General features: G+C 35.0%; 6 protein-coding genes across 17 annotated transcripts; 4 read left to right on the forward strand and 2 right to left on the reverse strand.

Annotated features, from left to right (window-relative positions):
• The first annotated feature begins 23,253 nt into the window (after window positions 1–23,253).
• Window positions 23,254–28,217, forward strand: ASDURF (ASNSD1 upstream reading frame). Its single transcript, XM_032479914.1, is given in 5 exon segments — window positions 23,254–23,289; window positions 23,291–23,344; window positions 25,117–25,170; window positions 26,317–26,392; window positions 27,015–28,217. Coding segments are annotated over 5 exon segments (291 nt in total). The 3' UTR covers window positions 27,086–28,217.
• Window positions 27,074–31,798, forward strand: ASNSD1 (asparagine synthetase domain containing 1). The gene is given in 4 exon segments (XM_032479907.1): window positions 27,074–27,856; window positions 27,858–28,571; window positions 28,864–29,045; window positions 31,471–31,798. Coding segments are annotated over 4 exon segments (1,923 nt in total). The 5' UTR covers window positions 27,074–27,106; the 3' UTR covers window positions 31,748–31,798.
• Window positions 31,799–32,073: 275 nt separating this feature from the next.
• Window positions 32,074–92,049, forward strand: ANKAR (ankyrin and armadillo repeat containing). The gene is made up of 24 exons (XM_032479915.1): window positions 32,074–35,387; window positions 37,100–37,735; window positions 44,169–44,606; window positions 46,119–46,282; window positions 46,952–47,055; window positions 48,840–49,020; window positions 50,077–50,296; window positions 51,730–51,765; window positions 55,705–55,906; window positions 58,468–58,676; window positions 59,990–60,094; window positions 61,450–61,691; window positions 66,358–66,526; window positions 72,970–73,211; window positions 73,382–73,535; window positions 73,621–73,782; window positions 78,373–78,479; window positions 80,083–80,205; window positions 82,909–83,067; window positions 83,777–83,894; window positions 85,953–86,062; window positions 87,586–87,782; window positions 90,099–90,145; window positions 91,560–92,049. Exons 2-24 carry the CDS (start codon window positions 37,135–37,137, stop codon window positions 91,805–91,807), a joined length of 4,338 nt encoding a protein of 1,445 aa, XP_032335806.1. The 5' UTR covers window positions 32,074–35,387; window positions 37,100–37,134; the 3' UTR covers window positions 91,808–92,049.
• Window positions 92,050–92,222: 173 nt separating this feature from the next.
• OSGEPL1 (O-sialoglycoprotein endopeptidase like 1) lies at window positions 92,223–104,484 on the reverse strand. Of its 7 annotated transcripts, XR_004319997.1 has the most exons (9): window positions 104,364–104,484; window positions 102,932–103,172; window positions 98,706–99,114; window positions 97,739–97,943; window positions 97,514–97,662; window positions 96,648–96,778; window positions 96,450–96,521; window positions 95,435–95,528; window positions 92,223–94,977 (listed from the first exon to the last, which is right to left on the reverse strand). XR_004319997.1 is itself a non-coding variant. In XM_032479911.1 (8 exons), exons 1-8 carry the CDS (start codon window positions 104,476–104,478, stop codon window positions 95,513–95,515), a joined length of 1,338 nt encoding a protein of 445 aa, XP_032335802.1. In that variant the 5' UTR covers window positions 104,479–104,484; the 3' UTR covers window positions 92,223–95,512. The 7 variants fall into 7 exon arrangements, 6 of the variants coding, with proteins under 6 accessions (XP_032335802.1, XP_032335800.1, XP_032335803.1 ...); XM_032479911.1 differs by having other exon boundaries at window positions 92,223–95,528; XM_006189226.3 differs by lacking the exon at window positions 95,435–95,528 and having other exon boundaries at window positions 94,846–94,977; window positions 98,706–99,093.
• A 115-nt stretch (window positions 104,485–104,599) lies between these two features.
• On the forward strand, window positions 104,600–212,936 carry PMS1 (PMS1 homolog 1, mismatch repair system component). 6 transcript variants are annotated; one of them, XM_032479903.1, is made up of 14 exons: window positions 123,571–123,716; window positions 124,424–124,546; window positions 129,539–129,690; window positions 132,498–132,680; window positions 143,810–143,927; window positions 156,821–156,984; window positions 182,157–182,273; window positions 185,952–186,074; window positions 186,619–186,762; window positions 186,925–187,817; window positions 199,933–200,415; window positions 203,577–203,707; window positions 207,567–207,727; window positions 212,571–212,935. In XM_032479903.1, exons 3-14 carry the CDS (start codon window positions 129,559–129,561, stop codon window positions 212,733–212,735), a joined length of 2,814 nt encoding a protein of 937 aa, XP_032335794.1. In that variant the 5' UTR covers window positions 123,571–123,716; window positions 124,424–124,546; window positions 129,539–129,558; the 3' UTR covers window positions 212,736–212,935. The 6 variants fall into 6 exon arrangements, with proteins under 6 accessions (XP_032335797.1, XP_032335794.1, XP_014418519.1 ...); XM_014563033.2 differs by having other exon boundaries at window positions 143,825–143,927; XM_032479904.1 differs by lacking the exon at window positions 123,571–123,716 and adding an exon at window positions 123,797–124,016.
• On the reverse strand, window positions 110,359–123,542 carry ORMDL1 (ORMDL sphingolipid biosynthesis regulator 1). Its single transcript, XM_032479913.1, has 4 exons — window positions 123,400–123,542; window positions 121,789–121,969; window positions 116,628–116,779; window positions 110,359–113,070 (listed from the first exon to the last, which is right to left on the reverse strand). Exons 2-4 carry the CDS (start codon window positions 121,960–121,962, stop codon window positions 112,935–112,937), a joined length of 462 nt encoding a protein of 153 aa, XP_032335804.1. The 5' UTR covers window positions 121,963–121,969; window positions 123,400–123,542; the 3' UTR covers window positions 110,359–112,934.
• Window positions 212,937–288,358: the final 75,422 nt, after the last annotated feature.

The raw sequence follows: 288,358 nt of genomic DNA on the forward strand, positions 1-288,358 counted from the left end.
AAATCATGTTGGAGACTTGCTAACAGATAATCAAAGCAAGCTAGATTTGGAGATCCTGAAAATAGTCAAGCCTTAAAGCATTGTTAATGCCAAACATAAGGGCTGAAAAAACAAAGACTTTATTTCCCCAATTAGTATAACTGGCCTGGTCATTCCAGAATACTGCCTAGCTTGGGGCGTAGAAGCTCCCATTACTTTCAATTCCATATGACATTGAAATTGACACCTAGATTAGAAGCTGGCAGCAGTGGGCAGTTCTTAACTCTTTGTACAGCAGCAGCATTTGGGCGAGAGTCCTGGGGAGAAGAGAGACTAACATCGTGCTCCCCCCAGACCCACTGTGACCACTGTGGCCACCACTCAGAAATCTTTCATTGGAATAACAGCTACAACAAGTCATTCTCACAGGTCTTTGGTCTGGCTTGTCCATATGCAGAAAAGGGGAAGAGACAAGAGGCTTAACTCACCAATTCATGTAAGCTCAGACTTCTTCATGGCAGTTCACTTTTGTCTGCCTTGTGTCCCCAGAACAGACCTGGCTCACAGGCACTTGATTTGTTGAATTAATGAATGGGTTCAGAAGTTTACACTCTCTTTACAATAATAAGAATAATAACAACAATAATATCTATCATTTATTGGATTGACGACACAGCATGGTGGTTGAAAACCAGCTCTCTGGAGTCTGACTGCCTCAATATACACACCAGCTGTTTGTCCTTGGAAGAGTTACTTAATTTCTCAGACTCCCGTTTCTTCACCTGTAAAGTGGGCCTAATAAGAGTAACTACCTTACACGGGACTTTTGAAAGGATTAAAGTGGAAAATTATGTTAACACACTTAATACAGCCTTACACATTTTAAGTACTCTCAAAATTAGAGCTACTTTTGAGTGCCTCTTCTGTGTCAGGCATTATACCAGGGTTTCTCAATCTTAGTGTGACTAACATTTGAGCTACATAATTCTTTGTTGTGGGGGCTTGTCCTATGCACTGCAGGATGGTTAGCCCACCCCTGGTCTCTACCCATCAGATGCCAATAGCATCTCTCCAATCATGACACCCACAACCAGAGAGCAAAATCACCCTGGCTGAGAGCCATTGCACTAAACTGAGCTCTTTACAAATCTTTTACCCATTCCTCAAAATACTCTGACAAGGTAGTATGCCAATGGTACATTCTCTATTTCAAAAGTAAGGAAATGGCAGCTCAAGGATGTTACCAGCTTGCCCAGGGTGCCTCAACCTGCCCAGGTTCAGCTGACTCCACAGTCTCGATCACGCGTTTTGCCTCCCACATGCCCTCCTGGAGGTGATGCTTGTCTTCATGCCTCTCCCTTGGCTTCTCACCCACGCAGGCACCACCTGTAAGTAGAGGTCCCAGGAGGGCCTTTGGAGGGTTACAGTGAAGCCAAACCTCACTTCTACAGAGTCACAGATGATCTCAGGAATCCTCATCTCATGCCCAGAACCCTTAAACCATGGTACTTCTATGCAGAGTAACAGAGTTTTGGTAGATCCCACCTGGGGTGGGTAGATAAGCAAAAATGGCATTATTCTAAAAACACATTCAAGAACATGAACTAAAACTGCAAAAGGCCCCATCTTTACCTCCTCCCTCTCCCTCAGTTTCTCTGCCAAGTTCCTCTTCAAGTAATATGCTCGCTTTTCCACTCAGCTTCACCTTTTGGTTTCTGTGAACTCTACCTTATTCCTGGCCCTCACCAGACCCCATGCCCCAAATGCTTCACTAGCCCTCCCTGCACCGCTCCAGTTCATTCAGCATCCAGCTGCCGGATCAATCTCCTGCGTGATTAACTCACCAAGGTACAGCTCCACTATAAAAGCACTAAGAAATCCTTATTTTCTGAAGCATCAAGTTTCACTAACTGACATTCAAGTCCCTTGAAATGCTCTCTCTCTCTCCCCACCTCTTGTCATGCTGTCTCTCCCTCTTCTGCCAAAGTCCTCGCTATCCCACCAACTGGCTGAGGGGAGACCCTGTTTGCTTCTCTGTGCCCCGCATCCTGTGGTTTCCGTGTTGGGCAATATTCTCCCTTCTCTATGCCTCTCTGTCGAAACTCTGGCCACTCTTCTAGGCCCAGCTCAGGCCACAGCTCCCCACCCCCTATCCATGAAGCATTCTCTGACTATTGCATCCTCGTCAAGACCTTTCTACTTCAAGGTGTTCACAGCCTCTGATAGTCTACCCCATACCACCTACCATCTTAATTTAACTTTCTGGTATCTGTTAGAGTTTCATGTTTGCCCAAATGGATTTATAGTTCTGTTGCATGTTGAGACCGTATCTCACATTCACAGGTTGTGCTCAGAAAAGATTCTCAATGAGTCCTTACAAACTGACTCCGAGGAAGTCGTCTGCTACTATAGGGACAGAGGCAGTGCTTCACAGAAGTGTGTGCCCCTGACCTTATCTAGACACCCGGGCCCCAACTCTGCACGAGGTCACCTCATATGGTTCACAGCCGCTTGAACACACCATTGCCAGCACATCTGCTTTCTGCCAACACATTTCCAACCTAAGCCCTCTGTTGGCCCTTGCTTTCAAGACGCCTGGTCTCCTTTTCTTATCAGCACACCTTGACTTACTTCTGCATCACTGCCTTTGACACCGACTTTCTTCCTTGGAAGTAAACCAAAATCCCCATGCTGAAATGAGCTCTTTATGGCCTCTTTACTGGTGTCTCTGAAAATGGAAATTCTAAGCCAGTGATTCTCAAACACAACTGAGGAAAGATCATTTGCGTACTTATTAAATATTCTGATTCCTGGACTCTGCTCCAGACCTGCTGCATCAGAACATCCAGGATATGGGCCTAGGAACTGGAATACTTAACAAGCATCCCAGGTGATTCTTCTGATCAGATGAGTGGAAGACACACGGATTGAAACTAATATTTTACCAGCTGATCTGATAAGATATTTAGGCTTAGTTGCCAATCAGAAATTAGGCTTCCTGGAGAAGGAAATTGTTGATTTCAGGAGTTTAGCAACGTTCTTCCTTATCAATTTCCATTAGTCCAGCTATCAATATAAGGAAGTATGTTCTACTAAATGGACCACTAATATGGAAACTGTGTGACCTTGAACAAATCACTGAAGAATTCTGAGCTCCAACTTCTCACCTATAGAAAAAGAAAGTTGAGCCAGATGGGCAGCTCTCTTTCACAGATGCACATCTGAATCACTTCAGGAGGTTTTGGAATATACCATCCCCAGGATTCTAATTTAATTGATCCAAATGATTATGTTGTATAATTAAGGTTAAAGTGAAATGAACTGAAGTGCGTGATTTTTAAGATACCTTCCAGCTCCAAGGTAACCCTTTGATTTAATAACTACCACTTTTTAGTTCTTGTATTAACTCTAATCATATAAACTCTGTAAAAACACATAAACTTTTTTAATTCCACTTTTTTTCCAATAACATCTTTGTTAACTATTCGATGTTCATGTAGGAAAAGAGGCTGAATAATTTTCCAATATTCTTATGAATTACTACTCCCATGCAAAAATAATCAGGAGTGTAACAAAGTCTTTCAAAATCTGTATGCCCAGACATGAACAGCAAAAACCTAGCTGCTAATTAAATCAAAACAGGGATAAAACCATCCATTCCTTCAGTAGTCTAAGTAATTTTTACTGTTGAGTGCCTGCTATCAGCTCCTGTGCTAGTTACTGGGAATACAGCAGTATATGAGAAACACAGTCCAAGCCCACATGGAAAGATAAACATCGTGCAAATATTACAAATGTGGTTAGGATCACAATGGAATACAGAGAGCTGCAAGAACACATAAAGAGGACTTAACCTATTCTGTGCAGGAAAGGTTTCTAGGAGGAAGCGGGTGTTAAGGTGAAAGCTGGTAAGTGAATTGGAATTAAGGGTGCATATTGGGTGAACACCATGTTGGAAGGAACTGAGGTAGAAAAGAGTTTGCAGTGTACTCGGAACAGAAAGAAGACGAAAGAGGTTTAAACTAGTAAGTGAAGGGAAAGTGGCATAAGCAGAGGGCCATATAAGAGAGTTCAGAATGTATTCTAAAATACCCAAGTAAGAGAGTTTAGAATTTATCCTAAATAGAATAGTTTAGAATTAATAAAATTTATTCTAAAATACCCAAGTATGAAAGCTTAGAATTTATTCAAAGAGCACTGAGTATTTTAAGCAGGAGGCAAAAGGGATCTGATTTACATACTTTAAAGTCCCTGCAGTGCTTGGAGTGCAGAGATGCCTGCGTGGGTACAGGGAAAACAGGCCTTTGCAGGAGTCAGGGGAAATAAGATGGACTCAAGTGCTGTGAGCACAGATGGAGAAAGGGGAATGGATCCAAGACATCCACCTGAGGAGACTCAGAAGGGCTCTGTGGTTGGTGAGCTGTGGTAGGTGGGGGAACTGAATGAGTCAAGGTTTCAGGCTTGAGTAACCGGGTGGATGACCAGAACGTTCACTGAGATAAGGAACCTTACAGGAGGAGCAGGTCCAGTAAGAACCATGGGTTCAGTCTGGGACACACTGTTACAAACACCCGCAGGTCAACCAAGTGATGGGTCTTGATTAAAATGGGTCCAGAACTAAAAAGAAAACCTGGATTAAAGTTACAGACTGAATGCTGTCAGCTCATCGATGATACTTGAGGTCACCAGAGATGGGTGAAATCACCTACTATGTGCTAGGGGTGATGCTAGGTGCTAGTGCAATAGCTTCCCCTGCTCTCAAGTAACTCACAGTCCAACAAATGCAACCATGAACAAGGCCTGCATTTTAGTTCAATTGCCATGAAAACAACACTGGAAATCCCTATTTTTGGTCATAGTAGGTACTCCCCCTCCTCGCTTCTACCCTCTGGAGGTTTATCTCCCAATTTAACCCCAAACCAGAAATTCATCTAAAACTAGACTAGCCTATACTTTGTCCTCATAAAGTGGACTTCAACAGACAGTACCTCTTAAACCATTAGGAGATTTCACGTAAATCTAAAATTTACAAGCTGAAATATACTTACCTTAACATCACACCCTTTTAAATACCATTGAACATGAAAAGCTATGGAGCGAACTGCAGATTTTGTGCTTGGTCATTCTCAAGGCAATGTGAACTCCACAGTTTACAGGGCTGTGATCACAAAGCCCAAGGTGTGTTAGGCCTGTGCCACATGTAAGTAAGTCCACAGTCTAAGGGGTTCTTGGGACATGGTCTACTTTGAAAACGTACTTTGTAGCCTAAAAGAACACTGCACCCAACAGCTAAGTCTTCTGTTTGAAAGTTCACTTGATACTGGAAATAATTACCCATAAACCTAATGGAGATTGGCATTTCTGAGATTTGACCCTTCTCCAGTTACTCATTCTCCTTCCTCCCTTCCCTTCTCCTTCTTCCTCCACTTCTTCCTTCCCTGTCTTTATTCCTTTCCTCTCCCCTCCCTTCTTTCCTTCTCTCTTTTTTCACTTTCCATCTTTCCACAAGCAGTTTCTGCCTGAGAGCTTTCATGGAATGAGACAAGGTATACGTACATAATCCACACACCACTGTGCAGCAGTGCTTGCTGGCCGCTCCGTGCCAGGCACCCTGACAGAACCACAGCATTAACATCAGAGATGGAAGAGACACTGGAGGCGTTCTTGTCCAATTCACCCATCTACAAGTCAAGAAAGGTAAACTTCCTTGATGTTCCTCTGTGGTGCTAGGGAATCATCTTAAAGTTTATTTGGGCATCATGTTACACTTTACACAATAATGGCAGACACTCTTTTTACTATTTTATGAAGTCAGCAGGCCTGGGAACTACATTAGCCAATACAGGTAGTCACTAGGCACATGTGGCAACTGAGCCCTCGAAGTGTGCCAAGTCTTATTTGAGATGTGCTATAAAATGCACAATGGATTTGGAAGACAGCATGAAAAAAAGAATACAAAAGATCTCATTAATGATGTCTGTACTAATTACATGGTGAAATGACAATGTTTTGGATATATTCAGTTACACAAAATATACGATTAAAATTAATTTTACCTTATTTCTGTTTACTTGTTTTAATGTGGCTACTAGAAAATTTTATATTAAAACATGGCTCACATTTGTGACTCACGTTACAGCTCTACTGAAGAGAGCTAGAGAAGAATAATGCCTATCCCATGGAAGGCTGTTCTGTGGTTGGCTGATATTTCAGGCCTTTTTAAGTTCTGAAGCTCATCTAGCATTGGTAGGTACAAAAATTCATTCATAGACCAAAAAAAGTGGATCATTATGTCCTAGAGGACTGAGAATGTACTGGTCATGGCTGAATAAGGCCAAAGAATTTAATGATTTGTTCAAGGTCACACAGCTTATTAGTACAGAGATGAGACCAGGACCTAGTACTATTTGTGCACTGACTTCTTATCATAGGACAGTTCCATGAATAAAACTGTGAAATAGTTTTCAATGGCTACAAAACTGATTTCAGTTGAATTCAACAAATATTTAAACACCTCATAGGTGCCAGGCATTGTGCTAGGCAGTAGTGATTGGAGGGCTTAAGTCTCATCACTTTAATGTCTGAGGCACTTCCCTTCAGTTCTAAGTGAAAAACAAAATTACATTCATCATGTTTTTCTCATATTCATAACTTAAGTATGATGATATCTGTATGGGTATGTTTTCTTAATTTTCAAATTCTAAACTAAATATTTATTTGATCAATGTAAAAAAGAAGCTATTAAAAATTCCCTGAAGTGCAAAAATATGTTAATAAAAATTATTTTGATTTTAAGGAATATACATTATAGCCATCATCAAAAATTTTTTCCCAAAATAGTCTTCTTTATTTTGGTTATAATTTAGTTAGCTTAAAACAGAAATGTACTATCTCAAATGCACTATTATATTCTTTTCTTAAACAGCCAGACTTTAACATCTATTGATATTACTATATGGCTATGTGGATTATAAATGATCATTTGTTACTAAATAGTAAATTTTAGTTTTTACAACTTTTATAAATATCCTTGGTGAATTCAGAGTAATTGCACTTTATCAAGAATAATTCTTGGCTATGAGTGTATTAAAGGAATCACTTTAATTACTTGCTTTAAACCTCTGGACATTGTTGCTTAATTCCTCCTTTCTGTTAAGATCTTGGCTTTATCTATTCATCATTTAGGTGATCAACAAGGAAACCTATCCTTGTAATCTTGGAATAAATTCCACTTTGCTATGATCTTCTTCCAGTTTGGTGATGGATTCAATATGTTAATATTTTAGTTAAATATTTGCATCCATACTCATAAATTTGGGGGGTAATCAGGTTTTGGTATTTAACCATGCTAGCTTCATAAATCAGGAGTTTCCCCATAATTTTTTATGAATCAGACTAGTTAAAATAAAGGAATTGTCCATTATTTGTAGATTTAAAAGAAGTCAGTAGTAAAAATCACTCAGGCCTAGTGTCTTTCTTTTCCATTTCTTCTATATTTATAACACTTTTTCCTGTTTTCTTCCTTTTCTTGGGTCACTTTTGCTTATTTGTATTTACCAGAAATAGCTTTCTCTAGATTTTCAAATTTATTGCCACTGAATTACAGATTATATTCTCTTAAAAATTTTTTTAATTTCTTTAATATCTCTGTTCATATCCCCTTTCTAATTCCTCAGTTTATTTCTTTTAATGTTTTTCCTTTTCTTTAATCAGGCTTATTAATCTTTTCTGAGAACAGCTTTTTATTTTATTTATTTTTTAGTTAATTTTTAAAAATCTGTTTCAAATTTCAAATTTTGTCTTTATTAAATCTCATTCCTACTTGCTTTTGGTTTGTTTTGCTGCTCTCTTTTTTTACTCTCAAGTCTAATTAATCTGAATTTCTAAATCATATCATTTCAGTGTTCCTATTTTGATAGACAAATAATACCAAGTTGGAAGCGAGAAAAAAGGATGAATAGTTTTCCCCTTTCTACTTTCCCACATCATTTGACTTCTTGCCAAAATATAATCTTACTTTTGTAGTTTAACAGAAAAACAAAACAATGAGGAATATTTGTTATTTATGATTTATTATCTGAGGTCCCACAGAAACTGTGTTGAGTAGAAAAGGGAAATTCTTCACATGCCACAAACACTCAATAAGGACTTGACCACTAGAAAATTTGTCTCCACTCAAACATCTCTTTCCTGCCTTGCCTCCATGAACACTAGGATTTATCCTCAATCACGAAGGGTTAGTTTTTGGCTACTGATGATGTTGGAAACATCTAGTGTAAATATACAAAATGAAAATTAATTGCAAAGTGATTTTACTAATGTTGCAAAGCTGCAAAATGATGTTCCACGGATCACTGGAAAAGCTTTTGATTAAAGAGAAAATCGACAAGGCTCATTTATATCACTAATAGGTGATTCAAGAGACAATGCTTTGAATATCAAAATATTTAGAGTCAACTTTGGGAAAACTGATGAAGCATGACATTCTCAAATATGTTTGCAAAATTGGCTGTCTTGGACCATTTCAGGTCAATCAAATGTGAATTGAAAGATGTCAATCAGGCTCTCATACATGTTTTTTTTTTTTCTTGTGCCTACCAAAAAACCCCACAATTCATTCTTTGTGCATTCAAAAATTATGGGACAGTTGTCATATAACCTAAATTTTGCTAAATATAAGATAACAAAATTTATTTTCCTAAGTGTTAGTTTCATTTTCCAAAATAATATGATTCAAGGCTGTTTCCTTAAACATTTACTACAAAATTTCTGGGTTTGTTTCACATATTTCACTTTTAAGTAAACTTTTCTAGTACCAATTACCCATTTGAACATTTAGCAAGCGTCTCAGAAAATTTAGCAACCTTCTCAGAACGATGTGCACAGATATGTTTTCTTCTTCATGTGGTGGTGTAAGAAGTAAAAAGGGAATAAAGAGAGAAGCCATCCAGAAATAATTTAACTGCTCCCTAGTTCATCCCAACCAGGTCTTTCTCATATAGTTTTATTACTTGTTTTTAGTTGAATTCTAAAGACAATAGGCGATAAACCCTGGAATAAGCAAATCAGGAGTGCAGGCCCTGGAGCCAGGCTGCCTCTGTTCATATCGTACCCTTGTTACTTACTGACTGCACAGCATTGCGTGAGTTAACCAACCCCTCTGTGTCTTCACCTGTAAAATGGGGTCATACTAATTGCACTATTGCAACTCTCATAGTGTTGTTATGTGTATTGAGAGAGTTAAAATGTGTAAAATTCTTAAATCAGTGCCTGGTCTATAATAGTAAGTTCCCAATAAATTTAGCTGTTGTTATTCATATATTCATACACTCATGGTCAAATGCCAAGCACAAAAGCATATACCTTTTGTATGGAAGTATGATTGACATAGAGCATTATATTAGTTTCAGGTGTACAACATAATGCTTCTATATTTGTGAACTGATCACCACACTAAGTCCAGCCAACATCCGTCATCTTACATTGTTTCAGTTTTTTTTCTTATGATGAGGACTTTTAAGATCTACATTCTTAGCAACTTCAAATATGCAATACAGTATTATTAACTCTAGTGACCAAAACATCCTCATGACTTATTTATTTTATAACTGGAAGTACCTTTTGACCTCCTTCACTCATTTCATCCACCCACCCCACCCCACCTCTGGCAATCACAATCTGTTCTCTGTCTCTGTGAGCTTAGTTGTTTAATTTTTTCTTTTTAGATTCCATATGTAAGTGAGATCATATGGTATTTGCCTTCCTCTGTCTGACTTATTTCATTTAGCATAATTCCCTCAAGGTCCATTCATGTTGTTGCAAATGGCAAGATTTCATTCTTTTCATGACTGAATAATATTCCATTGTATAAGTATACCATTACTCCTTAATCCAAAAGCATATACCTTTAATTGTGCAGCTGGATTACTACATCCCTAATTGCTTTTAAGTTGTTTCATTGGCGTAGATAAATGAGAGTTCATTATAATAGATGCTTAAGTACTTCATCATATTTTGGTTAGTAAGCAGAATAACCACTATAAATTTCATTTCTAAATTTCATTTAGTAATACTAGATTATAACAAGACAACTGATCTTGAAAATAAAGATTATAGATAAAGACTTTTTGTGTTTTAACAACATCGTCCCTATTACAGTCCTCACACAACTCTAGGTAGTACTATTTTAACCTCCATTTTACAGTTGAGAGGACTGAAGCTCCAAATGGTTTGGTGATTTGCCCAAACTCACTCAGCTTGTACATGGTGCATGATAAAACTCCAGAGCCCATGCTCTTAACCACTATGATCTACTATCTCCCATTATCAGCTATATGTATATATATAGGAACATATGAGACATGTTAACTGTGATACGCATGTAAGACATTTATGTCAAGATGCAAAATGAGCATTTGGATATAAATGCCTAAGTCTTAGAAGAGAGGTGTGGTCAGGATCAAGTTGAGCTGTTGGCATTTAGATGGATTAAAAGTCCCAAGAGTGGATGAGGGTGCCCAAGACTAAGGTATAGGCTGAAAAAAGATGAAGGCCTACAACTAAGCCCTAATTCAAGTGATGTCTCCATTTAATAATTCTGAAAACATTAACAATTATTCAGGTTTTTACCTTTGATAAATTTTGGTCTGGCTACCCAGACTGTTCACTCTGGTTTAGACCTGACTTGGGATGAAGGAGTAGGGGAGGGGCTACAGTGCATAGTCCTTACTGAGGTTAAGTCAGGCTATTACAACAGGAATAAACCAGACTCCACTACTCCAAGGCAGACACCTAACTGAGAGCACAGAGGCAGTGGATGCCATAACCACCAGGTGGATGCCCCGCAAATGTGACAGACCACCTCAGCTGGCCCAGTGCTTACCTAACCTGCAGAGCCCAGAAACCACAGACAATAGCAACACTTGGCTTTATTAGCATGGACAGAGATACAGGGCAGTGTCTGTGCCTTAAAAGATCTATTATTCCATTTATCTTCCCTCTAAACTTCACCCCCTCGCCAGAGCCTGGACAATGTTGTACTGTTCCCTGCTTGACAGTTCAACTTTTTCACTCAGAGCTCAGGCTTCAGTCTCTTCCTACTTTTTTTCTCTTTAATGCCTAGCATCCCTTCTGAAGGGGATAGAATATTATTTGTTTCAAGACTAAAATAGATGCTATTATTCCCATTTTATATACAAGGAAACTGATTCTAGAGAAATTAATAAATTGTCCAAGATTCCAAAGCCAGGAAATAACTGAGCTGAAATTTGAGGCCAAGTCTAAAACGTTTCATAGGGTATGTTACTTCATCATGCACATATGTGGGTGTCCAGTAGTCAATAATCCCATAAATGGTAAAGCAGTATTGTTTATACAAACAAACCTGCCTAAAATGATTAAGGAAATTGTGCTATGTCATTCTGGTACCAGGCATATAAGCAAGAAAAATAATCATATGAACCATATATGTATACAGATATTGTTGGTACCTGAAAAGTCTATATTTAAATAGTTTCATTTTTTAAAAGGCTGAATATAAAATAATGTGTGCAACTACAACCAGTTAATTTATGTATAAATTGTGTATGCATATACATTTATGTATGTATAATACGTTCATTCAAATGTTAATTAAATGGTCTAAGTGTTAAGTAATTAATAAATTACTTCCTAAAATTTTGCACAAAAAATGAACAGAAGCATAATTCTAACAATATATTGACAATAATTGAGGAACTATTCAGTGATGGATTCTTCAGGATATTTTTCATGCCTACAAAAACACTATTAAGTAGGAGCTATAATGCCCATCTTCCACAGGAGAAAACCTAGGTTTAAAGAGGTTAAGAACTTGCCTAAATTCATACAGCAAGAAAGTCAAGAGGGATGTTAGATGAAATGCTAGGTCTTCTTGGTACCACAGCCCATTCATTTTCCTCGCCATATTGCCACACACGCTGCCATGTTTAAAGTTCCTGCTTCCCCATCTGCTCATGTAAGTTATATTAACATGCTCTTCTACCAATGTGTACACTCCCCCTGCTCCAAAACTATTATGTTTGCATTATGACTTCAGTCTTGTTGATAGGAATGCTGAACTGTATGTCCCGATATGGACATTTACAAATAAAAATAAATAATTCCTCCTGAGGAAAATCAAAGACTGATCTTCTTATTCCCTTACAGCATGGCCTTGTATGAATCACTGAATTTTTTTGAGAAACAAATTCCTTGTGTATAAAACAAGCAAAATAATACCCACCTGACAGGACTGCTGGAGATTAAATGAAATGGCATATGTTAGAATGCTTATAAAGTGGAAACTGTCCTATGAATATGCTCTTATTAAGGTTAGTATTTCCATTTCCAGGGTTATTATATACTGTTTCTTCCAGGATCGCTGAAGTTTTCTTATTCCCACAATTTAGCTCTTCAAAATAGGTATGCTGGCTGTTAAAAACATGACCATTATTTTAAAATACCTTATATAAATTTACAGTTAAGTACATTATATTTAAAACAAAGGTAATAAAAACTAAAAACTCATCATACCCTAATTTTTAAAATATATTTCACTATTACCTATGCTCTTCAGCTTTTTGCATCGATAGCGTGCAACTGTACATTTCTTTACAACTCTGCATTCAGTGATGTCATGCGGGTCATAAGGAACAAAGTATTAATAATATTTTTTAATTTAGTATTTTAAATGTTGAGTTTAGGAATTTAGAGAATTGTCAATAGAGATAAGGAATTTACTACTTTCTAGCAGAATGAGAAAGTGATTAAATAGAGAAGGAAGTCAGAAGGTGGTAGGTGATTCCCTAACCTAAGAGAATAGACTCAGAATTGGGTCTTTGGGGAATAAAATGGTACAAGAATGGTAATAAGAAATGGGAAACAAAGTGTGACTATATTGATGCTGTCAGAAACTAGAATGTGGTTGTTAAATTCAAAGAAGGCTAACCTGGATGTGAAGGTACTTATAGGTCATAGGATCTTTAGTTGCCTATGATAACTACAGCGGCAAGATGGCAAGGCCTGGGATTTCCAAACTGTGCCCTGAGGTGCCCTGTGGCGTCAGAATGAATTCAAAGGGACAGCATGGGATATTTTTAATTTTTGAGGGAAACACAGTGATATGTGACATCTGTGGAACATGGCTTGAACTAGTTGCTCAAGGTATTCTCAATTTCAACATTAGATTATACTATATTTATTCTGATGATGTCATAGTTTTTGCACAGCTAGTTTCTCATGGTTGCAGAGACAAAGAAAAAAATGCTTAATGAAAATTACTGAGAGATAGGAATGAGGATGGTGATTTCTCATCTGATCCCAAGGTGTGAGAAGCTATGTAGGGCCCAACAGGCACACATACCCCATTAGAAATTGTGGTTACTTAACAATAAAATTTAATGCTGTTTTCCATTTCAATTTATATGTATTATTTTTTTCAAGTGGCTACTAAGTTGTTAAAACTCAAATACTTATTAAGTTATTTGGATCTAACTACTTACTGAAAAAGAACTGTTTGTTCGGGGTTTTTGTTTTTGGCGTCAGGGACCATGAAAAAGTTGCGGAGACATTAAGGGTTCTATGGACTAAAAAAGTGTAGGAACCTCTGGCTTAGGAATCAAACTCATGAAGAAGGAATGGATGGGTTTCTGGGTGCAAAGCAGCACAAAACATAGCCATATTAAATGCAGCAAAAATGTTGTATTAAGCATATAAAAAGGTATTAAATATAGAAGTGAAGTGTAGGAACCAGAATAATAAGAAATGATGTATGCAGAACTCCTTGTAAAAGCAAAGGATGGAAACAGCCCAAACATCCTGAAATAGAAGGATGACCGAACCAACTGAGGGATGGCACCTGATGGTGCTGACTGGGCAGCTGCAGAAAGAAACAAATACGTACTCTTTACACCATTGTGAAATCCTCTCCAGGATATAACACTAGATAAAAAAAAATTAAAGTGAAGGAAAGTATGTCTAGTATATCATCATTCATCTAAAAGAAGAAAGGGGATATGAATATATATATATATATATATATATATATATATATATATATATATATATATATATATATATATATATGTATATACACACACACACACACATAAATGTTGGTTTATATGTAAAATTTAAATAGAATCATTTTTTTAAAATGATCATTAGACTTCAAGCTTTCATCTAGGTTGCAGAAAGCCTGAAAGAAAATACCACTCCCACTTACAGCAACAACAACAAAAAATGAATGATCTGCAAAATCAAAACTTTTCTTGAACACATCAGAGAACTGAGTTCACAGGGCAACCAACTAAGCCAAAATATAAGGAAAGTCAAGAGCCTTCAGTGATCAAGACACAAGCACTCCTTATAGGGGACAGACTCCACTAGATGCCATACAAGCCAAGAGGAAGAATTCAGCTAAAATTTTCAATGAAGTGCTAAAAGCGTGAGAGTATAGAACCTCTGAGAGTCATCAATGCAGGGAAGTTCACAGCCATTGGTGCTTACAGTAAAGTCTGAGCAAACCATTCGTATGGTGCAGTCCAGCTGAGGGATGAACTCCTTGAAAGACACAGATAAAGCTCAGAAAGAAACATATGACTTGACCAGCCCTGTAACTATTACAGAAATCAAAATAACAGTTTTTTTAAGCTATCCAACAACAACAACAAAAACTCCAGGCACCAATTCCTTCACTGGCAAATTTTACATAGTATTAATAGAAGAAATAATATTAACTCTACAAAAACTCTTCCAAATATAGTTAGGAAGGAACACTTCCCAACTGATTTTCTGAGGAGAGCATTACCCTGATGCCAAAATCAGAAGAAGAAAAAAAAAAATACACTGCAACAAAATAAAGCTGCAGTCCAGCAGTTCTCATGAGGCCAGATGTAAAAATTCTCAACAAAATACTAGCAAATTGAATCTGGAAAAAAAAAAGCATTAAAATACATCATAACCAAGTGGAGTTTATCCCAGGAATATAAGACCAGTTTAACATTCAGAAAGCAATCAAGCTAATTCATCATAACAACAGACTAGAGTGTCAGGAAGCTTAGGGAGAGTGAAACCCAGAAGATCAGAGTGTAGTCAATGCAAATGTAGTAAAATGAGTGGAGATTTATGATTGTAGTCACAAATAGTCCAGTGACAAGTTTTATAATCCAGAAGTTCCTGCAAATATTTCAGAGCAGGAACAACTTTTTTGCACTGGATAAACTAAAGGCCCATGGGGTTGCTTCTTAGTTTAACTATGGTTAATCCTTCTCTTAAAGGAAAATTTCTACTTCTGATTTATGTCTCTTTTCAAAGTGATGTGGGAATAGGAGATTATAATATTGTTTCTACACCATCAGTCACCAAGAATAGGCAGATATTATTACAGTACACATTTCCATATGTCATCTGTAATCTTCACGAACTGGGAGAAAGAAAGAGAGGAAAAGAGAGAAAGGCAAAAAAGGAGGAAGGGAGGAAGGGAGGAGTGAAGGGGAAGGAGGCACAGAAGAACTGCCTATTCAAAGACAAATATTTTTCTGCATAGAAAAGCTTGAAGTATTTACAAAAAAGTTACTAGAACTAATAAGTGAGTTTAGTAAGGTTATAAGATATGAGATCAATCTCTAAATCAAACATATTTCTTTATACTACCAATAATCAATTGGAATGCTTGACATATATTATACATTATATTAAATATATTATATTATAGACATGTTATAAAAATTGTTTTTCTGGGAGACATGCAAGCCAGTGTCCTCAGAGATGAACTGGGTCTCCAGTTATAGAAAAGCTTTTAAAACTCTGATTCCTGGGAAGTTTATTAATAACTTCTGTTTGAGTATTTCATATCCAAGGGAATTTCAATGTCAATTTATGTTTCTTCTTTTTATCCTAGATGTGTTGAAGTAATCCTTTAGGGGCATCATAATATTCTTCTAATGTAGGTGCTTATTATTACCCTTATTTTGCAGATAATAACTGAGGCATAGCACTCTTGAAATCTGCTCAAGGTAACACAGTGAATTAGAACTATCTCAGATTTAGAAGTTAGGATTTCACATTTTTTTAGAATAGAATTTACTTTTCCTGGGGTGTAGAATAATATCCTAATTACATGGAGGAGGAAACAATGGAATGTTATGAAATTTTTGTTGCTGCAGATGCATTTTATTTACTTTATCAATAGGGATTATGTAAATTTCATAAGGCCCTTTGATCAAAAATTTAAATTTTAGGATAAAAACAGCTAGGCATAAAGAGTAAAGAAAAAAATCTGAGATACTGTAGAGTTCAGAAGCAGAGCTTCAATAAATCCTGTTGGGAAAGCTGGAGAGCTACATGCAAAAGAACCAAACTGGATTACTTTCTCATACAACATACCGAAAAAAAACCACAAAAAACACAAAACCAATAAAACCTCAAAATGGATTAAAGGCTTAAATGTAACACTTGAAACTATAAAACTCCTAGAAGAAAACATAGACAGTACGGGCTTAGCAATATTTTTTTGGATCTGTCTCCTCAGGCAAGGGAAACAAAAGCAAAAATAAATGAATAGGACCTAATAAAATTGAAAAGCTTTTTCACAGTGAAGGAAACCATCAACAAAACAAAAAAGTAGCCTACTGAATGGGAGAGGATATATCAAAACAGTATGTCTGATAAATGACTAATATCCAAAATATGCAAAGGACACATATAACTCAATATCAAAAAACAAAACAAAACAAGCAAACAACCTGAGTGAAAAACAGGCAGAGGATATGAACAGACATTTTTCCAAAGAAGATATACAGATGGCTCACAGACACATGGACACATGAAAAGATCCTCACTGTCACTAATCATCAAGGAAATGCACATCAAAACCACAATGAGATACCACCTCATATCTGTCAGAATGGTTCTTATCAAAAAGACAACAAATAACAAATGTTGGCAAGAATACAAAGAGAATCTTCATGCACTGTTCATGGGAATTAAATTGGTACAGCCACTATAAAAAACAGCATGGAGGTTGCTCAAAAAATTAGAAACAGAACTACCAGTACAATTCAGCTATTCTACTTCTGGGTATTTTCCCAAAGAAAACAAAAACACTAATTCAAAAAAATGTATGCACTCCTATGTTGACTGCAGCATTATTTACAACAGCCAAGGTATGGAAGCAACCTAAGTGTCCATCAATAGAAGAATGAATAAAGAAGATGTGGTAGATATATATATATAATGGAATACTACTCAGCCATAAAAAAGAATGAAATCTTGCCATTTGCAACATGGATGGACCCAAAGGGTATTATCCTAAGTGAAATAAATCAGACAGAGAAAGACAAATACTGTATAATCTCATTTATATGTGAAATCTAAACCACAAAACAAACATAACAAAACAGCAGCAGACTCATAGATACAAGGGGGTGTGGGGTGGAGATGCAGGAAATAAGTAGAGAGATTAAGAGGTACAAACTTTCAATTATAAAATAAATAGTCATGGGGATGTAATGTACAGCACAGAAATGTAGTCAATAATATTGTAATAACTTTGGTGACAGATGGTAACTCAACTTATCATGGTGATCATTTTGCAATATATGAAAATATCAAATCACTATTTTGTACACCTGAAACTAATATAATACTGTAAGTCAATTATACCTCAATTTAAAAAAAAAAAGAGCAAGAGGAAAAAAAAGAAACAGAGCTTATCACTCTAATAAAAGGCTATAAAATATCACACCAGCTTCAGATAGCTGGTTTCAGGTGTATTTAGTTCCCAGTAAGGACACCTTTTTCCCACCAGTTCCCTTCTGGTTCTTCCCTTAATAGGTAACATTCTTCAAGTATCACAAGGGATATAATGTTTTATTTACTATGCTTAGAAAATTCATAAAATATTTTATATTAAAAATAAAATTTATGAATAAAATAATTCCTTAACAGAATAAATGGAAAAACAGATTCAGAGTCTTGTAGTCTCATGATAGAAATGTTTATGCCTGGATAAAAGTTTATTTAAATCATTGAACTAAACATTTTAATTAAACTATGTACCTTGAAGAAGAAAACCCAATTATAGGTTTATATTCGTGGAGAACTCTCTATCTAGTTATGTTTTGTTTTCATTTCCCTGACTCTAAGTAAAATCACAATTATTTCAAATATTAGTACCAGTGGTATAATCATAATTTCCAGTTTTTTAACAAAATAATCTCCCAAGAGTTCTAGCTGTCCAACATCCCACCTACTCTCTCACTTTCTCTCTCGGTTGTTGATGTATACAAACATTGTTTCTTCTGCAAAAGCCATTCATGCCTCTTCTTTCAAGAGGCCTCAACCACACAAATTCAACCATAGTGGCAGCCACCTACACTGATGACATTCAACCAGCAATAGGTATGGGTTTGATCATTCAGAATTTAATCTCAGCCTTCCCTGCACACTCAATGTCACCATAAAGTCATCGAGAGGTACAGCCACATATCCTTTAGATTTTGTTTTTGTTGATTCACTCATCTGGACACAGTCCCATATGTTATAAAACCATGGAAATGCAAATTTGGTAATAGTAAATGCCTAATCACTATTGGCAACTTTTCAGAAGTTAAATATTTCATAACTGTGACTGAGTCATTTACTGCAATCTGACTCACAGAGATGGTTATGTTTAATTTTGCTTCTCTAATAATGTACACCAAAACTTTTTAAACATGTCCTCAGTCTTTGGGAAAGTAGGTGGACCATGGCACCTGCCTGGCAAACGTTACAGAAGAAGCTAATTCTGATCAACCTTTTACACAGCTGTCAGATACGTAAAGATACACTAGACAGGGCAGCGTAAGAAGCATCTTTCACTGGTGTCATTCACAAGCCACACTGAGCGCTCCATTGTAAGATAGACCCACCAATAATGAAGCCTTCAAATCCAGTTGGTGTAAGAGCAGGGCTGAGACTAGGGTCTGGTATATGGGGTACCTAGGCTGGAAAATTTAGAGAGGCACTCACTTGCAGGGCCCTGAGTCCCCAACCTGCGAAAGAGCCACAAAGTCATGTCTGTAGGATCCAGGAGCACCTGATCTCCACATTCCACAGCTGAAGCAAAGCTTCAGAACCAATCTTCCCTGAGGTAGTAAAGGTTTGCTCATCTCCAGACCAGTGCTTGGAGGGAGACTCAGCTATTTGCCTTGAGGGACCAAGACCAGCATGATGCGCTCATTTCCTTATTAGGATTAAGTCCCTGCACTTCCCGTCAATGACTGTGTGATAAAGACCCAGTAGCCCCCTTTTCAGATCCTAGAGCCCAAAATCTAGTCCAATATCTCAGGTTCCATCAGCTCCTGACAGAATTCCTGATGCAAATCACCTACTGAGATGGCAATATTACCGCTCCCTTGATTTCACCTCCTTGCTACTTGGTCTAGAGCCCGTCCAGTGTTCTTACCCACACATTCCTGGTGCCGTCTGCTGGCTGAGAATGCGCTTTGTCCGGCTAGTCCAGGCTTCTTGGAGTCTGTGGCTCAGTCTGTCTCCCTTCACTTAGCTCCCAGTTAGTTCTACCCTATCAGAGTTAACAGGACCATCCAAATATTGTGACAACCACAAGTGTCCCCACATACCTTAAATCTGTGTTATATTATACTGAGAAAGCAAGGAAAAACAGTGTTTGGGGTATTATTTATTCAAAACCTTGGAAGTCAAGCTAATCATACACATCACTTTTATAAAATAGTCAATATTGAACTATATATTACTAAACCCAGTGAAATATATCAAGAACGTAGCATCAGAGGAAGAGTATACATATCACTCATAAATAGGAAATTAACCTATAAGGAAGGGACACAACAGCAACGGACTTAAGTGAAAGACCCACGAAAGAAGGAAGAACAGCCTAGTTGTACTGTGGGCTCCAGATAGGCAGCCCTAAACCAATCAGGTAAGACAAATGATGCCAAGTAACCCTAAAGTGTGACTTCAAGCAACACAGGAGTTACAGCAGCTGAGGGGGAAGACAGAAGCAACTGGGGATAAATGAAAAAATAAGACAAAATGTGAAAGAACTTTTAAAACATTTCATCACCCTATTAATATGACTATCACCATATTGTTTAGTATTATGTCATCTTGGGTGCCCTCTAACTTACGAGAAACATCAGAACCAGGCAGAGCCATAAGAAACAACCCATCCCCAATCCACCCCCAAAGGGAGATGAACATCTGTAGACAAATCAGCAGTGTTTCTGGCCACTCAGTACAGAAACAATGGTGGGTGAGAGTCAATCCAGAAATTAAACAGAGCTCCCACTCTGCCAGACACTGCCACAGAAGGTGGGGTGCCAAAAAGACTAATAGACTGGTAAGCTCAGTCTCTTTAGCTTTACAGGTAAGCCTCACCATCACCTCCAAACACTAATTAAAATGACATCCCATGTGTCAGGAGGGGTGTGTTCCTAGGTTCCTACCAGATCAACTACAGTGAACTCTAGAGGTTTGGGGGAATGGAGCCAGGAGGTGCGTTAAGAGAATGCCAAATTTTAGTTTTTAATTAATATAATATTTGGAAGTCATGTTTTCAAAAAATAATTATCTAGTGATTCAAAAATAATTATCTGGTGAATAAGACTTCAAATCTGAATGTACTGTCAAAATTTTAACATATTTCATAGTTTCTTTTCAGGGCCAGGTATTACAAACCAAGGCAAATAAAATCCACTTTCATCATCAAACCTTCCCCAACTTGCTATACTGCCTCAAGTTTTGTCTTTCACTGTGCTCTTCCATATTCTGAACAAAGGGACACTTTAGAACTAAACTTTTTCCTTCGCAAAACAAGACTCATTTCATTATCTTGCATTCTCTATTACTCCTACCCTTAATGTGGTCTTAGCCACCCATATTAATTACAACTTTTAACCAATTTAATAACTTCTATTTTATAAAGAAATGTGGAGGTACATAATTGAGAACTGTTATATGTAAGCTTTTTAGCATGTGAACAAAGTTCATAACTGCACACAACACAACTGCCTACAGCCACACACATTCCATTTACACCTTCTCAAAGTGGCAAAAATGAGCATGTACATTAACATGGCCCAAGAGGACAGCCATTCTATGGCATATAAAAGTGAGAAGCAAAAGCATATAAACTTAAAACTATGTTTTTAAATCAATGTTCCAATATTCAACTTTTAAAATAAATAATCTAGCTATCTAATGATTAATCATTCATTAATTCAATTTAATATTATCTTAGGGTTTTAAATTACCTAAAGATGTTGCAATTATGTTTAAACTTACATAGCACAAAACATAATTACTGTTGATATAAAATAAAAAGTATGCCTAAATTACTCATTTTAGTGAACACAAGTTAACATTTTTCATAAACAAAGTCTCTGGCAATAATGCTACCTTACATCATGAGTAAATCAATATAAGAACGAATAATTAGGAAATTCAGATTAGCTAATCTCTTCATGATAAAACAAATCAGAATGTCATTAAAAAATGTACATGTATTTTACTTAACATTGAAAACTCAAAGAAAAGGCATATCATTGCCTTTTTTTCTCAAACCAAAATGATTAATCCAGCTTGATTTCTTCAAAGACTCTTAACTATAATTTGGATTCTTCAAATACTTCTAATCTAGAAGTTTTTGTAAGAAGAACTTTACTTTTTAAGGTTAGCACATTTAATATATTAGAAATTCTGGGCTTTTTTGTAAATTTGGGTATTTATGCAAGTGCATGCGTATGTTCATAGAACAATCAAAACAGAGCTCCTTTGAGACATTACAATGGAATTTATTAAAACCCTCCAGAGTATGAAAACATTTTACATTTACTTAGCAAGATATAAAGGCTGTTACAAATTATGGATGAAGACACACAGAGAGCTTATAACTTCAGTTATACAACCTCAATCCCAGGTTGAATGTAAAATCAGAAACACAAAAACTTACCAGTCCAGACCTCAAAAAGCTGCTCTCCATTCCAGTGAGCACAAAATTCTTAATCAATTTGAGCTCATAAAGGACAAAGGAAAGACCAAAAAACTGGATTGTTTGTCATCTCACTTCTAATAGAGACTAGGTCTCCATTATCCAACAGACTCGATCTCCAGTATCCAACCATCACCGAACGGCTAGACCATAAAACCAAATTCCCAATCATTGCTATCAACTGTGGAATAACTTAGCCATGCATAAAACAGAAACAAAAACTATTTTAATCAGTAAAAAGGAAAAATAGACAGTAACCTTAGTTCTATAACCACTTTGGATTTCAAAAACAGAAAATCATGTCTCTTGTGCAAATATAAAATGAACATATTCAAAGTTTTATTCAACTCATTAACTAATGAGGGAACAAGTAAGATATTAAAACTAATTCAAAGAGTTTATGAGGAACTAGACATATATTAATAAAGAAACGTTAGGATTGCAGAGTTAGATGCAAAACTGATTAATGTCACAACCTAGGTTATCTGGCCCACCAGATAGAAATTATTTGCATCTCTGCCAAAATTCACAAGTTAACCTCTGCCCCTACAGAATTCTAAAACAGTTCAGTCAATAAAAAAATCAAGCCCTGAAAAGCTATGAAAGAACATCTGTTACTCTCTTGTCTACTTTCAAGTTTTGGATAATTTTTCTCAGAGGAGTGTGGTATTGCAAATATTACACGGGACACATTTATACTAAAAAATTATTCATTTATCTGAAATTCATATTTAACTGGGAATCCTGAATTTATTTTTTAACTCTAATAACCAGTTAACAAAAACCTTACCTAGTCTGTACAGTTCCATTGCCAACAATGTATCTTAAATCTGTGCCAAGCTTCATATTCTTGCGTAGATAATAAATATTAAGCGGTAGTTCAACTGTGCTTCTATTCTTTATATTTACCACTGGGAGGCGCATATAACTCACAGACTATGGGATGCCAGCGGGTTGAAGAAACCACAAGAGCGTTTCAACATCGCCTCCGCTAGGGGACGGTTCGGGAACCTCTCAGACTCCACAGCCAGGCTCTGCTCACGTGATTCCCTAAGCATCAGTGCGCACGCACGCAACTGCTCCCTGGCCCGACCTGGACTGCGCAGGCGTTCCAGGGAGCGCGCAGACGCCATTGGCGGGGCTCACGGAAGGGGTGGAGACCCTGGGAGCGCGCCCGCGCTGAGGCTGGGGGCAAGAGCTGTTGGGGCGCTTTTCACGTCCTGGGTTTCTGGTGCTCCGTGGAGATGCCCAGCCGGGGTGCGCGACCCGAGGACGGTGCCTGGGCTGGTCCCTGCCGACATCTCGACCCCGCACAAGGAAGATCTTAGCAGCAAGGTGAGTGTGGGACGAGGTGACAAGGCTCCAGGCTCGGAACAGGGCGCTGCTCGTCCGCGAAGATCCAAGCGGGCGCGCGGTCCGGTCTCCGCTTTGCCCGGCTGCTTTGACAGCTCCAGTTAAAGAGAGACCGTGAAATTTGCCCCGAGATTAGACCCAGGTGGCAGTGGGGCGGAGGTTTGGTTGGGTTTTTGTTTTTGTTTTTTACTTTTAGAAATATCACTTACCCTAGATCTGCTGCAAGTATTCTCCATCTCAGAAAATGTCACCATCATCCATCCAGTTGTCCATGCCAGTAAACTGGGAGCCAACCTTTATGTCCATCACGAAGTCTTACCAGTTTTACTTTTGAACCCTATTTCAAATATGTCCTTTTATCTCCATATACACTCTTAACTTCCACAGCCAGCCACTTTTGTTTATCTACCATCAGGAACGCTTCAAACATTTCCCAACTGGTCTCTCCTCATCCATTGTTACCTTCTTCCTGTCTATTCTTCGCTATAGCCAGCGCAATGATCCTAAAACACGTATCTATCACTTTTCTACTCCCCACCACGTCCACCCCCAAGAGAAGAAAATCAATATAAATCTTAATCGACATAAATAGACAAAACCTTTAAAATATCTTGAAGATGAAGATGGCTATAACCTTTTCAAGTAGTAGGTGCCCTAAGTGCTACTTTGGTTCTGTCCCAAATTAACAGGTGGCATGTTTGGTATGTCTGTGGTCCCTCTGTCACAGTGTCCTTGTCTGAAGAACTAAACTGACCTGTGTGTCTACCATTCATAAAATGAATGGGAAAGCTCTGATGAATAACAAGTCTCAAGAAAGTTGTACAAATTCAGTCTTGGAATTCAACTCAGTCTAGTCAGATACTACACTGTCAGTTGGAGAGATGGAAGGGTACATACCTGTAGGAGGTGAATTTTCAAACCATACAGCCCACTCTAGTTACTACCATAGCAGGTGACTTATGCTGATATATGACAGATCCCTGTGAGAGGTAGAACAAAGATTTTAATCTGCTTTTAGAGCCACTAGTAATACTGTAATCAATCATGTTCACAAGATAACTACCTTTACTGAAAAGAGTTTCAAAGAAACGTAATTTCCACTTAATTGCGACAGCTCCTATTAATAAAAAGTAAGACCTAATTCCACAGTGTCAGCTGTGTGCTAGCCTTTGAGATACAAAGAGGAATAAAGCAAAGATGGAAAGTGATAGGTCACACTGCTCCAGATAGAGCATTTAGTACTACTTGCTTGTTCTGAATGTCTGGCTGCACCATTTAGTTAAATCATGAAAAGTACCTGGTGGGGATGAGAAGTGGGGAGACTAGCCCGCTCCTCATTCCATTTACTATTTTGAAAAAGCTAAAATATAACTTAAATCATTGAAAAATTGGTATTATGTTTGGTGCATATTGTCTTTTTTTTGATATTGTCTATTTTAAGTAAAAGGTAAAAATGTTATTTAGTAACTATGGCTCTTGCATGAATATGTATACTGGTTACCAACACCAACTCCCTGTCTGGGCTCAGTGGGCCAACTGACACTTAACAAGTGCAATCACTGTTTCTTCCTCCAAATTTCCTCCACCTGCACTCACCACAGACTGCTGTTGAAAAGAATCTATGTATTCACAGACTGCCCATTCGGACAGTCAGTACATTATCACCCCTTATCCCAGCTCTTTAATTTTAAAGGTCCCTCATTGAGCATACTTTGATAACCTTTGATTTAAGAAAGTTTTCTTTATTTCAACAGATTAAAGAACAAAAAGTTGTCGTGGATGAACTTTCTAACCTGAAGAAGAACAGGGTGAGTTATTAGAGTTATTCTGAATAGTATGCCAAAGGGTTTGATTATATCTTATTAACTATACAAAAAAGTTACAAGAACTACATATAAGATTTATATTACATTTATGTCAAAATTTACAAGATTACAACACCTTCTTAGTTAAGTTGCAAAAAGCAAAGAGTGTCCAAGATTTTATATATTTATTATATACAAATATCTATATAATAATCATAGTTAATACCTTTTCCCCATCATATGCAATTGACATTACCTTTGTACCAAATGACTACTAATGGTATTTATTTTATACCTGAATTTGGTGTTTTCTTTTGAAGTAAATTAACTTTAAATGTATTGAGAAGGCAGGAAGCTATTCCTTTAAGTGAATGTGTATAATAGTTGAAAAAACAAAAAAGACAAAGTGAATGTGTATAATAGTTGAAAAAACAAAAAAGACAAATGCTTCTCCCCCTCCACATTTTTTTACATCAAGCATCCAAATCATTAACCTGGTCATTTAATGCCATTTCCATTAATGTATTCATAAACAAGTAAGCTACTGCTTCGTGTGTAATTATACTGCCAAAAATGACATTTTAAAGTTAAGGAAGAAATGATTTGAGCCCTTTAAAGCTTTTTAAAGAGTATTTTGATAACTGACAGGTTAGACATTTCTGATACTGTCTTTTGTGGAATATTGAAGATACGACTGATACAGACTTTCTAGAGGGAAAATTGGCAGAAAGCATCAAAGCTTTAAAACTATTACTCTTTGACCCAACAGTTCTATTTATAGGAATTGATACTTAGGAGAGAATCATGAGAGTGCACAAAAATTTAGCTACAAAGCCTTCATCACATTGATTTATAATAGTGAAAAGTTGGCAACACCCTAAGTGTCTAAACTTGAGTACTGACCAAATAAACTGTAATATTATTAAAGGAAAGTGGTATTATAGTATATGCAGAGAAAAAAAGAGTTTTACTTCAGTGTTAGCAGTAGCAGCTTCTAGACAGTAGGATAATGGGTGACTTTTGTTTGTTTATCTGTATTTGCTAAGGTATTATTCTAAATGTATGTTACCGAACTTCAAGAATAGGGTTCAGTTTTGACATCTGCTTTTTAGATCAAATCATGATATTAGCCTAAATTATGTTTTGCAGAAAGTATATAGGCAGCAACAGAACAGCAACATATTCTTTCTTGCAGACCGAACAGAAATGCTTTCTGAAAGCAAAAGTAAGTTTTTTTGGTATATTATATGGTAATGCACAGAAATTCTTTTGTGGTCTTTCTGTAGAAATTCATGGTAGAGTCTAAATTATACTGTCTATATCTGAATGTTCATATATATATATATATCTGAAGATTGGATGGTGTTATACCTATTAATAAAATTAATGCAGTGGTTTGGTTTTCCTCAAGTTAGCCTTCCAAAGATGAGTATATAGGGAAAAAAATTTTTAATGAGATACGTTAGAAAGCAATAATTATTAACATAAGCTTTCGAGTTTTAGACAGATCTAGGTATGAAATACTGTTCTACCACTTTCTACCTTTGTGATGTTGAGTGAATCACATTGAGCCACCAAGTCTTGTGGGGTTTAAATAAAATGGTACATATTTATAAAGTGCGTAGTTCGGTGCCTGAGTTAAACTAAGCATTTAACGAACAGAAGCTGGTTTCTAAAAGATAAACATTCTTCATTAGAAGCCTGTTGTAAATTATTATTTGAACTAACACAGTGCATGTACTCAAATGGTGTGATCTTGGTAAATAGCTTGTTTTGCCCTATGAATTACTAGGTAAAGGTCCAAGAATTTTTATTTCACTCAATATTTCTTCTCCCCTCCCCCACAGGTATACTGGATGAGCTGAGAAAAGAATACCAAGAAATAGAAAACTCAGAAAAAACCAAAGTCAAGAAATAGTCAACTTGATTTCACATCACAATGTGTGGCATTTGTTGTGCTGTAAGCTTTTCTGTTGAGCATTTTGGTGAAGATTTGAAAGAGGATTTACTGTGTAATCTTAAACGTCGAGGCCCCAATAGCAGTAAACAGCTGTTAAAGTCTAATGTTAACTACGAGTGTTTATTTTCTGGTCATGTCCTTCACTTAAGAGGTGTATTGACTGCCCAGCCTGTGGAAGATGAAAGAGGCAATGTATTCCTCTGGAATGGAGAAGTCTTTAGTGGAATAAAAGTTGAAGCTGAAGAAAATGATACTCAAATAATGTTTAATTATCTTTCCTCTTGTGAGAATGAATCTGATATTTTGTCACTCTTGTCAGAAGTCCAAGGTCCTTGGTCTTTTATATATTATCAAGCATCTAGTCATTCTTTATGGTTTGGTAGGGATTTTTTTGGTCGTCGTAGCTTGCTTTGGCATTTTGGTAATTTGGGCAAGAGTTTCTGCCTCTCTTCAGTTGGTTCCCAAACATCTGGAGTGGCCAATCAGTGGCAAGAAGTTCCAGCATCTGGAATTTTCAGAATTGATCTCAAGTCTACTTCCATTTCCAAATCTGTTGTCTTAAAATTGTATCCTTGGAAACATAACTCTAAGGAGAATGTTATCAAAGAATGTGTCAATAGTCTGACTCATATTTCAGCAGACTTGCCAACATTTGTATCGGTGGTAGCAAATGAAGCCAAACTTTATCTTAAAGAACCTGTCATTCCTTTAAATACAATGTTGCCACACTGCCCCACTTGGGGTCCATTGCAGTAGCATTTCTAGCATCCCACCAACAAGAGAGACCCTTCAGGTCTTTCTTACCAATGGATGCATGAAGAAAGTAGTTCAGCAGTTCATTGATGTCCTGACTGTTGCAGTCAGTAGACGTGTCTTGTGTTTACCCAGAGACGAAAACCTGACATCAAGTGAAGTTTTGAAAACTAGTGAGAGGAAAGCAAATGTTGCGATCCTGTTTTCTGGGGGTATAGACTCCATGGTTATTGCAGCCCTCGCTGACCGTCATATTCCTTTCAATGAGCCAATTGATCTTCTTAATGTGGCCTTCATGACTAAAGAAAAGACCACACCAACTAGTTTTAACAAAAAAGGGAGAAGACAGAAAGATCATTGTGAAATACCTTCTGAAGAATGCTCTGAAAATGTCACTGCTGCTTCTGCTGCTAGTCCCGGTGAACAATTCAATGTACCAGATCGAATCACAGGAAGAGCAGGGCTAAAGGAACTACAAGCTGCCAGTCCTTCCCGGATTTGGAATTTTGTCGAAATTAATGTTTCTCTGGAAGAACTTCAAAAATTGAGGAGAACTCGAATATCCCACCTAGTTCATCCCCTGGATACGGTGCTGGATGATAGCATTGGCTGTGCAGTCTGGTTTGCTTCTAGAGGAGCCGGTTGGTTAGTGACCCAGGATGAAGCAAAACCATACCAGAGCGCTGCCAAGGTAGGACACAGCACTGGGCTCACCACTTCTGAGACTGAATTTTGACGCTTAAATCTTTCAGCATTTAAGTCGCAAGACTATAGCATGTTTCAGTTGCACTTAAACTATAGCACAATATATATGACTTTTTAAAAACTGGGCATTTTTTTATTTTATGGCTTTGCCTTGTGGTTTTTCTCTGAAAATGTTATCTTTGGGATTATGATTTTTTTAAGCTTTGCCTTTATCTTAGTTGCTTTCCTGACTGTACAGTAGGTAACACTATTATATGAATTTCTTTAAACCTTTGTAGGTAGTTCTTACTGGAATTGGTGCAGATGAGCAACTCGCAGGTTATTCTCGCCATCGTGCCCGCGTTCAGACACACGGGTTGGAAGGACTGAATAAGGAAATTGCGATGGAACTCGGTCGAATTTCTTCCAGAAATCTTGGTCGTGATGACAGAGTTATTGGCGATCATGGAAAAGAAGCAAGGTAACTGTTATCTATCTGAGGGCGAGTGGGTAATTTTGTAAAAGCTGTAAAAGGAGATTTTAGATTCCTTTTTTTCTGGAGACCGTTCAAATGAATAACAGTAGCAGCAATATCTTGGCTTTATATTTCAGTCAGTCAGTCAGTCAGTGAGAAGCAAAGCTGAAGAAGGGCCAGAACTCATCCTCCAAGAAATAAATGACTTTTCAGTAATTTTCATAGATGATATAATGACGTGATTGCTTTTAAGACTACAATGAGAAAGACTGTAAAACTGAGATAGTGAAATACTGAGAGAAAGTATTTAAAGGGCTTTGTTTGGTTTTAAATGTTTGCTTCCCTCCCAGTAAGGGCGTAGTCCTCCTCCCAAGCTTTCTCCTCCAGTGTGAGAGACCCTGGCCTCGCCTCTAGAGTCATTTCTGCATGTACAGGCGTTCCTGGGCACGATGCTGCAGGCTTCAGTCCCAGACCACTGCAGTAAAGCAACTCACATGAAGTTTTTGGTTTCCCTGTGCATACAAAAGTCATATTACACAAACTGTAGTCTATTAAGTATGCAATAGCATTATGTACCCCCAAAATGTATATATACCTTAATTAAAAAAAAGCAATCACAGAGGTAACATTAAGATCACTGATCACATATCACCATAACAAATATGATAATACTGAAAAAGTTTGAAATATTGCAAGAATTTCCAAAATGTGACACAGAGACACAAAGTGAGCAAATGATATTGGAAAAATGGCACCACTGATAGACTTGCTCAACGCAGCCTGCCATACACACGCACGCACACACACACACAAACGGCAGTATCTGTGAAGCACAATACAACAAGGTATGCCTGTATAGATTCACGTTGATTTAAACGGTAGTTTCAATCCTAGATTCCCCTCTGTAATATGTTTTTTGAACACAATTTTGTCACATGTTGCAGATTACCTAAAACTTTCAGAAATCAGGCACTTTCATGTATATATTCTTTTGTAACCTTAGGGGTTTATGTTTACCTACAACCTATTTCTGATGATAGTAAACAAGTGTTTGAATATAGTTTTTTAAAGCATTAAGGATAAAAGATGTGTCACTTAATTATAAAAAGCAGAAATTTGTTCAAGTCAGTTAATTTATTAAGTGGTAGTTTTACTACAAGGGTGCAAGCATGCAAGAACAAGGAGTCCAGATAAGCTTTGTGGGAGTGGGAACAGCATCATGCACCAGCTCGCAGACTTCACTGTTCCTGTCTCTACTCCAGTCTTTCCTGCCTCCCACTGAACCATGATTGCCTTTACATGGTTGTCATTCCTGTGTTGCCAGTTCTGCCATGTGTAAAACTTTGACTACGAGGTCATTATTCTGTCATAATTTTCAAAATTTCATTATAAGGAAATACACAATGCCACAATACAGAGTGTGTAAAATGTTTTCCTTTTGAAGAGTGTATGTGTATGGGAGAGAAAGAGAAATTCAGTCCACTATTTCAGCTAGATCAGAGAAAAGGGAATTTATTTTATTCAGTAAAAGCAATAACATTTCTAAAGACCTCCATATGATACCCTTGGGTAAAAATGGATCAGAAGAATGTTTAAAACATACAGCTAATACAGAATTGTGATTTAACAAAAACCATTATAGGGGCTAGATCTAAACCAACTTATGGATTTGGGCATACATATTAACAGTAATCTATTGATTAGCTTCTCTTTAAATTTGCTTTTACAGTTAATTCATTTTTATAAAAAAATGCCTTTGCCATTTTTGCTCTCTCTAGTTAAGCTAGAATAAAATGTAGGGAAATAGAAACACTAGTGTAACTGTACTGCATTTTAAGGAATTGTGGGGCAGGGGAAGGGATTAGAGTATTTTAAATGAAAAAAGAACAGAATTTGGTAGGAAATTAGGGGAGCCAAAAAGGCAGAAAGATATCTTTTTTGATCTAATATTTTGTTCTGTTATGCCTATTTGTCACCATTTAATCAATTTAAATGTGACTAAACAATTTTGATGCCATAAAGTTTTACCGTAAGTGAATGTTTCACAAGTTCAGGATAATACAGCTCTTCTATATTGGTTTTGTATCCCTAAATTCAGTATCTTTTGACATGTAAAGAGCACACACAGATTGAATAATTGACTGAAGACCATGCTGTCTTCAGGGCATCCCCAAAGATATCTTGTGAAAAAATTTGAGAATTTATCTTTTAGCATATGTATTAAAACTACTCAGGTGTTGTGAAATACTTTTTAGTGTGATTAAATTTTAGCTGTAAAATTGGGTAAATAGCTAGAATTTTTTAATTTAGAAAAATAGTGCCATCAAGAATTAATTTATACTGTGAATTTTAACATATTAAATAAAATACAAAAGAAATAATCACAACAGATTGATTTTTTTTTTAATAGTGGTTATACTTTTTATTTTAGATTTCCTTTCCTGGATGAAAATGTTGTTTCCTTCCTAAATTCCCTACCAATTTGGGAAAAGGCAGATTTGACTTTACCCCGTGGAATTGGTGAAAAACTAATTTTGCGTCTTGCAGCAGTGGAACTTGGTCTGACAACCTCTGCTGTTCTGCCGAAACGGGCCATGCAATTTGGATCCAGAATTGCAAAAATGGAAAAGAATAATGAAAAGGCATCTGATAAATGTGGAAGGCTCCAAGTCAGTTCCTTAGAAAACCTTTCTATTGAAAAAGATTAAAATGTAATATCTCACAGTGTAACGTTTACTGAATGATGATTTTAAAAAAAAGACTCTCTGTTGTATAATGTGGCTTTAAAGTTGATTATGTGAATTTTTACTTAACTTTGTAGCTTAACACAACCAACTTATTCAAATCGACACTCCAGAGAAAGAGAGACTACTTGAAAGAACAACCTAATAGAACTTTCCTAATAGAAAAGTCTAGTATTTTTTTTCTCACGTAAACCTGTTTATTCTAGGAAGAGCAACTCATTGAGAGATAAAACTGTTTTAAAAATTCACGTATATGTACTGTTCATTGTTTCTAAGAACAGATTAGAGCCTTAGCTTTTTAAACTTACATACTTATCAAAGGAATAAAGCCAACCACAAAATAAGAATCAACAGAATGCAGTAATCCAATCATAAAGGACAGTCAAATGTGCTTACACATATTCAAGACATCAATCATCTGAGTTATAAATAAGTAATTCCTTTGTGTCCTTTTTCTTTTTCTTTTTTTGAGATTCCACATATAAGTGATATCATGGCATTTTTCTTTTCTCTTTCTGGCTTGCTTCACTTACAATGATGATCTCTACAACATGGATATTTTAAACTGTGATATTAACATTGTTTTGAACTCTTACATGGAGTAATGTCCCACCAGCAACACTAGAAGAAAAGCAGCTTTTACTTTTCATGGTATCTACATCCAGAAATAACTCAATTTGTTACTGTTGTTATTTGACAGATGAGAGAACTAAGGTGTAGAGAAGCTAAGTTTGAGGTTCACACTCCTGAGCAATACGTGGCTCATCTCCTGAGGCAGCTCACTGTCCCACTCTGAGAACTTTTAAAAACTATTTTAAACATTCTCCTGTCCCACAGATCTCTAATCTCCCTCTTTTCCCCATTCTCAGCTCATGACCTACGCTTTTCACAGAGAACTCCAAGTCATCAAGCCAAGAACTACAACCCTTTCCAACACCAGAAATTCTAACGCACCTGTTTGTGCCCCCATCCTTCTCTCCCTGCTTCCCATTCAAAAGAAAAATGTGTGGATCCACCTGTTCTCTGTACCCCAGCCCTTCCTGCCTTTCAGAAACCTTATGCCCATCTCTTTAGTATCTCCAGCCTCTTCTCTATAGCATTACTTAAAATGTTCTGTAGTCTATACCAATTTAAAATGAACACCCCAGGTCCTCTATCTTCTGCTTACATTCTTTTGCCTCTCATCCACACTCATCCTCTCCACCTTTTCACCTATTCACTGCACTCCAACCTGACATCCACCCACATTATTCAGTTGTGACCACCATATACCAAGGTCATGTTTGGGATCTGTCCCCAGTCAGGGCTGACACCCTTTCTGGATCTGGACATACTTTGATTCTTTTAATCATAGTGGGAAAGAAATTTCAGAATTCTGGCCGATACATATCAGGAGACTTTCACATGCCCTGAATTTATTCCCTGGTAAATGCAATGTTCAAACCAGATTTAGATATTACATAAATAACTTTCATTCTTCTGTCTGAAGGCAGACAAATGCAACAGTGTACATGGTCCTGAGCACTAAACAGATGTTGCTCATATTGGGAGTAGATAAACTAAGATTTGCCCCATAGCCTAGAGTTGAATTTAATAATAATTTTTGAGTAACAATACAGTTCAATGGTAAAAATATACCAGGCACTATTCTATGAGCTTCACATGCATAATTTAATCAATTGAATCTCTGAAGGGAAACTCCAGCTTACCTTCTCCAGCAAGTGTTCGTGTTTTTTGTTCGTTTTTTTTGGTTTTGGTAGGGTTTTCTTCAGTCCCCAGAGGGCCTGGTTGTTTACAACTTTCTTGCAACTTAATCCCATAAACTCTGGAATGAAGGTCTATGTTAATCCTTAAACAAAGGAACAATCTTTCCCAAGATTTGAGACACAGAACAAACCGTCTGGTACCTGAACAAAAAACCTTTAGATACAGGAATTTACATAAATTGTTACTACTTCATAAGTACAAATGTGCAAATCTCTTAAAGAAGGCAGCGACTTTCTGACATCTCTTGCCCAGGAAGAGCAATCACAAATTTACTATTATTCACTACGACCACAGCAGCTAAAATAATGACATGGTTGGAGTAAGAGAAATTCTGCCCCCAGTCACCAAAAACTCCATGTTGCAAAATTCAGTGGAAAAGCTCTGATCTCCCTTGACCTAGCAGCCGCATCCAATAAAGCTGGCCATTCATTATTCATGAAACACTTACCTTGGCTTCTGTGACCAATTTTGGTTTTCCTCCTGCTCCCCTGACTACTTGCTCTTTGTCTTCTTTGCTGACTCCACCCTCTCCACTTCACACTTTAAATATTAAATTCCTCAGGTTTCCATTCTGGGTTCTCAACTCTCCTCCTCTGGTCTCGCCCTTGATTTCAGCCACTGCCCTGGCTTCAGTTACCTGAAGCCTGCCCAAATGTATAACGTCTAACCACAGCAGCCCGTTCTCAGCTCAGACCTGTGTATCTCAGGCACATCCGACGTTTCTACTTCGTTCTCTCACGGGTACAACTGAACTCTTAGTCTTGCCCCAGTACCCTGTTGTTCCTGACAGAAATTTGGGTGTCACCTAGACAACCACCTTCTTTTTCAACTCTATCACTATTGAGTCTGTTACCACCAGGCCATCTCATTATTTCTCAAACCCATCCACAGCCCTCCATTCCACTGTCACAATGCAAGCCTGCCACTACCATCTACTGCCACCAATCTAGCCTAAACTTTTAGAATGAAGTCCAAAAGCTTTAACTCGGCAACCTGCAGAGTCTGGCCCTTACCTACCTCCTCCGCTAATTTTGTGCCCAAATCCCTCTTATTCTCTATGTAAAGTTTTGTTCCCATGTATGGCACTGTTTAAATACAGCTGTATAATGATCTGTGTAACTGTAAGCTCCTTGGGGTGTTGTGTCTGCCGTTTTCCTTGGTCTCCAACTCCGAGCACAGTGCCTGGCTCACAATAAGCGTTCCGTCAATGGTCGTTGAACGAAAGAATGATGATGGAGGTGGGATTCCAACTCAGGGCCAGCTCAGAGCCTGGCGCCCTCGCCTCTGCCACTCTGTTTTTGGCTTTCGCGGAAACAAACACTGAAAGCAGAAAATGGTGCAGATGCACGGCGCGCAGAGCCCGAGGCAGGACTGAGTTCTAACCGGGAGGGCGGGGTGAGGGGGCACTTCTGCCCGGGAAGAACCTGCGCCGCCGCAAGGGAGCGCGACGCCGTGGAGGCCCGCCTGCGGGAGCACAGGGGCGCCCCCTTGCGGCGACGCCCGGCCGCCTCAGGCCCGGAGGACCAACGGTTTCGGCTCGCGCCCGGGCGGCGGCAGGGTCCGGCCGAGCGCTGGACGGCGGGCGAGGCCCAGGGCTCCCAGGAGGGCGGGGCGGCTGCGCGAGGCGAGGCTTCCCCAGGCCCTCGGCTCAGGAGGGTCGCTCCCAGCCCTCCCCGCAGCGGGTCCCCTCGCCCTCGCCCACGCGGGGCTCGTGACGGCGGACTCGGGCCCAGCGAGAGGCCGTTCGAGGCGACCGCTAACCCCCGCCCGCAGGAACTCTCCGAGACCAGCGTGGACACCCCTTCCTTCTCCTGTACAAGAACACTGACATTTCAAAGTAGGTTTCTTCCCTTTCCTCTCCTGTTCTCCCCTACCCCTCCTTTTCCGCCCCTCCCCTCACCTCTTCCCTCCCTCCCCCCTCCTCTTCTCTCCTTTCCCATTTCCCGTGGCCGTGTGGGCACAGGTCTTGGTCTTGAGGTTGGGCGAACCTGGGTAGGTTCTGATTCTGAAGGTGTGAAACCTCAGTCAGGCACGTTCTGTAACCTTCCTAGTCTCCAACGTGGGGATGCCAACGCCTGTCTCTCTGATCTGGGTTCTTCAAGTGTCCTGCCCAAACTAACAGCTTCGACATCACCTCTAACTTGTCCAAAAACGGAAATTCTCTGGCCTCACTCCAACCAACAGAATCAAAAACTGGGATAGGGTCCAGCAATCTGTCTTAACAAAGGTAATTTCGGTACAGGCTAGATTTGAGAACAATGTACAAAGGGTCCAGTTATATTAAATAAATAATATGTATAAAGAGCTGGGCAAATAGTAGGTGCTCAATAAATAGTGATTATAGTTATTATTATCCCAGGAACAGAGAGGCATTGCACAGAAATTCTATTTCTATTGCACAGAGATAAAGTTAAGCAGGTATTTCTTGTCTTTGCTTTTTTTTCTTTTAAAGCCAAGTCTTTATTTTCTTGCTTAAAAATAAAAACAAAACTGAAAACAAAATAGACCTCGGGAAAAAGTCTCCACAACAAAAAAGAATAGGTATGCAACCGTGGCTTCTTATGTATAAACTGACATTTCTTTTTGACATACTTTTTAGTATCTTTTGACTTCTTTTGAAAAGAATATGATTAATGTCAAAGGTTTTACAATTTTATTATAATTGAAATTTCAAATTGCTTATTCTACAATTAGTTTAAGCCTGAAAAAATATTAGAATTATTGTATGATCCAACAGTTCCACTTATGGGTATTTATTTGAGGAAAATGAAAACACTAACTCTAAAATATATGTACATAGACTGCCATGTTTATTGAAGCACTATTTACAACAGCCAAAATATGGAAACAACCTAAGTGTCTATTGACTGGTGAATGGATTAAGAAAATGTAGTATGTATACATATACAATGGAATATTATTTAGTTATAAAAAAGAATGAAAATTTTGCCATTTGTGACAACATAAATGGACCTTCAGGGCATTTTACTAAGTGAAATAAGTCAAACAGAGAAAGACAAATACTGTATGATTTCACCTATCTATGGAGTCTGAAAAGAAAGAAAAAAAAAGCAAACCCACACACAGATACAGAGAAGATTGGTGATTGCCAGAGGTGGGGTGGGCAAAATGGGTGAAGGGAGTCAAATTCAATTATAAAATAAATAAGTCATAGGGATGTCATGTATAGCATGATGACTGTAGTTAATACCTTATTGCACATTTGAATGTTGCTAAGAGTAAATCTGAAAAGTTCCATCACAAGAAAAAAAATCCTGTAACTGTGTATGGTGATAGATGTTAATTAGACTTATTGTGGTGATAGTTTCAAAATATATACAAATATAAAATTATTTTACCTTGTACACCTGAAACTAAGATAAAGAATGTCAATTATACCTCAATTATAAAAAAAAAAAGTTTAAAAATAATTGAAAATGATTGACCATGAAACAATTAAGCTTGTAACGATGAAATTATTTCTTGAGAAATACAGCTTCATTACATGGCAAATTTTATGGCTTGTCTTTTCCTTTTTATTTATTGCAGAAACTTCAAAAAGGACACACTAGGATTAATTAGAAATGTTAAGATTGTCCAAAAAAGGATTACCTAGATTTGATCAAAGTCAAGACAAAGAAACTTACCTGGAAAATTTAGCAGTACAGAGAAATGCTTCTGCTTTTTTTGAAAAGTATGATCGGAATGAAGTACAGGAGTTGCTAACGACTGCCCTAGTTAGCTGGTTGTCTGCCAAAGAAGATGGCCGCTCTCAACTAGACACCCCATCTGGAATTATGAGTCAAATAAATAATGTAGCTTTCTCCACTGCAATCCTACTCACTCCTATGGACACTACTGCCCTCTTGGACTATAGAGAAGTCCATCAGATCATAAGGGAATTGGCTATTGGAATTTATTGCTTAAATCAAATCCCGTCGATCAGTTTAGAAGCTAACTATGATCAGAGTTCTTCTTGTCAATTACCTCCAGCTTATTGTGACACCAGAATTGGGCAGATTCTGATCAGTGTTGACTACATGTTGAAAGCACTATGGCACGGAATATACATGCCCAAAGAAAAGCGAGCCAGATTCTCTGAATTGTGGCGAACCATCATGGACATCGATCCAGATGGGAATCCTCAAACAAAGAGAGATATTTTTGCAGAGTTTAGTTCAGCAGGTAAGAGAATTTAATATGTTTTATTTTTATTAGAAGTCATTTTTTAAAATTTAGAAGTAATTTATCAGTGACTCAGTTTTATGTATTTAGCCATATTTTTCAAATTCCAAAGAATCTATGGTTTCAGTAAAACTTTAATTTTTTTTCAATGTTACCTCCTGAATTCTGGTTGGGACCTGAGCCACAGAAGTGTTTGTTTGCCATCTATGCTATTTGCTGTATTTGTGGCTAGATTGCTGTGATGTTCAGATGCCTGGGGAATAAGGTTTGCTTGATGACAAGAAGGCAGCCTGACTCACCTGCTGCAGGTTGGGTTTCCAGATATGTTTCAGGCTCTGTAGCTTTTCTTTACCAGCAAGCAGTACCATCTCTTGGAGATGGTGTCTCTGTGTCTCAAAGACTGGTTTAGATAGCTAATAGCTCTCATTTCCAGGCAGGGTAATCAACTTCTGTTGAGAGCAGGCTCCAAGAGTAGTAAGTATAGACAGAAATTCTCCTCCTCTGGGAATGTTGCAATCAGCACAAATGCCACTAGGTAGGTGCAGAGTACCAGAGGATCAAAGGATTGCTGGCTTCTAAAAGATTATAGCTCTAACTGGAACATAATAAATCTCTTCTTGTTATTCAGGGCTTTGGGGTAACTGGGGTGAAGAAATGCAAAATACTGCCAGTAATGTCTAATAAATTCCATTAATTTCTGTATTGTCTTGAGTGGTCTCGTAGTTCCCTCTGAAAGGCTACTGATACTGTCACGTCATGCAGAGGCATTGTTGAAGAGAATATGGCATGGTCAAAGTCTTCAAAACATTTTGTAGCATTTACCCTAGAAGTGAACTCTGGCACTCTAGGACCTCCAAGGCTAGTTCAGGTTGTGTAACTAAATTAAGATGTCATTTTCATAGTTGATGACCCTTCGGAAGTTATCTAGTAATCTGTTCACTAAGTTACTGGACAACAGTAGAGAACTTGGCACAAGCCAGATGACATCTTTGCATAGTTGAATTGGCTGAGATGTGTCTGGAAAACTAAGTTACATGGTTTGCCCTTCTTGATGGAGATGATGCCAGGAGCTTTGTGAAGACCTGAGCTCTGTGGAGGTTAAGGATCAGCAGGATCAGCAGGAATGGATAGTAGTTTTTAATGTTAGAGCTTTGACGATTTTGACAAAAACTGGGTTTGCTTTTCTTCTCTTTTTACAAAGATTACTCTGAGACTCTCCTCAGAGAGGAGGTGGGACTAAGGAATCATCATTCCAGTCTGGCATGTGTCAGGCAAGGCAGAGCCCAGAGCTGACAGACTGGTAAAGAAACAATGAGCCTTTTTAGATTCAGATATCTCTAGATATCTGAAAACTTCCATTAGAAAAGTCAAATTCTGGACCGTGATCAGGGTAGAGGTGTACATTGAGGATTCAGTCATTCATATGTTAAAGTCACAGGAGCCTTTGGATCATCCAGTGAGAGCATCAGTAGTAAGAAGAGACATGGCCGGGCAGGAGGGAGCATATGTCCTGCTTTGTAACTAAGGACAGAGGGCTCCGGCTTAGCTGATGGTAAAGTCAGATGTATCAGGCAACTTCATGCCCCAGCATCTGGTCTATTGAATCCAGCTATCTGTCTTATTGAGGCCACCCTCTATGAGGATTTTCTCACAGTTGTGCTCCTTTGAGGGGAGCAGACACACATAGGAACATTTTAATAAAGTTGCAAGTGGAGGTGCGGAGACCCAGAGACTAAAGTTGCCTGTCTTCCATTGCCTACATATTCAGGGGTGATATTCAAAATAAACCACCGGCACAGCATGAGCACTGACCAGTCAGAACAGACATCAGCAATAATGAGACCTCCTGCTTGTTGTGTGTACCCTTTGCTGGATCGTGGAGCTTCCCAGGCTATCCCAGGGGAGGGAGGCATTCAAAGAGCTCAGGGCAATCCAATTTATCAAGCAATGTGGAAGATTTCAATATTTTAACAATGTGGCCATATTGATACATAGCTAAATGTCAGTCCTTGACAGTTCTACTTAATTCTCCTTTCCTGGATGGGAATTCATGTCTTGACCATTGTGATTCTACCTCTAAAATATCTCAAAATCATCCACTTTGGTTTACCTCTACTACAACACCCTGATACACCCTTTCTCCAGGCTTACATACTGCAACTGCCTTCTGACTGCTCTCTCTGCCTCTAATCCCCTTTTCACTGTATATAAATAAGGCTAGAAATCTTTACAAATCCAATGACTCTACCAACATGTGCCTGGGAAAAGTTGTGTCTGTTACAGTAAACTACTTTGTAGTATTGACTGCTGAGCAAAGAAGAGTGCCAGATGGGGTTTTCTTCTCCCTCCACTTCACTGTGGGGGTCTGCTGAAGAACCAGCAAGTGCTTCAGGCACTGTAACAGTGGTGTGGTGCAAACAATGGTAAGTGGCCAAGCAGAGGCACATGAGTCAGGCTGGAGCAGAGGAGACTCACAGAGGCAGCAACAGAAATGGATCCAGGTTCCTCTCATGTACCACATCTGGAGCATCACTGTGAAATCCTGCAGGGCCATGCATCAGACTCCAGGAAAGGGACCTGGACTCTTAGAAAAGGGGGCTTTCATGCTGCATGCTTAAGGAAACACAAGGTCAGAGACCAGCATACAAGAGCAACGTATATGAGCCTAGGTAACCCCCCCGAAATTAAAGCCTGAAATGGGGGCTTAAGGCAGGGTAGTTTATGAGAAATTACTCCAAGGAATAGGAGTGAAGAACAGAAAAAGTGAATAAGAAAGGAGGAAACATCAATCCAAGCATGTGTCATTGAGCTTTCACCATCTGGATAATTGGGGACAGCTTTGCTGGGACTCTCTGAGGAGTCACCTGGAATATGCTTTAGGATTGTCAGCCCAAGGGATGGAAGAGTGGAGCGTATATTCCCTGGCCTTTCTCTGCACTGGTCAAAGGTTGCCTGGGGGTTAACTCCCTCACAGTTTCAGATTTGTTCATGCATCAGAATGAATGGCTGGATGGGTTCCATCAGGAGTCCAACACACAGTGGTAGAGAAGCCCCAGGGTAGTGCTGTGTCTACGGCAAGGTGCAGTCAGGTTATATCTGTGCAGAGCTGGCCCATGCACCAATGGCTAGAGTGAAATGTATGGTGTAGGAGGAAGTGAGGTAGGAAACAAAAGGTAAAAGGGGTCTGATACCGAGTGTGACTCATGGAAATTTGGCTCCAGCCCTGTGCTCTCAGCTTATTCCTCATAGTTACAGCTGTATGGTGGCAAGCTAGTGGCAAGAATTGCTATATCATCCTTCACATTTGGGGAAACAGCACCTCCTCTTTTGGCTTACTGAGAGATTGGGTTCAAACCTTACAACTGACCACATCACTGCCTTAAACACTGTGCTCCAGTGGATTTCTAAGGAACTCTGCAGGAGGCCAACTCTTTTTCTGGAAAGGCAGACTGCTGGGAATCAGTGAGGCCAGGTTAAACTTCACCTCTCTGATAGCTTTGCACTGTACAAAACCACCAGCAAACACTACCTTTAAAAAAACAGTAGTTGGGAGTTTGGGACTTGCAGATACTAACTACTATATATAAAACAGATAAATAGCAAAGACCTACTGTATAGCACAGGGAACTATATTCAATACCTTGTATTAGCCTATAAGAATTTGAAAAGTGTGTGTGTGTGTATGTATATATGTGTATGTATATATATATACACACACACATGTGTATATATATATATATACATATACACATTTATATAGCCGAATCACTATGCTGTACACCAGAAATTAACACATTGTAAATCACCTATACTTCAACTTAAAAAAAAACAAAACAGCAACAGACAATACAGCCCCCCAAAATCTGACCATATTATCCTGTTTGCTGAGAGGGGATTTTAATTAGGGCAGGTCCCTTGATCTGACCTTATTTAATTCCCAAAGCTGGTCAAGTAAAGTGGTTTTTCTTATGGCTCTGCTCATTCGCTGTCCTTTATCTGGAGTGCCCTTTTCCCTCACCCCACTCTTCCGCAATCTTCCCCATGTTATTGCTATTCATTTTGAGACTTGATTCAGACACGGTCTCCTCTACTCTGTGCACACTGTACCATTTTGTATTGAAATTATTGGCTTCATCTGTTTTCCTTAAGAGATTTCCTGTGTTTGAGAGCTTAAGAGGACAGAAAAGTGTGTCTTTTTGGGCTTTACATTCTTGTCACATCTACAGTACATAGCAAGTTTTTAATACATGTAGAAATTAAATGGTTTATAACAATGTAAGACAAAGGGAATTGAAGGAAACTCTCAGGTTTTTAGTTTGAGGAACTGATAGTGGGTTGTTTTTTTTTTTAACGGTGATAGGGAATGAAAGAAAAGCATATTTGGGGAGAGGAGGGATGGATTTTGTTTGGGAGTGCTGTGACATTCAAGTAAAGATTTCTGTTAGGCACGGAGAAAGAATCTGGAGTGCAGGAGCAAAACCAGGGTAGGAGGTAAGATTAAAAGAAACTAGCGTAGAGGTTTTAACAATAGACTCTTGTGTTCCTCCCCCCATCTTCCAAATTCAGTTATATCCAATTTTAGGTTAAGTCCTGGCTCATTTTTTTTCACTTTACTATGACGTTGTATATATCTTCCCAGCTGATTTGCATAACATGCTACAATCACATTACCTTTAATTAATAACTGTGACATAAACAATTGAGTCATTTTAAAAGGTTAGCTTAGTTTTCTATTGTACTTATCATCTCAGCCTCAAACTTTTGGTCAGAAATACTGAGCTCCTGGCAGCGCAGCGATAGATCCGGTAGCGCAGCAGTTCCGTTTTCTCCTCGGAGACGTCGCTCTGCACACATCCACCCTCCTCCTTCCGTCTGAGCGGATTGATTCGTCTCTAGGCACTTTCCTTTACTACTCTCCAAAGTCCATTCTCCCATCCTCCATCCTTCCTTCCTTCCTTCGCTCCCCCAGGCCTCCTCATTCCAGTCCCGGCCTTTCACTGAGAGGCTCTCCGCATCCTGGTGACCCTTGCTGTTTGTTCTGGTTGGGGCGGCGGGCGGGAGGCGGGAGCCGGCTTGCCGACGGGTGCACCGCACTGTGGAGTGATCGGGGAAGACTTCTCCCCAGATGCTGTAAATATAGGTCCTTTTCCTCCAGTCTCCTGCTGGGAGGGGGCTAGGAGTCTGGGCCAGAGGAGGGGAAGGGACTGTGATCTCCCCAGTTCAGCCTGCAGATTCTTCTTAACCAGGCTTTCGGCGGTTTTCAGCACTTGGCGCTCCTCCTGGCCCTCCACTGTGCCTCGGGGGTAAAGGCGATGCCCTGTGGGGAAGCGATCGGGGGCGGGGGGGGGGGGGTCTCACCACTGCACCTTCGTCAGACTTTGCACCAATCTTTTTTTTTTTTTTTAAATTATGCCATGACCTGTCGTTTAGAGGTTCCATGTGCTTCCAGTTTCTAATCCTTCCTGCCCATGCCCTTCCGGGGTGAGAATTGACTTGCTGCATGTTGGCTCTCAACCACCCACGCCACAAAGCTTTAAAGGTATCAGCAATGCTCTGGCTTGTATTTAGACCTATTTTAACTGTCAGAAATGCTTTAATTTCTTTATAATCTCTTTATTTATCTTATGAACTCCTTTGCGAAAGGGAGACGAATCATAGTGGCCATCTTAAAAATCCAAGAGTATTCTGGCTTTTTTAACATATAGATTTGAGGAAGGAAAAAAGGGAAAAAGAAAGGGGAACACATTGATGTATTATTTACAGCACATTTAAGGCACATATGTTACAAACAAACTCCACATTTTCTACAGTTGTGTTTTATGATTCTAAGCCATTTTCTCAAACCGAGATTAAGGGGTAACATTATAGATGTAACTGTGCTAGAAGACAATGGACAGCATGAAAGTCTCTAATTTCAATATAAACGGAGAAAATATAGGAAATTTGTCATTTATAATATATAGTAAAATCAAGTTTAATATTCTTGTTTCATCATAATTAGTTATAGGCAAGTTGTTTCTTGTGTATGTTTAGCTTCTGTTATCAGCAAAAAGAAGGAATGTGTAATATAGGACCTGAAAAAGCTTTATGTCCAAGAAGGAAGCTGTTTCTCTGCTTAAAGAAAGATCACATTTCTTGTTGTTCTTCTATATTTTATTTGGTTAAAGATGGGACATATGTTACTATATTTCCATGGTGTTGTATTTCTCCAAAGAGAATGAAAGTCTATTCTTTATAATTCCTTTGGTCTGCTTAGTTACCACTTACCTGTCTGCTTTCCTTCTTGGACAGTTGAATTGGCATTTCATTGTCCCTTTACCGTCATTTTGGTTGGATTTCAATGAAACCCTGTGTTTAATCTGCTCGATTTATCCAGAAGTCAAGTATACTATGAAGTTTTCACTGTCTAAAAGTTTTCTTTTTTACCCTAAAGGTTTGATTGATATTACAAAGGATCCAGACTTTAATGGAATCTATGATGAAGATATGAATGAAGATCCAACATATAATCCCAATAGCCCTGAAGAAATAGCTACATTTATGAAATATGCTGAAAATATTATGCTAAAGTTGACATTCAGTACTACACAAGTTCAACAGTATGAAAATGTTTTTATATTTGAAACAGCCTATTGGCTTACTAATGCTATAAAATATAATCAGGATTATCTTGATATTTGTACCTACCAGAGATTACAGCAAAGATTATATCTTCAAAAAAAGATTATTCAAAAACATTTTGAGAAGAAAAAAGAAATCAGAAAAGGGATAGAATACCTAAAGTTAATATGTTTTCTGACTCCATTTCTATTGAGTTTAAAAAAGAAGATGAAAGTTCCATGTTTAAGTAGTCTGCTTCAGCCTTTTTCAGGTAAGAATATCACCAGAAATTAATATGAAATGTAAATATATATTAAATTTATATTTAAATTCAATTTTGTTGCTAATATGCAGATCCAAGCAAGTAACCAAGCTGTAGCCTGTTAGAAATAATAATAATAAAAAAAGTAATGTCTCCAAAGTAATTAAAAATACTTGGCACATTCACATAGTACATGGTATATATTGATACCAATCATAAAGGCTATTGAAAGACTGAAAATGAGTTCTGAGAAAATAGAGAAATAAGCCGTGTTCATGATGGGACAACAGTGGCACTATATGATATCTCATCCAAATTATAAATTAAATGCACTTCTACTCAATATCCCAATTGTGTTTTTCATGAAAGTTTAGAAATTGATTCCAGATTCATTTGGAGCAGTAAAAAATCAGGAATGGTCTTACATTTCTGGAAAAAAGATGAAAACATATTAAAAACCTTAGTAATATACTGGCACTGTAATAAACAAGTAGACCAACGTAAGAGAATGGAGAGCTAAAATAGGACCATGTTTATACGGAATTTGACAGGAATGCCGTGCAAACTATTTCTCCCACCCAGATTAGCACACAATTTGTATATTTTCACTGGTGCTCAAACATGTAGGCTTATTAGAGTGGGCTTTCTAGAGGGGCAAATTTTCAGTAGAACTTTTGCAAATCATTTAATGAAATTTTGTATTATTAGAATTATGATGGTGAAGATTATAATCCATATCTGTGAACTATTAAAAATGGACTCATGACAGTGCTTGTCCAGGGATGGCAGTGGGGGGAATGTTATATGCATGAAACTAATATGCTGTAAGTGGATGTTAGCTGTATCTGTAGTGTTCTATTACTTGAATTACTGGAAGCAAATACGATTAAAAGTTAATAATTTCCAGGTGGCAAGATTAGGACCTTTTGCATTTCTCAAAATACATTATGTACCTTATATTTATGAAACCATAGTCTGCTAACAAATCAAAATATTGAATAAGCCTAGTCCTTGCCAGAATTTTAGAAGATTATTTTTTAAAATAAATGTTATATGTGTGGCTTCATTACTTTCCAGAAAAATCGGTGGTTATTTTTTCGTGTGAGTGATACTCACCTTTTTCTTTATAATGTCTCTTTTTTCCTAAACTACCTCAGATAATTTTTGTTTATTTAACTAAAGATTCTCTAAGGCACGGAGTTTCAAATCTGTTCTGGTAATTCAGGGTAAGGTATTAATCTTAAGCTCACACATATAAATCAGTAAGTAGAATAATGTTTTGACCATTCTTTTGAAATTACTGTACAGTGAAACTACAGAAGAGCCCCAAATATAATATAAATATATTTTAATATTTAAAATATACATTAAGAACATAAATTTATAGGATGTAATTGCCAAGATTTCCATTTCACATGGATTTTTTTTACTATGTGTGAAAGAGAATTTAGACCTCTAAAATATGATCACTTATATGCTGTTGTTCAGTTTTTAAACAAAAGTTTGTTTTCATTTTTGGAGATGACAATGTCAAGACAGAGCGAGAATTGCCTCCATTTATTTATGGACGAGATTTTAAATGCCAGAATTTTCACTACAAAGCGGATCAGTATTTTCATGTTCATGGAGGAATTGAATTTGATATCAGCACCCCTTCAATTGAGAATGCTTTGGAAGATTTTAAGGTTTAAATTATTATTGTTCCTGAAATGGTTTGTCATTTCACAACTCTAAAATTTTATCCTATTCTCCAACCAGAAGGAGTCACTTGGTACAGGCATGAGGCAGCTCTCTAAATGATTATCTTCACAACCCACTAATTTCTTCGTGCATTATGTAACATACATGAATTAAGTGCAGCTATATCTAAGGTCCTGTGTTAAATGTCAGAGGTAAAATGATAAATAAGCTAGGTGCAACTATCATCCTTGCAGTATTTATAGACTTCTAATGGACCATATTTGCTCTGGAATAGTTAACTGAAGCATACAGTAGAAATCCCTGAACATTCACTACATATTCTTCCATTTTTCTCAAAGATTAGTATTGGAACAGAGATTCTCTAGAGTTTGAGAACATTAATTCTTTATCCGGAATTTAGTATAAACATAACACACTTCAATTGTCATTGCTTTTCTACCTTCTCTATATTATATATCTTTTCTTTTTTTTGTATTTTCCCCTCAGTCCCAAATTAGGGATTGGATACATGCAGTTATTATTAGGATCTTGTGGATATTAGGATATTTCATTTAAAATTTGTCCTTTACATGTATAAAATTTCATCTGAAAGAAGTCTTATAGTTGTTTATATTTGTTTAAAGATTTTTTTTGTAACATAACTTATATTTTAGAACAATTTAGAAAAAATACGGGATTGTGCTGCTAATACATTTGCAGAAGAATCAGGATACAGAGAATATTACTCAATACCAGTCATGAAATTCAATGGAAAAAGGTAAGGAACTTTTAGTAATTACTCAGGTATCACAACTTTGAACTTGTTCAAAGCAGAAAACAAGGAAAGTGTCAAAATGCAAGGGCTAACTTAAAAACCTCCAGAGGGAGATCCTATAACAATAATAACCCCCACGAATGACTTTGGGCTTAATAAAGTATTAAATGTTATATTTATTACTTCATATACTTTGATACATTCTGTGTAATAATCCTTAGACATTGTAATTGGTTCTTACAATGAATCCAGTGGTTACCTGGCGATGGTGGTGGGGCTCATATCCTATGGGCCCAGTGAAAAGCAGTAGACTCAGCACACAACCCCTCATTGCCATAAGGAATATGATTTTAAATCCTCTTCCTCTGCTGGGTCTCTTTATGCCGGTCATCTCTTAGAGCACTGTATTTCAGTATTACTAGATCTTTTATGTATGTTCTTGAATTTTCACATCTTGGACACCGAAATTTGTAAATAAGGGAAATAAAGCACAGAGGAAACATTTGGGTTGGAGGAAGAGACTTGAGATTTTGAATCATATAGGAGTTTGTTTTTCTTAAAGTCATGGAAGTAGTTGAGAGTGTAGGGCCACATCAGGAACTCTTGAGAACAGCAGCTTTTGAAGGGGGCGGGGAGCAGCAGAGGAGAGAGTGAAGAGACTGAGAAGGGATGATAGAGGTAGAGGAGAACCAGGAAAGAGCATGGAAACCACATGGGGAGAATTTTTAAAATATGGAAATAGTTTAAAAGCATGAAATTCAACAGAGAAAAAGGCCAAGTCAATGTAAGATTGAAGAGAGCCCTCTAAACTTAGCAGTGACGGGAAGAGAATTTTAGATGTGGGTATAGAAGGCTCTATGTAATAAGTTGAAAGGTAAGGAGCCTCACTTCCCTGGAAATTAGCACAATGGAACAAACTTCTTAGCACCCTTAGGAGAACTGATAGTCCCTGAGCAGCAAAGTGAAGAGCCATGGGAGGAGGCTACCATGGTCAAGAATACTGTATTACAGCATTAAATAGCTGCATTTAGAGCAGAAACCCAGGTAACATTTAGAGGCTTCCCACTAAGCAGAGGTAGGGACAGCAGCTGAGGCACTCACCACTGAAATCCGGGGATGGGGAAAGATACCGCGTGGGCAGAAGTGGATGAAAGCTACCATTTTCTTTTACCTGTGATGATTAGCAAACACAGGGAGCAGAACCATTCAAATTTTGTCCTTTTCCATTCCAAAATGAGAGGGGACTGGGGCTGTTGCCTCCTTATGTCTCAAGGACCTGGTGGGGGGGTTTCTCTAGTCCGCTGCTGCAGTGAGTAAAAGTCAAGGAACCATTATGCAAAGCATCATTCCAAATCAGACTCACGGTAAACTCTTGAGAAAGTAAATGCAGACATAATTAGATTAAAAGAGTTAATATATAACTTTGTAAGAGGAGGGTAGCAGATGGTTAGAAGGTAAACCTAGAACTCCTTCATCCAGAGTTAGTGCTTTCAGTGACTTCTAGGCAGTGCCCTGCTCAGTGGCATGGGAAGGACAGAGTCAATTACAAAGGCCAATATAGAGAAGATACTTGTTATGAAAGACTTGATTAATAACAGTTGATAACTATGTTATTAAAATATTTATAATGAAGTACAATTTAAACTATGTTTTGTATTTAAATTATAATTGTTATAGCAAAAGTTTTGCCAGCATAGGAAAAAGTTAGCAAATCACTTCCAAGTCGGAAAAACTTGTTTTTTTCTTTTCTTTCTTTCTTTCTTTTTTTTTTTTTTTTTTTTTGATAGCTACTATGTGATCAGTTTTGAACTTGAAACTTTCTATCAGCAACTATATAAGACACAGTGGTGGGGAGCCATAAATGAAATAGTGAACACTCTGAGACTGAAAAGACTTCCACTGACAGACGCTCAATTACATGAACAATTTAAGAAAAAATTTGGTTTCAAAAAAGCTATGAAATGCAAGGTATTTTAGTGACTACCATATACTTTGCTGTAAGAAATTATATGTCTCAAACTTTTATCATAGGGATAAATAACAGGTTAAATAGTCTTCAATATGTAATTAAGAATCTACATTTTTGCAGTTAAAAAGCTATACAATTTTGGATTTCAAATTTCTGGCTGGGTTACAAAACAACATGTTTAGGAATGGAATTGTGATTAATCCTAGTAACGGCTAGTATTTATTGAGTGCTTATTTTGTATGCCAGGCACTGCTATATATCCTTTCAACAAATTATTTGAAGGTACTAGTACTATTATTATTCCTAGCTTACAAATGAGAAATTTGAGGTGCAGCAAATTAAGGATCTTTCCCAAATCACACAGCTAGTAAATTGCAAAGTCAGTCCTGGGGACTAAACTTAAGGAGCAAACCTGGCATCCTGAATCAGATCTCTATCTGCTTCAGTATACCTTGAACTGAGAAATTAAGTGGTAAGCTCACCAATTTCAAAGGATATGTTGGCACTTACCATTTATTTGTTGTAATGTCCATAAATTTTAAGCTTTGATAAACTGTGAGCTTAATTTTTAAATACTGAGTAATCAGAATGTCTGAGTGTGACATTTTTATCTCTCTACTTTGAGTTGTAGAGCAAAGAACACAAACTGTATTTCTATAGCTAAGTATTTCAAGACTCTAGACTTCTAAATTAGATTGTTCTTAAATCAGAGAAGGAACTCAGTGATGTTTACTTGCTTTTTAAGTATTCCAGAAAGGTGTTTGTCTACCCTGTTTTAATTGTCTCCAGAGAAGAAAGATCTATAACTTCTCCCTTAAAAAAAGGAAGGAAAAAAATTCCCCAAAATATTTTTTAAAGTTCTTGATGTTTCCTTATAGCTCTAATAAATTCATTGCCCAGTGGGACAGTTTCCACATGGATCTTGTGAAAATTCTACTGTAATTGAGCCCTAATCATTTGATTATATTATTATATTTCATTTTCCCTTTTTTTCCTTAAACTAAACTTTAGGTGTATTTTGAAAAAATTAATTCTGGTCTTCCGAATAATTTTAGAGTATCCCATTTGGTATGAAATCTGCTGTTGAAAGAGGATTATCTGCTGTTTTCCATACATTTAGCCGTAAAACCTCAAGCTCAACAATCAATATTTCGGACGAGGCAGGTTATGCTATTTTCCATCATGCTGCTCTACACAACAGAGTTCCGATTGTATGTCAGCTGTGCAATGCCAACTTCAATGTCAACCAGAGACGCTTTACTATGGTTAGCCAAGGTACCATACAGTTTTTAAATTAAAAAAGTTTTCTTTTACTTACCCCTATTCACTGCATGTTGACTTTAGAGCAAGATTAAAATTTGGTATTGGTGCCTAGAGCAAAGCTGAGGTTTTTGTTTCATTTATCTCCAAGGGGCTCTTTTTAGTTTTCTAAGTGTCACTTATTGCTCCCTTGTATGGTATTATTTATTTGTTTATTGTGTTTCCCCCACCTGAATATAAGTTCCACAAAGGGCAAGGATTGGTTTATTTTGTTTGCCATGGTATCCTAGTGTCCAGAAGAAATCCTGGTATTGGTAGATGCTTGAGAAATAGTTGTTGAATGAATGCATAATGGATGAATTCAGGATAATGTTTGATAATCACTGACATAATTAATATACAATGATGTAATGTAGAAATTCTGAGAACAGGAGATAGAGATCCCAGCAGAACATCCATTTCTTATCCCAGGTTCTTAACCAGACAATAGTTTCTTCATCCTACAGAAACTTAAATTGTATTTAATAACAAAAATACCTCTATAATCATCATTTTTAGGATTAATGACCCCTTCAAGGCTAACCTAGTTTAAACTTTAAAAAGCAAATTTTTCCTGATTAGTAGATATACATACATATTTATCTGTATATTGGAACAAATGCAACCAGTATAAAAGTAATAAAGTTCAAAATGAAAGCAGAAGCCCTCCAGAACTGAGAGGGAAATAAAATGTCAGGAGTGGCTGATGCAACAGTATTGGCAATAAGAATGGAGATTTTATATTTTAACTTGCTATCTTAAGAAGCTGTGGTAAATCTTCACACACCAAAACAAAATGTTCGGCATTAGTCCTATTGACTACTGATAAATTTCATACTGTATCGGTATAATTTAAATGTTTTGATACTAAGATGCTTCTATAACTTAATTAAGCCATTCAATATATAATGAACTTAGTTAAAATAGAGCACAAATTCAAATTTAAATGCAATGGGTGACCTATTATTTAAAAACATTATGTTTTAAGCATTTGTAGGGTTTTGTTTTAGGTTTTTTTTTTTTTTTTTTTTTTTTTTTTGTAAATTAACATCTCTCATTCATCCTGTGACTACTTGGATTTCCATTGTCTGAGAACTGGGTAGAATTTGATGTATAGAAAATGCTTAACTACTCGCAATGTCCGCATGTTACACAAAACTACCCCCTGTGAGTTTCCGCCAGTTGCTTGCAAGGCAACGTTTCCAGGTCTGCTCTGATGCGATGTCAGGCGCATGCATGTGCCCACATGGCTTGGCCAGAAGTTACACTCAGTCCTGTTTGATGTAATCCTGTCAGCTGCATCTAAGCATAGTCATTTTGTTCTCCTTCATATGAGTCAATTTTGACTAGTTTAGGAGACTTCTGCATATTAATAATCAAACTTTTATGTGTATTCCCTTTGAAAACAGAGTCACCAAAAATGGACATGAAAAAAGAAAGAAATGGTAAGACATAAGTAACATATTTGATGCATTTTAAAAAGTCCATTACATATATTAAAACTTTTCTTATAGTATATAATCTCACAAATGCTTTGTCACATGAGAATAACACATGATGTTTTATATACATTTTGAAGTATAATTTTTTTCCACCCATGATTATTTACTCATATTCCTCTTAAGTTTTTTGGGAGGAGGGTTCTTGCTCTTTTTTTTAACTGTGGAATTTGCAAATTACCTCTACTTATCTTTGTAAACTCAGACCCCAAAGTGGGTTTTATGCCTGAAAAAAAAAAAAAAGCAGACAGTACTATTTAAATATGCTGCCATCTAGTGACAGTAACAGTCTGTGAGGTCTGAGGAATGACTCATTCTTGACTGAGGTGAGAGACTTAACCTAAGTACTGTGCATGAAGAAGACAAAAAAACTTTAAATTATACACCTCCTGTATCTATACCTAAAGGCTATACCTTCATACTCCATATGAGATAATTTGAGGAGGGCTTAATTTTAAAGAAACCATTAACAAAGACCTAAATTTTGTAAGGGGAGGGCAATAGTTATTCAAATCAACCACCTTCCATTGGTGGAGAAACAGCTAACCTGAGATGACCTCAGAGAGGATAAGTTTCCTGACCTCATTCTCCTCCTCCTTCAGTCTCCTGCCAGGTCTCCCCATTGGCAGTTACTGACAAGAAGCCAAAGGATGGGTTGCTAAATCTACAGAGGCAGAGAGCAGGGAGGGTGGTAAAGGGAGGTGAGTGGGCCTGAAGGGGAAAAAGGAAGCTTATCTGGCCCACCTACCCTGTAGGAATTTGCAGTTGAGTAATAATAGTACGCTTCCTGCATTATTGCTCTATTTTTTTCTTTTTCTTTCCCAAATCTCACTTATGGCTACCTTGTACAATAGTAATTTGTTTATTGTGACTCCCTCAATTGAACATAAAGTCCGTAAGGGCAGGGATTTGGTTTACTTTGCCGTAGTATCCTAGTGCCAGGAAGTCTGGCATTAGTAGTTGTTCGGGAATAGTTGTTGAATGAATGCATGATGGACAAATACAGGGTAGCACAAATTCAAATTTAAATGCAATGGGTAACCTATTATTACCTATTATCACAGTCACTGGCATAATTAATATATAGTGATATCTTATAGAAATTCAAAGAAAAGAGAGATAAAAATGGCTTTCGGGTTTCAGTTGATCACCTGTTCTTTAGACCAGGATTCCCCTACCCGAGAATAATTTCTCCAGATTATATAAACCCCTCCAGAACTTCCCTGATTTGAGTATGTCTTAGGATAGTGCTTCTTGGCCTCAGTACTACTGACATTATGGGCTTAGTAATTCTTCATTGTGGGCTGTCCTATGCACTGTAAAATGTTTAGTAGTATCCCTGGCTTCTACCCACTAAATGCCAGGAGCAACCCCCACCCCAGTTGTGACAACCAAAAATGTCATTAGACATTGCATGTTGAGGAGAGGCACTTTATCCCGCTATTCTGGGATGAACTTTCAAGTATATAGGAATCACCCAGGGATCTTGTTAAATGCAGGCTCTGATTCAGAGGGCCTGGTTGGGAGCCAAGATCCTGCATTTCTATTAAGCACACTTAAAGTGGTAAGAGGGGTATAAAAATAGTATTCCTGTCCCTGGGTTGTGCTGAAATATTTTTTGGAGGAAGGTGGAAAGAAGAGGGTCAGTAGGGTGGTTAGTGTTGTTTAGGGAAAAACTTCAGTTAATTTTGATGTGGTTCTCCTGCTGAGAGCAGCTAATTACCTTTCATTGATTGAAATGAACCAACATGTTCTATAGTCCTGTGATCAGATCTCTGTCTTTTGGGGAGCCTGTGCTCCTGAATCGTGAACTTCAGCTTGCTTCTCCATCCCTGCCTGCCCCTTAGGTGGATCAGGATGGCTAGAGGGGGCTGTAGTTAGGTATTTCCCTTCCCCCAGCTAGGTTGGGCTCTGATAAAACCTCAGTAGGTTAGGCTCTGGTGAAATAGTTTCTCCTGAGGACTGGCCTTGTTAGGAAAAATAGAATGCTCTGGTGTATTTCAAAATGGTTCCTTTCCCCCTTCCACTGCTGAAGGCACGAGGGATTTTTCTCTGATATTCACTGTGAGGACCTGATTGAGCTTCTGGACATAAAACTCACTAAAGCATGGGGTCCCCCTGGAGTTTTTAACTCTCTGACTTGTCCACACTGAGCCACCAGCAATTTGTCAATTGCAGTTCAGATTTTCCTACCCTGCCACTTGTTCCTGTGGAGGTTTCTGCTCTTGGGTCTGCTCCACCAAGTTGTCATTCTCTGTATCTGTCTGTCTATCTCTCCAATTTTGGGAGCAGCAGTTTTGCACCGTGACCTCACCTCTTTGATGGATCTGAGAAGAGATGTTTTTTCAGGTGGTTCAGCTTTTTACTTGCTAAGTTAGAATGGATTGGGGACTTTTAAGCTTCTTTCATGCCAGACCAGAAACTGGAAGACTAAGCAGTAATTTTTAATAAATAGATTTGGGCCAAATGTTACAGATTATTAAGGGCTATGATATAAAGCTTAGACTACAAAGGCAGGCAGGAGGCCATTGGTAGTTTCTGAGTTGGAAGAGAAACAGTGCTTCACTGAGGAAATATCATTTTGGCTGAGAAATAAATAAGACTTAAGTAGACCCTGGTCAGGGAAGTTTTGTTTGGGAGAAGGAAGCTTTCAGACGCAGGAATAGCCCAGGGTGACCGGATAATTCATCATCCAAATCAGGGAGTTTGAAAATGGAAGGGCACTAATAATAATTGTGCTGGAGCAACAAGCGTAGACCAGTGCTTTCCTGGGCAACCTGGAACATGTGGTCGGTCACCCTACACTTGAGCTACAAGAAGGCCTGAATGAAGGGAACAAAGTGTGTATGCTTTGTTTTTTCTTTTTTTGGAGTGAGAGTGATTCAGGTTAAGTTGGAGCCAGTGCATCCTTCTCCTGTACTCATGATCAGATGGCCTTAGGAAGACACAGAAGAGTTTTAAGCAAGGAGGGGAAAAGATCAGATTTATATTTTGAAAAAATGGATTGGGATGGGCAAGAACAAAGCGGATATCAGTTGAGAGGTGAGTATGGCTTGGAGTAGGGTGGTGATGGCAGTAAAGACTAGGCTCTAGAGACATTTAGACTTGGTGATGGACTGGTTATGGAAATGAAATGAGAGGGGTCTTTCAGGTTTCTGGTTTGCAGAACTGGCTGGATGATGATAACCGCTGATTTAGGGAGCAGTGAAAGAGGATCAGGTCTGGAGGGAAATATAGGAGTTCAGTTTTGAATATTTGAAGTTTGAAGTGGTGTATAGAGATAACGGTAAATGAAGCCATTGAGAAGATAAAAATCTTAAGGCTCACTTAGACATCAGGACAATGAAAAAGTCCCAAAGGAGTCAGCAAATAAGCAGCCAGAGAGGTTGGGGAAAAGTAAGAGAGTCTCATATCACAAAAGCCAAGGGAAGAAACCATTTTAAAGTGGAAGAAGTGTTCAACTTACTGTTGAGAAGTAAGAGGAGAATTGAAAAACACTCACTGGATTTCGTGACACAGAAGCCTTTTATGAGCATATATTTTTTTTCAATTTTAAAGAATCCTATCTCCTCCTACAAAACATTTGAGTAAAATGGAAAATAATTTAAATAAGAAATAGTTTTTAGCAAGACATTATCTTAACTTTTCAAATATTTAATATTTTCAGTGTTATTTATTCTTATTATAAAGTAGTATTCATTTTAATGGTCAAACATCGTGAGTAAAGTAAAGAAATACAGAATTGCCTAAATTAATCCTTTTAGTGCTCTTCTTGGAGCTTTTATATCACACAATGCTAAGCTCGGTGGTGGTTGTATTTCAAAAAGGCATGTTTTTTAGGAATGTTAAAGCTTTGACCATTGAAGTAGTTGCCCATCGTTCTAGGTCCAACACCTCTACACCTGGCAGCACAGGCTTGCTCATTAGAAACAACCATCTGTCTACTGTGTTTCAAAGCTGATAACACGCTTTCAGAAAAAAGAGGCTGGATGCCAATTCACTTTGCCGCTTTCTATGACAATATCTGCATCATAATTGTTCTCTGTAGAAAGGATCCCACTTTACTAGAAGCTGAGGCAACAGCTGAGTAAGTTATTAAGCGTTTATGAAAATACGAATTTCTGCTTTCATGGCCTGCCCCAAACACTGACACTAAGAGGAATGGATGTTATGATTGATCTGAAAGGCTGTGTCAGGCTTACCCTGCTCGTCCTTTCTGGTCACTGTCTTCTCCTGCTACTTAACCTTTAGAATTTATAAAGATGGGAACTTCTGTTAACCTACGCACATTTTCTGGAAGAATAAGGAGTAAACCCTAGGAAGTTTTTCCTAACTTTCTCCCAGTGCTTTGGTTCTACAGATTAGTTTATCAGGTTAACTACTTGGTGTCCTGGAAGAAGCATGAGACAAGGGAGGAGAAAGTTGTTTTCTAAACTGGACCCTATACAACCAGAAAGCCACCTAAGGGCTCCAGACCAAGCTAGTTAGACCTTGGACAACGGGAAACTATCTAATGGTTCCAGAAGAGAAATATATTAAAAAGAAGAAAGTTAAACTTTGCAGAAGGGAAACATCCCAAACAGTGTTCTATTTCACGGTTTAGCTGAGTACCAGCCTTTAGGGTAGAGGTATACTTTCTCCTGAAAGGTATACACACTCTTGGCTCGCAGTCTAAATACCAGGCTATTATTTTGATTTAGGTGTGGTTTCAAATATATCTGGGTCTTCAGGTAGCTTGTCCATTATTGTTCAGTGAAGAAATAAATCTTGCCTTGGTTGGGGCAGAGATGTGTGTGGAGAAAGCTTTTGGGAAACCAGGGTCTCTGGCTAATGGATTCTCTGACTAATAGATTCCGGAAAGAGCTATGGAATGTGGGGATCTGAGTTCAGTTCCTGGTTCTGTCGTATTTTGACAATATGTCTTTGAGCAGAAGGGGGCTAAAAGACTGTGGGGACTGTAAGAAGTTAAACAATGGACTATCAGAGGTAGAAGTAAGAAGTTATCTGTGAATGCAAGGAAGACACAAGGGATTCATAGAGAGGACAGTTACAAAAGTTGAGATCTCTGTGGAGCTAATGAGGAATGTGACCATGCTGGTGTGTTTGAATATGGAGCACAAATGAAGGTAGGACAAGGAACCAAGAGATCAGAACACAGATGGTAGTTAGTATGGGTGTTGGAGTCACTGACAATAGGAGGAGGTCTGTTGCTGAGGCAATCAATACATGAGCAAAGATGTGGAAGAGGACCCAGCTGGCAGGGGGCCATGGCAATATGGAAACAGGGTAATATAATTTGATAGCATATTTTTCAAGTGAGGAAAATCAGAATGATGGTGTTAGCAGTAATCTTTATTCCTACCATTGAGAAGGGAAAAGAAAGGAGCAGAAGAACAGTCTTGTTCAAATAGAAAAGAGAGAAAATGAGATGTTTACTCATAAAGGACAAAAGTTTCCCGAGGGCCCAGAAAAAGAAATTAGAGCAGAGGCTGGGAGCCAGCTGGATATTGATGAGCATACAAGGACAGGCAGCAAGATAAAGGGGTTTCCTGAAGAGAAGAAGGCCCAGGTCTAAAGATAAGGTAATGTCTGAGGCAAGGAGATAACAGTGAAAAAGAAGGGAAGGGGGAACCATGTATCGAGACCACGCTAAGCACCTGTTCATTCCTTATACCAACACTGTCAGCTGATCGTTCTTACCCTCATTGTTTTACAGATGAAGAAAGTAACCCAGTTTACTTAAGGTCACATTGCTAGTCAGTAGATCTGATAGTTAAGATATAGTTGAAGTTACTGTGACAAGGATACTCCCACTTATCTGTAGTTTAAACAAGATAAACATGGTTCTTTCTCATGCAGTCAGGATTGGTGGTCCAGGGCTGGCATAGTGGCTTGACAACGTGAGGAACCCAGACTTCCTCTTGTATGCCTCTTCACATGTGGTTTCCATATCTTGGCACAAAACGGCAACTCCTGCTTTCATTATTATGCCTGCATGCTAGCCATGAGAAGAAAGAGAGAGGAAACACAATGGCACACTCCATTTCTCTTTAGGGACTTGTTCAGGTAACTTCTTCTAACATCCACTGACCAAACTCAGTTGTGTGGCCAAACCTCCCTGTAAGGGAAGCTGGGAAATGTATTTGGCAGGAGAGCCATGTGCCCAACCAGAAGATAGATCTTCACTATCGAAAAAGCAAATAGTGGGTTTTTGAGAAAAACTGTTAGTTTCTGCCACACTGCGACTTGAGAACTGATAAGAAGTCTAAAAAAATGGGTTGGAACACTATCTGAGCCTCAGTTTCATCGTTTGTGAAATGGGCTGATAATACTTACCTTGCTTTTTCCTTCACTCATAAAGCTGTTGTAAGAATTCATTGATAGTGTATTCTAAGAACTTTGTGCATCATCAACTTCTGAACAAAATATAAGGCATGATAATTAAATTGGAGAGAGGATAGGGGCAAATACTAAGGACTGCCAAGGCAAGGGAGGCAAATCTGTTCACATGTGGAATACACGGAACAATAGTACGTAAGGAAAAGAAGGTGATGATATAAATCAGACTTCCCCCAACAGCAGTTTGGATAGTTTTACAGCTGGACCCTGTGTGTGCTTAATTGTTACGATGTGTTCCTTGATTTTTAGGAATCAGTGTACTCCACTGTTACTTGCTGCCACTTCAGGAGCACTGGACACTATTCAGTACCTACTTTCTCTTGGTGCTAACTGGAGAAAAACAGATATTAAAGGAAACAATATAATTCATTTATCGGTGCTAACCTTTCACACAGAGGTTCTCAAGTATATAATAGAGTTAAATATTCCTGAACTCCCAGTTTGGAAAACTTTGGTAGGTGAGTATAGAATACAAAATCTCTTTATTAAATAAATGTTCCAATTATCCAGTTTGACTATTGATACATTCTCTGAAATAAAACAAATAAAACATGTATCATATTTTGAATTAAAACCAGAAATACATATAATACTGAACTATTTTGTGTGTAAAAGTAGTTTTATTTCTAAATTAAAAATAAAAGAATAACTCAGACTATATTTTACACAATTATATTTTATTTTCCAGCTTTCTCCAAAAGCCCAACCATCATCTTCTCTATTGAGAAAGGAAATTCCAAAAAAAAAAAAAGAAAAAAAAAGGAAAGAGGAAATGAAAGATTGAGTGGAGGGAGAGGGAAATAGCTCAGTGGTAGAGCACATGCTTAGCATGCATGAGGTCCTGAGTCCCCAGTACCTCCATTAAAAAAAAAAGTTGAGTGGAAAAGATAAGATTCCTTCAAATTCATTCCCCACCTTGTAATTTTAGAGACAGATTCAGCAACATCTTTCGTCATATTTTTAAAATTTTATTTATTTTTATTTTTAACTTTTTTGAAGGGAGATAATTAGGTTTGTTTATTTAATGGAGGTACTGGGGATTGAACCCAGGTCCTCATGCATGCTAAGCAGGCACTCTACCATTGAGCTATACCCTCCCCTCCTTTCCTCATATTTTGATAAATTCTGTTTGAGCTGGCAGTGCCAGTCAGGAGTGATCTCCACAAAGGCTATCCAGGAAGGAAACCAGGAATCTGACCTAAGAGAAAAGCAAAAAGAATTTCAAAGATAACAGCAAAGGGAAGTCCCAGAATGGAAACTGTATACCCCGACCAAAGGGAAAATGTGGGAGGAATTACCAATAGGTACAAAGAAAACTAAGCAGATGAAATAACATGAGGAAATGATTACCTCAGGGAAAAGCAAAAGCAAGGAGATTCAAGGTAGTGCATTGCAGTGCTTAGCTGTGAATAATATCTGTATAGGTATTATAATGTAAGTATCAAACATTTAACTAGAAACTACAAATATGGGGAAATGGTAGGGCAGTGTTGGAAGAGCTAGTTTCTCATTTACCATAACGTGAAGTCAGTCAATGATGTCTAAAATTGATACAGCAAAAGGTAACTGTGTATAAATATTTAGAAATGTGGAGATATTTAAATCACAGACGGTATAGGGAAAAAGTCCAAAGTGGTAATATCTGAAGAAAGAAACTCAGAAAAGTGGAAAGGGTGGGGCAGAGAACCACTATATTCCATTACCTCTTGGGAAATTACAACCTGAATTTTTCTGTTGAACAACATATATTTTTCTGTTGAATATTTACCAGAAATGCTGCAGTGTGAGAGCTATAAACGAAGGATGATGGCCATCATGTCTTTAGAAGTAATCTGCTTAGCAAATGATGGATACTGGGAATCTATTTTGGATGCAGGTGATATAAAATCTATTAACTAACTTTTAGCTTATGCTTTTTTATGTAGAAATATATTCAGTCACTTTAAAATGTATTTTTAATTGTGAAGAAGACTTTTTAGTTGATTTTAAGTTTCTGTTCTCCTTTTTTCTAAGATCATTTCCTTTACCTGTCAACTTTATATTTTATATTCCAAGTAGAAGGTACACAGGATCCAAAACTATATAAATCTTATTTCTCTAACAGTTTGGAAATTTAAAAATTACATTAAATTACTTCACCATACTACTTCTTAAATTTACCTTCACTGAGAAATGATCCCTATTCTGTATTTGTACAGTTTATTTATTAAAAATAGCAGTCAGGTCTGGGTTTGTAACTAGCTCCGCACTTAGAACTTAGGCTAACTGCTTACCCTCTCCACACCTAATTTCCTTATTAATGAAATTGTTCCTACCTCATAGGATTGTTTTGAGAACAGCACTTCTCATTAAAACTTTCTGAAATGACAGGAATGTCCTATCTACATTGTCCATTATGATAGCCATTATTCTGATGTGAATATTGGGCACAAATGAGATGTTTTCATAAATATTTCTTGAATGAATGAATGAATGAAAAAATTATTATAGGTTGTCCACTAATATGTTCCTAAAAACATAAACAAAAGCTCTTTATCTGAAAAATGAATGGCAGAGAAACAAGTCATATGGAGTTTTCATTTCAGGTAGCTAAGTACATACATACGTCCTTAATTACACCCATTGTATTTCCAGCATGTCACGTGTGCTCTATAATGTACTCTTTTCTTTCACTTTGAACTGAAGTAACAAGCATCTAATTGAAGCCAGATTTTCTATTTTCACCATGCTCAGTGATTCCATCTTTCAACCAGTTGTTATTAATGAGGCTAAGGGTGCTTTTTATTGGATTCAGCAATTTTCATTTTTCAGTTGCTTGTATACAATGTGGCTAAAATATAAAATGCTCAAATAATTGCGCAAGCCACTGCCACACAAAGTTGATACAATAACCAAAACTGAACTCTACTAAATGGTAGCTCAAAGAATTTATTTATCAATAATCTTAAGCCAAAATTCAGTGTTTCAAAGGTGGCTTAGTGTAGCCAATATGAAGTATGTGATTGTGTGCATGTGAAAATCAAATATGTAAACAATGAGAGCTACCTATAATGTAGATGAGACAGAAAAATGCATTTGAGTAGTTTCAGATAACTTTAATAAATATTTTATAGAATTATTTGACAATTGTTTATATGACAAAGCCCATACACATTATTTAAATCTTATCATGATAAATTGACAATATATGATTGCAAGCAGCTCATGTTTTTCTTGATCTCTTCATTGCAGGCACCATTCCTGCTTTAATCAATCTATTAAAAAGCTCCAAAATAAAATTACAGTGCAAAACAGTTGGGTTATTGAGTAATATCTCAACCCACCCAAGTGTAGTGCACGCTCTGGTGGAGGCAGGAGCCATTCCAGCTTTGATCAGCCTGCTGGTTTCTGAGGAACCTGAACTACACTCTCGGTGTGCCGTCATTCTGTACGATATTGCTCAGCTTGAAAACAAGGACGTCATTGCCAAGCATGTAAGTTCTTTTCATAAAACATCATTCTGACTGACAATAATTCTCTCATATAGAAGCTAGAAAGATACATACCCATTTCATTATGCAGTGGCTCTCATAAACTCTCAGGGAAGAACTCCAATCTCAATGAGAATGGCAAAGCGCAAACCTGCCACAATCCCATGAAGGCTAGAAGTAAACAAGAGCAAGACGGTACCAGAGCAAGCAGGGCAAAGGGTTTTGTGTTTCCCGCCCTGAGGTCTCACAGGGTGACACAGTGGGCCTGGGTAGATCATTCCTGCACGCTGGGTTTGTGCCACATCTGAGGAACATTGAGCTTAAGAAACCCATCACTTTGGTAGCAGCCAGTAAGCAGGCCTATTCTTTGTCTGGAGGTAGATGTTACCACGCCTTTCAGGAGTGATAGCTACATAAAAAGCCTGAGAAATGGCCCAGGTGAAAGAACTGTCACAGTCTTGATACCCTCACAACACTGGTAGGCGTGCAAGAGGCCCAGGGCAGAATGTTTCTCAGCAAGAGTACCTGGTAGGACCATCACCTGGGACAACACGGAAGACAGGCCACCTACCTATTTAGCTCTAGGGGATGTGACTGCTTCTTGTTGTTTATAAGATATTATAAGAAACACTACCGTCTTGACTATTTCCATTCTGGCTCGGAAATGCCTAATTGTGTGCCAGAAAGAATTAGAAGAAAATTGTATTTTTTGTGAACACCAATCTTTGCCATGCTGTTATTTTTTCAAATAAAACCCACCTTACTGTGTCTGTTAGTGTTTTGGCTAAGATATTTTTGAGATATTTATAAATAGGGTTATTTTTATAGTTTTCTCCAGGTGATGCTTCTTCATTACGGATTGAGTCATTTAGCATTGTAAAATATACCCTTTTTGTCAGGTGTAATACTTTTGCCCTGAATTCTGTCTTGTTCAAAACTGGGTTTGTGATCTTTGTTTTTTTGTGTGTGCTCTTATATTTACTTTGGCTTTGCCCATCCTTTTTAATTTTTCCAAGTCATTTTATACTGCGTCCAGTGCAGTTCAGGACTGTGTCTGAGGACGGGTGACATAAGACTTAAGAAACAAAGAGACAAAGTAAAGAGCAAAGATGGGACCAGGGGACTCAAGATCTTGTGGATCGATAGTCCTGAAAGCCTGGTCGACATCATATTTATTGGGAGTATACAGCTCAGAAAAAATATGTGATCAAAGAGGAGAGGCTTTAGAAATTCTATGTGATAAGCACCAAGTTCTGCTTGCTGACCAATTGATTAATTTCAGGCCTATCCCTTCCAGGCACAATCACCCTCCTCGGGGTATGCAAAATTTCTAAATCTATCCTGTTATTGCCTCCAGGACATCTCTAGATAGCAAATATTTCCCCTGGGCTTAACCGCATGCTTTCATTCCAGAACAAAGTTCTGTTAGTGGACGATCTGACTTTCCAGGACCGTCCACTGTTTCACCCTAAGGAAATATCTGCCCTCCTTCGTGCCCTTATAGTCAATCTCAGGATTGCTCACCACAAATTTTCTTTAGCATAATACGTGCTATATATAGGTCATCTACTATGTAAAACATTAAAATAAAGCAAGCATGTGCATTTTAAGCAAACAAGTGTGAATATAATATTTTAAGCCCATGGAAATTTAGGTGCGGCTTGTTTTCCAGCTGTTTGTTTTCCAGCGGCTTCTTTTCCAGCATCTTGTTTCCCAGCAATTTTATTTCTTGCTGGTTGGTTTGTTATCAGTATTTGGAAAATATATTAGAAATTTGCCCCTCCCCCAGGCCCACATCCAGAGTTAGTCAGTTAGTTTTATAGTTTCATTTAGAATTTATAATCTCCAGTGATTCTAATCACCCAGAGTTAGGATGAATGTGTCCCTTGTAAGCAGTTTATTTCGATTTGCTTTATTATTCATTTTTCATTGAGTATATATAGCTCATTTACACTTAATGTGACATGTTTCATCTTAGTTCTGTCATATTTTGTTATCATTTTTGATTTTTTAAAAACCTCCTACTGTATGAGCAGTGTTTTCTTCCTCTTTTTTGTTTTATCTTTAAAGTCCAGGACTTAAACCTCAATGTTAGTTACCTATTTTCCCTGGTGCTTGGTGTGACTTTCCAACATGTAAATCCATCTTCTTTTATTTTCAGAATGTTTTCTTGAATTCATATTTTAAAATACTTTTTCTGTAGTATTCTTTCAGTTCATTCATTAACAAGTGCTTTTGGAGGGTTTATTATATGGAAAACCACTTCCAGGTGCTAGGGTTACGGCAGTGAACAAAACAGACAAAAATCCCAGCCTTCCTGGAGTTTTTATTCTAGTCGAGGGTAACAAGACAGTAAGCAAAGAAACAAACCAAATATATAGTATGTTAAACGAGAATAGGGAAGAGGGGGAGCTTGGTGAAAAATACTTCACTAAGAAGTTGGCATCTGAGTACCAACCTAAAATAGACGGGGAAGTGTGCCATGTTTTTCTGTTGGGAAGAGCACAAGAAACAAGTGCAAAGTAAATGAAGTGAGTATGTCTGACGTGTTCAAGGAATAGCAAGTGAAGCAAAAGTAGCTGAGGGAAGAGAAATAGGAGACGCTCTTAGCTGGGCAACGGTGGACTACATATCATGTAGGGCCATGTGGATAATTGTTAGATACCTTGGCTTTTACTCTGTATATGTTAAGCCATTGAGTGATTTTGTTCTGGGAAGTTCTGTGAAGAGATTTATATCACTCTACTCTCTGTGTTTAAATAGGGGGGTAAGAGTGGATGCAGCAAGACAAAGCCATTTCAGTCATCCAGGTGACAGATAACAGTGTCTTGAACCGGTGGTGATAGTGGCAGTGGTGAGAAGTGGTCATATTCTGCATTATTTTTTTGAAAGTTGAGTCACCAGGATCTGTGGGAAGCTGAAATACCTGGAGGGACTCCAAAGGAGACTAAGAAGGAATGGGCAGTGAGGCAGGAGGAAACCTGAGCAATCTGTTGTCCTATCTGCCAAATGAAGCAAGTGTTCCAAAGAGGGAAGATTCCTTCAATAGTGTTGAAGTGCTGCTGTAAGTTGAAAGTCAAAACTGAATAGTGAACTTAGTCATCACCGAGTTGACTAGCCTCTTCTCTTTGGGAGCGCCAGTTACCTGTGCATTATGTCACTTTTTCCCAATAGTTATCATTTTCTCTCTAGTCCATTTCCACTCATTGTTTTGTTTTACTTCATTTCTTCCCCTCAATCAACTCCTCTTTGTCTCTTGCTATGTTGTTTGGCATTATTTATTTTTGTGTGGATTACAGTTCAGCTTTTATCTCTTTCCACATCTTTCCTGAGCTTTTCCAGCTCATATTTCACCTCTCCTTGTCTCAAAAAATCTTCCCTGAGCACTAGTGTCTCTCCTCTGCACCCTTGTTTTATAGAGGTGATTGCCTCATTTATTTTTTTTTCATTGATAATAATATACCATTTGGGGTTAAAATTTTTCATCTACTTTGTGACATATTTTTCTGACAAGCATTCTTTATCTGTCATAAGTTTTCCCTGCTTTTTCTCTTATATTTGGACAGATCCTGTTCTAGTTCCTTTTTGATCATTACTTACTTTGAATTAGATGAGTTCTTTCAGGTCTGGCTATTTTCAGAAAATATATGTGGGAAAGGGTCCAGATCCATGTTCTGGGCTAGCAAGAATAAGACATACGCTACAGAGTTGTACACATGGGTCCTTTCAGCTTTACTTCCCTGTAGTCAACAGAGACTGGAATGTAATACTCGTAATGTAGATTCTATCTTCTCCACAAAGCAAAGTCTATTTCTTCCTTTTTACCTCACCAATAGGCCACTTCTGTCAAACATCTTGTTGGTATGATTCTTTGTTCATCATTGCCTTCCTTAATTTTTGAAACTTTATACCAAATTGGTCCAGGAAAGATCCTGCTGACATCTTGCATACCCATTTCTGTTGTTCCAGACAGGGAATTGTGTGTGTGTGTTTTCCTGTCCCTCAAGGTAGAGCCACTTATTTTGGAAAACTGTGCTTCGTCAGCATTTCCTGTAGCCAGTGGCCATGGGAGATCTTGCCCATCCCTGTTGGCTACTCATAAACATTTATTATGGTTCAACATTACAAATGTCTCCTAGCTTTATTGAAAATGATATTACATTTCTGTTTCTTATCTTAATATTCTCGCATTATTTGTTAGTAGGGAGAAATGTCATCTTTACTCCATTTAAAGTTCGGAAATTATATTCACACTTAAAAATAACATTTTGTGTTGCACAAATATAATTACCAATTACCACTGCAGTGTCTACAATGGCAAATGTTCCAAATGGGCACTGTATTCAGTTGATCTTACTCAGCTGTTTCACTTTTAGATACTTAAATATTACAGTGAACTTACAGCCTCAAATTACTTTGGTACACAGGAAGCTATTTAAAATATCTTTATTGAATACTTACCTTAATATTAAAGCATAGGATTTGCTCCAAGTTGTAATAACTGTCATTGAATGTGCCATATCAGTAGACATACTTGTTTATGGGCAATTGTTCTCTCCTAAACAAGCAGATATTCATAGCAAGAAAGATCATAGATTTGTGTTTCGAAAAAATGATTGCACATATCTTAAATAAGTTCAATTATAATTGAACCTTTTATTTATTTTAGAATGGAATCCCAGCTCTGATAAATCTCTTAAACTTAGACATAGAAAGTGTGCTAGTGAATGTAATGAACTGTATACGGGTATTATGTACAGGAAATGAAAATAATCAAAGAGCAGTGAGAGACCATAAAGGCATCACGTATCTTATCACATTTCTGAGTTCTGATTCAGGTGAGCCTCTATTTCTATATAATTTTAAAGTGACTAGATACATTAAGTGAAGCAAACTTAGGTTTGGACTTGTCCTATATGAACAGATGTCCTGGATTTATCTTAGGATGGATCTAGGCATATGTAATATAACCTAAATTCTTCAAGACTTAAATTTAAACTGCTAGGTTTATAAAAGGAATTGACTCTCAACACCATAATTCTTTAAATTATGACATTTTAAAACATTTTAGACACTTTAAAAATTGGAAATATTGTAATGAAAATAATATAGTTAATATGCTCAGGGACTCAAGTACATGCCTCCTTGTGTGAATAACACATATATTGATCATTGGAAGCTATTTTTCAAGTTACAATATGAACCTCAGATTTGTCGTTGGATATTTGATATCAGAATTCAAGGTCATCAGATCATTAGGCTAATTATTAGACTCTGAAGTACGAAGAACACCAGAAGCTATAAGGTAGTTTCTACAGCCACTTCAAATGATCTCTTAGGTTCTGTAAGAATTTTCTTATTCCAGTGAGCATACGCATAACAGTATGAGCTTCAAATCTATGCTTTTCTTCATATTTGGGGGGCATAAAAATTTTGAGAAAAGCTTGTATATTTTTCTTCCTGCTCAGCTTATCATTTGCCTTTCATTCTAGTTCTCTGAGAATGAGTACAGAATTAAATACACTGGTTAAAATGTAAGACAAGGGTATGGATAAGGGGATTGTTGCAGAGGGCTTTCTTTACTTTAGAACTTCGAACTTAAGCAATTATCACCTTCTAAGGCTCTCTATCACGTAGTGAAATCACTTGAAAATCTTTTCCTTTATACAAATTCCTAAAGTCAGAGAATAGGTATTCCTCATCCTTTTTCATCCTCCCAACCCCAAATGCTTGAACAAAGCACAACTTGTAGGGGCCATTTGGATAAATAAACAATAAATGAATTCATAAGAGAAAGCTATAGGAGTAAATGATCATAATCATTTCTTTTTGGGGCTCTTGCCTCATCTGAAACCTGAATCAAAGTAATTTATCCTGTATTGTAATCTATAACATTTTTTCACCTGAAGGAAGATAAATAATTAAAACAAATTTTAATTGTTTTTTCTCCCAATTTATAATTTATAAATGCTACATTTATAATTTTAGTGCTTTAAGAAGTAATTCTCCTGGATGTTAGTTGTACTCTTAAGTTGCAGGGGATCACAAAAGAATTTTATTAATTCCAATATCATCTTAACTATTCTGAGCCACTCTATGATTTCGTGCATTAAGTGGCCCCAAAGTACACTGACATGCAGTTTCTTGAGACTGTGGATTTGTTAACATCTCCTTAGTCTTAACCCTATCTCCAGGGGTTCCTCAGTCTTTGCTGAGTTTGTTTGGTTTGATGCCTTTGCTTTACCCATGTTTAGCTACTTGCTTCAAACTCCTCCTTAGTGGGTTTGTATTTCACAGTGATATGGGTGAAACAGCTCTGAACCTGTGTTGTAAGTATTGTAGGACTGACCAAAAGGATAAACTGTTAATACTATTGGTTCTCACTTTGAAAGGAAATATACAGAATGTGGAAAGGCAATAAGTAATCCTGTGGGGTTGAACTGGAATTAGAAAATTTGAAATATGTATATTTTTCCTAGTCTTGTCTGATGAGAGTCTAGTAGCAATGATACTGATCATGGAGTAGCTCCTGGAGAGGCAGGAGGCAGCTGGGACTACCCATGAGGACTGAGATGCTGAGGCAGCTATTTTTGTCATCTCTTCCTACTGTGCTGATGCTGGTTCTGGCAGGCACCATTTTCAAGTCCTCCCTCTAGCCTATTAGTGCCAGAGGCTTGCCTCACCCACTAGCACACTTGTGGCACCACTGCACCACTGGCCTCACAACCAGCCACTCCCTCAGAGTTTGCCCTGCCCACCAGTGTGCCCGCAGCAACCACACACGGCAGGACCTCTCAACCAGCCAGGTCGGGGTTCAGTAATGCCCACCAGTGTGCCCACAGTCATTGCCCCACTATAGCAGAAGGGGGCATATAGCCCACACAGGAGACACCCTTGGAGCATCTAGCTTTGGTGGCCAGAGGGGAGCTTGCTGCTGGACCCCACAGGACATCTCTTACATAAGGCCACTTCTCCTAGATCAGGAGACATAATAAACTTACATGATACATAGAAATAAACTTGGAGAATTAGACAAAATGAAGAGACAGATGAATATGTTCAAAATGAAGGAATAAGACAAAACCTCAGAACTAAGTGAAAGAGAGATAAGCAATCTACCTGATAAAGTTCAAGGTAATTATCATAAAGATGCTCCCCAAACTCAGGAGAAGAATAGGTAAACACAGAACTTCAAAATATAAAAAAGAATCAGTTAGAGCTAAAGAATACAATAACAGAAACGGAAAATATACTAGAGGGAATCAGTGGTAGAGTAGATAATATAGAAGAATGGATAAGCGATCTCGAATACAGAGTGAAGTCACACAAGCTGAACAGGAAAAAGAATTTTTAAAAATGAAGATAGTTTAAGGGCCCTCTGGGACAACATCAAGTGTACCAACATTCACATTATATGAGTCCAAGAAGGATAAGAGAGAGACAGAAAGGGCAGAGAACTTATTTGAAGAACTAATAGCTGAAAACGTCCCTAACCTGGGGAAGGAAACAGATATCCAGGTCCAGGAAGCAGAGAGTCCCAAACAAGATGAACCCAAAGAGGTCCACATCAAGATCCATCGTAATTCAAATGTCAAAAATTAAAGATAAAGGGAGATACTTAAAATCAGCAAGAGAAAAGCAACTCATTATATACAAGGGAACTCCCATATCAGCTTATATCTTAGCAGAAACTTTGCAGTTCAGGAGTGGCAAAATATATTCAAAGTGCTGAAAGGAAAAAACCTACAACTAAGAATACTCTACCTGGCAAAATTATCATTCAGAATTGGAGATAGAGTTCTACAGACAGACAAAAGCTAAAAGAGTTCATTACTATTAAATGGACTTTACAGGAAATATTAAAGGGAGTTCTCTAAGCAGAAAAGGAAAGGCTACAACTAGAAATGAAAAAATTATGAAAGAAAAAATGTCACTGATAAAGGCAAATATAATAAAGATAGCAGATCAATCACTTATAAAGCTAGTAGATACCTTAAAAGACAAATGTAATAAAATTATCTCTATTTACAGTAAGTGGTTAAGGGATACATAAAATAAAAAGATATAAAATATGATGTCAGAATGATAATGGGGGGGTTAAAACGTAAGGCTTTTTAAATGTGTTCAAATTTAAGAGATCATGAACTTAGAATAGACATCTATATACCTAGGTATTATATATAAACCTAATGGTAACCACAAGCCAAAAAACCTATAATAGATAACACAAAAAATAAAGAGAAAGGAATCTAAACATAACACTAAAGATAGTCATCAAATCACAAGGGAAGCAAGCAAGAAAAGAAGGGAACAAAGAACTACAAAAACAGCCAGAGAAGAATTAACAAAATGACAGTAAGTACATGCCTATCAATAATTTATTTTTTTTTAATTTTTAGTTGAAGTATAGTCAGTTTACAATGTTGTGTCAATTTCTGGTGTACAGCATAATGTTTTAGTCATACATATACATTCATATATTCCTTTTCATGTTCTTTTTCATTATAGGTTTCTACAAGATAGTGAATATAGTTCCCTGTGCTATACAGTCTAAACTTGTTTATCTGTTTTCTATATAGTAGTTAGAATCTGCAAACCATGAACTTCCAACTTAGCCCTTCCCATCCTCAATAATTACTTTAAACGTAAATGACTAAATGCTTCAACTAAAACACATAAGGTGGCTGAATGGATAAAAAAACAAGACCCATAAATATGTTGTCTACCAAGATACTCATTTTATTTTATTTTTAATTTTTTAAGAGATTCGTTTTAGATATAAAGACACAGACTGAAAGTGAGGAGATGGAAAAAGATATTCCTTGCTAGTGAAAATAAAAAGATAGCTGGCATAGCATTACTTATATCAGACAAAACAGACTTTAAAACAAAGATTGTTACAAGACATAAGGGCATTACATAATGATGAAAAGTTTCAATTCAATGAGAAGATATAACATTTGTAAATACATATGCCACCAAGATAGGAGCAACTAAATACATAAAGCAACATTAACAAACATAAAGGGAGAAATTGACACTAACACAATAGTAGTAGGGGACTTTAACACCCACTTACGTCAATGGTTAGATCATCAAAACAAAATCAATAAGGAGACATTGGCCTTAAGTGACACATTAGACCAGTGACACTTAATAGATATATAAAGAACAGTCTGTCAAAACCCAGCAGAATACATATTCTTTTCAAGTATACATGGAACATTCTCTAGATACATTACACGTGAGGCCACAAAACTAATCTCAACAAATTTAAGAGGATAGAAATTATATCAAGCATTTTGTCTGACCACAATGGTATGAAACTAAAAATCAATTACAGGAACTAAAATGGGAAAAACACAAGCACATGGAGAGTAAACATGTTACTAAAAAAACAATTACTAAAAAAACAATGGGTCAATGAAGAAATCAAAGAGGAAATTAGAAAAATACTTCAAGACAAAACAAAAATAAAACTTTCCAAAATCTATGCAAAGCAGCAAAAGCAATTTTAAGAAAGAAGTTTAGTGATACAGACCTACACCAGGAAATGAGAAAAAAAACCCAAATAATTACAATCTAACCTTACGTGTAAAGGAATTAGAAAAAGAAGAACAAACTAAATTAGTAGAAGGAAGGATATAATAAATATCAAGAGTGGAAATAAATGAAATAGAGACTAAAATAAATACATGAAAAGATCAGTGAAACTAAGAGCTGGTTCTTTGGAAAAATAAACAAAATTGATAAATCTTTAGCTAGACTCGGCAAGAAAAAAAACAGCAAGGGCCGAAATAAATAAAATTAGAAATGAAAAGAATTTAAAACAGACTCTACAGAAATATGAAGGTTCATAAGAGGTTACTACAAACAATTATAAGCCAACAAATTGGACAACCTAGAACAAATGGATAAATTTATGGAATTACACAATCTTCCAAGACTTAATCAGGAAGAAATAGAAACAGGTTGACATTGGCAGTGCAACTGAATCAGTATAATCAAAAAAACCCCAATAAACTAAAGTCCAGGGCTGGACAGCTTCACAGGTGAGTTGTAAACATTTATAGAAGAGTTAACACCTATTCTTTTCAAAGTATTCCAGAAAATTAAAGAGGAAGATACACTTCCAGACTCATTCTATAAGGCCACCATTACCCAGACACCAAAACCAAAGGAACTACAAAAAAAGAAAATTACAGGTCAATATCCCTGACAAACATGGATGCAAAAATCCTCAACAAACTGTGGAATCTAAAAACCCAAATAAATGAAGTAACAAAACAAAAACGGACTTAGATATAGAGAACAAACTGGTAGTTGCCAGAGGCAAGAGGGGTTGAGGATTGTGCAAAATAGGTCAAGAGGATTAAGAGTAAAAACTTCTAGTTATAAAATAAGTAATGAGGGTGTAATATATGGCACAAGGAATATGGTCAGTAATACCAAAATAACTTCATATGGGGACAGGTGATTACTATACATTTTGTGGTGATCACTTCATAATGTATTTAAATATCAAATCAATACATTGTACACCTGAAACTAACATGATAGTGTACATCAACTACACTTCAATTAAAAAAAAAGAAAAAACTCATTTGAAAATCAGTTTACTGGGAATGTATTATATTATTCCAATGATCACTAGGACTCTATACTAAGGGAAAAAAATATATACAGGAAGGAAATGCCTATGAGCTAAGATTTCTCCTAAGCATTGTTTAAAAGAGTGGAAAGTTGGAAATGACACATATTTTTAAAAATGTGAATGTTTAAGAAAATGTGATTTCCTTAATGGAACACCCATTTATGGAATATTTAGGAGACACTGATGTTCATAAAAAATGGGAAAAAATTTGGGGGTTGTTTATTTATTATTATTTTTTAACAGAGGTACTGGGGACTGAACCCAGGACCTCATGCATGCTAAGCATACTAAGCACATACTCTACCTTTTCCCTCAAAAAATGGGGAAAATTTTACTGGTAATTAAAACACAGGATATCGTGCTTATAGTACAACTATATTATATATGTCTGTAACACTAAAGCTATCATATATAATACTTATAAAAATGGTGGATGAGTCTAAGTGAAATGTTTGCTCTTGGGTGGTGAAAATCTGGAGAGTTTTCTTTCTTTTTTCTATTCTATTGTCTACATTTTTTATAAATTCTATATTTGATTTTAAAATATGGGAAACTAGTGATATGCTGCATTTTTATACTCTTTCTTTTTACAAGATTTATTTAACTAGTTCTTGAATTCATTTGAAGATGTGTTGAAGGCTGTATCCTCTGTTACAATTGCTGAAGTTGCACGTGGCAATAAGGAAGTTCAGGATGCAATGGCTATGGAAGGAGCCATTCCTCCTCTGGTGGCTCTTTTTAAAGGAAAACACCTTAGTGTCCAAGTGAAGGGTGCAGTGGCTGTGGAGGCACTGGCAAGTTACAACCCAGCTATACAGAGAGCATTTCTGGAAAAATCATTAAGTAAATACCTTTTAAAACTCCTCAAGGTAGGAATTTTATGATTACCTGTCATTGTTCTTAGACAAATTATGCAGTATTGAATTTAGTTACATGAAAGGAAAACTCAGACCAATTCTGGAATAAACATTTTATTAAACATGATTTCCTACGGTAGTCAACAAATCCTCATTGGTGAATGGAATATTTTTTTAAATAGGCATTTCAAACAGATGTTAAGGAACAAGGAGCTGCAGCACTTTGGGCCTTGGCAGGACAAACACTAAAACAACAAAAGTATATGGCAGAACAGATTGGTTACAACTTTATAATAAATATGCTTTTGTCACCATCAGCTAAAATGCAGTATGTTGGTAAGTTATTTTCTGTGCTTACATCTGCACAATATAGAAGAGGACACTGGCGTATTAAGACATGTTTCTTGCTTTTCTTTGCCAGGAGGTGAAGCAGTCATAGCTCTAAGCAAGGATAGCAGGATGCACCAAAACCAAATATGTGAAGGAAATGGAATTGCACCACTGGTTCGCTTACTAAGGATTAGTAAAATAGCTGAAGGCACACTTTTGAGTGTTATCAAAGCGGTGGGATCCATTTGTATTGGTTTGTAAATTTATTCTCAGTTTTAAAAATATCAGTAAGATACTTCTCTTCCTCCCTATCCCAACTGTTAGAGCCCTTAACCATATCTAATCTATTATTATAATGTTTTTATTTCTCTGAGACCTTAATGAGTAAAAGTGGTGTAATTAAGAATATTGTATCAGTCTTGGTCTTGAACTCTGGTTAGAATGAGAAATGAGGACCATGAGCCTTGGCTATTTTTACTTAACTCTCCTTTTTTAAGTTTAAGAGAAAAATATTTCTTACTTTGAATCTCAAGGACTGTATGTTTTTGAAGGTATAGAAGAGTTTTTAATGCTGGAGTACATTTTCAATCACAGTCTCTTTCCATAATGATACTTTGTTTCTGTTGTGGCCACTCAGTCTAGTTGTTCCTTTCATTGCAAAAGAATTAATATTTTGGGATATCTGAAAAGCGTTGTGGAATTGTCAGTGATTGACCTACCAAAAATACAAAATCAACATCTTTGCTGACCTGCATGAATGTATGGGACTGCTGTAGATTGCTTCTTGCAGACAACAGGGAGAAAAAAACCCTTAATTTCTAGTCCATTGTATTTCCTAAAAAGAAAAAAATCTCACTGGATGAAGAATGTAGGAATTGGTTTCAAAAAAATTATTTTCCTCCTTTCTTAAAAAAGCTACTTTCCTGAAATTCACTAACTGCTTCAAGGCAATCAAGTCAGACAAAATAATATTTGTTTTGTTTTTAGCCAGAATCTATGCTATAAATTATATTTCTAAAATTCTAGTAAATGATAACACAAATACAAAGATAACTGATACACATGTGCAATTTCTTTTCGTAAGTTCACTTCAGAGCTTCCACATTTACCGTGAACAGGGGTTCTCCGGTAGAACTACAGGGAAAAAACTCTTGCTTTCAAACTTACCAGCTTAGACTGTTTACACAGACATACACACCTCTTCCTTTTTCTTCCTCACCATGTTAATGTTTTTTTCTATTCTTGGACATATGGAGCTTATTTAAAATAGCTGTTTTAACATCCCTGTAACTAGTTTCAGTATCTGTCATATCTGGGTCTCTTTTTATTGGTTGATTTTCTTCTTGATTATGAATCATATTTTCCTGCTACTTTGCACACCTAGAACTTTTTAAATGTGGGGTTTTTAAAAGCTGTATTGAAATACAACTTACATATAAGAAAATATTTAAATAAAGTATATAATAGAGTAAAATATTAAATACATTATTTAAAGTGTAGTTTGATGAGTTTTGACATACGTATTCAGCTCTGACACCATTACCACAATCACACAAGTGAATATAATAATCACCCACAAATGTTTCATTGTGCCCCTTTGTAACTCCTGCCTCTTTGCACCCTATCCTTAGATAACTGCTGCTCTGTTTTCTATCACTATAGATTAGTTTGCATTTTCTAGAATTTTATGTAAATAGAATTTTACAGATGTATTTGTTTCTTGCTTATTCCACTCAACATAATTATTTTGATATTCATCCATATTATTGTACCAAATATCAATAAGATACTTCTCTTTCAGTGCTGAGTAGTATCTCATTGTATGGTGTGGTGGTTAATTTTATGCTTTATGATATACATACACACATGTCCTGTTGTTCTCTGGAAAACCTTAATACTTACAGATATAGTCTGATTTGTTTATCCAAGTACCCATTGATGGACATTTAGATTGCTTCCTGTTTCTTGCTATAATAAACAAAACTGTTATGAATATTTGTGTACAAATTTTGGAATAGATACATTTTCATTTCTCTTGGGTAAATATCTAGAAATAGGATTGCTGGGTTATATGATAGGCATATGTTTAACTTTTAGAGAAACTGCCAGACTGTTTTTTAAAGTATTGTTACCACTCTGCATTCTTACCAGCAGTATATGAGTTTCAGTAGCTTCACATCCTCGTCAACACTTAGTATGGTAATTTTACTATTCTAGTGGGCGTGTAGTAAATTTTATTGTGGTTTTAGTTAGCATTTTCCTAATGACGAATTATGTAGAGCATCTTTTCATTTGTTTGTCATTTGTGTGTCTTCTTTGGTGAAGTATCTGTTCAGATACTTTGCCCATTTTTACATTGTATTGTCTTGAGTAGTAAGCATTCTTTATAAATTCTAGATACTTCTTGTTAGATGCATGTTTTGCATAAATTTTCTCCCAGTCCGTTTCTCCCAGTCACCCATTTTTGTAACAGCATCTTTTGAAGAGCCAAACTTTTTAATTTTGATGAAGTCCAATTTATTGATTAAAAATTTTTTTAGTTTGTAGGTTTTGTGGCCTCTTTAAGAATTCTCTGCTAAATCCAAGATCATAAAGGTTTTCTGTTTTCCTCCACATTTTGATGTATGATCCATTCTGAGTTAGTTTTTGCATATGGCTGATATTAATTCTTTTCACATATGGCTGTCCAATTGCTTCAGTATCATTTATTGAAAAGATTATCTTTACCTCCATTGAATTAGCAAGTTACCTTTATCAAAAATAAATTGATTAGATATTTGTGGGTTTACTTCTTGACTTTTTATTTTGTTGTATTTAACTATTTGTCTATTTTATGTTATACTCACTGTCTTAATTACTGTAGATTTACAGTAAATCTTGAAAGCAGGTAGCATAAGTCTTTTCAACCTTGCTATTCTTTTTCAAAGTTGTTTTGGCTATTCCAAGTCCTTTGTGTGCCATATAATTTTTAAAATTAACCTGTCAAAAAAGATCTTCTGTTATTTTGATTGGAATTGCATGGACTCTATAAGTTAATTTGGGGAGAAGGTACATCTGAATGTCAAGTTTTCCAATCCATAAACATGGTTTATTTCTCCATTAATTAGGTCTCCTTTAATGTCTCTCAACAATGTTTTATGGTTTCCAATATACAATTCTTACACATATTGTCAATTTTATCTTAGCTATTTCATATTTTAACATCATGCATAAGAAATTTTGATTGAATGCTAGACATTGTTTTATAATTTTTTTGAACACATCCTTTTTATTTTAGTTTCTATTGACACCTGAGTTTGAAGTACTAATATATGTTAAATAGGCTTGCCTTTTCCTTAGGGATTAGATACTTTTATTGTGTTAGAAGTATCATTTTGATACCTTTGTAGCCTATATGTTGAAATACTTCCATTATTTTTTATGACCTCATTTTAAGAAAGGGTGTATTAGTTTGCTGAGGCTGCTGTAACAAAGTACCACACAGTGCGTGTCTTAAACAACAAGTTTATTGTGGTGTTGTTCTGGAGGCTAGAAATCCAAGATCAAGGCAACAGAAAGGCCATGCTGCCCCAGGGGTTCTATGAAAGGATCTGTTCCAGGCCTCTCTCTTAGCTTCTCGTAATTCCTTGGCTTGTAGTAGCATAATTCCAGTCTTCCTGATTGTGTGTCTCCATGGACACTGTGAGTTTTACATTGGTAGATGCTGGATCTTACTGTTTTCTTTTAGAGAGTTAGGCTCTATTCTTGCATGCAGTTATTTCACCTGGGATCAATTTTATCCTTTTGCAGATAGCTTTTAAGCTTTGTTAAGTAAGACAAGTCGAGTAGCAGCCTTTACTTTGGAACTAACTTAACCCCATTTTGAGATGATTCCTTTCAGAGGACACGATCTCTTTGTACAGCCCCTTGTATAATGAGGTATCTACACTCGGGCCAGTAGGAACTGGAACACAAATCTCTCTTCTGTACTTCAAGTGTACTTTTCTAACCTTTGTTAAAGCACTTATTACGTGGTATTGAAATCATTTATTAAATAGTTGCCTACCCTATAAAATAAAAACTTCTTGTGGGCAAAGATTCTAATTCCTTCTTTTAGCCCTACCTCCGACCTCAGTGCCAGGTGCATTGGGCATTCAGTACCTGCCAGCTGAATGGAGACTACTCATGTAATTAGTGTCTGTATACATCCCCCGGTGGCCAGTCAGGGGAGTAGGGGACAAGAAAACAAAAATGTTCTTTGCTCCTTCTATTTCCCTTGGTCCCTTCAGACTTCCCCAGGTCATAGTAAGTAGGTGGTTTCTCTTCATTGTTCACAGACAGGCCCGATCTTATATTTATATTTAAATATATAAGAGTTTCTTCATTGAGATTAGGCCTAAAATTTAAAGTAGTGTTTAAAAGGAGACAGTAAGATTATCTTTTTTTAGTATGTGTATTTAAGGTATCCAGAAATTTTAACCTGGTGATGTACTCTAGGTATTTTTGTAAAAATAAACTTTGTATGGAAAACAATAGTAACTATAAGCTGAAGCTTCTTGCACATAATAATTCTTCAATAAATGACAGCTATTATATTATTGCCTGATAGGTTAGCACTTCTAATTTGTGTGTGTGTGTGTGACTATTAGAAAACCATTCACACTTCTAACAGTAAAATTTCTATGTTTATTCACTTTGCCTTTAAAAAAATTAAGGTAAAATAGTGTCAATGTAGCATTTCCTTTTGTAATTTACTAACCATATTACACTAGTAGGACACTTTATCAACCAAACATATCAAGCTATGTTTGACTTTACCATTTCCAAGAGGAAAATAATCTCATTGAGATGTGGATTCTTACAGGTGTTGCCCATACAAGCAATCCCATTAGTCAACAATTTGTTGTAGATGAAAATGCCCTTCCAGTACTTATTCAACTACTGAGAAATCACCCTTCTCCTAACATTAAGGTATATATACAGTTTTAAGGTTTTTTTTTCTGATATAGTAAAAATTAATAGAAACAAGACTTTTTAAAGAATAATATTTATCTTTATGCAAGCTCACAAGTATAATAAAAATATTTAACCTTTTCAACAAAATCCTAGAAGTTTTAAACAAAAAAGTTGATACAAAAATAGTAGTAAGGATAGTATTAAATTTTATTAAAATATGATGTCTTCAAATACAGTAAGAAAGTCTTATGTCCTTACTCATCACAAAAGTCTTATTCCTTAGATATTTGATTATTCATAGAATTTCTTCCCTACTTCTTCAGATACTGGTTGCTAAAACTGGGTGGGGATAATGAGAATGTGTGATTTATGTAGCAAAATTTCTCAAATGTAAGTGAATCCTGTCAGTGCCACACCATCAAAACAGCCCTGTCTTTTACCAAGCAGCCTGTGTTGGCTGGTGGCAACAGCTTTCTCAAGGGTGGACACAGCTAAGTGTTACTATGAGCTGCTGAAGAGTTGTTCCTTCTTCCGTTTACTTCTAGTAATAACAAAAAATACATTTTCTCTTCAAAATTTGGTATGGGCTCTGTTGGAAATGAGAAAATAAAAATAACAGGAGAAAAATACGTAAGCAAATTTCTTTTAAGGAACATCTTTGTTATCAGTTATTTGGCTTTTCTTGCTATGAAAGAGATTATTTCATTGTAGGAGTTGATTCAGGGAACAAAAGGAAGAGGCATATGCTAGCAATTTTTTGCCTTGAATTATATGTAAAAACTTCACTGCCTTTCAAAAGTACAAATTTCATAAGTCTAAGGAAAAATGACACACAAAAACATATTTTTATTTTAAAATTTGCATTTTCATGGCAAAACAGTTTGCTTCAATCGCATCCATCTATATTTCTGTATATATGTTCATTGAGTCCTTAAACTTGTTAAAACAGAACATAAATACATTTTAATACTTTTCCTCAAATAAGGTTCTCTGGTAAATAAAATATTTTTGCAATAATAATCATGCTTTTTAAATTTGTAACACTTCTCATAGAAACGCACAGTGTAATACTTAAAAAACTTGTCTGTTGAGCCCAATAGTAAAACAAGTTTCATTAATCTTGTTAAAGGGCTTCAGAATGTGCATTAAATGACTCCAGAACTAGAGGAGGAAAAAGTATTCCCCAATGCTTTGCTTCAATTGAAGGCATTCCATTAAAGCCTTACAACTTAATGGTCAGTAGCTAACAGTTCAAAACAGCCTTTTAATCCATGCCAGAAAACTAAAAAAAAAAAAAAAACCCTTTCTTAAGTGTAGAAGGGATACAACTATGCACTTAAGATAATACTTCTTCACATGTCCTGCAAGCTCCAGTTGCCTCCTCTCATGCCCTCAAATGGAGCTTTGTGGTTGTGCAGCACACAGGATATTTTCCCAGCTGTTACAAATTTTAAGGGACATACCTCCAGAAGTGGTAAATGCTGCTCTCTAAATACTAGTCAGAGAATTGGAATTAATGGATTTTATGGTATCCCATATAAATATTTGTACAATGAAATATGTCACTTGATAAACCATTAGTGAAAAATAAATTAATTTCTGAAAATCACATATTTAGGTTGAAGTGGCATTTTCCTTGGCATGCATTGTCCTAAGGAATGATCTGTTACAGTATGAATTACAAGAAAAGGAAGGATTTAATTATGGTGATGTCCTTTATCTTCTTCACTCACAAGATAAGGTAATAACTGTACAAAATGTTAGAGCTCATTTAGAATAAAAGGGTTTTTAAACTGCATGCTCAAATTTTCATCATCTTTTTCATGGCAATATTTAAATATATTAAGAAATGGTTGTTAGTTTGTAATGATGGAATAATATTGTTTCATATTTCTTATAGTTGCATTTCATCTTTGAAATGTAGCAATTTTAATACTTGGTGAAGATTCAAAAAACAAATCTCTCCTGTCCTGCATACATCAAGCCTTGAACCTAATTTTATGACCTTTCAGCCCTTAGTCATACACTTCTTACCCAGTATTCTAGAGTGGTGCTTCTCAAACTATTTGTATTGAAGGAATAGCTTTTCCCCAGCAATCTGTTATGGGGAGCTAATTTTACAACAACCAAACTTTAAATTTTGAAATATTTAGACTTTCCATAAATTTGCAAAACTAGTACAGAGTGTTCTGGCATATCCTTCATACAGCTTTCCTGGATATCAACCAAGAAATTAACATTGATATAATAGTATTAGCTAATCTGCAGACCGCATTTAAATTTTGACAGTTTTCTCACCAATGCCCTTTTCCGATTCCAGAATCAAATCCAGGATCCCATATTCCGTCTAGTTATCATGTCTCTTTAGTCTCCTTTACTCTGTGACACTCAGTCTTTTGTCTTTCATGATTATGATTTTGGTGAGTCCAGGCCAGTTATTTTGTAGAATGTCCCTTAATTTGAGTTAACTGATGTTTTCTCATGGTTAAATTGAAGTTATGTATTTTGGCAAGAATAGCACAGAAGTGACATGGTCTTCTTCACTCACCTTCCCAGTCCATCATTTCAGGAGGTACATGATGTTGATATGTCTTATAACTGGCAATGTTAACTCTGGGTGCTTGATTTTATAAAGTGATGTCTGCTATATTTCTTCACTGTAAAGTTACTTTCTTCCCTTTGTAATAAACAAGTATCTTGAGGTGAGACACTTTTGAGACTACTGAAATGTTCTGTTTTGCATCAAACTTTTGCTCACCAATTTTAGCATCCACTGATGCAACAATAATTACTGTGGCATTTATGTAATGGCAATTTAAAAAATTCTCTTCTTCCGTTGACCTTTATTAATTAGTATTTAACTGTAAGAAAGAGCTGTTTTAAATGTTTATTCTCAGTTTCTATAATCATGTTGTCAACCATTCTGTGGACTATCACTGGTCCATGGGCCACACTGAATAGGACTAACCCTACAGAAACAGAGAAGACTTGCAAACTATCTATAGTGCAATTAGCAATAAGGGAAGAAAACTGCCAACTATTCCTCTCTCAATTCTGGGAGATTCTGAGGAATAAAGGAGGGTTCTAAGTGGGGGAAATGAAGTCATTGCATTATTATGTTTTGAATATATAATTTTACTTTACCGTGATACAGAAAAAGATGGAGAAGTGCTGCTGTAATATGGGCGATAATAGCATGAGGAATTCACGTTGGACTGACTCTAAGGCACCTTTTTCTTCCCTCTCTGCCCTGCTCCTTCCACACTTTACTCTCATTACCCTATTCCTCAAAAGAACCCATCTCCTCCCTTTCCTTCTACTGCCCCTTCCACTCTCAATCATTCTCTTTTTCTTCCCAGACTGACCACCTGCTCTACTCTCTGGACCCTCTTCCTTTGACTGTACCTAATACCTTACACCTCTTTCTTGTCTGCGACCAGGTGACTGCTTTGTATGTACCTAATTTTTATTATGGAAAATTTCAAGCATAAATAGAGTTAGAAAGTAGCATAATGAACTCAAATTGTCCTATGACCTATCTTTGGCAGTTACCAACTCATGCCAATCTTATTTCATTTATATGCCCTTTCAGTCTCCCTATATTACTTTTGAAGCAAATCTCAGGCATCATATAATTTTATATGTAAATATTTCAGTATTTTTATATGATTTTTAAAATTTAGCATTTTTATATGATGAATAGTGGCAGAAGAAAACTCACTAAGATTAATGATTCTCTCTTTCCCTGTACTATAATGTTCAAATGAAATATTAAAAAGAATATTAGTGATAAGATTCTATCTTTTGGGTTTTTCTAGAAAATCAACTATACTCGTTAATCTTTGGCAAGCAGACTGCCTCTAAGGAAGAACTGGCTTTTGCTCTGTTTGCCCAGTCTCAGAATGTTAAAATGAGATTTTTAAAAGAAATCATTTTTCTTTTATTCTCCCTTAGAATATAGTACAATAGAATTTTACAAATAAACTTAAGAGATGATAGAGATCATCCCACAATGCATAAAATTCAGTATATTTCATGCTATACAAGGGAAGTTTTCATTTATCAACTTTACTTTGAAATGTTGAAATAAGAATAAAAATTTGTTGAAACAAAAAAAGCTGAAGGTTAATGAAATTATGGAGTTTTCTGTTACCATTTAGGTAACATATTTCATTTTATTTGCATAATCAGTAATCTAACATTCCCTTTAAAAATAATTTTTTTCTCTTTTCTTCTCCCTGATACCACAATCCAATTCTCTATTTTATCTGTTCAGTAACATTCTGGGGTAACTCTATTATCTGTTTTCCCCAATAATGTCATATTTTACTCCCAGAGAGAAGACTGCAATATATTTTAATGGGTAAGAATTCAAAATCTGTTTCCTAGAGTACCATGATAAATGAAGTAAGTTAAAGATAATGCTTGTTTCTCCTATTTCTAGGATATTTGTTTAAGAGCGGGCTATGCATTAACTCTTTTTGCCTTCAATAACCGCTTTCAACAATACTTAATATTGGAAAGTGGAATAATGACCATATCGATTTTTGAACCTTTTCTTGCATCAACAATTGAAACTGAGAAGGCAATGGCAGCATTTCAGGTATAAAATTGAAAGTTAAAACTTCCAACCAATAAATATGTCTTTTTAGTGAAAACTGGAAAATTAGAATAAATGTTGGATCTGGAAAAATGTTTGCTCCTTTGTAAAATTCGTAGTATTTTTCACACCAGCCCCTTCCACTTCATAAAACTCCATTATCTGTGAGGATTTCTTCATATATATAGTTTTACAATTTACAAGGCACTTTTGCATTTATACCTCATCTGATGCTTGTAACAACCCTATCAAGTTGATAGACATACAGTATTATTTTCATCACCCCCAGTATACAAAGAAATAGGTACAGAAAATGGTAGGTAGTGTCCATGTAAGTTTTCTAACTGCAGATCTTTAGCTGATCACCTAATTCTTCAGCCATATTGACAGCCATATATATCTGGATTACTCTTAGTCTTATTCTCTCCTCTTTTCCTATCCTATGACCTTTAGAAGTATTTTCTATGAACCCATACTTCAAGGATGCAAAAGCTGCAAACACTATAGAAAGAATAACATGACCTACCATGGTCACTGCAATGATCAGACAGAGATACGTACTCTAGGTCCTCCCCGCACCACTTGCTTCTCAGCTATTGAATCATACCAAATTATCCCTCTTACCTTCCTGAGAAGTAACCTCTCAAAATATAAGCTTAATTACAGAAGCTGAGTAGAAAATATTCAGTGATTCTATGCTTTTTGTTTTCAGATTATTATATTAGCTAAAGTCATTATAGATGTGGACTACATTACTTTGTCTGCAAGAGGCGTTACTATTTTAGTTGATAGTCTATATTCAGTTCATTCCACTACTATTGTCTTGACAGGTAAGAAATAACTAGAAGCTAATTGTATCCACATAAAACTATCTTCAAAAATTGTTTTTTGTAATCTGAGCAATTATAAAATAAGCCTGATACTCTGTCACACAGTTCGAAGAAGGAACTCATGTAAGTCTACATGAAACTCCAGAGTAAGTCTACATAGAACAATGAAAGTCTATTCTGTACCCCAAATAGGCCTTTCTGATTTCCTAATTACTTTCTTGAACCCCTATTTTTTCCAGAATGTAAAATGAGAATTCAACTATGAGCTCCCAACAACAAAAATCTACAAACTGATTTATAATAATAGTGGCAGATTTATACTGATAACGTCTGTCTGGTTTCCTTTGACTAATTGTGCACATTTCAGTTAACATTTAAGAGTTCTCTATGTTGCTGTGCAATATAGCAAAGCAAAATGGCCCAGGAGAGTTCTGGACATATTTAGTGCTAATTGCATAACTGTATCTACTCATACCTAACTCTCCAGATGATCAATATTGTAAGGTATTTGTTTTTTAACTGAAACAGATTACTGAAGGCAGCAAAGGAAACTCCATCTGCTGCTATAGAATTACATTTTTATGGAGTATATTTACTTGGCATGGAAGGTAAATTCAAGCAAACAAAAACTTAGTGAAAATTAGCTAGGAAAAAAACATGTTTAAAAGAAGTTATTAAATATATTTTTATCTAAATAATATGCTTAATTCAATGTCATAGTAATCCTATGACTCTGAAAAACAGTTGTAGTGGGGTTTAAATTTTATTCCACACTCTTGTGTGCAAGAAATTCCATCTTATACTAACTTTCAAATAACTAATTTCCCCAGGCTGGCAGAAATTGAATCTCAAAAAGTACGGGGCTTTCTCTGCACTCCGGAGAGTCATATGCATCTCCAGAGTCCTATGCATGTCTGGGCTATCTCAAGCAAAGCAGGATATTTAGGCCTTAGGTGTAATGTAAAATAAATGATATGCTCAATGTTCAAGTTGATATGGTTTCCAGAAGAGGCTCCAAAAGCACAAAAGTTTTGCAGAGACTAGGATTTCTGTCCCCAAGTGTCCAGTTTTCCTCTGGGTACCACTTAGCTAGCCATTCTTCCCTCAAAGCCCCTGTTCCTATCTCCTTTTTTGTCTTAGATTCTTTGCCCTTTCCTATTTGTTCCCCGTTTCTTACTCCCCACTTTTAAAGGTACCTCTCTCCCTTCCCCCTAGCATAATGCCATCTATAAACTCAGGCTTTTGAAAATATAAGCCTGAAAGAAAAGTTATCTTTAAGCAGTTTTTCTCTAGGCCATACAATCCAGCCCTCCTCACCCTGAGGCAATAGACACAAAGGAATTACAGGCTTATAATGGAGGTGGTGGGCGGGGAATACAAGGAGAACAAAAACTCAGTTAATACCTTAAAGTATCCACTCACAAATGTAAAAATACATTTATATCTTAATTTGTGTTATACTTATTCCAACACAGCAACAATATTGTGAAAGAATATCACATGACAGCTCTAAAAATAAAACACAAATTTGAATGAAACGATTTTAATTTGGTAGTTTACTTAATTACTAGATTGCTTACTACTTCAATCCCAAAACATTTCTTTTTATGGCAAGAACTTCAATGATTTTAAACTTCAATAAGCGATATATTGTTTGATTTAAAAACATCATTCAGCTCTTCTGAACTCAAAGCTATATGAATTGCAAAAATGACATTAAATTTTCTTACATTTCAAATATTATGTTCCTACTCATTAAAAAAAAAAAAAACCCTAAAATGTCAAAATCTATTCTGAAGCCAAAAGGAAGAAAACCTCTGATTTTTCAAAATTCCCCACTCTTAAATAAACCTGTTTAACTTCTATTGTTTGTAACAGAAAACCAAACCATAATTTTGGCTAAACCCACACATGCTTTTTCTCAGCTGTTCTTCATTAACAGAGATGTGACTCAGACATTTTTAATACTTTAATATATGCAAGTGAATAAAAGCACAGTACATCAGCTTATAGCAATTAAATAACACAAGCATTTTTTTTTTCTTGTTCAATTTATAGGGAATTTAATAGCTAGCCTGGCTCATTCTAGAGCTGGTATTCCAGAAGCATTTACCACATTAGGGACAATCCAACGGCTCTGCTATCATTTGTACTCAGGACAAGAAGAGGTAAAAAAAAAAAACCAAAACAGAGTAATTCCAAAATAGAGTATTTGCAAGATATAATTTGCCTCTCTCACTTCTGTGGGCTAATTTCTCCACAGGTTGAGTGTCCTATAATAGTTCGTGTTACTAACTCAAAATGTGATGATTTTTCTAGTACTAATCTGCCATCCACAATTCTGCTTCCCACAAAATGTGCACATTTGTTTTAACCTCAATATTTAAGATTCAATCTACAAATAAGGACACTGACAATACAGAGATTTATAATTAAAATATAAAATATTTTGTATTTTATAATTAAAATCACTAAGTCATTTCTATGATTATTTGTGATGAATGAAAGTGAAATCCCTCCCCCAAAAAGTGAAACCTTTTGGGAAGTTTTCCTTACCCGCCAAACAGGGTTAGAGCGAGGGTGTGTGAAGACCAGGTTGGCATAGTAGTGTTTTGCCCCTGAGTATTCCTTTTGCTTTCCCCCCAGGACCTAAGACAGTGTTTCTCCAACTTTAGGGTACCTGGGAATCACCTGGAGGACCTGTTACATCATAGATTCCTGGGCTCCTTTCCAGAGTTTCTGATCTAACACATCCACTGCAGGCCCTAGAATTTGCATTTCTAACAAGTTCCCAGAAGGTGTGGCTGCTGGTCCAGAACCACTGTTCAAGGCATGGAAGATACACAGGCATATATAGCAGTCAAATGCCAATGTAAAGACCAGTATGTCAACCCTCTGGTACCCTGCATGGGCCTGGTTTATGTTCATTTTATGAATTTCTTATGCCACCTAACAGATTTTCTAAGAACTGCTCAGGAGTATACTTTTATTAATCATATAAACAACTCGATTACTTCATGGTCAAAGGCAGAGGGTGTTTCCTTCAAAGAAAGAATTGCTTTTTCTAGAGTCCTATGGCCTGAGTTGTGCTTGTTTCTTTGTTTTTGCCAGAGGAAAATTGAGTTGCTTTCCTGAGTGGCTTATTTTCAACTTACTTTTATGCTATAGTCTCTTTCCTGGTTTCCTAGTACAATCACCTGAGTAGTTTTGAAAGCTTCCAATGTTTAGGCTGCATCCCAAGATAATTAAATCATTGTTTCTAGGGGGTAGAATCCAGACATAGTTTTTATAGCTATCCAGGTGATTCCAATGCACAATGAAGACTGAGACCCACTGTCTTAGTTCAAACTCAATGGTTTTTTAACCAGGGTTGTTCATTAGAATCATCTGTGGCACTTAAAAACCAACACACATGCCCAGATGTTACCAAGAGAGTCTGATTTAGTTGGTGGACTTAAAAAACAAACAAACAAAACCCTGGAGATTCTAAAATGCAGTCAGAACTTAGAACATCTACTAGGAATGAATGGCAATTGATGGCTCCCTCTAAAAATATGGCCATTACGCTTCCATCTGTAGACTGCCGTCGGTTGACAAATATCTGCTATACGGAGCTATAGAGACTTTCCTATGAACTAATGAGAGCCTTGGGTTAGATAGTTTAAGGAGAAACTGTTTCTTCTTCATTTAGGTTCGGATGGCTTGCTCCAGTGCTCTTGGCTACTTAACTTACAATGCAAACGCTTTCCGCATCCTATTAAAGGAATGCAGGAATAAACCTAATCAGTTCCTTCGTATAACAAATAATATCAGCAGAGATGCAAGTATAAACCCAGCATTTTTAAAGGAATTTCAAATGCAACAAAGAGTGGGACTTCCTTCCTCAAGGTATTGTGCCTATATTTGAAGTTGCAGTAATGAAATTATTGATACAGGAATTTTTAAGGAAGTTTAAGGAATATCAAAGGGAACTATCCTTGATGTGAATATATACACAGTATATACAACAAAGGATAAACCCACTAAATGTCCACTGCCAAAGCCTGTTTTAATTCCAACTTAGCAACAGAATTGTGAGTGCAGACAAGAATACAACCAGGTCTTGGGGATCCTATCTGGCCAGGATTATTCACATTTCAGAAAAGTTTTGGGGAGATTGGTTGCCTCCAAGTCTGATCCAGGAAGCCATTTTTTGGTAGACGGGGGTACATCTGAGAGCTCTGAGACAACCAAGATGCCACTATGACCTTGGCATCAAACGGGACTTTTGGACTTGATCCAAAGCTACAAATTCCAAGGGCAGAAACAAGGCTAAATCAGACCCAGTGGTTGGAGATATGGCTAAGTTTGCCAGGCATTTATTCAGAGGATTTTGCCTCAGTGTTGTAATTATCATGAACTTAAGTTTCTGAAAAAAGAGGAGAATCTCCTTACAATGGATGTATTTTCTCTGTTTTCATAAATGTAGTTGAACTACAAGTCTCTGCAAATAGTGCTGTTTATATATAGGAAAGAGAACTACTCAAGATACACTATTAACTCTACAATAATAAAAGAGAACAGGATCCAATAGTGTATTATGGTTTTATAAATCAAGTTTAAGTACAGAGAAAAATTAGTGTTATCTTCAGAGTCATTTTAATTCTTTGAAAAACTGGAAACTCAAAACTGATTACCTAATTTTATACAGTAAGCCAGGGAAAACGAAATTATAATTGCTGTAATTGACAGTGTTAAAAATAGTATCTACTGATTCAAAAAATTAATTTAGGATAAATAATGGAAGTATCATTTTACAGTCACTTACACAGCTAGCCCATATGGCAACTTTTCGGGAATTAGAAAAAGGTACCCTTTCCTCAGGACACTTTACTGCCATCTGCTTATAGTAACCATACAACTCTACAATGACTGTGAGGTGAATGGCACTCCCTGGAGTTGTGAACACTCACCTTTCAGGATTATAAGCAGTGACAAGTGGTCAGTAAACTTGTAAGAATGGCTACCAAATGAGCTGGAACTGGTAAGCAAATAACGGTTAATCCCATAACTAATAATGCTCTGTACTCTTCTTAGAGCATTTATGTAGACTATTCCCTTTAATTTTCATAACAATCCTGTGAAGAAATTTGGTTTATATGAAACTATAGGAAATGCACTAAGATTATTGTTTGGAACCTTGGGAATGGATAATCACATCCTCCACCAAATATTCCTTGATACCGCTACTGGAAACAGAAAGTTGACTGATTGTGGTTGGGATCATGGCAGTATTTTTTTGGAGTATGTACCATTTCTCTGTTCCCACACCCTCATTCAGCCCCAAGAATGGCAGTTTAGAAGAGTCCTTGGATGTGTAAATTTTGAAGTATGTAGAGAGACATAATTTTACTGTTAATTGACCTTGCATGAAAAGTAATCTGAGCCTAACACTGGTTAGTTTCGTGTTGCCCTACAGCCATATGATGTTCACATGCCTGTGCCTCATTAAAGGTGACAACAGCAAATGTTCCTCATCAAGATAACCAGAAACACATTTGTGATAACCAGCTTTAATATTTAACTTTAGTCAAGACCTACTATCACCAGGAAAATTTTGTAATACTGTATTTATATGTTATATGTACAGGATGATGCTTAAAATAATATTTCTTCTAAAGCCACATACATCATATTAACTTCAGTACAATTTGTTATTCTTTGGCTTGAAACACTTCATTGGTATCTCATTGCTTTGAAAATAAAATTTAAGTTTTATTTTATTCTTAATACATACAATGACTTGATCTTTATTCTCTTATCTCCCACCATGTCTCCAGATACCTTTCATTCCAGTCACACCAAACTACTTGGTGCCCTTTGCGTATGCCATGCTGTTTTATAGTACTGTAATTTTTCATATTCCTATTCCCTGTCTGAAATACCCTCCCCCCACCTCATCCACTTGAAGACCTGTTTTCTTTAAAACCTAACTGACGTGTGTCTTCTTCCATGAATCTTTCCCTGATCACGTCAAGCAGATTTAATCTTCCAGATGTTTTGGGAGATGAGTAAATGAGTGACTGAATATAAAATACCTACATGTTACATGCATAGTTGGTACAGGTAACATGTATAAAATTAAACCATGAGGCCCTGAACATGGAACCTGGGCATACTAAGTATACAGTTCCAGTTTTTGTGATAAAAATGTTTTCCTTTTAGTTTGGAGAAAAATGGAGGACCATCCATAATTCCTGTCTTTAAAAAAGGTAATTGATTTTTATCTCTTAGGTAACTTCTATTTTCATTTCTGGTTTTTTTTGGGGGGGGTTAATTAGGTTAATTAATTAATTATTTAAAATGGAGGTACTGGGGATTGAACCCAGGACATCGTACATGCTAAACACACACTCTACCACTGATTGAGCTATACCCTCCCCCACTTCTATTTCACGTCTAACAATTTAAAATGTAGAGGCTACCAAAAAAAGTTTACCTGTAAGCTTTTGCTTTTCTAATTCTATATACTAAAATATCTTCCTATTTACAAGCTCATGTTAATCATTTCTTTTAAGGCTGTCCTTACTAACGTCACTTAACAGAAATCCCTCTTACTTTGCTTTTCCTCACAAGGCATGCACAGAAATAAGTCATTATTGGAACAACATGTGAGTATGACTTTAATTATAATTATGATCTTGCTGTTGTTCTGTTTCATTTACAACTTGTCCATCTTAAAGTTCTTAGGGCAGAGACCATTCTTTCCATTGATACTATGTACAATCTTATACAGAATTGGTAGATGATGGCTGAATGGCCAAGGCCTGCAAGATCAGAATCCAGATCTTATAATGTTAACTCATCAATTCCTATTAATTACTGATTTTATGTATATGCTTAGTGTTTGTTCATGTATGCTTAGTGTAGGACCAAAATCGATCTTACTTGGTATCTTATCTTACTGTCAAAAGCAAAGGTAGAACCTTCCAAAATCAAGATCAGTTTGCTAGAGTCACAAATGGAAAGAGAGAATAGGAAAAGAAAAGGAGAGGAAAGAACTTCATTTATTCAGTGAATATCTGAGAGATGCTAGGTAGGCATGGGAGGCTGTATTTCTGAATACCAGTGGGTAGAAGAATGGCTGGTTTTTGAATAGCATTTTTAGTTTAATAGTAATTTACATAAAAGAATAAAGCCAGTCCCATTCTTTCTTCACTTTAATATTGGTTTCTGAGCAACTGTGTACCAGTGTGGTACTGTGTACCAGTGATGGTCTGATGAAGTTTTCACAGGTTTGTGGTAACAAAAGAAAAAATATGGACAATCAAGTTTCTGATAAAGTTAATTTCATTCAAGTGAAGTCTTCTATTTTGACATAATGCCTTCTACACTTTCTTTTGATGTTAAAATACCCCTTCCTCTACAAAATGATGTTTAGAGTAGTTGGCATTTGTTCTTTCATTAGTGCCAACTTGGCATAATAAAAAGTTGGCAACCATATATTGGTCCCCACAAATTTTTGCACTCTGACATTTCAAAGTTTGGAAGCTACTGATCTGTACTCTTAGAATATTTCAGTGATGTGAAGAAAATAGAACTATACAGAAATAAATGCAATGAGAATATACCTAGGGCTCTGAGGCTTAAGAAAGAGACACTTAATTGTGGCTCTCTCATTTTTAGGGAAAGAGCACCGAAGAAAATTAAAACCCAGAATTCAACCAAAAGATTCTCTGACTTTCAGACCTCCTGTAACTAGCTACATGGGACTCTTCAAAACAACAGAAAAGACCGCTGTTTCTCATAATGTTTTTTCTTTTTCATCTGCAATTTCATCAGATATCATAAAAGTATCAAGACCAAGAATAGTGCTTTTGAGCCAACTTGGGAAACGCGTACAAAAAGCTAATCCGGAGCTTGCAGAAGGCTAATAAAAGCATTTTAGCACGAAAGGATTCCTGAGCAATTGTTAAAAATTTTTCATTTTTAATTGTAAAATATACGTAACTGGGTAATCTTTTTTAATGTAAGTTCTTGATATAGATACTTAACAGATTTTTCTTGGAATGTCTACTGGAACTTACCATCAGGTCGGAGTTATGGTTTCAAAAAATAACTAGAATTTTCTGTAACAGAATGCTTGCACTTAAAACTATTAAAATACAGCAACTGACGCAAGTGGCATAATTAGTGTATATATCAAGTGTTAGAAACATGTTTAAATTGGTATGCTGGGCTAAAAAGGCCTGATTCAAAGTACACCACATGTTAACACTCACCGTAATACCTTAAGATATTTAATGATAAATACTACAAATGCACGAGGCATCTGAAATCTGAAATGAATACTTTTAAAACATTTTATTAAAAAAAATCTGAAATCACTGTCCATCAAGCACAAAAATATGGCTAAAAAGTGTGGCCACCAGTATTGACCATTCTCCATACTTATAGAGTTATCTTTGGTTTGCAGCTGGAATGGGTGATATTCTTTGTGGCTTAGAATCACTTAATGTCTTTGTCCAAAGAGTACTGTTGCCAGTAGGTGCAAATTTTAATGTATGTCTGCTTCTCATATTTTATAGCAGCAGACAGATGTGACACAAAAGTTAACTGGGTTTCATTGGGTCCTTTAAAGAGCCCCCCCTTTTCTCTGTCCACTTTGCTCAACTGAATCCATAGTCTACCTGGGCTGCACTGAACATATACATTAGTTAGCAGTTATTTTCTCCAACATGCTTTAACCTAATAGTAACCATGGCGATAGCAGCTACACATATTTAGGGCTTTCTGTGCACCACAGTTCAAAGCCTGTGCTCCTAACCACTGTATAAAGAGACCTCTTTAATTTTCAAATTCAATTCTAAATTATCTTAATAGCTCTCACTCACAATTTTCTGGTGGATACACTAAAATAGAGGAATTGTGGGGGAAATTGCATATTTTATACTAGAAAGGGATAAATAATTCAAATGGTAAAAAACTGTCATTTATTCAGCACCTTTAAGAATCCATATCAATGGAAATATTAAGCCTCTGTAGACATTGAAAAAAAAAAAGCCTTCAGACAACAAACTTTGAAATTGGCTTCAGGTGGGCTAAGCAATACTTTGAGTTGAGGCTCAGGGTTTTCTTTTTTGCATTCAATAACATAGATATTTCCTGAGTACCTTGGCCTAGCCAGATCATCCTGCCATACCTAAAACTTAACAGTGTTTCAAGCACAGCCCCCAAGCAAAAATTACTTTTATCACCCTGTATTTTCTTTTTTTTTTTTTTAAAAAATTATGTATAAGATGAAAAAGGTCTCAAGATATAGAGGGTTTCAGCCAATTGCCTGCCTCCTGCCTGCACTGTAACTTCGGTACGTATATGTGACAGTATAAAGCTCAATGTTTCTCCCTTCCTTTCCCTCCCATCTCTTTCTTCTTTCCCTTCCTTCTGACTAAATTCTGAAAGACCTAAGGATATGAAAAGCTTCCAGAATTTGCTCTTTTTTTTTTTTTTAAATCTGTAGTTTCCCTTATTTATATCATGAACTCAAATATGTATTTGTAGCTCCTGGAACAATTTTGATACTTTGAAATGTTAAGAACTCAGATTATAGATATTCCAATTTCATAAAATTTACGATAGTGGAAAAAAATCTTGGTCAATTTTCTTCCACTGTTTATATGCACTCTGATTGCAATAGCCATAGGAAACACATTTCTTCTCTGTGAATTCAGATTCAGATGATACAGAATACAAATACAAATGTAAAGATTGAATTCACAAACTAATAGTTTCTTCTAAATGATATTTACAAACCAATTCTATCACACCTATACCTCAACATCAAAGAACAAGCTTTATAAATACTGGCTGTTTCTACATGTTCCCTCATATCAATTATATTTTTTATTTCCAGGATAAAATGGAGGATTATAAAGCAATATTCTATGATCACAATTCTAGAGAAAAGAATTACTTAAGGAATTTCTCAAAAGGGAGGTCACCTTAAGGCAGAATTAAAATAAGAATTCTTTTTATTCTAGTGTTTAATCCTTATCCACTAGTTTCTCAATAAAGCAAGTCACTGACTAGAAAGTTAACAACTTGATCCAGTATGGATGGTGTAATATAAATCTCTACTAGTAAAATTTCTCAAAGGACATTAAACAGTACCACCATCTTTATATTCAAAGGACAGTACATTCAGTTACTTTAATCTGCGCAGAAAAAAAGTAATACACTGTTATGATATCTGCAGTAAAAGTTCAGATTCAAAGGAAATTATCCAAAACTGATAATTTCACCCTTTTTCACCTCATATATTTTCACCCTTTTCACCTCATATATTTTCACTTATCAAATATAAAATCTAAAACAATGAGTGCGAATGTTAAGTGACCAACTAAAAAGTACAATACATACTTGAGAGATTACTTGCATGCCGTATTTCTTAAAACCTCAGATTTTCAGAAATATATAGAATTCCTATTTGCTCCAAAGAAGATACCTAATAATTTTTTTATAATTACAAACATACATTCTGTTGGAGAAAGTCACCTTTTGCTTTGATTTAGAATTCTCTGAGCTGACATGACTTTGACCTGGCTACCCTTCTAAAGTTGCTCTCTCATTAGAAAATATAACATTTTCTAATGTTTCAGTGGAAGCCAAAAAATAGCTTCTACTATCCTGATACAAGAAAGGGGGAAAAAGATCAATGCTTGTATCACTATACTTCTTCCAAGGTTTTTCTTTCTACAATATCAGTACTCTTTTCCCCACAAGATGTTTTACTTTGGTTTTGATAATCAAAAAAAAACCAAAAAACAAACTATGTCTCCTCATAAGGTCATAGCATATTATTATAGTCTCTCAGAAGAGCAAGTTAAACATCAAACATAAGAAAAAGAATAACAAAAATTAGCCTTGATGAACAGTGTTATATACAAAATGATATACAATTTCTACAATTTGATATATATAAAAAAACTTTATTACTACTTATAGAGATTTTTTGAAAAGCAAAAATCAGATCTTCATTTTTAATCGTGGTACTTTTATGGCAGCCTCTCCAACTTCTTTTGATATATCTACTCCAAGAGGACATCTGTATAATAATGAAACAAATCTTATTATTTCAAATATCCACTTCCTGATCTGTCACTAGTTCTGCAAACTATTTACTTAAAATTCTGACAAATGGTACATGTATCTAATGTATAATTGATTATATGTGGTGATGGTTCTTGAATACATACAAATACAGTAGGACCTCAAACCAGAATAACAGGTGAAGGAAGGCTAGTTCTATTAATAAGAAATCTAAATTTGCAATTTTAAAAAACCACTTTGAGGTATAACTGACGTGTTAAAAGCTATACACATTTAATGTATACAATTCAATGAGTTCGGGGATTGAGACTTTTTGAAAGAAATAGTTCTATTTCTCTCAAATACTGTAAATAAATTAAAACTTGAAACAGAAAAAAAAAGAATAAAAAATGCCTTTTAATGCTCTACAAAGCTAAAAGGGTAAAAACAGTTTACCATATTGCTAATCTTACCTGCAACCCTTCCTACTTCAGAAATCCCCCAGGTTTCAGTTCTTCTCTGAAGTTTCAAAAGCAGGCTTACATCCTTTTCTACCTTCCTTTGTAACTGGTGGCAGGAGAGATCTTAGATCATACCCTTTCTCTGCTCTTCCTCAGTAAATAATTTGGCCTCAGATTTCTGACTTTTTTCAGTGTTGCCCTATACAAGTCTTCAGCTGGTCCCCACCTAGAAAAAACCATCATCTCCAGCCTCAACACTGCCCAAGAAGGCAATGTGGGATCAGATGGCAGACTGTACCTAAGACTAGGCCATCACCTTAAGGGATTCTTTCTGCCACTACTAACTAAACTCACTGATGATCAGCCTTAATAGACTGTGGTACATGTAGCTATAATTATGCATTAAAATGCTGAAAAGTTTTAAAACAGATGAAACAATGCTGAAAATAGAATTATGTTAGATTATGAAACATAATCATGCTTTACTATTTTTACTATTCTAGAATTAACTTAGACCAGAAGTTGATAACAAATTGGAAAACTGTGCTACTCCTTGGAATTTTGATTTGAGAGAGGAAATAAGACTTGCAGAAAACAGCTTTCTTTTGGCCATTTCTCAGTTGCCTGTGGAGAAGGATACTCACAACCCACTCTCACACCTGAATTCTTTTTGCACATTTTCCTTAAGTTTCCAGCATAGCAGGTGGACCTGAGACGTTTTGACCCTACCAAAGTCCAGGCCATGGACATAGTTTCCATTCTCGTCCCAAATGAGGGAATTCATCACCCTTATCCACCTTAGCCATCATCTGTTTCTAACTTATGATTTGTCAAAATTTTTATAATTTGATGCTGTAACAAATATTTCTCATAAGGTATCTACCTCCCAGGTTCATGAAAAAACAATTAATGCAATCCTTCTTCAAGTATCACCAGAATGTCAATGAAAACCTCACATATAAAAGCAAAATCCAGGCTCTGACTTTCAAATGCAAATTGCATAAAGATTATGAATGGTACCACGTACTTTGGTTCATAGCGGATGCCTTCTGTATTGTGTAAAATGCCCAAGCCAGCACGCAATCTTTCAACACCATTCCTAAACAAGAATCATTAAAATAAAATAAGTAGCCCAAGATTTAAAAGAAGAAAATTTAGCATGATGAAATAGTAATTCATATTTACATAATTATGAGTGAAGAAGCACAACTAACCCGTGGCTTACCATGCAATCATAATGCCATTGTCAGTGCACAGTCTAGGAGGAGGGCACAACAAAGTGCACTGAGTTGCATCTGTTACAATTTCTAAAGCTTTTCGGATATATAAGTTACTTGCAACACCTCCAGATACAACCTGAAAAGGTTGAGAAAACCAAAATTAATAAAATATCACATTTTGTGGTGGGTAATGAGCAAGTGATAGATCTGTATAATAAATATCTGAAGAAGAAAAAAAACCCAACAATTTCAATATCAGCATATGATCACTATTTTTTTATACATTTTCTTCTAACCCTTTTCTCATTACAATCTTTAATACAGTATTTTAGACCCTGTAGGCTTTGCTTATAAGCATTTTTTTCATTTTACTACATAATTCTTAAATTATTATCTTTGATATTCATGTACTATTCTATTTTGTGAACCTACCATTTAAATGTTTTCTTATTTTCTAATTTTCAAAATAATGAAGTTTAAGGTATAGTTACACAGGAAATTCATTAAAGCTTTTAAAGCACATTTAAAGGGATTTCATCAAAGGAACATAAATTTGAAGGAAACAGACTATTTTTCTAAAAGTAATGACAGCACTCATATTGCATTTCATTTCATATTATAAATCTTTTTTTATCCTCAATGAAAAGATGCAGTCTTGAACTTTTTTGCCACACAGGCTGTACAGATGTCCTATAAAGGTGCCACACCTGTACAAGAAATGGCTGTTAGATTTTATTCTACATAATTTCATACTGTTGGGCTAGCATATGGCATAACCAACTTTTCATCCTATGCACAGGGTCAATTAAGCCTTGGAAGAAAAGTAACATACTGTAAAGTATTACTACTATTCTAAGATGACAAAACTTACCAGTACTGCATTACTTTGACATAACAAGTCTCTCTGCTTGCAAAACAGAATAGCACGATGTGTTCTTTTTGCAATGTGGCAAGCTATTGTGTGCTGCACTGCAGCAGCAATGTCTGCAGCTGAGGACAGGATCTGCCCCTTCTCAATACCTGTAGAAATGAGCAGGTGTTTTTAGACACAATCCAGTATTACTTATTTGTCCAACTTTACTAATTAGAAATATACCTTCCTCTTTTTCCTTTTGCATTATCGTCTTATCAACAATGTGTTGAAGTCCAGAAAAAGAAAAATCACAATTTTTAGCACGTTGCATAGGAGGTTTGAAATCAAAATGCAATTTATTTCCCTGTTTGGCCAAATGTTCTATAGCCTTCCCACCACTCATGGCGGAGCACTCTGGATGTTTTATTAAAGAAAGCCTTCTTGCTACCTATCAAAAACAAACAAAATTTTTTGTAATGTCATGAAACTGCACAGTTTGAAACCAAGGTGCAAAAAAATTAATTTTACCCCAGATGAATAAGACATCTTATGCTTTTACAAATATAGACTATAGCTGGTGGTCAGTAAAGACTGACAGTCTTGCCCTTTGTGACAACCTGATCTGTAGTGGCCAATCATTGCTTTCCTATCTACTTCTGCTCTTCTACTGGGGACGGAAAATAGATTTGAAGTTCACAGTGACTGCTTAATGACGAACTTCAAAATAAGTTCTTCCAATCATTTCAGCTGTTGGCAGCAGGTTTTTTGTATATGGCATTAGTCTCTGTAGGATTCTAAAAAAAAGGAAAAGGAATCTGCTTGTCAGTGGTGTCAGCAACTGTGACACGTAATAGGACTTTGTGCATCTTTAATGTCCTTATGTTTTCTTTATCCTCCTATTTCACTTTTTAAAAGTACATTACACTTTACAAAGCACTTCCTTTCACATGTTATTTGATTAAAAACATAAATGTATCTGCAAACAATCTGAGCCTTTATATACTGATGTAACCCTATTTTATTCAGAACAGGTAAGAATCTTTTATAAAACTATGTACTACTTTTTCTTTTTTTTCTTACTACACACAGTTTCTTTTCAGTCTAATATATTATTCAGAAATACTGAGATGAATATTAGTAGTGCATCTACTACTATTTAGTTGAAACAGACACCTTAACAAAAAAGAGAAATTAATTCTTAAATAATTACCTTGTCAAGCATGTCACCTGGTGCTATGTCCAAAGACTTCCCAAGAAGCAGAAAATCTGAAACTCCTCTAACTAATGCCAATAAGCAATGACCTCCAGAAATCAAAAGAACTAAAAAAGGAAATTCTACTTTATTTGTTAACCTAATAGTAAGTGCGTGAGCCTCCATATGATGAATGGGAATGAAGGGCTTTCTAAACTGATCTACTAGTTTTAAGCTAAATGATAATCCTACTCCCAAGCTTAATGCAAGTCCTGGTTTTACAGTAGTTGCAATTGCTGAGAGATCACTTGGAGAGATGTTACTGGCAGAGAGAGCTTCTTGCACTATTCGTTGAATATTTTCTCTGTGAAGCTGTTGAGCTACTGGAAGAATAATCCCACCTGTTCTGAAAGATATAAAGAAACAGCTTTTTATAATTTTAAGGTTGTAAAAATAGAGGAAGAAAAATTATATATTATGGCTGAAGGCATGTTTCAAGTTAAACATTACACAGTTAAAAATCGTTAGTAAGTCAAGTATTTTCAAATAATGTGTGCCTTATAATGAAGCACATTATAAGAACTCAATATGCAGTGATTAAGGATGTAACTTAATGTAATTTTCAAAATTGTGCACAACAAACTACTATGGATTGTTTGTTGATAAATGAAACCACCAAAATAATCTTGAGAAACATTCCAAGTAGGAAGTCTTGAATAAGGAAAGGAGAGGATAAAATTGGATTTTAGGAAAATTAATCTATCTGCACACAGGGAGATTTTTTAAGAGGTTATTGCAAAAGTATTTGTTTAAGGTGATTACATCTTAACTGGGTGGTTGTAGGAATGAAAAGGACCGAGAGCCTTAAAAACTATAACTGGATATAAGGAGAAGGGGGGGAACCAAGGCATTAAGGATGAATCAAATATTGAGCTGGAATGAGTGGGAGAAAAGAAACACTAACAGAGAAACATGAAGACAGTTTTGTGAAGAAGATGAGTTTATTTTTAAACACATTGCACTTGAAGTCATGGCAGGACAGTGGACAGCTTGCAATCCTGAAATAGTTTGGGAATCCAATGCCAGAGTTGGTAATTTTGATTTTTGGTCCATGTAGGCCAAGTAGTAGATGACCACTTCAAATGTCAAGAGTAAAGAATTAGAAGGCAAAGTTAGCAAAAAATTTGCCAGCATGTGACTGATAGACAACCAGAGAAGCAGAGCCTAAAAATGAAGGTTCTGTAAGATGCAACTCTAATCTAAACAAACAAACAACAAACAAAAAACCCTTCAAATATTTGATGTTGCAAGATCTGCTAGTTCTATATATACACAGTATTCAATGAATATTTATTTAATAGTTAAACTATGTATTGTGTCAGCCAATGAGGGAGATGTTAAAAGAAATTATCTTAATTCAACCTATCCATATTGTAATACCATTTTCCTTAATTCTTCAAAGTCACTTTTTCTTATATTCAACTCTGTTAATGGCATCAATAACCTCTTTATCATTCATGTTTCAAGGTTCATCCTTATCTCCTTTCCTTCATTTTCCACATTTAATTAAGTTTAGCACCATTCCCACTGCCACCACCACGTTAAAAAAGCTCTCGTTATCTCAATCTATTCAAAGCCTTTTACCTGTACTTCCCCAGATACATTCTCTGATCCTTGGAGTCATTCTATACTGTGTTGCCAGAAAGTAAAGCACCATGCTGAGCCCCAGCTTTTACTTTCTTGGAATATGGGAGACTTTAAATCCGAATCCTCTCCCTCCCACTTATTTCTTCCTTTTCCTACTTCCCTACTTCCTTCCTTTCTGTGCCTCTTCTACGTATTTTATCTTCTTAGGATTATATTAAACACCAGAAACAAAAGAGATGAATAAGACCATGGCTTTATTCTCAAAGAATTAATAATGATTAATAAAATCAACTAATTAATAACCAAATAATAATTTGTAGACAGTATGGAGAGTGGATGATTAAGGAACAAAGCTAATAATGAGGCAGGAAAACCATTTAGCCTCAAGGCTGGAGCCAAGAGTCCCGGCGAGAGACAGTAAGGGCTAGAACTAAGTCAGTGGAAAGGGAGAGGAAAGTTTCAAGAAATACTTGGGAGGTTGATTCACTATAACTGAATGACTGATTTGGATATAGAATGGTGAGGGAGACAGGACTGTCCTTCAAGTCTCCGGGTCGGAATAAAGGACTCCTCTCCCAAGCAATCCTCTATTATTGCACCTTCCGTGCTGTTTTACAGTGACCAGTTTACCTCTCTGTCCTCTTCACTTATTTATAGTAGTAACAGAAGTACTATTGCTATCAATTATAGGTAGCTTTTATTGAGCCCTTGCTATTTGTCAAGAACTAAATGCTTTAAAAGAATTCACATTTAATCTTCACAATGTTTTGAGCTAGTTGCCACTATTATCTCCATTTCACAGATAAGGAAAACTGAGGCACAGAAAATGGTGCAAGGTTTCAAAGTTACTAAGTGACTGAACCAGAATATAAACCTGCACTCCAAATCACTTTATATGACAAGCTCCTCAGAGTCAAGGATCATATATCTTTGTCATATTTGTACCCACAGTGCCTTGGATGCTGCCTGGCAATTGTAGGTACTCAATAACCGCTGAGAGGATCTGTGAAGATGGTACCACACAGCCTATTTGCCTGCACATCTCTCTTGTGACTTATGTGCTAGCTAAACTAAATGTACAGTACTTCCTCACCTCTTTGCCTTTGCTGATGATGCTCTCTCAGGCTACAGTGTTCTTTCCATCTCCATTCATTGAAGGCCTAACTACCTTTCAAGGCCACTGACACCTGCAACATGTCACGTGCTGTGCTGGGCACTAGACATAGTGCAATGATTAATACAGACACAGCCCCTGTCACCATGGAGCTTAGAATCTATTGGGCGAAAGACTGTACGTAAGCAAACAAATATAAAAATTACGAAGAAAATACGTAAGATATGGTGATACAGAATAAACAAGGTGGGGATACCTAATTTAGATAGTGATCAGGGTAGGCCCTTCTGTGCAGTTAACATTTACATGTTCGGATGTGCAGTACACCCCAAAATAGTGAAAGGACTGTGGAACTGAGACATGGTAATAATATTATTGTCTGTGCCACTTATTTGGTACCCACTTTACGCTGCCTTGCACTGTTAACTTTCCTGGTAGGGCTATATATCATGTCTCAAATACTAGTTAAGCTTCTTGAAGGCAAGGACTTACTGTGCCTTTCATATAATATGTAGCCATTAGAAGCCTACTCTTCCTCCTTCACATATACTATTTCTAATTATAATACTCTATATTATTTCTATTATGCACCCCACAGTCCTGAAAAGCAGGTAATATCTTCCTCGTTTTACAGATATGAAAACAGAATCAGAGAGAATAAGGAATTTCCCTAAAGTCAGAGTCAATATCAAGTGCCTAATTCATGATTCAAATACAGGTTTGTGATCGCAGAACACCAACCTTTTTCACTATTAAGTTGTAAATTGATGACCTGAAATGTATTTGATTTGTACAGTATTTTAATATATTTGAATTACCAACTAATTTTTAAAATCTGGGAGATATTATCATAACATTCTGGATTTCCATTTTCTCTTGAAAATTCTGATGATCAAATAACATAAAGCCTTCATTCCTGCATGGCAACAATTGGCTGGAGCTGAGCAGTGACCTCTCAGATATTTCCTACATTATATTCAGCCCATTTATTTATGTAACCTGCCTGGTAGCCCTCTGGAAACATCTGAATTTATAATCACCACCATTCTGTGCTTAATATAACAGTATATAATTACTTATTTAACCAACGTGAATTATGTGTATAAATGTGAATAGGATTTTCTTTTTCAATGATTAACAGGCTAAAGGTCAGGTCATACTTTCCTAGGACTTCAGTTGAGACCATGAAACACACAGGTCAACAAAAGAGAAAAAGGCATTACCAAGGGGAAATCATGAATAAATATTGGTGCTCAGTTTCTTTTAGGCAACAAGATTAGCTAAAGTTGGGACCTTAAAGTTGTGGAGAACCTTAAAAGCCAGGTTGAGGGGTTTATGGTTTTCTACAGTAGTTATTAGAAGCTTTTGCATAAAAGAAGAAATTGGCTCCTAATATTAACTTTTATATATAATAAATACAAAAAAGTTATTTCATTTTATTTTTCCAAAAGAAGTGGAAACTACCAAGATAGCATCTACTTACTTTAAATGAACTTCAGTTTGGGAATGTATTGCTTCTCCCAAAACATTTCCAGTTTCATCCACTACAGCAGCTGCTGTATCATCACAACTGGTTTCAATTCCCAATACTAGTTTATGAAGAAATAATATTCTAGGATGAAAATTAAAATGTCTTAAAACTTCATAAAGTTTCCTTTTTGATGGTTTAGAAAAAACTTCTGCTGTCTTAGTCAGTATTAGCATATTTACTGTATAGATAATTCCTGGAAAAAAATTAAACAAACATTATTTTTTGGAACTGACATTAGCCACTAACCCATTCAGTTAAGCAAAATTCTGAAAGCTTGGTTTATTTTTCAACATATAGTTTTATGAAACTTTAGCAAAGTTTTGTAAAAGTTAGCAAAAAATTTAAAGGCTGTAACAACCTGTTAATATAAAGAACAGTATGAATGAATATAATGCTCTTTAAGGAGGAAAACAGGGAAAGTTAGCTATAAAATGTTTAATATTACTATTACTTGTGTGTTGTTCTTATCCAACTATTGATTATTCTTTATAAAACAGCTAGTATTACAGTATAATAGTTGCATGGATAGTCCTCTGGAAAGTGCTACTTTTTTATAGCTAAAAATTAAGGCAAAACGTGTTTCTAAAAAAAAAAAATCAAACAATAAAGGCAAAACAGAACTGATAAAAATTAATGCATTAAATTTCCTGGAAACATTTTTCAAAATAAAATTTAATCATTTGATTGGAAAACAAGAGTTCACAAAAAACACACAGAACAAGTCGTCTAAGTTTAGAAACAAGTGTTCTCATAAAGCTCATCTTACAAGAACATCTCAACTAAGACGACCACAACCTAATACCTATTTTATCCATTAATCACAATTATTCGATGTAAATCTCCGTTTTGCCACAGGAATCTTTACCATAACAGGGATCTCCCCAAATTCATTTTTCCCCAAAATAATAGCAATCCATCATTAAAGTACCCTGGTGTTTTCACACTGCCAAATATCTTGTTTCATGCCTCCAAATCACCTGTTCCAGAGCTTTCTCGATGTTTAAGTAGGCCCCTTCCCTACCACACTAATAGACAAAACGGAAAAAAAAAAAAAAAGAGCGAATATTGGAACTTCTATTGTTCCATGGGGGCAGAGGGCATCCTGGGATTAGACGCGAGCGATCTATTCAAAGAGGACAGCTGCGGAGAGTGCAGCCCAGAAAGACAAGCCACAAAAAACTAGATTTATAGTCACTAAATCTAGGTAAGGCAGCTTGTGCGAAGCCCTTCTCTTCCGGGCCAAGAAAGATCCCAAGTGAACCCTGGGGACTTGGCCAGCGTTAGTCTCTCTCTCTCCGTCTAGGAAGGCGAAGACTCTGACTGGAACTGCTTTCCCTTGTGCGCGAAAGTATCAGTGGGGAGAGACGGGAGCAATTTCACCCACCTTTCTCCTGAACGACAGTACCTATTATTCGTCTCCCTTCCGAAGCAAAGACAGTCAACTGCCCTTTCCCAGGCGCCAAGAAAGCCTGAACCTGTCGCCCCGGAAGTGATGTCATCAAAACGGAGCCAGCGCCCCGTCGCTTAGGCCAGCATTAGTTTCCGTAGAGGGCGTCACTCTGAGAGTAACTATAAATATAAAGGCTGTCTTTACCCAAGCCGCTCTGCGTGCGCCCATGCAATTCTACCAGATTTGTAGGTAAGAAGTACTTCTACGAGGTCACACGGTTAGTGACTGGTATAGCGGAGACCGAACAGAGATTTGACTGCTTAGTCTTTGATTCTAAACACTACGCTGCATTAAAAGAAAAAAAATTTTTTTTTTGCCTTTGATTGTAATTTGTACACCACTGTGAAAAAAGGGTGGGATAGATTATTCGTCATCCCATTCTAGAGGAACTATCACCAAATATAAAGTTTGTGGCCTGAGATAATCCAATACTTTAAGAGACGTGGAGGGAAACTAGGGACGCCCCCAAAGACTTGTTCAGAGTTCCCAGAGAACGGAAACCCTTCTGGTCCGACAGTCTAAACCCTTACTCCCACTTCTTCACTTGAAATGAAAGCTGTGGGGCTGGCTCGTTTCTTGTGATTAAAAAAAAGTGCTGGGGGGTGGGGACGGGCGGGGGAGGGGACGGTGGTAAATATTTACTTAACCTTAAAATTATAATATCCTATTTTCATAATGCATGCATGGTCTTTGTTTACTATATAGGCAACCTTCTGCACAGCAGTACTCCTATTCTTGTATCTCCTTCAGTCTTTTTTTGTTTTTATTGGCATGTGAACTTGTTACCATTTGAATAGATTTATCCCAGGAAGCTTTCTCTTCTCCCTGCTAGGCTTTAAGGTTTGACTGCGCAAGGACCTTATAAATGCAAGGTTGGACAGGGCTGGCACATATTTTGTACTTTGCATGGTGTGAAGTTCTTGATATGAAGTAGTCACAGTTGTAGTCTAGTGGCAGGTATGTAATTCATATTTACCAGATGTGTAAATTTGTAATTACCATAATGTTAGTAAGAATTTTTAAGGTAGAACTAATGTTTATTAGAAATTTCATTTATGTGTGCCAGTAATAACCACAATTAACAGAAAAGTGGCACTTACTATGTGCCAGGCACTGTTGTAGATTAATTTATTTAATCCTCACAACAGTCCCATGAGGTACTGTCCTCATTTTACAGATGAGACAATTGGATCACAGAGTTTGGGTGATTTACAGGCCGCACAGCTAGTAAGTGCAGAGCTAGGATTAGAAGTCAGACCATCTGCTCTGGAGTCTGTTTTCTTAACTGCCAGAAGGTAAAATAGCTCATATTTTTCCTAGGATGTGCTGTTGACCCAAAAGAGGAAAAAAGAAAAAATTAAGACCTAAAGGTTAAGAAAAATCAATTATCCTATCTGATGGCAAATGATAGGTCAGAAGTTATTTTCACTTATACACTGGAATCTAGTCTGAACATAATAAAATCTTTCATTTCTGGCATTGTTTTTCTTGCAACTTGAATTACATTGTCTCAGTGCTCTCCTGTGCTGTCAAGAGTTATCCCTGTTGTGTTTGGTAGTATCAATGGTAGATTCCTTATCTGGACACTCTTGGGTGATGAGTCTGAGTGCTGTATTATGTGAGGGAGAAGAACTTTAGGACACATTAGGAAGAAATTTTATTATTCCTTTGTGTGCATGTGGGTAGTAGAAAGAAATGGCATTTACATCAGTCCCACATATTTGGCAACTGAGGGGGTAAATCTTCCATGTTCTTGTATTGGAGAAGTTATTGCAGAGAGGCATATGCTTTCTGGGGCTTCTCTGGACTTTCATGCAGATCACATCATATTGTTTGAATGACACATTCATGAGCATTCTCAGGGAAATATGGCCTAACCACTGTAACTTCAACTTTAAGTGAGAGCTCCAAGTGAAATCTAAATATGTTCATTTTGTCTCTGCTAGTGTCTAAATTTCCACTTGTAAACTTAAGAGGAAAATTTTATGTAAAAGAAGCTTTACAATACTCATTCCCTAGTTACGTCTTACTAAGTTGGATTTCATTTTCATGTGTCACATATTTATTGGGTTCTTTCCTTTGTCATAGGCAGTTTATTAATTTTTGGGGATAAAAGATAAGATCCATTCTCTATTTTCATTGTCTAACAGTAGGCAATTACAATACAGCATTATGGAAAATGTACATTGAGAGAGGAAAGTTGCTTGGGGGAGGTCATAGCTTGCCATAGATGTATCCACAGTCTAGCAGGACCTTTGTGTGATTACTGGGTTTCAACATCTGGTTCTTTTCCGGGCTTGAAATTGGTTTATCACATCTGGAAGTGATTGAGTCACAAAATTTGCTAAGAAACTGCTCTGTAAAAACTATAATACCAATGTACTAATTTATGAGAAATGATCTAGGATAGCTGAGCTTGCAGATCCTTGCCTTCTTTGTGTTGATTAAATTACAGTGAAAGCCACATCCAAATTATAACCAGACTGGCACAATGGAATGGAAGCAACAGAAATGTGTTTGGTGCTTTTAATGACTAATATATCAGGCCTGATGCACCCTTTTCCACTTGAGTCACAAAGCTATATTCTTTGTAGGTTGGATCATACTAAAAATACACTGTCATTTGCCTTTATCTTTTAAAGTTTTTTAGCTGACAAATACCGTTTTTGATGTGGAACATTCTTTCATCAATGGTAATACCATAAATCAGGTCTTATCTTTGGAAGGTATTTTGCTTTTTATTTCATATACTGAGCCATTATGCTTATTTTACAAATTTACTTTTTTTTTCTTTTATTGTGGTAAAATATGTTAACAAAATATACCATTTTAACCATTTTTAGGTGTATAGTTCAGTGGCATTAAGTACATTCACACTGTTGTGCAACCATCACTACCATCCATCTCCAAAATTTTTCATCTTCCCCAGCTAAACTCTGTATCCGTTAAACATTAATTCCCCATTTTCCCTTCTCCCAAGCCCATGGCAGCCACCATTCTTTTATGCCTTTGACTACTCTAGGTACCTCGTGTAAGTGGTATCATATAATATTTGTCCTTTTGTGACTGGCTTATTTCACTTAGCATTAATGTCAAGTTTCATTCAATGTTGTAGCATGTGTCAGAATTTCCTTCCTTTTAAAGCTAAATATTCCATTGTGTATGTATACCATGTTTTGTTTATGCATTCATCTGTCAATGGACACTTCAGTTACTCCTACCTTCTGACTATTGTCAATAGTATTGTTATAAACATGGGTTGTACAAGTATCTTTTCAAGTTCCTGCTTTCAGTTCTTTGGGGTATATACGCAGAAGTGGAATTGCTGGATCATGTGGTAATTCAGTTTAATTTTTTTGAGGAATTGCCATACTCAGATGACCTTATTTTTCCAGTATGTGGTCTATGTGTGTTTTCTGACAGGACAGGGAGAGGGTGAATCTCTTGGTTGCTCCCATATACTCCCTATGATGGCTGAGTGCCATGATAGAAGCATGTCGTTTGATAATTCAAAACAGGGACAAATGTTTCAAAGCAAAATCATTGTAACAGGTTTTCATGTAGTAGCTGGTATATTGGTGTTTTCCTGGGCGTTAGCCAATAGATCATCTGGCTCTTTGGTTCTTTTTTAAAAATTATGAAATGAAGAAAATAATGCACGCTTACCTTCTTAATATGGTCAAAATAGGGAGTTTTTGCAAAATCCGCCAAGTTTTACAAAAAAGTGTTGGCAGTAAATTTGTAACTGTAATTGGAAAGTCAGAAAATTTATATACTGTAAAATTCCTCATATTTTATATTTTAAAAAGAGTTCATTCTCTCGTGTTAATGATGTAGTTTTAGTTCTTGAATTTGAGAAGAATGTATTTTTATCAGTGTAATTATGCAGTTAAGAGTGAAAGAACACGGTGATAAAATTGGCTTATTGCTAAACAAAACTATATAGTATTTTAGAGCTACAGGTTACTTTCGTACCGTTTGTTGTTTATTAAGGACTTGAATGAGTCAAGAAAGAGAATAAATTATACTATCATGCTGAACATAAAATCCAAATATATTTTTACTATTTTTAAATTATGAAATATATCAGATATGAAGAAGTAGGAAAAATAATAAAATCAACTTTTGTGAACCCAATACCTAATTTAAGAGTGAAATGTCACCTAATACAGTTGAAACCGTCTGTGTATTATATACCCAAGATATTCAGTATTCTAAATTTGATGTTTATAATTCTCATGCATTCATTTGTAGCTAAACAAAAACTTTTAAACCCCATATAACAAACTACCTGCTGAATAGTTTTTAACTGGAACTGAAATTAGGGAGTAAAATAACCTGAGATATCTCACTACTTTTTGACATCAAGCAAAATGAAGGAAAGTTCATCTTTGCTATTCTTTTATCTTCCTTCCCTGCCCAGTACTACTTCGAAGTTTTTTATTTTACCTGTACCTGTCTTCCAGGTACTAAACCTGTTTACATTTCCAACATCAATATGTAATATCCATGTAACTGTTTTGGGAGTTACACTTTTCTATCTGTCCTGTTAGAAAGATTATTAAACTGCATTAGTCTATACTGGGTTGCTGTGTTTGTCTTCTTCAGGATTATTAGCATGAGGGTATTTTGCAGGCATATTTATTAGTGATATATATTAATATAGGAGAAATATATTGCATAATAATCAAGTCAACTTCAGCTAGATAAGATGAATCAGTAGGCTAAAATCTAAAAACATGGGGTTCTATAAAAATAGAGAAATCTTAGACTTTTGTTTAATAAATCCATTAAATAAATATATGAAGGGAAAGCCAACATTAAATGTTGGGACTTGAGGTTTTAGTGACCATAAAGTGAATCAGTGATATGTGGCTCTGAAAATAGCTAAAATATTATGCTGCATTAAGAATAAAAAGTATCCAGAACAAGGGAAATGATACTGTAGTGACATCACATCCATAACCTCTTGTTAACTTTTAGTGCTATACAATAATAAACTGCACTTAGAGCAGAATTACCAGGATAGTGGGAAAAACTTGAAACCATATCATATGGAAAATGGTGGAGGCTTTGGCAATGTTTATTCAGTGCTGCTGATAATAACTTAAAATTTAAATACTTGAAGTTATATAGAATAAAGATTAGACTTGGCCCAATGTAAAATAAGTTATAAATTGCAATACAAAAATTCAGCCCCAAAATAAAAACAAAAAGCCCCCAAAACAAAAAAATACAAATAAAAAAATAAAAAAACCCAAAAATGCAGCCTTTTAAGTCTTCCTTTATTAGCGCTAACACAAAACTGAATAGAGGTATGGTGGTCAATGAAAATTCAACATAAAGGATGGAACTGAATTACATAGCCTCTGAGGTCTTTTCCAACTCTTAGCATCATATAGTTCCATAATGCTAATTCACACAGATATTAGTTAAGGAGATAGTTATGCCCCTCAGGATCTTTTTAGTTTAATAGACAATAATATAGTGCCATAAACCTAAAAAATACAGTTCTATGCTTTGAAAAAGAAAAGGATGGGGCAGGTCAAAAGTATACAGGGGCCAATCTGGGAAGTTCCATTGGGAGGACAAATTTAGCAACAAAGTAATAACGACAGTAATGGAATATAAACCAAAGAATAAAATATCCATGAGTCCATAATATAAATGATTGAGTAGATAAATGAGAGAAAGGAAAAATCTTCCTTATGGAAGAATTCCAATAAATAAATGTAGAACAAATGAAGGAAATAGAAAACAACCATTGGACCTCCACGATAATAATTCCTGTAGGAAAGATTCACCAATGAATGTTAAAATTAGTGTCATTTCTGAGCTCACGCCTATTTAGAAATTGTGTCCTGACATGAAATTCAGAGTTAATTATAGCATAGCAATTGATTTTGTTCCAAATAACAGTCATTATAAATTTTGTTTTTTTAAATGTTTTTATTTATTTTATATTAAACGGTACAAATTTGTGAAATTGGGAATAGTTTCCATATTGACTGGTCAACCATTCACCTAGGTGTTAAGGCCAAAAAACTATGAGTCATTTTTGTTCCCTTCCCCCAACCCACTTTCAATTGTATCAGTGTCTTGTGAGCTGTACTTGCTAAGTATATCCCGTATCTGACCACTTCTCACCACTTCATCAACTAATTCCCTAATCTGAGCTACCTCTTGCCTGTAGTAGCTTCCCAACTGTTCTTCCTGCCTCCTATTCCCTTATAGTTTATTTTCAACATTAGCTAGTAACCTTCACAAAACAAGAAATAACTCAGATCCCTTTAATCTCCTGTGCAAAAGTCTCCAATGGCTTTGCCAAGCTTAGAATAAAATTTGCTCATTACTCTGGTCTATAAAGTCCTATATGATCTGACCCCTTAACAACTTCTCTGACCTTTGCTACCATTCTCATCCTCATTGCTTATTACAGCTTTCCAGGCTCAGTAGTTTTGCTTTTCTTTAAACACACCAACCTCATCCCTGTCCCAGAGCCTTAATATTTGTCATCACCTGTATTGGAAAGTCTTTTTCCTCAGATCTTTGTACTGCTTGCTCCTTTACATCAGGAAGGTCTGTGTCCAAAAGTCACCTTAGTTAGGATCTTTGGGGAAGACCTTTCTGAGGCAGGCTGCCCTGCTTTCACCTGCTTAATTTTTCCCCCCATGGCATTTATCACTACATGAAATAATACGCACTTATTTACTCATTTATTATCTGTTATTCAACTTGAATGTACACACATAAGGCAAAGGACTTTGTCTTGCTTACAAACTATATCCACAATACCTAAAACAATTCCTACAACAGAGTGGGCCCTCAAATATCTATTAAATAAATATTTTTAAAACATTGAAGGGCAAAAACAGATGAAGGCCTGTATTAGAGGCAGATTTCTATCTCTGAAGTTTGTACCAAAAATGTTAAGCCTTTTGAGACAAACTTTAAAATGAAGAAAAACAAAGGATTTTTTAGCCATCTTAATTTTATAAATTCAGTTGCTTAAAAAAAAAAACTTGAGAAATTTAAGAGTAACTTTAATGACTGAATTTGGACAGCTTCTGCAATAATCTTACACCAAAGAAAAATTTTATTAAAGCATAGATTACTGGTTATTTAAAAATACATGAGAAAAGACAAACATACAAAGGCATTATCATACAACTGATTTCTAAACTCAGTACTTTTGAAATACAAAACAATGATCATTACCTTGAAAAGTCAGCTTGAAACAAACCGATTTTTTAAATTGGTTTTACAATTTTTTTTCACTCAATTTTGCTTACAAATGTTACTGGAGTTTTTCAGTTTCATCCCTTATCAGAACTTTTTTTTTGACATGTTTACTTCTCAAAGTAGTATATAATTACTTCTTGCAATTAACGTCAGCAACTATAGGAGGCTTCTCTAAGTCACAATTCAATATAGGTGCTGCTTTGGAAAGAGTTACTGTTTTGGGTTATCTACATTAAGACTCATATACTGACAGGAAAAATATTAATGGGCAAAATATGGGGACTGAGAGCAGGAGGACCAAGAAAGATGATGTTATCTTTTACTGTAGATCCGCTGAAAAAGACTCATTATTTACTTTGATGTTATTACTAGAGAAGCAGTTTCTGCCAGACCACAGGTTGGCTATGGAGTTGTCCATTTTATATTTCCTTTTCTGAAGAATGGCAGACTTCAACAATTGGATTGCTCAACCAAATAAGTAGAGACCCTTAAATGACCATATATTTTAACTATGAGAAATAAATTATTTTCTTAATTGGTTTAGCAGCTTTGGGCCTTGAAAGGTAGCAAAACCCACTTTGTTCCAAAATTAGAAGGCTTACTGAAAGGCTGCTTCTAAGATGCCTGACTACCTTCTATCATCAGTCATGAAGGTGGACCTTCATGAACACAGTAACTTAATAAATGTAAAAATGAACTCATCAACAATGTTGAGCTCACAAACCAAAAAAGTACACTTATAAGGTAGGAATTGGTTTGTATAAAACAAGAGTGTATATATCCTCTTATATAATACAAAAGAATATGTATGATAATAAAAACAATCTATAATAAACTTTAAAGAGATGATTCCAGTTTACATGTAAGTCTGCTTAAACTGACCGTAACTGAATGATTGGAAATTTTCTTCTCCTAACATAATGCCCATTCACTGTAAGCTAAGCTGGACTTAGTTTCTTATAAATCTCTTATTTCCTTGGATTTTTCTACTACACCTTCACTCTATAGCCATTTAACTTGTAAGCTGGGCCTGCCCAGCCTGCCTATAAAACCTCCCTTTAGAAAGATACCAGATGCATTCAACAGAGGCATCTTCTAGTAAAAATCTGCACTTCAGAACTGCATACGAAGAACCAGCAGTTGGTCCTCCAATGTAAATACCCTTCATTTTACGCTATCACAGAAACAGTGCAGCTTACTAACCACTCCTTCCTTACAGAAAACTCAGTACATGTAAAAATTCTTGTTCAGTTTCAAAACATTTCAATACTTATTAATTCCAAAGATCCGAACACCATGTAGCTGTGGCATTTTGGGAATTAGCACACTCAGGAGAGAAGCTGTGTTTAGGATGAAGTGAGTTGGATCATACTTTGTATAGAAACTTGCCAGAAAATACCTGTAGAAATAAAAGTTCAGAATATATATAACATCTAAAAATGAAATTACTTAGAGCTTTTTAAATATTTAAAGGCAGAAAAAAGGTCATTGAAACATAAATACCTAAAAGCAGAATCATTTTTGAGCATTAAAACAAGAGGAAACATTTTAGTTTGGGGGCCTACATTAATTTTATTTGGGATTTGAAAATCTATTTAATAGAGGCATAACTACATTTTGCATTTCTGCAATCATATTAAAATGCATTTAATGGATTACAGTTGCTATTTAGCATCCTTTAAAGCAGAACGCTTTCAAGCTAGGGTTCATATGCTGAACTGAAATTTCAGGTATAGGTAAACAAATACTTGACTGCTCTTTTGATGTTCTCATTTCCATACTGTAGTTGAACAGGTCTATAACAAGTATAACTGGAAACTTGAAAGACACTCTTGTAAAATTCCAGCTGTTTTACCACGACTGAACATATGTACGTATATTCAAAGACATCCAAAATATGAAAATTTGTTTTAGGAGGCCTAAGCCACCTTTACGACCATAAATCATCGAGTCAGAATGTCTAGTTTGACCCAAGCATATATCAGAATGTGGACACATCATCAGTGTGTAAAATACACTAGTGTAGGATACATTAAAAGAGTATCCTTATACAGATAAGATGTAAAGAATAAAACATCATACCTTACTTCATGATAACTAAGAAGTTAGTTTGCATATGGGTGTTTGTCTAATTAGCACTTTTAGAGTAAACAGTAAAGTATTTTAATAGACTTTCCTCTAAAGTGGTGATATCTTGTGTTAAGATGGTTAGAGAACAGCTATTTTCCAAGTACAACTAAAAATAACACAGAGAGCTGTACACATCATTTTCAGAACCATCTGAATTGAGAAATTCTATAATCTTCCACCTACTTCACAAACTATAGTCAGAAAATTCTTCCTTGAGAATAAACCAGGTTCCTCAATCTTTAAACCCTTTCTTCCTGCTTTTGTATACTTGAAGACTGTTTTCATATTTCCTTCACCGAACAAAATAGTAAACCATTTGCATTTACTAAGCTCGTTTGATTTCCCATCATCATTATGGGTTTAATCTGTAATCTGGTATGTCAGAAATAATCTTGGAATGGCTTCTCCTTACCATATCATAGCATATGTCTCCTTTATGTCTCTTAATGAAAACTAATTGTGTGCGTAGATTACATAAAACTACTTGACTCTTACAAAAACCTATACAACCCTCCAAGGGGATATAAAACCCAAATGGGAATCAGTGTGATAGCATATTTTGTCAAAGGGTATACTGGAAAGAGACCTGAAGCTAGAAATTAAGGTTTTAATCTGGGCTCTTCACTCCAACTAGCTACAAGATCTGGAGCAAGATAACGCATTTTAATGCTTCTTCAACTAAAAATCAGGGATATTACTTATCTTACATACCTGACAAATGATGACCAAATAAGAAAATGTAAATGCACTCTGGGAATATCAATGCTATATGAATGGGTTTATTAATGCTGCTTCTTCGGTTATGTAAGGAATTTAATTACAGAATATTTGAAATCATACCTGTGGATCAAAAATATACTTTTAGAAATATGAGTGTTGTACACAGGTACATCATAGTTGACTTTTTGTGATAGCTTTTATTGAAAATTCAGCACATGTAAGGCTTTTTACATGTACAGTTGACCCTTGAACAATGTGGGTTTGAACTGCAAGGGTCCACTTACAGGTGGATATTTTTCAATAGTAAAGACCACGTACTAAACAATCTGCAATTGGTTGAATCTGAAGATGTGGAACTGGGGATACAGTAGACTGACTATAAGTTATACTTGAATTTTTGACTGCACAAAGGGCCAGTGCCCATACCCCAGTACTTTTCAAGAGTCAACTGTAATATAATGCAACCCTCAACATTTTATAGATGGGGAAACTGAGGCTTTCAAGAAAATGGCCAAAAGTCATATAGCTAGAGAGAAGTGGAGCTAAAATACCAACTAGGGCTATCTGAATAAACATTATTCTTGTTACTGCATTAATCTTTGTTAGGCCATACAAATAATTTTTCTTTTGACATTAATTTTATGTGGGGCTACATGTTGGTTCATCATTTGTACCAAATATGCCACACTCATGAGGGAAGGTGAGGGTAGGGGAGTATGTATGTGTGGGTGGGGAGGGCTGTGTGCGAACTCCGTATTTTCTGCTCAATTCTGCTGTGAACCTGAAACTACTCTAAAAGAATAAAGTCTATTAAAAAAAAATTTTTATGTGGGGCTAAAACAATTTAAAAAATTTTTAAATTTCCTCCAAGTGCTATAAATATAAGGAAAAAGAAACCTACCATTCTATGATTACTTTATTCTTTTCATTTGAAAATGCCTTCCCTTACTTAAACATGTATCTAAAACGCACTCTACCTTAAGTCCCAGTTTAAGGGACTCTAATGAGTCCAAAAAGTCTTTCTAGCTACTGCAGACTGCACTGATTCTATAATGGATATTTTATTATGTATAATCTTTGTGGTACAGAGTGATTAGGATATATGTGAAACATCTATTATATGCAAGCAACTTAGTGTGGAATTCAAAACAATCCATGCACTTGTAAATTCTTTGCAGAAATAAACATTTATAATAATAAAGAAATAATACAAAGAGGCCTAAATAAGGGATATATAACTACTATGGAAGTTCAAAGCAGAGCATTATCACTGAACATTGGGTGCTAAGGAAAAGACCTCACTGAGGAGGTACAATTTAAATCTTCAAAGAATATGACAGATAAATTAAGAAAGGAGAAGGCAGTAAACCTAATTACTCCCCCCAAAAGACAATGTAAAATGAATAAGTATTGGAAAAAAAAAAAAGTATTGCAAAAAAAAAGGAAAAATGAGGAACCATTTTGTGGAGGACCCTGAATATTAGGCAATAGGAGGAAATTAGATACCAGATACAAGGTTAGATGCTTTACAGATAGATATTATCTCTTATTTCTTACAGCATCAGCAATGAGTTAAGCACCATTGGCTAGAATTTTATTTATGAGCAAACCAAACTGGCTGAGTGACATGTACAGGATACAACCCAGGTCTGTCCTAAAACAGAAGCCTAACCTTTCTTTTCTCTAAACCATACTGTCCCTCCCAAGGAGTTTGAACATCCAAATGTGGCAGAAAGTCAATGAAATTCATCTGAAATGCACCCTTGTTTAGGGAAGATTAATTTGGAATATAGAATAAGATAATATACTTAGTTTTCTTGCAAGAAACTTAAGAACATGAACTAGAATGTATCTGACCTGTACATTCTAGAATGGCTAGGCATACCAATGAGCATATAATGTTGTCTCTGAATGTATCAGACTGAAGTGAAAACTGGTTTATTACCAACTTGTTAAAAATTTTGCCTGTATTTTATACTCTTTATGAGGTAGCTATTTATTGATAAAGGTTTTCAATAAAATAGTTTCTAATTCAAATTTAATCCAATAAAAGGATGGCTTCCTCTCATCGAATCCTCCTTATACCTAAAAATATCCACCACTTACAGAATTATTGGAGAAATTGTGAAAAACTTCCGTGAAGATGTAAACTGTACTCCATAGTCCAGTTGTTCCCAATGAGTTAGGAGCCTTGCTTTACCCTGGTCAGGAGTTTCAAAAGGTGTTCCTTTTACTGCATGCAAAAATACATACATCCCCTGGAAAGCAAGCAAGGGGATACATAATCAATATCAAACACAAAATTTTATTTGTCAGTAAGTTTTAAGACAGTTTCAGACTGTTTATGAGAGTGTCTGATTAACAGCTCAAGTTTTAAGCTTTCACATTATTGTGAAAGACTGGGGCCAGTTTCTTGATAGTAAATTAAAACTTCTAGGGTCTTATATGGAAATAATATTTGGAAAACCATTATAAAGTCAAACCATTATAAAGTCTCTTTTAAATTGAAAATAAATGAAAAGTACCATCAGAGTAGCTTTATATCATTGCATGTAGATTTTCTAACACATTTCCTATTAGAAAACAGGATTACCTATTCCCCAATGTGTAGGAAAGTTTACAGTGTCATGCTGGTAAATCTTATTAAAAAAAACACACAAATTGGCAAATAATAAACAAAATCTCTGTATCAGAGAAAATGGTTTTGAAAATATTTAATATTAGAACTGTATTTGTCTCAATAGTTCTTTTCCAAAGCAACAGAGATAGCTTGATATAACAGGTATAATGTCAAAACAATTTGCTTTTAAAATCATCACTGTGCCTCAATAGTGTTTCTTTTAAAGTTAGTTTTTAATAATCAAAGTAAAAAAAATTACTAAAAGACATTCTGTCTAGTGATACGTTTTAACATCTAATTTTGTGGGTAATTAGGAAAAAAACAATGTATACTAGCTTTGGTTTCCTTGAGATACCCATTTAGATTGATAGGTAATGCTTCATTGCAAGATCACTGTCTAAGGTACTGGTAACAGAATAAAGCCTATATATTACCATGAAACAGTGTTATGTTACCCACTAAAGTCATGACGTGATATCATTTTTTTTAACTTCAACTTTTAATAAATATATGGAAAAAAACAAATTTTGGTTTTAAAATTTTATACTATTCTACTAGATTAATAGAGCCCTCTTTTCAAAGCTTAGCCTACTTGCCAGTTATTCCACTAGGCAATTTAAAAGTTTTTTAGCTGCAATAACACCTGAGCAACAGAGGAATGGATTCATGTTCCATTGGATTTAATGCCACAAACATTTAATAAGTGGCTAACATATGCAGGACATAAGACCTGTATGCGTATATGAAACTGAACAAGATATGCCCAACACCTTGCTTCAATCTTCTAAGAGATTGCAAGGGGAAAAAAAAGATATGCATAAACAGCTACAATGTAGGGCAGAAATTCATATCAAAGATACAGTTACAGCACTCAGGAAATGCAGAGGAGGGAAAGGTTCCTTGTTACTGAAGCAAAAGCCTTGATGGTGTCAACTATTTCATTCTTGAAGGTTCAACTCAAATGATAACTCCTTAGTAAAGTCCTCCTCATTAGCAATAATTAACCTCCTGCCTATGTGCTTATATAGAATTTTATTGAAATACTTTGATTATAGCATAATATACCGTGTTTAAGTTGTCTACATAATGTTTGTTTTCCCATTAGCTTAAATACCTCAGGAACAAAGGCTGGTACAAAGCAAGTATTAGATGTTAAGCCAAGATGACATTAAGCCAAGGAATGTTTATTCTGTAAGCATAAAGAAACGATTTTCACATGAGCTTTAAAAAGGGACTATGAAACAGAAATTGTATGCTTTCAAATTCTCAGGAGTATGGGACCCCAAAAAAGTTAAGAATCTCTACTCTAGACCATACATGTATTTGAATTATCAAAGAGAAAGAAGAATCCTCTCATTTCCTTCAAACCACATGCAGTCACCAGTGTTTAGAATATAATATTTAAGGTGAGGGTGGGTGGGTGGTAGAGCACATGCTTAGCATGCATGAGGTACTAGATTCAACCCCCAGTACCTCCATTTAAATAAATAAATAAATAAATAAATAAATAAATAAATAAATAAATAAATAAATAAATAAATGTGATAGGTCTGTCTTGGAAGAAAATTTATTAAAAAAGAATATTCAAATAGTTTGTTTTATATATTCTTTTCAATGAATAACCATTTATCTTCTATTCCATTATTTTTATTTTTAATAGTTTTTCTATAAAATCTTTGTGATGGATGATTTACCCCCCATAGCCAAAGAATTAGGAGGAAAAAAGTAAGTAGCTCATAGTTAGCCCTTAACAGATATATACTACTGATTCAAACGAAGAGAATTCTTTTTCATAATTTGAAAGCTAGGCTAAGAATTTTGTGAACTATTAACATCTCTTAAGAGTGAACTGTAGCACTGAATAAAAACAATTGCTGTCAGTTTCTACTGTATAGTTCAGAAAGGTAAATACAGTTTTTTTTCTAACCAGGATGACAATTAGGTCTATTTTCCCAAATTTAAAAGCATGCATATGTATTTCACATTTTTTGTTGGTTTAATGTAGGACAACTTCAAAAGAATCTTATAATTGCTACCTTTATGGCTGGTTAGTTAGGTTTTTAGTCAAGAGGACTAATGTCAGAAGTTTGCTTCCCTACATGTTCTCAATTACCTATCCCTCGTCCATGGCTGTATACTGTATCTCAGTCTCAGTCAACCAACTTGAAAATGTGAAGGGGAGAGAAGACTTCCAAAGTACATTTAATACATGTGCCATTGGAGAAGGGAAAATTATATGAGAATAGACTAATTTATTCAGCAAACAGTTAAACAGGTCTTCAGAGATACAGAAATTAAAAAATAAAAGAGATAAACTGCTAATTATAAAACTATGATAAATACATGAAAAAAGAATGCAGCACAGGAATTTTGTAGCTTCCTGGAGGAGGTGATACTTGAGTAATTTTCCCAACAAGCAGGAATTAGGCAGAGCAAGAAGAGAGAGGTGTTAAAATAGTGGAAGAAGAGCCTAAGTCAAAGTAAAAAGGTGAGAGAAGACCATCTTCATTATTGTTAGAGCATAGCTTATGTTTGGAGATGTGTTGAGATAAGATTTGATTCCTTTCTTACCTCTGCACTATTATCAATTGGTCTTGTATGCCACACAAAGAACTTGGCATTTTACTATGAATGTAATGGGGAATCACCGAAAGACTTAAGAATGTGACTTGAGCAGACATACATTTTAAAAATGCTACTCTGCCAAGCTGGAATGAAGGAGAATAGAGTAGGGGAGCATCAAGGAGACCATTTGATGTACTGGAGTAATCCTCCTGAGGGGGGAAAACGGGCATGAGTTACAGCAATGCCCACGGGGATCGAGTTGAAGATGGTACAGCAGTAGAACAAATAGGGCTTTGATTAAATGGATGTGGAATATAAAGGAAAAGGAGTTACCCTAAGACTAGAGGTGCCATATATCCTAGTTTGCATGGATGGTCCCAATTTACACCTAACCTCTTGGAATAGTTATTACTAGAGCTCTCTTTTATTCTCGAAAGAGTCTCAGTTTGGACAACAGATTACATAATCACTTCACCTTTGACATTCAGCTATGTGGCTTGGCCTACTGGGCAGACAATGGTGCCTTTACATTAGATTAGGAACAAAGTCCAGGAACAGATTGTAGGTGGTGAAGGATATATCAGGAATCAGTTCAATTTATACTTGTTTGGTTTAAGGTGCAAGGTGATCTGGCCATTAATATGGTCATCATCATTTAAGGTAGAAATTGAAATCATGGATAGATGAAGTAACCCAGATAGAATATATAGCATAAGAAGAGATGAAAAAAAGAACCTTGGAAACAGCAATATTTTAAGAGGAAAAAAGAGAAGTCTGTGCAAGAGGAAACAGAAGTGGAAAGAACAGAAATATATCTAGGAAAAAACAATCCCATCGAAGTCAAAGGAAATCAGAATTCCACTAGAAGAGATATTAGTGTCAAATATTTCAGAGAAGGCACAATTTAAAAAGTGTTTTTAAATACTTCCTTCCAAAGTCTATCATTTGAAATGGACTAAATGGACATTCACTTATTTCTACCACATCATCCTTGTCCTCCCCCAGTCAACTTCAGATTCTTTCCAAAGGATATAAAATAACTATTAATTTTAAAAAATCTATTTCTCCTGCATTTTTCTGTCTTAAAGTTCTAAGTTCTTCATTTTGGGAATATCTTTAAACAAATCTACAGTTAATCTGGATTTAATTAAAGTCTTAATTAACTAGATTTCTCCCCTTTTATTCTATTTTAATAGGCTGTTAAAGACAAGAAAAGTCACTATCAGGTTTCTTGTTTTTGTTTTTTTTTTTTAAACAGGCAATTTCCAGGGCTGCATAATGTGGTCAGGAGAGTCAGTCTAACCTCTGGTACTCTGTAGAGCTATCATGTAATACAGAAGAGCAATAGTCAATGGTGCTAAGACACCGTAAGTTTCTGGATCATATAAGATATGATTAAGCTCAAAATTTCTATACTGAAATAGGAAAGTATATTTACACAACTTAGAAAGATTTAACAGGATTGAAACAAAGATGTTCATTAGACTCATGAAACATAATTACTTCTGAAGCATTGTGGTTAATCCATATATTATAGTAGCCTGAATTAGTGTCCTCTAAATTATGCTAAAATGACCTACTGTTTTTCAAATTCTATAAAACCAATAGGAGAAAAAAATGTCTTACTTAGAAAAAGGGTCCAATGTTTAAACATAAAATGATAGAAAAAAATACAATCCTATTGCAGATAAGAATTCTTCAAAATTGTCATATATACTAAAAAAAATCACCTAACTGTACACTTTAAATGGGTGAATTCTGTATTATATGAATTAGATCTCAAACTGTTTTAAAAAACTGAGTCATGTGTTCTTTATGACATAAAACTTAAGGCTTTTAAAAAAATTGTTTAAATACAAACAACATAAGCTATACCATCTTCACCATTTTTAAGTGTACAGTTCAGTGGTATTAAATACATTCACACTGTTATGCAACCATCATAACTATCCATCTCCAGAACTCTTTTCATCTTTTAAAACTGTACCCTTAAACAATAACTCCCCACTCCTTCCGTGCCTAGTCCCTGAAAACCACTAAACCTTAAGGTTTTAAGTGTTTAGTATAAGGTGAAATTCTTACCAGATTATGTATAACATTTGTTAAGGTCCAAGCAACAGGAACACTGAAGAAGGGAATACTGAGTAAGACGATATGAAGCAAGCCAACTCCCAATGCATATGTCAGCCACATACCCCGGCTGTTCATTACACGGGTATTTGGATTCACTTCACTGTGAGCAACTCCAACATTCATGTTTGCTCTGTAAGAAGGCAACGAGATGAACCAACAGTGATAAAACTGGAAACCTAAATACTCCTAATTTGACATGACAAAATTAGTGTTACTGGGATTATTTTTTCTCTCGTTCTGAAATAGAACAAACAGACCCTCCAAAATATGCTATATGCAGATGCTGACGAGGGCAGTAAATAATTCTTAACATCTGACTTTATGGTAAGACAAACGATACTTATTTTTATGGTTTTTATTGAAAAATAAACAGTTAAAAGTCCCTTTCCCAAACCTTATCTTCAGCATGGTGGTTTTACTAAGTGAAATAATGGGCAGGAAAACTCAAACGGAAAGAGAAAACCTACATTTTATTATATTATGAAAGCAAAGTGAAAACTCAGGAGCTCAATTTACCAATAGAATAAACTAACATAAAAAAATCAAAGCTGACCCAACCAGTCTGTTCTGAGTAGCCAGACATCTAAGTAATGCATCCATAAAGAGTGGTCAGAGTTCAAATCACTCCTTTATGAATACTGAAGCTGAGGTGGAAATTTTACACGGTCAAGAGACAAGGTTTGTTTCTCAATCTTATGATATAAGTAGGTCAATTAGGTTAAAACAAGGAGCCTTCGGCATATTTTAAACTCTAGTTAACTTCCCTAAAACAAACCTTTCTTTCTTTTCTTTCTCTCTCTTCCTTCTTTCCTTCCCTTCTCCCTCTAAAAATCTATAGGCTTATGATGCTTTAAGTTGGTTACACCAAAACGAAGCAAAAATCTCAAATTTAAGTGTGTAACTATGTCTTCTAATATAAATAACCACCGTGTATCAAACACTTTTTTAAACTGAAGTACAGTCGATTTACAATGTTAATTTCTAGCAAACATTATTTTTATGTGCTATAAGTTCCTCAGAACATGCCACTATTCAAGATGCTTTCCCCACTTTCTACAGCATGTGAAAAAAAAATGCTCTAAGGAGGCTGAAAATTTACAGCTGAGCTGGAAGGCAAAGACCGACCCGCCCCGAGTTCAGAAAACCTTTCCAGGGGGTCCGCCGTGCCACTTTAGGACTGGCAAACAATGACTAAAGAGAGTGAAGAGCCTCTCGGCTCGGCCCTCGCGGGTACCTGGAAAACAGCGACCCGCAGGGACCCCCTTGAGGAGTCCCCTGCTCGCCAGACGGTCACGGTCCCCCTGAGTGGAAGCTCAGCAAAAGCCACTGCTGCTACCGCCACAAAGCCCCCCGCCCCCACCTGCCCCTTTCTTCTCGGAGTTGCAATCCTGTCAAGGCCGGGGCAAGATGACGAGGATTTGGGGGGCATGCCTTGGGGACCACTCGGCCCGCATAGCCAGACACGGCGCCGCGGACAGGGCCGGAGTCCACTCTTTCCCCTCAAACCGACCCGGGTCCGCCAGCAGCTTCCCACCGCCACGGCCGTTCTTGCCCACTCACCCGCCGCCCAACTCCCGGCGGCCAGCTCGGAGTAGGACCTGCTCCGCGGCGGCGGCGTCTCCTCAGGCCGAATGCCAGTGGTCAGCTCTAGCACGGCGCGGCGCAGCGCTGCTTGCGGAAGCTTTCAGGGCCGAACGCGCTGCCAGGGGATTGGCTGCGGGCAGCGCCAATCCCACGTTCGCCGGGCAGGGCGGGACTAAGGGCCGCGCGCGCGCTGTGGGTGAGTTGGAGATCCGCAGGGCCGGGCCTGGGCTCCTGGCGGGACGCTGGCCTGTCTGCTAGTGGATTGTAATTGCCCACCTCGCGCGAGCAAGAAGGTAGTGTCGTGTGGCTAACGGGCGTTCATTCTTATATCCTCCTAGGCTTGAGCGCCTTCTCCCCTCAACTCGTCCCGGGCGTGGCACGAGCGTCGGCGGCGGCCGTGCGCGCCCCTCCCCCACCTCCAGGGGCGGGAAGCGGGTGCGTGGAGAGCGGTCTCCGAGGAAGTGTGGACTCCTTAGTGTCTGGTTTGGTCTTTGTTGTAGCCCATTACCCAGGTCCTTCTGGGTGCTGATCTTAAAATTGTTCTTTGCCAGGCAGAGACTTTAACCCCTGACAACCGTAACTCAGCCTGTCTTGTGAGTAATGTATATAATATTGTATGTTGTGGCATCATGCAAGTAGGGAACAAAACTTTCCTTTATTCTGAGTTCATCTACACACCGACGACAGGCACCTGTGTTACAAGCTGAGGAAATGTGGATACCAAAAATTGTTCTTATTCAAGAACAAGGAGGAAAAATCTATTATTTGGAATTATCTTTGAAATCGAATTTCATTACCTTGGCAGTACACTGAGTTTTTGATTCGTATTGCTTAAATAACTTTCGACAACATTTCAAAATTGGTATAAGAGAACGTTGGTGGATTACATTTCTGTTGGCCTATGAAACCAGTTAGGTTAGATTTATTGCTTTTTAAGTGAATTAATTCATTGTGTTCTCCCTAAAGTCTGTGAGTTTTCTGATCTTTGCTTCTTTTTTAGGTACATTGTTGTCCTTAACTGATTTTCCTGATCACCAGCACTCTTTCAGGAGTGTTTGATTTACCTCTCAGCAAATATGGAAGACTGACTCCTGACTTTCTTAAACATTCTGTGCTGTGACTTGTAAGCCTGATGTTAATCCTTTTACTTTCCAAAAGATGCCATTTGGTACACATACAGTAGAGTGCTTGTTATACTCAGAGGTTATGCTGGGCATGTGAAATTCAAATAAAATCTCTGTTCTCCAAGAACTTTCAGCTTGGAAGATGGGGAAAGAAATACAATAATTAGAATCACCTGTGATGAGTTTGGGATTAGAAGTAAGGAAAAGGTGCTATGAGCATGCAGAGGAAGGAGTGCCTAGTTTGTTGAGGGCAGGGGTTAGAGCAGATAAAGGCTTTCTTGAGGAGGTGATACTTGAACTAAATTTGGAAGGGTGGCTAAAAGTCATCAGTAGAGAAAGGGACCCTTGTGAGCCAAGGAAGGAGTGAGTGAGAGAGGCAAGTTGTGTAGTATGACCGATTTAGTGTGCATTTGGAGAATAATGGGATGACATTAGAAAGATAGGGGTCCAGTTGTTAAAGTGTTTGGATTTAACCTGGCTAGCAGTTGGAAATCTTTCTAAAATTTTAAGTAGAATTGCAATGATGAAATTTAAATTATAGAAAGAACCCTATAGATGGTTGAGGTTCCAGGCAAAATATCAGTTGGTTATTGCAGTAGTTCACGGGGAAAACATTGAGGGGCTGAACAGAGGCATTAGCCACAGGTATTGAGAGGAGAGGACTGGTTTGAGAAATAGTTAAGTAGTAGGATAGACAGTACTCCGTGGCAGGATATAGAGAGTGAGGAGAATTTCTGGGATGACTCAAGGTTTCTAATTTTGCCTTGTGAGACTGGATAAGCCTAGGCTTTGGAGTCAGACATGCCAGGATATGCAGGTGTGCATCTGTCACTTAATAGTTGTGTGATCTTGAACAAGATATCAAGCTTTTAAATCCTGTTTGTGATAGAGGAATAACAGTATACATAGGCTTGTTGCAATGATTAAATATATATGTATATAAAATTACTTACATTAGCTGTTATTTTTTTATTATCAAATAAATATCGGAAGAAAGACAGTTAATTAGAGCAAAATCTGAGATCAGTTTGGAACATGTTAGTTTAGGATGCGTCTCTGTCATTTAAATGATAATATTTAGAAAATAGTTGGAAATGAGGCCTTGGAGTCCAGAAAAAAGCCTGGTTAGGAGATAAAAGTGATGTAGGGGATGATATGGAAGCCAGTTAAAGAAGAATATATAAAGAGGAGTTAAGGCAATGATGACTTGCTGGGAAGGATGACACTCATCCTAATGTTTATAGTGGCTTGAGGGAAGTACTGATAAAATTATTTTTTGTGGTCCCCTCTTTAATTTTCATGAAGTATTCACCATGAGTGAAGTGGTCTGATTATTCTGTGTTGCATCCAGAAATGTGTAATGTATAAGTCCCTGCATTCAGAAATCATACAGGTCAGGGCAGGGGTGTGATAAGCATTCCATGAGTGATGCCAGCCAAATTCCTTAGGAATGTAGGGGAAGGAAAGGATCATTCCTGGCTGGGTGATCAGACAAGACCATGTTACAAATGGTACTGAAAACTGGGTCTAGAATGATAAATAATACTGCATTACGATAAAGTGGAGGTGCAAATAAGGTGAGACTGCTGATAAAGGAAGGTTGAAGTCTTTGACCTTAGTCACTAAGGATAGTGTGTTATTAAGAGAAATAGCGAAGTTAAGTGGGAGCCTTGGGGAGGGGAGCAGGAAAATAAGTTCTGTTTTACAAGTATTTAATTTGTGGTAGCAATGACACCGTTTGTAAGAAATGACTGTTTTGGAGAAAGAGAGATAACTTTTGGGATTTAGATTTAGATGTTATGCTAGAACCAAAGCTTTGAATTTTAGGATATATGAGAAGAGAGCTTAGGGAATATCCATTTTTCTGGGAAGAGAGTGAAGAAAACACGAAGAGATCAAAGAGGTATAGATGGAAAATCCTTGAGAATCAGGTAGTGTCATCAGTGTCACCTGCTTCAGGGATGCCAAGGAACATGAGTCCTGAGAAAAGGATTTGATGATTTAAGAGCTCTTTGGTGAACTTGAAGACAAAAGAATCCTAATAATGGTTGTATAAGCCATTTTGCAAGGATTTTAGACATGAGTTAGTGATAGGGAATTGGTGACAGTGACTATACTTATTCAAGTTTGACTTCATAAAGGAAAAAAAGTGATCATAGGAGTATAGTAGGGTAGCAGGAAGAACTTTTTGTTTGTTTTTGCTTTCAAGGTCAAGATTTCTGAGTGGGAACTAAATAAACTAGGTGAAAGTGTTAGCTTATGACAAAGAGACATTGGTCTGAGACTAAGGAAGAAGAATATGGGTAGCAGTGTAGATGTTTTAAGAAACCAAAGGACACAGTGTCGTGGAGGAGGTAAGGTGTGTGTGGAGATGAGAGTTCATGGTATGGTCTGCTCAGTAAACTAGAAGAATAAGGAAGATTGGGATGAAAATAAGGATTTGGGGAGGGGCCAGTGGAATAGAAGATTTCGAAAGAGAGATTATAAAGAATGAGACAAAGATCATGAGATTAATAAGGAGATTGTGCAGAAGGAGTGAAGGTGGAGGTGAGGCTAGGTTTATACCCCAAAAGTTGATTGACTGGTGTTTTTCTTAGATCCCTGGGACTCTCAAACTAAGGAAAAAGACTTCCTAAACCCCAGTCTAACCATATAGCAAGCCATGGGTTAGACCCTGTGGTGATAGGGGTTTTAAGTGTGGGATATTCATTTAGGAGTTTGGAGGAACTCAATATAGTCCAAATATCCTGGGATCTTTTATCATGTATATGCCAAACACCCTAATATACATTATCTTACTTACTCCTCACCACTGCCATATGATATCATTATTATGTTAATTTTGTAGATTAGGTGATTGAGTTTAGGGTTTAATTTTAAGTTTCTCAGCATTATATAGCTTTTAGTGTAAGGGCTAGGCTAGAACTAAAGCAGTGTGGTTTCAAAGCTTGCTGTTTTAACCAGTGCTCTATTCAGTGCTATCCAATAGGACAATAATATAAGCCACATATATAATGTCAAATTTTACAGTAGTCTCACATTAAAGGTTAAAAAAATGAAATTAATTTTAAGAATGTACTTTATTTATGTAATCCATTATATCCAGAGTATCATCCTGTAATCAATGTAAAAAATTAATTAAATTTTATGTATTTTTTATACTAAGTTTGAAATCCAGAGTGTATTAGCACATCTCCATTTGGAGTAGCCACATTTCAAGTGCTCAGTAGCCACAAGTGTCTTGTGGCTACCATATTGGGTAGCAGTTCTGTATCTTTAGACCTGGGGCCAGTCTGAAGCTTGGGGAGAGTACAGAGGGTGCCTTTTGCTGTGACAGCACTAATTTGTGTGACTTCTAAGATAGTGGAGCAGCCTGACTGTCCACTGTTTTCCTAACTGACTGGAAAGACCTCCCAACCTTTGAGAGCAATAAAAAAACCATTGAGAGGTAGTTGTTCACAGCTACTCTCCTTAAAACTGGGTACCCCAAAACTAAATTGAATATATAGCTTACTTAGAAGTTAATTGTTAGAAAAGAATTCCCAGGGTTTCGTTACATAATGATCATCCTTGTCATAATACTGCATAGTTTATATGGCCTTACCATTTACAGAACATTTTATGTGTATTTTCTTATTTGATCTTCACAGCAAATCAATGTGCCATTATCTCCATTTATATAGGTGATTAATTGATTTTACAGAGGGATTTAAGTAAACTTCAGTTTATGGGTTATAAAGATGAACCCCTAAACCTGTTTTTTTAGACTCTGGTCTGGTATATATTTCCATCGTGCTAATATCAGCTTTGCCTTGTACAAAGCAAAATATAATTGTAGTTATGAGTTGTGATCAGTTAACACCATTCCAAACTCAATATGTTGACTTCTTTGCAGAAATGCATTCCTTAAAATCCTATGTATTGTTGTAATGACTATACTCCATTTCTTGCTCAGTTACTTATTCTGGCTTTGTGTAACCCTTCTTGTCCTACGTCTTTAGTTGCCTGAGAAAGAATCCCAAACAGAAACTTTCTTTTGTTTGTTTTTGGCATCGTTGTTTCTTTTGGACCTAGATTCCATAGGATCAAATCATCTGAGCATGTAACTAGTCATGGTAAATTAAGGGAGTACCTAGGGATTGTCAAAGGAAATCTTGTCTCTAGAGGAACTACATGTTGCCAAGCTAGTATTTTTTATTTTCCTGAAATCTTTTCTGAAATTAGGCATTAAGGTGGATGCAAACCCCATTCTTTGCAAACTTTACAAATTTCCATATGAGATTTTTTATTTTCTTTGTTTGAGAAGGTTTCAGACAAAAGATTTCATGGCTAGAACAATTACTGGCAGAGATATTTTGGATGTACAAGTTGAATCAACATGCAGAGGACCTTGAACGCCAGCACAGAGATTTGAACCTTTTCTTATTTTGGCTTTGAGGAGCCACATGATTAGTGATGTTTTAGACACACAGTAGTGTAGAGGATAGTTATCTGATATGATATGACTAGTTTAGATTAACAGTAATTCTAGGGTCTAGATATCCTAACTCCAAAAGAGCTCAATAATTAAAAGAGACATTCATCAAAACATAGATAACTGATGATGTTTAATGAGACTACAATAAAGGCATGTTACTGACTAACATTATCTGCATATCAGTTGACAGCACCACCTGGTCATTCCCAGCCAGGCAGATCATATGTTACACTCACAATTGCTCTTATCATTCCTCTATTAGTAATATAGTGTGATTTACCAACTAACTTCTTTGTGCCTTAGTCTCATAATATGGAGGTGTTAATGGAATCTTTTTTAAAGGGTATTTGTAAGAAATAAATGATTTAAATCTGCATTGCTTAACCGTAGAGCCTGGCATACAGTAAAGCTCTATAAATGTGGGCTGCTATTATTATTATTGTTGTTTTTGCTATCAGTTCTGTTAGGAATGTTTAACAATTTTTATTTTTACAACTTACATTTTATTTTCTAGGTAGTCTGTTAACAGCTAGAATGAAACAGTTGCCTGCAGCAACAGTTCGACTCCTTTCAAGTTCTCAAGTAATCACCTCAGTGGTCAGCGTTGTAAAAGAACTCATTGAAAACTCCTTGGATGCCGGCGCCACAAGCATAGACGTTAAACTGGTGAGTGTTCCTGAGACATTGCCAAGTATCATTAAAGCAAAAAAGGATTGGAGCGATGCTTTCTCCTTAAAACTATTACCTTTCTTTTCTTTACGTACCCGTAAATCATTCTTAGGATACTGGACCCTTTGTCTTGTTTAAGAATAAATTCTTAAAAATAAATTTTAATTTAAATCAGTATTATAGTAACGCTAAAGGAAATTATAAACGAAAACTTATACTTTAGAATTCTATCACTTAAAGCATGAATTTGATTTGTCCATGTTTTCTACTAATACTTATCCTTGATTACTCATTTTTACTTGTTATATATATTCTCATGTTCTCATTTGTGTTTTATTTTTCCACCTAATCTTATTTCAGAACTGTGTCCCTTGTTGCTTCATAGTTTTCACATTTTTTTAATTGAGGTGCTACATATTAAATCATTTGCATTCATATGATTTGTCTTATTTATTATGATTTATTAAAACTAGTTTGCATGTCTGCCTCCCCTATTATAAATTACTAGCTCATGGACATAAGGCCTATACTTTTTTCCTTTTTCGTACCCTCTATAGCTGCCCAATGTCTAGTGTATAAATGATAAATAGATTTGGTTGACTGAATGTAAGAATACCTTTTTTGTAATTTCCTAATTGTCAGATATTCATGTTATTTCTGGTATGGTATTAGAAATAATACTGATATGAATACCTTTGTAGGAAAGAGACCTTCCCTTTTCATATACACATGCATATATTTTATATATGTGTAATCCCAGTTGCTCCTTATAAAAATTCTATGAATTAGCTACTCCTGTACCCGTTTTACAAATAATTGAGGTTCTAAGAACTTTCTCAAAGTAATGTAGGTAGTAAGTAACAGAACTGAGATTACAGTCCAGGTCTTTCTGATCCTAAAACACATTCTAGATCTTCCCTTTATGTGGGAGTTCTCACTACATTTGGGTGTATCAGAATAATTTTAGGGAGTTTGTTAAAACTGTTACTGGGCCACAGAATTTCAGATTCTAGGTGGGGCCCAATATTTGCATTTCTGACAAGTTTGTAGTTGCTGCTGAGAACCACTTTCTATACCATATCAAATCTGTACTTTGTCTTTAAATAATATAGTGAAAGCTTTATAAACATGAAAAATATTATTAAATAAAGCCCAAAGAAAGATAATTTCTTTTTTTAGACATTTTATGTAGTCAGTTCAGTCGGATTAGAATACACTTGATAATAATTAAATAGAATTAGTGGATTATATCTGACAAATTTCACTTAAGAATCTTAGTCAAACAAACATATGTCTTTGTTTTTAAAGTTCCTTAGGGAAAAAATAGTTAAAAAAATTTTTTTTACAGTGCTAACAGAAGTCCTCTCATAAAAGTAAAGTACACATTTTTATCTTGCTATATATTTGTCTCTTGACATTTACTGGTTTCTGCTTTGTAGAATTTTAAAATAAATAACTGTGTTGCAATACATAAGACCTGTTTTATTAGTTTCATACAGTAACTGTTCTGACTAGGAATGTTTTCATAATTAATAAGTTAAACAAATTGGTATTATTTTAAACATTTAAACAGATCTTTGTGTTATTTTACTTGCATGACTTGAGTTCTTACTTATATTGAAAAATTTGCATTTATGTAGTTAATTATTTCTCTGTAAAATGAAGCAGACAGGCTAGTCCCAGGATGTTAATTTTAATTAATTTTTTAGGGGGGGTAATTAGGTTTATTTATTTATTTAACTTTAGAAGGGGTACTGGGGATTGAACCCAGGACATTGTGCATGCTAAGCATGTGCTCTACCATTTGAGTCAAATCCTCCCCACCCCCCAGGATAATTTTAGCCTAAGAGAGAGATAAGGAACTAAATCTTAGGTTTCTCCCCTCAACACCTGGTATTTCTAATTTATCTAAAAAGTAATGACACATACAGTATTATATGATTATGTTATTTAAAAGATGTTATGGTATTTTTAAATATCAGAGTCACTGTAGGAAAAATTTTTTTCCCTTTATAATTTACATTTATGTCCAGAGACATAAAACTTTTTGAAGTAAAGCTTATGATAGAAGCTTGCTACCAGATTTAGAATATGATATTCATAGAAAGTGTGATCACTGTAGTAATTTAGATTTTGTATATGTTATGTATGCATATTTTTAGTGTTAGACTACAAGTACTAAGCTGTTATTTGAGTTGTTTTTCCTTCTCCATTTTCATTAAAAAATCACAGAGATTGCCAAATTAGGTGTCTTTTCTCAGCAGTTTACTGTTAGGTGACTATTTGCAGAAAGACATTGAGAAAGTTATAGTGTAGCAAATATTTATTTACTTATGAAAGCAATAAATAGTTTAAGGGGGAAAGTATTAAAAATTTGGTTGAATAATGATAATTGCTAGACTCCTAGTGGGTAGAACCAGATGTTGTTTTTGATGGTGAAGGTATTTTGTTTAATTTGAGAGATTATATACACAAAGATACATATAATTGAGAAGAATATTTTTAGGCAAGTTTAAACATAAATTTAAACATAAATACCTATTATACTGAAACAATTCAAGGGAATCTTGAAGATCAGATTGATTTCCTTATTTTACAGTTGAATCTGAGCCCGGGGAAAACAAGGAACTTTCCCGTTATACTGTAACTAGGAATTGATAGAGTTAAGAATTCAAACTCTTACTTCCTTAATGTTAAGCTTCCATAAAAGAGAAATGACAACATTTCACTTGTGTTACTGTTTTTAAATGTGATAATAGTTTAATGTCTTTATATACTAAATGTTATTGTTTAACTTTTCATAGGAGAACTATGGATTTGATAAAATTGAGGTGCGAGACAATGGTGAGGGTATCAAGGCTGTTGATGCACCCGTAATGGCAATTAAGTACTACACCTCAAAGTTAAACAGTCATGAGGATCTTGAAACTTTGACAACTTACGGTTTTCGAGGAGAAGCCTTGGGGTCAATATGTTGTATAGCTGAGGTAAGGTAATTTATATTGACTATTTAGTGGTTTCATAATCACACAATATTAGAATAAGAGAAAACTCACCCAGAATTTGGCAAAGAGGGTATTTTTTATTATGAAAAATATACATAATGTAAAATTTGCCATTTTAATAATTTTAAAGTGTACAATTCAGTAGCATTAAGTATATTGACATTGTGTAGCCATCCCCACCATCCATCTCCTGAACGTTTTTATCATCTCAAACTAAAACTTTATACGCATTAAACAATAAATTCCCATTCTCCCCCATCTGCTGGTAACCACTATTCTACTTTCTGTGTCTATGAATTTGACTATTCTAGGTACCTCGTAATATTGGAATCATACAATATTTGTCCTTTTGTGTCTGGCTTATTTCACTCCTCATAATATCTTCAAGGTTCGTACATGTTGTAACATCTATCAGAATTTCATTCCTTCTTCAGGTTGAGTGATATTCCATTATATGTATAAACCACCTTTTGTTTATCCATTCGTCTGTCAGTGGACATTTGGGTTGATACCACCACTTGGCTATTGTGAATAAGGCTGCTATGAGTATTGATGTACAAATGTCTATTTGAGTCCCTGCTCTCACTTTTTTGGGTATATACCCAGAGTAGAATCGCTGGGTCAAACAGTGCAGTAGTCCCCCCTTATCCAGTTTTGCTTTCTGTGGTTTCAGTTACCCACAGTCAACTGCTGCCAGAAAATATGAAATGGAAATTTCCAGAAATAAACAGTTGATACATTTTAAATTGTGTGCCATTCTTAGCAACATGATGAAATCTTGCAAAATCCCAGTCTGTCCTGCCTAGGACGTGGGTCATCCTTTTGTCTTCCGTATGTACGTTGGATATCAGTCCAACTATCAGTCTGCCTATCAGTCACTTAGCAGCCGTCTAGGTTATCAAATCTACTGTTGGGGTATCGAAGTGCTTATGTTCAAAAGAACCCTTGTTCTACTTAATAATGGCCCCAAAGTGCAAGAACAATGATGCTGGCAATTCAGGTATTCTCTTACTGTGCATGATTTTAAATTAAACTTTATCATAGGTATAAACATAGGGAGAAAACAGTATATTTAGCTTTTGGTACTATCTACAGTTTCAGACATCCACTGGAGGTCTTGGAACATATCCTCTGTAGATTAGGGGAGACTATTGTAATTCTCTAACTTTTTTAGGAATGGCAAAGAATGTTTTTCAGTGTTAATATTTATAGGAAGAAAAAGCGGTTTAGTGATTCATTGGCTTGGTTTATTAAAATTAAATGTAACTATAAGCACTTCTCAGAACCTTAATGGAAGTGAATTGTGAATCTCTAAGGTTGGTGGTTTATAGTAGGGATATTTACTGCACTTACTTGAAACTGTGAAACCCTTTTATTGAGTCGTGTATCAGTTATTCTGTTGTTGTGCTGTAGAACGCACTCTGGATACACCACTCTAGTCAATACACATATTTAGACTGTGCTCTAGAGATGTGAATTGGCTTGGCCTAAACCTTAGCTAGAACTTTGCTCTCCTGATTACTAGTTAGGTGTTTTCATTGATGTAAACCCCTTAGTTCAGTGCCTGACCCACTCCATAGTTCCAATTATACTTCGCTGACTCTGCTCTAGATTACATAGCTAGTTTGTGACAAAGCCCATCTAGAGCCATGATCCTTTCATGTCGATGTATCTCAGTTATGTTTGATCATGTGATCCTGTACTAGTTTCTTTGTGCTGTACTGTTACTCTGTGTATGTTAGGCTGTTTCATAGCATGATAGTGTCTGCCAGTAAGTGATGTGGTAATTATGAGGGTCTCTTTGGCTATCTAAGTTTACCTGGTGGCTGTGTATCCTTTCATTTGTGCTTAGGCTGGCAGACCCTGTTTGGGTGAGAATGTTCAGATGCCATAAAATGATAGGACTTTACACTTATTTTCCCAGAAAAGTGTCAAGGACATGACACTCATCTATTACGTAGCCTAGTCTCCCCAGCAGCCATGTATTCTCCAGGCTTATTTGATCTTTCCTTGGCCCTTGTGCCCTTAGAGTATGGGCATAGTGTAGGTTTTCTCCATTTTTTGTGGAAAGGGTCCCAGCTAGTTATTCATTTACTCTTTGACTTCGAGCTCTGTAAGCTGATGCCTCAGTAAAAAAGAAAAAAAAATGTGGGTTGAGGAGGAGGTGGAGTATAAAGTGGGAGATTTTGCTGTTCTAGCACAGAGGACTGGGGCCCCTTGCTTGTTAGAATCCAGATGTTCAGACATCACTAAAGGAGAAAAGACTTTGTCATTCCTTAAGTGCATTTTGCTTAAAACTTCTATACAAAATCTAGCATACCTTGTGCTTCTATCTTTCTCAGCATTTGCTTTATTTAGAGTTCACTGAGTCTCCAAATAGATTTTAGGGAAGAGCAACTAGGGAGTACAATCTGGGCATTGCCCATTTTTCTCCTCAGAGATTGTATCTGGGGACTTACAGCCGTGGAATCTTGTAGAGAGAATCTGTTTTTAAAATGGAGTGGGATTTGTACCAGGGAAGCTCTGAAGCTCCCAATACTAGTGTTACTGTTTGAGTCCTAAGCGGCTATTTTAGAAATTATATGATTTGTTTGAGAACCAAAGTACTTGATTTTTTAGCTGTTGTCTAAATTTGGTGGATAGTAGTTAGGTTTTATTTTGGCAAGTATTGTTGAATAATATATAATGCAGCGTTTCTGTATTTTCTGTAAGATACATATACATAACCTTTCGGAACTGAAATTGGTCATTATCAATTTTGTCTGCTAGGTGGCAGTACTATACTTAGTCTTTTAAAATAATTGACATAAGCCGTAATTTATCCAAATCTTCACTGTAGTTCTGATTTCAGATGGTAGTTTTGCAAGTCCTTATTCAGTGGTACTATCTTGTTATTTTAATTTGCTTACTTAAGCCCACTTGTTACCCAAGTTTATCATTTGTCTTGTTTCATTTTTGAAGTATTTGGCCTTGAGTATGAATACTTAAAATAGTTTTGTTCATCAGAATTACAAAAGAAGTAAAAAAATTGTCAAAGTATCACAATAATAGAAAACTATAAGCTTTAAAAATTATGTTCAGTTTACACATTGCAATGCCAAGTGTTTATCTTAGAAAATGTTAACAGCATTTTATGGACTCTCTTCTCTTGTGAGCCTTTGGAAAAACCACATATAGATATTTGTGTGTGTGAATTTTTATGTTTGTATACTTTAGATCAACATACAGACCATTAGCAGCACCCCTGAAGGTTCTCTCATGCCCCTTCCCATTTGGTACGCCTCAAAGGTAATGGCTAGTCTGACCTCTGTCAGCAGAGATTAGTTCTACCTGTACTTGAACGTGATCTAAATGGAATCTTACAGTATGTATTATTTTATCACAGACAGATTTTTTTGTTGACTTAGCTTTGACTGTTTATGAAAGCCAAAGGAAATACAGAATTGGAAGGGACTCATTAATAGTGGACACTGGTGCACTGCGTAGATCCTCCTCTTCAGGACTGACCACTCATTCCCTCAGCTCTGCCAAATATTGGTGACTGAACCCTCAAAGCTGTCTCCCTCTAGAGATTACCCTTACCTCAGCTGGAGAGAGTTACTTTACCCACCTCATACAGGGCAACCTGCATCCAATAACTGGTTGATGAGGGGTTGTAAAGGCCCTATTCAATTCAGAACAACTCTACCGTGCTATCTCTGCTTCAGAGTGCCCCCTTGGGGTCGGTCAAGGACTTGTTCTCTTTCTGCCCTGCCCCTGTGAGTGATCCTCTCCAGAGCACATCCCAGTAAACTTCCTGCTCACTAGTCAACATCTCAGTCGGCTTCGAAGGTAAGCCTCCCTACAGTGTAGGTCTTTTATGGTTTAGTCTTCTCATATTACGGATAAGAAAAATGAGGTCTTGTGAAACGAAAAGCCAGGTTTTCTCACCCCAACTTCAAAACACAGCCTAATAATCAGTCAGTTAATATTACATTGTCTACTGCATGCAGGGTGCTCTGTTAAGTAGTTTACACGGAGGAGCTGTGCACATTAAAGTAAATGGAATATGAAAATTGTGACCTGTTATTTAGGAACATATAATGTGTCCATAGCAAACCCAAAAATTCAGTTCTGATTTTATGCCTGTCAGTACTGAGTTTTCCAGACTAGGTCATGCTGTCTTCTTACTAGCATGCTTAGAAAGGTATTTATAATTTATAAGTTTTACAGTAGCCGAGACATGGAAGCAACCTAAATGTCCATCGACAGGTGACTGGATAAAGAAGTTGTGGTTAATTTATACAGTGGAATACTACTCAGTGATAAAATAGAATAATGCCATTTGCAGCAACATGGATGAACCTGGAGATTGTCATTCTAAGTGAAGTAAATTGGAAAGAGAAAGAAAAATACCATATGATATCACTCATATGTGGACTCTAAAAAAGAGAAAAGAGGACACTAAGAACTCATTTACAAAAGAAACAGACTCACAGACATAGTAAACAATCTTATGGTTACTGGGAAAAGGTGGTGGGAAGGGTTAATTTAGAAGTTTGAGATTTCCAAATGTTAACCACTATATATAAATATAGATTAAAAACATTTCTTCTGAATAGCACAGGGAACCATATTCAATATCTTATAATAGCCTTTAATGAAAAAGAATATGAAAACATATATGTATATGTATGCATGACAGGGACATTATGCTGTACACAAGAAATTGACACATTGTAATTGACTATACTTCAATTTAAAAAATTGAAAGAAGTATAAGTTTAAAAATACCTCACATTAAACTGATAAATGTATTTAGACCTGCAATGGTAAGCTCAAAGATAGGTTATCAAGGAGTAGTCAAGTTGCAACTTATGTAGGAAAATTTTGAATAGTATTTCAGAAACACAGAAAGTAATATATGCTTGTAAAGATAAATTACATTTAAAAGTAAAAGTTGCTATTCAGGAAGACAAATTAATGGGTGCTTTTTGGGGAAAAATTCACTTTTTAAACTTAATATTCTTCACTCAGAAGCAATTGAAGTTTCAGGTATAGAAGTTTCATGTTTATTTTAAAGGTTCCAATTTATTTTGAAAATACTTGGATACAGATTGCAATTACATAATAAAAATGAGTGATTTCGTTATTTTATCTGCCAAACTAATGCAGATAATTTTAAAGTCTTACAGATGTAAATCATCTCAGGCTCAGTAGATTGATAATGTGTAATTGAGATGTCATTTTGTCACACTAGTAAACCCAAAACTTTGATTGTTGACATTTTTTATTAGATTATTTTAAAGATGTTAATAATTTTAGTTATAAAAAGACAAAAATAACTAGACTTGCAGCAAAATTGGGTGGAGAAATATAAAATACATCTAATTCTGTATTTTTTTTAATCTGTAAAGTGAAGATAATGATTTGAGGGTCAAATGAAATAATACATATTAAAGTATCTCAAATATGGTCATGTGCCATACAGATGAAACTTATTTTTACTCTGGACTTGAATGTGAAAAGTAGTATGCATCTGTATCATACATGATAGTATCACCAGGCTTGCTCATTCTCTTGTTGGTAAGCAGTAGTTCACCTTAACTTCCAAAGTCTATGCAGACTCCTCAGCATTTTGGGGAAACCCTTTCTAAAATTTGACGGCCATTTCTTAGGTATTTTCCTTCTAATTCTCATCAGTGGTCTTGATTCTCTAGTTCAAGTTCATTTTTCCCTCTTGTTTTTCCCTCAGGTGAATGAGAAGAGATACCAGCCATCCTATGTATAACACTCATGTTTATTTTGATTCATTCATCCAACATTTTTAAAGTGGTTATAGTGTGCTGAGTATTATTCTGATCTATCAAGGTCATTATGCATAATTCTTTAAAATTGAAGTATAGTCAGTTTACAATGTTGTATCAATTTCTGGTGTATAGCACAGTGATTCATTTATACATAAATATATTCCTTTTCATATTCTTTTTCATTATAGGCTATTACAAGATACTGTATTCCTGTGCTATACAGTAGGACCTTGTTGTTTATCTATTGTATATATAGTAGTTTGTATCTACAAATCCCGAACTCCCAGTTTATCCTCCCTACCCACTTTCCCATGGAAACCTAACTTTGTTTTCTATGTCTATGAGTCATTTTGTAAAAAAGTTCATTTTTCAAAAATTCCACTTGTAAGTGATATCATACGGTAATTTTCTTTCTCTTTTTGGCATACTTCAATTAGTATGATGATCTCCATGTCCATCCATGTTGCTGCAAATGGCATTATTTCATTCTTTTTTATGACTGAGTAGTATTTCAGTGTGTGTGTGTGTGTGTGTGTGTGTGTGTGTGTGTGTGTGTATGTGTATACCACAATTTCTTTATCCAGTCCTCTGTCAGTGGACATTTAGTTTGCTTCCATTTCTTGGCTATTATAAATAGTGTTGCTATGAACATTGGGGTGCATTTATCTTTTTGAATTAGAGTTTCCTCTGGGTAATTGCTAGATCATAGGGGAAGTCTATTTTTAGGTTTTGTTTTTTTTTTTTTTAGGAATATCCACAGCTTTCCATAATGACTGCACCAAACTACATTCCCACCAACAGTGTAAGAGGGTTCCCTTTTCTCCACACCCTCTCCAGCATTTATCTTTTGTGGACTTTTTAGTGATGGCCATTCTGACTGATATGAAGTGATAGCTCACTATAGTTTTGATTTGCATTTCTCTGATAATTAGCGACATTGTGCATCTTTTCATGTGCCTATTGGCCATTTGTACGTCTTCACCGGAGAAATGTCTGTTTAGGTGTTCTGCCCATTTTTTGATTAGGTTGTTTGGTTTTTTTGTTACTGAATTTGTGAACTGTATGTATTAGGCATAATTTTGTGAAGAGGTGATAAGGGACCTATAGGTTTGTTTTTATTTTACATTACATGAAACCTCCACAGCTTAAAGGAGGCAAAATGGGAAGCTAAGTCTTTGACTTTGAAGATGAAAATTGAGACTCCCTTATTTATGGTCCCACATAGCTGTAAAAGAGGAGAGGGAAACCCCAATCTTCATTCTGATGGTTCCTGCTTCCTGTCCCACAGTGTTAGGGTACCTCTTGTGTCCTTTAGAACCATGGTGGAGGGCTCTAGTTAGAATAGGCACAGAATTTTTGGAACAGTTGGTATATCCTGCTTCCTAGATGCAGCCTTCTCACAGATAATAGAACTCTGTTGCAAGGAGAAAAGCCAGGGCCAAGATCTCCCTGTTGTTAGTCTCCCACAGTGGAGTATCTGGGAGAAGGCTCTGAAATCAGAGGGCTTATATTAGTGTACAGGTATGTGCAGGCAGGCAGGCATACTCATGCAGGGAAAGAAAGACATTTCAATGATCCAGGCAAAATCTGTATTTCAGCTGAATCATGAGGAACATTACCTTAGTTTTTAGACTCATTTCTTGCCAAAGTATTCATCCAAAAGTCAGTTAAAAAAAAAACCTACAAAACTTGAATTATCTTAAATGAGTTTTTGCCAAGAGAGCATTCTTTTGCATGAATTACGAGGATATATCCTAAATGTTTAATTTGCTTTCTAATCTAAAAACATTGAGAAAAATGGTGCTTATCAAATGTTTAAATGCTTTTATGTAATTTTAACTTTGTAATAGTACTATAATTTCTTGAAACTCAGAAACTGGACCACAGAGTCAGTTTTCTATAACTGATAACTAATATAACCTCTAAGGAATTCTAGAAACCTCTCCTTCTAAAGTAAACTTCTCCTTTTCAAATTCTTTAAATAAATTTATTTCTTGACACCACTAGGATTCATTCACTGCCACAGTTCCTCAGTGTCTCTAGTATGAAGCACCAGCAATAATTTGTAAATATTAGAGAAACTTCTGGTGGTGGAGTTACTGTAGATTCGAGTATGTTAGCTGCTACGTAGCTAACATGTTCCTGAACCTGTGCCTGGTCCAAAAAATAGTTTCCTGCCCAGGACACAGGGTCATATGATGAAATGAACTATTGAAATACAATTCCTTCCTCTGAGGAACACACTGTATTTCATGAATTTGTGAAACATGCTTATGTGTGTTATCCTTCACTGTCTTCTGCAGTGAATTGCAAAGGATTTTCTGTCTAAATAAACTTTCATAGTACCCTAAACATTCTAGTTTAAAAAATTTTGACAGTGGAAAATAATAGTGTTCTGTTCTTTTACTTTAACATGGATGTTACATTATGACCACTAAGGTCCTTTTTCGCTTTTTAGCACCTCAGTTTATTCATCTAGGCTAGAGTGTATTTATTGTTCACTAATGTGTTTATAGGATGAACAAGTTAATATCTGTAAAATACTTTGAAGTAGTTAAAGCAAAAAACCCATGTAACCTTATAAAGTATTAGCATCTTCATCTTATGATCACTCTCCCCTTAAAGATCATAGTGTAACCATTTATTCAGGACAATCTAGCAAGCCACTGGCAGAGTTAGTACTAGAACTCAGAGTTCCAGGGCTGCCTTTGCTCAGTGACACCAACTTTAGGTCAGGTGGCTAGCTCTTTGGAGAAGAGAAATAGAATTCAGTTGACCTTGGCATTTTGGAGAAGTGGTTGGTTAAATGTGGAATTATTTTAAAGGGACAACCATAGAGTAATTAAATTTGAGACAGGAAAGAAAATCTCTAGCAATTAAATTTTTTTTCTTTTTTTGGAGGGGAGGTAATTAGGTTTAATTATTTATATATGTATTTATTTATTTTTAATGGAGATACTGGGGATTGAACCCAGGACCTCATGCATGCTAAGTATGCACTCTACTACTGAGCTGTATCCTCCCCCAAGTCTAGCAATTTTGAATGAACTTTACTAAAGGAAATCACTATTGGACACAGTTGAGTTGGGATATAGCAGGGAAGATTGACATTAGTTTTCAACTTTTAAAATACAACTTTTGAACTACGGAATATATTTTTGGAAGAAATAAAACAATTATTTTAAGAGTATATGGTGGCTTACAACTTTGTTTCGGGTACAACTTTTGGGGGTAACAGTTATCACAGAAATAGCAGCTTTAGGCAGTGCCTGTCTAATAAGTATTTCATGGACATCACGCTCAGAGAGAATCTAATAGACTCTACTAGTACTGTACCCTAGAGAGGCCATATTTTTATTGTGGTGACTCTGGTACTCCCTTCATGGTACCCACATGTTCCACAGAACCATCTGGCCTACAGTAAATCAGGGCACAGTTAATATATAGTGACAGAACCATCAAATGTAGACCCAACTGGACATAGATAAGTTCCAGCAGAGGAGCTGTACCCTTGTGGCTTCTTCCTAAATTATATAGATTTATTTTAAGATAAGCAGCTCTGCTGAGTCCAAGGATGGATGAGAAAGATTGCTCCCAATTTTGGGTCATCATTGCTCACCAGAAGTGTGAGGAGGTTACCCTTTTCTGAATCCACCCTGCTTTTCTTGACAGCATTCCCACTCCCCACTGATGGCACTTTCTGTAAACATTGTTTTACTATTGTTACATACTCTTAAAATCTCACAAAGTAGGTAGATAGAAAACTGAGAGTGAGAGTGGCTCAACAGACTACAGACACTCTTAAATTTATATTTCTATCGTTGTAACATCTTAGGAAGTATTTTTATGCTGAATGAAATCCGTTCTTATACTTACATGCAGTTTTTTTTTTTTTAGGATGTCTTTCAGTTTATTTGTCTTTAATTTCTTTGATCGAAGTTTTGTAGTTTTCAGTGTACAAGGTCTTTCACTTCCTTGGTTAACTTTATTCCTAAATATTTTATTATTCTTGATGCTATTGTAAATAGGATAATTTTCTTAATTTCCTTTATGGATAGTTCAGAGTTAGTGTCTACAAACACGAGAGATTTTTGTTTGTTGATTTTGTGTCCTGCAGCTTTAGTGAATTCATTTATTTTAACAATTTTGTGTGTTTATGTGTGTGGAGTCTTTAGGGTTATCTACATGTAACATCATGCCATCTGCAATGAGACATAATTTTACTCCTTCCTTTCCAATTTAGGTGCCTTTTATTTATTTTTTTCTTCTCTAGTTGCTCTAGCTAGGACTTCTAGAATATGTTAAATAGAAGTGGTGAGAGTGGAAATCCTTATCTTATTTGTGATCTTAGAGGAAACACTTTGTTTTTCACCATTGGGTATGATGTTAACTGGTTTTTCTCATGTATGGCCATTATTATGTTGAGGTAAATTCTTTTCATACCTTATTCATTGAGAGTTGTTATCATGAAAAATTGTTGAATTTCCTCAATTTTTTAAATATTCATTGAAATGGTTCTGTGATTTTTTTACTCCTTCAATCTTTTAAGGCAGTGTATCACATTAATTGACTTTGATATGTTGAAACATCCTTTTATCCCAGGAAAAATTTCTGCTTGATTATGGGATATGATCTTTTTAACATGCTGCTGAACTCAGTTTGCTAGTATTTTGTTGAGGATTTTTGCATCTGTATTTATCAGGAATATTGGTTTGCAGTTTCCTCTTTTTTAAAAAAATTTTTTATTGACATGCTAATTTTTAAAATTAATAAAAATGTGTATTTAAACAATGAGTTCAAAGCTGAGATTTAAGAAAAATTGCCCATAAATATGTATATGTGTGATTTATATATTTTTATTCTTTTGAACCATTAACTTGAAATACAGAAGTACAGTTTTATACAAAATGTAAAAGGAGGAGGGAATGATCACTTTACAAAAGGATTTTTCACTTTAGAAACAAATTTATGGAAATTGGTAAAAAAGCAAGCTTCCCTCATGCTTCCCTAATGAAGTATTTGATTTTACAGATGTAAGGCATATATAATACATGTAATGCAAATAGCCATTTCAAGTATACTGGTTAGTGTATGAGTGTTTTAATTAAAGTAAAATATTTGAAGTAAAAAATCAATACTTTGCAACATTAAAAAAATGTAAGGTAGCCTATTGCTTATTACTGTAACTAAGGAGTATTTCAAGAAAAGTGATCATAAGAACTTACTAAGTAAAACTTTTTTTCTGTCTTAAGTAAATATGTAATTATTATTTAAAATCTAACAGAGAGCCTACTATAATATCTAAAATCATAATTTTATTAGTTTTTCTCCCCCCAGGTTTTAATTACAACAAGGACAGCTGCTGATAATTTTAGCACCCAGTATGTTTTAGATGGCAGTGGCTACATAATTTCTCAAAAACCTTCACATCTCGGTCAAGGTAAGAGAGTAGCTTTGCAGCATTCTTTGCCTTTTCTGTCCAATTATTTATTTTTTAAAAATTGTTACTCCTTAAATTCAAATGTATTGCTTTGGGTTTGATTCTGAGAAAGACTAGTTAACTTCCAAGTGAACATTCAGCCTTTACTTCAGTAACAAATGTTTTAAATACTTAGAGCTGTTTTTAAGAGGAACTGTGTGAAAGACTTTGGACAACAACATGTATTAGTTATTCTGTAAAAACTATAAGAGCAGTTATTTTACTATTACTGAATCACTAGTGTCTTCTTTATATATGAAGGATAACATTTTGTTGAAATGCCTAAAACATTATTGATTTAGTAATCATGGTGATAAACCATACTATCAAGATATTATTTTCGTATGTTTGTCTATGGAAAACTTCAGACATATGTACATGTAGATAGAATAGTTCACCCATCACACAGTTTTGGCAGTTATCAACTCATTGCTAATGTTTCAGCCAATACGCTCAGCCATTTCCTTTTTGTATTATTTGAAGCAAATATATTAATTCTTGCTATTTGTAACTTAATTCTTTAGTGTTTTATGCACTTATGTAATTTTAGTACATCTTAATTGACGTCTTGTGTTTTTAAGCTCCTCTATTATTTGTTTACTATGTGTTTACTTATAAGAAAAGAAAAATCTCTTCAGGCTTGAGTTTCACATATCTCCTTTAATCTTTTTCATCCTGCTCATTTCTGGTAATGAGATGTATAGAGTTGAGAGAATATTAAAGGTATGATCTCCTTAAAGTCATGCTCAAAAGAGTTTTTAGATCTGAAAAGGGACATTTGTGTTGTTGGATTTTTGTTGTTGCTATTTGTCCTTCCAATTTGTGTTGTGAATTCATTTTTAATTTTTTGGTCCCTCATTGTAATTTATCAAAGCACTATATTTTTTCTCTGGTTTCTCTCCTCCGTTTTTAATGTTTAATTATTGGATTTATTTTTTTCAAATGACTTCTATCTTTCTTCATTGAACTTTATTTTCTTGTATCTTAATGCTGGTACTAAGTTCTCTCATTCTTTCTCTTTTTATAAATCCTCAAATTAGTTACTGATTATTGTTGCCCATTAAGAATTAATATTTTTGTATCCACATAAAGGAAAGAGTTAATAAGAACTTTCAAGAAAACAAACTAACTTTTTTTTTCACATTTATTCAGTTAATAAAAATGAGCTCAGGTCTAATAGTGATTTAATTTGATATATTAACTCTCTTACACATTTTTATTAAAAATAACAGGTTGTGATTCTTTTTATTTTTTATGTACTAAAGATAAAGACAAAGAGAAGGCATTTTTTAATATGCATTCTTTAATATCTTTATCCAAAAATCCTCTGACCCCAGTTCTTAAGAGTTCAAATTAGGAAACCATTAGGAGACATTTGAGTGGCTATCCAGTAAAGTACTTTGAAGTAATCTAGTCACCTTATAAAACTTAAATGTATTTTTATCTTAGTAGTTGCTAGTCTCATCTGGATGGCCAGTGACTCTGCATCACTCATACTTCTCATGCTTTTCTGTATTCATCTCCATGGGAACTATGAAATAACAATCCTTAAGTATGGAATCCTTCCAGTCTTTGCCCGTTTGCTGATTGATTTTTTCTTGCTGACCTAAGTCTTCTACTTTTAGTAAGTGAGATCAGGTATGCACATTAAGAAATTTCTACAGTCAGTAAATGAACATTATTTTCTTTAGCATATTCCTTTTCTCTTAAGAACCAACCTACTTAGAAGGTTAGTAGCTATGAAACTAGTAACTACCTTTCATAACTCACTTTTTTCCCCTCTAATTATAGTTGATTGTCTAGGAAAACAACAGAAAAATCAAGCTCTTAGTTTCTTACTGCTCTAGATGGACATATTATAGAAATCCAGAAGCACTTTTCAAAACCCTTTTTACATTTTTATTGCTTTAGTGCTGATAGTTTTTGAGTGATTGAATCACAGACTCACATTTCACCACCAGCTGTCATTCAGCTTCCATTTAAATATTTTCTATGTAAGATAAAACTACAGTACAACCATCCTAATTAATACCTGTGCATTAAGGGTTCTCATAGATTAATTTCTGCTGTGGTGTGAACATCCTTGCTTAGCAGTTACTCCTCATACTATCTGTTAGGATAATGACACCTGTAGATAGTCTAACTGTAGGTGCAGGGAAAACTTACAGCAAAATCTTTCCTAGGTATTGGAAAATTCATTACCCCTTTAAAACATATTTTTAAGTGTTTAAAATAGTTTATTAGAGATTCCAGTTCTGCTTTTCCCAGATGTAGGTATTGGTTTTATGGATTAACTTAACTATTTAAAATGATTTATGTGTTTAATAGTATGTCATTTTAAATTACCCTTACCTTCTATTCACTTCTATTTTAAGACATTTTTAAAATTAACAAGAAATGCAAAAAATAAGTTTCCAGCTTTTAAATTCTTTTACCAAGAACTCTGACTAAATTACTTGTTTTGGTCATCTTTTTTCTGTCATCATTCTATTCCCTTTACCCTGGGTAATCAGTATTAAGCTTTCTAAATTGATTTACCCTCCTGGACAAATTCTTTTAACACCTAGTACTTCTGCCTTATGAATTTCTCAGATATCAAAAGTAGTATGTTAAAAGTACTCTGATCATGGTATATCCTTTCCCAACCCTTCTATTAGAGTAGAGCATCATGTTTTTTGTAAATCCTTGCTGTGTGTTATTGTCCATGTATTGAAAGATTTTTTTCTCCAGAGAATAGAACTTTATTCATTAAATAGTGTAAGAAAACTCTGATATATTCAAGTAACTACACCTCTCTTTACATTAGGAATATAAATAGCTGTTTTTATAAATGGCATAAGATAGGGACATGTAAAAATATAACAGGGAGCATATTACAGGACTACAGTTTAATTCTGGTGTTTATAGAATGTGCTAAAGTTAGAGACCTGAGCAGTTCTCTTGTAAAATATGATAGTGTACTAGGGCCTCCTCCCTATTGACCAATATTTCTTGGTAACTTTTTTTAAGGATATACGTTTCATTTGCAAATAGCAGAATTTTCCATCATTAGGCTTTATTCAAGCATATGTAATTTTTGGCTTATTGGTAATTGTCAATTTGTTCAGAGAGCATATTTTTAGCTACTAAAGCAGTAATTTATCAGTTGACATATGGATTATGTACAGTGTCTTTGATGTATAACATATATTTAAAAGGTCTTTGATGTATAACATATATTTAAAAGCCAACATATCTTTTCCTTCATAAACACATATTTTTCCCTACTGATTTCTACCTGCTTTCTATAGGGCCCTGTAAGCTTTATTCCTTTTTATTCTGTCAGCTGAGAAAATTTTAAAAAGCACAGCCTAAAAGTTGAGAGTTACATTTTATTCAGCGGACATTTCTGAGGACTTAAGCCTGGGATGCTGCCTCTCTGATCTCTCTGAGACTGCTCCCAAGAGGCAGGGGAGGAGCCAGGACATACAGGAGTTTTGCAGCAGAGACCAGGGAGTCAGAACATTGAAGGATTACTATTAATTAAAGAAAACCAAGTATCTCAAGTTAAAGAATTCAGTGCTTTTCTACATATGGAAAGATGCAAAAGTCTGGGCTCATTGAAATCATGCCTTTGATATGCATCTAGTTATCTAGGACCACTATCCTGTTCTTTTCCATCCTGAGTTCCCTCCCTTCACTGTCAGGGGCGGCAATAGTGGCTGATGACTTGATGGCTGCAGCATCCTTTGTTTACTGATACAGCAGATGATATTTTTCATTCACGATTCTTAACCTTTTTTACTCCAGTTATTATTCAGTGTTACTAATAATCGTTTAAAACATTGAGTTCCAAGCCATTGTTAGGCTTTCCCCTACATTATATCTCTTTCATTTCAAGGATCTTTAACAGTTACATTGCAAATGCCTGCCACATTGCCATCTTCTGTTTACATTTAGGTCTTAAGATTGTTTGTTCACCAAATTTTTTTTTCTTATCTTGTTGTATAATGAACTCTCTTTTGATGTAATTGTCATTTGGTTAGTGTTCATCTGCCACTATTTTCATCAAATGTAGTTAGGTAGTATGCTTCCAAATCCTTGCAAGTCCAAATCTGTCTTCATTTTGCCCATATACATATCTTGACTAGGTGTAGTTTTCTTAATTACTCCTCATTAGTTTGTAGATTGTCTATCTTGTAATGTTATAGATAACAATTTTGATGCTAGTCTTTCCTCATAAGGAACTTGTTTTGTTTGAAACTTTGGAAAATATTTTCCTTGTCCTTACAATTTAGAATTTCCAGTGGAATGTGGTATCTTTTTTTTTCTTATTCCTACATATAATGCAATAAGCTTTTGAAATCTGCACTCAAACCTTTAACTCAAGGAAATTTTCTTCTATTCTTTAATTACATCTCCATTTGTTTCTTTTTCTCTTCCTGAAACTTCTGGCTTTATGCTAAGCTTTCAAAGTTTTATATTTGCCTCATGATTGCCATTTCTTTGTGTTTTTACTCTTTGTTACGAGCAATAGGTCAAAGATTGACCTATTATACAAACTTTCAGGGTTTTTTAAAATTCTGATTCATAGTAAGAAATGTATTTTATATAACAACCCAGTTTACACAAATCTAATCAAAGCAAAAATTCTTGATACAATATATATCCTTACTGTATGTAGTACCTCTGTTTCTGTTTTCCTTTAATCTATTTGTATTTTATTATTTTTAAAGCTAGTTGCGGTATGCTGAATCACTGATTCTCAACCAAGGGGAGTTTTTCCCCCAGGGGACTTTTGATGGTATCTGGAGACATTTTTGATTGTCACAACTGAATTGGGTGCAGATAGCATCTAGTCGGTAGAGCCCAGAAATGCAGCTGCACATCTTGCAGTGCAGAGAATAGCCCCCACGACAAAAGTCAATAGTGCCAAGTTTGAGAAACTACAGTAAATTGATTTTCTGACTTTTCAGTGCTTTGTTTTTCAACACTGCTTTACATTAATTGGAATCATTAATTAAAGGAGGTTGATTTAATAAGTCTGGATTAGCTGGTGACTGGTAGTTTTAAAAGTTCCTCAGTATTTGAAAAACACAGGCTTATACTATATGGTCATTAATTTTGTGTGTTGTTTTTTTTTTCCCAACAAAAGGTAATTATTAACCACTTAAGCAATATAATTTTTATACCTTTATTCAGCTTTTTTCTGTTTTCTTTTTTTTTGAAATATAATTGATTTATAATGTATTAGTTTCAGGTGTATAACAGTGATGCAGTATTTTTATACATTATATTCCATTTAAAGCTTTTTTTCATTTTTTATTGATTTATAATCATTTTACATTGTTGTGTCAAATTCCAGTTAGAGCACAATTTTTCAGTTACACATGAACATATATATATTCATTGTCACTTTTTTTCTCTGTGAGCTACCATAAGATCTTGTATATATTTCCCTGTGCTATACAGTATAATCTTGTCTACATTTTGAAATCCCAGTCTATCCCTTCCCACCCCCCGCCCCCTTGGCAACCACAAGTTTGTATTCTATGTCTATGAGTCTGTTTCTGTTTTGTATTTATGCTTTGTGGGGTTTTTTGTTTTTTTAGATTCCGCGTATGAGCGATCTCATATGGTATTTTTCTTTCTCTTTCTGGCTTACTTCACTTAGAATGACATTCTCCAGGAGCATCCATGTTGCTGCAAATGGCATTATGTTGTCAGTGTTTATGGCTGAATAGTATTCCATTGTATAAATATAACACATCCAGTCGTCTGTTGATGGACATTTAGGCTGTTTCCATGTCTTAGCTATTGTAAATAGTGCTGCTATGAACATTGGGGTGCAGGTCTCATTTTGAAGTAGGGTTCCTTTTGGGTATATGCCCAGGAGCGGGATTCCTGGGTCATATGGTAAGTCTATTCCTAGTCTTTTGAGGAACCTCCATACTGTTTTCCACAGTGGCTGTACCAAACTGCATTCCCACCAACAGTGTAGGAGGGTTCCCTTTTCTCCACAGCCTCTCCAGCATTTGTCCTTTGTGGATTTTTGAATGATGGCCATTCTGACTGGTGTGAGGTGATACCTCATTGTAGTTTTGATTTGCATTTCTCTGATAATTAGTGATATTGAGCATTTTTTCCTGTGCCTATTGATCGTTTGTATTTCTTGGAGAATTGCTTGTTTAGGTCTTCTGCCCATTTCTGGATTGGGTTGTTTGTTTTTTTCTTATTAAGTTGTGTGAGCTGCTTATATATTCTGGAGATAAGCCTTTGTTGGTTTCATTTACAAAAATTTTCTCCCATTCCGTAGGTTGTCTTTTTGTTTTACTTATGGTTTCCTTTACTGTGCAGAAGCTTGTAAGTTTCATTAGGTCCCATTTGTTTATTCTTGCTTTTATTTCTATTGCTTGGGTAGACTGTTCTAGGAGAACGTTTTTGAGATGTATGTCAGATAATGTTTTGCGTATATTTTCTTCTAGGAGGTTTATTGTATCTTGTCTTCTGTTTAAGTCTTTGATCCATTTTGAGTTTATTTTTGTGTATGGTGTAAGGGAGTGTTCTAGCTTCATTGCTTTACATGCTGCTGTCCAGTTTTCCCAACACCATTTGCTGAAGAGACTGTCTTTATTCCATTGTATATTCTTGCCTCCTTTGTCGAAGATGACCAAAAATTTGTGGGTTCATTTCTGGGCTCTCTATTCTGTTCCATTGGTCTATATATGTCTGTTTTTGTACCAATACTATGCTGTCTTGATTACTGTAGCTCTATAGTATTGACTGAAGTCTGGGAGAGTTATTCCTCCAGCCTCTTTCTTTCTCTTCAGTAATGCTTTGGCAATTCTAGGTCTTTGATGGTTCCATATAAATTTTATTATGATTTGTTCTAGTTCTGTGAAATATGTCCTGGGTAATTTGATAGGGATTGCATTAAATCTGTAGATTGCCTTGGGCAGTGTGACCATTTTAACAATATTGATTCTTCCAATCCAAGAACATGGGATATCTTTCCATTTTTTAAAGTCGTCTTTAATTTCCTTCTTCAATGGTTTATAGTTTTCTGTGTATAATTCTTTCACCTCCTTGGTTAGACTTATTCCTAGGTATTTTATTACTTTGGGTGCTATTTTAAAGGATTATTTCTTTACTTTCTTTTTCTGTTGATTCATCATTAGTGTAAAGAAATGCAACTGATTTTTGAACGTTTATCTTGTAACCTGCTACCTTGCTGAGTCCTTTGATCAGCTCTAGTAGTTTTTGTGTAGACCTTTTAGGGTCTTCTATATGTAGTAACATGTTGTTGGCATATAGTGACACTTTTACCTCTTCTTTTCCAATTTGGATCCCTTTTATTTCTCATTCTTGCCTGATTGCTGTGGCTAGGGCTTCCAAGACTATGTTGAATAGGAGTGGTGATAGTGGGCATCCTTGTCTTGTCCCAGATTTTAGTGGGAAGCTTTTGAATTTTTCACCGTTGAGTACTATGCTGGCTGTAGGTTTGTCATATATAGCTTTTATGATGTTGAGATATGTTCCCTCAGTACCCATTTTGGTGAGAGTTTTTATCATAAATGGGTGAATTTTATCAAATGCTTTTTCTGCATCTGTTGAGATGATCATGTGGTCATTTAAAGTTATTTTAAAATATTGGCTGTATTCCCTGTTCTGTATCCTCTGCTGTATCTTTGTAGTTTATTTCTTTTATACATAGTAGTTTGTACCTCTTAATCTGCTACCCTTATTTTCCCTTTCTCTCTTCCCTCTCCCCACTGGTAACAAGTAGTTTGTTCTCTACATCTGTGAATCTGTTTTGCTATATTCATTCATTTGTTTTGTTTTTTAGATTCCACATATAAATGAAATCATACAGTATTTGTCTTTCTCAGTCTGATTGATTTCACTAAGCATAGTACCCTCTAGGTCCATCCATGTTGTTGCAAATGGCAAGCTTTCTTTTTTATGGCAAGGTAATATCCTTTGTATGTATGTGTGTATATAAATATATAAAAACATCCATAAAATATATCTGTATACACACACACACACACACACACACACCACGTTTTCTTTATCCATTCATCTGTTCATGGACACTTAAGGTTGCTTCATTATCTTGGCTATTGTAAATAACACTGCTTGAACATTGGGGTCCATGTATCTTTTTGAATTAGAGTTTCCTCTGGGTATATGCCCAGAAGTGGGATTGCTGGATCATTTGATAAGTCTATTTTTAGTTTTTTTTTGAGGAATTTCCATACTGTTTCCCACTGTGGCTGCACTGAACAACATTCCCAAGAACAGTGTAGGAGGGTTCCCTTCTCTCCACACCCTCTCCAGCACTTAACATTTGTGCACTTTTTAGTGATGGCCATTCTGACTGATGTGAGATGATACCTTATTGTAGTTTTGATTTGCTTTTCTCTAATAATTAGTGATATTGTGCATGTTTTCATTTGCCTATTGGCCATCTGTATGTCATTGGAGAAGTGTCTGTTTAGGTGTTCTGCCCATATTTTGGTGGGGTTGTTTGTTTTTCTGTTACTGAGTTGTATGAACTGTTTGTATATTCTGAAAGTTAAGCCCTTATCAATTGTATTGTTTGTGAATATTTTCTCCCAGTTTGTAGTTTGTCTGTTCGTTCTGTTTATGGTTTCCTTTGCTGTGCAAAAGCTTATGTTTAATTAGGTCCCATTTGTTTATTTTTTGCTTTTATTTCATTTTATTGGATTTTGACTCTGTATTTCTTCTCTGATCTTTATTATTTCCTTTTTTAAAAAATTTTGCTTATTTGGGCTTTGTTCTCCTTTTTCTGATTCCTTCAGTTGGTGGATTAGGTTGTGTTTTTGAGATTTTTCTTACTGTTTCAGATAGGTCTGTATCGCTACAAATTTCTCTCGTAGAACTGTTTTTGCTATATCCCATAGATTTTGGAAAGTTGTATTTTTATTTTCATTTGTCTCAAGATATTTTCTAATTTTCTCTTTGATTTCTTCATGTTGTTTAGTCTCTATATATTCGTGTTTTTCCGATTTTTCTTCCTGTAATTGATATCTAGTTTCATACTGTTGTGGTCAGGAAGTATACTTTATATAATTTCTCTTCTCTTAAATTTTTGAGACTTGTTTTACAGTGTAGCATGTGATCTATCTGGAGAATGTTCTGTATAAAGAATGTGTATTTTGCTGTTTTTGGATGAAATGTCCTGTAGGTGTATTTATTAAGTGCAGCTGGTGTAATGTGTTATTTAAGACTACTATTTCTTTATTGATTTTTTTGAATGACCTTTCCATTGGTGTAAGTGAGATTTTAAAGTCCCATACCATTATTGTATTATTGGTCCTTTTTCTTTTTAATTGAAGTATAGTTGTTTTACAATGATGTATTGTATTAATCGTATTATTGTTAATTTCTCCCTTTATATCTGTTAAAACTTGCTTTGTATATTTAGGTGCTCCTGTGTTAGGTGCATATATATTAATGAGTGTTACACCCTCTTTTTGTATGATACTTTTATTATTATATGATTTTCTTCCTTGTTTTTGTTATAGATTTTGTTTTAACTTATTTTGTTTGATATGAATATTGTTACCCCAGCTTTCTTGTTATTTGCATGAAATATCTTTTTCCATCTCTTTGCTTTCAGTTTATGTATGTCTTTAGCTCTGAAGTGAGTCTCTTGTAAGCAACATACATGGGTCTTGCTTTTTATCCAGTCAGCCACCCTGTGTCTTTTAATTGAAGTGTTTAGTCCATTAACATTTAAAGTAATTATTTATAACTTTGTACTTATTGTCATTTTGTTACTTGTGTTCTGGTTTTTATTGTTCTTCTCTGTTCTTTCCTTTTTCTTTTAGTTTCTTCCCTTGTGGTTTGATGCTTTTCTTTAGTGGTATGCTTGTGTTCCTTTCTCTCCAGTTTTTGTGTATGTTTTAGGTTTTTGGTTTTATGGTTACCATGCAGTTCATGTATGTTGACCTGTAATTATACCTACTTTTTCTAAACTGGTAGTAATTTGAGACACATTCTGAAAGATCTACATTTTTTTTTTTACTCCCTTATCCCACATTTTGTGTTTTTGATGTCATATTTTACGTCTTCATTTTAATCCCTTAACTTTATTTTAGGTTTAGTTGATTTTACAGTTTTCTTGTTTTTAATCTTTGTACTAGTGTATTTAAGTAGTTGATCACAATCTTTACTATATATTTGCCGTTAATAGTGAGATTTTACCTTTCCTATGGATTCTTTCTTGTTTTAGTCTTTTCTTAGACCCTTTAACATATCTTTTAGGGTCAGTTTAGTAAAGTTAGTTTTTATTTGTCTGAGAAGTTTTTTATCTTTCCTTCAATTCTAAGTGATAAACTTGCTGGGTAGTGTATCCTAGGATGGAAGTTTTTCCCCTTCATCACTTTAAAGTATATCATACCCTTCTTGCTTGCAAAGTTACTGCAGAAAAATCAACTGATAGCCTTATGGGGGCTCCCTTGTATATGATTGTTTTTTTCTTGCTGCCTGTAGAATTCTCTCTTTATCTTTAACCTTTGCCATTTTGATTATGATAGGTTTTCATATGAGTCTCTTTGGGTTCATTTTGTTTGGGACTCTGTGTGTTTTCTGTACCTAGATATCTCTTTCCTTCTTCAGGTTCTGGAAGGTTTCAGTCATAATTTCATCAAATATGTTTTTGACTCCTTTTTCTCTCCTCCTTCTGGGACCCCTATAATACAAATGTCGGTATGCTTAATGTTATCCCAGAGGTCCCTTAAACTCTTCGTGTTTTTTAAAATTTTTCTTTTTGCTGTTCTGATTGGGTTATTTTCATTATTCTGTCTTCCAGATCACTTATGTGTTCTGCTGTATCATATGGTCTTCTCACTTTGTTCATCTATTCTTGCCCCTAGTTCAGTTAGCATTCTTCTTACTAATGTTTTGAACTCTTTATTTGGTAAATTATTTACCTGTGTCATTACTTATTTTTTTCCAGAGGTTTTCTCTTGTTCTTTCATTTGATAAAATTCCTCTGTCTTCTCATTTTGCTTAGCTTTCTTTGGTTTTATGTAATTAGATGAAACAGTTACTTATCTCAGTCTTGTGGGGGTGTCCTCATGTGGGAGTATCCCTGTACAGTCTGTGTGTACCAGGTGCCTTTGATGCGAGAGCTGGATTTTACGTGATCAGGAGTCACATCTTCCTCCAGGGTATGCTGGCAGCTTTCGCCTTAGTTGGAGGTGGAGCTAGAGATGGAGAGGCCAGAGCCAGAACTAGGTGTGAGTTGGAGTCTCTCCTTTGCTCAGTGGCCAACACCACTGTATTGGGGATGGGATCAGGTCCCAAGTTGCTGGACTAGAAGGCCTTTAGGTCAGGTACAAGCTGGCTTTGTTCCCTCTCTGTGCTCCCAGCATTGGCATGCTCACCCCAGAGGGAAGCTGGAGGAAGTGGGGCTGGAATAGGCACTTGGCATGGGTTGGGGCATGGGCTGGGGTAGTCCCAGCACCAGTCAACAATTCCGGACTGCTCCTTATCCGCTATCTCCAGGAGCATTAGCAATGGCTGCCTTCAACCCTGCTCAGATGCCGCATCAGTCCTGAGCTGGCTTCACCTCCTATAACTGTGCACTCTCCTTGACCAGGGCAGTCCTTGACCTAATGTGTAGATATGCTGCAGAGCAAGAGGGGCTAGGGCCTAGATGCTTGGTGTGCCTGAGCTGGTGCATGTGCCACGGCTGTTCTGGCACCAGCGATCCAGATTGCCCCAGTCCATTGCCTTTGCAGGTGTCAGGAATGATTGCCCCTACCCCATTTGGATGCCACACCAGGCGCAAGCCAGCTGCATCCCCTGTAACTCTGTGCTTCCTTCGGCTGTGGCAGCCCTCGTCCCAGGGTGGAGCTGTGCCACAGAACAACCCAGGCCAGAGTGGGTCCTCAGCTCAGCCAGGGTGTGTGGAAACAGCCCGGGTAGTTTCAGTCTGCTTCCTCTGCCTTATTTCAGGAGGAAGGAAGCATGTACGCATTCTTCATGAGTGGAGTCTAGATTTCTTGCAGCCCCACTGTCAGTCCCACTGGTTTTCAAACGAGCTAAAGGGACCCACTCGTCTTCCTGGTGTTGGACCCCAATAAATGGTTCAAATCACTCACTCCCCAGGGAGGATCTCTGAGGAGGAGGATTACACAGGCTTGCTTCTCTTCCTCTTCTGCCCGATTTCACGGGCATCTTTCTTACAGCTTTGACTGTATAAGAGTCTTATTGCCCATCTGCAGTTTATTTTCAGTAAGAATTGCTCCACGTGTAGATGTATTTTTGATGTGTTAGTGGGGAGAAATAAGTTGCACATTCTCCTACTCTACCATCTAGATCCCACCCCTTAACTTTTTGGTTAAATAACTTCACAAGTTAAAAATAACCTGTTTGTTAGATTATCCTGTTTTGCATATTTGTTGTTGTTCAGAAGATGAAATTAAACCAGGTAATTAGGTATTATTTCAGATAAGAATTTTAATTGAATATTCTATGTAGCCTTATACCATCTATATATTTTAAAGTACAGAATAAGCATCATCCCCAGGTAGTTTGAGTATCATCATATTTCTTAAGATACTGCATTCTAATAAGCCCATGTTTCTCTGCAGTGATAGGAATAAGATTATTCTTGTTTAGATCACATAGAGATCATACTTAGCAGGTCATTCCTGTTAGAAATAGAAGAGCCAAGCAAGAGATCAGAATTCCTTGCAAAGTTAAGCCTTCTTTGGGTTCCCAGAGTTTGAGGAGGACTAGCCTTCAGTGATAAAAGGGGTTAATTACTGATTGTATGTGGATTTGAAGATCTGTGAAGTTCTTCCACATCTAAATACCGTCCTCTTATCTGCCAACAGGTACAACTGTAACGGTTTTGCGATTGTTTAAGAATCTACCTGTAAGAAAGCAGTTTTACTCAACTGCTAAAAAATGTAAAGATGAAATAAAAAAGGTCCAAGATCTCCTTATAAGCTATGGTATAATTAAACCTGATGTAAGGATTGTTTTTGTACATAACAAGGTAAGCATTATCGTAGTTTCTATAAGATTTTTGGTATATTGTATAATAAAGGGATATTGTATTTTATCTAAATCAGTTAGATATATAAAGTCTTCTTTCAAAAGTTTGTCCACATTTGTTTAGTTTTATTTTTATTATATAAAGAGTATCTTTAGTTTGTTACCTCGTATCTATATGAAATCCGAACCTTTTATTTCTTAATTTCTGAGATAGGTGATTCCACCAAGAGACTTTTCCATCCAAGAAACATTTGAATGCTTCCTAAATATGAAGATAAATAAGTCTTGTTCTTTTCCTTAAGGGAGTTCACAATTTAGTAGCATTTTTCACCTTCTATTCCAAACTGTTCTTCTTTGGAAGAGTTTTTTGTTTGTTTTTCAGAGAAACACCAACCTCATTTCTTTCCATTTTTCAAAGCAGGGTAGATAAGGAATTCCTCTTGTTGCCTGATGAATCTTAGGGGATAGAAATATTTATGTGTTTTGATTATTTTGTTTTTCATAAAAATCACATGTACACTAAAATACGTAATGTAAGGAGAGGAGAACCACACAATAAAAGTATGGAAACCTGATAGGGGATAGGGAGTTAACAATTATTGAGGGCATACACAATGCCAGGACATACGCTAGGTGCATTGAACTCCTATAATCCACAGCAGCAACCAAGTGAGATAGACATTATATCCATTTTCACTTGTCCTCTGAACTGAGCTCAGAGAGGTTAAATACTTTGCTCAGTGTTGCACAGCTGGTAAATTGTTGAGATGGGATTTGAAACTTTACATGCTTACAGAGTGTAGTTTCTCGACACTCTTTTGTCTTATCTTCCAATTTTAATACTACATTACATTCATATAGTTCTTTTCCAGGTTTCAGAGCACTTACAATAACTTTGTAAGTTAGACAGTATTATCTATTTTTATGGGGAAATTGAAGCTCAGAATGATCAAAGGAATTATTTTCTCTTTTACTGTAAGTAATACTACTAAGGTCAGAACTCTTTTTCATCCAGTTTTCTTTCTATTCTTGTCTTTTTTACTTGTTATTAAGAAGATTACCTATTAAACCCATTTATGGTGGAATATTTACAATCAAAATCTTTGGGCATCTTAAAAAAATAAAAAAGAAAGGAAAACATTAAGAATAGTCAGCCACCTGTTCCTGCTGGCACAGAGCTCAACCAAATGATACCTTGAGATCCCTTCCAACTCTATCATGCTAGGATTCCTCAGGATGTTGATGGATGGAGGCTCATCCTGCTAATATAAATAACCCTATGACCTCTTGATCCAAAGGACATTTAGTAATTAAAAGTTGAATGTACCAGAGTTAAGAAAAGATCAAGGACAGAAGAAACAATGATCTGGAAGGGAAAACAGATGGGAAAAGGTAAAACATGACGATGGGAACTACATTTTTATAAAAGAAAAATGACTAAAACTAAAGAGAAAAGTTTTGAGTAAGAGAAAACATAATAGAAGAATAAAACAAAATTATTGCTTCGTTTAATAGAAATGAGTATTTAAAGTCAAATATGCATCTTCTTCATTGTAGGCATTTTCTTTTGAAAATTCAAAGTAGTATTTTGTAATACACTGTATTTTATTACTTTTGGAGGATACCATCTCTGAACTTACATTGAGCAAACACGGTTCTCTCAGTGGCCTTCAGTAATTTCAGATGCATTCATATCCTGGAGAGTGTACTGGAGAGTGTTGTACTGTGAAAGTAATGTAAGATTATCGAAAGTCTTAGGGTAAAATTAAGTATTAGCTGTTATTACACACGGGAATCATGGACTAAATAATAGTTTCAAGCTTTTTTCTCTTAGTGTAAATTATTTTTTCACTCTTTCATTTCTTAATAGGGCTGTTGTACCTCATATGTTAAAATGTATTGTCAAACTTCCTAAAATAGCATTGACACATTGTCATAAATCTCTTTGAACATTGAGTCCTGCTGTGCTCTTATAAACATGCTTATGTTTGTCACTCTTTATGTGCTTTTCTGAAGAATATTTTTGCCTTTGCTTAAAATTTAAACATAGCAATATTGTGAAATTTTTTTCTGCATTAGAAACAAACAATCATATTGCACATTATATGAGAACTACTATTGCTATTTTGACATCTTGGATTAGATAGTGTTCCCTCTTTTTATGAAGGTTTAACCTGCCAAGACATTCTTTGAATACTGATAATGTTGATGTTCTTGCCAGTATGGTTATGTTAGAAAGAGGTATTTTTCTTCTTTCATCACCATGTTCCTTGAAAGCATATTGAATAATGAGACAGCCAAAGGGAAATAATTTACAAGTGGATTCAGTGACTTTATTTAAAGTAGATTTTATTTGGAGAAATGCTAGGGCCATTCCTTAGATGAGCACTACAGTCTTCAGCTTTAGTTTTAATAACCGAATCCCTGTAAGGTCCTGCTATATATATTTTTCATTTATAAAGTAGCTGTTTCCCAGAATTAGAAGTTTTTCTCAATGTGATAATATCTGAAACCAATTTAATAGTATTAGCTCTCTCATATGTACTTGAGTAATTTTGTAGACTGCTAGTTCAGTACATAATGTTAAATATATGATTTCAAATAAAGGATATTTTCATACTTCATACTTGCTGATTTTTGTGAATATTTTCTTTTGCCTAAAATATTATTTGTCATTTTAAAGATTGTTTTGGATGTAATTCTGTCCTAATAATTAGATGCCCACTGGTATTTCAAAAGATGGATTGAATATTACTGATATAAGAAGCTAAGAAGGTCTTACCTGTTAAAAAAGAGAGAAGTAATTTAAGGAATGATTTTCCACCTACCTCACCTCCATGTGACATAAACGTCAAGGCTTATTGGAATCAGTTTATTTATTTTTGAGATCTGGAAGAATGATGACACAGCAGTGAAGAGTTGACTATCTCTGGTTTCAATCAATCAGGAAGAGTTAGGGCCTTAGCCAGAAACAGAAACCCAGAAAACTGGCCATGGAGATTTGGTAGTGAGTGTGGTGGCTCCCTCTCTTGACCTAGTTTTCTGGGTCTCTAAGAAAGTACTCTTTTGTGGTGGTGGTGGCTGAGGATTTGAGGTGCAGGATAACCAAGGATGAGAGAGAAGGGACACATTTGTGGGATTATAAACTGAAGATAAATAAGTGGTAGTTTATAATCTGTATGCCCTACGTTCATGGCATTCTCTTTGTTCATTTTATTCTACTTTACGTCTTTTAGCCTTTTACTCATGTAGTTTTGAATGCCCCAGTTTTTTTCACCTGTGCTGTGAGGAATCAAGGAAAAGTCTTTTGCCCACAATTGGACCAGTGTTAAGGGTCACCCCCTATCCCATTCCAGTCAGGGTTGTGGAGGTAGTATTGTTAAGGAAAAATTCCAATTCAGGACTGTGGTTCAAATGCCCCTTCCTTATGAAGAAATTCTAGTTTTAACCTTGAAAGTTTGGGTGGGTTTGTTTTTATTTCATTTTAATTAATGAAGGTGGACATTCCTTCAGGTATATTTTGAGGTTATCTTGGGGCTGATTATCAATCATGATTGGTTAGTTTTTTTTTTCCTACTTGCAAATTAATGATAATTTTTAAAATGGTTCTCATGTTTTTGTTATTGTTATATTAGTTTCTTTTACTTTTTACCTGATTTCTATGAATATTATATAGAAAAGATGAGAGACATATATAAGGCATATTTTAGTTTAGTAGATTTCTGATTTTGATATTTGTCCACACTATTAAAAGTCTTTGAAGTCTTCCCCTAGTCCCCAGCAAGATTTAGTTATTCCTCAGCTTTTCCCATATCATTTTCTGCATATTTGTCATTTTTGCTTTGTTGGAAATGCTTGCATTCTCTCTCCCCTTCTCAACAGCCTCTTGTGGGAGGGAGGGCAGCTTCTGACTTATCTGCATTCCCTTAATGCTCACTTACTGCATAGCACAGAGTAGAATACTAAATTAAGTAGTGCTAAAATCAAAGTATGTAAACTTACAAAGCACCAGTTTGAACACTGGCTTCTTTCAAAACTTCCTCTTAATATTATTTTATAAAATGAATCTTTTTTTTGAGGATTCATCCTTTTAGATTTCCCAGTGACTTCTTAGATTTTTATGGAGTATTTTCTCACTAGTATTTATATATGCTATTCTAGTCTATTTTCTTTCCTGGCAGCTAAGTTCCTGATGTGTCGTCATTAGAACTAGTTAGGAAATAAAGACTGCATGGATGGGGCAGTGGAAGGAAAAACTTGACAGGGACATAGTCTCTAAGAGCCATCAATTTAATATATTTTGTTTCTACTAACTTAGTTAAATAGAATCATGTAATTATTCCTTTACAGAGCCTCTAACCAAATACATTTAAATACTTACTATTTATCCTAATACATTTCTCTACTCGAACACAGTGGATTCCTCTTCTGATTACTAATACCCAGAAAATTCTGCACAAATCTAGCTTTTTGAGCTCAGGCCAATAAAAATTGACCAAATGATCTCTAAGGCCCTTTTCAACTCTGAAGCACTTTAATTTTAAAGAATGTCTCCATATATCTTGAACAATTTTGTTTCTTCTTACCAATGTGGAACTTCACATTTCCATCACTTAGAAGTTTAACGAGATGTTTCATATATCAAATCATAAAATAATAGGAATTATAAGGATTTCTGGATCTTTGCATCTTAGAAGGACATTGAAAATCTCTTTTGTCCTGCCACAAATCTTTTAGTACTTTTATTCCTGTTCCTTCCCATTTTATCTTCATGTGACCCCGAGAGTTTGAATGGGTTGCCCAATAACTTAAATGTTGACTATAGCAGTGGATGAACTAAAGTTCAGATGTTAATTTCAAATGTGGTTCTTTGCTATAATTTCTTCACAGCTACTAGGATCAGTCACCCCTCGGTATCCATAGGGAATGGGTTCTGCATCCACTGATAGGGAAGGCCGACTATACAGAGCTTTGAGTGGGTGCCCTAGAGCAGTTATGTGATTGCCTTAGACACTGAAAGAGCTTACAGTGTGAGTAAGGAGGTAAGATGTGAAAGTGTATGAACATTTAAACAGATGAAAAGAATAATATAATCTTGTTGATTGTTGAATAATATTGATAAATTTATGGAAATTGAGGGAAAGATTACTTCAGTGTAGAATAGTCAAGGAAGACTTCATGGTGGCTATGTTTTGATCTGGGTCATTGTATGGATGTTTAACAAGTGCCTACGCTGGGCTGTAGTGGATGCTGAGATATATCAGTGTGTGGAACTAGTTCTAACATCCATAAACAAAAGTTCTTACTTACTCTGAACAAATAAAACATCACTGTGTAATGTTCAGAGAACTTATTTACAACTCTGATTTGCCTAAGGCCTAAGAGCTTCATGGAAGTAAACTTAAATCCTCTTAACAGTTGGGATTCAAACCTGTACTAAATATCAGAGGCAGGAGAAGCTGAACAGAATCTTTGGGAAAAAAATCCTCATGAGTGAGGGAAGGTATCAGATATGGACAGAAAGTAAGACTTCTCCCGAGGTTTTCACTGATAGGAAACAGATGAGAGCCCAGAACAATGGGGTGTAAGACCAACCCTCGGTAGATGTCCATTGGTAGGTATCAGTAGGGAGCCTTTGCTCTCAGAACAGGACCACCACTCTCTCCTTCATGCCTCTATCTCAGGTGTAAGATAGGATTCCCAGAACTCATAATCTTGGCAAAAATCCTCTAGCCTTCCCCTTAAAAGTCAGAGTTTTGCATCTGCTCATTGCTTTGGGACCATTAGTCCCAATCTCATCATGTTTTTATTACTGTTAATGTCAGTCATTACAAGAAGCCTGTGTCTCTCAAACCGTCTCTTACCACCCTGCACTCTTTTTCACATATGAATCATTGCTTTCTTTGTCTCTCACACATCCTCATCTCCTGAAATGCTCCATTTCATGGTCAGTCATAAGTAAAATCTCCTGTGTCAGCCTTTTCTTTGATCACCTTCTTGCTCTAGCTGAAATCTGGCTCTGCCTAAAGACTCTGTATCTGTTGCAGCCCCTTCACGTGGTAACTGATTTCTCTCACCTGTTCTTCACTTCATTGTGCCTCATTGCAATTTCCAGACCATTCTCCTTTCCATCTAAAAATCATAGTCAGCTTTGAATTTAGTGTCTTTAGACTCTTAGTCACTTTCACTTTGGTAATTTCTGAATCCACAGAGATAGTCCTTTCCAGCTTCTCAGATCTTTTACTTCCTTTCCTCTAGTGATTTTATTCTCCATCCTACATCAGTCATTAATTCCTGTGACTATACCATAGGCCTTGCCATTGCCAGAAATTGTGCCTCCTCCATAATTTACTCTCTGACCATCACTTCCTATCTTTCAGCAATCCTTAGACTTTCCTCAACCTGTGATCTGTTGATTCTACTGCTTTTTAACTGTTTGTTATTCCTAATTTCCTGAGATCTCTCCTTACACTGCTAAAATTACAGGGTCCGTAATTATCATTGTTTCCTTGGGCACTCCCTCAGCTTTCTTGCTTCTCTCTCACTTAACTGTACTTGTTTGACTAACTAAACCCTGGTTAAATTGAGCTCTTTGTCTTCCTGGTACCTGTACTAGTACAGCTGAACATAGCTGGAAGAAAACACATTCCCATTCCAAACAGTATCACTTGAAATTCATGATCACTAATCTTAGTGCTGCCTGGTAGTCAGTCATACAGTGTATCTCTAGGCTATATTCTCTCCTGGTCTGTTATATCAGTGCTTTAAACAAACTTTAATGTGCATGTAAATCACCTGGGGAATCTTGTTAAATGTGCAGATTCTGATTCAGTAGGTCAGGGAGGGCCTGAGAGTCTGTATTTCCAACAAGTCTCCAAATGGTGTGGTTGCTGCTGGACCATGATCCACATATTCAGCTGCAATGTCCCAAAGGGCTGTTTCATCTGTTCCCTTCTAATTTAAGTCCTTCTTTCCTGTATACACTTTTACCTGATCATGCATCCAATTTTAGTGACAAAATTGAGGCAATCAAGAGAAAACTTTCACAAATTATCCACATGTCTGCTGTTGTACCCATATTTTCAACCTTCCCCTCTGTTACTGTATATGTACTCCTCATGTTTCTAGCCAAGGCCGATTCTTTCACTTGGGCAGAACTTCTTATAAGTTTTCATTGTCTTCAGTTACTTTCCTTGCACTCTCTCTTGAACTCGTTCCAGTTAGACTTTCTCTCTCTACCACTCTACCAAAACTACTTTTATCAAGATCACCATTGACGTTCAGATTTCTATATCTTGTAGTCACGTCTCAGTCCTTATCTAACTTAGCATTTGCCACAGTTGATCTTCCCATCCTTGAAACACTTTTTCACTTGTCTTCTAGGGCAACACACTTCCTTGGTTTTTTTCCCTACCTTTCTACTATTTGTTACCAGTTTTCTAGTTTTACCTCATATTCTAGCTTGTAAACATTTGATGTTCCATGGCTCAATTCTTTTATATGTGTGTTTATTTTATTGATGTGCTTATGCAGTCTCATGCCTTTAGATATCATTTATACCCTAATGACTCCTAAATTTTTATCTCCATTCTACGACTCTCCCCTGAACTCCAAACTCAGATCCAACTACCACTCCAAATCGCTCTTTGGGTATTTAGTAATAGGCTCTTCACAATTAACATGACAAAAACTAAGCTGTGTATCAGAACTGCTCTTTCCACGTCCTTCTCCATTAGTATATGAGAACTCTTGTTTTTCTACTTGGCAAACTAAAAGCCTTAGGGTTATCCTTGACTACTGATTCTCTCACACTTTAATCTGATACAAGAGTAAATTCTGTAGGTCTGTGTTCAAAATATATCTAAAATCTAACTGCTTTTCACCATGTCTATGACTGCCACTGTGGTCCAAGCCACCATCATCTCTCACCTGGATTGTTGTAAAAGTATCTTAATCCGATCCCCTCACTTTCTACCTTCCTCTCTTCAGTCTGTTCCCAGTCCAATAGTTAGAGTGAGCCTATAAAAATGTAATTCAGATCATGCAACTTCAATGAATTTTCATCTCAGAGTTAAGTCAAAGGCTTTATAAATGGCCTATGAATTCTACCTCAAGGTTAGTTAACCTTTTTTGTAAAGAGCCGTAGTGTAAATATTTTTGGTTTTCTGGCTCATACAGTGTCTCTCACACTATTCAGCTCTGCTGTTGTAGCATAAAAGCAGCCATAGATATTAAAACTTTACTTAAAAAAGAAGGCGGTGGGTTGGATTCAGCCCTTCAGTTATAGTTTGCTGACCCCTGTTATGGATGATCTGACTCACTATTTTTTTTAAATTTGTAGTCAGTTTACAATGTTGTGTCAATTTCTGGTGTACAGCACAATACTTCAGTCACATAGGAACAGGCATATATTCTTTTTTTTATTCTTTTTCACCAGAAGTTACTATAAGATACTGAATTTAGTTCCCTGTGCTATACAGTATAAGCTTGTTTATTTTATATACATTAGTTAGTATCTGCAAATTGCAAACTCCCAATTTATCCCTTCCCACCCTCTTTCACCCCCGGTAACCATAAGTTTGTTTTCTAATATATCTGATCTCATTTACTTTTTTCCTCTTGTTCACTTGGCTTCAGCTAACTGGCCTCCTTGTTGCTCCTTGAACCTGCCAGTCATACTTCTAACTTAGGAACTTTATATTTGTAGGTCCTTCACCTTGAACACTCTTCTGTGTATCTGACTCAATCCTCATCTTTTAGGTCTTTACTTAAAACTTTTCCTAGAGGCTTTCTTTAGCCACCCTAAAATTATAACCATTTTCCCAGCCCCACACATGTTTTCCTGCTGTATTTTCCTTCTTAAAACTTATTACCACTTAATATACTGTATATTGTACTTATCTTAATTTGTTATCTTTCTCTTCTCCTCTAGAATATAATTTCCATGGGGGGGATGGATTTTTGACTATTTTTTTCACTGATTTATCCCTACTGGCTAAGTAGTACTTCATGTAGATACTCAAATATGTGTTAAACTAATGAGTGTGATCAAGAATTGAGAGCATGGGGGACAGGGACACTTTTATCACATTGATAGCACTAGCTCATACTGGATTGTGAACATAGATATTAAAGCACCTAAGATACAGGGGCAGATGGTGTCACTAAGGATTAAAATTAGCAACTGAAACAGAGAGGTGGCAAAACAGCTACTATCAGCTTTTATACTTGAGACATTTTCCTTCCTTTCTGGGGGACTACTACAAAGTCTCAGAAGAGGGAGGACTGACTTTGGCCACTTGGCAGGTGGGTGTTCTTGATTCTGTGTAGTAGGAACAACTTGTAAAAGTGATCTCACCTAGGACTCTGTAGATGAGTGGGTCATAGGTGGATACTATTACAGTATAATTTGCTAATGAAGCAAGATCATTTTAGGAAGAGAAATAGTATGAATGTATGAGATGTGGGTAGGAAATTGCAGAGCACATTTTGAGGCAGAAATTAACTGGCCAAAAAAGAAAAGCTCATCAACTCTGGGCTGGATATTATTTGTTAGCCTTAAAACTTGTTGCTTGTTTTTTAATAAAACGACAAAATTAGAAAAATAAAAACCATAAGGTGATTGTTGGACATTTGCTTAAATAGGGAGTATGGGAAGAGAAATACCATCAGATGATTGCCAGGGAGCCAGCTGATTGTAGGAGTGTTGGCAGCTCATAATCTGTGGGTTTGGTTTTTTTTTTCTTTTTAAAATATCATTGTGTTAAGAACACTTAACATGAGATCTACAGTCTTAACGAAATTTTAAGTGTACAACATAGTACTGTTGACTAGAGGGGCAGTGTACAGCAGATCTCTTGAACTTACTCATCTTGCCTAACTGAAACTTTATGCCTGTTCATTAGTAACTTCTTGTTTCCCCCTCCTCCCAGTCCTGGTTGACCATGATTCCACTCTTTGATTCTACGAATTTATCTATTTGAGATGCCTCACATATGTGGAATAATGCAGTATTTGTCTTACTGTGACTAGCTTATTTCACTTGGCATAAGGGTCCTCAAGATTCATCCATGTTGCCATACATTGTAGAATTTTCCTTCTTTTTAAGGCTGAATAATATTCCATTGTATGTATGTAGTGCATTTTCTTTATCTATTCATCTGTCAGTGGACATTTAGGTTGTTTCTACACTTTGGCTATTGTAAATAGTGCTACAATGAATATAGGAGTGCTAATATCTCTTTGAGAGCCTGCTTTCAATTCTTTTGGATAAGTACCCAAATGTGGGATTGATGAATCATATAGTAGTTCTATTTTTAGTATTTTGCAGTACCTCCATACTGTTTTCCATAGTAGCTACACAATTTTGCATTCCCACAAACAATGCACAAGGATTCCAGTTTCTCCACATTCTCATCAATACTTGTTGTCTTTTCTTTTTTGATAATAGCCATCCTGACAGTGTGAGGTGATATCCATTGTGATTTTTATTTGCATTTCCCTGATGATCAGTGATATTGAGCATTTTTTCATATACCATTTATAGTTGGCTATTTATATTTCTTCTTTGGAGAAATGTCTATTCAAATCCTTGGCCCATTTTTTTGTTGGGTTATTAGTCATTTTTATTGAGTTATGGGAATGCCTTATATGCTTTGGAAATTAATCATCAGATACATGGTTTTAAAATGTTTTCTCCAATTCTATAGGTTGCCTTTTCATTTTGTTAACTGCTTCCTTTGCTGTGCAGAAGCTTTCTAGTTTGAGGTAGTCCCACTTGACTTATTTTGCTTGTGCTTTTGGTGTAATATCCAAGAAATCATTGCCAAGACCACTGTCATGAAGCTTTTCTCATAGGTTCTCTTGTAGGAGATTTTAGTTTCAGATGTTATATTTAAGTCTTTAGTCTGTTTTGAATTGATTTTTGTATATGGTGTAAGATAAGGGTCCAATTTCATTCTTTTGCATGTAGATATCCAGTTTTCCCAGTACTATTTACTGAAGAGATTCTCCTTTCCCCATTTTGTATTCTTGGCACCCTGTTGGACATCAGTTGACTATACATGCATGTATCTTTTTCTGGGCTCTCTGTTCTGTTCTGCTGGTGTTTATATCTGTCTTTATGCAAGTATCATGCTGTTTTGATTGTTGTCGCTTTGTAATATATTCTGAAATTAGCATTTGTGATGCCTTTAGCTTTGTCCTTCTTTCTCAGGATTCATTCGGCTATACATGCTCTTTTGTGATTCCATATGAGTTTTAGAATTATGTTTTTTTATTTCTGTAAAGAATACCATAGGGTTTTTTAAAATAGGAATTGCATTGAATCTGTAGATCACTTTGAATAGGGTGGAAATTTTAACAATGTTAAATCTTCCATCCATGAATGCAGGAAGCCTTTCCATTTGTCATCTTTAGTTTCTTTCATCAGTATTTTGTAGTTTCATCATATAAATCTTTCACATTCTTAAATTTATTCCTAAGTATTTTGTTCTTTTTGGTGCTATTGTAAATGAGATTGTTTTTCTAATTTCCTTTTAAGATAGTTTATTGTTAGTGTATAGAAACAAAACTGATTTTTATATTAATTTTGAACCCTGCAACTTTATTGAATTTATTAGTTCTAACCATTTTTTATGGAGTCTTTAGGGTTTTCCATGTATATAGGATCTTGTCATCTGCAAACTGGGACAATTTGACTTCTTCATTTGGATCCCTTTTATTTTTGTTTCTTGAGTATGATGGGCTTTTCATAGATGGCTTCTATTATGTTGGAGTTGCTTTCCTTCTGTTCCTAGTTTGTTGACGTTTTAACCATGGAAGGGTGTTCAGTCAAATGTTTTTCTGCATCTGTTGAGACGATAATGTAATTTTTATCCTTTATTTTGTTAATATGGTGTGTCACTTTAATTAAAATGCATATGTTGATCCATTCTTGCATCCTAGAGATAAATCCCAGTTGATCATGGTGTATGATCTTTTTAATATGCTTTTGGATTTGATTTCTAGTGTTTTGTTGAGAATATTTGTACCTACAGTCATCAGGGATACTGGCCTTCAGTCCCCCCCCCCCCCCATGGTATTTTTGTCTGGCTGTGGCATCAGGGTAATGCTGGCTTCATAAAATGAGTTTAGAAGTGTTCCTTTCTATTCAATTTTTTGGAAGAGTTTGAGAAGGATAAGTGTTAATTCTTCATCAAATGTTTGGTAGAACTCACCAGCGAAGCCATCTGGTCCTGGGATTTTCTTTGTTGGAAGATTTTGATTACTGTTTTAAACTTAATACTATTTAGAAGTCTGTTCAGACTTTTCTCTTCTTTCATTTCTTAATCTTGGTTGGTTGTATGTTTTGAGGAATTGAGTCTTCTAGTTTATCCACTTTGTTGGCATATAATTGTTCATGTTGTCTCTCAGGATTCTTTTTTATTCCTGTGTCATTGGTTGTAATTTCTCTTAATTTCTGATTTCATTTACTTGAATCTTTTTTTCTCAGTCTAGCTAAAGGTTTGTCAATTTTGTTTCTCTTCAGAAAACCAACTCTATGAATGTCCCTCTTAATACTGCTTTTGCTACACCCATAAGTTTTGGTGTGTTGTGTTTTCATTTTCCTTTATCTCAAGTTATTTTCTAATTTTCTTTTTGATTTCTTCTTTGATCCAAAAAGTGTGTTTAATTTCCTCATATTGTGAACTTTCTAGTTTTTGTTTTCTTTTGTTTTTTTTTTCCTGCTATTTATTTTTAGTTTCATTCCATTGTAGTCAGAAAAAATGCTGGTATGTTTCAGTCTCTTTAAATTTGTTAAGACTTGTTTTATGACCTAACATATGATCTATTCTGGAGAAAGAATGTGTATTCATTCTGCTGCTGTTGGGTAGAATGTTCAATCTGTTAGGTCTGTTTGGTCTGTAGTGTTGTTCAAGTCCTTTGTTTCCTTACTGACTTTCTGTCTGGGTTTTCTATTTATTACTGATCTTGATCTGAAAAGAGAACAACTAGAGAATCATATGGAGGATAGAGTTGCACTGCAGATGAGATGGTTAGGGTAGCGTCCTTTAAAGTGAGTTAGGGAGAAGTAAGAGTCAGTTTGGAGAAGAAGAGTCTCATGAAAAATAAAGTGTAATAGATAAGGTGTTCTTTTCAGTTCAAATAAAGAGGAAAAGCTGAAATCAAATATTGTATAAAGCAACAGCAACTTGATTTGCAAATACCCTTTTCTGTGAAGTTAAATATGGGAGAATATAGTGATTGCTTCAGAGATCCAAGATTAAACAGCTGATCAGAAAGACTGATCTGAAGGGTCTTCTGTAAACAAGTATTAAGAATACAAGTAATCTGGAGGTAGTTATTAAACTCTGGTTGGATTCAGAAAGGACTGTCAGAGGAAGGTAGCCTTGGAACTGATTCTTGAGAAAGCTTAGGGGGCAGAAGCATTCAAAATACACGCAAGGTCAAGGAGTCATCAGAGATCAGAGAAAGCTGGTATAAGAAAATAGGAGATGAGGCTGGAAAGGTTGCTTGGGCCTAGATTCTAAAGGATCTTGTGTAGTATACATGGGAATGTGGACTGCTTACCACGTTGTGAAAAGGAACAAAATAAAGAATTCTAGTAGGAGATTAACAATATAATAATTCTCAGGACAGTTGGAGAATGGACCAGAAGAAGTTGGTTCAGTAGTCTAGGCAGTTGCACATAGCATGTAGAAGAAGGTCTAGACAAGAAAGACATTTCTGATGTAGATAAGATTTGATTAGCAATTGGAAATAATCTTTCTTGCTTTAAAGACAACAAAGAGTATCTATAATCTCCCTCTTAAAGTTATGCAAAGATTATGTTTTAAAATTTTTGTTTAATTTTTTGACTAAACCATACATGTACATGATTCAAAAACCAAAATGTTTGAAAAGGTAGAGTGAAAAAATTAATCTTTGTCCCTTATCTGACTAGCTCCTTTGTGGTCCCCGCTACCATAGGTAAATTTACTGTTACTAATTTCTTAATGACCTTGAGAAAAAACAATTATGCATATTGTATTTCAAAACATGAATATAAAATGAACATTTAAGCAGGGTAAAATAAAAATAAGAGATTTTAAATTCAGAACTGTGCTAAATAAATTTTACCAATTTTAAACTCTAAGGTTGCTTAGCAAGATTCAAATCATATTAATGCTTATTACGTTGGTAGAATGTGATATTCTTTTACCAATAGTATTGATATTGTAGTGGAATAATCCATGATTTTATGCTAAATTCAAAACATCTAGCAATAAAGCTTCTATAGCCAATGCTGTTATCATACTGCCAGTGTGGAAAGAGATTGCCTTTTCTTATATTGTGTTTGTGCCCTTGCCCTTGTCTGGACCAGTCAGTACAAATACACATCCAGGAGTAAATAGTAATAGATACAGATACAGTTATATTAACTTGTAAGACCTTGGAAGTAGTTAAAACCTCTGACTTTTAAGAAATTCAAACATGTACTTTTAGTACATCTCTGCATATAATTTGCATGAAAAGTTTGGTTGCACTCTGGCCAATATGTATACTTTTTCTTCCGTATTCCAGAAGGCATCACCTTTGCTCAGGCAGTCTTTTTTGCATTACAGCTTTTAGTTAGTTGTGAAATATCTGTGTGCAACCTCCTTTTTCCCATTGTCACTAATTGCCTTCAGAGTTGAAGTTTACTAGTTACATACTGAATATTCTCATCTAACTTCATATTCTTCAAATAGTGTATATCAATGAAGTAGGAACAGTAGCAAGATATATTTGGCTAACTTCAATCAATTACGTGGTGTACATGTAATAATATATTTTTTATTGAAGTGTTTTTGCACTGTCATCATACTGACTAGAGTCAGATTCTTACTTGGCACATCCAGATGCTCCAACTTTGTGTGACCTAGATAGAAAACATATGGAGGTGTGTGTGTGTGTGTATTTTTAGCACATGTTAAGCTTTCAGCCTAAGGGCAAAATATATGAAAAACTTCAGGAAGTGAAAAGAAAATCTCTTTTAGAAAATAATACAGGATTGATGAAATGGTGGGGAAAGCAAACTAAAAACTATTTGTAGAAAATGTAGCATTTAAAAATTCAGTACCATCTAGATCCTTAATTTTTAATTACTGTATTTTATTGTTTAGTTCTTTAATAATGTGTCCTGTTTTTAAAATGACTCTTAATTGCCTAATAGTGAATATTTAATTTATTGGCAGACTTCTTTATTGCTAATTGCTAGCCTGACTGTAACTACATAGAAAATGCTCCTAAATCAATCCGCTTAATGTGATGCAGTAATTGCCTAGTGTGAAATAGTGTGCTCTAGAACTACTAGCAATATTTACTTAAAAAAAAAAAATTCACATTCAGTGGTTCTCATGTTTCACAGCTTTTTTATAACCCATTTCCTCAAGTGATCTTTTTATAATTCTGTACACTAGCTTTTCAGCAGGGCAAGCAGTGAAATACCATCTTTGCATTAATCAGCAGCTAAGATTTATATCTGAGGCATCACTGTAATACAAACTAAAATGAACAATATGATGTTTCCATTAGAAATACCACAGGTTTTATAGCTGTATTAAGCACAGGAATTTTAAAACATTAACTTTCTTAAAACATTTTCATGACTACTTATTTTAAATATATTTTATACATATGTATGAATCAGAGCTTGCATAGCTTTTTAAAGAGAGAAATTTTTTGTGAATTAAGTTTTTATTGTTTAACTACTCTTTGTTAAAAATAACTTGTGATATAGAAAGTATACAGCAGATGACATTTCATTCCTATACAGTTGCAGATTATTCAGAACCTAACCTACTTTCTATTATTTTAGAGTATTGTCCCTTAAATCAGCAACTATTGGCTGACTTAAAATAACAGCTATGATAGCAGGCACCAACACCTTTGTCTTCTTACACTCACATACATACAAACACAAACACATGCAGAGGAAATGCAAAGATTACAGTCTGGGAGTTCCTCAAAAAATAAACAGTGTTACTGTTTTACCCAGCATTTTCAGTCCTAGATATACACACAAGAGAAAAAAAAAAACATATTTCACACAAAAACATGTATGTTAATGTTAATAGCAGCATTGTTCAGAATAGCCAAAAAGTAGAAATAACCCAAATGTTTATCAGAAGATGCAATGATATTGCAAATTTATATCCGTGTAGGGGAATATTGTTTAGCCATTAAAAAAGGAATGAGTTCCCAACAAACAAAAGTCTAGGACCAGCCAGCTTCACAGATCAATTTTTACCAAACATTTATAGGAGAGTTAACACCTGTCTTTCTCAAACTTCCAAAAAATTGGAGAAGGAATGCTTACAAACTCATTCTTTGAGGCCAGTATCACCCTGATACCAAAGCCAGACAAAGATACTAGAAAAAAAAAAGAAAATTACAGGCCAATATTACTGATGAAAATAGATAATAGATGCAGAAATCCTCAACAAAATATTAGCAAACCAAGTTTAGCAATGCATAAAAGGATCATACACCATGATCAGGTGTGATTTATCTCAGGGATGCAAGAATGGTTCAGTTATCTGCACATCAGTCAATGTGATACACCACACTAACAAATTGAAGAATAAAATTATATGATTATCTCAATAGATGAAGAAAAAGCTTTTGACAAAATTCAACATCCCAAAACTCTCAACAGAGTAAGTACAGAGTGACCATATCTCAGCATAATGAAGACCATATGTGACAAGTCCAGAGCTAACATCATACTTAGTGGTGAAAAACTGAAGACATTTCCTCTGAGATCAGGAAGAAGACAGAGTTGCCCACTCTTACCACTTTTATTCAACATAGTATTTGAAGTCCTAGCCACAACAGTCAGAAAAGAAAAAGAAATAAAAAAGAATTCTAATTGGAAAGGAATAAGTAAAACTTTCACTGTTTACATATAACATGATACTATATATAGAAAATCCTAAGGATGCCACCGGAAAACTACTAAAACTAATAGATTCAGTAAAATTGCAGTGTACAAAATTAATATACAGAAATCTGTTGCATTTCTATACATTCACAATGAACTGTCAGAAAGAGAAATTAAGAAAACAGTCCTGTTTACAGTTGCATCAAAAAAATACCTAGAAATAAATCTAATTAGGGAGATAAAAGAACTGTACTCAGAAAACTGTAAGACATTGATGAAAGAAATTAAAGATGACACAAACAAATGGAAAGATATAACATGCTCATGGATTGGAAGAATCAATACTGTGAAAATGACCCTATTTCCCAAGGCAGTACAGATTCAGTGCAATCCCTATCAAAATACCAATTGCATTTTTTCACAGAACTAGAAGAAATAATTTTAAAATTTTTATGGAAATACAAATGACCAAAACTATCTTGAGGAAGAAGAACAAAACTGGAGGTATCACACACCCTGATTTTAAACTATACTAAAAAGCTACATAAATCAAAACAATGTGACACTGATGCAAAAACAGATAGATTAGTGGAAGAGAATAGAAAGCACAAAAATGAACCCACACATACATGGTCAATTAATCTGTAACAAAGGAGGCAAGGATACACAGTAGAGAAAAAAAAGCCTCTTCAATAAATGGTGTTGGGAAAACTGGACAGGTACATGCAAAAGAATCAAACTAGACTATTTTCTCACACCATATACAAAAATAAACTCAAAAATGGATGAAAGACTTAAATGTAAGAACTAAAAATCATAAAACTCCTAGGAAAAAACATAGGCAGTACTGTTGTTGGTCTCAGCAATATTTTTTTGGATCTCTCTCCTCAGGCAAGAGAAACAAAAGCAGAAATAAACAAATGGGGCTGCACCAAACTAGAAAGCTTTTGCACAGCAAAGAAAATTCAACAAAATGAAAAGACTGCATACTGAATGGAAGAAGATATTTGTCAACAATATATCTGAAAAGAGGTTAATATCCAGAATGTGCAAAGAACTCAAAGAACTCAACATCAGAAAACAAACAACCTGATTAAAAAACGGGCAGAGGACCTGAATAGACTTTTTTCCAAAGAAGACATACAGATGACAGACACATGAAAAGATGCTCAGTATCACTGAGGGATAATCAGCAGGGAAATACAAATCAAAACCACAATGAGCTATCACATCACACCTGTCAGAATGGCTGGTACCAAAAGACAACAAATAACAAGTGTTGGAGAGGATATGAAGAACAAGGAACCCTAGTGTACTGTTGGTGGGAATGTAAATTGGTGCAGCCACTATGGAAAGCAGTATGGAGGTTCCTAAAAAAAATTAAAAATAGAACTACTATAGAAACCAGCAGGTCCACTTTTGGATATTTTTCTGAAGAAAATGAAGACACTAATTTGAAAAGATACATGCACCCCAGTGTTCATAGTAGCATTATTTACAGGAGCCAGCATATAGAAGCAACCTAAGTGTCCATCAACAGATGAATGAATAGGAAGATGTGGTCTCTGTGTTTGTGTGTGTGTGTACAATGGAATATTATTAATCATGAAAAAGAATGAAATCTTGCCATTTTGACAACATGGATTGACCTAGAGGATGTTATGACAAAATGTATCAGACAGAGAAAGAAATACTGCATGATTTCACTTATATGTGGAATCTAAAAAACAGAACAAATGAACAAACATAACAAAATAGAAACAGACTCATAGAGAACAAACAAGTAGTTGCCAGAGTAGAGGTGATGGTGAGATGAAAATAAAGTAAAGCAAAACAAAACAAAAAATGGTAACTGTGGTGACGTAATGAATGCCAATTTGCTTGATTGTGGTGATCACTGCAAAATCTGCAATGTTATATGAAACAGTCACATTGTGTGCCTAAATATATACAATTTTTGTCAGTTATACCTCAAAGCTGAAAAAAAGATTTTTAAAAATGGAATTACTGCTCATTATCAACCGAATATTTCCGTGTCCTTATTTATCCTATTGGTACTAAGTACTGATTCCAATTCAGCCAGCGCTTAATCTCCTTGAGGGCAAGGATTATAACCTTTTTCCCCTTGTATGTCTGTGTAACCCATTACTCTCTTTTCTGGTGGAACGTCAGTACTTTGGTTTGTATAGGTATATTGAGTGGACCTGTGTTTTTGGAGTCTTTCCGGAAGGCTCTTATTTATGTTTGAAGTACAACAGTACAAAAAGAATTAAATGCTATGTGACATACAGAAGTGTAGGTTATATAGCTGTTAATAAGGGCATTAAGATTTCTTTATTAGATAAATACCACTTTGGAATTTTGCACATTGTGGAGATTGAGCCTTTGATTAGAATCGAGTGCCCAAACTCTGAAATCACTTGTTTTAACCTGAAATCACTTGAGCGTAGCTTTTATGCCCTTAAAATTTCTAGTCTGGACAATGAAGAAAGTGAAGAGAACTCTGCACAATTTTACATAATCAAGTCAACCTTGACTAGCCCAGATGCTGATGAAAAGAAGCACACTAATATCCTAATATGATACTACCTTGATGTATATTACGTTTAATGGTCATAATTCAAAGGCATTATATAAAAGTTATATCTAAGCTGAAATTTGTTCAGAAATGTTAAAAAAGCTATTGCTCAAAACTCACTTTAAAAGAAAAAAAAAAGTAGGAACCAGTGTCATTCAAAATGATCTTCTTTCAGAGATCCTTGCTGCTGTTGGTGTTATTGGTAACTTTTTGGTAGGAGTCATTTTATTAGTATCTGTTTATAGAAATTGGAAAGAACCTCAGTCACCTATTTCTATCCTCCATTTAGAAGCATAACTAAGGGAGAGAGGAAATCCCTATGGCCTCAGTTGAGTAGAATCATCATTTAGTTGAGTGTATAGCTGGGGCCTGTCTACATCCATCACATTTTAAAACATGTAAATAATATTCATTATGTGACAGACTCTAAATTTCTGAGGCCTTAAATTGAGTAGTATTAAAGTCCTTCATCTAGAGACTCCATCATCTCATGCAAATTCACACTCAATTACAGAATGTGTTAGCTCCTGTTATTTCTTTAGATCATAAAGTATTAATTATACCTTTCTTCCCTTACTGTAAACTCAAAAACTTAATTCATATATTCCATGTTTTACTCATTCATGTAAATTAAATTGTCATTACTATAGGATATACCCGAGACAGTCTGTACCTTTAACATCATGTAGCTAAATAAAACTGGATTTTAAAAAAGGAGTGAAGTACTCATACAACCTGGATAAACCTTGAAAAAGTTATGCTAAGAAGCCACTCACAAAAGACTCTGTATTGTTTGATTCCATTTATATGAAATACCCAAAGTAGACAAATTTATAGAGATAGAAGGTAAATTAGTGATTGTCTAAGGTGAGGGTACAGGGAAATGGGGAGTGACTGCTAATAGATACCAGGTTTCTTTTTGGAGTGATAAAGGTGTTCTAAAATTAGATTGTGGTGATTATAGTTGCACAATTCTGTAAATATACTAAAACCCATTGAATTGTATACTTAAAATGGGTGAATTGTATGGTGTATCAATTATATCACAATGAAACTATTATTTTAAAAGAAAGAAGAGCAAAGGTTGTTTTGGATTTCCTAAAGTAAGGTAATTGACAAAGACTATAAGTTCTAACCCATGTAGTGGTGTGGCAACCAACAGTCTTAATCTTTAAAAACAAAGAGCTAGTTTTCAGCTCCACTGGGGTTACTTTTCTCTAGAAAAATGTATTCATTTTCTCACTTCTTTAAAAATAAATTTTTTACCAGATCCTTCTAAGTGCTTGACACTGTTATGGGTACCAAGGACTCAGTCACATTCCTGATTCTTTTCCTTTTCTTCCTCCCTACATGTAGTCAGTCACCAAATCACATCAAGTCTATTTCATATCCTTTGGTCTGTCTCTGTGTTCTCTTTCCCTCTTAACAATGTGCTTTGTTCTGGTACCCAGTCCAATGATTTTCAGCCACAGTGTTAATATTAGTAAAATACCAAAGTTTGAAAATGTTTTGCCTTAAAAATATTAGAGGCACAATCCTATAAATGTCACTTTTACTGACTTGCATTCCATTATATTTTTGTGAGTAGAAGAGAGAGCTGTAGTGTTACAGCTAGTGTGCCGGGAATTAAACAGCCCTCAGTGCCTTTGGGAATATTTTGCAAATGTGAAGCTCATTCATTTTGTGTGTCCTCAGTAAAAGCTGAGAATCTCTGGGTTGGATTATTACAGTCACATTTTAAAAATCCATATTGCTTTAGTTTTAATTCTCACTAAATCTTTCTGGCCAAACATCTCTTTTTTTCATTGAAATATATTTGACATGTAACATTATGTAAATTTAAGGTGTACAGCATGTTAACATGATACAGTTATATTATGATATGTTTGCCATTGTAGCAATTGCACCTGTATCTTATTACATAATTATCATTTCCTTTTAGTGGTTGGAATATTTAGGTTCTAGTCTTACAGCAGATTTGATGATAATAATATAATATTGTTGCCTATATTCATTATACTGTGCATTCGATCTCTAGGGCTTATTTGCTACTCATTGCAAGTTTTACCTTTAAATAACATCTGTCCTTTCTCCCCAACTCTGATGCCCTGAGCGACCACCATTTTACTCTTTTCTATGAGTTTGTCTTTAGATTTTACATATGAATGATATCATACAGTATTTGTCTTTGTCTGACTTATCTCACTTAGCATAAAGTCTTCAAGATCCAAAGGTCTTTCTAATACCCATATCTGATCATGACATTTTCCCAATTAGATTTCTTCAGTGGCTGTGCATTCCATTTAAGAGAAACTGTAGACTTCTTTGTATGATATGCTAGGTCATTCACAATCTTGCTCCTGTCTCTTTCTGTCCAGCTGCATCTCCAGCAAGGCGTATTTTCTGTGTGTCTGTGCCTTTGCACATATTCTTCTGCTTGTCAGGAATGCCCTTTCCATAATTTGTGAGTGGCAAACTCCTTCCAAGTCTCACCATACATGCAACTGCTCTGTGAAGTATTTTTAGGTTTCTTGTGCAGTGTTCCCATGTGTTTTGTATTAGCAGTTTTCATAATGCATCATAATTATTTTAATATCTTTTTTCCTTTAATATTTTTAGCTCCTTGAAAGCTGGGACCTTATCCTTCTATTTTTGTATTCCTAGCTTTTAGCATGGAATCTACAAAGTAAAGGTTCAATAAATATTTGCAGAATAAATTCAGAATGAGATTTTCCAAAAAATTTAATTTAGCCGAAGTATTTATGTATTATAATATATGATGAAATTAAGGATTAAAAGTACTATGCGACATCATGTTTCCTGGAGTAGTTCCAATTTTAAATAGTCTAGTGTATTGTCTTTTAAGTGTAAATGGAGTTACACAGACATCATAATTTTTTATTTAGAAATATACATGTTGAACCTATACCTTAATTTTTTAATTGTTTACAATTTATTTTTATCATTTGATTTCATGTACTTTCTGTTCTTTTCCTAATTAAGATCACTTTCAAAGCAGTAGACAGTGAAAAGTTGAAATCTCGGACGGAACAATACCTAAATTCTAGTTCTAGTCATTTCACTGTGTACTTTGGGGCACATCTGTATTTATGTGAATATTAATAAATAAGAACTATTGAATATTTAGAAACCCTTAGGTATAAGGACATGCATAATAAGGGTAAGGTTCGTACTGACAATGGCACTCTGGAAAGTACTATGATGTAAGGATGCATGAGAGTATCTCCCAGTCTTTTCAGACCTCTGTTACTCTGGTGTGGTTTCTTTCATTTGGGGACCCTGATTTTACTCCTTGCCCTTCTTCTTAAGGTAAATTGTTTATTTAACTTTAAGTGAATTTTTGAAATAATTTTGTTCTGAGAATGTGGTAATACCCTTAAGCAACTGGAAATTTCATAACATCACCTAATCATACATGAAAATGCATTTGTCTGCACTATTTGAGAATTCACAATTAGGGATCTGGAATTAGTTCTAACTTATTACTAACTTTGATTAGAGGAGAGTGAGATTAGTGAAGTAAAAATTTGGTGCCAGAAAGGTTGGGGTATAAATCATGCTTCCATGACCTACTATTTGTGTTTCTTTGGGTAAATCAATCTCTTTGAGCCCCAGTTTCCTCATCTGCAAAATGAGATAATACCTACCTGAAATGACTGAAAATTAACAGTGGTTTTTAGAATGCTAGGGGTCATAAATCGTAACTCCTATTAGATTCATATTGATAAAACCCTGGGAATAGGCAAAAGGTTTTCCTTTTACACTAAATGTTGGGTAGTGTGTCCTCTTGAGTATTTGTTACACTATCTGTGTTTTCCTAAGCAGGTTGGTCTCTTAGATTCTGAAAACAAAGTGGTTCTCAGGTGGTACAGATCAACAAGCAAGAGTTGTCATCTTGTCTGGAAGAGAATACTCCTTCACAACTATCCTCTAACGTACCAACTAGAGGACAACATGAGTTCTTCTACTTCACCTTTCATTTTATTGTACATAATACTGTTAGTACTTCTTCCTATCTGCATAGATTCCTGGTCTTGTTAAAGAGTTTGTTTGGCTAGGATCCTTTTGTCTAGCCAGTCTCTTTTTCAAACCTTTCAAACAGTTAAGTATTTAAATCAATGTCTTTTTGCTTGGAACAAATAACCTTTCCAGAGAGAAGACACATGGGGGAACTTCCAACTTCTTTCCATCGGTTCTACAAACCTACTTGTTTGGATACCCATTCTTCTCTCACTGCTTTTTGTTCAAGTGTGTCATCAAGAGCCTCCCTTGATCTACTGTCTTCAGTTATTGCTCTGTCTGCTTTCACTCTACAGCCAAACTTCCTAAAAGAGCTTAATATTCTCCCTCTGGTCCCTGTCCAATCACTAAAATTTGGCTTTTTTTTACTCTATATCCCTAGAACTGTTCTCACCCTCCTTACTGCTAAAACCTGTGGCTACATTTCTGTTCTTAACCTTGGTCTCCCAACATTTGTCATGTATGACTACTTCTTTCTTTTGGAAAAAATTCCTTATTCTGTGCACCACTGTCCTGTGGCTCTTCTTGCCACTGTGACCAGTCGTTTTCAGTCTCCTCTTCTCCTCTGCCTGCCTGTTTTTTGTTTGTTTTGTGAGCCTGAATCTATTTTTTTTAATATATATACATTTTTATTGAAGTACAGTTAGTTTACAATGTTGTGTCAGTTTCCAGTGTACAGCACAATGCCCCAGCCATACATGAACATACATATATTTGTTTTCATATTCTTTCTCACCATAAGTTATCACAAGGTATTGAATATAGTTTCCTGTGCTATACAGCATGGACTTGTTTCTACCTGCCTCTTGAGTGTTGATATTGATGTTTTCTCCTAAGCCTTTTCTTTACACATTGTCTTTAGGATTTAAGAAGAACTAAGTGAATGTTTGTTCAATGAATGAATTGTGTCTGTATTGATGGTTTCTCAAGAGATTTGACTATAATTGACCTTGTTAAGTTAAGAAATTTAAATATATCATACCTGATCATACACTTTACAGCCAAACTTTGTTCCAGACTCTCTGGACCACGCTCTCTTAAACTACCCTAACTACGAACTTTCAGTAAAGAAAATCCAGGCTTATTCAGCTTTCATGTCTGAGGTTTAGTTAGCTTTTTTTTAGTTCTCTGTATATAGAAGATAATTATAGAGGTAATTTGAAAAAGCATGCATTACTCCCAATTTTTATACCAGTTTAACTTTTTACAAAAGTCTTATAGCATTGGTGTCCCTCCTCAGTAAAATAGTATTTCTTTACTTGGAGTAGCAATTTAATTTAAATATGCTCTGAGTAGATACTCTGAAATTTAGGATTAGAAGAGGGGAGAGAATTAATACTTAATGAAACTTGTATACCAGGCATTGGCCTTGTGTTTGCCTACATTATATATTTTCATCCTCTAACAACTCTGGGAGACAAATATTCTTAGTCATCTTGTAGAGAAAGGAAGACTGAGTTAAAGGAAGTTAAATAGATACTACCCTGACAGAACCAGAGTGTCAGACTTTATAGCTTATGTGTCTTTTATAAGTGATGCTGAAAATACAAGTTAGGATGAATGCTATATATAGAGTTAAACTATGTAAGTACTTGCGTTTATTAAATTCAAATTGTGTTAAAAGTTGTTTGTGTTGTTTTATCCCTAGGCAATTATTTGGCAGAAAACTAGAGTATCAGATCATAAAATGGCTCTCATGTCTGTTCTGGGGACTGCTCTTATGGGCAATATGGAACTCATTCAATACCATTCTGAAAAATCTCAGGTATAATAATAATTCTAATTTACAATGAATCTTATTACTTTTCTGTGGCTTTGGGGTGGCAAGAAGTTTTTCTTTTAAAATTTTAACAAAATCTGTGTACAAGTTAAAAAAAGAAAATACACACAGAGCTCATATTAAACCTCTCTCCCCAGCCCTACTTCCTGTTTTTATCTATTCTGTTTATTGTTTTTAATTTTAAGTATTGTACTTGCATTAATTTTTTTTAGTGATTTTCAATTTAGGGTCGTTATCTATTTATATAATGAAAGAAAAAGAGTTGAGTTTTCTTACCTTTGTTTTCCCCTTCCCATCATAAATATGTACTCCAGCTTTCTTTTCTTGATCTCTTAGCTTCAGTCTTCTTGGGTCCCTGTAATACTGGATGAGGTTATTAACACTCCCACTCTTACCACCTCTTCCCCTCAGTCATTCAGCTCCACTTTTATGTTATCAAGCTATCATTAAACCTATTTTCTTAAGTAACCATCTTTTATTTTCAGATTGATTTTAACAGTTGAAAACTTTTATGGAGTATATATTATTATGACTTCTCTGTTCTCTTCTCTTCTTTCAAATTTGTTGGAATCTGTTTTCTGCTACTAGTTCCCTTCCTATTCTACTTTGTGGTATTGAGTTCTTAATTATTATCATTTTATTAGAGCTTTGAATGGGAGCTTGTGCTCAATTAGTGTGTTCTCTCTGCCTGAGGAACAATTCAAGCCAGCCTTAGTGGCCATGATCTGACATTGGTTCTGTTTTTCACAGTTCCCTTAATAGCTGTTTAATAGTTTAGATACTAGTGCCACGGTGGACTGGTTATAGTGGCCAACTTGGGATATTAAGGGTACTTTCTAAATTCCTCTTGGTTCCCTGTGGTTTCACGGCACTTTGTTGTCTATACTGGTAACCCAGGAAGCTTGCAACAGGAGATCCAGGCTTAATATCTGTGGCATTGTGCTCTAGAGAGTCTAGCTGTCATAGGTTGGTCTGAAGACCAGCAGCATTGGCATTCCTTGGAAACTTGTTAGGTGAAGAGTCTCAAGCCCCATTTCAGAGATATTTAACAAGAGTCTGCATTTTAACAAGGTCTCTGGGTGCATATTAAACTCGGAAAAGCACTGATTTAGACCTTGGTCAGCTGAAAAAGGAGAAAGAGGCTTACTGAAACAGGTGAAAGTCAGGGTTGTTTCAGCAGAATTGGGGTAGTGGAGAGGACAGGTGGGTAGGGGCTCTTTATGTGATAAAGGCATAAAGGGGAAGCTAATTGGACAGCAGGGTAGAAGTGCGATGAAATATCTTATCAAGCTTTGAATGTGGTAAGACAGAGAAGATTTTTGTGACAGCTAGTTAAAAATAGTAAGCATTTGAGGATGAAAGAAATAGAGGCTCTACATCTATATCTTAGCGTCACTGGTGCATATGTATGGAACTGTGTGAAATTACTCAGGGAGAGAAGAGAGCAAGAAAAAAGGGTCTAATGATGGAACTCAGGGGGACCATCATCATTACATGCTGTAAGCAAAGGGAGAGAAAAAGCAAACCAGACTAAGGAGGAAGTGTCAGAGAGGAAGCAGAAAGACCAAAAGAGAAGGCTAAAATAGTATCATGCTTCCCAAAGAAGAGGGTTGTCATTGATGTCAGAGTCCGCAGAGAGTCAAGCAAGAGTAGAACTGAGCATCTATTGAAATTGGTCATTGAGGTAGAAGCCAGATTATAGGGGATTGGATATGAAGGGAAGGGGAGAGAGGTCCATAGTTGAAGAGCAATTAGGGGAGAATTATTTGTATTTTGCCTTTGATTTTTGTTTTGCTTAAATTTTAGTTGAGGAATACTTGGGTATAGAATCTTAATAAAGTCTATCCATATTTTAATTTTGTTGTACTGATTTGGCCTCTTACAGACATTTTTTTCCCCATAAAACAGCCTGATTTTCACTTTTTACAGCATTGTATAAGACTTTGCCATTTGATTTTGCTTTTCCATATAACTTATAGTTTGCTAGTTCTTAAGGTTATCTTTTGGGGAGAAGGGGCAGGAATTCTTTCCTAAAATTTTATTATGAACATTTTTAGACATTCAGAAAAATTTAAAGAATAGTATAATGAACATCCATATACTCTCTATGTAGAAACAATAATTCTTAACATTTGGCCATATTTGCTCACACACACATACACACACCCCTATGTGTATTTATACATATGTATAAAGATTATCTAAGCCATTTTTAAAGCTCAGTATTTGAAAGTAATAGTAATTATTCAATGGCCAGCCAAGATGGTGTGGAAGGAAAATAATAGCAATATTACCAATTTTTTTCTTCATTTTAATCTTCATTCTTGACTCTTCTGGTCATTTTTTTTTTCCACCAACAAGCCCAGTAAGACTTTCAGAGGCTAAACAAGCTCTCCCTGATGCTCAGCAGGTGTTTTAAGAAGAGTCTCATGTTACTCAGTAAATTATATAACCATTTGTAAATGCTGTGAAGTTTTACAGTTAATTAAGTAGTATCATTTTGTAATGGATTATCCAGCTTTATTTATTAATTTATTTTTTAAATTGGCACAGTTTGGCATCGTGACAATAATGCACTTAGCGTTCTAAAATTGGTAATGCAACTCCTTAAAGACCTTATTTCCAGGGACAGGGATAGCCATAGACATAGGTGGCAGCCTACAGGCTATGTTGGTGAGGAGCCTCATGGTTTCTGCTTCACTAAAAGCAGCACCCCTCACTGACTCTCACTTTTCCAAACCTAAGCTGAAATTTTACTATTAGTGTTTCTTAACAGCCTAGTAAAACATCTGATTATAGTTGTTTCAGATAAGAGATTATTATAGGCCTGTATTTTAAATAATTGGACCAAGATCACACTAGTAGTGGAGCTGGGATTTAAATCACGTCTGGCTCTATCTTGTATCCCTAACAGTTCTCTATATTATCTTTAAAAGTAAAAGTTGAAGCATTTTCTTTGCCTTCTATTCCCTAAATCCCTCTCTCTCTCTTCTCTCTGGTATTTTTCCCCCAGAACCCTTCTTTATTTTCTTCCTCTTTTCATATATTTGTAAAATAGAGAAAAATAGCATAAAAATAATCGGTTTATTTGTAGAAACATTTTCTAAGTAGAAATGAAGATCGGGTACAATACTGCAGTGTGTCAAAGAGTAAAAGGGATTTTTCTTTTTCCCTCAGAAATGAAAACCCGGTCAGATTGACTTCATAGCATACTCAGAATAAGGATAGAAACAGTCACTTCTTTACAGAAAAATGTGGCTAAAAAGAAAAGGATAAACAGTCAGAGGAAAGTCACAATATACAGAAAGAAATTTTTAAAAGACAGAAAGAAGATAGGGTTATTCAGAGAGCAGTAATTTATGCTGTATGTCCTGTGACAATAAGACATATACACATTCATGAAGTTTTCTTGAATGTCAATTTTTCCATAAAATAGAGTTGCTAAAAGGGAGTCAGAGTCTGAGAACACCAATTTAACATGCTTCAGTCATTTATTTAAGTATAATACTTAGGGTTATCAGGAGGTATATGGCTCTTTAGAACTTAAGATGAAAATCTGTTTGTTAATTTTTATACCTTTTGATGTATTGTATATAACCAGACCCATGGAATCACATTGTTGATATCGCATATTGATTCTGTAACTATTTATTGCAATTATAGATTTATCTAAGTGGATTTTTTCCAAAGCATGATGCAGACCACTCTTTAACAAGTCTTTCAACCCCAGAAAGGAGTTTCATCTTTATAAACAATCGACCAGTACACCAAAAAGACATATTAAAGGTAATCTTTTTTAGAAAAAATTTATTACTTAGATCAGAAATAAAAACTCATTTGTCAGCTTGTTTAAGGACTACTTCTAAGAATTTGTTCTAAAATAAGGAAAAGGAAAAAAAAGATACAGTTTCATTGATTAAGCCTTGTGTTAGGTACCTTACATGTGACTCTTCTCAACAATTCTGTGATGAATTATTATCCTTATTTGTAGTGAAGAAACTGAAATGTTAGTGACTATCTTAGACTACATAGTCAGGAAGTAACAGAATTTGGATTTGAACCTGGACTTTCAAAACATCTGTGACATTGATCTTTTAACCACAAAGCCAGTTGTACTGGATATTTGTACTTCTTAGTGAATGCTTGTGCTTCATATAAGTTCAAAACCTCCAAATGGTATTATTCTATAAATACTGCTTTTCCTAATAAGCAGTTACATCCACTCAGTTTCTCAGTTAAATATGCTTCTTTTTGTAGTATTTTAAGGATGGCAATACTACTTTTATTTATGTGGTATTTTTTGTCTTTTATTCATTACATATATTTCTAGCTAATCCGACATTATTACAATTTGAAATGTCTAAAGGAATCTACTCGTTTGTATCCCATTTTCTTTCTGAAAATTGATGTTCCTACAGCTGATGTAGATGTGAATTTAACGCCAGACAAAAGTCAAGTTTTATTACAGAATAAGGTAACCTTTTCCAGATAATTTTTTTTGTATGTATACTATTTACAAACTTACACAGTCCTAATCATTTTTATATGAAAAAGGAGATTTGCTTATTTGTATATATCTTTTATATTTATATTATTTTTATAATTTCCCCTAACATTTGTTAATTTGTATTTTTAGGAATCTGTTTTAATTGCTCTTGAAAATCTGATGACGACTTGTTATGGATCACCACCTTGTACAAATTCTTATGAAAGTAATAAAACAGATGTTTCCTTAGTTGACATGGTTGTTAGTAAAACAACAGAAACAGATGTGCTTTTTACTAGGATGGAAACGTCTGGAAATAATTATCCAAATGTTGATACTTCAGCCGTTCTTTTCCAAAATGATGTGCATAATGATAAATCTGAGAAAAACACTAATTATTGTTTAAATCAGCAGATACCTCTTGGTGACCATTATGATGATCATTTTAGTAGTGAAAATTCTAGCATTGATAAGAATGCAAGAAATACATTTCAAGAGATCCCAATGAATAATTTATCATGTGAGGACACCCAAAAGGAATACAATGAAACTTGTTTTTTGGGTTCTGTTAAGCATACCCAATCAGAAAACAGCAATAAAGGCCATATAGATAAAAGTGGGGAAAATGAAGAAGCAGTTCCTGAGGAGTCTTTGGAAATTTGTGCAGATGACTGGAGCAAGGGAAATGTACTTAAAAATTCAGAAGGAGAAAACATTGAACCTGTGAAAATTCTAGTGCCTCAAGAAAGTTTACCATGTAAAGTAGGTAATAATAATCATCATCACTCAGATCCTGAACAAAAGAATCTCAATGAAGGTTCCTGTAGCAAAAAATCAAACGTGGTAGATAACAAATCTGGACAGCTTACAGCTTATGATTTAATTAGCAGTCGAGTAATCAAGAAACCCATGTCAGCAAGTGCCCTTTTTGTTCAAGATCATCGTGCTCAGTTTTTCACAGAAAAGTCCGAGGCCGGTTTGGAGAATGCAACAGTACAAACTGAAGAACTGTGGAAGACATTGAGTGAGGAGGAAAAACTGAAGTAAGTTTCCAGAGCTTTCATGTGACCTGAATGCTCAGATATCTATTTCCATTCTATATAACTCACTGTGTTAAAAAAAATTTTTTTTTAAACTTATTTATGGAAAAGCAGAATGGAACCTTTTGGCTTGGCTAGTGTACCTTTTTTGGCATCACTTTTTTGGGGTTAATTTAGAGGTTTTTCTGCGTTTTTGTTTTGTTTTGTTTTTTATTTTGTTACAGGCCTTAACTACTTTTCTGATTTAAGTTTGTAGTTAAAAGTTTTCCATTCTTAATTTAAAATTACCATTTTCTTCTATTTTTTATTTTATGTTAAAGAGTCTTCCTGTGACAGGACTTTTTGTTTTTTAAACTTATACATTAGACCAATTACCATTAGATGTTTTTAAGTAAGGTCTTGACTATTCCCTTTTTAAATTGGTCTCCAAAATATGTAACACAATACAAAAATTGTAACGTTGCAGATTCAATCTAGTAATGTTAATACTGTTTCTATTCAGTATAACTCAAGGCCTTTTTCTACAATCTTTTATTTACTGACAACTTGTAAACTATAGTGGGGTTTGGGGGTAGGTAAATAAGGTGGTTTGATTTATCTTTGATTAAAATAACTACATTTTACTTGCCATTTTTAGATTAGAATAAATATTCCAAAAAATATGATGAGTATTTCTAATTGACTTAGGACACTTTCTGTAAATACAAAATACTGTGTTTTGAGTGACCTAACCCACTAGAAAATGAGAGTGCAGTTATACTTCCAGTCACGTATTACTACCTAAGGCATCTCAACACTGTGTCAAACATCTGGAAAAATTTTTAAATGTAGTCTGTCATCCAGAATTTATATTTGATGGTAAACTATATGGATACTTGACCGATTTTTTTTCATTTTTACATTAGTTTATATTACATTACTAATGTAAAATGTATCAGTCTTACAAAGATACTATCAATTAAAAGTAATAAAGACCACTGTTAATACCAATGGGCAAAACCTCTATAAGTTAACTTCTCCCCACCTTTTTTTTTTGGTGGGAATGGTGGTTGTGTTTTTTGTTCTTTTTTCAAACATATACAAAAGTAGACAAAACAGTACAATGAACCCTTGTTTGCTAACTACTGAAACCCTGTCTCACTGACCCTCCTCATGGTCCGCTGCACTTCATCCTTACCTCCATTCACTTCACTTCCCCACTGTCACCATCATTATTCTGAAGCAAACCCTTGGATAATATCCTCTATTTCATAAATATTTTAGTAAGTATCTATAAAAGATAAAAATACTCGTGCTTTAAATAGAGCCATAATACAATTGTCATAATTTTCTAAAACATGAATTTTAGTATCATCAAATATTCAGTGTTCAAATTTCTAATTATATCATGAACGTTGATTTTTTTAAGTTTATCTGAATCATGATGCAAATTAGATTCACGTGTTATTACCTTTAGTTTTACCTAAATGACAGATGCAGTTTAAAGACGAGTGCATTTAACTTCTAATACAGCAAGCCCATATAAGTTGAATTATATTGACCAGAGAACTGATGATTGAGAGTTGTCTGAGAATAGAAAAAAAGCATAGGTATTTCCAGTTCTCATCAAAGTAGGGGGTGTAACAGTTTAAGATAGCTATTCCCTTGCAGCCTCACAACAGCAAGTATCATTCATTTCCTTGAGGAATATCAGTGTTGTTTCTTCCTGCAGGCCCCAAGGTGTTAAGGTAAAAGGATTATGGTTAAAATAGACCTCATCTAAAAATTTGTTTATTATCAGGAAGGATTCTGGAATTGAAAATTTTCTCTGTCTTATTGACTAAGGTAGACAAAAAAGGCATTGTTGGTCAGGAGGAAACCTCTGAAGCTACACCTGGGTTCTGACCCCAGTTCTCTTTGCTAGCTTTTTGTAAAAATGCGTGGACAGTATCTCCTGGATTGTAATGAGGATTAAATAAGATACTGTGTGTTGTGACACAGGATAAGTGACTGGTACATAGTAAATAATTGCTCATGGTGTTAATCAGAGTTTTTAATCTGTGGAAAGGAAATTTCTCTGTTGTGATTGACATTATTTTTCATTTGTATGTTCAAGATTAAATTTAATTTGAAGGCCAGAAGTAGAAACCTGTGAAGGAAATATAGTTATCTTGGGATTAAAGAGTTTACTCTATGTCACAAAATGCTCTATTAGAATCTTCCAGAGCCAGGGCCTGGGGACCATGATAGACTAGGTCTAAAATCACATTATTGAGAAGGTAGAACAAAAATGTTACATTCAAGAATCATACTAACTACCATTTCTCTTCTAGTCTTTATCTTAGAATTCTTTCCATGCTCTTAAATACTACAAGAGGTGCTAAGGGATATGAGAATAGACTCCTCTTCTATAGATAATCAACCTTCCCATCCATTCTTTCTTTTCTTCCCTTTTTTCGTATTCTTGCTTATTTCTTTCCCTTCCTCTTTCCTCCCTTTTCCCTTCCCTCTCTTCCTTTTTCCCCTTCCCTTCCCTTCTCCTTCCTTGTTCCCTTCAGTTAGGAGATATTTACTGAGGACATTCTGGGTACAGGACCCTAGCTAGTCATTACAGGTACAGTGATAAATACTAAATAAAACATACTTTCACTACTCACATACATGCGATCTGGTAAGGAAGACACTATTAAACAAATAGTAATCATAGAATGTGAAGAGGTTTTAAATAAAAGAAATATAAGGAGTTATGAAAACGCTTAGCAATTGGGCATAATCATATCTGTGGGACTGGAAATGCTTCCTTGAATAGAAGTTAATCACAATGGTGTAGGGAATTGTCTATGTAGAAGGAACAGCATGTCAGAGGGTCCAGTAGCTAGAAGGAAAAGGTGTTACTGAGGAACTGAAAGATGCCTTCTATGGCAGGGATAGATTATGGCAGAGTGCAATAAAGAAAAATAGGGGAAGTCAGGGAAGATCATTGAAAGTTCAGAGAGTTTAAATAAGACCTAGGATCACAGTTTTCTGCCGAGAGCTTAGTACAGACTTTGTAGTAGGAATACTTCCTTTTTTTCCTTTCTGGATGTTTTTCCCCCTTGCTTTCTTCTCCTTTCCTCTAGTGGGTTGGAAACAAGATTTAGGCCATGTGTCCTGCCACTGGGGTCTCAGTCAATTGATGTGAATTTGAACTTTGATTTTCAGTAGCAATGAACATACTTCTACTTAAAACAACTATGAATAATGTTGTAATTGGGGCACTATTGAAAATGGTAAATTAACTTTCTATGTAAAGTCACAAAAACATTTTACATTTTGAATTGATTACTGATCAGATCAGAATTAATATTTCTCATTCAAGTTACTAAATCCCTTAATGATATTAAGTCAAAAATAGCAGCTGTTTTTACTTACATTTACTTAATATTCCTTTGGAGATACCTTTTTATATTTCCCAAGAAACTAATTTGACTTCTTGACTAAATCAAAAGATTAGTACCATATGTAAAAATTTGTACATTATAATTAATTACAAATGGTGACTTTTCATCTTAAACTCATTTTCCACCATAGGGGAAAAATCTTAAAAATGAATGTGCAAGAGCTAAAAATACTTATTTATAGTACCTATTAGAAGTATTGAAAGTTATGTTTTTCATATTACCAGTCCAGAACTTCAGATCTAAGTGAAAATAGGAGAAAATAATATAAAAAATAATGACTGTGGTCTGGTCAGTAACCAAAAGAGGCGTTTAAGATTAGAAACAACATTTTCTAGTCTCAAATTTAAAACTCCATTTTAAAAAATTTTAGCAAGTTTACTTAAATAATTACCACCAACCTTTAGTCAATCATGTGCCCCATTCATTCATTAAGTTTCTTGATAGAAAATAATGATAGCAAACATTTATTATCATTTACTGTGTGCCAAGCACTATTCTAAGTACTTAAGACATTTTAACTCATTTTATTCCTCATATCAAAACTATTAGCTAAGTGTAGATTGTCTAGATATTACAGACAAGCCTACTGAGGCACAGGGAAGTTAAATCATTCGTGTAGGTTTGCAGAGCTACGAAATGTCAGAACCAGGCTGCCTGCCTGCCCCTGAGGTCTGTGCAAAAAGTAGTTTTCAATTCTGTATGCATCAGAATCACCCATGGAGCTCTTTAAAAACTGTGCTGCCCAACTGCAGCCTAAATGTGGAGTCTTAGAAACTAAGGGTAGGACCCAGGCATCTCAGTTTTTTAGAAACGGGTTTATATAAATGCTATGCCAGACTGTCTTTGGCCCTGGAAGTTTCATTTTACTCCTATTAGTATTAACCAAAAAGAAAGGACCTTATAACTTCTTAGGCAGTGTAATTTTAAAAGGCCCATTATCTTGTACCTTTGAAATTGAATTAGATGGTTTGGATGTGTTCAGTGTATTTGAATTTATTTTTTCATTGCTGACTCTGAAATGAGAAATAAATAGTAACTGAAAAAAATTGACATTTAGCTGTGAAACCATTATAAATTTAATCATATAATTTTAACTTTGAGTGTCATAGTGACTTTAATTTTACTAGTACTAATTAGTAAATGTGTGTAAATTTTGTTGTGCTTAAAGAATTGTTTATTTTATGTTAATGTTACAGCAAATGTTTAAGGAGCTTTTCAGATTTGAAATTTACTCCTTATTTTATTATTTTACTTAATTTTTTTTTTTAGTGCCTATACCTTAAATGGTTTTTAAAATTGGGTAAAATTTAGCTGCTGTGAATTACATAGATCTTAACGGTGTATATAGTTTAATGTGTTTTTATATGTGTACACCCATGAAACCACAGCCACAAACAAAACATAGAACATTTCCATCAACCCAGAAAGTTCCCTCATGCCACCTTACAAGCCGGTCTTCATACACAGCCACTGTTCTGATTTCTGTCACACTAGCTTGGTTTTGCCAGTACCTGAACTTTATATATTTTAAATCATAATGGTATGTACTCCTTTATGTCTGGCTTCTTCCCCACAACAAAATATTTTTTTGATTTTTATCCATGTTTGTTCACTATATCTATATAGTTTATTCCTTTTAATTGATGAGTACTATTCAGTTGTATAAATATACCACAGTTTGTTTTTCCAGTTTCCAGTTGATGGACATCTTTCCAGTTTGGGGCAATTATGAATAAAGCTGTGTTGTTTAGTTTCCATATATTTGGAAATTTTCTAATCATCTTATTGCTACTGATTACTAATCAATTTTGTCATAGATAGGGAAAATACGGTTATATTTAAACCTTTTGAAATTTATTGAGAATCAAGCTTAGCAACATATCTTGATGAATGTTCATGGACATCTAAAAAGAATCTGAATTTTGCAGCTATTAGATATAGTGTTCTAAAATGATACGTCAAGGTAGTTGATAGTGTTGCTGAAATCATCTATGGCTTTAGTGATTTTTATTTTTTGGTCTAGTTCTGTCAGTTATTAGGGAGGGATATTAAAGTTCCCAGGTATGATTCTGGATATATTTCTACCTTTAGAAATATGAATTTTTGCTTCATGTAATTTGAAGCTCTGTTATTAGGTGCGTGCACATTTGTGATTGGTATATCTTCCTAATGGCCCCTTTTGCCATTATGAAATGTTGCTCTTTACCTGTGGTATTGTTTCTTCTTTTGAAATTTATTTTATCTTATATTACTATAGCTACTCTTTCTTATGCTTACTATTTGAATGGTGTATCTTTTCCATTCTTCTACTTTCAAACTATCTGTGCCTTTTTCTTTTCCCCCTCAAACTATCTGTGTAACTCTTGTGGACAAGTATAGCTGAATTTTGCTTTTTTTTTTTCTTAGTGGTCTACATTTTTATTTTGCTATACCTGATAGTGCTTTATGTTCCTTGATTTAAAATTTTTAATTGTTACAGATTTTTTAAAAATTGGCTTTATTGAATTTTAGTACTTTTTCCCCTGAGATTTGGTGATGCCTTGATAGAAAAAGATTCATTGTGATTCTCTTGGTGCTTTTCCCTAAGAAATTAGACCAGAATATTGCATAGGAAGTTGATTAAATACTTGAAAGCAGCTTGGCAACATGTGCTTACCTAGATTAGTAGAATAAAAAGCATTGTATGTATGCAGTATGCAAAAGCAAGAGTAAATATGAAACAAAAATATACAGCTATACTGAAGGTGAAGGTGTTTCTGATGAAGTGCATTTTCCAAATGTTGATAATTTAAAAAATATTAGGAGTCACTTCATGTAAAATATTCATGTTTTAAATTTTTACATTTTTTGTCTTCCAGTTTTATTGAGATATACTTGACATACAGCATAAGTTTAAGGGATACAGCATAATGATATGACTTACATACATCATAAAATGATTATTACCACAACAAGTTTAGTGAACAGCCATCATCTCATATGGGTACATTAAAGAACTGGAAAAAAAATACATTTTTTCCTTGTGATGAAAACTTAGGATTACTCTCTTAATATTTTTCATACATAACATACAGTAGTGTTAATTTTATTTATCTTGTCATACATTACCTCCCTAGTACTTACTTGTCTTAAAACTGGAAATTTGTACCTTTTGTACTTTCATCCAGTTTGTACTTTCATCAAGTTCCCCGTTCCTGCACCCTCTGCCTCTGGTAATCACATATCTGAACTCTTAGGTTTGTTTGTGTGTTTGTTTGTTTTTGAAATGTCATTGACCTATGACACTATGTTAGTTCCTGGTACACAAATGTACTGATTCAACATTTCCATACATTTCAAAATGATTGCTATGTGAATCATCTTGCTATGTTAATATCATACAAAGATATTAACCAAATTATTGACTATTTTCCCCACACTGTACATTTCATACCCATGACTTACTTATTTTTTAACTGAAGGTTTGTACCTCTCAATCTCCCTCACCTATTTTTCTCCTCCCCAACCCATCCCCAGCAGCCACCTGTTTGTTCTGTATATCTGTGACTGTTAAGTTTGTTCGTTTGCTTTTTAGATTGCACACATAAGTGAAATCACACAGTATTTGTCATTCTTATTTCACTTAGCATAATACCCTCTAGGTCCATCTGTGTAGTTGCAGATGATAAGATTCATTCTTTTTATGGCTGAGTAGTATTCTGTTGTATATATATACTACATCTTCTTTATCAATTCATCTGTTGATGAGCACTTGGTTGCTTCTATATTTTGGGTGTTGTTAATAATGCTGCAATGGACATAGGAGTGCATGTATCTTTTTGAATTAATGTTTTTTTTTTCATTTTCTTCAGATAAATACCCAGAAATGGAATTGCTGGGTCATATTGTAGGTCACATTTTAATTTTTTGAGGAATTTCCATACTGTTTTCCACACTGGCTGTACCAATTTACATTCCCATCAACAGTGCATGAGGGTTCCCTTTTCTCCACATCCTTACCAACATTTGTTATTTGTTGTCTGTAACATTTCTTACAAAGCTGGGGTGGCTGTGATTTGAACTCTTAGCTTTTGTTTGTCTGTAAAACTTTTGATCTATCAGATCTGAACAAAAGCCTTGCCAGGTAGAGTATTCTTGGTTGTAGGTTTTTCTCTTTCATCACTTTGAATATATGCCACTCCCTTCTGGCCAGCAGAGTTTCTGCTGAAAAGTCAACTGATAGCCTGATGGGAGTTGCCTTGTATATAACTTGTTGCTTTTCCCTTACTGCTTTTAACATTCTCTCTTTATCTTTCCTTTTTGCAGTTTTAATTACAGTGTGTCTTGGTGTGGTCCTCTTTGGGCTGTTACTGTTTGGGACTCTCTGCATCCGGACCTGGATGTCTGTTTCCTTTCCCAGGTTTAGGGAGTTCTCATCTATTATGTCTTCAGACATGTTCTCTGCCCCTTTCTCTCTCTCTTTTCCTTCTGGGACCCCCATAATGAGAATATTAGTACATCTGATGTTGTCCCAGAGGTCTCTTAAACTGTCCTCATTTCTTTTTATTCTTTTTTCTTTCCTGTTCAGCTTCAGTGATTTCCAGTACACTGTGTTCCAGTTCACTGATCCATTCCTCTGTATCACCTAAACTGTTGATTCCTCCTAGTATATTTTTCATTTCACTTATTGTATTCTTCATCTTTGTTGGTTATCTATATTTTCTCACTCTTTGTTTGAAACTTCTAACATCTCACTGTGTTCATTCATTCTTTGAGAAATCCAAGTTTCTTTGAGCATCTTTATGATAATTACCTTACACTCTTTATTGGATAGATTGCTTATCTCCACTTTAATTAGTTCTTCTAGTGTTTTATCTTGTTCCTTTTTTGGAACATACTTATCTGTTGCTTCATTTTGCCTAATTTGCTGTTTTTATTTCTATGTATTTGGTAGGCTGATTCCCTTTCCCCATCTTGGAGAAGTGGCCTTATGTAGAAGACATCGTGTGCAGCTCAATAGCACACTCTCATGTGATCACCAGAGCTATATGCTTTAGGGGTGCCCTCTATGCAGCCTATGTGGGTCCTTTTGTTGTAGTGGCCTGACTCCTGTGGGTGCACTGGTAGGTGTGTCTGGTCCCACTCTGGTTGTTTGCCATGCCCTACCTTGTACAAAGTGTGCCATCTTCTGGTGGGTGGGGCCAGGTCTTGAGGTGACTGGCTACAGAGTCCTGGTGGGTTCTGAGTATAGTCCTGGCCCATTGGTGGGTGGAGTTGGGTCTCAAGGTGGCTGGCTACAGACTGGAGGTCCCAGGTCTGCCTGCTGGTAGGCTGGGGTGGTTCCTGACAGTGCTCTGTGTAGTTGGGGTGTCCCAAAGCTGGGTGTCCCAGAGTTGGGGTATCAGCCTGCTGATGAATGGGGCTGGTTCCTGACATGGCTGGCTGTGGAGTCTGGGATGTACTACAGTTGGTGTTGACCCACTGGTGCATGATGCCAGATCCTGGAGCTAGTGCCGGCACACTGGTGGGTGGAGCTGGATCTTGGGGTCACTGGCTGCAGGGTCCTGGGGTCACAGAGTTGGTTTTCTATCATGGTTGGTACCAATGGCTGGCTGGGGGTCTCAGAGGGACCATGCTGTGGTATGTGGGGTCAGGTCCTGCGCCTACTGGTGTAGAGGGCAGCTTCCTAGGGTGGTTGTGGGCTCAGGGGGTCCTATGGCAGCTGGCCTGCTGGTATCTGGGGCTGTGTCCCTGACTGGTTAGCTGCTTGGCCTGAGGTGTCTCAGTACTGGTGCTGACAGGGTAGAGAGTGGGGGCAAGACTGGGTCCTGAGGCTAATAAGCTAGAGGGAGGATTCCACAATGGTACTTGCCAGTACCAATGTCCATGTAGTAGAATGAGCTCCCCAAAATTGTTGCTGCCAGCATCTGTGTCCCCAAGATGAGTTCCATTTGTCTCTTGCCTCTGTGGAAGGCTCTCCAAGATCAGCAGGTGGGTCTGACCCCAGCTCCTTTCAAACTACTGCTTTTGCCCTAAGTCTTGGAGTGTATGAGATTTTGTGTGTGGAGTCTCTATTTCCCAAAGCCCTCTGGCTCCACTGAAGGTAAGCCCTTCAAAGCCAAATGTTCTGAGTGCTTCCCTTCCCAGTGTAGGATCCAAATGTGGGGCTCCGTGCTCCTTGGGAAGAACCTCTTCAGCTGTAATTGTCCTTTTCTTTGTGGATCTCCTACCCTGGGGTTATGGGTCTTGATTATATTGCAACTCTGCCCCTACTACCCATCTTATTGTGGTTCCTTCTTTATATCTTTAGTTATAGAAGATCTTCTCTACTAGTCTTTTAGTTCATTCTCATCGATAGTTGTTCTGTAAATAGTTGTAATTTTGTTGTGCCCATGTGAGAAGGTGAGCTCAGAGTCTTCCTACTGTACCAGTCTTGACTACACCACTGCATCTCTGGATCTTGCTTTTGAAATTCAGTCTGACAGTCTTTACCTTTCAAATGGAAGATTTAGTCCATGTAATGTAGTAATTGATATGGTTTTGTTTTGGTCTGCCATTTTCCTGTTCCTTCTCCATTTTGTTTTTCTGTTCATCCTTGTTTTGGAAGAGAGCAGCCTCTCTAGGGTTAAAAGAATGTAACTTAATATTTAATTTTAATTCCTCTATTGACTTTGCCTAATTTTTTGCTTTGGGGAATACATTATACATCTTTAATATATCATAATCTACTTAGAGTTAATTGGATACCATTGCACATAAAATTATTAAAATGTTCTAATAATTCCACTTATTACCCCTGTCCTTTATGCAACTGATGTCATATGTTTCACATCTACATAAAGAAAACCTCACTTTAAAATGCTTTTTTTTTTTTTACTTAAACAATTAGCCTTCAAAGAAATAAGAATTTTTTGAAACAGTTTTTTTTTTTTTCTGTTTACCTACATAGTTACCATTTTTGGTGCCCATCATTTTTCTCCTATAGATCTGAGTTTCTATGTGGTGACACTTCTTAATAGTGTAATTATACTATATCAGATTTACAGTTTTCTTTTATCTGAAATGTCTGTTTCACCCTCATGTTTGAAGGACATTTTTATAGATAGAATTGAATTCTGGATTCTTTTAGCACCTGAAAGATGTTACTGTTGTCTGGATCTAAACTGCTTATGATGAGAGGTTATATCTATCATTTGTTGTGGTGTTTCTTTTTTGTAATATCTTTTCTTTTCCTCTCTGCTTCCAGGATTTTATCTTTATCTTTGGTTTTCAGCAGTTTGATTCTAATATATTTAGCTGTGGATTTCTTTGCATGTATCCTGCTTGGGTTTCATTGACTTTCATGGACCTGTAAAATGTATTTATCCAAATTGGATAATTTTCAGCCATAATTTCTTTGTTTTTTTCCCCATCACTTTTGGTTTTTTTTTAATCTGGGACTCCAGTTACATGTATGTTAGATTGCTTATTGTGCCATACATAGGTCACTGAGGTGATTCTTCAGTCATTTTTCTCTCTGTTGTTCAGATTGGATTATTTCTATTGATCTGTCTTTAAGTTTACTGACCCCCCCCCTTTTTTTTTTTGCCCTCTCTAGTCTCCTGTTAAGTCTACCTAGTGAATTTTTCGTTTCAAATACTGTATTTTTTAGTTTTAGAATTTTCATTTCCATTTGGTTCTTTTTTATCATTTCCCTTTTTGAGATTTCCGCTTCTAGTCTCTCGTTATGATCATTTTTTCCTTAAGTCCTTAAATATGTACAAAAACATATTTTAAAAAATTCTTTTTGCAGTTCCAGCATCTGCATCATCTTGAGGTTGGTTGCTACTGTCCACTTTTTCTCTTTAGTGTAACTCACATTTTCCTGTTTTACTGCTTGAGTGATAACTTTGATTGTATAATGGACATTGTGAGTGATATGTTGTAGAGACTCTGGATTCTATTATCTTCTTCTGAAAAGTGTTAGGTTTTGTTCTACACGCATTTAAATTGCTGACAGATGACCTTGAGCTTGTGGAGGCTTTATTTTACACTTCCTTAGGCAAAGACTAGTTAAATTTTGTAGGTAGTCCCAGGGCATCTTCCTTAGTTCTAGGACATAATTTTTGTTTGTTTGGTTTTTTTCTTACTTGTAAAATGTGGCCCTCCTCCAGTTTTAATTGAAAGGTCAAAGTGTTTACCAAGCCATCTAATTGTGTGGAATTTAAACTCCAAACTCCATTTCTTCTGCAGTGGGCAGCCACTGAAATCTCTGTTTAGCTCATTTAGCTTCCTAGTGGTTATTTTCCTGTAGGCGTTCACATATGGGATTTTTCTCCCTCAATTTCCAGTTGTTATGGAAGCCAGGAGTTGTCTTCTGATGACTCAGTATAGTAAGAGTACAGGTTTCTGACTGAGTTCTTGCCACTCTCCCTTAATGCTGGGTACTGCCCTCTGGGTAAAAGTGGTATAAATGTGGATCTCTTTTTTTTCAAGGGTTGCATCCATTCCAGATTCTTTATGCTTTTCATGGTTCATCAATGCCTATTTTAAATAGTTGATTTCTATATTTTGTTCAGAGTTTATCATAGTTATAGGGGAGGGTTAGTCCAATACAAGGTCTTCTGTCATTACTGGACCTGGAATGTCAGCTCTTTTTTTTTTTTTATAAAATTTATATTAAAATTTTTATTAAATTTCTGATTATGACCTTATTAGTTCTGTTTTATCTCTATTCATAGATATGAAGAGAAGGCTGCTAAAGACTTGGAACGATACAATAGGCAAGTCAAGAGAGCCATTGAACAGGAGTCACAAGTATTAAAAGATGGCAAAAAAAGGATAAAACCCACCAGCGCATGGAATTTGGCACAGAAGCACAAGTTAAAGACTTCATTATCTAATCAGCCAAAACTGGATGAGCTCTTTCAGTCCCAATGTGAAAAAAAAAAGAATCAGAACATTAAAATGGTTCAGATCCCCTTTTCTATGGAAAACTTAAAAAAGAATTTTGATAAACATGAGAAATTTGACTTAGAAGAAAAGGACGAACTTTGCTTGATCCACAATCTCAAGTTTCCTGATGCATGGCTAATTACATCCAAAACAGAGATAATGTTATTAAATCCATACAGAGTGGAAGAAGCTCTGCTATTTAAGAGGCTTCTTGAGAATCATAAACTTCCTGCAGAGCCACTGGAAAAGCCAATTATATTAACAGAGAGGTATGGTGAAATAATAATAATTTTTTTTACTCTAACCATTTATTATTGAAATTGAAAGTAAAAGTTGAAAGTGTTTCCTAGTAGGGAAAAATGATATTTATTTAAAGAAATTTTTTAAACTTGAATTCTAATCTTTAATGGAATTAATTGCTTTTAAATAAATAATTTTAAAGTATTCTACATAATTTATTTCTGCAGTTAATAAATATCAAGCTCACTTCTCCCTGTACAGTAGTGATTTCCCCAGGGTAACTCTGATGTTGGATTGCCATGACTCTTCTTCATTGTGAACTCTGTTTTAGCATTTCAAACATACACCAAAATAGAATTATACTATTAATGCCTTTATCAACAGTTATCAAGATTTTGTCACACTTGCTCTATCTGTTCATGTAGGTATACACACACAAACACACATATATACACATATTTTCTTTCCTTTGCTAAAGAATTTTATAACAGTTCTCACCCTTACAGCTTTCAGTGTATCTCTCTAAAAAATGGCTATTTTCTTCTGTAATCACAATGCTTTTATCATACCTTACACAATAATTCCTGGAATTGTTCCTCATTGTCTCAAAATGTCTTTTTATAGTTTTAAAATTATTAAGTTTAATTTGTATATAAATAAAGTCCACCCATTACATTTTATGTTTTTTAAATCTCTTCTAGTATTACAGTGTTAACTTAATGTGGGTATTGAGTCACTTGTTCATTGGAATAGCCCATTGTCTCTATTTGTCTCTTTTGCTTCCTTGTGGTGTTAACTGGTTTTTCCCTCTCCCATTTAAGAAAAATTTTTTATTTTTATTTTTTTATTGAAGTATAGTCAGTTTACAATGTTGTGTCAATTTCTGGTATACAGCATAATGTTTTGGTCATACATATATTTCTTTTCATATTCTTTTTCACTATTGGTTACTACAAGATACTGAATATAGTTCCCTGTGCTATGCAGTAGAAACTTGTTTATCTATTCCTCTCCCATTTTTAAATGGAAGTTAGCTCAGGAGGATTGAATAGCTTTAGATTCTACTTTCTGGTAAGACTGGTCAGTAGGTGGTGCTATGTGCTTCATTTTTCATTACATCAAAAGGTACTTATCACTGGATTCAGCTGCTGACAACCTGATCTTCTACCTTAAAGTTCCCTGTCAACTTTTCCATTTAATGGTTTTATCCATTAATGATTATTGCCTGAACTAATTTTACTAGAGATAGTAAAATGGGGTATTTCCTTTTTATATCCTACATGAGCAAATTGTTTTCTGTAAAAACAAGTAACTATTAACTAACCTACTAACATTTCACTTTTTTATACTTAATAATTTTTAATCTGACAGGTAGGAGAAAGGGCAAAGGAGATAAAAACTTGAAATAAAAAAGATAATGAGAAATTTTTTTTAGGACAGAAATTTGTTTCAGAACTTCCAAGAATAAATCAAAAATTATTTACAAAATGTATTAAAACCCTAGTGTTAAAAAGACCTTGCCTCCAGAAAGAAGGAAATAGGGCCAGAATGAGGATAACATTTGTTAAAGCTATCTTTTAAATTAAGGCAACAGTAATCACAGTAACTAAAATCCAGCATCTTTCACAGTATTCTCTTAAGATTGGCTTAGGAAACTGTCAAAGGAAGAGTTAAAAAGAATTAATACAGCACTTTTCTTTTTCTTCCCTTGAAAAGAGCGAGGGTGTATTTGAAATTTTATACTTGATTACTTTTCTAAATGCTACTTGTAAATTTTCATTTAGATTTCAAAAATCTTTTTGTGTTTGTACAAATTATAGATTCTTAAAAATATTTTTCTTTGATGTTCTTATTCAAAAACAAATACATTAAAAATTATTAGACAAAAACAAACAAACAAACAAAACATAAATACAAAACAGAAACAGACTCAGACATAGAATACAAACTTGTGGTTGCCAAGGGGGCAGGGTGTGGGAAGGGATAGATTGGGATTTCAAAATGTAGAATAGATAAACAAGATTATACTGTATAGCACAGGGAAATATATACACTATCTTATGGTAGCTCACAGAGAAAACAGTGTGACAATGAATATATATATGTTCATGTATAATTGAAAAATTGGGCTCTACACTGGAATTTGACACAACATTGTAAAATTATTATAAATCAATAAAAAATGTTAAAAAATTATTATTTTGGGCCCATACTGGCCTGAGAATAAATCTTTCTTATTTGAACATGGATAGCAACGAGGCTTAATTCAAAATTGTTTTCACCTTTCTTCTGAAATATGACACCCCATCATAGTTAGTAATATGCTATAATAATAGAAATAAACTGAATCATAAACAGGTTAATCATGGGTTGGACTCAGTTTTTGCATCAGGGTTTTAATGTAAGTTAGGTAGTTTATCTATCAACAGAATAATTTAGATGTCTATAAAATACAAAGTAGAGCTCAGTAATAATAACGACAGTGTCTAATGTTTATTGAGCACTTACTACATGACAGGAACATTAATCCCTTTGCTTTGATGGAAAGATATCCACACTTTAATGAGAAAACTGAAACACAGAGATGTTAAGTAATTCATCAAGGTTCATATAGTCAGTAAATAAGTGGTGGATCCAAAATTCCACTCTAGACAGTATCTTAAGATCCTGTACCACCTATTTTATACTATACCATCACCACCACCACCACCATTACCACTTTCAGTTCTCAGATTATCTTCTGAATGTTCTGTTAGACTAGACAGAGCACATCTGATATTTTAGCCAAAGGTCTCTTCTCTGTGGTATCTGCTCTCACAGCCAGTGGGGTTCTCAGCCTTCCAGGGCAAAGATATCATCTATTCACTGACTTTTTCAAGGGGTACAGGATTTTACTGAAGAAATCCTAGCTCATTATCCTGTACTGTTACATAGAACACAATTAGTTTGTAACATTCTAGATGATAGAAACTCTTTTTTCCTGCTTTCTGTATACTTTATGTAGTAGGTCTATAAAATATTAACAGAAATGTAAAAAAGTAGTTTCTTACCAGCTACTTAATAACCTTTGTATTCTGGTTGCTGGTAATAACACTTTTTAAAGGGCCCTTGGATTAACTTTTTCCCATTAATCCTTATTTAATTTTATATATTTAATAGGTTATTTAAAGAGCCATACTTTCTTTTTCAGTCTTTTTAATGGATCTCATTATTTAGAGATTTTATATAAAATGACAGCAGATGACCAGAGATACAGTGGATCAACTTACCTGTCAGATCCTCGTCTTACAGCTAATGGTTTCAAGATAAAATTGACACCAGGTATGATAATGTGGTTTAATGTTTCCTGATTTAGAAAAATAAGTTTTGTTCCATAGGTACATTTGGGTTTCATAATTTACAGATATCATGGTATATTTTTGTTTCATCTAAAGTACAATGTCAGCTGTGTAAAAACAGTCATATTGAAAAAAAGGTTACCTCTGCCTGAAACAAGCAAGTTTGGCAACTCTTTCAGTCCATTGCCTTATTTTTGCATCTTCATAACTAATCTAGTACTTTCATTTTAATTTTTGCCATCCTTTGTCACAATATGCAAACTGCCTGCTTTGTTTACCTAAATTATTAAATATTCCTTTAGATGATAAAAACAAATAAATATGTAGGATACTAGAATGGACTAACAAAAATGGACATCTTTCCTTTTTTAAAAGCATTTACTTGTTTTGCCAGTTGGATATGTAATATCAGCAGTCTGGCTATTTGAAGAATGGATGATTTGATTCTGTGGCTTTGCTCAAAAGACTGTGATAGTACTCTCTGCTTACTGTGGAAATTGTAGGTGGGGAGAAAAAGAGAAAATCCATCTGGCTAGGAGGCTTCAGTATTCCTGGCTGGCCCCTTCTCTGTTCTTTCATAATTTCCATACTTAACTGCCTTTGGCCCTAGCTACCTAGGCCAATCTTGTCCTATTACTTTTCACTTCATCTGGTATCAAGGGGCACAAAGGAACCAGGAAGAATGATTCCACTGTTTCCTTCCCACCCTACCCTAAACTTGCCATGACTGAAGTGTAGAAAAACAAAACTATGTTGAAGATTTTTAAAGGAGTGTTTTACTGAGACATGAAAAGAAAATAAGTAAAAACAATGTACAAAATCATGAAATGGGATATATTCAGATAATGCTTTGGTGTTCTAAACTTTAATTTTATTGACTTTTGCAGTTTTAAGAAAACCTACCCAGTACTTCTTACCTCCTACCTCAAACCTGGATATTTAAATTTGGAGTGAAGAGTTAGTCCAAATCCCAACTCTCCCATTTAAAAACATGTGCTCTAGGGAAAGTCAGTTGGCCTCCTCATTGTTTCCTCATCAATAACAACTAATAATTATTGAATAATTATTATGTGCAGGGCACTATTCTAAGTATTAAGTGTATTAATTCATTTGATCTTTCTAATGGCCCTGTAGAGCTGTTACTGTGTCCATTTTATAGATGGAAAAATTGAGGCATGGAGAAATAGTTTGCTTAAGGATACAGAGTTAGTGGGAGGACCAGGATATGAACCCAAGAAATATTCCTTTAGAACCTAGCTCTTATCTAGTTTATGTTGATTTCCTATTAAAATTGATATATTTACTTCATGAAGTTGTTAGCACTAAACTAGGTACTTAAATGAATCAGTTAGCATAGTACTTGGCAATGGTATGCATTCAAATATTCACTTTTCTTCCCATCCTCCAGCACCCACTTTCTGACCTGAACTGACTTATAGTCATATTTTTGGTCCTCCTAGAAATCTTTTTTCCTCGGGGTTTTTGGCATTTTAAAAATTTATTTGAAGTGTGAAGCAAAGAGTGTATGTGTGTGTATGTGTGTAGCAAATTTTTTTTTCTTAATCTATTTTCCTAATTAACTTTGTGGCATTGGTGACAGTGTCATTTTTTTCATGAAGGATGTTATCACAGAAAAAATTTTTTTAATTTAGGATAATACCACCTGTTCAAAGAGCATGTTTGTTTTTGAGTTACCCAGTAAGTTTCTGTCTGTTAGATGCTTCAGCTCTTAGCTTGTAGATAGTGTTTTTCAAGTCCTGTGAATGCCAGGTTCTTTGCCTGGTACAAAGATGTGAAAATGAATGAGGCAGTCACCTGCAAACTGACTTGATTTGATTGGAATTAACTTCAGGTTATCATCAGCATTATTTCTCTTGTCAGTAACAAATCAAATTAAAAACATGCATGTTTTCTTTTTTTTTTTTTTTAGCTGCTTTTTCTGTTGTTGATTTTTATGTCATGTTTTCTTAAAGACCATTTCTCTTTCTTTTGTGAGCATTCTGTTGTATTGGACTAACTTTTGATCAGCAGTTTGCCCATTGTCATAAAACATCTTTGGATAAAGATAAAGGCACTTGAAAGCGAGGAAGAATACCTCTGGCTTTAAAGAAAAAGATTCTGAATGTAACCCTAAGAACTCTGCTTGTAAATAAGAATAGCTTTTTATTTTGTATCAATAAGAATTATACATTTTAGGAAATAAAAACTTATCAAACCACTTATTGAAGTATTTTCCATGAAAACTGGGAAGCACTTCATAGAACTGTATGGAAACTTCTTGAACATGATTCCAAATGTCTCAAGTTTTCCATATCTTAATTTTGCAGAGATTAAAATATTGCTTAGTTTCCTCATTTGTTGGCAAATACTTTCTACCCATATCCACAAGTAATTCTGTGAAATATGTATAATTTTCTGGGGTTAATGTAGTCAGTATTAGGCTTTCCAATCTAATCATACTATAAATGATATAGAACCTGCAGTAGTGAAGTCTCTTGACTGATAAATTTGCCTGTCTGTATATATATATAAAGATGTGAACTAGAATATTCTGCTACTTCCTCTTTTCCTGTCTAAACCCTTTTTCAAGTCCCATTTAAGTTCCCCCAGTTGCTCAAACTGTCATTTTGTCTCCCTGCACTGAACTCTGTATTTTATCCCTTCATGCTTGATTGTATATCTTATTAGTCTCCAGTTGTTTCCTGGGAAGAACATTAGGATGCCTACTCTTTTTAATGTCCCACCATTGCATCTGCCAATCAGGTCAAGGAGCCAGCCAGTCTGTAACTAGGAACAGGTCAGGGATGAGATCATTGGACATCTCAGGATCTAAAACTCTTCAAGCTACATCACTCCTCTTTTTCAGTTTATCCACTGATAGCTATTACTTACCCAACAGTGGACTTTTTTTCTTATAGGTAACATTTTGTGGTCTTCAATATTAAGAACACTGTTACATAGATGTAGCCAAAGAGTAAGAATCTCTGCTATTTTCCCAAATTATAAAATGCATTCTGAAGCTAAATTTGATGCTTGGGAATGTATGCTGTTATAGATATTTTACCCCATTATATATCCAATCATGTTGCTAGGTTTTAGTTATATTTTAATCATTAAATTATTTAAAGTCTTTTAAATAATAGATAATATATAAGTTTTGAACATTATCCTAGTAAAATATTTTGAATGAACATTAGTATTTCATTTCCTTAAATTACTAATTTATTATTAAGTTACTCAGTGGTAATACAGAAAGTTACTATGGTTGTAATCATTTTGCAGTATATATGTGTGTCAAATCAATACTTTGTATACCTTAAACTTTCACAGAGTTATATGTCAAATATACCTCAATAAAGCTGGGAAAAAATGTTACTCTGTGAGTATTTTTATAATAACTTGTAAGTTAAACTAATCATAAAATAATTCAGACCTTTACATGTTATACCAGTAGGACAGAATTTGAAAAGTAGCAGTTGTTAAAACATTTAAACCAGTTTCATTTCAGTAAGTATCATGGGACTCCATTTTCTCTCCAAAGTAAGAAATGTTCTAAACGAATGTAGGGAACAGAACAGTAATAACTGGGATTAAATTAAATGATATGAAGCACATGTGGCTTCTTTGAGCACTTATGACTTAAATGTGAATGTGAAATCCCATGGGATATTATTATTTGTTCCTTAACTAAGGAACAAAACTTTTTCCTGACTATTAAATTCTAATGATGGTTTACTAAATATTTTAATAGTGATTTTATTTTTAATAGGCATTTTCTGGAATATAGATTAAATAAAACTAAACTAACTATATATGTGATTTTATTTATTTTTTTCTTTAAGGAGTTTCCATTGCTGAAAACTACTTGGAAATAGAAGGAATGGCTAATTGTCTCCCATTCTATGGAGTGATGGATTTAAAAGAAATTCTTAATGCTATATTAAACAAAAATGCAAAGGAAGTTTATGAATGTAGACCTCGCAAAGTGATAAGTTATTTAGAGGTATGCATTATTAGCTTATGTAAATTGGTTAGATTTTAAGATACTTAACTGTTCCTTAATAAAAGAGTAAATGGTTTCAAAATAGTAAAGTTTTTATAAGGTTTATTATCTGTTTGCAAGAGGAAATGCTATTAATAAAAGAAAACTCCATTAAAAGTTGAACATCATAGACTGGTTGTGGTAGACTCTATCAGGGATCCTTACTATAACATTATTTCTTGAGTACATATTGAGGAAGAGCCATATGCATGAGAGACTTTGTTGTGAAGTTCTTTTTGTTTTGTTTTTAGAAGGTATCAAAAATTCCTCCACCTTTATACCAAATACTTGTCTGAAAAAGAGCTATAATATGATCTTAAGCCCTCATCTGTTCAGGAGCAAAAGAGGGGTGGGTAAGTGAAAGATGTAGATTATTGAATAAATGGAAATTTTAATTTTCTAGAAATATCTACCACAAATGAGAAGTGTAACAGTGGGTTAAAAAATAAATTCAAAAGTAACAGAGAATGGATGACGAGTGTAAGTTTTTTAATGTCCAAATGTTGGAGAGTAGTGTTAAAATAGTAGTGATTGTCTCTGTATTTGAAGTTCTATCCCTCAGGGTTGACTCATGTTATTTTTAAAACAAACCTGAACTTTTAAAATAAAGTATATTTTCTTCCTTTAAAAAGTGAGCCATTTGTGTTTACACTGTGATCATGGTGGGCCCTGCATTCTGAGGGTCAGACTTCCTCAACAGGAAAGTCCATTTTTACCCTTGCTGAAGATTGTATTCAGTAGCATTCCATGAATCCCTCCAAAGGTTTGTCCTGTGGAACTTACCAGCCTATTGTGGAAGCATTTCAACACTGACAATTTCTAGGGACTCCAAAGGAATCTTTTCATGTGAAAGAGTTAATATAAACTAAATAAATGTTGAGGGAGTTGTGGGTAGCATTTTGTGTATTGAAGAACCATATGGGAAGAAGTAAAATTTTAGAAATTACAGAGGAAAAAAGTTGGGATTGGATACAGATAGTTTTACTAATATTGTACCTCATATTACGTTAAGGCAATAGTGACTATGATTGTTAAGGAAAATAGTCTGATTAAAAAAGAGGAAGAACTTCTGCCAGAACCACAGGACTGCTTCTGTATAAGGTCAAACTGAATAAGATGAATCAGAGATAAAGATAGGAGAGTAAAAGAAGAACCAAGAGAGGAGTGGATATTAAAGTCAAGGGAGGGTGGGGGGGTGGTATAGCTCAAGTGGTAGAGTACATGCTGAGCATGCACAAGGTCCTGGGTTCAATCCCCAGTACCTCCTCTAAATATAAACAAACAAACAAACAAACAAACCTAATTACTTCCCCCTCAAAAAAAAAAAAAAGTCAAGGGAGGAAAGAAATTTAAAAATAAATAAGTAGTATCACATTCTCTATAGGGTAGTAGTTGCTGAAGACCATCAGGTGTGGCTGTTAGATGGCAGTGATAACCTTGAAGAGTGCCATAATGGAAAAGTGGTAGGGATAGTCAAAGAGTGGGAGCAGTGGTGAGAAGTGTAGGCAGCAATTCACAGGGTGGTGAAGGGAATAGAGATTAACTCGTTTGTACTGAATTTGGTGGAAAAGATTGATAATAATTAAAGTGCAGAAGTTCCAAAGGAGCCAGGAAGGGAGATGAGATAAAAATATAAGCTTTAGAAAGGAGAAACCATTCCCTGAATCAAGAACAGAAGAGGGGAGGTCTTTAAAGTGAAAGTAAAAATACTTTGGGAGAAACTTGAGAGAAGTCAGGTATGATATATGTGGTAATAGAATAGGAGAAGTTATCTGCTGAGAGTGAAGAGGCTGGGGAGGCACTGAAGATTTGAGTATATTGGAAACGATCTGAAAATAAGAGTAGTAGGTACTGTAAGAGAAGGTTGATTAGAGAAAAATTCAATGTCCAATTTTCGTTAAGGGTTAATAAATGCTAATGCTGGTATTGGATCTAGCCAGGACAGTTTTGTGATTCTCCAACAATGCTTTAGTAGAATTTATCCAAGGGTAGGGATTAGCAAGAGGAGTATGGTGGAAGAACAAAAGGGTGAGTAAGAAAATTTGAACACATATTATATGTTAGAAACGGTTAGATCCTAGAGGGATATAAAGATGAATTAGATTCTAGTAGGAATCTGCCCTTAGATTCCAGTTGGAATCTAGAAGGAATGCAGGAAGCTGGAGATAGTATCTTTAATATCTCACTAACTTCATAACTGAAGTAGGAAAAGATGACAGAAGGGTGCTGGTGGGACAGGAGAAGTAGGCGGGATTGAGGAAATTAAAGGTCAAAGTGAAGAAAAAGAAAAAGTTTAGTTGGAATAAAGGAAGTAAGATGGTTGGAAAGACTATGGGAAGAGAGTATATGGTTAGAGAGAATAATTTAGGATTGAAGATCTTTGAAAAACAATTAAAAAAAAGTAAATATTCAAAGAAGCTAGCTTCAGTAATGCTATTTACCCCCAATCTGTTGGTCTTCCCTGTCTCAGAAAACAGCATTACCATACCAGAAATGTGGACATTATCCTTGATTCTGCATCCCTCATAACCAGTCCATCAGCAAGTTTTGACTTGACCTCCAACTCATGTCAGGAATCTTTATAACTCCCTCCATCTCCACTATTACCACCATAGTCAAAAACTTTTACCAGGGATTGCATTGAATCTAGATTGCCTTGGGTAGTATGTTCATTTTAGCAATATTCTTTCAATACAAGAGCACAGTATATCTTTCCATCTGTTTGTGTTGTCTTCAGTTTCCTTCATCAGTGTCTTACTGTTTTCTGAGTACAGGTCTTTTACCTCCCTAGTTAGGTTTTCCTAGTTATTTTACTCTTTTTTGTTGCAATGGTAGATGGGATTGTTTCTTTAATGTTTCTTTCTGAGCTTCATTATTAGTGTATAGAAATGCAACAGATTTCCATATATTAATTTTTTTATACTGGAACTTTATTGAATTCATTTATTAGTTTTAATAGTTTCCTGGTGGCATCTTTAGAATTTTCTATGTATAGTATCATGTCATCTGCAGATAGTGACACTTTTACTTCTTCCTTTCTGATTTGGATTCCTTTTATTTCTTTTTCTTATCTGATTGTTGTGGCTAGGACCTCCAATGCCATATTGAATAAAAGTGGCAAGAATAGGTATCCTTGTCTTGTTCCTGATCTTAGAGGAAATGTTTTATGCTTTTCACTATTGAGTATGATGTTGGCTGTGGGTTTGTCATATATGACCTTCATTATGTTGAGGTATATATAATCCCTCTATGCCAACTTTGTTAAGAATTTTTATCATAAATGGGTATTGAATTTTGTCAAAAGCTTTTTTTGCATGTGTTGAGATGACTATATGGTACATATACTATGGAATACTACTCAGCCATAAAAAAGATGAAATTTTACTATTTGCAACAACATGGATGGACTTGGAGGGAATTATGCTAAGTAAAGTCAGTCAGAGAAAGACAAATACTGTATGATATCACTTATTTGTGGAATCTAAAAAATATAACAAACTAGTGAATGTAACAACAACAAAAAAAACAGACTCACAAATACAGAGAACAAATTAGTGGTTACCAGTGGGGAGAGAGAAGGGAGGAGGAGCAATATAGGGGTAGAGGATTAAGAGGTACAAACTATTAGATATAAAATAAGCTTATAGGATATATTGTACAACAAAGGAATATAGCCAATGTTTTATAATAACTATAAGTGAAACATACCCTTTAAAAATTGTGAATTACTATATTGTACACCTGTAACTTATATAATATTGTACATCAACTATACCTCAATTTAAAAATTAACTAATTATTAAAAAATCCTCCCACTAGGACTGCAGTGATTGCCTACAAGACTCCTACTTCTCTTCTTGGCCTACCTCAAACCATACTTCACAAAGCAGCCATACTTTTAAAATATGAGACAAATGTTAGTCTCCTGCTTAAAAACCCTCTGGTTACTTCCCTCTGCATTCAGATTAAAACTCAAATTGTTCACCATGTCCTAAAAGGTTATCTGGCCCCTGACTAACTCCCTTTTTTGTTCCTCTCTTTCCTTTAGTAACTATGCTGCACCCACACTGACCATTCAGTTCTTTCTGCTCCCTCTGCCTGAAATGCTTTTCATTCCCTGTGAACTTTGCATCATAGTTCCTTATTTATTTATTTATTTTTGCATAAAATGAGCCAGGTATGGACTTTATTCTTCACAGAAAATTAACTATTTTGCCAAATTATTTAAGAGGTAAGCTTTTTAATTAAGCTGTAGTCTCCTTTATAAGGATATTCTAACTTCTCGGAACTAAACATTATGATAATTAAATAAGAACTATTTAAATTGTGATCAGTTCAGATGTTCCAAATATTCAAAGCTCTTCAGAATAGGAAGCTGCCACACATTTCCTGTCTTTGAAGTTTTTACATCAAATTCACTACCCAGGTTGTGCATAGTTCCTTATTAAATTGAAAGTTTAAATGTCACCTTGAGAAAGCTTTTCCTAACCACACAATCACTTTCTGTCATGTTGCCCAGTTTAATTTTGTGCGTTATTACTCACTGAAATTTTCTTTGTCTTCTTTCTCTCTTCTCCCTGCACTAGAATGTCAATTTCACAAGAGCAGGATCTTATTTGTCTTGTTCTCTCTGTGTTCCCAGAACCCTGCAACAGTGACTAGCACATAATTAGTGTTTAATTAATACTTCTTGAGTGAATGAATACTAAAATAGTAAAATCAATTTTCTGTCTTCCTTGCCAGTAAAAACATGTTTTCTGCTTCATGGTATCTCACAGTAAAATATATGGCTTTCTCTCCACAGGGAGAAGCAGTGCGTCTGTCTAGACAGTTACCCATGTACTTACCAAAAGAAGACGTCCAAGACATTATCTGCAGAATGAAGCATCAATTTAGAAATGAAATTAAAGGATGTGTTCATGGTCGCCCATTTTTTCATCATTTAACCCATCTTCCAGAAGCTACATGATTAAATATGTTTAAGAAAATTTGTTACTATTATTGAAAGTGATTTGGTCACAAAGTAATATGAGTCAATTTTTAAACCATCTCTGTACTATCACGTGTTAAATGGTTGTTTTATAAGTAAGGATTCACTGGCTTATTTGTATATTGAAAAAAATTTCCAAAACTGTGGAAAAATCAAATAAAGTAATATAGACTATTACTTGATTTTATTCTCAAGAAACAGCCTTCATAATAATTACTGGTTGTAAACTCCAAATTGAAAAATACCTAATATTCTTGGGTGGTTGATTTACAAGGTCCTATGGATTGAATTGTGCCCTCCAAATAATATGTTGAAGCCCTTACCCCCAGTGTGATGGTATTTGGAAATGGGCTTTTTGGGGAGGTAATTAGGTTTAGATAAAGTCATGAGGGTGGGGCCTTCATGGTGGGATTAGTGCCCTTATAAGAAGAGGTACCAGGGAGTTTGCTTATTCTCTTCTTCCTCCCACCCCATCCCCGCCATGGGAGGATAGAAAAAGTGGCCCTTGTTACCCAGGAATAGAGCTCTCACTGGAAACCAAACCAAGGTTGGCACCTTGACCTTGGACTTTTAGCCTCTAGAGTTGGGAGAAAATAAATGCCTATTGTGCTTTTAAGTTACCAGTCTATAGTATTTTGTTATGGTAGCTTGAGCTTAATACACTGGGTCAGTTCTGTACAAGGACATATTACATAGGCTCAACTGATACACTTGATAACAGATTATCAATTTTGTGTAAACTAGGATAAAGAGACAAGGAGTGGGGAAAAGTGAGAAAATGAAATTCAGAGTAAGAAGAAAAAACATTAACTTCAAAAATCCTGCGATTTACCCTCTATTTTGGGATAACAGTTGAGAAATTGCTGTCTCTTACGGAAATTACTGGTTTCTGGGATCAAAATTTATCAGAAAACATGAGACGATCCAGATTTTTAAACAAAATTGAGATTAAAATTATTCATTGTGCATGTGTCCTTTCAAAAACCAGATCCCACAAGCACACCAAAATTATTTACAAAAAGTTGAAACTTGACTTTTAGTATATTTGTTTTATAAAATGTTACACTGGATACAATGTCTTCATATTCCTATCACCTGTAATTCTCAAGGAGTGTTTAAATTCTTAAGACTCTTGTGTTGAGGTACAAATTGTGATACCTGGAATTCTACCTGTAGCCCAGGACACTATCCTGTTTTCAGTAACCCAAATACTGGGGCTTTTTCCCCATTATTCCCTTTAAAAATGTGGAGCCTGCCTCTGGGAGACCTTCCTGAGAGTAATTCCTTTTAATTTACTGGGTAAATTGAGGAAAGAGGAGTTAATAGAGATATAGAAAATAATGAAGTCTGCGTCATTTGTGCCAGTCCTAAGCAAAATTTTGGACTCATTTTCTAGCTAATACAGTCTATTATAAAAGGTGCTACGACACTTCTTGGATGAATAAACATTTTGCTTTCTCTTTCCAGTCATGGATTCTGCCAAATCAGGTTAGTTGTAATAACAGCAGGTATTTACCATCTATTTGCTAGAAACAGTATGCTCTTACCTTGTATGATCTCATTAATCTTCCCAATAGATCCAGGGTTACTGTAGGTACTACCGAGACTCTAATCCCAAAGCTCGTGTTCTTTACCATTTTCATCCTGCCTGCCATGAGAAAAAGGTCCTAGTGGTTAGGGTCGACGTATTTGTGGGGAGAAAGGAAAAATGTAAAACAATCCCTGACGCTGCTCTAAGGAATGTAGGTCAACTTTGAGCGGCAAAATTTTTCTGAGTCTAGTGAGCGGATTGGGGCCAGCTCTGTAGAGGCCCCACCTCCGAGGTCGTCGTTGTGTTCAGGTTGGGGGGGGTGGGGGCAGGGGGTGGAAGCTCCGCCCCCGCGCACCGCCCTCAGCTGCCCTCTCGTCCCCCAGAATCCCCGGCGGTAGCGGCGCCGCGGGACAAAATGGCTGGAGCGGGCGGCAGCGATGGCGAAGCCCTGGCTCCCAGGATAGAGGTAACGGCCGCTGCTAATTGACAAACTGGCTCTGGGGATTAAGGGCGAGGCAAGGAAGTCTGGAGGGAAAGGAAAGCCTCATCCCACATTGCCATTTTTCCCACTAGGTCGCGGCTTGGCTGGGAAGAGGGAGGACTCTTAAGGTGTGCCCCCAAGGGCCTTGCGTAGGATCCCGGCCTGGGCTATAGTACAGGGGTGACGCCGAAGCCACGCGGGGATGAGTCTTGAAGGCCCCTTTGGGTGCCCTGTAGGTAGTCATGTGTGGTCCCTCAGTGCCTACGAGGTTTCAACTATTTAACGCACTGAAAGTGTTAGACCTGAATTCAGATGGACAGATTTCTGTTGCTATTTTCGTTGGCTGTTTGATTCTCTATGATGCTATCCAGATTTTTTTGGCTTCAGATTGCAGAATTTGCAGCCTACGTTTCTTAACTAAAAATGTAACTGTGAAGTATTTATTGGAGACTCAAGGTTGACCCACTAACTTAAAAACCAAAGTTACCAAGAAATTTAAATACAGTAATATTAAGGTATTTAAATGAACTAGACTTTTCTTGCAGTTGGAGCATTCTAGATTTATCCGGCAGACCAGTGTTCATGGATTCATAGTTGCTAAAAAAGAATCTTTGAGGTGATGGAATCCAACCAGTTTTAAAGATAAGAAAATAGAAACCAGAGTAATTATGATTTGCCTCAGTGCCTACTGCTGATCTAGTACTCTACAGGTGCTACTTCATATGTTGATATTACCATAAACAAAACGAAGAAAGGTAAGTACTGAAAGAAAAATCATAAATTTTACTGCAAGACCAAATAAAAAAATGACTCAAGATTGTCAACTACTTCTCTCCATAAGCATGAATAATTAACAGGTACCTGCTATTTCATTCTAGATCTTTCAGTTGATCTCACCTAAACTTTAAACATTTTAATTCTCAAAACCTTTACTGTTTCCAGCAACACACTACTGAACTCTCACTGCTGCTGTCTTGAGTTTTTTTAATCACTTTTTATTCAGTCTTAAACCACTACAAATTAATGTAAAAATCGTTTCTCAAGTTTTTAAAATTCTGTTCCAGTGGATATCAGATCTGAGCCACACTTGGTGAACTACTGCCCTATCCTATATCAGAGTTCTAGCAATCTCAAGCCCATTTCTTTTAGCCCACGTTTTTCCATCTCTGCAATGAAGATGCTGAACTTGACCCCCAGGTGCACAGTTATTTCTAATACTCTGTAATTTTGTTTTTTCTTATTTCATCTCGAGTATTTATTAGCAGAAGCTGGTATGACCTGTTTTTGGTTAATTTTTACTGCATTACTATTGGACATATTTAACTACTTCTGAAGAAGCCTGCTTTTTCCATAAAATGTTTTAAACTAATCAGTTGGGGTGGGAGTTGCTGGGAGGGAATAGACTTCTTCCAGTGTACTCAAATTGTAATCAAAATCACTACAGCTGCTCCATCTCTACTTTAGTTGTATATTCATTTCTTTGTTTATTCAATGACATTTATTGAGTGCCACACTCAGTGCTGAACACAGAATATGGAGAAAAGACATTCCTTGCCCTCTAGATGAGAAAAACTACTGCAATGTAATATAAATGTTATGAGGGTATGTAGTATGTACTATGGAAGCCTAGAAGGGCACACACTCCTACCTTGGAGAAACCTATGGAAGAAACTGGAAAGCTGAGTCTTAAGGTTAAAGAATTATCCAGGAGAAGAAAGAAAAGATGGGTATTTCAGGCAGGAGGAATAGCATTGTGCCCAGTGCATTGGTGAGTGCAAGGAATTCTACATCATTGGATCTTGGGAAGTAAATGGAGATTGGGTTAGAGTGATAGGTGGTAACTTGATCACAGAGGGTCTCATAGGCCTGTAAGGATTCGGGACATTTTATCCCAAGGATTGTGGGAAGCCAATAAAAGGTATAAGCAGGAGGTACACGTTAAGGATCAGAACACTTAAGTTAGAAGCAGAGAAAGCAGGTTAATTGAGAATTCAGACAATATTTGTGATCCAAACAAAAAGAGATAACGACTTTGTGGTAACAGATAAAGTCTATTTGACAGTTACGGAGGCACTCATAGCCTTGTGGGGGTTTTCCGTTTAGACTCTCTGGAATGATTTCATAATAGAATTAGAGTGGGAAAGAGGTCTTTCTCCATTTAGCTAATTTAAGGTGATAACAGATCACTGGAAGAATGGAGGGTCATTTGCCTTTCTTGTCCTCACTAAGGAGTCTGTATGATTTCAGCTAATCATTTTGAGCTCTACTCAAATCATTCAGTATCTTGAAAAAAATTATTAAATCAGGTGCTTAAATTTTAATCTAGGCTTGTATCAGGTGCCTTTTGGAAACCAACCTAAAGTTTCTAGTTTTTCCTTCAGTGAAAGTTTTATCTATAAAGGGCTTAAATATTCAAGTATAATTTTCTAGATAACATGTATGTCCAAATGCTTAACAAGTCAAAGTAATGGCTGACAAATTTAAAATTATCTTTCATGTTGAACTTACTTGATTATTAAGAACTTTCTCATATGCATTTTAATTATGTTTTGTAATTTAGATCATAGAAATGAATAATGAATTAAGAAGAAACAGGAAAGAAATTGTGAATGGATTGAACATATTTTTGGAAGAAAATGGTATGTTTTCAAAAGTTAATTTTTTTTCTTTAAAAAGGACATTTTTGTTTCCAAATTTACTTTAATTTTATCTGAAAGCATTGGCAAATTACAGTAAATTAACTTGCAAGACTGATGCTATTCTGCCTAAGTGTATTTTAAGTAATTCACTAATAATAATAGGTAAGTATTTTTTCATATGTTTTTACATATAAATAGCTAAATGTGTATAATGTACTTATTATCTGTTTTTAAGTTCTCTGCATTTTTAATTTTTTTGTCTTAGCTTCCCTAGTGATATTAAAAAAAACTCGTAGATCTCTTCCCCCAAACATAGTGATGATTCTTGATGTCCCAGATAAAAACAAGATTAAAACAAGAATCTTCACATATGCAATTTCTAACTTGTTAAAGAGTTTATAGGAGCAATTAAGTTTTAGCTGTTTTTTCCTTTTAAACCTGAAATGAAATATACAATCCTTCTCTGCCCCCAAAGTTGATGAAGAATTCTTCACATTTCCTAGGTTTCTTCAGATAACAAGCTTGAGGTTCTCTATATATACTAGTACAGTCAGCCCTCACTATCCGCGAGTTCCACGTCTATAGATTCAATCAACCAAGGATCGAAAATATTTAGGAAAAAAATTCTGGAAAGCTCTAAAAAGCAAAACTTGAATTTGCCATATAAAAGCAACTATTTACATAGCATTTGCAGCTATTTACAGAGTATTTACATTAGGTATTATAACTCATCTAGAAATGATTTAAAGTATACAGGAAGATCTGTATAGGATATATGCAAGTACTATGCCATTTTATATGAGGGACTTGAGCATTTTCAGATACTGGGGATCTGTGGAGAGTCCTGGGACCCATCCTCCACAGATACCGAGGGACAACTGTATATGAGTATGGCCTAAGTCAACACTCCTCAAACTTTAATGTGCATATGACTCTTCTAGATACCTTGTTAAAATATATGTCTGATTCAGTAGGTCTGGGGTAGGGGCTAATAGTCTGCATTTCTGACAAGTTCTCAGATGCTACTGGTTCAGACACCACATTTGGGTTAACAAGGGTGCACATAATTCCTTGATCAAATACTAGATTCCTAAGATAGAATACAGATATATTTTTAATCCAAACATGCTGAATATCAGTCAGAATTATGAGTGTGTTTATGGCTCTCCATTCTTGTTGGGAATTCAGATTTAGGTTTTCTAATGAGATATCATTCTTTATAAAAAAGTTGGATTTATACACAGTTGTCCCTTGGTTTCCCTGGGGTGTGGGGGAGAATACCAAAATCCATGGATGCTCAAGTCCCATAGTGGGCCCTCCATTTCCACAAATGTGGAACCCACTACTACTCAGTGCCATCTGTATGTTTGCGAAAAGTCCCAAGTAAGTGGACCCAAGCAGTTTAAACATGTGTTGTTCAAGGGTCAGCCATATTCTCAAAATGTTACTGAGGTAGCTGGCTCCAAAATGACCACCATCAATTCTTCCCTTCTTATATATGTAAGCCATCCCTTTCACTCCTCCTATTAAGAGTGGCTTCCACTCCTTCACCCTTGAATCTGGGCTAGTTTATGATTACTTTGATCATTAATTAGATTATAACAGAAGTGAGGCTATATGCCTTCCAAGAAACCTTGTAGCTCTCCTCCTGGCTCTCTTGAAACTTTCCCTGAGGAAGTCACTCACCTCATAAGAAGTCAGTGTACCCTGAGTTTGCCATTATATAAAAAAGTAAAAGCTAACCAGGTGAAGAGGCCATGTGAAGAGATGCTTGACTGGTTGGTTCCCAGTTGTTCAGCCATCCTAGCTCAGGTGCCAGACATTGACTGCTTTTATATGACTGCTTCAGCTGCCATCTGATTAAATGAGGTACCCCAAGTGAGAACTGCCCAGCTGAGCTCATCAACCCCCAGAAACATGAAAGATAAATTGTTAAAACAGTGAGTTTTGAGGAGGTTTGTTATGCAGAGATAGATAAACAGAGCATTTACATTATGCCAACTTGAGGAGTTTTATTATAGGAATGTTACGTTGGTCTTGCAGAAGATGATTAGTAGAGGCGTTGCAAATTCATCTGAAGTTTTCTTATAAATAATGTAGTCTTTTTTATTATTAACTTATATAATATCTAACATCTTACTCTTTTTATTAAAATGTTCTGTTATTAAATAACTTACATTTGAGGTCATGTTTTATGATCATGCCTTTGAAATTGGGGATAATATTAATTTTAGAAGATTTTTTAATTTATAGATCTGATTTTTCAGCTCTTCCACATAATCTCTAGAATTTTCCATTCTCACGTGTCCATGCTGTCATCTATCTATGGGATCAAACTATGAGTCAGAAAGAGATTAGTATTATTTACTGAATATTAACTTTTATTTTTGATTCATGCCATCTTTTGTCTAGATATTGCTACCCACAGCAATTTCTTAAGGGGGCTTTCCTTTGGGCTTTACTTCTTTCATAAAGAATGATTTTAGTGACATTTTAAAACTTATTTGTTCACTCAGTTTTAATCAGGCATCTAGCAAAAACACCCTGGGGAATTCAATATACAGAGGGATTCAAAATTAAACAGTCTCTGTCCTCAAGAAGATTGAAGTCTATTAAAAGAGAATAGTCTACAAATAACTCTGTTAGAATCAATGCTTAGTGAAAAGAATAAAAATGCAATGGAGGTTTGGAGTAAAGAAAAATCATAGCAGCAAGGGTGCTGAGCTTCATGAAAAAAAAAATTGCATTTGAGCTGATGTGGGAGCAGGGAAGTTTTCTTGTTTGCTTGTTTTTTTTTCACATTTCCTATTTTTAATAAAATATTTTCACATTGTTTCATCATAGGTTATATTAAGTGTACTTTAAAATTTTTTTTTAAATTTCACTCACTTAAACTGAAAAAAAAAAAAAGTTCACCCATGTCTTCAACCCCCAACCTCCTGCCTCTTGCAACCACCAGTCAGTTCTCTGTATCTGTGAGCTTGTTTTTGCATTTGTTTGATGATTCCACATGTAAGAGATATTGTACAGTATTTGTCTTTCTCTATCTGACTTATTTCACTTAATACCATCAAGGTCCATGCATAGCAATATTTCATTCTTCTTTATGGCTGAATAGTATTTATATATACCACATCTTTATCCATTCATCCATCAATGGACACTTAGGTTGTTTCCATATCTTGGTTGTTGTAAATAATGTTGCCATCAACATAGGGGTGCTTATATCTTTTTGAGTTAGTGTTTTCATTTTCTTCATAAAAATACCCAGAAGTAGAATTACTGAATCATATAGTTATTCTAGTTTTAATTTTTTGAGAAACCTTTATACTGTTTTTCACAGCAATTGCACCAATTTACATTCCCACCAACAGTGCACAGGAATTCCTTTTCTTCACATTCTCACGAACACTTTTTATTTCTTCTTGTATTTTTGGTAGTAGCCATTTTAACAGGTGTGAGGTGATATCTCATTGTGGTTTTGACTTGCATTTACCTCATGATTATTGATAAGAGCATCTTTTCACATACCTATTGGCCATCTGTATGTCTTCTTTGAAAAAGTGTCTATTCAGATCTTCTGCCCATTTTTTAACCAGATTTTTTTTTGCTATGGAGTTGTGTGAGTTAACTTGTATATTTTGGGTGTTAGCCCCTTATCACACATATGATTTGCAGTTATTTTCTCTGATTCAGTAGGCCTTTTAACTTTGTTGATAGTTTCCTTTGCTTTGCAGAAGCTTTTTAGTTTGATATAGTCCAACTTGTTTATATTTGCTTTTGTTGCTTTTACATTTGGTGTCAGATTAAAAAAATTACTGCTAAGGTACCTTTGTCAAGGAGCTTGTTGCCTATGTTTTCTTCTTGGAGTTTGAGTTCCAGTTCTTATGTTCATGTCTTTAATTCATTTTGAGCTAATTGCTGTGTATGGTATAAGATAATGATCCAGTATCATTCTTTTGCACCTGAGTATCCAGTTTTCCCAACACTATTTATTAAAGAGACTGTTCTTTCCCCATTGTGTATTTTTGGCTCTCCTATAAAATAATTGGCCATATATGCATAGGTTTGTTTATGGGCTGTTCTGTTTTGTTGATCTATATGTCTGTTTTTATGTCAGTACCATACTGTTTTAATTACTATTCTTTGTAATATAGTTTGAAGTCAGGGAGCATGGTGACTCCAACTTGGTTCTTCTTTCTCAAGATTGCTTTGTCTATCCAGGATCTTTTATGGTTCCATACAAATTTTAGAATTGTTTGAGGAGTATGGGCATTTTAACAATATTAATTCTTTCAATCCATTAGCAGTAGTTTGGATATTTAACATTAATTCTTCCAATCCATGAGCATGGAATATCCTTCCATTTATTGTGTCTCCTTCAATTTCTTTCATTAATGTCTTGTAGTTTTTAATATGCAGGTCTTTCACCTCCTTGGTTAACTTTATTCCTAGGTATTTTATTCTTTTTGTTGCAATTATAAATGGGATTGTTTTCTTAATTTCTCTTTCTGGTAGTTCATTAGTATAAAGAAACAAAACAGATTTTTGCATATTGCAACTCTACTGAATTCATTTATAACATTTTTTAATGGCATCTTTAGGGTTTTCTATATGTAGTATCTTGTCATCTGCAACAATGACGATTTTACTTCATTTCCAATTTGAATCCTTTTTTTTTTCTTTTTCTTGTCTGATTACTAGGACTGTGACCATTACTGGGCTAGGACTTTCAATACAGTGTTAAATAAAAGTGGTGAGAGTAGGCATCCTTGTGTTGTTCCTGATCTTAGAGAAAAGCTTTCAGCTTTCAACCATTAGCTTATTATCTGAGGCTTGTCATAGATGGCCTTTGTTGTGTTGAGATACGTTCCCTCTATGCCCACTTTGTTGAAGTTTTTATCTTAAATGGATGTTGAATATTGTCTGAAGCATTTTCAGCATCGGTTGAGATGATCATATGATTTATATCTTTTGTTCTGTTAATATGATATAGCACCTTGACTGACTTGTGGATGTTGAACCATCCTTCCATCCCTGAAATACATCCCACTTGATCATAGTATATGATGCTTTTAATGTATTGATGAATTTGGTTTGCTAATATTTTGTTGAGGAGTTTTGCATATATGTTCATTAGGGTTATTGGCCTATAATTTTCTATTTTTGTAGGGCCTGTATCTGGTCTTGGTATCAGGGTAAAGTTGGCCTTGTAGAATGAATTTGGAAGTGTTCCTTCTTCAATTTTTTCAAATAGTTTGAGAATAGGTATTAACTCTTCTTTAAATGTTTAGCCAGATTTACCTGTGAAGCCGTCTGGTCCCAGACTTTCGTTTTTTGGTAGTTTTTGATTACTGGTTCAGTTTCATTACTGGTAATCAGTTTGTTTTGATTTTCTGTTTTTTCCTGATTCAGTCTTGGAAGAGTGTATATTTTAGGAATTTATCCATTTCTTCTAGGTTGTCCAATTTGTTGACATATAATTGTTTATAGTAGTTTATGATTCTTTGTATTTCTGTGATAATAATTGTTTATAATTTCTCTTTCATTTCTGATTTTATTTATCTGGGCTTTCTGTCTTTTTCTTGCTGGGTCTAGCTAAAGTTTTATCAATTTTGTTTATCTTTTCAAAAATCAGCTTTTAGTTTCATTGATCTTTTCTATTGTCTTTTTAGTTTCTATTTTATGTATTTCTGCTTTGGTCTTTATTTCCTTCCTTCTACTAACTTTGGGCTTCATTTGTTCTTTTTCTAGTTCTACTAACTTTGGGCTTCATTTGTTCTTTTTCTAGTTAGGTTATTTATTTGGAACTTTTCCTATTTCTGAGGTAGGCATTTATCACTGTGAATTTCCCTCTTTGAACCACTTTTGTTGCATCCCATAGAATTTGGTATGTTACATTACTGTTTTCATTTGTATCAAAGTATTTTTAAGTTTCTCTCTTGATTTTTTCCTTTAACCTATTGGTTGTTCAGTTCCATGTTGTTTAATCTCCACATATTTGTATTTTCTAATTTTCTTTGTGTCATTAATTTTTAGTTTTATAGCATTGTGGTTGGAAAACATGCTTGATATGATTTCAGTCTTCTTAAATTTACTAAAACATGTTTTTTGATTTAATATATATGATCTGTCTTGAAAAATGTTCCATGTGCACTTGAGAAGCATGTGTATTCTATTGATTTTGGTTGGAATGTTTTATAAATATCTGTTAAGTCCATCTGGTCTAATATATTGTTTCAGGTCAATGTTTTCTTATTGATTTTCTGTCTAAATTATCTATCCATTAGTGTAAGTGAGGTATTAAAGGTCTCTACTATTGTATTTCCATCTATTTCTCTCCTTAGGTCTGTTAATATATGCTTTATATATTTAGACACCAATATGTTGGATGTATAAATATTTGCAAATGTAATATCCTCTTGTTGGATCACTGTATCATTATATAATGTCCTTTATCATTATGTAATACCCTTCTTTGTCTCTTATTACTGGCTTTGTTTTAAAGTCTGTTTTGTCAGATTTAAGTAATGCTATTCCAGCTTTCTTCTGGTTTCTATTTGCATGGAATATCTTTTTCCATCCCTTCAGTTTTAGTATGTATGTATCCTTGCATCTGAAGTATGTCTCTTGTAGGCAACATATAAATGGATCTTTTTTTTTTAATTCATTCAGCCATTCTGTGTCTTTTAATTGGAGAACTTACTCCATTTACAGTCAGAGTAATTATTGATAGGTATGCTCTTATTGCCATTCTGATCATTGTTTTTTAGCTGTTTTGTAGTTCCTCTCTGTTCCCCTCTGCTCTTACTCTCTTCCTTTGTGGTTTGAGACTTTCCTTAGTGGTATGCTTATATTCCTTTCTCTTGTGTGTGTATGTGTTTACCATAGGTTTTTGCTTTGTGGTTATCATAAGGCTTACATATAACAACTTATATCTATAACAGTCAATTATAAGTTAATGACAACTTAAATTTGATCCCATTCTACAGCTCAATGTTTTTGCTCTCCCCCACCTCCACATTTTATGCTTTTGAAGTTACATTTTACATCTTTTTATCTTATGTATCCATTAACTAATTATTGTAATCATAGTTAATTTTACTATTTTGTCTTTTAAACTTCATAGTAACTTTATAAGTTTTTAATCTACTATCTTTACTATATATATACTTTTTCAGTAGGATTTATTCTTTCATATGTGTTTTTGTTACTAATTAGCACTCTTTCTTTCCAACTTAAAGAAGTCTCTAACATTTCCTGTAAGGCTATTTAGTGGTCATGAACTCCTTTACTTTGCTTGTTTGGAAAACTCTTTATCTTTCCTTACATTCTGAATGATATTATTCCTTACAATCTGAATGATGTATTCTTGGTTATTTTTTCCTTTCAGCACTTTGAATATATTGTGCCATTCCCTTCTAGTCTGCAATGTTTGTGCTGAAAAATCTGCTGATAGTCTTATGAGGATTCCCTTGTAAATAACAAGTTATTTTTCTCTTGCTTCTTTTAATATTCTCTCCTTTTTATACTTTAATTCATGTGTCTTTGTGTGGGTCTCTTTGGGTTCACTTAACAGGCCAGTTCAAGATGTTGGTGACATAGGAAGATAACAAACTTAAATTCTCTCACGACACACTGAGTCTACAGCTACTTATGGAACAATTTCCTCTTTAAAAAACCCTAAAGACTGACTGAGTGACAGCTATGCATCAGACAGATGAGAAAAAAACACATCAAAATGGGTTGTGTTAGAGAGGCTGGGATACAGTCTTGCCATCAACTCCACCCTCAGTGTGGTGACCCACAACTGGAGGGAACTCAAAACCCAGAACTTCTCCCTGAGGAGCAAAGAGTTCAAACCCCAAATTTGGTACCCCGAATTTTAAGACATACACTTGAGAGGCAAGCCCCCAAAACATCTAATTTTATAGACCAATAGGGCTCACATCCCAAGATTCACATGATGGTAGTGATCTGAGAAACATCTCTTAAAAGGCTCATGCACTCAGATTTACCACCCCAGGGCCCAACTCAGGCAGCTGCTTGTGCCCAGAAGTGAAGAAGTCTCACCTGCTTTTAATAAAACTTTGGCCTAATGGCAGGCATCTAATTTAACACACTCTTCTGTGAGCCTGCTGGAATACTCTCTGGGAACAGGGATTTGCAGACACTGTCTTCATATTCTCTCTTTGCCATGCTTCACAGCACTGGTTATCTTCCAGAGAAGAGCCTTTATACACATCTCATACCCTGATTTTTGCAGCTGCCGCCCAGGGGATGCCTCCTGATCGCCTGGTTCTAGAGGCCAGTGGAGCTTGCATTCTTGGTCACATCGGACTGTAATTAATTGGTTCACCTAGAAAGGAGCTCATACCCCTATCTGGTGCCCTGATTTTTTGTGGTTGCTGCAAGGGGACATCTCTACATTACCTGGCTATGGTGGCCAGTGAGGCTTATGCTCGTGGGTCCCATAGGACAATAACCAGTGGAGAAAGAGTTCTTAAACAGCTACCATCTCAGGGCATTATAGCAGGTGACAGAGCCAGGAGTCGGGTTTCTCTGTGAAGGAGGCCTGTTAGCTAATGATCATGACTATGGCTGGTTGAGGGGGCAGACTTCTGGTTAACACACATCTAGGGGCTGACTATAATCCTTTTCAGAGACCTTGGAGGATTCATACTCACCCTCTGACAACCTCCAGAACACCAGTGTTGCCTGGAGGGGAGCTTTACATGCATCTGGTACCCAGTTTTTATGGCTGATATTTGAGAGACACCCTTGATTACCTGGCTCTGGTGGCCAGAGAGGCTTGTGTTTTAGGGTCCCACATGACAGCAGCAATCAGAGGGATGATTCTTGGCAGGCTATGATTACCCAAGATGCGGCACAGACAGCAAGCAGACTGAGTACATGTCCGCTGTGAAGGAGGCCATTTTGCTTTTCCTGGAGTTTCATACTGAGGGACAGACCTCAGGTTTGGCACCCATTTAGTGGCCTACAGAGCTGCTCTCAAGGAATGTAGGCTGTGTACACCATTTTGGCACTCTCCCACTGTCTTTCTCCAGCTCACCAGTATCTTCCAGAAAGGAGTTTATACATTTGTCTCAAACTCCAATTTTTGTGATTGCTGCCCAGAGAACATCTGCAGATCACCTGGCTCTGGTATCAAGTAGGGCTTACTCTTGTGGCTCCTCAGACAATATATATTTGCATACTTTCAAAAGCTGCTGCCTGAGGGTCTGGCTTCCAGTCAGCCTGAATCCAGTGTTGAGATCCTCCCCTTTGGAACTGACACATCTTTGCATATCCTTAGCTACTGGGGGGAAAAGCATAATAGGCTACTTGGACAACCAGAAAGGTTTGAGAGACAACCAAGATCTGGGGCAGGACTGAATGATAAGTTTCATCTACATGAGGCCACTCTTTAAGACTGAGAGAGGTGGTTGTTTCATCTGCTCTATATATAGAAACCAACACAGAGAGTCAAGTGAAATGAAGAAACTGAGGATTATGTTCCAAATGAAAGAACAAGATGAGCCTCAGAAAAAATCTTCAGTGAAATAGAGATAAGTAATTTGCTTGATAAAGAATTCATAGTAATGGTTATAAAAATGCTCACTGAACTGAGGAAAAGAATGGATGAACACTGAGAATCTTAACAAAGAGATGGAAGATGTAAGAAAGTACCAAATAGAAGTCACAGAGCTGAAGAATACCATAACTGAACTGAAAAATACACTAGAGGGGTTCAACAGCAGACTAGATGAAGGAAAGAAAGGATCTGCCAACTCAAGGACAAGACCGTAGAACTTTCACAATCAGAGCAGCAAAAAGAAAAAAGAATGAAAAGTGAAGATAGTTTAAGGGACTTAGGGGACAACATGAAAAGGACTAGAATTCTCTTTATAGAGCTCCCAGGGGAAGAGAGAGAAAGGGGCAGAAATTGTATTTGAAGAAGTAGTGGCTGAAAACTTCCCTAATTTGGGGAAAGAATAGACACCCAGATCTTGGAAGCCCAGGGAGTTCCAAATAAATTGTGTGTTATTTAATTAGGAGTCAAAGAAGACCTTCTAGACATATGGACGAAAAGAATGGAAGAAATGAAACATGTTAGAATTATTACTTAGAAGGATTAACTATGCCAGCCGAGTGTAACATTCTTTGTATCATCGTTTTCAGATCTGTTTCTTATCACCTTATCTGTTTTCCCTCTCCCAACCATACCAGACAGTTAAATTTTATTTATCTAATCCTGTTTCTATTTTAATTTTCCTCCTAAGTTGTGTCTTATGCCTGAAATAGTCTCCTTTTCCTAATGTGAAAAATATTGGCACCTGTTCTTAAATTGTCTCTCATTTTATTTCAAATTTCAGAAAAAGATTTATGCTTTCCTATAATGTGATTTATATTTTTAAACTTAAAAACCACATTTAAAAACCTTCTTAACCAAAAGAACCAGTTAAAATTTAGAAAATTTAGACTCAAATGTAAAATACTGAGTATTAAACATTAAAATTAAATATTAAAAATATCTCAGAACTGAATTTTAGTTAACTTAGAGAACAACACTAGTGAAGAAAGAATATCTCTGAACAAGGGGAAAAAAGGTGACTTGAACACTGTTTATTTCCAAAAAGAATTTGCATGCGTTATAATTAAAGAACAAATAAAATGAGATCAAAACCATTAACACAGAAGAAAATATTCACGGTAAATAGTAAGGAAAGAGAAAGTGGAAGAATACAGGAAGAACAAAGTAGAAATCATTTTAGTGGAGAGCTACAGCCAGAGTCAGTAGGAAGAAAGGAAGAAGCCCTAGAGCTGGGGGAAAATGTGTTGTTTGATCACCACAGAAGTTCTTCCCTCATTTTTTCCTCACTCATACTTTATAGGACTCTGCACTAATAATTATTCCCACTGCCTGGTCTTCCTTTGGCTGGCCAAAATCTTTTTTTCCCAAAGCAATGACATAGCTCCTACACCCTACTGCCTGTGTATAGCATTCATTCAATGCTTCGCATACTTAGTATTAAAGTCACTAAGTTTTGTGACTTTCCTAATATACAATTTTACCTCTGTTTATCTTCATCACCTAGCATTGTGCCTATTCTAGAAGGCAATCTACAATCATCTGTATATTTAAATGATAGCATTTTATTTATCCCTCTCTCTTTTCAATTCCAAATTGCTGATACTGACAAACCAATGCTGATCTTACTCCTCATCCAAAGTAGAGTCATGGGAAATAAAAGTTCATTCGGAAACAAGTTTTTAGAGGCTCTGATTATAAGGCTAAAGATTTTCAACTTTAGTAAGAGCAGATTACAGCTTTTGAGCAGGAAAATAAAATAATCAGAACTGTGCATTAGGAATATTAGTTTAAAACCATGTTGAAAATGAATTGGAATGAGTATGATGGGGAGGTTTGTTGAAAAAAAAATCATACTGCTAAAATTCCACTTATGTTATTTCTAAATGTCTTAGTCATCTCATGTTCATTGTGTTCAACATAGAAGAATAAGTTTCTTTAGAACAACTTGAAGAAGAATTTGACATTCTTGAGGTATAAAAATATATTATTTCTAAATGTATACCTAATCAAAGTAAAATTTTAAAGCATGTGTTTTTATTTTCCATTTACTAGTTCTAATATTTACCCCTAAAATATGTTAGTGATTTTGGAGGAAGACGAAACTATACTTAACAAGAATGTTGAGTTTATGGTGTACATGGACAAAAAGATACTTTAAATTTATTTAATTTTATCTTGATTTTTCATAACGAATATTCTGATGTTTCGCCTGGGGCAAAATACATATTTTGTTATCCTTCTTTGTAGATTTTGTAGATTCCTTCTACTTATTGCTGTCTCTGTACTTTGGCCTACATTCCATGTGGGCCTAAATATTTCCAGATAACCTCTTGTTTGTTCTGTCTTTCCCAACTACCAATTATACTTCCTTTTCCCTTAATTCGATTGATCCTGGCTAAGTGTTAAAGGAAAAGGAATTAGATTGACAGGGATTTATATCAATATGAATGATATAAAGATGCATTATGTTATAAGGAGGGAAAACTATAATGTGAATGATTTGGATATTTGAATTTTTAAAGGAATTAGCTGTCCTGAATTAATCTCTAATTGATTGAATTTCAGGTAATTTAGAAATATAAATTAGAATTAATAGAAATATAATTAGAAATATAAATTTCTAAATTTGGGAGGAAACTGCTTACTCATATAGACATGTTGAGACTGGTCCTAACACTACATTTTTCTTTTCTCCAAAGGAAGAAGAAATAGAAACTGTAAGTGAAGATAGTAGTTCAAAAGAAACACATGATATGTCAGTGAAATATATAAATTTCTTTTAAACTTATAACTTTTATTCAAATATAAGGCATATACATTATGTATTTAAGAATCAGTAGTACAGTGTAAGGCTATGGGCCTTGGGGCTGGACAGCTTCAGGACTGAATCCAGCTGTGTTCTTTACTAGCTATGTTATTATAGACTAACTTCCATGTGCTTCCTCTGTGTTGTATGGGGATAATATTTACTTTGTAGATTTTGGGGAAGATTAAGTGAGAAGGAATGTAAAGCAACTAGTACAGTGCCTACCACATAGTAGATACTCAGCAACTATTCTTACACATCCTTATCTCTTTTCACCTATTCTTTAAGGGAATTTTATCGTTAAAAGAATGCAACATTTTAAAAATGCTTAGGCTGTCACTCTGCACCTAAGTATAAAAAATGTGTATCATTTTTGGTAGGTTACTCATCATGACAGTATCTTATTCAGATACCATCTTAATTATTAAATATTGACAAAAATACTGTGAATTTGTAGTTAACTTTCTGTTAACCTAATGAAGGAGAGCCCCTGTGTGGTTAAAAAGAATTTATATTTTTTTGAAGCTTGCTTTAGAGTATGGATATTTTTCGTCTGATTACTTAACAGTTCTTCAAAGAAAATAATAAAACAACATTTTGAATGTCCAACTCAAGCAACTCTGAAAATTTATTGGTTACCAAAGGGGAAGGGGGATGGGGAGGAATAAATTAGATATTTGGAATTAACAGAGACAAACTATTATATACAAAATAGGTAAACAACAAAGACCTACTGTATAGCACAGGGAACTAAATTCAGTATCTTGTAATAAACTATAATGGAAAAGAATCTGAAAAAGAATATATATGCATATGTGTAACTGAATCACCTTACTATACATCAGAAACTAACGACATTGTAAATTAACTATACTTCTATAAAAAAGAATCTTAAATACAAATCTAATCAAATTACTCTTGATTATAATCATTATAAGTCAAATTTCTTTTTTTTCACAATTTTATTTTATTTTATTTTTTTAAACTTTGTTTATTGAGTTATAGTTATTTTACAATGTTGTGTCAAATTCCAGTGTAGAGCACAATTTTTCAGTTACACATGAACATACATATATTCATTGTCACATTCTCTTTTATCGAGCACTTCATATTCTAGCCTCTAATATATCTCTCCAGCCTCATTTCCAATCATTTTTTCTCTTCTACCCTGAAATCTGAAGTGCTAAATTTCTTGAAGTTTTCTAAAATAAACCCTTGTTTTCCCTGCTTTTTTATATATTCCTCTCTTCAGAATATCTTTTGCCAACTTCCTGCTACCTAATCCTTGCTGTTCTATCCCATGTCAGTCCAAGGCCACCCTCAAACTTTAACTTATCCTATAAAACTCAGAATTAATGCTAATTCTTGAGAATTAATTTTTGAGTTCCCTGAGCATATCGAGCACTCACTCTGTAATGTGTTTCCATAGCATCTTGTACATCCATCCATGCTACCTCATTTATTTTCACATTATACACTTTTTTATATATATGGGTCTTCTCTCTAAATACATATCTTTCCTTTTTTACATGACCATATTTTTTCTACTGTATAAAAACTAGATTTCTAAAAAAATTATTATTACATATGTTATAATGTATAAATAATTTAATTAAATCTATGTGTCTGTTCCCTGCTAGATTTTGACACCCTGAAGGGCAAGGCCATCTTTTGTTCTTCTGTTTCTTAAAACATCTTAGTATATTGAAGTCACTAAAAAAGGTTATACTTATTATTTGACAGATATTTGTTGAGGGCTTTTATATACCAAGATCATTCTAGATGCTGACAAAATAGAGAATAAAGCACACCAAAGTCCTGGCCTTACAGACATTATATTTTATACTTAATGTTTATATTAATTAATGTTAACTTCCTTAACCTACTTCTTCAAATATGGAAAATATCCATTCATAAAGCAGAGTTTGCCCTCTTTTGTGAGGTCATTTATTTATGTTACTCTATGTATTAATCTGAATTATTATATTCTAAATATTAATTTGAATTAATGCTATTATATTCCATTTTTTATAGTATAAGAACACCTCAAAAAGTTTCCTTCAGGAGTATCTCATCAATGACAGATGAAGAGGTTAGGATTAAATTAACTAAAAATTTTGTCAAATTTCAGGGACTAAATGACAAAAAAAAGTGAAATTTTTATTAATTCACTATAAAATAGTTTTGTAAGAATTTAAGCTACTGTCCTGTTTTCTTAGAATCCCAAATGCTTTCCTTATTTTCAGATGTGTTTGTATATTTCTAAATATTATTTAATTATTATGTGTCATAAAATGAGAAAAGCCTCCAGCTGTGTGTACAGTTAAGAGAGGGTTCATTTACTACTGCTTGGTGGCACCTTATGGAAGCTGCTAGAAATTCTTCTGAACTTTATATTTGTTAATGAACTATTTCAAAGATGTAAAATATAATAGACTCTTTTGTGCTCACCATCTAGGTTGAATAAAGTTAGCCATATTTTCTTTAGAGCCAAGAATCTAAAGTGTGGTCTGGGCCCAGCAGTATTAGCATTACCTGGGAACTTATTAGAAATGCAGAATCTCAGTACCACTGCCACCCCTTAATCCTGTTGAATTAGAACCTGCATTTTAACAAAATTCCAAGTTATCTGAAACCTTGCTGTAAATCTTTTTTTAAGAGGAAGGTATATATTCAATTAAACTCCCCCCTCCCATTCTGTTCACCTCCTCTCTCACAGAAGGTAATAGCTATCCTAAAGTTGATTTATATCCTTCCTGTCTATATTTGTATTTTCAACACATAGGTTTATATCTCTAATTATATACATGTGCACACACACTTTTTAAACTTCATAAAAATATATAAATACAGATTTTTTTCTGCAACTTTTTTCACTGAACAGTATTTTTGAGGTTTGCTATCTTAGGAAATTCTTACTTGCCCTGTTGTTACCACGATTTTCACTCACATTTTCTTTTAACAGCTTTACTACTTTGCTTTTCATATTTGTCAGAGGAACCAGACATTAAGAAGATGATCATATTCAGGTTATTGCAATAGGGATAAATTTCATTAGTGAGGAATATCTCAAGATAAATGAAGGGGTCTTAGGGTTTTATAAAGGCAGGTAAGCCAAGAAATGATAATCACTGAGGAAGAGTGGAGGTGGGTCATATCAAGAATATGTGAGGGCAGTGTGGCCTTTGTAGTTTAGTTCTGGAAACACAGCAAGGTAAAGGGATTTCTCAACTATCACTTCTTTCAGGGAGCAAAAGGCTCAGATAAAGTTCAACATTGTAACAATTAAGAATTGTATTCATCTAGGATTTATTTTGTATATATTCAGATATTTCTCTTTTTATCACATGGATTGTCAATTTTCATTTATCCTAATATTTATTGTTACAGAGGTCCATCTTTCCACTGATTTCTGAATTTCCTATTCTATTTCATTTGTCTGTTTGTCTCAGAGTTAATACATAGTTTTTAATTATTACAACTTTATAAAATAAATCTGTGCTAAATGTTCTTGAAGAGTATCCAGTTGTTGGGCACAGTTATAAACACACACACACACACACACACCCTTTATTAGGTCATTGTTGTTAATTGTATTGTTAACACAAACATGCATGAAGTTTTTTTTGCTTCTTTGTTCTGTTAGTTACTGAGTATTGAAGGAGAATGTTAAAATCTTCCACTGTGATTGTGGATGATTTTCCATTTGGTTCTGACAATTTTTACTGTATGTATTTGAGGCTGTGTTCTTAGATGCATACAGGTTTAGAATTATTTTATCTTGCTGACCAGTGTCTTATATAATAACCCACTTTATAGCTAGAAACAAATTTTGCCTTTAAATTTATTTCATTTGATACTAGTATAACTGTGTCAAATTTGTTTTGTTAATATTTGTGGGAGTTTTTCCATCTTTCTTTCACCCATTTCTGTGTCCTTTTATTTTAGATATACAGCTGAATTTTTCTTGTTTAGTCTAATAATCTTCTTTTGATTAGAAAACTTTGTACATTAATAGTTGTAGTAATTATTGATATATTTACTTTATATGGCATTTCGTTATTTTCCCATCTTATTTTTGTGCTTTCTAATTGTCCTGCTTTTTGCTGTGTCTCTTTCTCACTCTCTAACTTCTATAGATTGAATGAAGTTCTTTGTTTCTTTTCCTTGTTCCAGTGAGAAGTTTTTGTTTTTGTCCTACATTGATTTGAAAGTTACATTCTGTTTCTGTTTTTGTTTTTCCCCTCTAAAGTGCCTCTAGACCATCTACATTCAGATATGTAGAAAGCCATACGTATCTATAGCTTGGAACAGAGGATAGAGCTGAAAATGCAGACTTGAAACAATAGTTGTATAAGTGAAAACTTGGGTGTAGCTAATTTATTCAAAGAGCATATTGAGAGCATATAGAATTAAATTTTATTTATAAATTTATTTAGAAAGTAATAATGGAACTTTAGTCAACACTGATATTTTAAAGAGTAGGATGAGCCCATAAAGATTATTGAGAAGAGGCAGCCAAAGATATGTTACAAAGTTGGGGGAGATTAATAAAAGGGGTCTCAGAAGCCAAGGGAAATGATAATTTCAGGAAGGAGGGAGAAGTCAGTATTAAATGCTTAAGAGAGTTCAGATAATATAAGGATTGCAAAATATCCTTTAGTTTTAGCAGTTTAGAGATCATTAGTGGACTTAACAGAAACACTTACAGTAGAGTAAAAAAAACAGATTATCTATTATAGAGAGTTGGCAAGTTTATAAGAAAAGAGAAAGAGTGTACACATGAGGCATAATATGATGAAAATAAAGTGTGTTAGCTGAGGTGGCGTATGAAACCAAGTGAGAATTTTTGCTTTTAACGTATAAAAAAGACTTTAAACATCTTTATAGGAAAGAGGCATAGAGAAAAATGAGTGAAGGTGCAGAAGAGAGAAAATCATTAATAGACTGAGATAAAGATGGGACTCAACAGGGGAAGAATAGAAAATGATGGCAGGAATGGAGTACTTGAGGACCCCTTTCTATCCAAGACCAGTTACATACACCAGCTATGTTTAATATAATAATGATGTATATTATATAGCATCTTTATTTTGGGAAACATTTTAACTACTGGCAGAGAAAGAACAGATTTTAGCTTTTTATTTTTTCCTGTTTCCTCCGTGTCCGTACAGCTTCTTTAGAGTACTTTCAACTACCCCTAGCTGTGAGGAATGGCGATATGCCTTTAGATCACAATCATGTAGGGTTCCAGGAGATTTGGATATTCTTTTTAATTAGGCCCTGATTCATTGTGCCCAAGTACTCATGAGCATAAAACCTACAGTGGTTCTAAATAATACTATTTATTCATTGTTTCTCTGTAGAGAATTGGGGCTTATATATAAAACTCTGCTTCTGGAGGTTTAAGGATCAGGCTGAGCTGCCAGTGTTTTATTATCACTCATATTTCATGTCGGTGATCTCGGTTTTACCTGGAGAAGAATTTAAAGGATTCTGCAATAAATCTACATACTGTCTGCAGTGTCGTCTTTGCATATTTGTTCCGCCTTTATCCATTTGATTTTTTTTATATAGCTAGAAAAAGGAAGCAGAGTAGAAGCTCATCTGTATTATTTTGTCTCTGTCAACTTCCTGAGAGTTATATATCATTAGAAACAAATGGGCCCTTTTTGTTTATCTTACTCCAAGTATGTCTAAAAAGTTTCTTACATTGCGTCAAATATTTTTCGTAAGTCAGTTCTCATTCTGGGCTAACTTCAGGAACTCAATTTTTATAGATCAGTAATGTCATTACTATAAATATAAGCAGTTTACAAATTATGTTCATGTATATTGGCTTAATCATTCTGTTCTGACCTTTGTGTAGATTCTTGGAAATATTAACTCATATGTTTCCTAAGCCACCACATTATTTTCATTGATGTAATTGGTGACTGTATTATCAGAAATGGGATGATAAATGGTTTTTCAGTCTCCACTCTTTTTTGATCCATAGTCTCTTTGAAGATCTTTGACCATGGATTCAAACCTGTTTATTTAATAATTTTGAAATCTTTTTTCTATGGTCAAACTGTGTATCTTTTCCTTTGTTTGGCTCTTGCCCTGTCTCATCCCTGTTATCTCTTGGGTCTGCTGTCTCTTTTTTCTTCATATATTACCACTTTGTCTCTCACCTTCTCCTTTGTAACCTGTTATCTTAAAAACATTATTATATTTTCTTCTCTTCTTTTTACTTATTTTACTTTTTAGATTACTTTATGAATTGTGTAAGTATTCCTACTTATTTTAGAAAAGGTAGGAAATTAAAAAAAAAATGAAAAGAAAAAAGTTATCTAAATTCCTACCCTCCATTTCTATCATTTTAGATTTTTTTTTCTGTGCATATATACAGTGTTTATGAAATTAGGATAGTATTAAACATGCTGGTCTATATCTTGCTTTTCTTATCAGTAATCATGAACACATTTTCATGTCAGTAAATAGATTTGAATCACCATTTTAATAGTATTACAGTATATTGTACTATAGATTTGCTAGAACTTATAAACAGTACTATATTGTTGCAGTTTAGTTTGCTTCCAGTTATTTCTCCCCATTATAAACAATGTAGCCCACAGATGTATTTTTTCAAAAATGTATGCAAATTTGTTTATTTGCTTAGGATAAATTTATAAGATGCGAAATTGTTGGATCTAAGAATATGACTTTTTATAAAAGGTGTTCTACACATCACCCCATTTACCTGCAGAAAGATGGTAGTAGTTAACTCTCATATCAGCAATAATTGTCAGTAGAGAGTTTACCATAGCTTTGCCAACACCACCTATCTTTGATCATCAGGGAAGTAAGACACCTCCCTATTATTATAATATGCATTTCATTGATTACTACTGAATATGAAAATATTTTCATGTGTTAAATAGTCATTCTGTTTCTTCTCTTGTGAATCCCCTGTTCTGTTCTTTACCATTTTTTTCTATTTAAAGTGTCAGTAGTTTTATTATTTGTAAGAACTCCTTTATTGTAGAAATTAAAACTTTCTTCCGTATTTACATACACATAATAAACCAGTAATTTTTTTAACTTAGTGGTGGCATATTTTGCCACATAGATGTTTTGGTTTGTACATAATTAAATATATTAGAAGTTTCTCTTACGGTTTTTGTTCTTGGTATTCTTAAAGAAAATAATCACAATTAAAAATTAAATAAATATATTTTTTCTCCTGGTACTTTAAAATTTTTAATAGAAGTCTTTAATTCATATGGAAATTAATTTGATATAAGAAGTGGCATGAGTATCTACCTTTTTACCTAAAATGTTAGCCAGTTAACTTAATAATAAATCATATTTACCTGAAATGCTACCTTTATCATATGATAAAGTATTACATACAGTTATTATATACACTCAAGTATATTAGCTCTATTCCCTTGACTGTTAACCTCTACACTTTTCTTTCCTCATCTGTAAAACAGAATAAACTTACAAATTTATTGCAAGTACTAAATGAGTCATTAAATAAAATATAAATATAAGTAAAACATATATCATTTAACACAATGATTGACCCACAGTATGTGCCCAACAAATGAATTATTGTTATTTATTTTTAACATTGGTGAGGGTATTTTGTTATCAGAACTACACTTTTTATAATTATTGCTATATAGTAAATTTTAATATCTGGTAAGGCAAATTTTCTGTCTTTATGATTCTTCGAAGGTTAGGAGATTGTATTCATCTTCATCTGTTAAAATTTCATCTATCTTTGTTTACTATTTATCCTCTACAAGTTATATATATATCAGATACTCTAAATGTTGTTCTTAATTTTTTTTGTTCTTTCCTGAGAAAAAATTATTAGATACATTGTTTTTCCTCAGGAAAGATTACTAGCTATGTTGTCTTCTTCAGTTGTCTTTTGTTTTCAATGCTACAGTTTCTTAAATTTATAAAATATGTATTCATATATTTTCAGAGGCTTAATCTGAGAATTAAGAAGTTTGGTACACTTACAGATGAAGAATTCAGAAAATCATCAGGAAATTCTTGGTAATTCCTGCTTCTAATTTAAAAAGTATTTTTTAATGCAAAATCTGAAATATTTTCTATATTAGTTGCATAATTACAAATTTCTCATAGAGCTTTTCTTTATTTTTTCATTAAAGCTTTGGATTCAATATGTCAACTGGTATGTACTATCACTGTTAAAACTATTGCATGAGTACTTATAAATATGCTGTTAAAATAAAGATGTGTAGGACATAAACGCTATATATAAGTAATAGGTCTCAAAATTATCCTTTTTGGGTTGGCCATGAAAAACCCATACTTGATTGTTCAATTTTTGCCATCTTTTTTTTTTTCCCCATGAATCAAAATTTTTGTTTGAATTTAGCCAGTAGAAAAAACTAGTAATAGGAAGGCCAATTTTTGCCGCACAACTTGGCAGCATATATTTTCTTCCCCTTTCCTTGTTCAAATGCATTAAATACAAATGATTCTTTACTAATGATCTCTTAAGGAGATGATAAGGTTAACTAAAGAAAAGGAAACTAACAATTGGGAGATGAGGAAGGAAGGAAGTAGTATGGATCAACAGGATAGAATATTAGGCGATATTTCAAAATAGGTTTCTTGAGGATCTTAGTGTAGGAGAAGTTAGAAACAAAAAATATAGAGGGAACATAAGTAGAAGATCAGGGTGTAAAAATTCAGCAAGATGCTATATACCTTATATATTCTAATTAATTGTTCTCCATGAAAGATGTAAGAACTTTAAATATTGAGTATGTAATTAGGTTTAATTTTAATTATGGTAGGAGATTATAGGTTGATAAAATTAATCCAAAATAATATGAGCATTATGGAGAATAATATGATTGCATGTATTTAACTTATGTTAAATGTATTTTAAAATAAATTCCTTACCACTATGTTTGATAGCTGAATTATTCCTAAAATACTGCACACTAATTTATATTCATAGTGATGATTCTTAGAGCAAGGCAAGATCTGGAAGAGATTTTTTAGTCATTTAAAGAAGGTTAAATTTGTTTCATTGTAGTTTGTGTTAAGTATATTTTATTTATGATATTTTAGTTCTTTAAGAATCAATAGCTAACATTATCATCACTGTTAAAGTCAGTAAATATTTGATAAACTTAGCATTTTATAATTATTCTTTATATGTAAAATTTTTAACTTACAAGTATTAAGTGGGATTGATTATTTTTTAAACTTTTTTATTGAGTTATAGTCATTTTACAATGTTGTGTCAAATTCCAGTGTAGAGCACAATTTTTCAGTTATACATGAACAAATACATGTTCCTTGTCACACTTTTTTTTTTGCTGTGAGCAACCACAAGATCTTGTATGTATTTCCCTGTGCTATACCATATAGTCTTGTTTATCTATTCTACATATGCCTGTCAGTATCTACAAATTTTAAACTCCCTGTCTATCCCCTCCCATCAACCCCCCTTGGCAACCACAAGTTTGTATTCTATGTCTGTGAGTCTGTTTCTGTTTTGTATTTATGTTTGTTTTTTTGTTTTTGTTTTTTTTTAGATTCCACATATGAGTGATCTCATATGGTATTTTTCTTTCTCTTTCTGGCTTACTTCACTTAGAATGACATTATACCTGTCCTCTTAGCATAATTGTTAATAGTGGCCCCTGCCTTTATTCTCAGAAATGTACCAATTTTGTTAGTAAATCACATGGTCACATTATTTGTAAAATTTGGAAAATGCCACTCTTGTAGAGATGATTTAAAAGTTACCAGTCATCAATGTAAACAGTTATACATGGTATTTGACATATAGTACATGCTCAATAATGGTAACTATCATAAGAAACAGCTTAGATTGCCTGTGTAAGTATTGATTTTTTTTCTCCTAGTCCTTTCTAACATTTAACCAATTAACTGACAATATTTTAATATTATTTGATTGCTGAATTATCTTTTATTCTCAGGCAAAGAAGTCAACATCGATGTGGTAAGCTATAATATTATATACAAAAATTTTGAATTTATATTTTATTAATGGTTATTACTATGTTTTCTATGTACTTCAAACCCTTTATGAATGGGTACTGAATAATAATAATAACTTTACATTTAGAATTTGTTGGGGTCCTTTCAATTATAAATATGGTTGCTATAACACAGGTCAAATATCTAGAATAAATGTTTTGTTTTAGCTTCTTATAAATATATTATTCTGAAACTGGACATATTCTGAATTTAGCTTTATCATCCAAATTTTGTTCATTCAAGAGTTTATCATTTGAAATGGATAAGGCAGACATTTACTTTTGAATTATGAAACTTTGTTAGATAAATTAACGTGCAAATGAAAGATATTTCAGTTACTTTAGAACAAATATTAAAAGCACTGTTTGCATAAGCCATGTTAATTAATAACATCTACTTTTTGTATAGTAAATCTCTGAAAAAAGAGGATGTTTTTAGGAACTAATTTAACAAGGTTAAGGTTAATAGTTGCAGCCTTAATCAGTATTGGGTGTACTGTATTTCTTTATTAATGTTTTTAAAATTTTGGCATAAGTATCACAAAAGTCTTGATTCACAGTATTGTTGTGCTCACTAGAATATTCTCCTGAAAGTGGACCTCAGCAGGCCAAGCCAATCTGAATTTAAACCAACAACTCCATTCCAAACTATACTTGTCTAATCAACTGTACTGTCATCAGAACTTGAAATGTACACAGAGATCACCAAACCCCATAAAAGTTTATCCCAAGGTCTGTGTCAGTTCTGTTTCAACGTCTTGATCTCCATCGCTTATCTTTCTCTCTCTTCCTCCTTTGACACTCCAAATAATGCATTGATGATCTTTTACTCTGTGTAAACAAGTCATATATGATATTTGAGTTTTTAATTTTAAGTTGGTTTTTAAAAACCTGAATAAATTCAAACCACACAGCCACAGGACAATTTGAAAATCCTTTTTGATTTTTAATAGGTAATATTTTGACTTTTCTGATACTATGTACCTAACAATAAAATTTCGGTTCTTTAAAATTCACTTAATTTACTACATAAAATAGAGGGTTTTAATATTAATAATTATAATGAATTGATGAATTAATATGCATTAGTAATCTTTTGTATTTATGGCTGTCTTATTTTATTTAATCATAAAAATTGAAGCATAACCGAATTTTCTGTACTGTTAATCAGTACTTAAAATTGGAATTAGAAATTAAGTTGTGAAGGAGAGCAATAAAAGCTATTTACTTAAGTTCTCAGTGAGAACAAGAATATTTTTATCTTTCAATGTAAGACAAGGTGATACAATGCATATGTAACTTTTTGAAAGATATTTATAAGCATTATTTTATAATTTATTCCTTTCACTAGAAATTGGACTTTATCTGACATAAGTCATACCTCCATATCTATTTCCTTTTTAAGCACTGTTCACATCTCAAGTAAAGGAGAGGCAAAACTAATTCCGTGGATTTAAGTTAAACTTCTAATATACCCTTTTTAAATGAAATTCCCTGTATATTACCCTGTGTGTATCTACATACTGATGCAGACTTTTGAGTCTTTGAAAACCAGAGAATGTATGGGAAGAAGAATTTTACTCCATCTGAAGAAATACTGAATGAGGTAGAAGGAAAGCACACTATTTAGACTTATTCATTAATGCCCTCAGAATTTACTAGATGGATAACCACTTTGTGGTTGTAGGAATTACAGTCAATACTGGAAAAAACTTTACAAGACAACTGAACTTTGCTAGTCCTAATGTACCATTTTATGAAAACCCATTTGAACATATGATTATAATTAGGCATTGTTACTAGTTTTGGAGGAAATATATCAATTTTTGAGACTAAAGTGAGAGATACTGCAGTAAGATTATTGAATTATGAAAGAGGTTTAAAGAATTTATTGACCTCTTAACATCCTAAAATTTTTCAAGCCACAGCTATAACTCATTGCTTGATTATTAGATGAACTGCAGTGATTACTCAAGTGCTATGTAATGTAAAACCCTATGCCAATATCTCATGATTCTGACCATACTGATACATACTAGAAAGAGTCAGGAGTAGAAATATATAAAAATATAACCAAATTTAATTTAATCTAGAAATTTCACTATATTTATACAGTATGGAGTTTTAAAATTCAATTTTTTAGTTATTAGAAACATTCATTCTCTAATTTACTTAAAGGTTCATTCTTTAATGGCATTAAACTGTCATTTCTGTTATTGTTAATGAGTTGACAAGTCATTTTTGTCCCTCTTGGTTGCCATTTTGTCTTATTTTCCCCAAATTGTGTTAATTGCTTTAGCAAGTGTTATTTTAAAACCTGTTTTCTAAGGGAACCTCTGTTTGTTTGTTTCTACTCCTAGTTGTTGTTTTCTTTAATATTTACCTCAACTTTCTTTTAATAATATGGGTTGGTTGGACCAGCTTTCCTTAAGAACATGATAAGAATGCAAAATAAATATATAATTACTTGAATGTATATGTACATCTAGTTATGGTAAAAATTAAATAATTTAGTGTAATCTTGTACGAGAAAGGAATTTAAAAATCCTTTAAACTATGCATTATACTTTTTGTAGTTTGTACACCACAGCATGTACATAATTCCAGATAATAAACCCTTTTCTTGATAATTAAATATGATAAAGATTAAGATAGCTTGGATAAATGGTTACAATATGGTAATTAAATTTATGGAGACTAAAGACTTTATGAAGTCTATATAAACAGCTCATGAATTTCTGTATCATATGATTTGGATTGTTGACTATTTACTTGATTTATTTTGCAAATTAGAAAATTTCATGGTATGTTTCTAAGGTAACATGTCATCATTTTACCACATTATAGGTAGAGTTAAGCTTTATTAGATCCCACAATAAAATTAATGTTTTTCCAAGCAATAAAAATAAAAGCAAGAATAAACAAATGGGACCTAATTAAACTTTATTCTTTTGATGTAAAAAATCGCTTTCTATGTCTCTTTTCAAAATTTAAGCAGCAAACTAATAGAATTTTCACTGATCATAATTGTTCCCAGAAGGACCAGAAAACTTTTGTAACTAAATAACCTGGCTGAGTTCACTTTACTGCAAAGATATAGGGTATTTTATTTGAATTTAAAATCATCTAAACCTTAGACAACAAAGAAGAGGAACTACTGGAGGAAGATCTGAGTAACTTGTAAAATCCTAAATAAGCGAAATGTAAATATTTTATATGTTTTTCCTCAGGTGTATATCTCAGGATATAGACATGGTCTCAAGGACTTTTTAAATGTACATGTTAGTGAACTTTTTTCTAAAGCTAATTTGACAAATGTCTTAATTTAAGGAAAAGAAAAGAAAGCGACTGGAATGCTTTGGACTCCTTTGACATTCTCCCTTAACTTTGCCTCTCCAAGTTTATATATTAAAATAAATATATTGGCCAAACTAAAATATTTCACAATATTCTTTCTTATCACCAATACATTAAATACTGTCATTGTCATTGATCTTGTGATTGTCTTAAAATTTCACTGTTGTAAAATTAAAAAATTAGTTATCAGGGATATTTAAATTGCTAGAGTGGAGTTAGTTCTTTTACTCAGGACATTTTGAGTTCATTGTAGTGTATTATGTTTTAAAAACAAACAAAAAAAAACCTCTCAAAACTATATAGTTACATTTATAGTATTCACAAATTTTGGTTACTTTGACATGTTTTAGGTTAGTGATTATGGAGAATTTATTATTTAAAAAACTGAATTTCCTCATGATGGCCTTAGATTAAATACATATGGCTACAGATTAGCTGGAGTACTTGTCAAAATAAATTATAAGCTCAAGCTTCATTATCATTTGTACCTTAAACATAGTGAATCTGATACAGTGTTACTTCATAATTTTGATGCTCTTTGCAGTAAATTTGATATAGAACAGTTGCTTAAGAAACCCAATTCAGATGTGTGACCACTTTTATGGAAAACATCTGGGGTAATTATAATTAGTTCAGGATGTGTACTGTTTAAAAATAATCTTGAATTCATGGAGAAAGAAGCGTATCTTTTCCTCAATGACTAGAATAATCCAAGTTCGTATAAAAAATTCTTTTAGTTATTGGTAGCTATGCTTAGAGTATAATTTTAGAGTATTCCAAAAGGAAATAATGAGTAACTTTTATGTAAAATGCCAAATTGGCACTTTACACCTGTTAGTGTGTTTCGTTTAGAACAGCTGTGTCTTTTATTATCAGTAAACAGATGCAGAAAGTAATGGAATGTTTTAAAGCAATATGTTAATCCTGTCTTCCACTACTGAACTGTCTCACAATATAGTGATTAAATATTGACTGTGCAGCTGTTACTTACAATTATAGAATTTCTTAGTTAATTTCTCTTCCCATGCCCAAATGTTTTAATGTTTAGAGATCTGATTTCTAATCTTCAAGTGTTTCATAATGTAGTTTATTTATTACAATTTGATTTCTAAAGATGTTATTTGACTGATACGGAGACAAATTCATATGTTTATAAAGTTCTAATTGTTTTGTGAATTGACTAATATTCTAGGTAGGGTAAGCAATTTTTAAAGTATTTTAAGAAATAAACTGTTTATGAAGGTGATTATTAAATATGACAGTTTTGTTTAATTTTATGTTTGAAAAGTTTCGTCAGTGAGCTAAAAAGGAAATAATGGTTCTTAAATATTTATGGAGCAGAGTGCATAAAACTTTCTTAAAATAATGAGTATATTCAGGCAAAACACCCTGCAAGTTATTTCAATTCTAGTAGCCCTTTTGCAGTTATCTCACTTTGTCTGAAAAGATATTTTAGATGCCTCTTCAGTAATTATCCCTTTTATACTTAAGCTTGTGCTCTTAATAGCTGAAATGTATTGTGCAAATAACTTTATATATATTATAATATTCTTGCCCCTTTCGTAGATAAGGAAATTTAGCCTAAGAGACATGAAGTAAATTGAGTGAGGTCTTCCAGCTGGGAAGCGGAGGCGACTGGATTTAAATCCAGGCATTTTCACTCTCAAGCCTCTTGTTCTTAACGACTTTGCATTTTTCCAGCCTTTAGTGTATAATATCAACATTATAGAGAAGGGAAATTATGTGCAAAGTAAAGTTTGACAGTGTCTTTTTTTGAAGCCACTATATGCACCCCAAAGTGATAATTACATCATTTAGTCCTCTTGCCTAAAAAGAAAACACAGTTAAAACATGCATGGAAAGATGGAGAGCTCCAATTCTTGGTATCTTCACCACACGATGGCTGCATCAGTGCTCTTCAGCATCATCAGGAGTGTCCCATAACACAAGTATTGTGACGTAGTTTACACTAGAACGATTTTCAAATACCCCTTTATGGTTTTTCTCTAATTGTGCTGCTTTGTGGAAACAACTCTAGCAATTTAGTCTCCTTCCCCAAAAGACCTGTCTTTGGTCCAAAAGGTTTTAAAGAGCAACATGATATAGTTTCTACCTATGTTATTTTATTTATGCCTTAACCTAGAACCATCAGTTATTGTTGAAACTTATTAAATGACTGTTCTCTGTCAGGTATTATTACTGACTACTTAAAATACTCAGTTTATTTTGTCATTTGTCATAGAAAGTATCCCATTTTATATATGAAAGAATTAAGACTCAAAGATACTAAATAAATTGGTCAAGATCACAGCTAACAAATGTTTGTATGCAATTGATTTTTTCTTAAAAAAAAAAACCTGGAAATCTTAAAGTGTCCAGATGATTATTTTTGTAGAGAGCTTTAAGATTTCCATCTCTAACAGATGGTTACTTCAACGTAGTTTCCCTTGACACTGATGAGAATGCTTATAAGATTAACTAGGATCAGCAATGTCATGAGGTATTGCTGGAAAAATTTAATATAGTAGAAGTGCATTATGAAGTGATTCTTAAGAGGCAGAATGTTCTTGCATGCAATTCTGTCTGAAATATCAGAAGAATAAACACATCTTTTTGCATGCAGTAATGTGAAACGTCATTTTTCATGTTATCAATGTCTTAAATGAATAAGATTTTATAATTTTGATGAATTTAATCAGCTATCCTATAGTTAATCAGCATTAATATTTTATTCAGATTATTTTTGTTAGTGTCTTCATCAAAACAAATTGCCTAATACAGAAAGTGTAAGAGATAAGCAATAAAATGATCATTTTATGCAGTACAGAGATTTCCCAGGCAGAATTATTTGACTGATTTTTTCTTTACATTTTTAAGACTTTTTAAAATGAAAAATATTTTGAGGTAATTATAGATTTACATGCAATTTCAAAAATAATAATAATAATACAGAGAGACCCTATGTACCCTTAACCCAGTTCTCAATAGTAACATATTGTGAAACTGTACAGTACAATATCCTAGCCTGGATATTGATGTTAAAACAGTCAAGATACATACAGAACATTTCTATCATCACATGAATTCCTATGTTAAGCACATCTACTTCCTTTTCACAGTTTTCCTTTAATGCTGACAAAAACTAATCTTTTCTCTTTCTATAATATTGTCATTTTAAGAATGTTATATAAATGGAATTATACAGTGTGTAACCTTTTGGGATTGGCTTTTTTTTTCATGCAGCATATTTCTATAGAGACTCATCCAGATTGTTGCAGGTATCAGTAGTTCTTTTTTACTGCTGACTAATACTTCATAATATGGATGTACCACTGTTTGTGTTACCATTCACCTACTGAAAGACAACTGGGTTGTTTCCAAAGCAATGTAAACCTGATTTCTTCTACAGTACTGAAGTTTTATACTTCTACATTTTACACTAAAGCCCATGACTAATTTTGCATTAGTGTTTGTATAAGATGTGAAACTTAGGTCCGGTTTGGGGGAATTTTTTTATTTGAGGGGGCAAGAGGCTAATAGATGCTAAATTGGTCCAGTAACATTTGTTCAAACAACTGTCTTTGCTCCATTGAATTGTGTTCTTTTCACCTTAGTAAAAAAAAATCAGGTGAGCACATGTGTAGGTGTGTTTCTTGGTTCTCTTTGTGTTCCATTGATCTGTGTGTGTATCCTTCCACCAATCCATACCATAAAATTTTGATTTCTGTGGCTATATAATGTCTTAAAATTAGACGCTTTATTCCTCTCACTTTATTTTTTCAAAATTGTTTTAATTTTCTAGCTCCTTTACCCTTCACATAAATTTTAGGAATCTTACCTATATCTACAAAAATTCTTGCAGTGATAGGAACTGTATATTAAGCTTGTATATCAGTGTGGAAAGCATTGAAATCTTTACTATATTGAGTCTTCCACTTCATGAACACAGTATGTTTCTCCATTTATTTAGGGTTTTTGTTTCTTTTATCAGCATTTTGTAATTTTCACATCCCAGCACTGTATGTCTTATTAGATTTATAGCTAAGTAATTCATTTTTCTTAAACGATTATAAAGGGTGTTGTATTTTTACATTTTGGTGCCTACATGCCAGTATATAGAAGTGCAATTGGCTTTTGTATGTTTATCTTGTATCCTTCAGTCTTGCTGAACTCACTTACTGTTCTAGATTTTTTTGTAAATTCCTTGGGATTTTCTATGTAGACAGTTATGTTATCTGCAAATAGGTACAATTTTCTTTTCAGTTTCTGTGCATTTCTTTTTCCTAACTTTTTGCCTTGACTGTAACTTCTAGCAGTACTTTAAATAGGAGTGATTTAGAGAGGATATTTTTTCTTTATTCCCTTTAGGAAGAAAACATTTGGTTTTACCATTAACCATGATATTGGCTATAGATTTTTGTAGATACTCTATCAAGTTGAAGTTTTCTCTATTCCTATTTTCTGAGTGTTGAATTTTGTCAGTTGCTTTTTATGTATCAATTCATGTAATCGTGATTTTTCTTTATCTTGTTAATATGGAGTAATGAAATTATTTTTAAATATTGAACCAGCCTTGCATCCTTGGAATAAACCCTAGTTGGTCATAGTGAAAAAATAGTTTCATATATTGCTGAATTTTAATTGCTAATATCTTGTTAAGGATTTTTGCCATCCATATTTATGAGAGATATTGGTTTGTAGTTATCTTTTTTGGTGTGTGCTGTCTTTGGTTTTGGAGTCAGAGTACTACTGACTTCATAAAATTAATTGCAAAATGTTCCATTTTCATCTGTTTTATGGAAGGGACTGAACGGAATTTGTGTCAATTTTTCTTTAAACATTTGGTAGAATTCTGGCCTAGAGAATTCTTTCAATGGGAATTTTTTCAGATGATAACTTCAGTTTTCCTTAACAATCATTGTGTTATTCAATCCAGTGTAATTACAAATATGTTAGACTATGAAAATTACCTGTTTCATATTTGGTGAGTTATGGTAGGTTGTCTTTTTTGAAATATTGCATTATTTTATCCAGGAGTTCAAATATGTGTGTACAAGTTTCTTTGTAATATTCCCTTACTATTCTTTTGATATCTGCAGCATGTATCACTGTGTCATTCTAGTATTGGTAATTGGTGTATTCTCTATTTTTTCCTTGACAGTTTTGTAAGAGATTTGTCAATTTTATTACTCTTTTTGAAGAGCCAAGTCATAATTTCTTTGATTTTTCTGTATTTTTTCTGCTTTCAATATTATTGATTTATATTCTTTATTATATACATTCTTCTACTTGCTTTGCATTTATTTTGATGTTTTTCTAGGATCTTGAGGTGAAAACGTAGATTATTGATAAGAGACTTGTCTTCTTTTCACATGAATACATTTAATAGTATGAATTTCCATCTCAGCACTGCCATAGCTGTGTCATGTATATTTTGATATGTTTTATCCTTATTTTTACTCAGTTCAATTTTTTTTTATTTCTTTTGAGACTTTGATCTATTATTTAGAAGTGTATTTGTAGTTTCCATTGTGTTTGAAGATTTTCCTGTTGTCTTTCTGATACCAGTTTCTAGTTAGAGTTGATGGTAGTCAGAAAACACATATACTATTTCAGTTTTTAAAAATTTGTTGATACTTGTTTTACAGTCCAGAATATGGCCTACTGTGGCATATGTTCTATGGGTATTTGAATACAATGTGTTTTCTGCTATTAGGGGTGGAGAATTCCGTAAATGTTTATTAGATCCTGTTGGTTTGTTATGTTGTTCAGTTCTTATATTCTTCTTATCTTCTGTCTAGTTCTGTCATCATTGAGAGAGAAGTAATGAAGTCTCGCAGTTGTCATTGTGGATTGTCTGTTCCTTTCAGTTCTGTCCGTTTTTACCTCATACATATTGCGGCTTTGTTGTTTGATGCATACATATTTCAGATTGTCTTGTTGCCTTAATGGATTGACCTCTTTATCATCATAGAGGGTCACTCTCTGTATCTGTAATTTTCTGAAGACTACTTTATCTGATATTAGTATAGCCACACCTACTTTCTGTTGATTTGTATTTGCATGATACATCTTCTGTCCTTTTATTTCAACCTGTCTATATTATTACATATGGAGTTTAATTTCTTGTAGATAGCATATAGTTGGTTTCTTAAATACTCTCTTCCAATCTCTATATTTTAATTGATATAGTTAGATCACTTACATTTAATAATAAGCTTGAGCCTTTTTGTTTGTTTTGTTTATGTGTTTTTCCTTTCTCTGTTACACTTTTTCTGATTTCTGGATCACTTGAACAATTTTTAGAATTCCATTTTGATTTATCTTTAGTGTTTTTGAGTATATCTTTGTATAGACTTTTTAGAGCTTGCTGTAGGTATTAATATATATATAGTAATAAGTATGTATTTATACACACACACTGCCCCATCATTGTCTATTGGTATTGTCATTTTATCAGTTAAAGTAAAGTATAGAAACCTTACTTCCGTTTATGTTCCTTTACCCTCTAATTTATAGTATAATTGTCTTAAATATTTGTATACATACATTTAGAGATATAGTATACAGTGTTACAATTTTTACTTCAGCCATCAAATATAATTTAGATGACTCAAGAGAAGTAAAATATTGTATTTAGCCATACCTTTTACTTACTGTATTCTTTCTTCCTGATATTCCAAGATTTTTTTCTTTTATCATTCCCTTTTAGTGTGGAGAACTTCCTGTAGCTCTTTTTACACATTGGTTCTGCTGGTAACAGATTCTTTTAGTTTTCCTTCATCTAGGAATGTCTTGATTTATCTATCATTCCTGAAGGATATTTTCATTTGATGTAGGATTCTAGGATTCTGGGGTAACAGGGTTTTCTTTTCTTTTTTTAGCTCTTGAAAAATGTTGTTCTGTTTTCTTGTAGCCTCCGTGATTTCTGATGAAAAATTCACTGTCATCCAGATTTTTTCTTGCAGCTTTCAAGATTTTTTTTCTTTGTTATTAGTTTTCAGAAGTTTGACTATCATGTGTCTTGGGATGAATTTCTTTGGGTTTATCTTTTGGGGTTTATTTAGCTTCTTGAATCTGTAGATTTATGTCCTTTGCCAAATTTGTGGGATTTTTATCCTTTTTTTCCTTTGGATACTTTCTCAGCCCTACCCTCTTTCTCCTCTTGTTTCAGGACTCTGATGACATGAAAGTTAGATTTTTTTTGTTATAGTTCCACAGGTCTCTAAAGATCTGTTCATTTTTTAAGCCTATTTTTCTGTTGTTCATGCTGTGAAATTTCTGCTGTTCTCTCTTTCAGCATACTGATTATTTCTTCTGATTTTTTTTCATTCTGCTATTAAACCCATTCACTAAGTTTTTTATTTAGGTTCTATGTTTTTACACTTTTAAAATTTCCATTTGCTTCTTCTTTGTATCTTTTTTTACTTGCTGAGATATTTCCAATTTTCCTTTGTTTAGAGTGTGTTCTTAATTGTTCCTTGGAATATTGATGACTACTTTAAAGTCTTTGTCAGATAATTCTAACATGTCTGTCATCTGGGCTTTAGTGTCTGTTGATTATCTTTTTCATTCAGTCTGATATCTTTCTGGTTTGTGGTATGATGAGTAACTTTCAGCTGAAACCTGGACATTTTTTTTTTTTGTCCAGAATTATAGTACAAGAGTCTGAGTATTATTGAAAACTATTGTTTCAGCTGGTTTCCTCTGACATATACCTAACAGGAGAAGGAATACATTATCTCATCACTGCCAGGTGAAGATAGAAGTTCTGTGTTTCCCAGTTGTCTTCCATTAATTCCCAGTGGTTTTGGTGTGGGAAGAGTTTCTCATTACTACTGGGTAGGGGTGGAAGTTCCAGCTCCCCACAAGGCCTCCACTTATATCCCAGGGGTGGAGCTCATTATTAGCCAGTGGGGATGAAAGTTCTGTCTCCCTTTTGGTGTTCTCTGATATCACCTCTGCAGAACTGAGGGTTACCTTCTTACAGACTGGTCAGAGTGGAAATCTAGGCTCCATACTTAGGTTTTGGGGTGAAGGTGTGACCCCAGTTTTGTTTTATTTTTCCTATGTTGTTTGGTTGGAGTAGGTCAGATATTGTATAAAGTTCAGCTCTTCATTCTCAAGGAACAGAAAGCTGCCTTCAGAAGAGAACCCAGCCCTAGCTAACACATTGATTGTAACCTTGTAGTGGACCCACCTAAGCAATGTCTAGAATCCTAGTCCACCGACACTGTGAAACAGTAAGTGTGTATTGTTCTAAGCTAAGTTTGTGATCATCCATTACATCACAGTAGATAACTAATAGACCACTCAAATATCATAACCACTTCCCACCTATAAAATAATTTCACCTGTCTCCTCTCTCCCCAGTTGTTTGTTAGGGACAATCCTCTTTTATATTTTCTTCTGTGATCGTGACTTTTCTGTCTAGAAGTTTCTTGTTTACGGCCACATTTGAGGTGCACATTAAATGGGATGTGCAACTTTGGGAGCCACTTTCTGCTGGTGCATTATTTATTTTAGGGGTTAAATAGGTGCTTTAAAAGATGATATGTATGACTTCTTTAAAAAATTCTCTCAAATTTTAGGCGTCCAGTTTAGTTGATTCCAGTTTGTTTCATGTATAGTAACCATTGCCAAAAATTTCAACTTCGTTGTTAATTTCCAAAACATAAGGATAGTCTTACAATCTCAATTCAATTATCAAAATCCAGTTATCACAATTAGGAAATTAACACTGATACAGTACTATTGTCTAAACTATAAACCTGTGCTTTACAATATGATAGCCACTGGCCACATGTGGCCATTTAAATTTAAATTAAATCAATCAGAAATTCAGTTCTTCAGTGACATTAGTCACATTTCAAGCACTCAGCAGTCCAGTGGCTATTATATTGAAGAGCATAGGTATAGACCATGTTCATCATTGCATAAAGTTCTGTTAGACAGTAATGCTCTAGACACTCACATTGTGCCAGCCATTTCACTAATGGCCTTTATAGCAAAAGAAAAAACAGTTGTTCCAAATTTTGCTCAGCCTCCTACTGTTTTTACTTTGGTACAAGATTCTCTTATTAGATTTAGTTGTCCTGTCTCTGTTAGTCTCCTCCCTTGTGGGATGATCCCTCAGTCTTCCTTTTTATTCCATGACAAATGATTATTTTTCCCTAACTCTATCATTTCTACCACCTTTATTAGTTGGAATTATATTTTAAGAAAGAACTTTCCCTTCTTTCTTTATTTACTTTAATTGGTAAAAACTTATGGATTCTTTCATTCTGTGGTTAAAGTCCATTACTGTTATTAACTATTTGATACTCAAATTATTTGAGATTTGACTAGTGAGAGCCCTTCAGGCTGGCTTAGATTCAGACTAAAAATGTTACCTGATAAAAGTGAGATTGAGATTGTTTTGTGGTATTGGTAACATTTATTTAAAAGCCATATGGATTATGAGATTCTTTGCTGAGTATCTTAGAGCTATTTAAAATATCTGAATCATCATTATACTTCTAAAAATCAAAGGTTATTCATTATATGATTTCTGTATCTCATCTTTAGATTATCCTGTATCTCAAGCCCATTATTGAGAACAAGATGTTTTCACTAACGTTGCTTTATTACTGTTTAGCTTGGACAGACATTCACTGATTATTTCCTTTTCAGTTTTGAGAAATGTTTTCATATAATCAACATTTGGTTATTTTTTTATCAGTTTTTTCTTTCTGTTTTATTGAGACATAACTGACATATGGCGCTGTATAATTTTAAGGTGTACAGCATAATGACTAAACTTAATATATATTGTGAAATGGTTACCACAGTAAGTTTAGTTAACACCCACCATCTCATATAGATAGAAGAAAAAGAAAAATATATTTTTCCCTTGTGATGAGAACTTTTAGGATCTACTTTCTTAGCAACATTCAAATACACCATATAGTCATAATATCGTACATTATATCTTCATTACTTATTTTTCTCACAGTTGGAAGTTTGTACCTTTTGACTACTTTCATACAATTATCCCTAACCCACCTATTCCCTGCCTCTGATAGCCACAAATCTGACCTCTTTTTCTGAGGTGAGGGGGGATTATTTTATTTTGTTTTTAGATGCCACACATAAGTGAAATCATGTAATATTTGCTTTTCTCTTTCTGACTTATTTCACTTAGCATAATGCCCTCAAGATCCATCTGTGTAGTCAAAAATGGCAGGATTTCCTTTTTTATGGGAAATTGTGTGTGTGTGTGTGTGTGTGTGTGTGTGTGTGTGTGTGTGTGTTGATGGACACTTAGGTTGATTTAACGTTTGGCTGTTGTAAATAATGCCACAGTGAACATGGAGGTGCAGATATCTCTTCAATTTATCAATTCTAAGTCATACTTTTTAAGCATTTTAATATTCTAGAAATCAGGAGTATCTTAAAATTGATAGTGAATTACAGTCCCTGTTTGTTAAGTGTGTCTTGATGTATTTGTCATTGTTGAAACATGCACAAATTTAGCCATAGTAATTTATATTACCAGCACTTCATTTGGGTTATATGCATTGTTGATATTATATATGATAAGTTCAGTTGCCATTTTAAAAGTTTTCAAAAATATTTGCCCTTGAAATGAAAAATAATTGTATTTATAAAAGGCACAGAGCAGCAAGGCATAAATTTTACATTAGTGAAGGTTCAAGTTCTTTTGTTATGATCATGAAGTGTCAGCATCAAAACTTGCAAAATGGATGACAATGACTTGTCCAGAGACAACAGTGGAGGGTTAACTAATTCAGCATTACCAACCCTACACAGAGGATGATAATGTTTGGAAAAACCTGCAACAGCAAGAACTAGGTTATAAAAATGATACAACTCACAAGAAGAGTATGTGATCCTTTCCATATATGATCATGGGAAATAATGGATAAAAATGAAATTTGCAAAGAACAAAGTCAGGCACCCATGGGAATTCTCCCTGTCAGTAGAATCAGGGCAGTCAGTCTAGTCAAGGAATTTAATCTACTGTCAGTAATGGAAGTCTTTGCATTACCTGCTAAGTGGGTTTTACAATCACTATAGCTCAATGACTATTAGTGTTTCTAATTCTTCCTTTTTCCAATAGAAGTCTCATTATGCTTATTCTGTTCCCACATCACCATTGGATATTCAGTAGGGAAGAAGATAACTTATCTTCTGTTTACAGATACACAGACCATGAGGAGCCACACTCACTAAATTCCATTTTCTCTTCTGTAACAATAGAGTCATAACTCTGATGTGACTTCCTGACCAGGGACTACATTTCCCAGTCCATCTTGAAGCAAAGCCATGGTCACATAACAAAGGTTTTCACCAATGGAATGTGAGCAAAAGTAATGCACCTTCAATTTCCCTTGCTTAAAACAAGTTCCTTGGCCCTGGGATTCTTTTTTTTTTTCCTCCCCTAATTTATTTAACTTGAAACCAAAACCAAAACCCGTTTACCCATTTCTCCTATCCCCTGCCTCTGACAACTACCAGTTTATTCTCTATCAATGAGGTTTCCATCTTTCCAAGATATAAGTAACCCCATGTTCATTGCAGCATTATTTATAATAGCCAAGATATGGAAGTGACCTAAGTACCATGTTTTAAGAGAGATCATGCAGTGTTTGTCTTTCTGTCTGATTTATTTCACTTAGCATAATGTCCTCAGGCTCCATCCATGTTGTCACAAATGGCAAGATTTCATTCTTCTTTATGGCCAAGTAATATTCTATTTTATATGTGTACACACACACACATTCCATTTTATATGTGTATGCACACACCACAGTTTTCTTTATCCATCTGTCTATGGGCACTTAGGTTGTTTCCAAAGTGCCCATGGGGGTTATTTATATCTTCAAGTTAGCATTTTCATTTTCTTTGGATATATACCCAGAAGTGGAATTGCTGAATCATATGCTGTTCTATTTTTAGTTCTTTGAGGAACCACCGTACTGTTCTATACTGGCTACACCAGTTTGTATTCCTACCAACATTGCACGAGGGTTCGCTTTTCTCTACATCCTCACCAACACTGTCTGTCTTTTTGATAATAACCATTCTAACAAGTGTGAGGTAATATCTCATTGTGGTTTTGATTTGCATTTCCCTGATGATTAATGACATAGAGCATATTTTCATGAATCTGTTTCATCTGTGTCCTCTTTGGGAAAATGTCTGTTCAGATTTTCTGCCCATTTTTAATTAGGTTTTTTGTTTTGTTTTGTGTTTTGGCTTTTTTTGTTTTTGTTTTTGCCTATTGAGTTGTATGAGTTCATTGTGTATTTTGAATATTAGCCCTTACCAGATGTATGATTTGCAAATATTTTCTCCCATTCAGTAAGCTGCCTTTCATTTAGTTGATTTCTTTTGCTGTGCAGAAGATTTTTGATTTGATGTAATCCGACTTGTTTAGTTTTGCTCTTGTTAGCATTTAGCTATTTTTTGCTTGTTTAGTGCCTTTATTAATGTCAGTGCTTGTGAAACAAGGTGATCACTATATATGAGTTGAAATTGTATTCAGGTAACAGAAGTATCTCTCAAAAAGATTCCTAGTCATTTTGGGGGAAATGTAAGGGTTGGGTAGAAGCAATTTCCTAGAGGGTCAAAGCTTTACCCAGTGCCTAGCATTATGTAGGGCACTGTTAGTGCTTGGTAAATATTTCTTGAATTAATAAGTAATAGCTGGAGAAAGGTCTCAACTCCCTACTATTTCTTGATCTTAAATTCCTCTAGGTCATTTTTTTAACTGAATAGTTTTTCATGGCAGGGAGGTGCATTTTTACTTTTTAACATCTTGCTGCCTAAATATCTATAATTATCAATTAAAGCATTACCAAATTGTCTTCTGTGGGAAAGTGTATGTATTGAAATTTTCAAAAAAGATTGGGAATTTTATGTACAAAAAGCAGGCTTGTTTTCTTTCCTGCCCTTAGCTCACAGAGCCTTTTGTATGTTAATGTACATTGTGAATCTCTTAGAGGAAGGAGAATGCTCAGCATTTTTGAAGCTTATTTAATGATAAAACTCATTTTTTTCAGTTTGTAAGGGACTATGGTGTCATGGAACACACTTTGGAAAATACTTATCTGATCTTTAAAATTCTACTTAACTTTCTTTAGGCTGATTACTTTACTATTTTGTATCATTTTCGTTTTTGATCTACTTGATATTACCCCAGTGAATTTTCTTTCTTACTAAACCAGACAGTCTCTTCTCAGATAAATGTGACAGTATCTTAGGAAGTCCACTGATTTCCCAAAAAGCTGACCCATGAATTGGAAATGACCTTAAGAAGATTACCCATCTAAAAATTTATCACACACTCATCAGGCAAATTTAATGCAATTTTTCAAAATCATCTAGATTCTTTGTAAGCCATTCTATACACCTTGGTAGGAGATGTTTTGTATTCTAACATAAAAAATAGTAGAAATTTTAAACATTCAAGGAATGTTGAGTCAGTCTCTTAATGGCAGAATTATACAGAGTAAGAAGGTCCATAGAAATAGAACCAAGAGGAGTCTATATAAATAGTAATGTGAAGAAGAGTGAATTCCTTTTTAGCTGTAACATCACATTTTTTGCATGTTGCACACATTGTTTAGCCGTTTCTAAACACATTTCCATTTACGTCATTTGTAAAAACTGCCTAGCCTCATATTCTGGAAAACTGACAAAAGTTGTAATGAACAGATGTAGATTCCATAATTGTAATTGGCTTTTTCTCTAAACTAATGTTCTGACTCATACATCATTAATGATTTCTATTTTTCTCCATTATTACCTTACAAATTTGAAAAGATCATCTTTCAGATTTAAAAACTTTTGTTGACTTTTTAAAATCAAGGCTTACTACATATGATCTTACAGGTTCTCCAATCACCTATATTTAAACCTAGAATTTTATTTTAACATGTCCTTTTTTACATTTTCATTGGTATTTGACTTTATATAATCTTTTTCATTTCACTTTTGTATTTTCCAGAGAAGCACTTCAGTTCTTCTTAAAAGAAAGTTTTAAATGTAACTCTTCTTTTTATTACATTTTTCCTACCATTAATAATTTCTTGTTTTAACACTAGATTTATATAACATATATTTTTATGTCTTTTCATAAGTTAAACTCTGTGTGAAGAATGAATAATAAATATTAGTAGAACCCCAAAAAGAAATTTTAAAATGTGCTCTCATGTTAATTTTTTTCTCATAAGATTTCAACAATAACATGGAAACAATTTTCACTTGCCCAAGTTAGACTAACTTAGGTGAATATCTGAAGGACTCAAAGGAACCAAATAATCTTGTTCTAAGCATAATACATGTGCATTTTCAAATAAAATGGCAGAAACCTCCCAAATCCTGATCTTTGAGCAAGCAATTCCTTTGACAGTTTCTGACTATTGCTGAATTTTGTTAATATGAATGAAAAATAACAATTAATATTAATGAAAGAATAATTGTTTTGTCATTATTTTTTCGGTGTTTGTAGGTTCTTTTCATAAAATACCAAAATACAGAGCAAGTGTTTTGGCATATTGTTGCTTGTTGTAAGGAAGATTTAATAGCTTGTTATGGACTATTAATATGAACAGAAGTCATTTAGAGTTCAGATATATATTTAGAACTAACATGTGTGCAAAAAGATACAAAGTGAATCAAGAAATTCTGGAAAAGATTGTTTGAAAAGGAAAAATTGCTATTTTCTGGCTAGCATTGATGAAATAAATATTTAAATAAAGAGATTTAAATGTTTTCTTTATTTTGAAGAATTTTATTAAGAGCCTCAAATAGTAACTTAGAATTTTTAGAATTAAATCAGTGAAAGTATGAACCTCTTTATCTAAAATAGTAGTTAAATAAATATAATTTAATTTCAAATGTTATATAGGAAACCTAAAAAAGGTTACATCTGTTAGTTAAATGAGATGATTACAAACAGTCTGAGTTTAGTAATAAAATGCTATTTGTTACTGCTTACTGCAAATTTAAAATAATCATATATGTAAATTTATTTTCTCTGGCTTTGAAATGTTTTTATCATACTATTTTACATAAAGAAGAGAAACTCTGTATTCCAGATTCTTATTGAGCAAATGTTAATAGAAATGCAAGTAAATAATTTTTTTCTTTCTTCTAATTTGTTGATTAAAAGATGTGTATAATGGAAGCACATGCCAAGTAGGTTTGCTACATGAGTTTTGCAGCATATGGTAAACTAAAACCCTGGTGACCTTTTGGTCTTGTTGATCACATGCATGAAGATGATCATCTGTTAATCTCTACTAATCACTGGTACATCCTGGTGCAGGAGAGAGAGCAGTTTTTATTTGTGCTACATTAGCTCTTTTGGAAAATGGTTTAACAAGGAATTTTTAAAAATCATTTTATATCCAAAATTGTAAAATAATGAATATTTGTACCTAAAAAAGCATTTTAAATGAAAGAATTAGAATTTTCAACCTGTGTATGTCCCCGTATTTGGAGTTTTGTGTGTGTGTGTGTGTGTGAGTTTTATTTTTGATACCAGTAATAATATTCTGGAAGTTATAGATATGAATAATTCTCTTAAGGCTTGTCAATACATACATGCACAGATTACACATTTTTACATATACAGTATGTGTTGTTTCTTGTTAGAATCGTAAGCAAAGAAAGCACTAACGCTTCTCAAATTTTGACATGCCTATGAATTACCTGGAATCTTGTTAAAATCCAGATTCTGGTTGTGAGGCAGTGTTTAAGATTCTGCATTTCTAGCAAGCTTCCAGCTCAGGGCTGTTCTGTGAGTCTGTCTGGCCTGTCTGAGGTTAGCAAACTTTTTCTTTAAAGGGCTAGTTAGTAAATATTTTAGACTTTGCAGGGCAAGAATCAAAATGAGGATATTTATAGGTATTTACATAACAAGAGAAAAAATGTCCACAAATTTTGATAGATATTTAAAGTGTAATAATAATTGATTATTTTTGGTGGTATATCTGTATAATAGAACACTATTCAGCAGGAAAAAGGAATGCTCTACTGATACACAACAGGAGTAAGTCTTAAAGACATTACGCTTAGTGAAAGAGGCCCTTCACCGAAGTTATATACTATGCAATTTCATTTATATGAAGTCCTAGAAAATGGAAACTAATCAACAGTAACAGAAGGCCAAGTTTCTTCTTTACAGAAGGAGAAAGAAACTCTGGTTATAACTTATGAGAAGGAAGAAGAGTTCCTCACTAATGAGCTTTCCAAAAAAATCGGATGTATTCACAGCATGAGAAAACCAAACTAGAGCAGCATCTTGAACAAGAGCAGGAATCCCAGGATAAACAAACTGATTAAGATAACTTTAAAAGTGGAGAATGAAACCATTTCTAAGCAGTTTACATTAGAGCATGTTTGTTGGGAGGATTAATCTTCCATCCCACCTCCCCTGTTACTCCATATATATTAAAATTCTTTCATCCCTCTGATGCATAGTTGTTCAAGTATGGACTGCACAGCAAGAAATAAGTTTACATGGCAACCCAGTACACTGATTTTTTTTAACTGTATATATGACTGCAACAGGTTTCATGAAACAATGCTGAAACTCCCCCCCCCCCCCCGCCCCAACACACACACTCTGGGGCCAGAAGTGAGAAATACCTGAGGAAACTTTGGATGGTAGGGATGCTCTGTATCTTGACTGTGGTCATGGTTATGCAGTTGTGTGTGTTTTTCAAAACCCATCAAACTTGGAGAATCCAGCCTACATTTTTTGCAGATACTCAAACAGTCCAATGGAGAGGTCTATATGGTTGGGAACTAGGGCGTGTTGTCAACTGAGGTCTCTGCCAAGAGCCAAGTGAGTGAGCCATTTTAGAAACAAATCCTCCAGCCCCTCTCAAGCCTTCAGATTACTCTAGACACTGGCTGACAGCTTAATGCAACCTGTAAGATACTTGGAGCCAGAAGACCCAACTAAGCCACTCCCAAATTTCTATTCACAGACATTGATAATAAATCTTTGTTCTCTTAAGCCAAAAAAAAAAAAAAAATTCAAACCTTATACTTTAAATGAGTATGCCTTATTTTATTGTATTTGTTATACCTCAATAAAGTAAATCTAAAAAAGAAAAACTTGTTTGAGAGTTTTCAGCTAAAATGTGAAATGACATTGTAAATTATAAATCAGTCTCCAGACATGTTATTGTCCCTGTTTTAAGTACTTTCCTAGAATCCTTTGCATAGTAGGTAGGGCCACCGGTAATCTGCACCCCTTTCGTCAGGAGACTGTTTATTCTGAAGTTATACCTGACCAGTTTACATTTAGGGTAAATATTAAGTAGGCATCCACTCTAAGAATATGGCTAATAACTAACTTGCTGAGTAGAAGAATGGGAACTTCTGAACCCTTTACTTGGGGTCCAGGATTTAAATATGCTCTAGTTACTATTTGACACCTTCCAAAATAGAAATTAAGGCAGTATGGTGGTACAATGTAATACATTTTGGACTCAGTATCAGGAAAACTAAGTTCAATCTCCACTCAGGCACTAATTCACAAAATGATCATGGAGAAATTAAATCAAACTTCTCTGGATCCCAATTCCCTTCCTTATAAAAAAATAAAGTCATTGGACTAGGTGGTCTTTTTTTAAAATATTTTGTGGAGGGATGGAGGTAATTAGGTTTGTTTATTTATGTTTAGAGGTGGTACTGGGGATTGAACCCAGGACCTCATGCACGCTCTACCACTTGAGCTATACCCATCCCACTCCCTGCTCTGGACTGCACAGCAAGAAATAAGTTTACATGGTAACCCAGTACACTGATTTTTTTTTAACTGTATATATGACTGCAACAGGTTTCATGAAACAATGCTGAAACCTCCCCCGCAACACACACACTCTGGGCCCTGCTCTGGACTAGGTGGTCTTAAAATCTTTAAAATCTGATTTTATGAACTAGGATAAAGGGTAATGAGAATATAATATATAGCATTAAAAAGATGCTTCTACTTCTGATTTATTATGATTTTAGGTGCCGTAAACCTTCAAAGATAGTTGAAGATGATGCTTTTCTAAATTCCTGGTTTTTAAAAAGTATTCAAAGGAGAAGATTTTTCTGTATTTGTTTTAAATTGGAATATAGTTGACTTAAAATGTGTTAGTTTCTGGTGTATAGCATAGTAATTCAGTTATACATATATACATTCTTTTTCATATTCTTTGTCATTATAGGTTATTACAAGCTATTGAATATAGTTCCCTGTGCTATACAGTAGGACCTTGTGTTTACATCTATTTTATATATAGTTTGTATGTGTTAATCCCAAGCTCCTAATTTATCTCTCCTTGTCCCCATTTTCCCCTTTGATAACCGTAAGTTTGTTTTCTATGTTGAGTCTGTCTCTGTTTTGAAAGTAAGTTTATTTTTGTCTTTTTTTCAATTCCACATAAAAGTAATATATGATATTTGTCTTTCTCTGTCTGATTACTTCACCTAACATGATCTTCTCTAGGCCCAGCCATGTTGATGCAAGTGGCATTATTTCATTCTATTTATGACTGAGTAGTATATCTACTGTATATATGTATACCATGACTTCTTTCTAGTCATCTGTCAGTGGACATTTAGGTTGCTTCCATGTCTTGGCTATTATAAATAGTGCTGGTATGAACATTGGGGTGCATGTGTCTTTTTGAATTATAGTTTTCTCTGGATGTATGCCCAGGAATGGGATTGCTGGATCATATGGTAACTCTATTTTTAGTTTTTTAAGGAATCTCCATACAGGCTTTCCATATGGTTTTCCATAATGGCTGCATCAAATTACATTCCCATCCGCAGTGTAGGAGGATTCTCTTTTCTTTACACCTTCAGCATTTATTGTTTGTGGACTTTTGAATGATGGCCATTCTGACTGGTGCGAGGTGATATCTCATTGTGGTTTTGTTTTGCAGTTCTCTGATAATTCGCGGTATTGAGCAGATTATTGGTTTATGTCTTCATTGGAGAAATGTCTGTTTAAATCTGCCCATTTTTAGATTGGGTTGTTTGTTTTTTTGTTACTGAGTTGTATGAGCTGTTTGTATGGTCTGGAAGTTGAGCAATTGTCAGTTGCATCATTTGCAAATATTTTCTCCCAGTACATACATTGTCTTTTCGTTTTGTTTATGGTTCCCTTTGCTGTGCAAAAGCTGACACATTGATTTAACAACCTGAAATTGTAGACTTTGTTGGAGCATTGGAGCATTGTGGTACAAAAAAGTAAAAAGTAAAATGTGTATTTTTAGACATTTGTCTTAAACATCCTGTTTCTCTTTTTAGCCATTAAAATCTTTTCAGTTCCAAATTTTGAAATAATCTGAATTTTATCTCTTTTATTGCTAGATTTTTAGTCATGAAAAATGGATGCATACACCATGGTCAAGGAATTCTTTCTTTCTCATGTCTTCAAATAGAGAATTTAAAACAAATGTTTTTAAACTTTTTCAGATGTGTTCATTCCTAGGTCTTGCATTTCATACCAGAAAGCTAGCTTGCTCTGTATATTAGTTATATAAGTGTAGTAATCAATGATCAATACACATAAACATTATTTCAAAGTTACAGCTTATCAAGTTGTGCTTTCCTATATTAACGTTAGTCATTCCTAGTGCAGATTTGGTGTCATTTAGACCTAAAATCAAATCTCAACTTTGTCCCTGCTGTGTACAAGTTATTCAAACTCTCTGAATATGGTTTATTTTCTTTCTGTCTTTTTTTAGTGTAATAATACTACCTATCTCGTGAAATTGCTGTTTAGTTAAGGAGTAAGTTAGCAAGTATAACAAAAGTACCTAGGAGTGAGAAATTATTTTACTTCCCAAAGTGAACAGATTTAACAGTGCATCAACTATTAGACCTAATAGTTGAATTTTTGTTTTGCCACCTATGATGAACTAGTAAGAGAAGAAAAGATTAATTTTATCCCTTAAATCCTATCCATCTGCATATGTTTTGGCCTGATACATGACTATTTTTGTATTTTTTTTGTGCTTTATTGGCTCGGAAGTTTTAAAATGTGGATTGTTAAGTATTCAAATATTTTTATAAGTGGACAATTTTAAACTATTTTACTAGTACTTAAATCATTTCCATTTACTTTAACATTACTTAGTTGCTAAATATATGATATACTTAATGAAGGTGCAGTGTGGTGCTTTGTAGTAGGCAGTAGTAGGTTTGAATCCTTATAATAGATACATGAACTTGGGCCACTTGTGTAACCTCTGAGCCTAAATTTCCCAAGAAATTAAATGGTGATAATGATTACGTGCTTAGCTTGGTACCTGGAACATCTTAAGCACTCAAAAAATGTTAATTATGGACCATCATCATCATAATTAAATGCCAGTTACAGATGTAGCCCTATATGGGTTAAGTTAGCTAACTATTGGTGATTGCTGATTCTAAGTAGAGTTTCAAATTTGTGTGAATAATGAATCTATTACCATTATTCAAAGGTGCATACTTTGTTGATGGTGGACCAATGGTATTATCTTTATTGAAGATGGCATGTACATGGAAATATGAAACAATGTTTATTTTGCTGAAGTTCTTGCTAGGAAGTTTACCAAATCATTATTGTTGGGCCATGACAGACTGACTTGGTGGAAAGTTTGAATTATGAAATATTGAACATATTATAAGTACATTAATTTACCTCCTATGGGACTTATCACAGCAGTAAGTAAATTATAGGCAGTATGAAAATATTAATTTGTTAATATTAACTTAATTGCTGTAAAACAGGAAAATTAAAAATATATAAAATTCTTAACTTTATATACTAGCAAATTAAACACTAAAAGTTAACAGAGAAAGAAATTAATTCACCATTATTAAAAATCATTTTTACTATGTCTCAATTATCTGACAACACATTCTGAAAATGGTATTCATATCAGAAGAAGAATTATTACTTTGTGTCTGCCTCAGCTCAAAGGACATAGGGCTTTCTTTACATTTCTGTTTTCTTTTTCAGTTTCATTTTTTACATTTAACTCCTTAAAATGAGTTGTTCCTTATTGCTGCAGTAACGTATACACCCCCCCCCCCCAAAAAAAGAAACTTTAGGTAATACAGAGAAAAAATAAGAAGTCCACATAGTTTTATTCCCCAGCAATACTCAGTGTAAATATTTGTCTATGCTCTTTTGGGCTCCATGTATTTTTTTTAAGGTATTGACGTACATACTTATATATGTATATACAAACACATATATACCCACCCCAATAAACATGCTAGGAACATATCTTTCCATGTTAATATATTAAACTTTAATTATCAATTACCTTATATTGCCCTTTGACTTGTTCTATTAGGTTTTCTATTTTTTAGTTTATTTTTAAGTGCTCTTCTATATAAAAGATCATGTTAATATGTATATAGCATATGCATAACAAAATATGGCAACAACCATAATTTATGGTATTTTTTCATGTCGTATGAATTTTAAATTTTTGTTCAGTGAAATGTATTATTGTTTTTCTTTTTAGTATACTTTCAATGTTAGGCTTAGAAAGATTTTTTTCACCCCAAGATTATGTAAGTATTTGTTTATATTTTTGCTAGTTCTTTATGGTTTTATTTTTACACTTAACTCTTTGATCCTTTAGTAAATGTTTTAGGTATTTTGAAAGCCAAATCTGCAGAATAGGGAAGTATATCAGTAGGTAAACCACATGGCTGTTACCTACATTTCACTGTCCTGAAACATTTCCATACATGCCCTTCCAAGTCCTGAAAGACTAAGGTTAGAGATTCATCTTATCTTGGTCTTTAGTATAGCATTTGCTGAAAGTAAGAAACAGGTTTAGGGTAGAAAGCCTCAGAACATGAAAGAGATTAAGGAACACAACCAAGGAGAGACAACTTACTTTCCAGTATTGCTTTTGAAAGCCAACATGACAGCCCTTGCTTATATGTTTTCTAGAGACATCACATTACATAAATAAATATTCAAAGACATGAGACACAAATGTATCATGTATGTATATAAGCATGCAAGGTTCTCCCCCTCCTTTTTGCCCTACCTTTCTCCCCACTAATGATCTAAGTTCCCCAAAGAGTTTACATATTGTCCTGGCATTGGGGAAGGGGTATCTGATCCTTAGTGCCTCTGGTTGAGGTATCTTATCCCACTTGATCTCTGGGCATAAGCCTCTTCTGTCTATATTAGCCTACTATAAAACATTGATGGCCAGTGTAATTAGTATGTTCTCTTAGTCAGAGTTCAAGTCTGCCACTTACTGGCTATAAGAAAGTTACTTAACTTCTCTATGTGTCAGTTTCCTCATCTTTAAAATAGAAGACAATACTATGTATCTTACAGGATTGTGAGGATTAAATGAGTTGATCTATTACTTAAACAACATTTAGCAAATAATAAATGTCTGCTTTATTATAGTCATCATCATCATCATCTTATCAAGGGCACAATATATTGATTGTTTGGAGAGCTCAGCTATTCCCTGCTGATTAGGCCCCCTTTTCTCAGTTTGAAACTGCCCACTCTCACCCGGTGCCATTTGGTTCTCTACTCCTGTACTATTACTCCTGTAATAACCTGTAACAAGTATACTGACTTTCATGCCCCAGGGAGGGGAGAGGCAGAATACTGAGGAACTTTTCTAGATCATTTCTGCTCTTTCCTGGAGATAAGGAGAAGCTGGAGTGAGTTTGGGGGTGTTATTTCAGACCACTTCTGTCATTCTGTTGTGACTGTTTCATCAAGCTTCCTCAGTATTAGGTTTTTTCCCCTTCTGCTTCATTAGAGGACACTTTAATTCTCTGAATCTTCCTCTTTCAGTATCCTCAATGCACCTATTTCTCCTCTTTAATCCTTTGGTAAGTGCTTTAAGGACTTTAAAAGCGAAATCTAAGGAGTAGGGAAATAGATGTGTAGGTAAACCAGATAGCTGTTACCTACATTTCGTAGTCTGAAATATTTCTCCAAACATCCTTCTAAGGCCTTAAAGTCTAAGGTTAAAGAGTCATCTTATCTTGGTCTTTAGTATATAACATTTGCACGAAGCAAGAAAGAGCTTAGGTTAGCCCCCTAGTCTTCCTCTGCTCTAAAATGGTCAGTGATAGATACATCCTTAGAGCTTGAGCTTCTGATCTTCCAAATCAGGTCCTTTGGGAACTGAAACAAAACCAGTTTTCTCCTTGAATGTGTACCTAGATCTTAGAAATAAAAGCCATACTGTGAAGATGCTATCTTGAAATTCTAAGTCAAGAATTTAGCTCTTTTATTTTAGGTTTTATCTGCTCTCTTCCCTGAGGGTGACATTTATAAATCAAGAAAAATGGGTGAAAAACAATAACTAGGGGAGTGGAAAGAGCAACCTTTCGGTATCTAAAGAAGTCTCATTGCAGTTGTGTTTATGGTCGTTTTGAATAGGATACTTCTACTTAGGATGTACAACTTAGGATGTAGAACTGTAGGATAATTACAGGCTTTTTAAGAACTTTTGTCTTCCCCCACATTTTTCGGTCACATCTTCTATAATTTATTGAATATATAGTTAGAGGGTGTTTGCTTTTTATTTTTGATTATTTAACTGATTCTTATATAACTGTAATAATCATTAGTCTTCATTATAAATAAGTTACTTTTAGTTACACCAATTTAGGGCTTGAAAACTGTAGGCTGTAATTGTAGGAAAGGGGGGAATATGAGCTAGAATTAATGTCAAAACACAGGACAAGAGTGTGGTAATAGCAACAGAAATAAGAAATATGTGGTCAGCTGACTTTATTCTCTGTACCAGTTCAGGGGATTGCATCTTTTCTTCTTGACAGTTTAACATTTTTGGTGCTTGTTGTTAAGTGTGATAGCATCCCTAGCCAAAGACTTTTTGTCCAGGGTCCACTTAAGAGTCTGAGATAGGGAAATTTGGGAAAGTTTGCATCTAGAAGGATTTTCCCAAAGACCTTGTCCATCTAGTTCACCAGTATAATCCAAATATGCAGTAGAATGCTTAGCACGTAGGTGCTCAGATAGCAGCGACATTTTTTAAATTGGGGTATAGTTGGTTTATAATGTTATATGAGTCTCAGATATACAACAGAGTTATTCAAAATTTGTACAGATTATACTCCATTTATATTGACTATATTCTCTTGGCTGTTCAATATATCCTTGTGGCTTATTTCTTTTATACATAGTAGTTTGTGCCTCTTAATCCTCTACCCCTACCTTGTCCCTCTCCTCTGCCCTTTCCCCACTGGAAACCACTAGTTTGTTATCCATATCTGTGAGTCAGTTTCTTTTTTGTTATATTCTGTAGTTTGTTTTATTTTTTAGATTCCATATATAAGTGATAGCATACAGTATTTTTCTTTCTCTGACTTATTTCACTAAGCATAATACCCTCCAGTTCCATCTATGTTATTGCAAATGGCAAAATTTCTTTTTATGGCTGAGTAATATTCCACTGTGTTTGTATGTGTATGTAACATCTTCTTTATCCATTCTGTTGATGAACACTTACATTGCTTCCATATCTTGTGAATAATGCTGCTATGAACGTTGGGGTGCATGTATCTGTTTGAATTAATGTTTCCATTTTCTTTGGATATATACCCAGGAGTGGAATTACTGGATCATATGATAATTCTATTTTTAGTGTTTTGAGGAATCTCCATACTGTTTTTCACAGTGGCTGCACCAATTTACATTCCCACCAACAATGTACAGGGGTTCCCTTTTCTCCATGCTTTCACCAATATTTTTTGTGTGTGGTCTTTTTGATGATAGCCATTTTGACAGGTGTGAAGTGATACCTGATTGACAATAACAATAATGTTACTAATAAAAGCAACTGGCTTTTATGATTCTCATACATTTTAGGCACTTTATAAGGTTTTTTAATATATTGATTCATTCATTCTTCACAACTTACGACATAGGTATTGTTAATTCCCTCATTTTTACAGATGAGGAAATTAATGCCCCGAAGCTAAGTGACTTTCCCAAGGCCTAATAATCAATAACTAATCAATAACTGGCAGAACCAAGAGATATAAAAGGCATCTGGATTCAGAGCCTAGCTCTTAACGACTAAGCCACACCTTTTGTTTGTGTGTTGTTTGTGATGCTGAAAGGATGCATGAAGCCCACACGTGCATTGCCAAAATGAAAATATTGTCAGAGGGTTGATTAATTTTTGAAATAAATCCTGTAAAACAATTTAAATTAATATAGACATTTGGCTTTTTTTTTTATATTATCTAAAAACCTGAAAAAAACTCTTTTATAAAAGTATTATCTTTTTCCCTCCCCTGGAACACTAGCTGCATTTCATCTAGAAATAATGCTGTAAGAGAATGAGTTATATAGGTAACCTTCACTATACTATAAGGATGTGGCTATTTCCATTATAAGAAATAGTCTAAGTAATTAGATGTTATTTAACAGGTCAACTTTTTCTTTGACAGAGTTCTTATATGTTCTCTTATTTACTAAATTTTTTGAAATTAGAGGTACATTTATAAATTTTTCATTAGCAGAGCCAAGCATGCTTCAACTAATTTAAAGAAAATAGCAGTTGCCCTTCTTAAATACTGATAGTTTCAAAAGTAAATACTATTATTGATACATTATTAGATTTTGCTGAGTAAAGCTGTTCCTACACAAACATCTTGGCCACCTGCAACTGTTTGTCAGTGGACTTTGAGAACACTAGTAGTAATTGTAAACTTAGGAATGTGTGACAAGCTCACAGCCAGCTGTGCATATCCTGACTTTTTCCAGGTGTTAAAATAAATATGACCATTTGGTTCACTTGTAACTCAACAAAAATATTTCATGATTCATTAGCTTAAAAATCCATTTAAAATTTTTATTGGAGAGAGTAGATAATGTTATATTCACTTGAAATGAAAAAATACGTACTCAGAAATATTTGTGGTATCATTACTTATTATAGTCAATGGTCTCTTCATAAAAGGAAAAGAATTTTAATGTAACATTTATGATTTTTTTTCACATTCTTTTCAAAGGAAAACATTACTGAGCCACTTCTGCATATAGGCATCATAAAGAATGAAAAAAAAAGAATGAAAATATGTTTTTTATTCAAAGTTCAGCTTGCCTTGGCAGAATGCAGTTCAAATTGATTTTATATTAATCTCTATCTTTGGTACATATCATATTTTTTATCATTATCTGCTAATAATTACTGTTTATTGAATACCCGCTGTTAGGTGTTAGTTCAAGAGATCCAGATGCCTAAATCTTGCCTTGACTAAACAACCTACCCATCCTCATAAGATTCCTGAGGGAGAATATACATATAGGAGTCAACTGTAAGCAGAATAATCCAAATCCATTTTATTATTAGATTATCTTGTATCTGAAACACCAAATATGAAGCTAGGGTGCTCAGATAAACTGGAGTGGAATATATGGCTTAGGCAGGCCCCTCCACCCCGAAATAAATAAGCTCAGGAAGAGCAAAGAGGGGAAGGGAGCTCTACTACTCTACTACACTACTCTTTCAGCTCCCTTCCCCACCTCCCTGCCATCACACACACTTTTTTTTCTCTACTGTGTTAACCTAGTCATTACTAGTATCCAGTCTCAAGGTAAAGCAAAAGGAGGGCTGTACCCCTTGGAAGAGAATTCTCCTGTGCTTTTTTCTGGAGAAGACGATAAATTAGCATAATTTTTCAGTTTCCTGGACACACTAATTGAGTCTTGTTAACTTCTGGCAGACTCTCACTACTTTTTTAAAAGAAATATGCTGACATAGTCAGCTTTCAAATTTTCTTGAGACCTCTCCTGTGGCTAGCCAGAGGGTGTTAAGGTCAGGACAGTAAGGTCCCTGAATCCAGCTCTGTGTGGTTGCTGATGTTTATTACTACTTTTTATAAAAGTATACTAGGCCTACAGAGATGCCTTTTTTGAAATGTCATAAGAAGTTATTAACTACAACACCAGACTACATCAAAAATGTATGCCTGTTCTATTTTCTATTCCAAACAATGCCCAGCTTTGTACTCCAGCCTACATTAGATTTAAAAGTTTGACACTGGGATTTTCCCCAGTCTTTGACTATTATTGTCTTTGGCCAATACTTAGAAGTGCCCAGATTCTGCTTCATGGGTTTCAGAGGCAGTTTAACACATAAGGGAAGTGAGAGAATAAAAGTGGATTCATTCTACTCCTAATCAGGCCCTTATACCAATTCCAGTTTTATAGAAGAGAAGGGAGGGAGGGACCCATACCCGTGACCTTTACACATATACATAGCCCAGTATTTGTTTTGGAATATGGCTAATCAGATTAACAATTATTCCTGGCAAGAGGTATGGCGGGCCAGAAGGAGGAGAGGGAGTTGGAGTGTGTGTTCTACCCATAGGACTAAGTCTGCTGTACAGACATTTATATGCATTCTGGCTTCACAGCTTAGGAGTGCACTTAGACTGGTTTGTTGATTGTGTCAAAATTTACTTCAAGTAGGATTGCATAACAAATCAGAGAATAGTTTGTTTTTTAAATGCTAGAAGATATGTCATTCCTTTTCCAGAAAAAAATCATATTTACTTTCATATAAAGGTCTGTAAAACTCATATATTCAATAGGTCAAAATCCTGATTTCATCTACTAGCAGGTAGATGAAATCATTACATCTCGTTTAGGGTTCTTGACATTTTAAGGTGCTTTGTAACCTTAAAGTATCATACTCAACTCGGACATATTTAAAACTTCTGATATACAATGAATTATCATATAAATGGATGAACATTAATCTTTTCATAGAGAATTTTATTGATCTAATGTAAACAATGGAATCTGCTGAAAATGATATTAAAATATGTGAATGTGTTAAAGTTAGAAACACGAAAGATGCTACCTATTTTTTTCACTTTCAACATTGTTATAAAGGAAGAAATGTAAGCAGGATTAATATTGGGAAAGTAAAAACTACTACCAGCAGATAAATAATAAATGGAAAAACTTTTAGATCTGACCAGATCCAAGATAAATACACACCTTAAACTATTAATCGTATTAATTCTGGGAAGAGAGAAGAGGTATTAGCATTGAGGGATAAAGGTAGACATTTACTTTTGAATTAATATACTATACTTTGTTATGTACTTTGATACTATTTGAATTTTTACAATGGGCATGTATTTGTAATTTTAAAAATTAAACTATTAACTTTTCACATAAAAATCTATTTTAAAAATTCCAATACAACATCATGTATACTGGATATTTTTATATAGGTTGAATCATTATAGTACAGTGTAGAAACCACATTTTACATTGTTTTGGAAACAGCTCAGATGTCCTTCAGTGGGTGAATGGTTCAACAAACTTGGTAGATCCATACTGTGGAATACTACTCAGCAATATAAAGGAGCTACTGATACATGCAATGACTTGGATAAATCTACAGGGAATTACGCTCAGTGGAAAAAAAAAAGTTCCAAAAGGTTATCTACTATATGATTCTTTTGGTTTAACACTTAAAGTGACAATATTTTAGAAATGGAGAACAAATTAGTGATTGCCAGGAGTGAGGTATGGGGATAGGAAGTAAGAGGGAGGTAGAAGTGTTTATAAAAGGAGAGCACAAAGGACCCTTGTGGCAAAGGAACTGTTCTGTATCTTAGCTGTGGTGTTGGATACATAAACCTGCACATGTGATAAATTTGTGTAGGAATAAATGCACAGATAAGTGTGTAAGTCCAAATAAGACTGGGAAAATCTGAATAAGAATGATGATTGTATCAATGTCTGGTTTTGATATTGAACTGTGGTTTTGCAAGATGTTACCATTAGTGGAAACTAGGTAAAGATACATGTGATCTGGCTGTGTTATTTCTTACAATTTCATGTGAATCTACAATTATCTCGAAAATTTCAAATAAAATGAAGGACAGATAAGAATTTCCCAGAAATTATGAAAAATACCACAATTCAAGTAGCTCAGATAATCCCAAGCAAAATAAGTAAAGGAAATCTGCAAATAGAGCAGTAAGGACAGCTTTTATCAATTTTCAAATTCACAGGTTTGCAGTTTCCCTTTCTCGCTTAGCAGTAAAGTACCAAAGACATGACTTTTCAACTACTCTACATTTTCCAACCTTCTGTATAGGTAAGTGTGACTTACTGCCTAATTTCTTGCCTGTATAATGTTTTTAGCTGGGGACCTTAAGAAATAAACAGGCTACCTCCATTCTCTTTCTCCTTCCTGTAAACCAAAACAAGAATGTGCCTGTGACCTGGTTTTGTGGGGGTGAAACTGAAACAAGATGGAAGGAACCTGGGTTCCTGAGTAACAATGTGAATGAGAGTCCACATATCCACCTGGAATAGGCAGCCTATTACCTGTCATTTTGAACTACTGTATTTTTAGTTTTCATTGTTGCACATCTAATGCTTCCCTAAACTGGTAATACAGCTAAGCTTATTTGAGTGTAAATGGCAGAAAACGAAAAAGAAAAGACAAATTACTTTTAAAGGAGCTGCAGTTATTAACAGAAGCTAACTTTCCTCCAAAAGTTACCACTATATTGAATTTGATATTTATCATCCCCATATTTCTCTGAATTCTTTTATTAAATATGTATCCTTAGCAATATGGTATTGTTTTAATGTTTTTAACTAAGTGTAAATAATATCACTATGTATTTTCTGCAACTTCTTTTTTGCTCAGTATTGTTTGTAAGATATTTATTTTGAAACAAATAAAGATTTCATTCATTTTCATTGCTAAGTAATATTCCATTGCATTAATACACTACTTCAATTTATTAATCTGTTCTTTTGTTGATGTTCATTTAGGCTATCCAAATGTTGCTCTTTTAAACAATAGTGCTATGAGTATTTTTCCACATGTACCCTAATGCAATAGTTATGCCCTTAGGCTAGAGTTTCTTTGAGTTATGTGCTTATGAGTAGAAATACTGGTCATAGGATATACATATTTTCATAGGATATTGCCAATTGCCCTCCAAAGTATTTGTACCAATTTATACTCTTTAGCATATAAAAGCTTATTTCTGCATATCCTCGGTGTTGTCAGACATTTAAAAAATTGTAATTATAGCAAATATGTAATTATATTTCTATGGCTCTAACTTGCATTTTCTTGATTACTCATGAGGTTGATCATCCTTTCATATATTTATTGGCCATTTGGTTTTCTTCCTTCATGAATTACCTCTTGTTCTACTTTAATACTTAGTTCTCAAAAATAGACTGAGAGGCTAGTACAAGTTTATTTATTAAATATTTGTTAAGTTACTTTTATAAGTTAATCATTATGGTAGTTGCTGAATATACAGTATCTGAGGATTGACTTCTTTGGGTTTATTTGGGGGCACTAAATTTCCTGAACTTGTAGGTTTAGGTCTTTCATTAAATTTAAGAAGTCTTCAATCATTACTTCTTCAAATATTTTCCCCCCAGCATTCTTTTTCTTCTCCTTTTGGAATTGCAATGACATGGATGTTAGATCTTTTGTTATTTTCTCAACATGTCCCTGAGGTGCAATTCCTTTTTAAAAAAAAAAAACTATTTTCTCACTTGTTTATATTTGATAGTTCCTATTGATTTATTTTCATATTCACTGATTCTTTCTTCTGTCATCATCATTCTTCTACTGAGCCTATCTAGTGAATTATTTTATTTTGGTTTTAATATTTTTTCAGTTCTAAAGTTTTCATTTGGTTCTTTTTTATATACTCCATTTCTTTTCTGAGATTTTCAGTTTTCCCATTTTCTCAAGAGTGTTTGTAATTGCTTCTTGGAGCATTTATATGATGGTTCTTTAAAGTCAGTGTTTGATAATTCCAATAGCTGTATGATCTTAGTCATCTTTTCTCATTCAAGTTTAGATTTTCCTGGTTCTTGATATGGTGTGTAATTTGGATTGTAACCTGAATATTTTGAGTATTATGTTATGAGAATATAATTTCTAATTAAGTCTTCTCTACTAGCAGGCAGTCATCCTTTTTAGGTTCAGAACACATATCTTGACCCATTTGTGTTGGGCATGGTTTGAATGTCAATTAAATTTCTAAAGCAATTGCAGTACAAATCTGGCCTGCCTCACTGCTACCCAAAGGTCAGTTTGAAACCTGGTAATATTCCATACCATAATTCAGTTCTCACAACTTTTACTGTGTTGATTCTTGTCAGTTTTATGCCAGGACCATTTGGGGGTGTGCTCAGGACTTCATAGACAGATTTAAGAATCCTTTTCTATAGCTCTCTCCTCTCTCTAATCCTCTTCCTCCTCTCTAGTTTGGAGAGGTTGAGAGGCTACTTTTTGCTCTTTTGCTTAGTAGAGGGTAGGAATGGTCAACAGAGCTTCATCCCCACAGTGCCTGGTATGGAGGGAGAGAACACGGCTTTCATGATGTTTGTTTGGAGGTAGGAGGGTATAGTTAAACAAGTTATATTCTTAGTTCTTTGGCTATCAAGAATGGGTTTTCCTCACTGCTGTTTTTTGGTTTTTGGTTTTTTGGTCTGTGACCATTGCATGTATAGGAGACAAGCAACAAGGAAACAAAAAAACCCAAAACAAAACCAAACCATAATACTCACACAGGTCATTATTTCTCAAGTTCTATGGTCCCTAGTCAGCCTACCTTCTTTTCTCTATTTTTCAGAGTTTTCTTCTAATTGCCTTGTGTGTTTTGCCATGGCTTTTTCATTGCAGTCAGTCAGCCAGAGGAATATGGTTGAAAATACTTACTTCATCTGGTAGAGAACTGTAAGTTTCTCTTGAGAATTTAAGTATTAATTCTTTGAAGTTTTCTTCTGGTCCTAACATTCTCTTAGTTTCCTCTTGATTTGATTTCTTCTTTTTGTTACATTTTCAAATTGTAGGCTAAATGTAAATTCATTTTTCATATTCAATAGTGAGACACCAAAAAGCTGATTACAGGCTCTTATTTATTATGGGACTTAATGACTAGCAGTTTTACCCTAGGTCAGTCTGTAGCAAGTTGCTTTTTTATTGGATGCAAGTATTAAAGTATAAGTTTCAAAAAAGTTAAAAAACACAATTCATGTGAATAAAGAAGAACAAGTACCAAAGAATTTATTTGACTCAGTCAGATGTGATGACTGATTCAAAGAACAGTTGAGAAGCTAGCACATTTATATTCTAATGTACACACACACACACACATCTTTAGCTTGTTACAAAAGACAAAGTCAGAGTGACACTCTCTGGGTGGAAAAACATACATCCATTCTGTGAACTGCCTATGGGGGCCATGTAGAAAGGAGCTGAGACTGGCCTATGGATGATAGCCAGCAAGAAAAGGGGAACCTCAGTTGTACAACCCCAAGGAACTTAATTCTGCCAACAAAAAGAATGAGATTGGAAGTCTCAAGCTCCAGTAATGAGCCCCAGAGTCTCCTAATGAGAACTCAGTCTAGCTGACAACCTGGTATCAGCCTTGTGATACTCATAGCAGAAAACCCCTCCTTGCCTTGTCAGACTTATGATCTCCAGAACTGTGAGCTAATGAGTGGATATTGTTTTAAGCTGCTAAGCTTCTGGTGATTTGTTATGCAACAATAGGAAACTAATTCAATACCAAAAAAAAAAAAAAAGTGCATATAAATTGGTAAGCATATAAGTAAGTCTACAAAAACATCTGTATAAAAATAACAATATTATCTATTTTGGGGGGGGGTCTTCAAAAATGACAAAAGTAAAACTCTGAGCAAAACATAAAAACTGAAAGGGGGCTGACCATAGCTGAAGTACTCTAAGATCTATATACTTGAGGGGGAGAAATTTGTAGGTTTGATGTCCCTCCTAAAAGGAAATAGGATGCTAAATCTGATCTCCCCTCCTTCTTGAGCAAATGGCTATTCAATCGGAGACCACCATTCCCTGCTTCCCATACGAAGTGGCCATATGTTGAGTTCTCAGTTCTCACCAGTGTAATGTGAGTTGGAGTCATGTGTGCACCTTTCATCTTATTTTCTTAAAAGGAAATTGCTTGCTCTAGACTTCTTTTCCTCCCTTCTGATGTTTGGAATATGGACAATATAGAGACCCAGCTTTGAACATGCAAATACAGACTGTAGGGGATGGTGGAGCAACAAAATGTAATTATCTGGGTCCCTGAATGACTAAGTAGAGCAGAGCCATACAGCTAACTTGACTGTAATTTGGGACCATTACATGAGCTGGAATTTACGTTACTTAACTCTTCGTATTTTTAGATTTATTTCTTAGAGCAGCTTAACCTTAATGTTAATTAAATCAGTCCTTGTAGCTGAAGTGCAACAATCACAGAAACTTAAAATGTAGGGCATTTGGCTTAGCAAAATCTAGGGCTTAGCAGTAAGGCAGTAGATCTTATGTTGTTTGGGGTACCAAAGCAGTTGGCTTTTCCAGCTTGTGAGGCTCAAATTTCTGGATTCTCTATCCCCTTCCTTCTCTGCTTGCAAATTGGCATATTCTTGCCTTAGCTCATCTTTTTCTTATAATACCTTGCTAAAAGCAGCAAGAGTATCAGACACTTAATTGCTTTTAGTAATGCATTACAGGAAATAGCATGAGATAAAACTGTAACTCAAAACATCCCCCTAAAGTTTCCTCAAAGAAAGAAAGGCAGTCCTTTGACAAAGATCAGATTAAAGATGTTGCCTTCCAAACCTAAACCTATTGTTCAAATAGCTTCAAAGTAGCCATCATTAAAATGTGAAAGAGGGTGAGAGATAAAAGAAGGACTGGCTTTTTTTTTTTTTTTTTTTTTTTTTTACACAGTATAGAATAGGTATCTGAAAAGATATGGTACACAAGTACAGATTTGAAGTCAGTGAACTGTCCATTATGGGACCATGGCCTCTCACAGTCCTCCTTGCATAACAGAAGGATTCTCGGTTTATTAACATTCACAATAAAGCATGGATTTTAACAGAAGCCTAACTTTATTCTTGGACATCTTAGGTAATGTGGAATTCATGAAAGCCTTTGAAACCAGTCCAGTTGTAGTCACAGTTCAGGACTGCATGCCACAGAAATTGTCCCTAACATAGGCCACAAAAGTAGATTTACAAGTATATTCTTATTTGCTCACAGAATCAAAGAGTTAAGTACCTAAACTTCTAGAAGTACAGGATTCAAGATACCTTTGGAGATACTAGCAATGGGATATCTTGAGCCATCCCTTTTGACATCCTTAGGATATCAGTGGCAATACCATTGGATGACTTAGTTACAATCGCCTGTTATCCTTCTATCTCAGACCTAATGATTACATTTCCCAGAAGAGACTGAATAACTTGTGTAACATGACCAAGTTATGTGGTAAGAATACTGTGATTGGCAGTTCCACTAACTACATGAAGTAAGTAAGTTTCAAAGACAAAAAGTTTGCTGTTATCAAAAGAGGGAGAGAAAGGATACTGGACAGACAACCAAGCCAGCTATCCTTTAAACTTGTAAACTCATCGTGTCAGCTCATCCTCATACCTGTGGTAACAGGTGTGATGAAAAGATTATTATTTTTGCCTGCCCAGAATTCTTTTCCCTTTTAGTAACAGTATCCCATTATTCCTTGATGAACCCTCTCTGTGCCCATTTCTTGTGAGTGGAGGTCCAGGCATGCATGCATATGTGACCCTAGCCAGGCCAGTTCAAACTGAGAAATTTTAATTCAGTGACTTTTCTTGCAACTATTAGAGTAAAGGTGTTCTTTTTCTTCTGGAGAATTACCTTCATTTATGAAAAATAGTTCTGTTGGATACAGAATTATTGGTTGACTGCCTTTTTTTCAGCACTTTGAATATGTCATTCCACTGCCTTCTGACCTCCATTGTTTTGATGAGAAGTCAACTATTAATTATATTGATGCTCCTTTGTATATGGTGAGTTGTTTTCTTCTTGTTGATTCCAAGGCTTTTCATTGTCTTTCAGTATTTTAATTATGATACGTCTATTTATGAATCTTTTTATACTTGTATTACTTGGAGTTGTTGAGCTTCTTGGATTATCAATTTATGTTTTTCTTCAAATTCAGGAAGTAGTCAGTAGAAACTGTGTCTAAGTGTCCTGAGACACTCCAGATGTTATATTTGCAAATATTTTAAAGCAGCTACTATAAATATGTTCAAAGAAAATGAATTAAAGTATGACAACAAAGAATCAGCAGATATCCTCAATGAGGAAGAAGAATTTTTTTTTTAAAAAAAGGAATAGAAATCTGGAGTTGAAGGTTACAAGAAGTAAAATAAAATTCACTGTAGGGGCTCAGCAGCATAGTTGAGATGGCAAAAGAATCTGAGAACTTGGTGATAAGCAATGGAAATTAAACAATCTGAACAACAAAGAATAGGATTGAAGAAAAGTAAATTGAACCTCAGAGACCTGTGGGACAATATCAACAGTACTAACACATGTAATGGAAGTCACCCCAATAAGTAGAAAATAAAAGGGCAGAAAAATATTTGAAGTAATAATGGCTAAAAACTAATCAGAGGCAGGACAAAATCAAATCAAACCAAACCAAATAATTCCAGGATAAACATGTGCTGACAAAATTCATTGCTAGTTTATTTGCTTTACACTCACTTACACTCACTTTTTTTTTTGCATACCTCTGCCCCAAATATCAGCTGATTTTTACTTATAGCATATGTTTATAACGTCATATATGATTACATGGTTATATCATATGATTATAATTATTTTATTATGGGCTTCAGGGCATCTGTGCTCCCCTCCTTTGCAAAGGAATCAGAAGTAACAAAAAAGCAACAGCAGAAGCAGCAGATACAAGAGGAGGAGGAGGAAGAGGGGGACATTTTAGTGCAAAATTTTGCATATGTATCCCTTTCTGGGAGGAGAGACACCAAGATTTTTATTGGCTATTTCAGTGGGCTCAAGTCAAGGGACATTGCTCTAGGTTCAGTTGCTTAAGGTATTAGGTTTACCACTCTGGAGTAATTTCACCACATTCTCCTCAGCCTCCTTCCACTTTCATCTCTGCCACAGTAATGTCCCATTAGGCTGGGACTTCTGCTTACCTGAGATGCTGATGTCTACTAAGTCCTGCCACAATCTTTATATTTTGTCACTGTAGGGCAGACAGAAGGATTCTCAGTTGTGTGTTCCCTGTTGGTCTCATGGTTTTTCCTTTCCTCTATCCCTAAATTAGGAGAGGTGACCATGGAGTTTAGAGTTTGCCTTCCTTTATTCTCAAAAGGCAATGCCGTTTTCTTGCAGAAGTGAATGGCAAGCTTTCTTGAGTGTCCTCCTTTAGTTTAGAACTCTATTTAAATATTTTCAATATTTGTAGTCTGGTATTCTTCCCTTAGCTTTAAGCACCAACTCAACTTTTCCTTATTTTTACATTTTTCTTGGTCAATTTAGTTGGGATTGGGAAGAAGGGAGGCAGACACTGTTCCAAATCTGACTTTTTGTCCTTTTAGCTTTCTTTCTTTATAATATCTGATATACTATGGTGGTACTCAATACATATGAGTTTCTATTATCATACAGTGTAGGTGCAGATGAGCACTAAAAATACCTAAAGATAGCCATTTAAACATTCCAGTATGTCTGTTGGCAAGTAAAAAATATAGCACAATGTTCTTATCACTTATAAGATGAATGAGTGATTGATCTATGAAAAGATCATACCGGAGAACTGAAGAATAGGCAAGAATTGCAGTTATAAAGTTAGCATTCCTTGACACCATTTCTGGAGCATAACTGAGTAATAAACCTTTTCTGAGATAGGGCTCCCCCAGACTCACAGTCAAATATCTGACTCAGAAAGCTACAACTTCCTTCTCAAAGTGGATGACTCAGTAAGCAATTATACATAAAAGCTAGTTGGAAGCAGAATTCTAGGGAATGGGATTAGTGTAACGCATTAGGAAGAGATCCTAATGAAAGAATTTAGATAAGAAGACCTTTTGAGAGAGATCTTACTACAAAATGTTCAATGATTTAGTATAGGATGTCAGACAACCACAGCAGTGTACATTTTATCACAGGAGAAAAAGGCACTTTATCAATAATCTTCAGGCTGAGGTAAACTACCCCTTAGAGATGTGAAAACTTTCTAGGAATATGGATCATTTAAAAGGAATCAATTTCCAGATTCTCCACTTCCACCTCTTTCCAAAAATTGAGTGTGAGCTTGGCTTGAGTTCATAACAGCTCTTCTCTCACTTTACAAAGGCACACGCATAAATGGTTCACACTCTGAGCAAAGGGGAGAACTTAGTTAATGAGTAATCAAGTTACTACAACCCACAGGGACCTTCTCTGTCTTCTCTATTTGTGTTTCGGGTAAACAGTGGGTTAGGAACGTGGTATTTTGGCCCATGTTGGGATGTTTTGAATTCAGATACGTGGTAGAATAGGATGATGGGGCTGGGTGATGATTTCCATTTAAGGACTGTGCCTTTTCCATGGCCCCCACTGTTATCAGCGAATATGTGCACATAAGGAGCAAACCAAGGAAAGCATTAATTAGAAATATTAAATGATAAAAACAGCACTTTTATACATTTAAGAAGAGAAAATTCTTTCCAGCTATTTTCATTACTTAGGACATGTCACTAGCTGGAAAGAAAAGCCTCTTTGAAAAGGCAAAGCAGTAAAGTTTACTGGTGCTGACTTTTAAGATGTAACTGGAAGGTTTTTTTTTTCTTTTTGGTGCTACCAAATTTTTCAAGACACATTAGATAAATGACTCACTGATGAGACTTTCATCTACTTTTTTTCAGATTTGGTAATATTAAACAAATTATTTGAGATCTATTTTATTAGGTAAATCTGGTGAACTATTCCATTTATAACCAATCATCATCTAATTTTGCCTTATAAAATGTTTTTTATTTTCTACTTCCTTTCCAAAAATAAAAGGACAATCCATACACCAATTAGTTTATAGTGGTTTTTAATATAGTTTGTATTTATAAACTATATAAAACTAAAATTATTTATATTATTACTTATACATTTTTTTATTGAACGAAAAGAAAATTGTTGTTCATGATTGATCTCATTAAGATATATAACCTGTAAAATTTCACTTATTTGTCTAATAACTATCAACATTTAAAATATATTTCTTTCATTTGCTCAATTTTATACTAAAAATTATTATAATGATAAAACAATCCAAAAGAATATTTCTAATTTTTAGAAAGAAAAAGAAGTAAAAATAAAATTTTTTTAATTTTTATAAAATAAAGTAAAAATAAAAGTAAAAATCAGAAGTAAAAATAAAAATTTAAGTCTTAGTTAATAAACAGGTTTTTGTTGTAGATTCATTCAACAGGTATTTAGTGAATGCCTCCTTTGTGCCAGGACACTTTATTTATTTCTTGGGTTATATCAGTGAATAAAAGAGATCATGCACACATTCAACCCCTACCCCCCACCACACACACTCGTCTCTACACTTGACCTCCTGGAATTTATATTCTAGGGGGATGAGTAAGCATATTATACATTATGTTAGAAGGTGATAAGTGTTTGGAAAAATGAATAAGTAAAGCAGAATTAGAGGTTATGAATTAGAGGTTTGTAGGAGAAGTAATGTGAAGGAACTATAATTTTAATTAGGAAGATGAAGATAGACTGTGTTGAAAGGTGCTATTTGAGCAAAATTGGAAGAAGGTAGGAGTTTGCAACATGGGTACCTAGAGTTCCAGGCAGAGAAAACTGTAGTGCAAAGACTCTGAGTTGTCTGGTCTTTTGAGGGATAGCTAGGAGACCACTGAAGGTGGAGCAAATTTAGGAAACACAACAAGAGCAGTAAGAGAAGTATAGGGGTAAGAACAGGCCAGACCATGTAGAGCCTTGTAGAGCCTTTTAAGCACTGTGTCTTTTACTTTGAGTGAAATGAAAAGCCAATAGGGGATAATAAGCAGAGATATGGCCTTATCATTCTTGACTTCTGTGTAGAGAATAGACTGTAGGAGGCAAGAAGTATAACAGGACAAGATGTTAGGAGCTCTTAGGATATGGCAGTGGCACAGATGGAGTGAAATAAGAGGAAATGTTGAGAAATAGTTGGATTCAGGATGTATTTTTAAAGATTTGAGAGAAAGAGAAGAGTCAGGGATGTCTCCCAAGGTTGTTCTGGGTACCAAAAAAAAAAAAAAATGGAGTTTCCATCAGCTAAGATGGGAAAGATTACAGTGGAGCAGTTTTGGAGGGGATGATCAGGAACTCAGTTATGGATATGGTGAGTATGAGATGTCTATAAATAGCCAAGGGGAGCTATCAAGTTCATAGGTAATCAAGTCTGAAATTTATTGAGAGAAGGGTAGGCTGGAAATTTTAATTTGGGAGCCTTTGTCCAGGGGGTGATATTTAAAGCTGTGAGACTAGAAGAGACCATAGACAAAAAGAGTAAGTAGAGAAGACAATAGATCAAGGACTGAGTCCTGGAATATATCACCAATAAGAGGTTGAGAAGAAGAAAAAGACTGAGCAAAGGGGCCTGAGTAGTGACTAATAAGGTCTTAGGGTAACCAAGAGAAGAAATCAATGAATAAAATATTTCCAGGAGGAGAAAGTAATTTGAGGAGTTTTTGCTGCAAAAAGGAGTAAATAATTTAGGTGGTGGCTGGTGGGGGACATAAGGCCAAAGAAACCTTTATTTTAAAGTTGAGAGAAATGACACCATGTATGTATGCTGATAATAGTGATCCAGTAGGGAACAACAACAGCAGCAGCAACAAATTGTTAAGTTAGGAAATGCAAAGAGGTATTTCTGTATTCTTAGGTAAGTTATATGGGATAAGATCTAGTACACAAGTGGGGAGTTTTGCTTTAGATCAGTGTATGAATAGTTCATCTATTGTAGCATGCAGGAATGGAGAATATGTAGGCGCAGACAATAGTTTGTGGAATTTCTTTCTGATTACCTTCATTTTCTTAGGGAAGTAGAAAGTAAGGTCATCTACTTTGAATAAGGGTGTAAGGGAGGTACTATGATTTGAGACGAGATGAGGTGTGACTGTCATCTAGGAGAGCAAAAGAGGGCATGGGTTAAGGATGTATTGCATGATTGCATGCAACCATAGTAAGATTATTGTGCAATGTTAATGGTAAGATTTGTCATGAATTTGAACTTATTTTTAGTACTTAGAGCCTTAAGGTCATAGGAAAGAAAAATAAAATTTAAAATTTCGATTTGTATATATGTTTTTGTTGCAGATTCATTCAACAAATATTTGTAGACTAGTCATGAATTTGAAGTCAATGTCATTGTATAGAAGACATGGTGGTTGTTATATCGGTCATCTATTGAAACAGTAGGGCTGCGTAACAAAAAAAATCACAAAATTTCAGTAGCATACAATAATGTATATTTACTTTGGCTGATGATTCTGTGGTTTGTCTGGTAGTTTTGCTTAACTGATTTGGGCTTAGTGGGTCTCCCTGTATGTCTAAGTCAGCACTGCGTCTGCTAGGTGCTTAACTGATCTTTCTAGACTCACATCTGGCTCCTTGGCTCGGACAATTTTGCTGACTTGTTTCTGTTCCATATATTTCTTTTTCCAGCAGGATAGCCTGGACATATTCTCGTAGGGAAGGCAGGGAACCAAAAGAGAGCAGAAACGCACAAACATCACATTTTCTGACATAACATTGGCCAATGCAAAATGGCCAAGTCCAGAGTCAGAGAGGGAGGAGACTACAAAATTACAAGGAAAAGGTATGGACACAGAGAAGACATTAATTGAAACCATTAATATAATCAATATACCACAGGTAATCAATACAATACTTTTGCAAATAGATACTACATTTAGATAAATATTTGAGAAGGAAGTATAATGAAAATTTTAGATCAAAGATAAAAAGGAAAGATTTAGGGATGAGCTTGTTCATGTATTTTTAAAATGGAAGATGATGTGTCAGATCATTATGCGATTAAGATTTCTTTGAATATGTTTAAATGAGTGAAGTTATAATTTTATTTCTTAATGTCAATATTTAACAATATGTCTAAATTCTTCATAACTATTTAAACTTCTGATGAACAATTTTAGACATCAACTAAAAATGTACCAAGGGATATGTAGATATAGATTTTCAAAATTCTTTTGGGGAATATGAGAACAAAAGTTTGAAGATTTGCTCTAAATCATATTTCTGCTTGTGGACCTAAATAAATGTGAAGATGACAGAGGTGGTATGGCCTTTGCTCAAGAAAATTCAATTTTTAAATCTGATAGTGTTTTCAGATTGATTTGAGGGCTATCCATAAGAATACAAGGTCATGGCAGAGTCATTTCTTCAAACGTTATGGGCCAATTGTTGTCATCTTCCATTCAGCTGTCTTCAAGTCGTAGTCTCTAGATATTTTCACCTGCAAGCAATTAAAAATCTTTTCCCACTGTGAGGCTTGTAAATGGCATCTCATTGTTTTTAAGTTACCTTTTAAGAATGCTATAAGAGAAGATGCTAGTCCCTTCAATACCTGAGATTAGAAGTCCTAAAACATCACTTCTGTCACGCTTCATTGTGATTCTGACATTCGACGTGACTTTACAAAGCAAGTCACAAGGCTAGTGAAGATTCAAGGAAAGGAAAAATAGACTTCACCCCATCTTGATGTGAGCGGACATGTGTGTGCAGAGATAGAATTTGGAACAGGTGTACACTTAGATTTGTTCTTCAATTTTCTATTCATACCTGTTTTTCCATTTAAATTCTGGGTTGTCTTGTTCTAGTGATTTTTAAGACTTCTTGCTATATTCCAGATATCAGTCCATTATCTGTCAGTTGCAGTGGAAATATTTTTTGCCCAAATGTATCATGTCTTTTGAATAATCTCTTATGCCATACATATTGTTTATTTTAACTTGGTCAAACATGTTAGATGTATAGTTTTTTAGCTTTCATACTGATATTTTTATTTTTATTTTTAAGTATTTAGTCAATCTGGAATTTAAATTTGTGCATGATGTGAAACCAGGATCCAGGTTTATTTTTTACATATGAGTGGCCAATTGAGCCAGTATCATGTATTAAATACATCCTTTTCCTGATGAATTAAGATACTACATTTGTCACATATATACTCAGGTCGAGTTCTGGGTTATCTATTCTGTTTAAGTGGGTGTTTTTTTTTTTTTTAACCATTTTAACCATTGTATGCTCATTTTTTAGCATACAATTCAGCAACATTAAGTACATTCACACTGTTGTGCAGTCATCAGAACCATCCGTCTCCAGAATCTTTTCATCTTCCCCAAATCAAACTGTGTACCCATTAAATAACTCTCTATACCCCTCCCCAACCCCAGCCCCTGGCAACCACCATTCTGTTTTCTGTCTTTCTGAGTTTGACTACTCTAGGTACTTCATATGAGTGAAATCATACAGTATTTATCCTTTTGTGACTAGCTGATTTCACTTATATCACATTTTGTTTAGCCATTCATCCATCAGTGGGCACTTGGGTTGCTTCCACCCTTGGGCTATTCTGAATAATACTTCTATGAACATGGGTGTACAAATATCTGTTCAAGTCCCTGCTTTAAATTTTTTTGGATATGTATCTAATAACTGAATAGTTTTATCTATTTCTATGCCAATACCATACTGATTTATAAACGTTTTATAGATTTTGTCTTTATGTAAAAAGAATAGTCTTATAATTTAAATTTCTAGGTGTTTGTTGTTATTACAGAAAAGAAAAGCTATTGATTTTATATATTTTATTATATCTAATCACCTTACTAGATTCCAGTATTATTTTCAATAGAATTTTGTTATCATCTCTTGGGATTACTAGATACTGTGTGTCACCTTCTGATACCTGGTATTGATTGAAATTATTTTTGTTATTTTATTTAAAGTGATACTTGCTATTGGTTTTTAGAATATAATCTTGATCAAATTTAAGTACAGTTGACCCTGGAACAATGCAGAGATTAGGGTGACCAACCCCTCCTTCCTAGTCAAAAATCCACATATCGTCTTATAATTGGTCCCCCATATCCTCCATGTCTGCAGTTCCTCATCCTCTGATTCAACCAGTCTTGAATGTGTGGTACTATAGCACATATTTATTGAAAAAATTTGTGTATAAGTGTACCCGTGCAGTTTAAACCCATGTCGTTCAGAGCCTACTGTATTTTCCTTCTATTTCCATCTTAGTTTTTTTTTTTTTTTTTAGCAGTGGCTGCTGGGTTTTTATCAAATGCCTTTTAGATATGATCATATAGTTTTTCTCTTTTAATTGGTGATGTAAGAGGTTATGTTAGTAGATTTGTTGATACCATATCCTTGTATTCCTGGAATTAAAACTTTCTTGATGATAGAATACTATTCTTTTGAGATGTTGCTGTGTTGTATTTCCTAATATTTTACTTAAAATTTATTGTGATAAATATTTTCCAATGTATGAAATTATCATGTTGGACCTAAAATTAATACAATGTTAAATGTCAATTATATCTCAATGAAACTGGAAGTAAAAAAGAGATACTTTGATGAGAAAGTTTGAGAAATACTGTAGGTATTAATAATTTTCAAGAAAAATCCTTCTCTTTTTATTCCAATATTCTTTTTTTACTTTAAAAAGTCAAATTTTTAAATTTAAATGTTTCTTATCATAGAACAATCTCTTTAGTTTTAACAGGATTATTTTATGAGAAATTTAAGGAAAAAGAAAAGCTACTGAGATTTTTTTGGAGCATGAACAGAGCCTCAAAATATCATATTACTATCCTGTAAGTAATGTATATATATATTTCCTGGTTGTATTTTAAAAGTTCGAATTAAAGGTGTATCAGTTAGTTTATAAGATTTTCTAACTTAATTATAATCACATTTTTAGATTTTTTTTCAGAGACACTCAAAATTCCATCAAAGTAAAAGGAAAAATGTCCCGTTTTTCCTTATTGTAATTTACCCATACCTATAAATCTGTACTATTGTTGCCTTATAAAATCCAAGATGTCTTCCAGGGGGGCACTACGTACAATAGTGAATGTATTTGATGTCATGCAAATGTAAATGGCGTGTGTGTGGGAGACATGAGATGGGAGAGAAGCATCCTGACTACCATGTTCCTACTTGAGCTGCTGTCACTGGACAGCATCCTGGTAACTGTAAGCTTCCTAGGGATATGAGCCTAGATCAAACAATTAGTCGACTGATATGCACTTAGAATCTTAAGTCTTTTTGAATGAAACCAAGATAAGATTCACAAAACTGGTTTATATTCATTTTTCAAAATGCCTAATTCTTTTTAGTATACACAAAGGCACAAATAAAGTCGTATTTATATATACCTTGTGTAACTATAGAATGGGCATAAATCCTATGCAATACTAAACTGTACTAAGTATATCCAGACTACATATCCTAAGAAAAAGCATGTTGAGGCATATTCAAAATTATGTCATTGAAGACCAGTGTACACATCATTTGTTTAGGACCTACTCTAGGCTTGAGAAACTCCCAATGGGCACTTGAATTGACTCATATTGATTCTAAACTTCCAAGGCAGCCTGAGGAGTTCTGTATATTCTAAAATATCTGATTCTAATCCCATGTACATGTAGTAATCTAGTCCTTCATTATTTCTCACCTAGACTACAGGTGTACTATACCTATTTATCTTTTACCTCATTGTAAAGGAAAATCTCTAAATATATTTATAATCACTTTGAAATGATTAATGTCGAGAGGAATTACATTTGTCTCCAAACCAGAAAATCAGCACTAGCAATTAATAATTAATCCTTATTTTTGTATGTCTTGTTTTTGAATTGAACATTAGTCTGAACTGAATATAATCACCTCTTCCCAGCTCTTTTTTATATTACCATTGCTGTCTCTTCTGTCTATACTTACTACTAATATGGAACACAAGGTTGAGATTGGTTGGGGACTTTTTTTAGTTTCTAAGTAAGATCTGAAGATTCAAGTAATTATTCTAACTCCATTGGAAAGTGCTTTTCCACAAGTCCAGTCATTTATCAGTAGCTTATAGATAACATGAAACCAGCCCATATTGTTCCATGTCTGGGTAAATAGGGAACTACCAGGCAAGGCAAAATAAAAATTAGACACACTTATGATTTTAAACCGCACAAATTCATTAAATTCAACCATC

Source organism: Camelus ferus, chromosome 5 (assembly GCF_009834535.1).
Source record: "Camelus ferus isolate YT-003-E chromosome 5, BCGSAC_Cfer_1.0, whole genome shotgun sequence".
NCBI lineage: Eukaryota > Metazoa > Chordata > Mammalia > Artiodactyla > Camelidae > Camelus > Camelus ferus.

Excerpts from the sequence above, each read along its gene's own strand:
- PMS1 (XM_032479906.1), top strand. The coding sequence starts at position 129,559 with ATGAAACAGTTGCCTGCAGCAACAGTTCGACTCCTTTCAAGTTCTCAA. Across the intron at positions 186,763-186,924 it reads AAGTTTTATTACAGAATAAG|GAATCTGTTTTAATTGCTCT; the intron begins GTAACCTTTTCC and ends TTGTATTTTTAG. Across the intron at positions 187,818-199,932 it reads AGTGAGGAGGAAAAACTGAA|ATATGAAGAGAAGGCTGCTA; the intron begins GTAAGTTTCCAG and ends CTCTATTCATAG.
- ORMDL1 (XM_032479913.1), bottom strand. The coding sequence starts at position 121,962 with ATGAATGTTGGAGTTGCTCACAGTGAAGTGAATCCAAATACCCGTGTA. Across the intron at positions 116,780-121,788 it reads CAAATGTTATACATAATCTG|GGGATGTATGTATTTTTGCA; the intron begins GTAAGAATTTCA and ends CTTGCTTTCCAG. Across the intron at positions 113,071-116,627 it reads ACAATTTCTCCAATAATTCT|GTATTTTCTGGCAAGTTTCT; the intron begins GTAAGTGGTGGA and ends TTATTTCTACAG.
- OSGEPL1 (XM_032479908.1), bottom strand. The coding sequence starts at position 104,478 with ATGACATCACTTCCGGGGCGACAGGTTCAGGCTTTCTTGGCGCCTGGG. Across the intron at positions 103,173-104,363 it reads TACTGTCGTTCAGGAGAAAG|GAATTATCTATACAGTAAAT; the intron begins GTGGGTGAAATT and ends ATTTTTTTCCAG. Across the intron at positions 96,522-96,647 it reads AATGGCATTATGATTGCATG|GAATGGTGTTGAAAGATTGC; the intron begins GTAAGCCACGGG and ends ATTCTTGTTTAG.
- ANKAR (XM_032479915.1), top strand. The coding sequence starts at position 37,135 with ATGTTAAGATTGTCCAAAAAAGGATTACCTAGATTTGATCAAAGTCAA. Across the intron at positions 66,527-72,969 it reads ATTTCTGAGTTCTGATTCAG|ATGTGTTGAAGGCTGTATCC; the intron begins GTGAGCCTCTAT and ends ATTCATTTGAAG. Across the intron at positions 87,783-90,098 it reads GTGGGACTTCCTTCCTCAAG|TTTGGAGAAAAATGGAGGAC; the intron begins GTATTGTGCCTA and ends TTTTCCTTTTAG.